Here is a 288,358-nt window from a genome sequence, read left to right as displayed (position 1 = left end):
TGTAAGTACTTCATATCCTAGACTACGCAAGACCTTACAGGGTTTGTTTCCCTCATCTTCTGTCCCTTGACAGAAGTCAAATATCTAGATCTCATATCCACTGACTCACAGTTGTGACAAGCTAACTGTTAAGCAACACTTTTGTCTTTATTTCTTTATTCTTCAGATGCTTTGTAGACTGCAACTCACCTGTCCCAGGGAATGTGATAATTTCAGAAGAGACAGAAGAGACCCTCGCTGTGACAAATGCACCACGAGCACAGGACAAGGATGTGGTCCCTACCTCAGCCAGTTTACAATCTAAGCCTCTGAAGTAACATACCAAGGTTTTTTTTCCTAAGGTGGAAAAAACACTTTTTTATAGGGTCATTCTGCTTTTATGTTTTACTCGCAGTCTTATGCTTGTCCCATTCTTAATTAAATGCAAAGAAAACTAAAAATATCACACAGTGCGAAACACAAAAAAGGCCCTTTTTGTGAGCTAAGGACAAAAGCTTACTTCATGAAAACTGTGCCTTTGCTCATATGAAACAATCCTGCTTCAGTCTGCCCTTCCAACAATAGCATTATATGTCCAGACAAACAATACTTCCCCACCACTGTGTGGATGGTCATATTTCTCTGCAAGCTCACATCCAAGAGTTCTCCTTTGGCCACTCACCAAATACTAATCTTTACAACCCATCATTTTCTATGACTGAGGTGTGGTGGTGAGGGCCATGGGGAAATCCTCTCCTGGTATAAACTGCTGGGCTAGAGACAGGGTTAGAAGAAAGAACATAAAGAAGGCGGTGTACTATATCTAGCAAGGGGTCTCAGCATTGCGTTTGATACTGGAACTGTGGTGGTCCAGAATAATGTATTTTTTTAGCAAGACTAAAGGATCTTTCCTCCTGATGCCCTTAAGACTAAGTGTCAAAACACTGGTCCTGGGAGTTTGAGGACTGGTAATACTGTGGAGCAGAACATCTTACTCTTTTTAAGGGACTGATTGCATTAGAAGTTTGAGTTGGATGAGATCTGTGAACTGGGTTAGAAGCTGATCCTGCAGGAGATGATGTGTGGCCTGAACTGGCCTCTGAAGGGCTGTCGCTGGCAGGTGTGGGGGCTGTAGTACATCAGGCCAACATTGTGGACGTCATTTCAGAACGTGTGATCATTTTTCTATTATTAAATTTGTGGTTATTATAGGATTCATGTTAAGTTTAGGGCCTTCAGGAAAGCCACTACGGGTGGCCTAGCTGGATTTTGGTCTTGTGCTACCAGAGGTCAGACGAGAATGTGTATTTTCCAGGCCACATTGATATTAAGGATCAGAAACTACGTGAGAGTTGGGTTAGAGTAAGGGTTTGGTCTTGCAGGAGACATCTGTGACCGGGGCTGTGCTCTCCAAGTAGACCTTGCCAAGTTATGTTATCCTGGACCAACACAGTGCAGGTGTTTTGGAGAACCATAGCATTAATCTCATTGCAATTTTTGGAGTAGGGTGAGGGTTCATTTATGTATGGTTAGGACTGGATGTTGAGGATGGTAGGATGGGGTGGGAGATTCAGGCCCAACCTTGGCTCTGGTTCTGCAGGGTAGTGGGGGAAGAGGGATCGGGCAAAGCCCAGAAGAGAGGGTTTTCTTCTGTTGCTGTCAGGAATGGGAGAAATAACCTTTGCACTACAGGTATCCCAGGCAGGAGGATTTGCTTCCTGTACTCGACAACCCGTCTTTGTGGGGGCAAAGACTGGGAACTGTGTCTTTGGCCTAAAGCTGATCTCGGCCATCCACGGACCTGGCGTGAGCAGCCAGTCTGCAGCCCCGCACCCCTCCCTGCCGACATGAGCCAGCTTGTCTCCTGTGCCTTGAGGTCAACGAGGGGCTCTCGTTTCCTTCGGTGGTTCAAATCGCAAAGATTTTATTTTTAAAGAGATAAAACTATAATAAAACGTTAGATCTTTCTTGAACACTTAACAGCAATCTCTCACTTAATAGTAACCCAGTGCAACTGCTTGCCCGAGCCTAACAAAACATATCTGAAGGAGGAAACGGTCAGTTGATTTTTAAACGTGCTGGTGTGACGCTGTACGGGCTTCACCGGTGTACAGGAGCACGTTTGACAGGGTGGCGTTTGTGTAAATGTTCTCTCACCTGGAGGCAGCCAGGAGACAGCGCCAGGAAGAGCTTCCCAACAGGGGGCACCACGTTACTACAGATGGAGGCGTGGGGATCTCCACCTCGGGGACACCTCTCCTGCAAAGGCAATGAACGTGGAGGAAGGTGCATTTCAGCTTTGTTTGTCCTCCTCTGCAAAAACTAAGCTGATGAAAAATTACTGTGTTTATCTCGTTAAAAGTTACGCTACAATGCGTAATTATAACCAGCAAACCAGCTGAAACAAAACTCCCAAACCCTACATCCAAGTTGCAGGGAGAATTACGAATTCCTGAACTTTTAAGTGTTTGATTTCATAGCCATTCAAGAGTCTCTTAATACAAGACAGGGACTTTTGTGTTCAATTTGTTAATTAACAGGGAATCATCCTTATTGGTGCATGGGACAGATTAATTTGTTTGTGGGTTGGATTTTGTGCCTAGCCAAAAAGAGGAAGAAAAGTGAAGGGCTGGTCTGAGTCATTACTACTGACCTATACCACAAGCAACACCACTTAGGTGGACATTATCGTATGAGGATCTCGGCCAGGAAGAAGTAGCTTCCTAGCAGAGTGGTTTCCGAGGGAGCAGGGATGGGCAGGATGGGGTTGGGGCAGAGGCAGCGCTGCTGCTTCGAGCACAGGAGAAGGCTTCTGAATGTCATCCTCCCACTGCTGCTGTACACGCCAAGGTGCTGCAGCTGCCTCCACGGGTAAAAACCTGCACGTGTGCATGTGCACTGCTTTCTGTATCCACCTCCTACGCAGCACACCTTGAGGTCAAACCAGGGGACTATTTGGCAAGCCCCTCGAAGGCAGAATGCTTCTCCTTTAATTTTTGCTCTCCATGCTCAATTTTGCTGAGGTCCTAAGTATAGTTCACTGTTTGAGCAGCTCTAGACTAGAATAAATTGCCTGCAGTGGTGTGACTTTGCCCATATTCCACCTTTATTCCGCCTTTCCCTTACAGTAATTTTTTTCTAGAGCTCACAGTTGAGCAGAAAGCCTGAAGAAATGACCACAGGATAACTGGCCTACATGAATGCGCAGAGAGAGCAGAAAGGAGGAATGAAGTTTCCTAGTTCTGGTAGTAAATTGATTTATCTGTTGTCAGCATCCTTTCTACAGAGGGCTCTGAGTGTCATACACAGCCCCCTAACTTAAGTTACTGCCATGAATGCCTATATATACAAGAAAAGTAAAGAGGAAGACTCTGCTTAAGTTCTTGCCTTGGCAAATGGAGTGGACGCATTTTAAGAGTCGCCGTAGCCTTCTCCTGGGCTTCTCAAAGGATGCTGGTGGAAGAGAAAAGGAGAAAACAGCCATTGCCACTGTTCCTCTCCGTTTAGGCCTTTTCTCACTGCTGAGGAAGGAGGGGAAACATCGTTGTGTGAGGTCCAGGTAAAGGGCAAAGCTGTTAGAGACTGCAATCCAGCAATTATCTGCATGTGTATGTGAAAGGGAGACGCGTGTATGGAGGGGGCTGGGAAACAATTTACTGCACCAAGACACAGCATTAGGACTCCGAATCAGGTTTGCAACAAGGATTTAGCTGTGTCTAATTCAAGCAGTTATCTTCTGTGCAGCTGCCCTCCCTGCCCCTCTGCTGCCCCCCTGCAGGAAGCATGGCTGGACACAACAGTGGCCAAGTCCCATTTGCCTGTTTGCTGATGCTGATCTCCACTGACTTCCTCCATCCCAAAGAGACCAAGTTCACAGAGTACCTGCAAAGTACTGCAGGAATAAAGAGAGGAAAGGATACCTTTAAAGTATTGAGGTTATGAATTACAGCCACGTAGCCTGAGCTCTGGATGGAGCCCCAGAAGAAAAAGAGCACGCAAGAACAAAACTGTTAGCAAATTAGTCTCCTATTCAGGGGAGGTGATACTCAAGACGGGACTCCTAAGAACTGGGTCCCGGTCAGACATCTGCAGAGGCATCACAGCAGCATCGCTGCCTGGACCAGGATTTGCAATATCTTCAGGAGGCTGCTGCTCCCCTGTGCTGCAGCCCGCAACGTTCTCAGCTGTTCTCGCAGATGTTTGAAAGCCACGTGTATCTGAGATCACCAAAGGATTTGGGGGGAAAAAAATAGCTTTTTGCATTTCTCTTGCAAACGTTCAGGATCACAAACACAGAAACTGAGAGTGCTGCAGGAAACGGAGAGCTGCCTCCTAAAGCCTCCCTGGGAGCTGCAGTGGAGGATTTGTGTGAGAGGCACCTGCCAGGAACAAGCAATAACTGCAGTATCCTTTGCATGTAGCATCTCACTGGGGAGAAAACACAAGCCCAAAGATTTCCTTAAAATTGTAACTGAGCTAGAAATTGCCTATGTCAATTGGTGTAAAAGAACAGCTGTTTGGAAAGGTTTTCATAACCAGCTTTCAATAAGGTTTTTCAAAATTCGTTTGCGGTATTTCTGGATAGTGAGACCAATGTTGTATATTCTGGATTACCAGGAATTCACACTTTTGATGATGGAGTAGAGGCAAAGCCCATTAGAAGCTTTTGTATCTTTCTCCTTTTCTGACTGCTTGTTTGCCAGTACAAATGTTTTTTATCCATAACGCGCTTTTGTCCTTTTGGAGGCATCTTAATAATATGTAGCACCATTTTTTAACCTGTTTTTGGTTTTAGGATCCTTGTTTACAGATATTGCCTTGTATTTCTTAGTTACCTTTTGTGGATCCTCTTCAGGGAGCCCACGGACCTTCTGATGTGTGTGGACAACAGGCCAGAAATTACTGCAACGGTCTTACTCAGAGAAAGGCGCCTATACTGACATTCAGTATAAAGTACCAAGGAACGCTCTCATTGCTGTTCTTGGTCATAAACCATCTTCTCCCTGCACTAGTTCAACCTTTACATTTTGGAAAAAAAAGTGTATCTGAAGCTCATGCTTTTTAGCTGCAGGGACACTTCCATCTAGATCTCCGTATATTAATCTGGTGGGAACAGGGCTTGAAAAGCTGTATATTCAACAGGAAGGAGTGTGATGTCATATTGCATTAGGTATATAAAATGTAATTTTTGCAATTTTGGCTGAGGAAAATCTTCCTAAAAATGTAAAAGCTTACTACTATTTCACTGAAAATGCACTCACCGAGTTGCCAAATACTATTGGCGAGCTGAAAACAGGTTGCTTTGACACAGTATGTATTGTTAAAGATTGGGTAACTGCTTCAGAGAATATATCTCATTTAGTTATAGCCCCTTTTTCCCCCCAATATTTATTCAAAGGAGCTTCTTGCTTGTGCAAGTAGTCCATATTTTATTAATCTTGAATAAAAGGATGTTCAATTGAATTAGACTAAGCTTTAAGCTATTCCCTTCTGTCTTTTAAAACAGCATAGAGGGAAACAGATGTGAAGTTTTGGGTTGTGTTTTGCTGTAGCTAATCATATGAAATCCTGTGTAGGAGATATGCTGTGGGGATTTTTTTCCTTTTCTTTCTTTGGTTTGTACTTAATGCTATGAGTCGTTCACAGAAGTTTGTCTTGCCTTCAGCTCAGTTGACAATATTTGCACCCTCAGCAAAAAAAAAATACCACCTGAGGCTATTTTGTCTGATTTTGCTATTGGACACTGTTGATTCTTAGTTCCATTTCAAACAAAATCAGGAAAGATCAAGGAAACCAGCATTCACACACCTGACGCCCACACCTTTCTGAAGCCCTGGCATGATCAGTCATCTTCCTTAACACCCGTCCGGATTGCAGTGAAAGAACTGCAGGTGTGACTGTAACTGGGAAAGCCCATCAGCCTCCGCCAGGTCCACCTCCGTAAAGAAAGAACCACCTTCTTGCCCTTTAAAGCAGGCAGTAGCTTATAATCAAGTGAACGTCAGGCTAAATGGATGCATGCAAATAAAAATACGCTTTTGCCACCTTATGCCGCTGACAGGCAGGGACTCTCCAGACAAGCCCTTACCCTCGTGCCTCTAACAGCAGCCTTTGTCTCTGCCAGTCTGAAGTCTTGTCCACTTGTTTAAATTTTCTTGGCAGCACCTGTAAGAAAGTGGGGTTTAGCAAGAACCCACTTAGGAGAATAGCCCCATCTGCACATCAGGCAAGACCACTGCTATTATTTTGGAAGAAATTTATACAACGCACTAAATGGGCCATTCATTCTTAATCCAATAGTAACTGGTACATAGTTCCTCATGACATAAAACCATCAATCCATGGCAGATATATAGGTATACACTTGGACAAAGAGTCCTTACTGCTTTTTGGATGAAAAAAAAATGGATGAGGTTGAATAAGGATTATAAACATATTTAAATAAAGTGGATTATTTTGCTCCTGGTTTTATTCTGTAAGAGCAAACACAGTGTTGTGTCTAGGTCACTTGTTGACTGCAGGCTGGTTGGGATTCCCAGGAAAGAAAGCACCTGAGAACAAAATGGGGGAAGCCCATTTCAGCCCATGGCTGCTCTTCTCAGGACGGACGTGCTCTTTGACAATACGGGTTATTGTCTCAGGGCTTTTGTTATTAACTCAGATCATGTCAGCAATGCGGTTTTATAACTATTTTTACATAGGAAAGCATCTCTAGCCATATCACTTGAAGGACTTTCCCAGTTCTGCATTTTCCTAATCCTTTCTGGCACGGACACCTATTCCTGGACATATGCTGGAGCAAATTTCGGGAAAGATCCCAGAAATCAGTACATGTCTATGTGAAGACCATAGTCTCTTGAACTCCTGGGATAAGTGACGGCTCTGCCAGAGAACAGCAGGAGTTCACCATTATAACTGCATCCACGACTGTCACTGAAGCAGATTCTGAGAGGAAGACAGGGCCAAACCCCTGTCAATAATAAGGCTGTATTCTAGATAAAAACAAACAATGTGAGTGAATTGTGCAAATCTGTCATTTTTTCCTCTTTTACTCCAGCATCTGCTGTAGCTCAACAAGGTTCTAGCACCTACAAATCCAACAAGAGCATGGCACCTGTGGTACCAAAGCTGAGCTGAGGTCTTGAAGAGTCTGCACTTCTCTCGGTGTGCTGGAGAGGGGCCTGTGGAAATGCAGTGCTGGATCACAGAAACATAGAATGGTTTGGGTTGGAAGGAACTTTAAAGGTCATCTAGTCCAACCCTCTCCTGCAATGATCAGGGACATCTTCAACTAGATCAGGTTGTTCAGAGCCCCATCCAACCTGACCTTGAGTGGGGTTTCTGGGGATGGGCTATCTACCTCCTCTCTATGCAACCTGTTCCAGCGTTACCAACCACCTTCACCATAAAAAATTTCTTCTTTTTATCTAGTCTGAATCTACCCTCTTTTAGTTTAAAGCCATTACCCCTTGTCCAATCCCTGCTAAAAAATCTGTCCCCATCTTTCTTACAGTCTCCCTTTAAGTACTGGAAGGCTACTATAAGGTCTCCCCAGAGCCTTCTCTTCTCCAGGCTGAACAACCCCAACTCTCTCAGCCTGTCCTCATAGGAGAGGTGTTCCATCCCTCTAATCATTTTTGTGGCCCTCCTCCAGACCTGCTCCAACAGGTCCGTGTATTTTCTGTACTGAGGGCCCCAGAGCTGGAAGCAGTACTCCAGGTGGGGGTCTCACCAGAGCTGAGTAGAAGGGGACAATCACCTCCCTCGACCTGCTGGCCACGCTTCTTTTGATGCAGCCCAGGATATGGTTGGCTTCCTGGGCTGCGAGCGCACACTGCTGGCTCATGTCCAGCTTTTCATCCACAATGATGCTGGGACTCTGCTAACTGCTGATAGCAAGCTACAAATAACGGTCAGGAAAAGAGACGACTGAATTTCAGAAGGACTGTTACTGCTGGATGTTCCCACCAAGCCTTGGAGGAAATGAAGGAAACAGCCAGGACCTGACTCACTGGGGATGGGTGTTTCACTTGCTGCTTGTATAAACTTATTTTGGTTCAGTTTCCAAGCACAGTGTTCTGTTTCTTTGCATTCTTACAATGGTTTTTCTTGTCATATACACAGGTTTGCATCTGCTTGGAGGAAGGTATAGCTGCTAAACACAGCCAGGGAAACTATTTGGTTTTTGAAGGAATGAGGGCTCAGCAGATGATTTAGCTAAACTTAAGACGATACTTAGACACACACACCCCACACCCCCCATGGTACTTCTGACATGTCAGCAGCGTACCTAAGAGTTACTAGAACTGCCAGGTTCTGTCCTGCTGTCTACCTGGCTTTTTATGTTTACAACCATGTGCTATGCATATACTAGAAGTTAAACTCAGAATAACGTCTGCTATGGAGTGGTGAGGACAAGAGAGGACTCCAGCTGGATGGGAGGTTCTCGAGGAGGATGCCTACACAGGAAAATAAAGTGTAAGTGGCAAGCTAGTGTTCAAACTGCCTCTCTGCCCACCGAGGTCACAGTGTGCTCAGATAGTACAGGGTGCCGCAGGAAGCAGGAGCACATCAGGATACAGGAGGACCTGGCTCTTGGCACTGCAGCCCAGTCCACCTGGGACACCTCTGCACTGCTCTCTGCCTGCTTTCCACTAATGCTGGCTCTCAACTTTCAACCTGCTGGGAGAGGACTCGCATGCTGTGGGATCTACTGGTGAAAGAACATTGACCCACTGTAGCCCACCTTCCTAAAGGAGAAGTGGAAGTACTCCCAGCATGGGACAGGATCTCTTCTGCTCACACTGTGTAGTTCTCCATAAGTGCATGTGTTCTAAACACAAGAAAACCCTTACTTTTACCATAAGGGTGGTTAAACTGGACCAGGTAGCCCAGATTGTGGAGTCTCTATCCATAGAGATATTAAAAACCCAACTGGAGACAGTCCTGAGCAGCCTGCTCCAGCTGACCCTGCTCTGAACTAGGGGGTGATGATGTCCAGAAGTGCCGGCCAGCCTCAGCGATTCTATAGCACACCTATTCTTCATCGGCCTTTCTTCCATGCCACTGGCAGAAGTACCTTAACGGCACCGCAGTAATTTTGCATGGCTCCACAGAGAAGCTAGCAGTCCAGTTCCCACCAAGTTAGGGAAGGAGAACTTGGCCCACAGAAGGATATAGATATTGTGATACTGAGAGCTGCACGTTATGACTTCAGGCACTTCTTCACCCTATGTAATGCATGAAGAAAAGTTAAGCATTCAAACTCTCTGTGCAATGGGCAGGGAAAGCAAGGTACCTCAGGATATGATTCACAAAAGCAAATAGAAAACTGCCTCCGCAGTTGCTGGAGGTGCCAAGGAGAGGGGTAAAGGTTAAGTCCTTCTTAGACAATAAGTTATCCTTTTCTGGACAACAGAGCTGCCGTTTTCCAGTCAGGACGTCCAACTCCAGCATGCTGCCAGCTGCTAGGAACTTATAAAATGCAGTAGGAAGTGGCATCGCCTATTTATGTAACGTCCCGGAGGTTTGAGCACCAACCCAAGAGAGACACGATCCAGAGTTGATTTCCCCAGTCTCTTGGCTCGTGGGAATTTGAAGCATCCCTTTTCTCTCCATTGACTCAGGAATCTCAACTGCAGAAGCTGATCCACTGTGATGAAATAATTCATCCACACAAACGAATGAAAGCATTAATTGAGTCAGAAAGCACCAGCAAGCATGAACACAATTTTGTCACTGGCTGGGTAAAGCTTTCAGCGTACCGCTTCCGGTGGGAGTTTTCCTGCCTGGGAGACCCCACATGTGTCATGCAGGGAAGCGATGGTTCCGAGGAACAGGATTTCTCTGGTGGATGGTACAAGTTCCCCCTTCTCTTTTGCTGAACTCTTCAGAGCATGTCCTGGAGAAGACACACCTGCAAGCCTCATGAAATGATTAGGAAAAAAAGACTGCAAAGAGACGGCACTGGATATCAATTTGAAGAGACAGAAAATATAACATAGGTAACTCCTTCCTCACTCACCTTGCTAGCATAATTCTTTGCTCACCTCCTATTCTTTGCAAGCAAAGAATGTGGTAAAATGTGGTAAAATGCATTCTCACATAAATCCTGTACTTCTTTAAGCAAATACAAGCACCCGTGCTCCAAGTAATATTGGGGCAACGGAGAACCAATCAAGCTAGTCGGTTTATTTTGCCATTGAATGAACCCCCCAAAATTTCTGAATTTTCCCCTTCTTTTATGATCACAATAATCAGCTGTGTCAGGGTTTCCCTTTGCTCTGCTACTCCCAAACACACGTTGCCTTGTATTTACATGTCCTCCCCTTTTCTTTTCCCTTTACTCATGCCTTTTCTCTACCAAACTCTGTTCCGCTCTCCTGTGTGGGGGAACTCTCCCTACAGACTGTGTGCCCCTATCACTACAGTCAAGCTGGCAGTCAGGGACAGAATTTCCTTTATTGGCAATGGATATGCTGTCCCCTTTCAGTCCACAGCTGAACGCAGCAACCAGAGAAAGCTCTGATGCAAGTAGGGCTCCTGGGGATATTTACCTGCATACCTAGGAGAGACAGGATGCCTGAGAACGGCAGCTGTGGATTCAGACTTTTAATGCACCCTACAGCGTTTTCCTACCTGCATCCCGCTCCGTTTCTTCTGAACCCAGGTGTTCAATTCATTTACGTTTATTTGACGACGTAGGACATAATCCTGGGATCTCTGAGGTCGGCTGCGGCTGAGGCAAAGCCCTGCCACGTGTTGCGAGGACGCCTGTCCCGACACCCGCCGCTTTTCCTTAACACCCCGGTGCCTGTTGGCGGGTGGGGGGGGAGGGAAAGAAATACAGAGCAGGAGCGTTCACGCGTGCAGAGTGAAGGAGTGACCTTAGGCAGCGGGAAAACAAGAGGCGCGGGTAACGAAGAAAAGTTAAAATAAATAAATAAAAAAATAAATGAATAAATGACTACATAAAAAGCCTCTCCTGTTTCTTGAGCCAGCCCGGGGACCTGGGAGCAGCGGGTCAGGTGTACCCGCTCTGCTTTTGCCCTGGTGGTAAAGCAGCTAAGCACCTTCCCACCCCACCCCCCCCGGCCCCGCCATTACCCCAAACCCAAGGCAGACGCAGTTATTTCCCCCGTTGCAATTATTATTTAAAAAAAAAAGAAAAAGCAAAATACCTTACGCTCGGAAGGGCAGACGGGGCGCGGAGGGCTGCGCCCGGCCGGGGACCGGAGCCCTGGGCGGAGGACCGGGGCCGGGGTCCGGTGCCGCCGCTGTGGCGGCTGCGCCCTTGCCCTGCGCCGCGCCGTCGGAGCGCGGCCGCCGCCGCCGGCCGGGCTGCGCCCCGCACGCCAATCAGGGCGTCCCGCCTGCCTTCCTGTAGGTGTGCCCGGCTCACCTGGGAGCCCCGGCACTCATGACATACCTGCAGCCCCGCGGGCGGCGGGGAGACGGCGGCCGGCTGCCCAGGGCGGGGGGCCGCGGCGGCGCCGGGGGGAGCAGCGCTGGCCCCGGCCCGGCGATGTGAGCAGGTAAGGGGCGGCCGGCGGGGGCGGCCCGGCGGGAGCGGCGGTACCGTGCTCCCGGGTGAGGCGCGGGCCTGGCGCCGGATCCCCGCGGAGCCTGGGCCGGGCCGGAGGGGCGGCTGCTTCCCCCCTCCTCCCCGGGGGGCTGGGGCGGCGGGCAGGCTGGGGGAGCGAAGCGGCGGTGGGGAGAGGAAGGAGAAGGAGGGGAGGGAGGGCTCCACCATTTTAGGACCCGAGGGGGACTGGGAGGAGGGAGCGCTCGCCCCTCCCGAGGCGGGACGGCGGGGCCTGCCGGGCCCGCGGCGCGCAGGTGTGGGTGAGCGGGGAGGGCCGCCGTCGGGGCCCGCAGCCCCGCCGAGCCGCTGCTGCCCGGGGGGCGGCGCGGCGTGGTGTGAGCCCCGTTGCCTCCAGAGGGGGCGGCGAAGGAGCGGGGGGCGCCTCCTCGGGGCAAGGCCCCGGGGTGCCTCAGCTTTCGCGGCGGCCTGTGCGGGACGGTGAGGCTCCGCGCCTCGCCGGCAGCGCCCGTTCCCCCCCTCCTCCGCCGCGCTCCTCCTCCTGCCGCCGGCAGCAGGTAGGGCCCGCAGCACAGGCCCGGTCCCAGGCTCAGCTGCCAGCAGCCGGAGCCTCTTCCCGCAGAAATGGTGCCTCCCACGCAGGAGCGAGATCCCACGGCGTTCGCTGGGGTTTCAGTTCCAGCCGGGCCGTCCGTGGGCCGGGGCCCGGGAGTCTCGGGGCTGCGCTTGAACTCTGGACACCGTGTTGTTTTCTTCCTTGCTCTGCTGGCTTGCGCCTCGTGACTTTTATGGCCTGTCACAGAGGGAAGGCAGAGGAACGAAAGGCGAGATACCTGCCTGTCTGCTGCTCCCTTCCCGTCTCCTTCTTCTGGCTGCTTCTGAGCCCCGGCCACTGCTCCAGCAGCTCTGGTGGCAACCTCGGTGCCCCAGACAACCTGCTGGAGGGGTTTTGAGCTGCCACGGCTCTGGCCTGACCCATCTTCCCCCCAGCACCCATATTATCCTTGGGCTTGGTGCTTCGTTTATTCCTAGAGGTTGGATAAGACCTGGATCAAAGCTAGTAGGGAATAGAGGGGGCAAGGAAGAACGTCTGAGCTCAATTCTCTGTTGACTTGTAGCAGACTTTGCCAAGGAGCTGCTGGATGTGGATGGTGTTGGCTTCTCTTTGAGCTGTGTGCCTGTTCCTCTCTGACAAAGCCACGTCTCTAACGTGCTATTGGAGATTTTGTGACCTGATTCTCTACTGTTTTGGAGTTTCTCGTAACCCAAATGGCTTGTTGGAGATGGCTTGGATAAGGGCAGAGTCCTTTTGAAGGGTTGCACAGGAGGGAGGTGGCTTGGTTTGGAGGAATAATGTATTGGTGACCCAGATTTCAGAACTGAATTGGGTGAGGAGGAGGCATCCGTAAATCAGACTTGAAGCTGTACCGGGTCTGAATTCTTCTTAATTCTCAGTTATTGTTGATATTTGGAATACCTCAGCTGTCTTCCGTGTAGAACCTCATTTTGCCAGCTCGTGACTGAGGGTAGCATTTGTACTGTGCTGCCTGTGCAGTAGCCTGGCGATCTCGATAACCTGTGAGTGGGGTTATACGATATAATTCCTAGTGACAACAGGTGACTAGGCTCGAGGCTGGTGCTCGTGCTGAAGCCCCCTGTTCCGTCTGTCTGAAATCGTAGGACATCAGCACTTCCTCTGGGAACCTCTTGTGCATCCTGATAGATATGGCCAGTAAGAGTCTGTTCCCTGGGACTTTAGATAGATGTTCTTGCTCTTGTTCTATTGAGTCTTGTCCTTTCATACAGTTCACTTGTTTCAAGTGCTTTCTAGAGGTAAAGAGATAAATTTTGCTATAGTTGTTTTTTTTTTTTTTTTAAAACGTACTCTACTTTGGAGTCTGTTTTAAAGTGGGCTGTTTTATTTAATTAGTCTGTATTCATGTAAATTATGTTCAGTCTCCCTGGTTATTCCCAGCAAAATTTAAGAAACAGCCTGCAAGGGATTTCAAATACATAGTTGGAATCACATTTTTTTTGCCAAGAATATTCTAAGAATATTCTAATAATCTAAGAAGATTCTAAGAATTACTGTGTTTTCTGTCATCTGGTATCTTTCCAGTTTGATGTTGGCTGATTAGTTACTGTTTAGCTAAATTATACATAGCTAGCTTATTTCAGTAGTCATGCCTGGTAAGTTTTGTAGTTCCTGTCAGCTTTGCAGCTCCTCACCGAACTCCTGTTGTATCTTTTAATGAAGTACTTAGAAGTGTCTTCAGTGCAAGTGTAGTTGTGCTCTATCGTTTTGGCACTTGTGCCGTACAAAGTGAAATTGTTTCCCTCTTCTGTGAGGTGATCACACAGTTGATGTTCATCGTATCAGCCATTTGGGGACAGATGTCTTATTCTGACCCCCAGCAGGTATTTATGTTCCCAGCTGGTTATCACTGCATCAAATCCAAAATTCTATTAGAAAAGTACCCAGTCTTGATTTCAAGATATCAAGTGATAGACTGCACTGGTTCCCCAGGTGAATTATTCCGACAGCTGATTACCCTCGCTAATTTCTTATCTGAGTCTGTCCAGCCTGGTTCCTAACCACAAAGTCTTGCTGCAAATTTTCATGCCAGATTACAGAGCTTGTTGCTGCCAGGATGGCACATTCCAGCAAAAAGATGGCCTGTTGTACCGCAAGCTTACAGCCATTGCCCGTGCTAACCTCTTGCTTCTGGGAAGAGGTTTATCGTGAAGCTGTTGTCAGAGGGTGACTGGTATGATTTAGAGCTGTGGCGAAGTGCACCTGGCTGCGGTGTCTGTGCCCAGGCAGGACTTTCAGAGAAATGTCATTGAATAACTTGTGTTGCTTGGAGTATGGCTTCACGTGGTGGTTAATCCAGTGTAACTACAGGCTGCTGCTGAAGGAATGGTCCAGTTCTCATCCGGTCCTAACTGCAAGCTCCTGTTGCTTTCCCTTGGATCAGAACGAGTGACCATGTGGCCTCAAGTCAGTTTAATCACTGCTCCAACTGAAAATTAACCCCCTTCCCTAAACAAAAAAAAAAACCAACCCAAAAAAAAAGACTTTTGGATCTGGAAGTTGGATCAGCCTGCTCTGTGGCCGGATGGTGCTAGGTCTGATGCAGAAGGGTAGAATGCCACTGGGCATGAGAAACGTGGAGAAGGACTACCTCTTTCAATAGCCGCCCCATGCCTGTGCCAGATTAGGTGCGAGAGGGAATCGTACATTTAGTTCCTACATTTGCGTACTCGGATAAACAGGCTATGGTTGCACAAATCCTCTCAGCTGGCACTGGTGTTGAAAGAAGCCGTCGTGCCTACCTGTTGTCATCCATGTTGGTTCCCTGCTCTGGTTCGTTGTGAGACCACACACATGCCTGTACTGCCATAAGAGAAAGGGCAGTGTGGGAGTTGGGAATAAGGAGGGCAGAGGATGGGGATTCCTTTTGGCAAGCTGAAGAGCTTATGAAACTGAGGCTTGAGATACAGGAATTGTCACAAGCACACCTTACCTTAAATCTTAATGGAAGCTGATGTATTCTTTCACCTTTCCTTTGCAGCAGATGCGTGCGAATAGCTGCCCTGATTTGCTCAGTAACCCAGGTTAACTCTGCTACGTGACTTGGGAGAACTGGGTTTAGCCAAGGCTGGGTTTAGGTCAGCTGCATTTATGTCTTTGGTGAAGAAATGTGTGTTGGAGTTAGACTTTGCATGAGAAAGAGCGTTTATTGCACAAAGAAGAAGGTCTGTGCCTTGGCTGTGACCTACTGATACCTGTGAAAGGTTCATCAGTGCAGAAAAGTTGCAGGCTAACGTATTTGTGGGTTCTTGATGTGAGGCTCTTGGTGGTTTTCAGCACCTGAGCCAACTGGGGTACCCTTTTGGGAGAGCTTTGTTAATCTTGTCTCCTCCGTTAACAAGGGATGCCAGCTTTCTTGCTCTTCTAGTGGAATTAGTTTGCTGGCACAAAACCCATTCATTCCCCATCTATTGTTTTAAATGCCATTCCTTCAAGTGCAATGCTGAACACTGCAGGAGATGTCGAACTGAGCCTGTGGTGGAGACTAGTTTTGAGTTGACGGTCTGGGAGCTGGGTTACAGCTGGATGAAGTCAAAGAAGAAATTCCCATGACTTTAGTACAAGTTCAGTGCTAGGTCAGGGGGAGGGCTGTTGGTTTTGATAGTGGGAAAAATTCAGAAGGGGGGAAGGTGATTACCATAACATGTGTACAAATGTATGTATGTAAATAGACACACATATGTAAACGTATACAAAATAGAGGGTGTTCTGATGCTAGAAGAGGTTGAGGAGGAGTGGCTATAGAAACTGTAATTGGTTAGTACATGAGAAGTGAATCGAAGTGGGAGGAAGCGCGTGAACCTGCTGCTCAGAGAATACTGCATTAAAGCAGAGCTAGCCATAAATTAGCTTCCTGTGAATGTATCCTATTTGCAGTAAGTCACGTAGAAACGTGTGACATTCAGGTGTCAAACTACCTCTTTGTAGTCTCAACTTGCAGTCTGTCTGCATGCAGGTGCTCAGTGTGTGAGGTCCACTGCCCCTGGCCTTGCTGGTGCTCTGAGTACATTTGGCACTGGAGTTCCTGCCGCTCATCATACACAAAACTTACCAAATCCTTACCTGGGTCAGGTTGAGGTGGTGACCAGTGGGATCGACAAGCTTGGTGGTCCGCTGCATTTGCCACCCATGGTGAGCAGACCCAGCCTTGCACAGGGTGTGACTGGAGGAAGAGAGGTGAGGAACAGCTGCCACTTCGTTGACAAATCCAACAGTAGAGTTTGAGGATCCAAAATACATTCCTCTAGAGGGGACAGGATTAGGATCCTGGTCACGTCAGGGCACGATTTGTTCAGATCGCAGAAGCCCCGAGATAATCAGGGGACATGTGATGCAAGGCCCGAGTCTGTATTATAAGACCTGTAACCTGTTGGACGTGGTCGTTGTTCATGGCTGCCACAAGGTGGCTGCAATGGCTGCACTTGCATATTCATATAATAAGAGAAATAAGTGCCCAAATCAGTGTTAAACTGGCATATACATCACTAGTGAGAGGAGGAGTGGCAAGAAGATGCTTTGCCCACAGTGTTGCTGGGCAGCTACAGAAAGTAAGCATACATAAGCTTTATGGTATGTACGCTTTATACTTGCAAAAATTTGCAGGTGTAACAATCAAAAGTGCCTGCAAGTATTCTTTGAATACGATAAATCTTAATGGGGGCCTTAGACTTTTATTAGATTCCCGTCCTGTGAGGGGGTTCTAGTGGAAACTTTGTAAGAGTACACCAGTAAGAGTATAGCATTGCTGGTATACTTCATTTCATAGGAGAAGGAAGGATGTCATAGCCATACTGGTGCCTAGAAAAGTCCTGATGCTGTAGGTGTGTCTTCCGTGGGTCTGGTCTCTAAGCAATACTTTTTTGCTATGGATTAAGCCTGAGCTTCTGTTGAGACACAGAAATTTTGCTGTAGGTATTCCATAATGCAGGCATCCAAGGGTAACTCTAGACCTATGAAATGTAATCTAGCTGCAACGTTTGAGTCAATCTCCTTTCTGAAGTACTTGAGAACACTATCTGTTTTTACAGGTGAGGGCTGTCAGGTTGCATAGCAGTGAAGTTGAGAAGGTGCGGCGTGTATCTATTTCCCCTCTGTCGCTGGATTTATATAAGAGATATTCTCACTATGCCACCAGCTCTGCAGCGCAGGGATGGTGTCTCACTGTGCAATATTTAAAATGGCGAGGATTCGGTCCTGATTGTTGGTATTGCAAATGGCTCAAATAACTCTTTCCATTGTTTGTTGCTTCTCTGCATCTCTCTTTTTCTGTAACTCACTTTGTGCATGGAGATATTTGAGGCTCGAGTCTAAGTGCAATATAGCTGATGGATCTTATGGGTGTTTTTAAAATGATACACTTCTCTCTTCTGTCTCTGCCCCTCCCCAGGGAAGGTGTTTTCTCCTGGAAAGGCATGTTTCAGGTATAGGCAAGAAGAGGATGGACGGTGGGGGTAGCACTGAGAAGGGTCCAATACAGCACACAACCTTGTCAAGATTCTACACTGTGACAAACCTTGGGGCAGAGAGAGGATGCTGTGCGTAGAGAGGCAAAGAGAAGCAGGAGTACCCCTATTTTTATAGCAAATTACGGGTCATGGCATGTTTTCCTAAACATGCGAGTGAGTGAGAGAGATGGGTTTACCCCTCAAGTCACCCAATAACTTCTTAACACCAGCTGGTGCTGTGTTGAAGGATGGGAAATGCTTTACTGTGGTCTCTTCCACTGTTGGTCTCTTCCTCATCCCTGGGCACCACTGGAAAGAGGGGATGTTCTCTTAGTGCACATGGCGGGGACTGAAAGGGAAGCTATAAGGTGTTGCTGCAGGCACAGGGTCAATGCTGTTCATTTCGGTCTCGGTCCTGTGCCATCTGGGAAGGCAGTCTTCCTCTGATGTTGCTTGTTCAGTCCACCTTATCTTTCTGCCCCTGCACAATGAGCAAAATGAGCTGTTTCATTTCAGAGCGATGCAGAGAAAGGAAGATGAGCAATTTGGACATACTCTGGAGCAATGAAATGCGCCTTATCCTGGAAGAGCAAGGCCAGGCATGCCAGTTATGTCATTGTACTGTGTGCTCTGGCCAGTCACAAGGGAGGGTCAGGGCCATAAAAAGCAGTATAAAATTGTGTCTGCGTGTGTAGAAGAATCATGACAGCTGAGTTGCCCAGTGGGTGTTATCAGACGTATCAAAGCCATTTTTCCATCGTTCTGTACGCAGCATCATTTTTACCTATTCAGCTGCTGAGTATGTCATAATAGTGATATCAAAGGAATGAAAATAGGAATCTGAGTGTAAAAAGGGAAAAATGGATTAACTCTTGACTCTCATAGTCGTAGCAAAATGACTTTAAAAAAGAACAGAACAAGAAAAGGGGGGATCTGCTGGATTGCATGTGCAATGGAAACTGGCACGACTAGAAATCTCAAGTTCAGCAAGGCAATATGAAAGTAAATCTCCCTGAACCTTATTATGTTTTACTAGCAGGTTTCTTTTGATAAGTTAATTTAAAAGATGGTGTTGTACAAAATTTGGTTTTGACAATGGAAAAGAATGAACAAAGTGCATTTAAAGAAAAAAAAAAAAACAAACATGCGCTAACAGATGCAGGAGCCAAACACAGATGTTTTGAGGTAAGCATGTGCAAAAACACTAACTTGGTTTTAAAGAAGGCTTTGGTAGAGAGGTAGTTTTGTGCTTAGAGGAAGCAAGAAATATCCGATGCTGTTATGTCCTAAGCTCATAAAATTGATGGAATTGCAGAAGGGATCTCACCTGAATGTGGACACAGTTAGAAACAGGCGACTGTTAATATCTGACATATGTGAGGTTATGGGACGGGGGCTTTCATTAACTGGGCAGTGAGATCCCTACAGTACAACAAGTATGATACCAAACTAATACTGATCCAAAATAAGCTGAAACAACTAATTATGGACACTACTTTATGTAAAAAAATGTGCCTATTGTTTGTACTAAGCATCTCTGCAGCACAACAGGAAAAATCTTAGTAACGTGTTTTGTATCTTGAAGAGCTTGGAGGGAAAAGACACAGAAGGAAGGAACAAAATGGGCAATCAATATATTTTTGCTGGTGAAGGGATTGCTTAAATAAGACTTTGCTTACGGTTGCAATCAGATACAGAGTTTATAACAGGGCTTTGCATATTCATTCCACTGAGCAGCCACTCCCTGGCTAATCCTCAGAGTAGGCCTGTGAGGTAGGAGGGGTCAGTATTACTTCAGTTGCACAGGTGACCCTCAGAAAGTGCTGGAAAATGACAGAATTAGGAACGGACAGTTCTGATGGATGAGGTTTGGGGATGAAGGCACAGTTCTTGGTTGCCTTGGGGAAAAAAAAACCTACTTATAATCTAAGCTTTTTGTAGATCCTTCCTTTAATGAGTGACCGTAGTGGGGAACTGAAGGAGGGAAAGCTACTACCCTAATGTGCATGTTTCCGTTTCAGCCTGTGTTATATTACTGATGATCATAGTTGTCCTTTATGGACCCACTGGCCTGAAATTTCTAGGTGACCACAACTGCATGTGACTCTTCATAAGCTGTAGCTATTAGTAGAGACGAGACTTGAAACAGCAGTCCTAGGGGTGCATCTTTATCGCTTTCTGTTAGGGTAAATGCTGGTAGAGCAGGAATAGCCGAAGGTTTGGAGTACAGGGTGTTACCCATGTGTGCGACAAAAGCAGCAATGCTGATATCTCCTGCTGTGGGAATAGCTGCAATTGCATCTTCTCTAATGTGATTGCTACTTGGGAGCCAGTCTGCCGTGATCTGTGTCATACCTCCTGTGTAAAAGCACTGCCAAGGGTGACAGAGTAGATTTGTCACAACAAGACGTGTGTTGCTATTCTTCACTTCCTCGTGGCAGTGAGTTGAAGCCAGATACAGCTGTCAGCGCTGCAGGAACTGCCACTGAGGAGGCAGAGCCATTGCTCATGAAACAGTAGCTGATTTGCGTTGTTAAACCCTCCTGCTTTGGGAGGGCCTTTGGGAAGAGGACTCTAAGAAGGAGAGCTCTGACTCTTCTCTCCTCCTTGGGCATGGTCCACCGATGCCCCCACCCCCTTTCCTGGTACCCTCCGAATCCTTTCGCCTTCAAGCACCTCTGTTGCTCTTAGCTTTCTCAAGCTACAGCGATCACACTGAATTGTACTCTTTCCTGTTGCCTGTACTGATTTTTTTTTTTTTCTTTTAAGCACAGCGAAACATTTTGCCCTGTGCCAAGTCCAATAAACTTGTTTAGGTGAGTTTGATGGGCAGTGTCATAAGTTATGACTGAGAGCCGCCTGTGAGGCTGAACTGGAGGAACTCTGCTGTATCTCATTGAACTTGGGAGAGATGGGATGTTTATGTGTTTATTTATGCCCCACTGATCAAAGCGTGTTGCAGGTAATGGGAAAGACAGCGAGCTGAGTCTTAGATTTCATTTAACTGGTGCCTATAGCTTCCCAGGGGACGCTTCTCATTCATGCTAAAGTATGCACAACTTAAATTAGAATATAGCATGCAGGCGTGCATAGGCTGGTGGATGCGAGTGTACCAAGGACATTGCATTCCTGAGCTGGAGCTGGCATTATTTTGTAATTGTGTCATAAAAGAGGTAAATGAAATTGTATTGGGTCCGTATTACACTATTAGTCATGGTGAGTGTTAGGAGTTAAATTGCCTCATGTTTTAATTTCTCACAAGCACACTGAAGTCATGAGCTTGGGGTGAATATAAGGCGCGCAGACCTCTTTTTACTCCTCTGCATTGCCATCTGATAGGGTGGGACCTGGGAGGGGAGAGAGGGAGGTAGTTTTACATACCATAGAGTTGAGAAAAAAGAAGCCATAGGCCAGTCAAGAGTCAGAGTCTATGTCTTCAATGACTGCCAAAGGGCAATCTCAGCATTTTAATTGCTCAGCTAATGTCTGAAGAGCCATGGAGCCATCGAAGAGTACTATTTTAGGAAATTGTGAAGGGCGGTGATGGGAAGCAGACTCTGCCCCCTCATTCGTATGCAGAAAAATTAAAATGGAGGGAGGAAGGATTCAAATATCTGTAATTGTTCCTTATTCATTGAAACTCATTTAATTATCAAAATGGGAAAAACATTGTAATTAGTACATTACGGAAATGCTAGTGATACTTCTGAGCTGGTATAAAATCTATGCTTTAAAGTAATAAAAGGGCTGTACTGCATGTGAAAGTATGTGGGCATAATTCTTGCCCATTGACAACTAAGGGGAAATACTGCTGAAATAGGGAATATCGGTATTGTTGATCTGTCCGTGCTGTTTCTTACTGTTTGTTTTTTTTTTTAAGGTTGTACCTGTGGGGCTCTACTTTTTTTTTTTTTTAATTTTTATAATATGCTCTGTTAATTACAGTATTAGGAACTAATGCTAAATCTTAACTACAACATCTATGAGTTGTAATTACTACTATAAACTTTGAAATAAGGTAAGGGTAATTGGTGAAGCTAGTTATAAAAAGCATTTAATAAAATTGATGTGTATCAGTTACACCATTTAAAACTCTGAATTATGCAACTTTTAACCTCTTGTTCTGAAAGACAAGGTCGCGAAAATGCCTCCCCCTCCGTTTCCATTTGGAGTATTTCCATGCTAAACTTTGCAGAGGGTTTGAGGAGGTTTCCAGGGCTTTCCCTAGCATCTCCTTCTTGTTGTTACTTGTTTTGAGAGTTGCTGACACAGGGGGCTGGCTCCTTTGAGTTGATCTGGCTGCCATGCAATGTCCTTTTATACCCAGTCCTTTGCTGAGGAGAGGAAGCCGCATTTGGGTTCACAGGACCAGTATAATCAGTGGCAATAAAGCGACAAGGAAGTGTTAAACTCTGAATTAATGCCTCCTTTGGAAATGGTAGTAAATCTGATTAGAATATCCTGCTTCCCATAGCACCTACCTTCTACCCTGAAATGGTAGGAAATAGGTTACTAGCAGAGGGCCAGTACTGAAAACGTAAAATTTCCCTGCTCTGCTGCTGCTTCTGTCCTGCGTGGACTGGTGAGGGTGCACCTGTTTCTGCGTTGGAAGCGTTTGGCAGTGACACATGGGCAAGACACCTACGCTGGAGCGTCAGGGACTTGCTTCGGGATCCTGGGTGTGGTTTTGCTGTAACTTAGACCTAAGTCCAGGTTTCTGCTTTCCCGCTTGCCGGCCTGTCACCCAGCCCCTTGTTCCTGTCCGCTCCTTGCAGTTGCTGCTACGGCTTGTACATCTGCACGTACAACTACTGCAGGGAGCTGTAATTTTTACTTTTATTTATTTATTTTCTTCTCCTGTGTCACGCCTCTACGGCTGCTGCCATCGTTCTGCTTCTGCATTGTTTTTTTGGCTAGACAACTCCCTGAGCTGGCTCACGTACTGTCACGTGCGCACTGGCACGTGGGAGAAGATGTCAGCAATCTGGATGTGTATTACCTTAATCTGTTCTGGATTTCAGGGCGCCACGTCAAGTCCTAATCAAAATTTATTAGGACCTGATTGCAGGTGGTGTTGGGTGGTCTATGCAGTCAGCAGCGGCAGAAGGAATTGAAGGAGCTCTGCATCTTTTTAGGCTGGACCATAAACAGATGAATTTTGCAGAATATTTGCAAGTACCTAGATTGGGCCTAATTTGATTATTCATCTTTGTTAACCCAGTTATACTGCAGCATATTTGTCTGTCAGTCTTTTAGTTTGTGGCAGCTTGTGTGGCTCACTGGATTAGGTCTGAACACTCTGCAAGTAAATTCAGTGTCATCAGTCCCAGCTGCTAAAAAACAGTGATCACGTGGAGGGGAGTTGCCCTTGCTCTCGTTAGTCACAAGTTAAGGCTTAACGTTTTGGCTTAAAAAAATCAAGATAAACCCAGACAGCAAGATCTAATTTTTGAGCTATACTTTGTTTTTCAGGCCTTTTCTACATGCCTTAAAGGCCAGACATGCATTTTTCTTAATTGTAAGCCAAAATTCTCATGTAACCACATGATTCTAGGAAGTGGGACTATATGAAAAACAGAAAATATTGTGATGCGCACAATAAACCTATGCCAGTTGGCCATACAGGCGTTACACCGTGAGTAACAACAAGTTTTCCATGTGTTTGCATTAGTACCTTCCTATTCAGCACCCACACAATTCCTGTGGCTTTGGGTGTGTGAAGCTATTTTTCCACGGGGAGAGGGAAGGGGTCCTTGCTGGTGCTTTCCCACATTTACATTTCTTATAACATTTTATTTATATCTAATACTTTTTGCTCCCAATAGCAAGCGTCTCATTGGGCTTGTTAGCTTCTTCAATCTAAGTACACCAATTAAATTTCCAAGAAAGAACGGTTCATTCCCTGAAAAGCTGGGTTAGGGGAGGGTTGTACCAAAACCTGTTTTCCCCGCACACATCCCTACATCCCTTTTGGATGGACTTTTTTTTTTTTTTTTCCCTTTAGCTGCAGCTTTCAGTCTAAAGCTGCACCTCGGTTACCGTATTGCCAAGTATTTCTGATACACTTCTCAATCTTTATTTCACATTTTTTATAAATCTCGTTACTGGACTCACAAGGTAATTAAAATGCTATGGGGAGCTAAGGCTGAAAACATGCATTCTAAAAGTACAAAATGAGGACAAATGAGCTCAAGATTTTTATGTTTTTGTTATTGTTGCTATCTCATGTTATTTTGATACCAACACATTTTTTTTTCTTCTCATCTCCAGTTGATGGTACAAACTGTTGAAGCCAGATACAAGGTACAGGTTTCAGCTGTAGGTGTATCTGTTATGGCTGGTGAAATTGTGCTGGTAGAAGTTGGGAGCGTGGTATGACATAAAAATGCAGTTTTGTTGGTATTTTAGGAAGTGCTTTAGTTGCATAAGATATGCTTTACCTATAGATACAAAAGTGGTGTTTTGGCAGTATATTCATGGCTGTGTTTATTTTGCTGTATAGCTTATCAGTTGTCCCATAGTGCTAAAATGTTCCAACTCTGTATCTTCTGTTCTGTAGGGCTCTGACAGCTATCGGTAATGGCAAGAAGTCTTACAGTTTTCAAAGTGGAACTTGATCCAGCTGTGAAAGAGGTTATATTACGTGTTTGCCAAGAACATCAGAAAGGATGACTTTGGAGGGCCTTTCTGCAGGGGAGGACAGTTTGTCCCGGTTCAGTTTGCTGAATATTGTTCGTCCTTATCTGTCCATAGCTTAACTGTACTTAAGACTGGTACAGGTAATGTGACAACAACTGTGCTCAGCAAGGGTTCCACTGTGCTGTCTGGGCAAGGCCAAGCTTTCAAGTGTGTTTCCAAGCCCTTTGATGTTTTAATGGCATTTGCATCTGTCAGAATGGTTTGGTGCAAACATTAGCATTCTTTAATCTGAGACTCAAAAACAGCAGCGTGGGATTCTGGCTCATGCTTCTGTAGCATAGCAAGAGACTACAAAATTTCTGCTGCTAACTGGAGAATGTCTCCCATCTGGGTCCTGAATCACCCTGTTCAAAAGAGGAACTGAGAACTCCTCTGGTTTATAGCAAACCTGCTGTCTAGGAATGTATATAGCATGCTGCTAGCAGCCAAGACTGCACATCGTAGCTTACATCTTGGAAATCTTTACCTCCTTTTGTGCCCCAGATGTTTCTGTTAGTCATCTCTCCATCCCCAGAGTTTGTAGAGAGACCTGCATAGAGCAACTTGCAGTGACTCTGTACATTGCTTTTACTGCGGGAATTCTTCCTCTGTCCACCCAGTAGCATCGACAGTATTTCTACTAAGCTACAGCAATAAGAACTACACACCATTCTGTTTTATTTCCTGTACTAGAAGACTGCAGAACGTCAAGGCTTATCCAGTGCTTTTATGAACATAAAACTTAAGCTCTGCTTTAAGTGAGCCATTTTTTTTTTATATACAGGTGGCCGCATTTTATCTTAAGACTGAATGATTTTTATAGCATCTCTGGGAAGTGCCAAGTGCAATCCAAGCCATGGTCGACATCTGCTGTTTGGCAAATGTTCAGTAGCATCTCCAAGATGAAATTTTGTTCTACACAGAATATGTATTTATTTATTTTTTTAAGTTAGCATTAAGTATTATAATCCACTTAAATGGAAACAAACGTAGGAAAGGTATCTGTATTTTTTTCTGTCAATTAATGAATTGTTAGATAATTAATAGGTTTGGTATTGAGTGTGCCTACCATGACTGAAACCTAGTGAGATGCTACTTGGAGTGTTAAAATTCAGGCAAACTGTCTGCACCAGCATGACCGGGCCGTTTCATTCATTTTTCCCAAGCTTCAGCAGCAGCTCAGATGCAATTTCCAGGAGATCAGGTGCTATTGACAGGTTTGGGATTTTTTTTCCCTTGCCCAAAATACTTGAGGCAATTTCTAGTTCCCAGAATACTAACGGCACGTAGACCGTTCAGCACAGTGGTAGACTACATTACTTTGGCACATACCTTTTTAAATTGCTTTTCTTATTCTATACGTTCTTTTATTCAGCAAGCTCCATACCCTCAAAGCTGTCTCCATGTAATGTTATTTCCCTCCTTCATTCTTATCTCTAGTGCCCTGTGTAATCTCTTCCTAAGCTCAAGAGTTTTGACCTCCCTCCTTCACCGCTCTCAATGGGCTGTACAGTGATAGAGCAGCCCAGGGTGGTGCATGAAGATCGGTAACCATTTCTTTGCAGAGGAATACATGCAGTGGGCATCTCTCTCGTGGAGGGGGCATCCAGCTGAGAAAGCAGGCCTAAGCATGTCATGAGTAGCTGTATCACAACAAAAATTGAGACTTGCGGTAGGGCAGGCTTTGTGTTAGAGCAGTTGCACTGGCCCCTTTCCTGAGTGTCTCACTGAACTGAAAGAAAGCATGGCCTCCCAGGAGAGATGGTGACTCTGCATAGTGAGCTGTGGATTTTGTATGGAGAAGGGCAGGCTCTCAGCTAGCCCCCACTGAACCAACTCCTTTTAAAGTGTATCTGAACTGCGTGATGGAGATGATTAAGCTGAGCTGAAATAGCAGGAAGGGGTTTGGGGCAGCTTTCTTGCCCCTCAGGTGGGTGTTACAGCCTACACAGAGCTCATTCCTGCCTGAGCTGCAGCACTTAGTGCTGGCTCCGGCATTTCTACACCAAGGATATGCCTGAGCGATGGATTGCTTGGGAAAGTGTTTTAATAAGAAAGTTGGTCTCCTTGTCCATGCTGCTCAAAGGTTGTTGAGAATGGCTTTCTCTTCTCACGGCTGGAAGCTCTGGCTGCTCCGTCGGAGAAAAGGAGGAGAGCCGGGGAGAGGAGCCCCATGTGCGGTGGGCTGTGGAGCATTGATGGCTGCTGGTGCAGCTCTAGGGCGGCTGGGCCCAGCGTGTGGTTGCAGGGCAGGGCTTTCTCTGCCGGGAGCGTGTTTGCAGCAGCCTGGGCACGTGGCCACCCCGACACCCGTGGCAAGGCGAGCGGGACGGGGAGCACACCCTGACCCACCATGGGGGCTGAGGCTGGCACCGCCTGGGGAGGGTGAAGGGGATGCACCAAAAAGCTAGGTTTCTCCCTGGTTTTGGAGGAGGAGGATCTCAGGACTCCACTTAATTCTGTGTTGCCTTGTTTCCTGGCTAGCTGAAGGGCTTGTCTGTGCTTGATAGTACTTGTTTTTTCTCTTTTCTTGTTTGTTGGAGGAGGGGGGGAAGGGAAGGTGAGGTACTTTCTATTTAAAACCAGAAGTATGTGTCATCTCCATCCAGGTGAATTAACCCACACTGGAAGGAAGTATGACATTCGCGTTGCCTTTTGTGATCTGGAAAAGCTGTGGATGGATGCGTGCATCATCGCAGGAATCGCTTTGTCCACTAGTGCGTTCACTGCCGTCCCGTTTTGCTTAGCTGGCCACCTTCCTCACCCTTCCTCTCTCAGATTTTGTGCTCCCTACTGTGGTACGACCAAGCATTGCCCCTTCGTTTTCATGCTGGCATGCGGCCAGCTGCACCCTCTCACGGTTCCATTTTGCAGGGAGTTTGTGCACCCAGAATTACCTTTGAGTTAGGCAATAGCTGCTTCGCATTGCTCTGTGTGTGTGAGCTAAAGTCCTGGATTTCCGGGCCCTTTTGGGAAAAGAGTATGGCTAGCTTTATCTAAACAGGGGCCATCAGCCTGCCTCACTTGAGAAGTACTATTAGAGCAGAGGGAGAGATGGCACGCTCTACATCTGACCCAGAGAGACGTGAAAGACCAGCAAGCCCCAACAGCAGTAACAGTGAGGTTTCTGGGAGAGTTTGTGTAGCCTGCTAGAAACTGGCAGTTGCCAGATAGGCTCCTGTATGCTTGTCTATCATGTTACTGTCCTGACTTGCAAATGTTAATTGAGAGCTTGCTTTGGCTTGCCCAGCTCCTGGGGGTCTCCTGGGTCCTCCTCTGGTGGAGAGCCAAGCTGACCTGCAGCGTGAGCATAACACAGCAGTGCCCCACGGGCAATCTCTTCCAGTAACTACTGGGTTTTGTATGTAGCTCCCCCGTATGTGAAGGCTACAGGTGTAGTCAGTCTTGTTCTATTATTTTCTCTCCTATCTCCATTAAATCCTTATTGCAGAGACATCTGCATCTTTCACTACAGTGAACCAGACTTCAAGCAGGAGCTTAACTTTTTCCCTGACCAGATGCGTACATCCTCCCCCACTGTCTCTCCAGAAAGTTTGTCTGTCCCTTCCCCTGCGTCACTTCTCAAAGCTTCTCGCTTGCTCTCCCTGAGGTGTGCAAAACACCTGGCAGTAATATGATGAGACAGATCTCACTTGGCAGCTTCCCGTGTTGATCTGTTGTGCACCTCCCTATACCCTGTCTCACGGTATCACCGTGGAACTGCTCCAAATGCAGCTTTAAACTTGTCCTTTCACCTGTACAAATCCCTTGCAACAGAGCCAGGGAAGTGGAAACTGGGTCTTTGAGCTTAATAAGAGGAAATTCAGTGTTGTGTATGTCTGCAACAGCACAGTGAGCAAGAGTTCTTCCCCACACAGAGTGTGGGGCTTGAGCTTGAGGATCTTGCTATTCAGACCTTTATAGGCCACCCTGTCTTTATTAGTAGTAAGCCTTCCTTTGCCTAGTAAAAATTACTTGTCAAGTAAGCTTGTGTCCAAGACCACCCATCTCCCTAAACAGTCTCTTGCTCCTAGGGAGCCCGTTTTTGAAACCTAACTGTATTAGGTGTGATAAGCAGTACTTTTCCCGTCATGTAGCAGGGGAGACTCAAGTTAGGTAGCAGGAAGAGCTAAGAGCAGTGTAGCACAAGGGCGATCTGATGTGATTGTGGAACCTTTGTTAAAAGAGGGGTAGACGTACCTATCGGGGACAACGCAGGTAAAGTTGATGCTGTTTTGGGCAGAGTTGCTGCTTTCAGGTTTATGACCCTGCTACTTTCTGTGTTCTGCCAAGCCCTGTTGTTTCTGTGCTGCATCTTTTTCGTGACAGTCCTGTACATGTGCAACATGTGCAACAGCTTCAAAAGATGGTTTAATAGCACCAAAGTAGTTGCCTATTAACTGACAAGAGCAAGATGTGGCAGAGGCCCTGTGGGAACTTTCTGAACGGACATACCTCTTTGAAACATACTGTTTGTTCAAATTGTATCTATTTACAACTACTTGCTACTTTGGGGAAAAATGTCCAAATTGCTGAGTCATCCTGGTTTTGTAAGAAAGATTATCTCTTCAATACAAAAAAGAATTAAAGATTCCATGAGGGGAAAAAAAAAACTTTCAGAACAAAGTTAACTGATGAGTTATCTCAATTAGTTAATTCAATCTTTCCCCATTTTTTTTTTTTAAAGCTATAAGATGATGAAAATGCCCGTGATTAAGGTGTATATAACACTTCAGCTCTAACTCCAGAGCATGGGCTCATTGCTTTCAGAGCAGGTGCTCTGTTTCACTTGATGTACGGGAAAAATACAAGCTAAACCAGCCGTCAGGTCAGGCATGCCCTGGCCATGGAGTTAACTGAGACAATTAGTCCAGATGTAGTCACGTCCTTATTGTTTTTACTGTCTGTGGGCTCCGAAAAAATGACTTGTGACTATAGAGCCACTCCAGCACAAGGAAATCGCCGTTGATTTTAAAGATTTCTCCTTCCATGGAGAGGCTTTCCTTTCTCTGTAAGTGAGCCTCCTTAATTGAAATTGTCACACATGCACACCCCTCCCAAAAATGCTGGAAAAAATGCTATCCTTAAAATTGTAGGGAAGTTAGGAATGCCAGAGAAAGAAAAACTGTATAGATCTGGTTGTCTGTTTAGAGCAAGAAAAATAATTTCTTTTTGCACAAGCGCTGTGAACTCTCCAGAGTTGTAAAGCCTTGAGGCTTTTGTGCCACTGGATGGCTAGTGGGCTTTTTACCCGAAGAAATGTGGAATGGTTTCCCTGACCAAAAGATGCGGGACTACGCCTTCATGTCTGGAGACTTTGACAGCTGTAAGATAGGATGGAGGAGTAGAACACTGAAGTTTTGTTCAGCGGGAAGTCTCACTGTGGCTCCACGTTTCAGCAGATCCTTCAGGGCTAAATTACAAGCTCTGGTATGACTGTAAGGTACCCAGTGTATGTGAAGCAGCCTGAAGCAGCAATTTATAAGCCATTTCTGATAAGCAAGGGATAAGGAATAGAGCAGATAGGCTGGAACACTAGAGAAAGTGTCCCAAAAGCAGAAGAAAAGGGAGGGGAGCCGCTAAGGTTTGTCTCTCTCTCATGTATTTTAAGGTAGGCATTGTGTGTCATGGGATAGGTAGAAACCAGAAATACAAAAGCAGTGAATCAGATTCTACCATCGTTTTCACAGACATTTCCCAAATGTACATTCCCTAGTGCTTTGTCATGTCTGAACTTCAGCTGCAATAAAGGATGGGAAATTCCACTATATCCTTTGGGAAACTGTCCAACAATCCTGAGATGATTTTTAGATGATTTTTTTTTCTCTTTTTTTAACTAAAGGGTAGTCTAAATGATCATACAGTTTTTCTTTAGTCTGTAGATACGTCCACACATACCAGAGGTGCTCCTCTCAACCCATGTGGCTTACAGGCTTCAAATACCTTGTGTCTGGTGTCATGTCCTAGTTTTCTGTTAATCAAATTCTTACATTCCTACTTCTTGTTAATCAGTACCTGTGATCATTTTCAATAAGGCCCTGTGTTGCATATACTTACACAGAGATCTGTAAAGAGAGCCATAAGCTCAGAAGTACAGTACAGGCCTTTTCCTGTTGAAATCAAAGAGATCTCCAAGACTCAGCCAGCCACTAGAAGAGGTCGTGAGTATTCGTCCACCATGCCCCACAAAAATTAGCGGAGATTTTGATGATTTTCTTGTTCTCTGACTGCCTTCTGGTATCCCTTTTTGAGACGGCTAGCCATGCCCAACACTTTTCATAAGTTGCACTGCAGCTGTTACAGAGAGATCAGCATCTCTGCTCTTTGACCCAAGTCACTTTCTGGATTTACATGTAAAACTAAAAATATACTAGTAGTTTTATTTTAGCATTACTCCGGTACTGCAGGCTTACATCAGATGTTTGCCTATCCTCAGTCTTGGTTTCCCAACTCTTATTACTAAGTTTGTATTTTTTTTTTTTCTTAGCTGCATTAGTACCTGCTTTTAAAAGCCTCTTAAGCCAATTAGATCCACTGTATCATTCCATGTAATAAGGGACTCAGCTTCTCCCAGTGGGAAATGCCTGTGTGAAAGGTCTAGAGCACAAGTCTTACAAGGAGCGGCTGAGGGAACTGGGGTTGTTTAGCCTGGAGAAAAGGAGGCTGAGGGGAGACCTTATTGCTCTCTACAACTACCTGAAAGGAGGATGTAGCGAGGTGGGGGTCGGTCTCTTCTCCCAAGTAACAGGCAATAGGACAAGAGGAAATGGCCTCAAGTTGTGCCAGGGGAGGTTTAGATTGGATATTAGGAACAGTTTTTTAACTGAAAAAGGGTTATCAAGCATTGGAACAGGCTGCTTAGGGAAGTGGTTGGGTCACCATCCCAGAAGGTATTTAAAAGACAGGTAGACGTGGTGCTGAGGGACATGGTTTAGTGGTGGTTTTGGCAGTGTTACGTTAATGTTTGAACTCTGTGATCTGAAAGGTCCCTTCCAACCTAGAAGATTCTATGATTCTGTAGTAGTAACAGAAAAATGTATTTTTCTTTAACAGAATGTGTCACTGATGGAGTCTGAAGAAACCAGCGAGGGAGGTACCACTCCCCCAGAAGCCAGCAGTGCCACTGGGGAAGCCTGGGATTCTGCAGCAATTGAAAGAGAGCATCATGCCCTTCACACATCAGCTAAAATGAGCACCAGCCTATCTGACTCTGCAAAGGAAGCAGAGCTCAGCACTCCCAAGGACTGCCTATCTGCTCCAGGGGAAACAGCAGAGATGCTGGGCAGACCCTCTAACCCCGTGCGAAGAGTGCCAGCAGGACTGGAACGAGAGCAAGGTGATGCAGAGCCTCAAAAGGGACTCTCAGAATTGGAAGGAGAAATGTTTTTAGAGGAGGGTGGACTGAATTGTTCTCTGAAACTTAAGCAAGTAGAGCTGGTTGACCTGGAAAGCAACCAGGACTCTTCCTCTCTCAGCACGGTCCAGGATGTGCCAGCCCCTGGCAACGCCATCCTGCAGGCTGTGGACCTCAGCACTGAGTTTCCTCAGTGCCAGGCCGAACGGGCTTTTCATGGCTCAGACCCTCAGGCCCAGCATCCAAAATCTCCTTTGGCTGATGCCATTTCCTCTCAGAGAGAGACACCTAAGTGCTTCTTGGTGTGTAAAACTGTTTCAGAGGGACATTATAAAGCTGAACCATTTCTGGGTAAGAGCTCCATGGATTCTTTGCAGGAGGTTGATGCTGGTGCAGAGCAGCAGCAGAGCAGCGACAAAGTGGCACCAGCAACTGGTGAGCAGCCTACCTCAGAGAAAGCAGTAGAGGACATGGCTAAACCTTACGCTTCTGAAGATGCTAAGGAAAGCATAAGAGCATTCCAGGATTTGGAAGAGAATAGAGAGTCTTCCTCTTCCCATCAGCTGTCTTCCACTTTAACAGATGACAGCCAAGTAAGTTCACTACAAGCAGAAGGAAACATCTCAGCGGGTGAAACAAGGAATAGCAGCATGGTCAAAGACCAGGGAGCAGTAATGGTTCCTAAAGAAAACTCATCCACTTCCAAATGCCTTTATCTTGAAGATGATCACAGAAAAACAGAGGGCAGACCTGCCTCTCCAGCAGAGCGTGCCTTCCAAGTAAAGGATACTGCTAAAATAATTGAGGAAATTAATACTTCACGGCATAAGGAACGAGCACAGGAGGAGGCAGTGTCTGAACTTCAGCAGGAAGAGAAGAAGAAAGAGTGCAAAGAGCAGAATCTGACAGGAGAAGGAAAATATTTGGAGCCCAAAGATCAGAAAAACAAGGAACGAAATGAGCAGGAACAACAACTGCAGAAGGAAGAGCTGAAACTGGAGGAAGAGCTCGAACTGGAGACTCCGTCACCAGCTTTCAGGTCAGAGATATCTTCTGTTCCTAGGCATAATGTGGATTTGCGTGGTTTGGAGAATGTGTTTTTGGCTGAGCAAACAGGTTCAGCATTTCCTCCTGGGGAACTTGTCTCTGTGCATCAGCATCCTGGTGAGGATGTACTGCTGAAAGGTCATGTCACAGAAACAGGTTCTGGATGTCAGCCACCCACTGCCTGCCCTCTGTCCTCAAATAACCTGAACCCAGTGGGAGAAACTCCAGTGGCACCTCCACAGACTTGCCTTATCTCTGACCATGCAGAAGACCTAGAAGACTCTGGCCGCTTTTCCATCAGTGGTCAGGATGTGGGAGAAGCTGACTGGGATGACAGGACAAGACTGGGCAGAGAGGATGAGAACGTTGATGGGCATGGAAAGGCTGTCCAGAGGTTTGATAAAAGAGGTGCTCCACTCCATGGAGAAGTGGCAGCACCTTCTAGTGCAGAGAACCCAGAAGCTTCTGTTCCTTCCTCTGGTACCGAGAACTTGGAGCCACCTGATCATATAGATCCTCATCTCATTACAGAAAATTTGGGGAAAGCTGATCTTCAGGACTTCGTTCCAACTTTACCCTCAGAGCTCACCTCTGTGCCTTCAACGTTTGGCCTGCAGCAAGAGGGTGCTAGCGTAACAGCCTCTGTGACCTCTAAGGACTGTCCTGGCGCCAACCTGAACAAACTGCTAGACTCTGTAGAGAAGCCAGCCAACAAAGCCTCTTCTATGCAAGTGCGGGACCCAACATCAGGGGAAACTGCTGTTGCAAGGACTGATCCAGGGGAGGCCAATGTTTCCCATGAACTTCTTACTTCTGAGGAAGGCTTTCATGAAGAACTTAGTGGCCCATCTTCTTTCTCCGTAATATACACGAGCTGTCTTCCTCACGAGAGGAGCCTTCCTGAGGATAGGAGGACTGTGGCTATCATTGCACAGCCTCTGGAACCACCCCAAACACCAGGCAGGACTTCCACTCCCCTGAACCACCCAGAGACAATTAATCAAAACCCCTCAGAAAAAAGCGCCATTATTCAAGGAAAAGAAACGGGAGCAAATGTGGATCATGAAGCACAACAAATGCCTTTACTTGATCAGACTGACTGCAGTTTAAACCAAAAAGAGCCTGGATCCAGAATCTCCAGTGTCCTGAGCACCCTGATTTGGCCCTCTGAAGAAGATATGGTCCTTGCTGTGAATGAGCAAGAACAACATCTGTCCCCTGTGTCCCACTCAAGCCTACCTCTGGTGTCTGAGCCTGATGCCAAACAGCTTCCTCATCCTCCTTCCCATGTCCAAAGCCCCAGTCAAGCTCAGGCCCCTGCACTTAACGCAAATCACCTTGCCCAACCTCCAGCCCTTGAAAGTTATAGGCCACTGGCTCCTGTATCCCACTCCAGGCCACATCTCAACTGTGGTATGGACAATGATAACTTACTAGCCACTCACCCTCCTATAAGCCATCCTCTCCGGACTGCCGCCTCTGTGTCTGATTCTAACAATGTGGCCTCTGCTTCTGATGGAGAAGATGTAGCAGAGAAAGATGACCTTGTTCCCATAACTAGAGAGTGGGATCTCGGTGACTCAGGTACCCATGATACAGAGACTTCTGATGATTCAGGGGTCAGTCTGTTGGCCAAAAGCTTTTCTGCTGTTGGAAATGAGGCATTGGCCAGCTGCTCTGACACCAGCCCTGAAACAACAGATCAGCACGTGGATATACAGTGGGGAAAGTCCTCACCTGACCACCCTTCTTGGCCCTCGCTGGAAGGCCTGATAGCATCCACAGACTCCAAGAGCAGAGAATCTGCACAGCCACTTCCGATGCTAGCATTCACCAATCCAATCCACTTTCTCCAGCTCAGCCCTCCATCACCACCAACCACCAGAACAACCTGCCAAGACGAGGAGGTCTCAGGGGAGCTGCAATGGGAGCAACGCGCAGGCATCTTTGGTGTGGACACAAAGAACATCCAAGCTCCGTTGGCAACCACGGAGAAAATAGAAGATGAAAGGAGGGTCAAGCAAAGGCTAGTTCAGCCAAAGGAGGAAATACCCAGACATCCACCCTTGGAAAAATCATCAAGTTGGCCAGACAAAAAAACGGTCAGGGTAGTTGCACAGGAGCCGACAGCCAATCAAGAAAGCCCAATCAAGCGCCGAGTAAAAAGCAAGGACTGGCATCGGCAGGGCCTGAAGAGGACATCAGTACCACCAGATATCCTGCACGGTGAGTTCTCTCTTTCACTCTCCCCAGCAAACTTACTGCAGATACCAAAACCGTAGGATTAAATTAAATAGACAGTGTGATAGAGAGGCATGATTGCTCTTGTGAGAGTTCGGTGTTGCTCTCGTGCTTTTCTGGTATACTCCTCCCTCCAGCCCTGTAGTCCCATTGCTATCCTGCCCCAAGCTTCCCCCTCCCAGCTCTCCCCTAGCTTCTCTCTGCTGCCTTGTAACCAGTGCATCCTGCTTGTTCTCTGAGTAGGGCTGCACTCTGGGGCTTGGTCCCCTCATTTCACACTAACATCTGCAGCAGAGAGCTTACCTCACCTCACGGATCCCTCACTCCTCGGCTTCGCATCCAGTTTCTCTTCTTGTCCTTTTCTCTGTGGTTAATGATCTGTTGCCCTTGGTCAGTAACATGGGTTATTTTGGCCTACCTGCAGGAAGGAGTTTCTTGGTGGGGCTCAGTTCAGAGCTTCTGCTCATCATCTCTGCTGCCATCACATGGCCGTTGCATTTCGCAGCACTTGTGGCAGCCCATTTCCAAGCAGTAAGGAAAGCGCATGCACACACCCTTAGTAGCCCATATCTGTTACAGCATGTTTTAGTTCCTTGTTTATTTGCTACCTCCCTTTATTTTGCAACTGACACCTTTAGGTTCCAATTTGACCTTCTGAAAGAGATGATCTTCCTGAGAACATAGGATTTGAGATTACAGATAAGAATGCAAATTCGTAGAGTCCAAGGTCCCAACTTGCATAGAAGCCAAATCACTGATGTCACAAATGGAAAACATGCATCTTCTGTAATGCAGTTCATTCAGACAGTACTTATTGTCGAGATGCGTGTCTGTTCTTTATTATATCTTGCATGAACTTTAAACATACTTGCTTCTTCTCAGCTCTTATTTAGTTTATTTTCCAAGCTCCACAACATGCTGGGTTTTTGGCACAGAGGAAAAGGAGGGGTGTGTGGAAGGGTGTAAATGGTTTGGCAGCACTTGAAGCAAGATTTTTTTCATGTATTTGACCTGTAAATTCTTGGTTCCAGATTTTAAAACATTCAGGGCAACAGGACTGTCTTTCCCCTGACCCATACTTGCAGCTCAGTCTTTGGGCTTTCTTCCTTCTCCTGTTCCCAGAGAATTTTATATATGCATCATGTATGTGTATATATATATATATACATGTATCTATATACACACCCACCCACTCACACCCTATTTAATTAAACCCCTCACAAAACAAAAGAAAAATCTGCACTTCCTCCATGTTATGTAACAGAAGCTGACTCAAACAGCAGTTTGTGAATGCTCGCATAGTTCGTAAATGTGAGAATTGGATCGCAGCATTTAGTATCAGGCCACATCGCTTCTAAGAGTCTTCACAGGAATGACTTTGTTAGATGTCCAGCATTTCTGCCCCAGAAGTCACTGAGAGTTTTCGAGGCTCAGGGTCCACAAAAGACTTTCAGAAGTGACTAGTGACTTTGGGTCCGTTGATCCTCTGATGCCTGGCCCAAGTTGCAGAAAGGGGAAAGGCAGCACCAAATAGAGCCCCCAGGCAGTGTCTTTGCTTGGGCAACTGAAGATGAAAGCTTTAGAGTTACTGTCATCTCTGAAAGTATCGGCCTTAATCTTGCTATGAAAAGCCAAGGTGACTAAGTTACACATGTAAAATGTAAGTAATGTCAAGGATTATTAAAACCAGAAAGTTTCTGACCCAGTAATAAAGGTCAGGAGGGCACCTGTACTCCAACCCAAGACCACCACACCACTTAAGTGGAGTATAGGTAAGTGGTATTTGTGTATCATTAGGATTGTAGCTCGGCTCTGAAGTCTGACTTACGTGTTTACTTTTTAATTCTTACATGCAGAAATCCCTTCTGTTCCTTCAGAGGAAGAAGCTCACAAGGCACACAGGGAACCACCAGTCAGTTCAGAAACAGTTATATTGCGGTAAGTCTCTCAGAGGCCTCTTAGAATTTGCCCCCATCCTGTTGAACAGAACATGATGCTCTCCACTGTTCATAGAGGGACCAAAGATGATGATAAGGAGTAGAAAACTATAATAAAATGACTCATGCCTGTGTTTCCGTCTGTGCCCTCTGTGAGAGGGCACCATTCAACAGAAGTATTTCTGTCCCTTTAGGACAGTGTTTCCATCAAGTCAAACTTTGTTCTTCGTTAAGTAAAGCATGTGGAGCTTGACCTTGTTGGAAAGAGAGGTCCTTGCTGTGCCTGATCTGTTACTACCATTTGGATAAGCCATGTCTGGCACTGTGCTCTTCATTCGCTCTTTGTTTCTAAATCCTTATTGCCTGACAGAGAGAAGAAACCCGCAGATGCAATGGAGAACTTCAAACGCCGGCACTCCAAACTGATGAACTCCTGTAAGTACTTTTTACCTTAAGTGCTGTGGCAGACCCCTCTCCTCCATCATCTCTCACCCTTGCAGTGAGCACAAAGGAGAGGGTCTCCTGCCACATGGTAGCGAGGAAGGGGCATTAGAGAGCAGTGTTCGATGGAGGCAGTGAATCCAGAGTCCTGCAGTGCACTCAAGGCAGCTGGTGAGCTTTGCTTATAGCGAGTGCATGTGGTCTAATGTATTCAGTTATTCTAATCTGAGACACTAAGAGTTTTCTCCAGATTGAAGTAGAGGGCGAGTAGCTGCTGTAGAAAGTATAAATGTATGTGCTTCTTTTCACAGCAAGATTGCTGTATCAGGAGTACAGTGATGTGGTTCTGAACAAAGCCATTCAGAGCCAGAAGAGAGTGGATTCTTTCGCAGAGGATATAGAGTCGAGTTTCCCAAGCTCCCCAAGGCTACGGAGGAAAGTGCTGTCTCCTCAGGACTCATATTTGCAACGTCTGTCAGTCTCATCTAATGCATCCCTCTGGCAGGACATCCCCATGATACGGGGCAGCAGAATACTACTCAATATGTCCCGTGATGAGCAGAAGCTGCAAGAGGTAATAATGATGCAATAAGGTAGATGGGTGGTCTGTAGTCAAGAAAAGAGCCCCCAAAAGGGTGGTTAAAGTGCAGAGCAAAAATGTCTGATGTGGGAATGCAAGTGCTTGAATACAGCGGTCACCCCTACCTACGTAAGCAGCATGGGGATGTGGTACCAGTGCTTCTGCAGTAGTACAGTGCTGAAGTTCAGAACTATAGAGAAAAGGAGCACTGAAAGACAGACTCTAGACTGTATCAGTAACTTTGTGAAAACAGACATGGGGAAACTGGGACGAGATAAAACAAGGAATTTTGAGCAGGTTCAATGCAAAAGAGAATATTAAAGTGGAAGACTTTCTAGTATTCTCCCACACATAAGCTTATGAGAGATCCTAATAAAACCACAGTGAGTTGTCGTTCCTGTGGTAGAGCGTGAGTTTACCAAACTCACCTGTGTGAGCTGCAGGGCTGAGAGGACACAGGAAGAAGTATGGGTTCAGCAAAATGGTACATAGAGAAACTGGGTAAGGAAAATGAGAGGAACTGAGAAATGGATGGGAGGACCCAGAGAAAGAGCTGAAAACAGCAGCATGAGAAACATGATGAAGGAGAAAAAGATGGGTGATGCAGATGGTGGAAAATTTATGAAAGCATGTAAAACAGGGAACCTGGTGAAAGTGGAGTTGAGGGGGAATAAAATAAAATGACAGCAGGTGGTTATTTTTAAGTCCTACCACAAGTATGTCTAAAGAAACACAGGCTGTATATAACGGCATGCTTGCCCTTGATTCCTAAGGGCCCCTCTTTTGTAATTACATGCTACTTACATCATGTACTGGGAGGTTTTCGTGCTTTGCCCCTGTCTCTTCTCCTGTAAGACTCTTCACAGACTTGCCTAGTGTACTGATGCTGTGCTCCCTTCTTTCATCTCTCAAGGCCAAGTTTGAGTTGATAATATCTGAGGCTTCATACCTGCGCAGTTTAAATGTGGCAGTGGATCACTTCCAGCGATCCGCAGAGCTCCAGGCAATGCTCACCAATCAAGAGCGTCAGTGGCTTTTCTCCCGCCTTCATGATGTACGCGATGTCAGTGCCAGGTGAGATACGGCCCTTTATTTCCAGGACTAACACCCTCCATGAAGCATAGACACAGCCCATCGTTTCCATCAATAACATCTCTCACTCCTGTTCTGCGTGTGCACTGACCTTCAAGGTAGATACACACACATAGGACTTTGTGATTGCGTACCAACACTGCCCTGAAAGGAACATTCATCTTTTTAGGTGACGGGGGAATGTAAATCTTGGTTGTGAGTCCCAGATATTATGGCGCAATTGTGCACAGAGCTCATCATTGCAGGAGATCAAAATATTCAAAATGCTACTGTAGCTATGCCTTATTGGCTTCAGCTACAACTAAACTTGACTAACTAGACCTCGGCCCAAACCAACTGCAGCTCCTGCCAAATAGAAGACAAGAAGCAGCTGCACAAGCCCTGACCAGGAAAAAAAGAAGAAAAAAAAAAAAGGGGGGGGGGGGGCGGGCGGGAAAAGTAAGTTACAGCCATTACTTGACAGACCCTAATGTGAATCAATTGAGTATAAGTCATAAAATGTAGACATGACCCCACATGCAAGGAATCCTGTATCTTGTAGGATTCTGTTCTGCTTTTCTCCTGCAAGGCTTGGCTAAATATATCACTAAGCTAGAAAGGTTTTCTGCTACCTTTTCCATTTCTACTAGTGAGATTATTTTGATCTTAGTTTTCAGTTGTTTCCTTTACCGTGCCTTTAGAAGTATGCCCTCTCAAGAACAGAAGTCTTTTGCCTCTGCTTCTTCCTTGCTGATATCTAGCCCTAAATTGACATTGTGCGGGCATTATGCCCTCTTTAGAAGTAAAGGGCTGTCTTGTGTTTATACGTGGGCTATGTGTATCCTATATATGTCAGGATTTTAGAGGACTGAGGATGTTTCTGCTTTACTAAATGACACTGGTATTTACCTCTCCTTTTATGTGCTGCAGTTTCCTCTTTGACTTGGAGGAGAAATTTGAGGAAGACATATTCACCTTCCACGTGTGTGATGTGGCTCTGAAACATGCCCCTGAGTTCCGCAGGGTGTATCTACCATATGTAACAAACCAGACATATCAGGAGCAAACCTTCCAGCGGTTACTGTAAGTTTGTTTTTGGTTTTTTTTTTTTTTCCCATCTGTTGCACCCTTCTCCCCCCTTACTTCCTTGCTGCACCTCAAATGTTGCCTCTTTCAAATGATGGGGCATGCAGCAGGTACAGGCTTTTGGCCAACTCTCACACTACACCCCCAGAAGAACAGGCAGGAACCTTCTTCAATTCAGTGGCATTTGGGACAGTAGGACAGAGCTACTGCAGGCTCCTCTCCCATAGCATTGGAAAAGGAAAGAATAATTAATATCTGATTCTGTTGCAGCCTGTTCTTTCTGTCTGCTCTCTACTGAAGAGAGCAAAAAGGACTGTCGTAGATAGTGGTTTTCAGTCTGTGGTTTTCAGACTACTAAGAACTGGAAAGCAATAATTTCAAGTGAAACCTGTCCTCAATCATTCTGTGATTCTGCAATTAAGAAAAATATGGCTGCTGTCAGTAAGCTTAAACTGGCTATCCAGGAGTCTTTAAAATGGATTGAAAATCCTGGGGCCAAAGACCACTTGGTCTCGTTTTTCTCTGGGAGGTAGAGTGGAACATCTCTTGCCTTCCTTTTCTGTACCCCGTGGTACAACCAGGCATTGCTTAGGCACGGGCCCAGTCCTAAGCAAGGTTTCCTTGCCATTTCTACACTGCTTCCTTTGTAACAACCCAGTTCCAGTGAAGCTACAGTGATACGACTCTTTCCAACAGGCTATTCAGGCCTGGGTGCTGCTCACTGGGATAGATCTAGTCTTGCAATTGATTCCCTTAGGGAAGGCTTAGTTTCACACAGAAAGGACCTCCAAAATATTGTCTAGGGCAACATCTACTGGGCCTACAACCTTCTTCCCCATCTCTTCAAGGATGTGGGATTGGCTATTCTGGCAGCTGGTACTACTCTCATACCATTAACTTTATCTGCTACTGGCCAACATGGAAAACTGGATGGCAGTTGGATGTGTGTAAGAGGGTGAGAGAGACATTAGCAGGGGAACACAGCTGCTCTCAGGAGTAGCAAGAGAGGGGAGGCAGCTGTTTCCAGATCCTGGACACAGCCCTTGGAACTGGACCATGCAGCGTAAGGAAAGAATACAAACCACCACTCTCTCTCTGTGAAAGGTGCCTTATTGATAGGGGGGAATTGAAACAGAGATCTTACTTCGGGCTTTTATTCCAGAGAGCTGTGGCAGAAAGAGGAAATATAAATGTATATATGTGTATGTGTGTGTATATATAAAAAATATACATACATATATATATAAGTATGTCCTTCTATATCTGTTAGAAACCTATACTTGCTCTTCCTCAGCCGTGGCGCAGTTTCTTGACATCTCTTGCCCGAGGGACAAAACCTGACTGTTGGGAGTACTCCAACACTCACTGAAATCTGATATTAGGAAGACTATTTGCTCTGATGTCTGGATGTCTTCTTTCTTTACCACTCCCACAGAAATGGAAATGCAGGGTTCCAGCAAGTCCTGGAGAGACTGGAAAGTGATCCAGTATGCCAGCGCCTCTCACTTAAATCCTTCCTCATCCTCCCTTTCCAGCGTATCACTCGACTCAAACTCCTCCTACAGGTAACTGTTGATTCTCTGCTTTTCTACAGTTTCTCTCAAGCTGACCCTTCTTTAAGTCTGAAAGTCATGTAAGTATGAGCTAGCTCCAAGCAGTGGGTGGAAAGACTGCACACAGCCCTTTGTGTGTTGCATCTGTGACAAGTTTGGCAACATGCTCTAAAGCCACTCCGTTGTGTATATTGTGAATATCCCTTTGCAAAAACAAACCCATTTGTGATTGTGCAAACGCCTGCTGTGCATTAGAGCAGCACCATGAATTGGTTATGATAGCTTCTGTGAGGCAGTGCAGTTTGTATACTGGTTAGGACAGTTGCAAGACTGCTTCAGTTGTACTCCAATAAAAAAAAAATGGAGTCTTATCAGAACATGTTGATTTACATCTTTTTGAACTGTTTTGGCTTCTTTCTGGGAAAACAAAGTCAGGGTCCCTTGGCTGCCCTCTGCAAGGCAACCTGTTTCCACTCTTTGCTTGCAACATTGACCGATAGGAGCCTTCCAGACAGGGAACCAGCAAGCCCCTAATGGATTAATTTTGAGTTCTTTCTATGAAATTATTCTTTTTGATTATTTGAGCTTTTTTGGTAAAGGAGAAAGAGCATCAGGCAAAGAACAATTCTGTACATAAGGCTGTTTGTGCTTGGATTATTGGTTGCTTCCTGTGCCATGTAACTTGTATATGATAGTTAATACGATGAGATTTTCAGATATGCCCTTTTCAATGCACCTTATCAGTGACATTCTGCATCTCAAACTTCTGGCCTTGTTACCTCCACATTTCATCACCTACTACTGCTCTAGCATGGAGGCTGGCATCTTAGTGTCTCCTTGTTTCTGCTACCCCTCCCAGAGCAGCTTACCCTATCTGCATTATGAAAAACATCTTCTCTCATGCAGAATATCCTGAAAAGAACTCGGCCGGGGTCTGAGGAGGAAGTGCAAGCAACACAGGCCTATGATGCACTTGAAAAGGTAAGGCCATCAACACATTCTGCAACCATTGTGCCCTGGCAGCCAAAGGAGATGACTATATCCTGGGGTGCGTTAAGCGCAGCATAGCTAACTGGTTGAAAGAAGCGATTGTCCCACTATACTCAGCGTTGGTGTGGCCTCACTTTGAGTACTGTGTGCAGTTACGGGCTCTGCAGTATGAGGAGGATGTAAAAATATGAGAATATGTCCAAAGGGTGGCAACAAAAAGGACTAGAGGGCGTGATTTATGAGGGGCAGCTAACTATTGTAGGTTTGTTCATCTCAGAGGGGCGACCTCATTGCTGTCTACAACTCCCTCATGAGGGGAAGCGGAGAGGGTGGTGCTCTTCTCTCTGGTGTCCAGTGGTAGGATGCAAGGGAATGGTTTAACTCTGCATCAGAGGAAGTTCAGGTTGGATATTAGGAAAAAGTTCTTCACTGAGAAGGGTGGTCAAGCACTGGAATGAGCTCCCCAGGAAAGTGGTCATGGCCTGATGGCGTTCAACAAGTGTTTAGACAACACTCTTAGATATATGGTTTAATTTTTAGGTTGCCCTTTGTGGACTCAGGAGTTGGGACTCAATGATCCTCGTGGGTCTTTTCCAACTCAGGATATTCTGTGATTCTCCACAGCCAAGCTGCATCACGCAGCTGCCAGTGCACCTAAGTGTCCCTGTCCTTTTTATTGATCCTCACCAGTAACAAATCTGTGTGTTGATGTGACTCTCCTGCATGTTTAGTTGTAGCTGTGAGCAGAAAACACTTAAGCAGGAGCCAGCTGGGATGTGACTGAACCTGCACCAATGATACTGAACTACTTTTTGAAGACTTGCTCTTTCCAGTCTCCTAACCATCATTCCCCCTTTGTGTTCCTTACCTTTGTCTCTGATTACTGATCGACTACTACCCTAATCCCCACAAGAAAATATTGCTGAAAATATTGGCAAGACGTTACTCTATTGCATCCCTTCCTCTATCCTATTTATTACAGAGGCAAGATTTAAAGTCTTCTGAGACAAATTGTTATCTGGAATTCGTACAGCAGCATAAGCTATACTTGTTCCTAGCTAGCTCGTATGTTGATCATTTGACTTTCTTGGAGCATCACACTCACTCTTAGAATCTCTCCCCTCTTGTCTACCTAAAGACCAGTTCAACATGATGTATACCTCCTTAAAACTCTTAGGATTGCACCTGCCTGCTGCACAGCTCCCAAAACACTGCGGTCTGAGACGGGTGGGCAAGATGTCACACGCTGAAATCCTCAGATGCCAGCTGTATTCAAGCCGGCATTATCTCTGTGACACTGTTACCCAGCTGCCCTGCATCACCTCAGGCAGCTATGTAGGCCGCTTACAGGCTGAAGTAATTCTGTTTCATTGTGTCCTGTCCTCACGGTTACTAGCAACAAACTTGGGGTTGTGGAAGAATTTGGGCTGATGTCTGTCTAATCAGCCTCCTGGGTTTACAGTGGAGCGTCTAATAAGAGCTACTTCCAAATGACCAGCAATTCAACCTCTGTCACCTGAAAGGAGAGAGATGTCTCTAGTATCCCTCCCCACTCCCAGTATCCCAAAGGTAAAACGATACTTGCCACAGAGACTTCACCTAAAGAATACCTTCCTTAAGAAAGAAGGATGATCACTGTAGATATGAAGAAGTTTAGTGTGCTCACCTGGAAAAATACTTTTTTGCAGGAGGATGCCTAAGGAATCGTCACTTTGACTCTTGAAGGGCTCCTGGGACTAGTACTGATCCCATCAGGCAGTTTTGCTCCCACTGCATTGATCATCTGTTTTCCTCTGCAGCTCATCAAGGATTGCAATGAAAATGTCCAGCGCATGAAGAGCACTGAAGAGCTGATCTACCTCAGCCAGAAGATTGAATTTGAGTGCAAGGTGAGCTCGTCCATTCCGTGGGCCTTGCTCTAGCCTGATCTATTTTCTCTCTTTCCTCACAAAGTTGCTTGCGCTTACTTTTTGATTTCCTCTCCAATATACACAGAACTGTTGAACCAGAATATCATACAAAGGTCAGCTCTTCATCAGTGCTTCCCTTGCCCAATCGTTCATGTCAGCTTTCAGCTGAAGGTACCTACTATGACTTATTCCTGTCCACCTGGAGAGATGAAAGCACACTTCTTCCAGAGAAAGGCAAAAATGCAAATCCAAAACTCAGGGATAACGATTTCCTTGTACACACTTGACATAAATGTTCATTTCTGTCTTGCAGATATTCCCACTCATCTCACAGTCAAGGCGACTTGTGAAGTGTGGTGAGTTGACAGCACTGGACTTCAACACCCCCAGTCCAAAATGGAAAGTCACCACCCGTCCCATCTACCTACATCTTTTCAATGACTGTCTGCTCCTGTCTCGGCCGAAGGAGTGAGTGCTTCAACACAATTCTTGCTGCCCCTTCTAAAATACCTGTCTCTTTTCTGGGTCTGTGCTTTGGTGAAAGAGTCCTTTCCCTCTGCCTGCCAGCAAGTGGCAGCATTTGTCAAGTCACTCTCCTAACCCTACATTATGTGAGTATCATGCAAGTACGTGGAATTTGATAGTCCTAACTCTTAATTACAACATATGATAAAATAACAAACTATCTGCTGGTCCCTAGTGCAATGCTTCTATTCTGCCTTTCCATCTTCATAATGTGAAATACTTTAATAACAATTTCTTTGTTCACTTTAATAACAATTATTCTAGTTTTACTCGGTAAACAATTTGTTCCTAAAGGACAGCATGAAGATTAGTGAACGTGCAAATCACTGGTTTGTCAAGAAAGTAAGAGAGTTGTGGGTGTGTTGGGGTTTTGAAAAAGAGGTGTGTGTTTTTGTTTTTAAGCTGTAAGCTATCAAATAAAATTCGAACAGGACAGAGCTTAGTATTTCTACCCTTTTCATTAAGTCCCCTCTCTCTTCTCTGGCCTTTTGGGACTTCTAGCAAGAACAAAGCTCAAGGTGCTTGAAGCAGATGAAGACTCGTTAAAAGCTCTTTGCTTTCCTGACACCAGAAAATGACATGGACTCACTTTGTAACCCTCATCACCTTAAAAATCACAACTCGTTTTGTTCCTCCTCTTTACCCGCAGGGGTGGACGTTTTGTTGTGTTTGATCATGCCGCTTTCTCAGATGTGCGTGGGGAGAAGTGCGAGATGAAACTGCATGGAACAAACAAAAATGTTTTCCGTCTCTTTCTACTTCAGAATAACCAAGGAAAGAGAGTGGAGTTTTTGTTTCGTACAGAGACACAGTAAGAGCTCAAGGTTACCCTCAGTATATCCCATAACCATAGCCAGACACCTCCTAGGAGCCTGATGGTTGTCCCTCAGCTACCCAGATGTGGAAATATCAAATGCAGCTGCTGAGCAAAGGACTTGAAAAACATCCTCTTGTCATAACAAGCCCCTAATTAACTACCTTGCTCCTTTCTCATCATAGCTGCTCATACAGTAATACCATGTAATGTCACACCATCAGCTCCAAAAATGGGAGGTTTTGCCTTTTCCCATCCCCTTTCTCCACTTCCACTTTCTCTGCTTTCCCCAAGTACCCCCTCCCTGACCCCTTCTGTGAGCAAACCTGTACATGCGCGCGCACACACACACACACACCATTCCTGTCATCAGACTGTTGTCCCTCACGTTGAATCCTGACACCTATCTGGTGATGTTTTACAGCAGTGAGAAGCTCAGGTGGATCTCTGCTTTGGCTCCTCCACGAGGAGAACTGGACCTCCTGGAATGCCCTGGTGAGACTGCTTTGCTACTACAGCAATGGGGGTGGTCTGGCTCAAAGGAGTTGGCGTCACTGTAAGGGGGAACATCCCAGAAATGACTCCAAGGCAGAATACTTTGTAAATGAAGAAGATGTTCTCGGCCTTTCCCTCAGTGCCAGGTTCTGCCAGTTATTTTACCTATTTTTATTCCTCATATCAGGTAAAAGAGCTGTAGTCTCCCTTCTGTTTCTCTGCTCTTTAGTGTTTGGGCCAGTCCCTTATCCCCAACCTCCTCTGGGGCTGTTGCACACAGGTTTACTGTTGCTTGCTGGTATACCATTATGATCTTTCCTCCCCTTTAGATGCACCACAGGTTCAATGCATAAAGACTTACAAGGCTCGGGAAAACGATGAGCTGGCTTTGGAGAAAGCAGATATCATCATGGTTATGCAGAACAGCAATGATGGTGAGCAGAATGAACTATCTTAAATTACGGGTAGGAAGTTACTCTAGTAATGTAAAGTAGCGTAAAGCTTTAACAATGCAATCAAGCTTCAGAAGGCACCTCTTGATGAATAGGCTCTTCATCTCCATTGAGACGCTTTATTTGGAAGCTGAAAGGGGATCTTTTTCTTTGATCTTATGGCCTTGTTGGAAGGGGCTTTTTGGGAAAAATGAAAAAAATGTTTAAGTGTTTTGCCTCATGTTGTGCTTTTCCCTACACCACAGGATGGATGGAAGGAGTAAAACTTTCAGACCGGGAGAGAGGCTGGTTCCCTGCCGAACACGTGGAATTCATCTCCAGCAAACATGCACGTCAGAAAAACCTGAAGGAGGAACAACGTGTGAAGAATGCCAAGCAGCAGGTCTTCTGCAAGAAATAAGACTCTCTTTTGTTTGGACCTGTACAGTCTCCCTGCCATGGGGAAACCATCTTTTTTTCTATTGTGCCTCAGAAGAAACACCTCTGCAAAGAGCATAATACAGCACTTTGACAGAACCAGGTGCTTTTTGCCAAAGAAAGCGGGAATTCAATCAGGAAAAATCATTCACTTCCTCTGTGTCACCAGGACTACGGCAGCAGTAGGAGGAACAAAAGTTGCATGTATTGCTTGCTTTGTGGTAGTAGAGAGGGACTTTAATCAGACAGAGGTCTGGGATCTGGACTTCTGAAAATATATTCCTGGTTTTGCCACTGACAGGTTGCAGGACGTGGGGCAAGTCACTTAGGAATTCTGCCTCAGTTTTCCCATCTGTGAAATGGGGGTAAACTCACCTACCTCACCAGATGTTGTGAGGCTAAATTCATTAGTATTAGCATACTAAGAGCTTTGAGTTCCTGAGAAGGAAGGTGCTAAGTGCAAAGCACAATATAGTTGAGGAGAGTGTTCCATTTGAATGTCCTCCTGGTATTTTGATGGTATTGATCTCCATAGAGTAATTTCCATTTAGAACAATTTATCTATTTGATCGTGCAAGTCTACTGTTTTTTAGATAGGCAAATATTTCATTGTATCTAAATTTTACTCAGTCTCAGCATATTGCTACGAGTCCTTGACAGCATTAGAAAATCCACTTGAGTTAAGCGAAGTTTTCAGAAGCCACTGTGATGATTTCCCCCACCTTAAAAGGTATCAAGCTGAAGAATCTATTTTGCAACGGTCACCTCCCTTCTGAACAAGTGTCCCAGTAAGCCACCTTAAATTACCCTTTTTTACTCTGCCTCCCACTCAAAGAAGAACAGTGACTTTCAACATAGATTTTTATTAGGTGTTGGTACACGCCCTGTACAAAATAACCATGACTAGGCATATGCAATGAAGTGGCACTTTCCTGCTGCTCTTAATCTGATAGCTGACGTGGTATTGCATGCACCATTTTGCACACTTATAGAAAACACTGAGATATTTAGCCACTGTAGATAAAGTCAAAATACGTACCGGGGACTTTGTTCTTTTTTAGAACACTCTGGTTTCAAGTCCAGTTTACATGCAGTCCTGCTTTTGTGCAGAACCTGTCTATTTGAGGACATGCCTTTAACTGTAAAATAATGTTTCTGTGTTAAAGTGTTTGCGTTCAGTCAATGCAAGATCAAGTATAAGAATCAATACACCAAAGAAAGCAACGTGTAGCCTTCTTGCATTTGATATATTTGAAGAATTAGTTATCTTCATATCTCCAGCTTTCTATCTCTGTAACATTCTGCCTTTCATTCCCATTTATGTTGTATCTAGTATAGCGTATTACAGCCTATTTATATCAATAATTTTAGCTGGATTAAAAAAAAAAAGTTGCTTTTAGTCCTAATAAACTCATGCACTTCTCCAGTTAAAATAAACAACCTTCTGCTTTCCTTGTTACCTAGCTTTTCATCTTAAATATAAGTAATTCAGTATTTACTGAACACATATTCAGTATTTTCATTGTTTTCTCCACTATAACTCTCTTAAGTGAATATTAAGTACAAATAGCAATACTTAGCAGAGGCAGTGAAGAAAGCTTGCTTTACCAGACATACCTTAAGATTCTTCAGAGTGTTATCACCAGCCCTGAAGTGACAGCTGCTGCAGGTTCTGTAATGGTGTTAGTCATCAGTATATCAAGGTAAGCTAAAGGGATGACCTACAGAAGATGGGAGTCCAGGTCACTGTACCAGTATTGTTCGGTTATCTTTTAATCTATGGTCCCGACTACAATCTGGATGCTTTTTTTTCTCTAGAAGAACTGAAGCTGATCCCTAGCTAAGAACAAAAGCAAGGCCCTACCTCAAACTGAAATAAGTGACATAAGGGTTATAACCCTTAACAAGACCCACGAATGTTCAGAGATCCAGAATACTTGCTTGTTGCAGGCTGTCATGAATTTATGCAATACATAAGTCATCAGGATCACCTGAGCACCTCAACTGAGATACACAACACTGCCATGGGATCAATGCAGTACGTGCCCGTGTAAGGTCATCTTCCACTGGCAGTCTGAGGCATCCCCATGTCCATGCCAGCTTCACCTTTCCTACTTGTATCATGAGGAGGCAGGCCCCAGACATTCACATTCTAAATCAGAAGTAATCTTGTTAAACATTTTAAAAGTCAAGAATTCTTTACTCTTTCAACTTCCACTCTCAAAATCAAGCAGGGATATTGTTCATTAGAGTCTCCCAAGGTGGTTTCTATGTTAAATTATGTATGTTCTCGTTAAAATTCTTGTTGAGATAGGAAACTTTAAGGCTGCTGCTGTTGTGACTGACAGGACTTCTATACTGTTTAACTAGTTGGATCAAAGGTTAACTTCTCCCTTTCACAGGTACAGGCTTTATTTCCTGTTGTCATTTATGTTTTTTTAATGTTTAGGAACATTTAAAGGTCAGTTTATGCTTTTAAGAATAAGTGTTCATACTCTGGTTGACTTGGATTTCTTCTATTTCAGATAAACCTCAACTTCTCACTATTTAGTTACATTTTTAGCCCCAGCACCATCCTGCCACCAAAATCCATAAACAAATCTGCACTGATTTGCTTCATGCTTTTTGAAACTGATTAACATCTCCTTGGTTTATACAAACTTAATCAAACTCATACAATATCACTTAAAACTGCACATTCACAAGACAGGAATAAAGTTGGCAGATTATCTGGTGTGTCCTATTACAGTCTTAATTATAAGTCAGGATCTCTCCCTACATTATCTAATGTGGATAACCTAATTTCCCAGAAAATCAGTATTAAACAGAAATGGAAGTGTAGTTTGTCAGCCAAATCCCTATACTTTTCTAGAAGATCCCCAAAGAAGGTCCACAGAATAGGAACACCGTATGAAATGCCAGTGTATCTTAAACAGCTGGCTGTAAATTGAAGCACAAAGAAACCGTAATCTTCCACAGGAACCTGTGGAGACCGATACGTAGTGTATCTGGTGAAAAGAAATCTATATTTCTATACTGAAAAAGACAGACAACATTTACAGGGCAGCTACACTCATGTGTGTGGTAAGAACAGCAATGAAATACAAACATGAACTACATTTAAAAAGTTTTTTTGAGAATCTGAGAAGTTTGTGGTTTACAAAAATCAAATGTTATGACTGCTGTTATTTTTTTCATACTAAAAGTTATATATAAAGATATATATGTGGCTCTAAAAAAAAAAAAAAGCTCACAGCCCTGGAGACCTATGTTGGTTCCTCCGAAAGGAAAATAAATTAAAGCATTCTCCACAGTTCTTATTCCCTTTCGTAATACTAGAAAAAGCTGACATTAGGACCAGAGTTCAGTAAATAAACACAACCTTGCTCAGAAACAGGAACCTCTAAAGCAGTTAGTGATTTTTATTTTTGCGCTTTTATCTAATATTGAAGAGGTCCCATCCCCTCTAAGATCAGAGCTGTGTTTTGTCAGCTGAATGCTGATAACAAATTAAATGCCATTTTAGCCACAATAACATTCCAGCCAGCATGTCTTGCATTTGGTGGCTGAACCAGGTGCACTGTTAGACTAATTATACTGTCTCCAAAATGCTGGCACACATGTTTCAGGTTACACTCATTTAACATAATGAAACTACTCTCAGGTGAAAGCATCTGCAGAAGCAGGACCTTCGATGCTAGAGCAAACCTCGAAACAGAGACAGGGTGTGTGGGGAAATGCACAGTAGGAGAATGGTGCTACGCCAGCACTGAGCTACTGAGCCAATAACCAAGATGAGGATGAAGGATGTTCTGTCTTAGTGCAGCAGAACGCCATTAAGCAAATCTCATTCTTTAAGCAAACACTGTCTTTGCTGTTTATAGACACGCGAGTTGTGTTTACAGCCGGCTGCGCTTCACTTGGTGGTTAGCAAAGCTGTACATAGAGGAGGCAAGAGGATTCTGGAACCATCGTGGCCTAAGGTGCAGCACAGGTCTCTCGAACAACTGCACGTGAGAAGATGGAAGTCAGAAAAGCCAGGCTTGGTTGGCCTCTGCCCTCCATCTTGCATAGACACCTGCAAGGGCACAAAGCTGTGTTAAATGTTACCTGAGCAGATGACAACACTTGTAGTAGTGCGAGATCACTAACTGCCTGGTACTGCTCTGTTAGGAGCCTGGTTTTTTGTAAGAATTGTTTTAAGTATTGAAAGGACACAAAACTACAGTGCCTACAAGCCAAGAAGTGCCATTTATTTCTTGCAACCACTAGTTTATGGAGAACCAGAAGCACCGCTAAATAACTGTGGCGAGAGCACATTAAAAAAAAAAAAGAAAAAGAATCTGCCCTCCTGCCAGCTCACAAGGAAAGATAATGAGTTGCATCTCATTCATATTGTGCCATCCAATTTTGTAACATCGGGGTTTCCAAGGCATGCTATTAGCGATATTTAAGCCCTTTCCTCACGGGAGCTGAACGGTCTCTCAGGGACCCTCAGACGTGCCAGAAACGCTTCTGCGCCCCTGGTGCGGGGGCCAGGTTTCTTCCGCGCTCGGAGCCCGGCTGTCTGTCCCCCCCAGACCGTGAGGGAGGAGAGGCCGCCTCGCCGCACGGCGGCCCGCGGAAGATGGCTCCCCCCGGCCAGGGACGCCTGAGGCGAGCAGAAGGCAGGCCGGCAACGCGAGCCCCCCGCAACCGCCACAACGGCCGCCGGTCCCCCTCCGCCGCGGCGGCGGGGCTGCGGCCCCGTTACCTGCGGCTGCTGGGGGAGCCCGCTCCCGGCGGCTGAGGTGAGTTGGTCGGGTAGCCTCGGCCCCGCTCTGCCCCATAGGGTTGCTGGCCGCCCAGGTGGTCTTGATGAGCCGGCCGGCGGCCGCCGTTCGAGCGAGGCTCGCCGTCGGGCGGGGCATTAACCGGGCCGGGCCGGAGGCTCCGCCACCGAGCCGGCATGGACGGGGGGGGCGCGGAGGAGGAGCGGGCGGCCGAAGGGCTGGGTAAGCGCCGGACAGCGGGGCTGGGGCGCCACTTGTCATTAATGACCGAAGGAGGGGGGAGGCACCCGGCAATGAGCCTAATGAGCAGCCCCGGTGGAGGATAACGATCCCGTTGCCTCCTCCAGGCTGTTATCTGTGCGGTGGGCCCGCCGTGTGGGCTGTGATGGTGAGGGCCGGCAGCCCCTAGCCCCTGTCTCCCCGTCGTGGCCTTGGGCAGGCGGCCCCGCGTTATCCTGTCCCTGAGGGAAAGCCGTCATTTTGCCCGGAATCCCGGGGGGGGGGGGGGGGGGGGTGTATTTTGGGCGATGGGCTGCTGCTTGCCCCGGTGCCTGTGTGGCCTTCGTGTCACCTGGCTTGTAAACGCCCCTGGCAAGCTGGTGCGAGGGTTGTGAGCTGGTGGTCTTCCCTTCGTGTCACACTAAGGGGTTCCCGCTGCCTCTGGGTGTCGAGGCTGCTGGCACTTAACACCTTCACCCACCGTTCAGTTTTCCTCCTCCTAGTCTGAGCTTGCATGGGTGAAGCTGATGTTTCTCCCTGTGCATGTGTTCAGGTTGCTTTGTACCGAATGCTACAAACAGCCTTAAAAATCTTGCTGTCACTGTGCAAGTGGTTTCGTGGTTCAAATATATGTTTAAGGAAGCGGTTGTGAGAAGGAAAAGAGGACTCTGCTTCCTGCTCGTGCACCTTCAGCAGCTCAGGCGTTCTATGCTACATATGTATGATGCTGGCAGTCAGTTAAATTCCCTTCTACTTAGGGTTACGATAATCTAAAAGTGGGACAAGGTGATGTTCAGTCTGGCCTCTTGTCATATGAATATTGGGAGAAAAGAATGGTTTGATATGTCCCAATTTGTTACCGTGAAGGCCTATCTTTCTCTCCGAACTTGATTTTCATTTCAGGTCTTTTCTTTGGCAGTCTCCACTTGTATGTCCGGCCTTTGCTATATGTTTTAGAAATAGAGACAGGAATTTACTTTCTCTTGAAGGAATATTCCCGTAGATGATAGAAAACTCCCAGGTGTCAGTCTCTTTTTCTGCTGCAGATACCAGGTACATACACAACTTTGAAATGCATTTTGTGATGTAAGTACATACTGGTGTTGCATAAAAATATGTAAAAAGCCTTCTCAAATCAAAGCACTAAGCTGAAAATGCTATTCCTGATTTGAGGCAGAGGGTGAGTGACAGAATGGATGACATGTGAAAATACCCGCTTTTTCACATAATGAGCAACATAAGCTCAGAGGCAGTGAGGAGGATGGTGGAAAAAGGAGTTATATAAAACATAGCCAGCTTCTGCCTTGCTCAGTTCTTGACCCTCCTCATCAGGATATTTTGTCTCATTTAACAGCAGTGGAAACTGTTGCTGCTTAACAAGATCAGATTATTATAGTTGCATAGTTTCCTGCTTCTGTCTCTTTCCCCTGCAACTAATTTTGGTTCTCTTAATCCTTAAATTAGAAGGTCTTGGAAGCAGCCTGGCGTTCCCTCCTACTTTATGAAGATTCTCCCTCTGACTGGTGTTATGGGGCTCCTTCTTGATTAGCGATTGTTTAAGCAGGAAACAGTGAGGCAGAAAAGTCCTTTATTTTGGCATTGCACTAATATATATCAAAAGTAAGACAGAGCGAAATTAAATTATTTTAGATCCTTTCCCCCCAAAATTAAACAACCATGTTTCTCTGTAGGCACATACAACTAAAATGCTGCCAACGGTCTGCTCAAACTTTCCTTTTCCTCTTTCCAGACAGAGGCAGATATGTGGGTTTGGTTTTATTATTCTAATTTCTGTTCTTGAGAAACAGTAACTTTTTTTTTTTTTTTTTTTTAAGTAGCAGCAATCACACAGACTCACGTTCTGAGACAATCAGCAGATTTTCTTTTTTCTTCTTTTGGAAAGGTATATGCCAGCTGGGAAAGTATAATGCTTCTGTTGCCTATTTTAATTATTTCTCTTGCTGTGTTCTTTCTCACCTGTCTTCTACTATTAAATTTCTCTTATTGTAATGCAGTTTGTGCTTTTTGTTAAACTTGGTCAGACTTCTCCTATTTTTGTCCTCAGCCAGCTATTTCATTACTTATCTTGTAAAGTCTGTCATTCATAAGTGTTGTGGCTGAAGCTGCAGAAAACTAATTTAAGGCAGTTATTAGAAGTTTGTACAATTAATTGGGTTTTTGCTTCATCAGCTTGAGTGTGATAGAAGCAGAAACCTCTGTAAATCAAATAGTGATGTCATTTGCCAGATAATCACTGCTGACACAGGAGATGAGAATTTTGCTTGTATTTTTCGTTTGCTCATTTTAATAAGCTGACACTTAGTGTCTTGATAAGTCGTTGATTTTTGTTCTGTTCCTTATTCTAAAGACCTTTGTTATCCCCAGTGCTGTTTCCCCACTACTGTATTTGTAAAACACAACCTTCCCTTTATTCTCTGTGTCTAGAATTAATTCTTCCTGTAGTTTACAGTTGGTTGTTTTTGCAGGCATCTTCATTCTCAAAATGAGGCTTTTCTCAGCTCAGATGTTTGAATATCTCCGTGTTGACCATATCTCATTCTTTGCTGCTGCTTTCCTAGCAGCACTCTCCTGGTGACAGTCTTTATTTTGAACTCTCTAGTTCTTTTCACTGTTGGGTTTTGTTGTATAGTGTTTTCCTTCTCCCATAACTGAAACTTCCATTCCAGGCATACCCTTTTCCTCATGCCATCCAGGCACATCTGGCTTAAACAATGTGCCTGTGCTGTGGGGGGTTGTTGTTTTTCATTTTTTCCTTGTAGAGCCCAAGGACGATAAGGAGAAGACATTGCTGAATACTGAGCACTTTGTGGTAGGTGCCGATGCTGTCAGTGGGCATGGTACGGGGAGCAGTGTACTATCTGCATTCCAAAGCACAGCTATAAATGAAGAAGTTGAGGATACCTTGGGAACAGAAGATAGGATCAGCCCTGTAAATAAGGTGGAGGAAGATGGAAGATATTGCACCCTGCAGGCAACTGGGTCAGCTTCCCAAGACTCAGTGGCTCCTGACAGCCAGCTCGACCTTGCCTCAGTGTGTGGGCGGCTGTCAAGTTTCCTCAGTGACGTGAAGGCTGTGACCCCACTTTCTGTGGTTGAATTTGCACAGGAGCCCACAGGTCAGTCAGAGTCACATGAACAGTGTGAGAGCTATTACCCTGATGGGATTGAAAAGGAGGCAAAGAAGAAAAAAAGTAACATCAGAAGTGGAACGTGCCCTGAGAAAGCCTCTAGTGGAATCCCTGGAGACCTCTGCAGGCAGGATGTGTATGGCCCTGCTACTCACCGATCATCCAAATGTGCTTCAGCCAATGCTGCGGCTCAGCAATCCTACAAAGCGCCTTCAGTTCCGGAATCCAGAAGGAGCCATGATGGAACCAAGGGAAAAAAAGAGATACTTGAGAATCCAGAAATTCTACCACCAGTCAGGAAGAAGTCACGCACCTTCTATAGTGCAGGTAGATACTGGGGAACCCACTGGCAGACAGTGACACTTGTAGTGCCAATGGCGTTGATGTTTCTTTCACCATGCTGAAGGCACAGCATGGAGGTGCTGAACTGCCCTCACTGGTATTGCAGGGCATTCTATGCTATTAGATGTGTGAAGTCTTCTTCAAATAAAAGTTGCCGAGTGCCTTTTGTTTGAAGCATCACTAGCAATGCTCTTTGTTTTACTGTAGAAGAAGATTTTTATTTATTTTTGTGGTTTACTTAAAAAAAAAAACAACCCAAAACTTTTATGCTGTTCATGTATTTCTAAATATAGTAAAAAGTATTCTGTTTTGGTTTTCCCCTGTCCTGTTTCTTTTGGGTTTTTTTTGTTTTGTTTTCTTATCACATACTCCCCATCTCTCTCTCTTTGAACAATGCATCATTTCTAGAGCAGCTAGAAGAGTTGGAGAAGATGTTCCAGGAAGACCACTACCCCGACAATGAGAAGAGGAGGGAGATCGCAGCTGTGGTTGGTGTAACGCCACAGCGTATCATGGTAACGCTTGTGCAGTTAACAGTGCTGACTGGGTTCTCTGCAGAAAATTAACGGAGAGGGACTAAGGGAAGGAGGAGGAGCTTGAGTAGGAAGGAAAGAGTAGCTCATGAGTAAGGGGATAGAGGCTGCACCTGCCACTGATGACAAGAGATGGAAGAGAGCTCACAGGGGTGGACACTGCACAATCAACTACCTCACCCAAAATGGCAGTGGAGTCTGTGGTTGCGTATTCCATCTCTTCCCATTTCCTAAGATGAGATACACAATGGGTAGGTAAAAGAGGCTAAGGAGATTGCAGTTAATCTCTTTTATCTTGAAGGTCACGGGCAACTAAGGAAACTGGTGTTTGGGGGTATCTCTCTGCTATTATTCTTCTGTCTGTTTGCAATGAATCTTGCAGATTCTCTGGAAGAAAGGTTTCTGACCTCACCTGGTGATTTGTGGAGGCAGTCATTACTGAGTCGTTGCCTGTGTCTCCATGTGTAGATGGTTTCCTCTCCGAATGCATCCTTTCTTTCCATTTATCAGGTCTGGTTTCAGAATCGCAGGGCAAAGTGGCGGAAATCCGAGAAGTTGAGTGTGAAAAGCAACAAAAAACATCCAACATCATCAGCGCTGTCAGCCCCCTTTGAGTCAGATGGTTATGGGTGAGGAACTTAATCTGTTTTCTCATTTCTCCATAATAGATACCTAATAAATTCAATATATTCCTTTGCTATTTCCCCTTTACATTTAAGCTATGGAGAGCTGCCTGTTGAGTTGGACCTCAGCAGCCTGTTGGATTTCTGTCAAGTTGTAGTGGATCCTCTTAAAAGTGCTTTTGATTAACCTGTAGCACTGTTTTGAAATAAAACTGTTGAAGTTGCTCTGGCTGAAGTCATGTAGAGAGCAAGGGATGAGATAGAAAGGTCTGTGGAATCACCTATTCATTTTTAGTTTCTGTGAATGCATTGTCCAGGCACTTTGTGTGCAGTTGGGAATTCTTTTGTCCCAGTCCTTCTCCCACCATTGCTTTCCATTTCCCTGGATTTTCACTTGACAATGGAAATACTACTTGCTTAGATCAGTCTTACAAAGTCATGGGCTTCTTTGAAGAAATACAAGCTAGCAACTTTCATAGGTAAGCAGGGGACATATATTGGGGGGCGGGGGAAGGGAGTTTGTGAGGGGATAGATGGTCTTTCAAGGGGAAGGGAGTAAGTGAAGGAAGAAATTAGTCTCCACAGGGAGGCATTTATGGCAATCTGGAGCGAGAGTCTTCCTGTGAAGAAAACAGAATGAAAAGAGAAAAATTAAGTGAAAGATTGGAGACCACCTTACTGATTTCATTGCACTGTCCCCTGCTGCCTGTCCTTTCCACACTAGTGACCTGGGGCTGCTTCCCCCAATACTGTTGATACCGCATCCCTTGCACTGTTTCTCCTTGCACTCATAAGTCATCCAGTGCTTTCCCTTTCCACCTGCTAGTGATCTAGGATTTACCCATTGTAGGATAGTTAGAAAAGTGTATACTTTGTCGTAATGTCTTGTCTTGTCCTCTGGTCCATGCTCATACCCTTTATGCATACCTCCAGGACACCTCTTCTGCCCATGCCTCCATTGCCTGACATTTCTCATGACCAGCCTGCCATGCTGGATGTAGACACTACAGCTGGGAACTACTCCAGCCTGCTCAGTGGACATCCTGCACCACCTGCTGCCTCCTCAGGTGAGAGCTCTATCAGCACAAGTATTTTGCATAGCTGCAGCATTAGCTGGTGGTGCTGGTAGGTTCCCAAACACTTTGGGGAAGGTCATGTGAGAGCCCTACGCCAGCAGTGCAGAAAGTGACACCAGGTTTAACAGCTCTCTGCTAATCAAGTATCTACCAGTTATGTACCAGCACAATGCTACCTCCGTGCTAACGCTAGAGCCAAGTTTGCAGTCCTTATTCATGCCCTAGCACAAGCCAGCAAGGAAATCTGAATGACTTCATAAGGATATGTGCTTGGGGCATTCTTTCATAATAGCTGTTTGACACTGGTACTGCTTCTCTGAATGAGGATGAAAGTGTTATTCTGGTTATTATGCTCTTCATGGCAGATACGCACATCCCGTATTCTGGTTTAGGCTGTAACGTTCTGGCTACAACCTGTAGTCAAGTGAGCTGTGTGAGGAAGGTGCATTGTATAAACTGTTGGGTTGTAGAGCCTCCCTCAGGTACTCCCATATCTTTAAATCTCCAAAGGAAGTTCCTTGACTTCTCCAGCCAGTGCAATTTTCCATTTTGTGCAAGACCTTGAGGGAGTGAGACTGGTTGAGTTATTAAGTGTACAGCTGAATTTATTTGCTGGTGCAGTGTTGTTGAAAGTCAGTGGGGTGTGCTGTTTGACCAGTTTTCTACCTGAACTGCATTTAGACTTTAAAGATTGATGGCAACCAAAAAGAGAGGATTTGTTCAATTGTGTATTCATGTGTGGAGTATCAGACCATTCCCTAGAGTCAAGAATGTTCCCTAAAGCATTTCCTACATCTGTTTACATTTCCAAGTTGGCATAACTTGAAAATATTTCCAAAGTGATGAGGACTCCCAAGTAACAGGTGATAGGACAAGAGGAAATGGCCTCAAGTTGTGCCAGGGGAGGTTTAGATTGGATATTAGGAACAGTTTTTTCACCGAAAAAGGGTTATCAAGCATTGGAACAGGCTGCTTAGGGAAGTGGTTGGGTCACCATCCCAGAAGGTATTTAAAAGACAGGTAGACGTGGTGCTGAGGGACATGGTTTAGTGGTGGTTTTGGCAGTGTTACGTTAATGTTTGAACTCTGTGATCTGAAAGGTCCCTTCCAACATATCCTATCCTATCCTATCCTATCCTATCCCATCCCATCCTATCCCATCCCATCCTATCCCATCCCATCCTATCCCATCCCATCCTATCCTATCCCATCCTATCCTATCCTATCCTACTTCACCACTTCCTTAGGGACGGATATCCCAAGCAGTAGGTGTGCTCACATGTGTTACTGTTTGTATTTTCCTGCTTCCCAGTGTCATTCATTCTTTTGAATTTCATGCCATCGTTTCTGCCCCCTCATTGTATTCTAAATATGCAGGGTTATCAGTATCAACAGCAGTTCTGTGCAAGTCATTTTCTAATAATGACTCAGACTTTAATGTATTTTTAATAGTACTGATACCTTAAAAGTATTTTGGCGCTGTAGAAAGCAACTATAAGATTGTGTCAATAGGCTTAGAATACTAATAAATAGATATGTATGCTAAAAGTATTTAATTGAGGTACTTTCTTGATGCCGTAATTTAGCACTTCTGTCATTTAAATTTGCCTCTCATAGTCTCAAGGCAAGGACTACTTCAGTCAAGCCTATAAGCTGCTTAACCAATATGTCTGTAATTCAGTTAGTTCCAGTTTTTCCACTTCTTGCAGCACAGTAAATATGGTCCAAGTGTTTGAGTAATTCACCACTTTCCAGAATGATGAAGTTCTGCAGTCTGTTGAGCCTTGTGTTTAATTAGATGAAGACCAAGATTTTGCAAAATAATTAATTTAAAGGAAATAAACCAAATAGCCTCATATTTCTACACTTGTATTCAGAACTTTCCTGGTTCCTAAAGTACATCCGCAGACATGCTATTTAGTCAAGAGAGACTGTGTCTGTTAGAGATAAAAAGTTTCATTCAGGGATGTGATCTTGTCATCTTTCTGTATTGAGCAATTTCTTTCTGGGGAATTTGCACACTGCGATGCAGTTCTCCATGTGGAAAACACAAGCAATCTTTCTGATAGGAAAGAAATGTCCCATCTGAATTCTTTGTACAGCGTGTAAGGAAGAAAAAGGGCAAGTGAATGGCCCTGAGAGTGGACTAGGTATGTGAGAAAATGAACAATAAATATAGCTGGGTTTTTACTCCTTGAATCCTTTGAACTTGCTGCTGACTGCCACCTATTGCCTTTACCATGTATGCATCTAGCTTTTATGAAACACATGCTTCTTTACTTGTCTGAAACACCTGTATCCTCAGTGTTACGGATGGTGAAGATGAGAATGTACTTTATTTTGCTACATCTATGTGTGGGAACAAGCTTCCCCGTGTTCTCTTTAAATCACGCTGGGCAAGAAGGAACGAAATCTATTCGTGTCATTGAAAGCTGGTAAATACTTTCCAGATACAGATCTGTTTGGAAAAAAAAGTACCTTTTCTAAATCACTTTTCAGAAAAGAGGCATGCTGTGCTAATGCACGCAAACAGTGAGCTTTGGTGATTGCTTTAACCTGGTTTCCTGAGGGAAGGGAGGAACATGGTGTGTGTAATGAGCCACACACTCACTTTGTTTATGAAACCTACCCTGCCCTCCAAATTTGTTTAATCAAATTTGACGGAAGGTGGAAGTCTTAAAAATTACATTCCTACAAAAAAGGTCATCAATTTACAAGGCAAAAACAATTGCTTAGTAGAAGTGGCCCTTGTGAAAACCGCTCATGACAAGTTTCAGCAAAATAATTTGTGACCTGTGCGTAGTGGTGCAGTTGTACCCAGAGATTGTGGCCTACTGGAGTAGCTATTCAGGTGCTTTCCTTCGTAGGAGTGTGTTTAACCACTTTCAGCAGGACAAGCAAATGACTTAAGTGCGTGAGAATGGCAGGATCCTGTTACCTGACACCTTTGGAGAGTGTTCAGTGCTGCCTTTTCCATTGTTTTTCCTTGCTCTAGCCAGTAGTTCTGACTGAGTGTTGGCTTGTGGGTTCTTTTTTTTTATGTCACACTGTTTTGTACAGTTCTCCGAACAAGCTGATTAAAAATGCCAGCAAGTCGTATTTGAGATATATTCTACCTTGCTGGCAGTTATGGCTTCTGATTTTGATATTAGCCACACTACTTGCTATAAGAGCCTTTTGTGCTTTAAAAATTCAATCTTGAGCTTGCTTTGATATTAGAATTGTTTTTTTAATACCTTTGCTAGACAGCTTGCTTTAAAATAATGGAGGGCTTTTTTTGACATTTGTAGTTATTTGAAGTTTTTCTTGTTTTTCTGAGATTTCTTACAGATATATATCTGTGATTCATTGACTTAAAACACTGGCTTAAGTTTTCTTTAGAGTTGACCCTTTAGAAAGAAAAGTTGCTTTCTATGCCTCTGGTTTGTGGGAGAAGATTTTTCTGCCCCATGGGTGGTCTTGCAGGTAATGATTTTGTTTTATGTGGCTGTCTTGCTAAGGACACATGTCAGGAGCCCAGGCTACACTGGTAGCTCTTATGCAAATAGCAAGATGATTATTCAGTGGCAGAGATGGGATTGAAATGGAAGTCTTGGGAGCAATTGGATGAAGTTGGATGTGATCTGTCAAAGAATGGTAAATAAATGACAAGCTCTAATGATTTCACTTATAGGACTGGCTTTTGAACAATTTATTTTGAAGCTGGTGATGTGTAGCTGACACAGCAAGCAAGAGTCATGCCTTTTAAACAAGTGGTAGGTTCTGGCCACCTGAAAAAACAGAGGAAGATCTGACTGACAGACTTCTCAAAGCAATCAGTTAGAGACTGACAGTGGTTTACTGATTTTCAGTCCATTAAATAAAGAATGCCATTGCTCCTAAGTTTAATTAATATTTTCTCTACTTTCAAGATGTCATTTACAAGAGAAATGTGTTTTCTCATAATTTCAAGAAGAGGACGTATCTATGAAAAACTTTGTGATGGCCTTTAATGTTCCAGTAAATGCTGCAATTACACAGGCATGTTTCATTTAAAGAAACTTGATTGGATAGTCTATGACGTAGAGACTCGTAGTAATAGAGCCTTTCGCTGAACTCTTGATTTGATGCTTGAGAAAGCAGCCCTAGCAAGTAGACCATCTGAGATTAGACTGGTTGCTCAGCCTGTAAACGACATCAGCTGCATTGTGCCCAACACTGGGCTTGTTAAACGGTTAGAATCATGGTCTATGGCGTCCTAAACAGTCTGCAAGCAGCCACGTAGTTAACTGCGTGAATCATTGCAGGCATCTCATGCCAAGGCCTTTTAGCGTCAACGTAATAAGTGCTTAACTAAGGAAGTCTTGTATGGCTGGTGTCAAGAGGAAGGGCTTCTATGCACATAGATGTCACTCAGGCAATGAATCTTGAACACATGATCTGGTCTGTTGACAACGGTGAAAGCAGCTTCCTAGAACATTTGAAAACCACGTTTCCACAGCTGAAACCACAGTTGAAACCATGCCCTACTGTAAGTTCATAGATACCTCTCTAGAATAGGCGTCAGTCTCCTTCAAGACTGGTGAAAGATTGAAATCACAGTCATCGCAACAGAAATATACAGATCCATTTTTGTTATTTTAAGACTCTGTCCCATTCATTGGAAGCTATTTGCATTAAAGAATGGGTCTCTCAACTCTATTAGGGGGTTGAAGAAGCAGCTATAGTAGGGGGAAGACAGCTGTGTAGCTGAAGAATTACAATAGCCATTTTTGAGTCAAGACAAGTGTAGCGCCAGGACTGGTTCAGAGATCTGAAGCTGCAAATTATTAAATTATTCTCCAGAAATTCCCAAGGTTGTCTCATGGACTGAAAAAACAGGAATGGTGGAAGTGATAAACAAAAAATCCTACTGCTACATTCCCATGTTTACTGGCAAGCCTTCTGAGGATATCTCTCTACGTCAGTGTCAGGAAAAGCAACAGAATTGCAAAATATAAGTATCATCTCAAGCCAGTGATCTGAATTCATCATTGAAGAAGATGCTGGAATCTTCTGTAATAGCAGATAATAGCAGTAATATCTGTTAGCAGATATTACTTCTTTGGGAATTGTTTATTCTTACTGCATTTGTGGTTTTATTCAGAAGATACAAATCCAGTGGCTTTCTTAGAAAAGACTGAGAGGAAACTTTAGAAAAGGCTGAACCAGCTCTTTGGAGGCTGAGTGTGCTGTCTGCACTGTCTCATTGCCTGAGGGTCCTATTGCCGTGATCCACAAAGATTATCTGCACTAAGTGTTGCATATATTTCAAAGAACAGAACTTAATTCTTAGTAGGTGGGTTTAGAAGTGATTTCCTGGACCATGTTGTTAAAACTGCGTGTATTCATCCTGACCAAGACTAAAGACATCTGCAGAATATCTAGTACTACTGTCATTATTGAACTAAAGCTTTATCAGGGTGTAGACTGTTTTTCAGGTAAGTTGTGCTACCTTATGATAACTGTGTGAACTGCTACATTCTGGGACAGAATGGTTAGGAGAACCAGTCCAAATTAAGGCTTTAAAAAAATCAGAAGAGATCTTCAGCTTCATTTCTGGCTAAGCCATTTTGACTTGCAATGAAACTAAATGTTGTCTTGACTAGCGCGTTGTTGTGTGGGACTAGATCTGTGCTGTGTCAAAAAACAGGAATGTGACAGATACATCATAGATGCTGCCTGACATGTAGAAGTAGTATGTTCAAATAGAAAAATTAAACTGCTGAAAATTGCCTGGGCATGTGAATGCTTTAGAGATGCCATCCTAGATTTTGCTCTAGTTTTGTAAATGAGCTCCAATTCGGGGCTATTCAAGTTTTCATTGAAACGTCAGGAATCCCTCTTTCCTAAGTTGCAGAGGTGGAAAAAAAACTGAATGTGGGCAGATGCAATAAGATAGGCACATTTGCACAGCACACTGGGAAATCTGAGACATGGTGCTGCAAGGTGTTGAAATGGAATCTCCTTATCAACTCTCTGGGCATGCATACCAGAAGTCTCTAAAGGTAGCTCATGCTTGCTGGCTGCTTTATTTTGAGATTTTATGTTTAAGGCCCTTGAGTCACACCTGCTGGAGTACATTTGATGTTACTCTGTATGCCTGCAAGAGCGAAGCACAGCTATAAAATATCCATGCTACGAGCTTTCCCTGAATGCTTTGCAATGTGTGGGAGTATACCAACTTTACCTGAGCAGTCAGTGATAGGGTCTCATATTTGCCTCATCCTTGTGCTGGTTCAGCCTAACTAGACTTGAAAAATCATTTCAAATTGTGTCATGCACACCTGATGGTTACACTTCTCAAGAGAGAAAACATTTGCTATTTGGCATAAGAAAAGACAATCTTGTTCTGTTGCACTATGTGCAAGGTTCTTGAATGTGTATACTTGCTACTCTGGATCACCAGGATACATGATTCTGACCTTTTCATTCCTATATTGTCCTCTTTCCACAGAGGCTGTTCTTTAGGAAACTGTTCCTCTCTCCTTTTCCAGCAGTGACTGAGGAGACAGGTCACCAAACAAGATTCTAGCAACCAAATGGTGTTGGTTTCCTTTTCCATCTCCCAGCTTCTTTTTCACAAGACCCTTCAGCTGACATCTCTGCATTTTGTTTTTTGGCATGGCTCATCAGAGGCCAAACCAGGAGTGAAAATTTGGTTGAAAAATGGCCTAGACAGCAGATCTCTAAAGGCACATTTTTGTTTCTTTCAAACCACAGTTATATTTTTCAAAAGGGTAATCTGTGCAGCACACTCTTCCCAGAGGACAGTAGAGATGGAAGATGGCTGGGGGATTGTTCCTGGCTTTTTTCCAGGAAGTGCTTTTGCTTCATTTGGCTGCCTTCTTGAGAGCTGAATAAATCCAGTATGCAGAGACTGAAATCATGAAGGTAATTTTATTTAACCAATAAACATCATCCTCTGTTCCAGAGAGCTTGCTACTACTCCCTTTTGCTTCCCAGCAGCAATGCTGGTACTTGTTTACTTTTATTCCCATCAGTTAACCTCCACTCTTTCACTGACATCTTGCTTTTTTGTTCTGCCACTCCTGTCACTTCCTTTGCTTGCTTCTTTTAATTTTCAATCTGAGAGCATGCTATGACAGTCTCTTCTTTTTATTCACAGTCCCTTCAGCAGCAGGAATGGTGGCCTCTTGTGAAGCAGTTCAGACAAAGGCGTTCCCACAGCTCAACCTTATTTCCAGCGGAACGGAGCGCTTCCCTAGTCTTCCCAGCCCTCCACCCATCCGCAGGGCCAGCCTACCTCTCAGTCTGTCCTTCAACCCCCAGAATCATATTGTTCCCTTGATGCTGGACTCTCCCAACAGTGAATGCAGCTTGTCCACTCAGGAAAATGGCTCCAGGGCGGCCTTCACTTACAGCATCCAGAATCAAGGGTAGGAATAGATGTGATTGTCCTTGAGGGAGATGAAAAATGTGAACCCTGGGAGGCTGAAGGTGGGACATGGGACAAGGAAATAGGTGGGAGCATAAATGAGAAGTTAGATGTGGGAGTGAGAATGTCCTTTAAATGGAGTATGAAAAAGGGTGTAATGTGAATAGTAGGACAGGGCATCCGCTATCAGAAAAGCGATACCTTTAATCCGAGTGCCTTCAGAGTTGCATGCCTGTCATGTGAAAGTGGGGTTCAGAAGCACAGTGAAAAGGAATCCTTGAGAGAGGGTGGGGTGTGCTTTGGGGTGTGATTTGGAGAGTGGGAAGAAATGAAGGAAAGGTAATCCCCACTAGTGCGCATTGTTAAAGAAATCTGCTGTGAAAGCACTTGGCTCAAGTGGTTTCTGTTGGCCTTGTCCTGTGCCTGGCATTTGGGAGGAAGGGCTGGAGTCAGATCAGGGTTGGAGAAGCTGTCAAGGGGAAGATGTAACAGTTGTTTATTGTACAGGTTGCTGTAGCTGTTGACTATACTTTAATCTCTGAATTGCTTCTCTCCTTGCTCTCTGCAGTTTGAGTTCACCAGTCTCCTGCAATTACCCTGAGCAGCTGGAGTTGGCAGGCAACCTAGAGACCGCATACTGTCAGTACAGCAACCAGGGTGGAATTTACCAGCTGTCCCAATATCCCCAGCAGCACCAGCTCTCCCAGTTCCACCATCTGCCAGGTGACCTGGTCAGCAATGTGCTCTCCAGTGTCAGCCTCGCTCCTACAGCACCCACTGAGTCCCATACGGCTTTCCTCGCCTTACCTGGTAACAGTGGAGTTGCAACCTTTGGGACAGCAGGAGCCACGCAAGACTACGTACAAAACCACATGGGGGGACAGCTCTCGTTACAGCAGCCAAGTGGAAACTTGGGTAAATTTCTGAAATCTTTTGGCATCCCGCCTCTCTGGAGTAACTGAACAATACCCTGAAACATTCAGTAAAACTACTGCTCATCCTGATAACTGTGACAGAAAAAAGGAATGTGCATATGTATGCACAAATATGTGAGCCGTTAATTTAAATCAAAAGTTACTACGTAGGGTGCATGTCAGAGAGAGTACCACCATGTGATTATGTCAGGTAGTGCAATGGTTTTGTCTGTAATGGACAGATAACTTTTCTCTTTGGGGAGTGTACTGTTGTGCAAATTAACACGCCTTTGGTATATGTGGGTGGGGGTCAAGGGTGCAAAGTGAGAAAGGCACCACTGCAAATGGAATAGTTGAAAACAGCAAGAAAAACAAGCTTCTAACTCGGCTGGGCTTTTGCAGACACCGCTTTGAAAGAATATTATGTATCTTAGGGTAGTGCAGAAGAATAGAGTCAGAGGCCAACAGAGCATGGATGTAGCTTCTTCTTCTTCTTCTTCTTCTGACATGAATTTGCAATACCACTTAGATTAAAGCACTTGAGCATAATTTTCTAAAAAGTAACTAAGTAAAAATGGCATTGTCAGTCTCCTTGTCTTGTGTCAGGGATTTATATTTTGAAGTTGTTCAAGCCCAAGTACAACCAAAAGATAAACTATTGCAGTTTATTTCTTTGGACTGTCAGGTTCGTTAAATTAAGCTCATAGCCTAAAAAAAATACATCTCTGCTGTTATCACATAAGAGAATAGAGTTCTCAGACCACAGATGCTGCTCCTGTTTTTGTACCATTTTTGTGGACCTTGTCAGGGAGAGAAGCCTGACTCACAGGTTGATGCGTGCAAGCTGGTTCATGTTCGTACTGTTCATGGTTAATATTCTCCAGAATAGGTTGGCAGCACCCATGCTATCAGCACACTTGGCCTGGTTCTCCTCTCTGGTTGTAAGGCATAATTGTTATTTTCTGTGGTTTTTCAGTTTGAAGTGCCAGAGGTAATGAGAGGGCTGTGTCCCAGCGCACCAAATTAATGTTTTTATAGTATGATATAGCCAGAAGTGTGTGTTGCATGCCTTGGGGCATGGAGTGCAAGCATAAAAGGGATGTGTGAATGTGCAAGCCTTGTTAGGACTAATAAAGTTGGAGGACTGTTAAGAAACAGAGGCAGAGTTGATGTCTTTTATTCCATATTTGTGTTCAAGGAAGGGATCCTATGGCTGTTATGCAGTGTGGACAACCAAGGCCTGGGCTTCCAGAAAGTGCAGTGGGGAGAGAACCAATCTGTCAGTGTAGACACACCTGTAATTCTTACTTCAGCAAGTGAGCAGTTTAGTTGAATTACAGATACTAATTAAAAAACATTCCTGCTTCCTGGATTGCATCCTTTAATAAAGGAAAGTGAAGATTAAGCATCCAGTTTATGCTTTGCGGAGTTAACTTGGAAAATAGGAGTGGAGTAAAAAAAATTGGGAGGTGTGTATCTTTAATATCATTACATCCACTCAGCATCTGTGCTGAACTACCTTCACGTTTTTTAAGATTATAAGAATGCTATGAACTTCTGAAGTTTTTCCTCCTAATAATGATGCTCTGGATTAATACACTGCAATGTAAACAACAAAGTTAACCTTCATATCTGTGTGATGTCTGCTCTATTGCAGTAACCATTAAGGCATAACTGCAATACTGTATTTGCACTGAGCGTGCTGTCTTAAGCACAACATACACATTTTTACATATACATGGTTTTAATCCTCCTTTCTTATTTTCATAATTTTGTCTTTTCTTTCTTGCTTTTTCCTCAGCAGGCGCTACTGCCTATCAAGCTGTCTCTTGGCATGATTTCTACACGCAGGGAGCTCCATTCTCGAATCAGTTGCACTCACGAATGCCATTTTCCAGCACAGCAGGAGGACAGTACTTCACGGAGCAGATTTCCTACACTCAGCCACCTTGCCTGCCCTCTTCTCCATATTTCCTTCAAGTGCCCAATGGAACAACTCTGGGATCCATGCCACATACTGGAAAGCAAAAGGGAGGGACACCACCAGACCAGAGTTTACACCACCACCACCAAACAGAGCCAGAGTTGTCATCGCTTGCTGAGAGAGAGGAAGTAGAAAGTGGCAGCAAGAAAGGAGAGACTATTGTTGGTAACTGAAAGGACAGTTGATTTTTTTTGGAGAAGCGGGGGATAAGGCAAGAGTTCCAAGACAGCAGTAGCTCCTCTGAATGCAGAATCAAAACTGTGGCATGAATGGGAATGGAACTTTTTTTTTTTTTCCTGGGTTGCTGTCCAAGATAGGTCCAGTTATCCTATATCTAGTTCTTAGATTCATCTGTTTTTAGAAATGGGGACTTATAGGTCAGTAAAAGAGATGGCAAAGTTCTGTCCTCTGTCAGACATCATCTGTTGTGAGCTGAATGGCTACACAGGGCTGATCATTTCTAAGATTTACTGAGGCATATACCCCTCTCTTCAAGGAAGCAAGTTCTTGAGCAAGAAGAGAGGAAGGGGAAGGGAGAGCTTTGTGTTTGGATTTCCATTTTCAGTTTTACGTTCTGGAAACAAATTACCTTATTCTAGATTCATTGAGGGTGTCATATGCCTTAAATATTGTTTGTGTGTATGTGTGTCTGATTTTGAAATATAAAACATTTGAAAAAATTCAAGTTGTTCTGTGTCTTGTGAGATCACATTTTCTCATGAATCTGTTTGGTTTTTCTTTAGATATTAAAGAAGAAACTAATGACTGATGCTGCACTCTGAGGAAAAAAAAACCACAAAGGAAGAGGAAACATTACCATTTTAAAAACTGCAAAATAAGAAGAGAAAAAGAGAGATGAGAAAAGTAATATTTGCAACAGAAGCATTTTTTAGTTCTTTGGTTTGTATTTTTTTTTTGTTGTTGTTGCCATGATTATTTTCCTGCTGAGGAAAGAAGCAGGGAAATTACAATCAATAAAACCTTCTTGTCTCTTGTTTTTTGCAAATCTCCTGACTTTATTCTTCTTAATGAATTCCAGTCTTGAGGAGCTCACAGTCAGGAAAGAGCTGATACAGGCACCGGAGCCCCATAGGTAGGTAGAAATTCCAGATCATGAAAGAGTCAGAAGGTATGGCTGGTATCCTGGAATATGTGGGAAGGGAGCCCAGGAAGAATAAGACGTATGCAAAACAGGAGGAGGAACCCCAGCAGCTACACCAAATTTTAGGGACTCCAGATAGTGCAAGAAGTGTCATGGGAAGTCCAGCATTGGTTCGGTGTTTGCTAGCCTTGAATTACTTTTTTTTAAAAAAAAAAAAATCAATATAAAACTATAACAATGAATGGCAGCAAAACTGTAACTATAAATGCCAGCAGTGTGAACAGATCTCTGTCACATATCAATTGGTTTAGCGTCCTGTTTGAACTGTAGATGGGTTTGAATACCTGAGGATTGTATTGTTCAAAATTTTTTACAAAGTAGTTGATAAATATTTGGTGGGTACCGCTTTCTTGTGACACTTGGTCATCATCTCTGGGACAGACTCAACAGTTTATTGCTGAGGTGGCTCAGTTATTTCAAAAGAGGTTAACTGTCTTTTTCAGTTAACAGTAACTGTGGACGGTTTATGTGTGTATGCCTTGCATTTACGTCTGCATCCTGTCGGGATGTATTGCAGTTTAATCTGACAGGATGTTTCATAACTGGGTCTTTTCTCTTGCATTCCTCAAACCTTAGCGTGTGAATATCACGCTTCAGCGTTAGCAGGAGTAGTTGTGTAGAGCAAATGATCTTGGCTTGATAGTCTCAGCTTCTGCTTTACCTGGGACTGTCAGCCTGAGAAATAGATAAAATACATCTCTGAAATCAGTCGTCAGCTGTGGTAGCAGAGGACTCAAGTGAAGACTGTTTATTCTGGTACAATAAATGGCTGCAGGCCCTAGGAACCGTGGTTCCCAAATGAGCTTTAACCACCTGAATATGTGGGATATGTGATATGAGTGGTTAAAACGCGTGTCAGGCTCTCGCCCTGTCCTTGTGAGGAAAGACCGGTGGTTTAGGAAGCTGGAGGTGCATTTTCTTTGGCACTTTCTGTGTTTAGCACTGAGCCTTTGCACTGTCTTTTGGGCAAGGCCTGAATAATTTTGATATTTACAGTGGTCTGGGTGCCCTCTTGTACCTGGTGAAGCTAAGCATTGTCACTGTCGTTTGTTTCAAAGAGTGTCTGGCAGGAGTTGAACGCTGCTGCTCCTCTCCTTTTTCTTTCTCCAGTGTCTTATAAAACACTATTTTATGTCTGGCAGTGGCTGCAGACTGCTGAAGACTAAGCAGTATAGTCCGGCACAGATTTATATCGCGAATCTGCAGATTTGCATAGAGATTCGGGAATTTTCCTTTCCTAGTGCAACAGTTTATTGCCATCTGCAGCAGGCTGAGAACTGGCGGGGAATGTGCATTAGTTCACACTTGTTTCACTCAGCCACAGCTGAACAGCCTAAACCAATATTTCCAAGAGGTGTGAATAGGAGTTTTCATTGCAATTACAAGTGCGCTCTGAAAACTGTTAGTGGTGGTGACGGCAGAATTCTTCATAGCTAGGGCTGGCTATGAATCTTCCCTGGATCCAAAAACAACCCTTCCAGGAGATAAAAAGGACAAAACCAACAGCAGCGTGCCAGCTTGTCCATGTCTACCTTCCCCTTTTCTTACAGAAAAGAAAAAAAAAAGAATTTAGGGTGTTCTGTGAGAAGCTTCTATTTTCGGAAATACGTCTTTTGGATGTTGTTTGGTGGCACAAATATGCAGCCAGCTTGCATATTCTGCTCATGACATTTCCCATAAAAATGTCATTTGGACATTCAGTATCACAAAGTCCTATGCAACACAATCCCAAAAATTTGGGAGATTAAATGAATGCAGTGAAATTTTTGAAATGGAAAATCTTTTGCATTCAAGCTTTTGGATAAAATGTAGGCTTCTTTGGGTATGATTTGATTCATTTCCACGATTGTAATTTTAAAATATGCCAGGTTCAATTGGGCTTGAAGTTTTGAATTGAGATTTCCTTCATATCACTGTTAACAGCTGGAGGAAAGGGTGGGTACTTGGGAGTACACGGAGGGCCAGATTCATCCCTTCTGTGATTCCAGTGACTTTGCTGGAGCTAAACCAAGGTTAATCTACTCCACAGGTACACAGACGTGGTTTTTTTTTCCCGGCTGCTGCCACTGGCAGAAGCAGCAACAGCCCTTGACCATGTGCCAGGCCACACACCAAGGTGAAGAGTCTATTATGCCTGCAGTACACACTGCACCAATATCTTGGAATCCCATTGTGCTGTTTTCCTTGCTGCAACCTACTTTTAGTAAAATTAGAATCATAGAATCGTTATGGTTGGAAGAGACTTTTAAGATCATCAGGTCCAACCATTAACACTGCCAAATCCACCACTAAACCATGTCCCTCAGCACTACATTTACACGGCTTTTAAATACCTCCAGGGATTGCAACTCATCTGCTTCCCCGGGCAGCCTGTTGCAAGGCTTGATAACCCTTTTGGTGAAGATTTTTTTCCTAATATCCAATCTAAACCTCCCCTGTCGCAACTGGAGGCCATTTCCTCTTCTCCTATCACTTGGCCACTTGGGAAAAGAGACTGACCCCCACCTCGCTACATCCTCCTTTCAGGTAGTTGTAGAGAGCGATAGGGTCTCCCCTCAGGCTCCTTTTCTGCAGGCTAAATAACCTCAGCTCCCTCAGCCGCTCCTCATAAGACTTGTGCTCCAGACCCCTCACCAGCTCCGTTGCCCTTCTTTGGTTGCTCCAGAACCTCAATGCCTGTCTTGTAGTGAGGGGCCCAAAACCGAACACCGAACAGTATTTGAGGCATGGCCTCACCAGGGCTGAGTACAGGGGGCTGATCACTGCCCTGGTCCTGCTGGCCACACTATTCCTGATACAGGCCAGGATGCTGTAGGCCTTCTTGGCCACCTGGGCACACTGCCAGCTCATATTCATCTGGCTGTTGACCAACACTCCCAGATCTTTTTCTGCCGGGCAGCTTTCCGGCCACTCTTCCCCAGGCCTGTAGCACTGCATGGGGTTGTTGTGACCCAAGTGCAGGACCTGGTGCTTCGTCTCGTTGGTTGTCATACTATTGGCCTCGGCCCATCGATCCAGCCTGTCCAGATCACGCACACGTTGCACAGACACTTTGGGTTTAGGCCCCTGTGTGCTCTTATTAGGTATTTCTTTTGCATGTTAAGTCTCGAGAAGCTCATTTGTTTAGGGTGGCAGGATCAAAATTCAAAACGCCATGGCTTTTTGGCTGCGGCATCTTCTTTTTCAAAGTGAGGAATTGTTTTGCCTCTTTATTGTAATTTTAACTGGAAGTGCCAAGCTGAGTAGTCAGAATTGTGAAGCAAGTCAGACTTGGTGCAAATGGATACAGCCGTGTGTGATATCAAGTACTGACTTTGTTTTTTTCCTAATTAATTGAGAGGTTTTATGAGGTGGAAAGCCAAATTGTGGATATGCATGTTTGTATTGGTCTAATTCAGTACCATCGTGGTTAAGACTGGAAATGAGAGCGAGGATATTGTCACAAGCACGTTGCTGCAGAAGGAAGGTTTTGTCCAGTTACCCAAAGTGTGGCCCTTCAGCTGAACAGTACACACACACACACACACACACACACAGAGTCTCACATAGGCGTATCTATCTACTATATTGCATGTTTTAATGTAATTAGACTGTTAATCTTCTGCTACATCTAAATAGCTGGTGGATAAACAGATGAATTTGGCATATTAACCTTTTCCTATGTGCCTTAGCCAGCAAGTAAGACATTATGTTCTACAAACAACTCCTGTTTTATGTGGTGAGAGCACATAAAACCTCATAAACTCATTCTTCTGTTTTAGTAAAAAAAAAAAAAAAAAAAAAGAGAGAAATCTTTTCTCACAGACCTCTCAGTTTCTGTAAAGCGGCATACATCAGAAAGTATCAACATTTATTCAGTTTAGCAGTTGAAATTCCCAAGGTATTTTTTTGCATTGCTCATTATAAAGATTGCTACAAATAGCATGAGAAAATAATCTATTGCTGAACAGTAAATATTGATTTTTCTTTGTGTTGCTGTGCTAAGCACAAGAATGATACATTACAAAACAAAACCAAGCCCCAAATCCATTATCTGACAGTGCCGTGCATCTTCATAGCTAAATGCTGACAAGTGTGGAAGCACCTGTGATACCTCAATTAGCTTAATGATAATCATACCTTCAGAACTGACGATAGAACTGCCAGATGAGACTGCACAGCGTAAGACACACCAGAGCCAGCCCCGGGAGGGACCCGGGGACGCATTGCTCAACTCTTCTTCTGTGTCCCACGTGCCCACACCTGTGTGAGCCCATCAGGCAAGGGCTGGTAAATCTTGAACATTAAGCTTCACAGAGACCAGGGTTGTGATAGCAGCCCACTAAGGGCTGTCGCTGGAGAAATGGATGGAGAAATGCTGCTGGAGAAATTAAAAGTGTTTGGTTTTCCGTCAAGGGAGCTTAAAGGTTCCAGTTACATACAGGCATAAATGCCACCCTCTTGGGACACTTCTTGTGCCCTCTCTGCTTACTATACGTATTTTTACAGCATCTAGAACAAGGGGGTGAAGTTCCTCCTTTGGTTTATTTTCAGGAATGTTGAGCAAAATGTGAAGAGAGAAAGCAGCAGCCCATTTTGCCTGTGAAGTGCCCCTCTGGGGTCTGCCTTGCCTTCTGGTCCTGGGAGAGAGGGACCCCCGCTCCTCCGTGTCATTTTTTGGGGAGGGCAACCGGTATCCGTTTCTTCTATGGGAAGGTGGTTTCCTCCTGTCCTGGTTTGATGTAAAACACAACCAATTTTCTTCTCAGTGACCCTTTGAAATTAAGGGTGTGTTTTTCAGACAGTGTCTGCTTCAAGCAGTGGTAGCAGCTGGTGTTTATAGTTAATATCAAGGCATGGTACGCAGAGAGGCTCCTGCTTATACTTATTGCTATAACAGTGAAGGTCAGCTAACTTTGTTATATGGCCCATTGGAGGGTCAGAAATGGAAAAGCGCAGAGGGGTCCCACCTGCAGGGAGGAGCGGACAGGACAGGTGACCCAAAACTGACCAACGGGGTATTCCATCCCATCTGCATCACGCTCAGTGTAAAGCTGAGGGATCAAAGGTTCAGTTCTCTTCCCTCAATGGCCGGCGTCCGAGGAGGACCCTGTCTATTTGTCTGCCTGTGATCCCGACCCATGCGTTCCTGAATCCAGATCCGGAATCCAGTTCCCATCCATCGCTGAGTCCAGTATCCAGTCCAAGAAAGTCTGGGACTTTCCCAGTGCCGGCCACTGATGTGATCATCATCCTGGGAGCTTGATACAGTTTTGTATATGTATTGTATATATATTGTATATATATTTCATTATTTTCTTATTAATATTATCTTTTATTTTAATTATTCTATTATTAATACTTCATTAAAATCATTTAGTTTCTTTTCAACTCACAAGTCTCTCTCTCATCTTCCTTCCTCTCCTCTGAAGGGGAGAGATGTTAAAGACAGCATCTGTCATTCCTTTTAGTGGCCAGCCCAGCCCAAACCACAGCAGATCTATTTACCTGAACAGGGAAATCACATGTCTGCTTCTCCTCAGCCCAGCCTCTTGGGGAAGCTGTGGTTTAATTTTTTATTTTCTTTCTTTCTTTTTTTTTTAAATTTTTATTTTACTTTATTTTTATTTTTTTCTTTTCCCCCACCTTCCTCAGGGCATGCCACAGCAAGAAGCGGGTCAGAGAAGTGGTGGCAGGTTGTGCCCTGACCCACCACCACGGGCTGGGCAGCCCTGCGTCTTCACGCCTGGGGTCACGCCTGCCTGCCGGGGGGCTCGGCACCCTCCATTGCTGCCCAGGCACCTCCTTGCACCTCGTGTGGCTCCAGAAGATGTCATAACATCAAAACGCTGTGATGTGTGGTGATCGGGGGGTGGTGAGAGCCTCTTGTTTGGAGTTCATAAATGTGTTTGCGTCCATTCCATATCGCTGCTGCCAGCGCCGCTGCTGCCTGCCATCTCATCCAGCTGTGCCTCTGCAGCTTTCATCCCATGAATGACCTGTGGGCTTCAGGCTACCTGGCAGCCCCATGGCAGCCTGCACTGGCAGGAGGGTGAGTGAGGGCAAGAGGTTGCCAGCCACCTCTTTTAATCTCTCTTTTGGTTTTTCACGCTGGGATTGGCATGCTGAGGTGTTACACACCCGTCCTCTGAGCTTACCTTCGCATTTTGCTGAGAATTTCAGGCTGCGGTCTGCCTGAAATCCTACTGAGGCCATGGGAGCCCTTCTTGTAAGCCAACAGCTTCTGGGCACCTGCGTAATTTGAGCCTCTGTTGGGGAGGAACTGAAATATAGGAAAGACACGGACCTGTTGGAGCAGTTCCAAAGGAGTGCCACAAAAATGGCAGGGGGCTGGAGCACCTCTGCTGTGAGGACAGGCTGAGAGAGTTGGGGTTGTTCAGCCTGGGGAAGAGAAGGCTCCGGGGAGACCTTATAGCAGCCTTCCAGTACCTAAAGGGGGCCTACAGGAAAGCTGGGGACAAACTTTTTAGCAGGGCCTGTTGGGATAGGACAAAGGGTAATGGCTTTAAACTAAAAGAGGGGTAGATTGAGACTAGATATAAGGAAGAAATTTTTTTACAATGAGGGTGGTGAAACACTGGCACAGGTTGCCCAGAGAGGTGGTAGATGTGCCATCCCCAAAAACGTTCAAGGTCAGGCTGAACGGGGCTCTGAGCGACCTGATCTAGTTGAAGATATCCCTGCTCATTGCAGGGGGGGGGGTTGGACTAGATGGTATTTAAAGGTCCCTTCCAACCCAAACTATTCGATGATTCCACGATTCTATGAAAATAAAAGTTTCCTCAGAGACCCTTATTGAGGGGGGTCCCCACCCCGAGTCCCAGCTCTGTGCTCCGGCGTGGGGGTGGTGGGGTGGCTGGAGAGCATCTCTGGGGAGCTGCCAGGCTGGCACAGGGGGCTGTGCCCCAGCTCCACCGGCCAGGGCCGACGAGAGGAGTTCAGAACAGCAAAAATACCCTGTGAAGGCCACCCTGTGAAGGCCGGCAGCTGGGGCGCCTGCGGGGCGGCAGGGCTGTGGGCTGGCCTGTGGGACGCTGCAGGCGGCTGCTGCCCGCCATCCCACACCGGGTGGCAGCCTGCCTGGCCGGCTGGCTTGTTTACACTCCCTCCGTTTGCAACAACAAAGGCTGGCCCATAATAATGTTTCCCATAATTTCTGTTTGCTGTTCCCTGAGGAAGGGTCACGGTTTATTTTTACAGCAACCTTCCAATTTTGTAAAGCACCTTCCTGTTTGTGCAACGTTCCTCGCAGTGGCAGAGGAATACGTGCCCTCCCCGCGAGATGTGACTCCGGAGAAAGGCTGCCCGATGCGTCTGGAGGCATGCTCTTTGCTGATTCATTTCGTTAACGGCTCATAAAGAAAAGCCCTTTGTGTACAGATGAGTGACTAGCAGCCGATGTATCATAAAGCAGAAGTCATTGCCTCTTTTTTATTCTTCTTTTTGGTTTTTTTTTTCGTTTTTTTCCCCCAAACTAGGCGCCCCACCCTGCCAGAGGTGCCTGACTCAGTCATTCCACCGGTGTAAAACATCGTTTTGAACTTTGCCTACACAAAGGGAGGAAACGGGAAGGGAATCCCCGTCTCCCTGCCTCCCTATAGGGAAGGCTTGTCCTGTGGTGCCGGGCTGCTCCCACGGGAGAGCCTCTGCGTGGGGGGGAGAGTGAGTAATACTTGCAGGAACACGCAGCTCTCCTCTCTCCTGTGGCTACAAAGCCACCGAATGAAGGTGGAAAAGAGGGGGTGAAGTGGGAAGAGGCGGGGGTGGGCAGCGGGAAAGGGGATGCAGCGCTGCCTGGTCCAACGGGCAGCAGGAAGCTGCCTGGGCAGGGGGGAAGGCTGGTGGGAAGCCCCAGGGCTGTGTTAGGCTGCTGGGCATATCGCAGGAGTTGTCTGGTCAAGGTGGCTAGAAATTTGAAGCCCCCTGAGAAAGGGGCTTCATTCCTCTCTGACTTAATTCCTTGTGAAATGAAATAGTTTCTGCCCCGAGCCAGAGCCAGCCCGGTTGGGAGGACGGGGCACGCAGGCTGGAGGCGTGGGTGCAGACGCCGCGGGAGATACAGCAACATCGTTCCTCTGCTAGAGGATGCTCGGCTATTTCACAGGAGAGAGCGTCTCCAGCAGCATCGCTGGCATCTCGAGAAGGCGGCGATCGCATCCGCCAAAACAAGGAGAAGTGCTTCCCTCCAGCCCAAAGGAAGGTCGCCAAGTCCTACAGGGATTTAAAGCATCCTTTTGCTGATCTTGGCGATGGCCCAGCCAGCGGGCATGGCTTTGGTGAAAGCTGTTTTTCGGGGCATTTGCTCTGGAGCCTGAGCAGGTTCCAGTCTGGTGGGCAAGACTCCTCCCGCCGGCAAAGCTCCTGGTAAATAAGTGTGCTGGACACGGTGGAGACCTGCCCGGGCTGGGGGACTGTGAGCACAGGAAAAAAATAAAATTAAAAAAAAAAATAAAAGGAGGAGGAGGAGGAGGAGAGGGAACTCCCTGTTCTGCTCTGAGAAGTGACCGCATAAATGTGATGCTGCCAGAAAAAATGCTAAAATAAGAGTTGTTTCTGTTAAATTTACCGGATCTGCCAGGGGAAAATGAGCGAGGCGCTCTGAGCCCACACATCAGCAGCTGAAGTAAGTTCCTGGTTCAGGAGCACCTTTTGCCCTCAAAGGTATTTGCAGAAAATTAGCCACAACATAGTTTCACTAACATAAAAAGGATCTGCTATCTGGAGAGGGTTGCAGAGGCACGTGCGGAATTCTCTGGGACTTTTTTACTGGCAATGGTACAAAATGTACAAAAGGGAAAATATCCCGCTTGAAACAGAGCTTCCAGGCAGAAAACAAAACCCAACTTAAGAGGCTTTCTGCAGAGCGTAGCCGATGTGCAGGCAGTGACAGGTGGCAGTAACAGGGCCTTGCACAGTCACTGTCAGGGGGTACAGCAGCACTTGAAAAAGTGTAAAAGTTTCGCTTCAAAAAAAAAAAATTGCAGAAAATTATTTTAGTTAATAGAGCTGAGCATTCAAAAATTAGGAAATGCTGCTATGAGGGTGCAACTTTTATTCAGCCTCTTTTGTGCCAATGCATACGCGATCTTGTAATTAAAGGCTATTTTTAGCTCAGAACCTCTGTCTCGGCCAATGAGTAGGTAGGTAGTAATTTGGATTTTTTCAGTCTTCTCCGGCAGTGTGTGACCGAGGCCATGTAATCTGAATTCCTCACTGAGTGGTTAATAATTTCCATGTGGCATCTTGGTGATGCTCATCGGTGCTGTTTGTCGGTGTCCCACAAACGTGAAAGCACTCGCATAACACCCTGCGGGAACAGGGGGGGCGTTATTAACAGCTCTCTCCTCCAGCCTCGCTTCACAGCTTTGGAGCTCAGGCACAAAAAAAGTTAAAAGTTCAAAACCAGGTGCTGACAATGGCCTGAGAGAACTGAGGCATAATTCTTCAGGAGGTGCCGTGTTTTGTAGCCCATGGCTCTTAACAGACTTCAGCTGCTGCCATGTGGGCCCAGCACCCCACATAAAGTACTTTTTATTTAGTAAACTCAGAAAATGAGGGATACAGAAAGAGCCCAACTGTGTGACTTACCCCACGTCACTTTGGGCCTGAAGGAGGACAGCGTCAGTGTATGTTCATCGCAAGACCACCCTGCCTCTTCCCTTGAGCTCCTTGATTTTGTTCATTAGAGCCTCCGCGCTCCTGGCAAAAGGGAAGCGAGGATCTTGCAGATCCGTGTCACAATTCACGCGCACATTAGAGGTTTCCTCCATGCTCTTCATACTAGCATCACCTGAGATTGCAGTCTTAATTTCATTTATTCTCTATTCTTGGTTGTTCTTTTCTTTTTTTTTAAAAAAAAAACCAAACGTCCAAAGCTACAGTTCATGGTGCGGGGTCATAACTGCCACGTAACGATCATCAGAAGGTTGGAGGCTTTGATGTCATCATTTGATGATGATACTCCATAGACAAATTTTTCTACAGAGCCAGCCGACAGACCTTTCTGTAGTACCAGTGGTTCAAGCTAGAAGAGCCCTTTATATCTTTTAGTCTGACATTCTCTATTTCCGGGCCATTACATTTTCTCCCAGACATTACCTGCTCCTGTCATTCCCCACAACTTGTTCTCGCTCATCTTTATCCTTATACCTCTGCATAAGGCTCTGCATTTGCCTTCCCCACTGCGTTTCTAGCCCTGACCCTTTCCTCCATCCCCAGTTTTATTCCCTTCCCTTTCTTGCCCAGTCCCTCTCTTCAGCTTCGTTTCCCCCGATGCCGCTCTCACCTTGTTCTCTCTTCTGCCGTCATCCTACTCCAGGTCACAGCACAGGACACCTGGGAGAAGGTTTCCACGCTGCTTCCAGCAAACACGGGGAATGGCTTATTGCATTATTTTAAAAGGATGCCAGAAAGGGGAGTGGGGGTGGAAGGAGAATGTGGTGCCCTCAGCCCCTGCTCATCCACTCAGGGTTACAGTGGCCAGGGCCCTCCCCCAGGATTTTGGAGAAGTGCCTCCAGCTCCGTTGCTGCCTGGCAGCTTTGAGGACTGGCACGAAGAAAGAGGTCACTGGCTATGCTGGGTTTTTTTCATTTTTCTGTTGAAAGAAAACAAGGAAAATCAAAAAAGGTCCTAAAGGGAGGAGGGTGAGCCTCCCTGTACCATCCTGGGGATGCCGAGGCCCAGCCGCGCTAAGTATTTCCTTATAAAAGAGGTCATTGTGTAAAATGCACGAATACTCTTGGAACTGCTCTTGCTCTTCTCCCAGCTCCGAGAAGTGCCACAACTGAGCTGCACAAAGTCGCGCGTCTCGCCGAGCTTCAAGCTGTCCTGCATATTGCAGCACCAGGATGGCAACGGAGCCGTGGGCGTGAGAAAACCTGCTCTCGTCGCTGCAGCGCAGCAAGAGGTTTCTGCATCATCTGGCACCTTGTGCTGTTGTGTCATGTGCTGTTTCTACAGGAACTTGGCAGCGCACCCAAGACAGCGAGTGTTACAGCGTGGTCCTGTGAAGTCTGCCGGGGAGTATGTAGTATCAAGCTGGGAGAATGAACATGAACCAGTTAACCAGGAGGGCTGACTAGAGATAAAACTTCAAGGCTGCCTACCAGGACACCCAAAACCAGACCAATAGGTTTTATGCAGCGGATACACCTCCTGTGATGAATAGCTGGGCACTTGGGATACCAGTAAGGATCCAAAAAGTCTGCCTCCCTTGATGGCCCCAGCTCTGAAAACCCCCTGAGCAAGGCACCCTGGGTTAGGGCAACGCCTGGCCACCAGGTGACTCCCAGCCAGGAGGGGCTGGGAGCCCTGGGGGAGGTTAAGGCAGGTAAACCACCGACCAGGATTGCCTTTTATGTCTTCTTCAGTAGCAACCTGGTGTTCCCACACTCCCGCTAAGGACCAGCCTTGCTTGAAGTCTTGCTAGAGAGATTCTGTTTGTGTTTCATTGGGAAGCCTGGGGGTGGCAGGGGAAAAGGCTAGGTGAATCTGAATGAAACCAGCAAATTTGCAGGGTGTTGTCCCGCCAGAGGCAAAAAACTAGAGCAGAGGGATATTTGCAGGCGTGCCTGAAAGACTGGTACCTCAGGACACGTTTCAGTAGCCTGGATGCTTCGTGGCAGTCTAGAATTGGGCTGTGCCGGGTCTGATGCTTTCAGGTTTTAACTCACCCTGGTTTCCCTCCAGAATAGCATGCACTACCCCTGCACAAAGCTGATGGCAGAAGTGTGCCATGGGCCGGGGTGAACCAGGGCCTCAAGAGGGCTGAGAAAGCCTGGTCTCCTTCATCCAGCCTGCAAACGATAACACATGGAGAAGTACGGAGCACCTCTGCTATGAGGACAGGCTGAGAGAGTTGGGGTTGATCAGCCTGGAGAAGAGAAGGCTCTGGGGAGACCTTATAGCAGCCTTCCAGTACCTAAACGGGGCCTACAGGAAAGATGGGGAGGGACTCTTTATCAGGGAGTGTAGTGATAGGATGAGGGGTAAGGTTTCAAACTGAAAGAGGGGAGATTTAGATTGGATATTATGAAGAAATTCTTTACTCTGAGGGTGGTGAGACACTGGAACAGGTCTCCCAGGGAAGCTGTGGATGCCCCATCCCTGGAAGTGTTCAAGGCCAGGCTGGATGGGGCTTTGAGCAGCCTGGTCTAGTGGGAGGTGTCCCTGCCCATGGCAGGGGGGTTGGAACTAAGTGATCTTTAAGGTCTCTTCTACCCCAAACCATTCTGTGATTCTGTGTGGTTCTGTGAAGTAATTTGGGCACTCGTCTACAGAGATGGGTGTGGAGGATGGTGGGTTGCATTCCCTGGGCTGAGAAGGGGCTCCTGGGGGAGTCTAGTGTACAAAAGGGCCCTTCCTCCTTCTATGTCCTGGAGGAAAATTTGTCTATGGAGTATCAACACCATGTCCCCTCCTCCAGGTGCACCATAGAGGTCCGTAAGCATCTAGGAAAGACCTTCTCACACAGGAGAGACTTTCCCGGGGAGATAGGTGAGACCATCTCCTCCTGGGGACAGCCCAAGGCAAGAGCCACCCAACTCAGCTCTGACCAGGCTGAGAAAATCTCATTTGCATTACGGCACAGCTCTTGTTCCGAGGAAAAACCTGATGTCTATCCACAGATTTTAGGTGCGTGTGGGGCTAAGTGTAGGCAAAACTTTTAAGCTTTGCAATGTTAGTCCCAGGGACCCGCTTAGGTGCCCAAGTATTTTGGTGGCTTCACCTCCAGGTCTAGCAGGACTGTGGAGACGAAAGCCTCCCCCAGAAGCTTACACTTTGGTGCTCCTTTTCCTTCTGAAAAGCCATAGGCACATCTCTAACAAAAAACAAAAGCCGTCCACAACTCTCAGGCACTGCCTGCCAAACGGAGGCTGTACTTCAGTTAAATGGTTGCTAGATATTTGTTTTTTAAAAAACATGGGCAAAACAACATTTTTTTCCTCTAAACTCATCGTTGGCAATAACTGAACTCCGTTTGCTGATACTTCAGTACATACAAAAACCCCGTTCAACTCGAGGCAGGTGGCACAGAAAGTTTAAGCCCAGACACTTGAACTCTGGCAACGATAAGGTGCTGATAACAGGGTCTGATCACAAAAAGCATGGAGGAATAGCTAGTACCAGCTGCAGGGCTAATTTTACAGATAAGTGTGGCACGCATTGTGAAACAAGGTGCTTACAGAAAGGAAAACTAAACTTTTTAATAGAAATCCTCGCCGGACCTTTGCCAGCAAGCCAGAGGGAGCAGAGCTCCTCTCATGGTGTGACAAGATGACATCAGCAGTAAGCATGGGGCTCGCTGTTCTGGGAAGGGATGTGGTTGCTTCCATCCACATGGCTGGAAAAGCGGAGGAAGCAGCTCGCAAGATATGCTGACAGGCTCAGGAAGGGGAACTGATGGCAGCAAAACCCATCTTTTACTAATTGCGGTGACAAGTCAAGGGTGGAGCCAAGCTGGCCCTCACAAAGAGGAGAAGCTTACTCTTTCTAGTGGACCTTGGCATGTGGGATCAGCAGTCCTTGACGGGAACGACTTGCCAAGTGGCATGTTTACTGGTTGCTCAGCTTTCTGCCCCGTTTCCACCTTCAGTTTTTTTTTTTCTTTTTCCACAATAAAGTCCTTGAGCATGGACACGCTATCCTTCACAAACCCATAAAGCAGCAAAGAAACTGCTTATTGTTTTTCATCAGTATAGTTCTAACCTTGGCTACTAACAGGATGGAGTGTCCCGAGGGAGAGCCAAAGGGCACAGAGTGTTCCCAGAAAGCAGCAGAACAAAAGCCATGCCTGTGATGACTTTTTTCAGGTAACAACTGCCCTACGTGGAAGATAATCTTGAAGATTTTCCCAGAACGGTGGTGAGGTATTTTCCCTACATTTAGTGTATTTGCTTCTGTCAGAAATGGACCTTTGGGTAGCCCACAACCGGGACAAGTTTCCAGGTGTGCAAAAAGAGACATTCATTTTACGGGAGGCCGATAGTAAGTGGGGCACTGCAGGGGACTGCAGGGACTTGTCTTGTTTAATGTCTTTATCAATAATCTCATGGAGGTGACGGAGTGCAGTCTCCTCACATTTGCTCTGCTGTCGGCGTTCCCCAGCACCAGGGGGAAAGTTGGGTGAGGGCTGTGTAGGCAGCAAGCTGAATATGAGCTGGGAGCGTACTGCGGCAACGATCAAGGTCAACAGCATTCTGGGCTGCATTAACGGGAGCATAATCAGTGGATCAAGGGAAGTGAGTACCTCCAGCTTCTCAGCACCCATTAGAAGGCATCCAAAACATCATGTCCAGTTTTGTTGTCCCCCCCCAATATCAGAAAGGCATTGACAAACTGGAGCAAGCTCCGTGGAGGACAACCAAGATGGTCAGCATGCTGGATGGAGCATATGCCCTGTGAGAAAGATGCTGGGGTTAGAGTGCTTGTTCAACCTGGAGAAGGCTTTAGCAGGGAGCTAATGGCAGCCTTCCAGTATCTGTGAGACGACCAAAAAGACAACACCGTGGTGAGACAACAGGCATAGGTTGAAACAAGATAAATTCAAACTCATAAGAAAAAGCCTTTTTGCCAGGACACCAGCCAAGCAGTGGACCAGGTTGCCCTAAGAGACAGCACAATTTCCACCCTTAGAAGTTTTTGAGATCAGGTTAGATGAAGCCCTGAGTAACTTAGTCTGACCTCATGGCTGACCCCGCTTTGAACAGGAGGTTGGACCTCCAGAGGTGCCTTCCAAACTGAACAATTCTGTGATCCTATGATCCTAGTTCTCTTTAAGCTTTACTGTCCTCATATCCTGGAGATTTTTACAGCCTCTGGTGTAAAAAATTAAAGCCTGCAGCGTGGCATCCTTTCTGCTTCTACAGGGAAAGGCCTCACTCGTTCACCTCACACGCGTGCCATGGAAGCATGATTTGCATGGTCAGGAGCGCGGGACTTGACTCAGTCTTCCCTCTTCCAACTACTTACGCCACACAAGGTAGGTCCCTGCTCACCCTTGTGATGACAGAAAAATTTTTGCAAGTTCACTATACTAATAGAGCCAGCCAAAGGCAGGCACACAGTCGTGGCCGACATGGACTTTGCCCCTTCTCTCCTCGTACACCTGGCAAAGGCAGCCCCAGCGCTGCGGCGCGACCACCCTGCCCCACAGCACAGCAGGGCTGTGCGGCTTTATGGGACCACCAGACTCCACCTGAAAAGAGACAGACCCCACTGGCATCCTTGACCAATATTTTTCTGTCCTCACTCTCACGCAAAACAGAGCCGCGGAGAAATACCAAGGAGTGGCTAGAAGCGACAAGAGAAGGCAAAACAGTAACTTCATTGAACGCCCGCTGCCACTTTTAACATCTGTTCGCATTTACACTGTGCCCTGAACAGCCTACAGGTAGACCAAGTCATGAATTATGACTTGCTGACAACCGACCCCATCTCGCCCCTGTCCCTGTTGCATTGCTGACGGTGGGATGTAACCTGAAATACTCAGACGTCCGCCTCCTTCCTGGGAACTCGCTCTGCCCCACACCTCCGCTGTGAGGATAACCATGCACTCAGGTACCGAGGCAAGGAGGAGAACCGAGAAATCCCAGCGACGGAGGGGCGTCAAGGACATCTAAAGCTAATCCTTTTAATTACAAACCTCAAGCTGAGGTGGGACAGTGGGTTTGGAAAGGGCTGCGGAGTACTCCCCCGTCTTTCCAGAAGCGAAGGCGGTGCCCGCGTAAATGGAAGGTGCAGTTTGCATCAGGCTGCGCCGCTGCAAAGCTGAAAAACCTGTCCTGTGGTGCAGGTTTTCTGGCTCTCGCTCTCTCACACACTATTCCTTCCCCGTACAGAGCCACAGAGCAGCATCTTGAGACGCAAACTCCTTTTATCCAGCAGGACCTGCCATGTTAACATTTCAAAGAAGGGAGCGATTTCACTGGTGGGACAGAGCGGGAGAAGTACCGTGGCAAGTCGGGTGCGTGGCAAGTTAGGGACTAAATGCCAGCATTAAGAGCAAGGCATAAAAGGTCACTTCTCAGCCGCAGCCTGAATATCTATTGAACACAAAACAGGCAGCTAGCAGAGAAGAGGAGCATTCAACATGCCATGAATGGCTGCCTTGTGGATTCATTCTGTAGGAGCCACGCATGTGGAAGCCTGTGTCCAGCAGTGGAAAAATCTCACTAACCTATTTTTATCATTGCCAGCAAAGTCTGGCAACTGTCTAGATGTTCTAGGTTCATTTAAAAATGACTTTCGATAGGGTTCAAGGTCCTCAGTGCTAGCAGTTCAAATTAGGTCGTTTCCTCAGAGCCAACAGGCAGAAACTGAAGAGGTGGCTATCATCATAATTACACAGTGGCCATAGGCATAAACCGCCCTCTAAACATAGAAACCCAACAAAACCCAGCCCGCTCTGCGCTAAGTTAGTGCTTGTGTGTGTGTTCCTCAGCTGGAGCAGCAACTCTTCCCCCCCGCCACCCCGGGAAGAGCATCCCTGGGCCCCGCAGGGGGTCCCTTATGGGCAGGCACTTGTTTACTCTGCTGCTGCGGAGCACCTGGTCCCTCCACAGCTCCCAGGGCTACGCAGCACACCCCTGTCCTCCCCGGGGGCCTCCGTGTTATCAGCCTCCTGGCAGTGAAAAAATTAAAGAAAACAGGATGAAAAAAAGGTGCAGCAGGACTTCGGAAGCGCCCCTGCGTTGCTTGTGTTGGTGCCTACAGCAGGAGGCTTTTCAGGCAGCTGTCTCTGCAAAAGCTTGCAAGCACCTGCGTTTGGAGCTTGTAAGAAAACAGGGCAGGGCTCAGCTTGATCTTCACAGCACATCCCTCACGGAAGCATCACACTCGCATCACTGGGATTTTAGTCCCCACTACTTTTTTTTTTTTCTTTTTCCTCAAAGCAGTTTCCCTGAGCCCGTCTCCTACAAAGTTTGCTGGGACTCAGAGATTCATCTGAAAAAACAAGATTAGTGGAGATGTACAGGTGGTTCCTAAAAAGCGCCTGCAAACACTTCATATTCTTTTCTCCCGAGGGGTGTACGAGGAGCGGGGGAAGTATAGCCCTGACTGGGAGCAGCCTGTCAAAATAAACCCAGGCTGTTCTGTCTAGTGGAGCAATTCCTGTAGGAGCTCTTTTCACAGTCACCCTGCAGGTAACTACATGCTCCCCTTCTGCACGCAGATCTTCTCTAACGCCCTTTACAAGTAGCCCTATTAATTGCTGAAACGTAGTCAGAATGTGGTACGATGGATTTAAATTTTTAAAGTGTCCGATAGGATTTATTCCCGCCCCAACTGTAGTAGGCTCACACCTTACTGCCAGCTTCTTCCCGCATCCCACACCATTTCCACATTTCATGGACCTGCTGTCATTTTTTCCCCCTTGTACTCAATTATGGTGGTTGATGTGCTAGGATGCCTGTAAAATAACACCATGCTATATCTCAGAAGACCTTCCCAGCTCCACTGTAAAGGAATAAGCCATTTTCCAGCAACAAACCCTGTCCCTGTGGAAAACCAGGCTCTCCCTGCCTTGGTACACCTCCTTCCGACGCTGCTGACTGACCACGCAGCTCCCTTGAGCCTCTCTCTGTTTCCAAGGCAGGCTGGCTCTGATTTTCCAAAGTAAGTCTGAAAAATAATCTCTCTTCTGGCATAATTACCTTGTAGATCACCAAATCCAGCCTTCCCCAGGACTTTGTAGAGTCCTCGCCCCTTAGTCAAACATTTATTTTCTTAATCTTGCAATGGCAGATATACCATTTCCTGGTGCAAATTCCCATATTCTGAATGCACTCTATCCCCCCCACTGTCCTTGGCTAGCTTACAATATATAAATAGCCATATCCTTTAGCAGTTTGGCTTTATCTTCCCTTGTTTTCCTCACAGCAGCAGACGAGGGGCAGAGCTGACAGCAGTCTGGGAGCAATACGGCGCAGAGCCCACCACTGCTTCCCCATCTACACAAGCCAAAACCCAGCCGCATCCCACGCCGTGACACTTTGCCGCGTGCGTTTCAACGGCTCGTGCAAACTTTGAATAATGTCATCCATTTTACAGCATTACAGGCAGGGTGTTAACGTTAGTTAGTTAGACACAGGACTTACTCCCATTACCAGTTATCATCTCTTCTACTGTCCCAGTCCAAGCAAGCACCTAGACCAGGGCTGCTCTGATCCCACCAGCTCTTTGCTATCCACGAGCAATTCCCATAGACATAAAATATATAGCGTCACATTTGGCCACAAAACATTTATGTTAAGCAAGTTTAGTGCAAAGGATTAGCAGTAGCAAAGAAATCTCCTTGTGTCTGGAAGTAAAGCTGCTTAAGCTCTTTTCCTTTCTGGAGTCGTTTCTCACATTCCAGTCAGGCTTTAAGGTCTTAACATAGTTACACCTTTCTGTTTACCAATGGGGAAGCTAGGATGGCGTAGAAAAGACGGTTCCGGGCTCCCGGGTTCAAGAGGGACAGGGAACTGCTGGAGAGGGTGCAGTAAAGGGCTACCAAGATGATTAGGGGACTGGAACACCTCTCTGATGAAGAAAGGCTGAGGGATTTGGGTCTCTTCAGTCTGGAAAAAAAGATGGCTGAGGGGGGACCTTATCAATGTTTATAAATACTTAAAGGGTGGGTGTCAGGAGGATGGGGCCAGGCTCTTCTCAGTGGTGCCCGGGGACAGGACAAGAGGTAACGGGCACAAACTTGAGCATAGGAAATTCCACCTAAACATGAGGAGGAACTTCTTTACTTTGAGGGTGGCAGAGCACTGGCACAGGCTGCCCAGAGAGGTGGTGGAGTCTCCGTCTCTGGAGACATTCAAAACCCGCCTGGACGCGTTCCTGTGTAACCTGCTCTGGGTGACCCTGCTCTGGCAGGGGGGCTGTACTAGGTGATCTCCAGAGGTCCCTTCCAACCCTATGATTCTATTTTACTCTTGTATGTTTTCCTTTGCCCTATCTACTCCTTCCAAGAGGCATTACAACCCACCTCTAGGATGATTTTTTTTTTTTTTCCTACTCCCTAATTTTTTCCAAGCATCAGTCTTCTCCTGACCCCGCCTCTTCCTGAGGTGGGTCAGACCTCTTCCTAACAGGGATCCTTGTCTTATCCTGACTCACTTCGCCCTCCCTCCCTTCACAAGCATTACACCAGTGTTAGTCACTTCTGCCACAGCATACTCATGGAAGAAAAAAATAAAAGAAATAATCTTACTCCAACATTGTCCCAAGCAGTGTTTCTCCTGCAGGATTGTAATTCCCCCTTTCCTGCTTTGCAGAAAATCTACTATCCCTTTTGTTCACCTGAGACTCTACATATTACTTCAAATCACTTTCTGCTCCAGCTTCCTCAAGACAATCCTGACCTTACTTGGAGATGGGAACTCGCTCCCTGCTTGGGCAGTCAGTGCTACAAACGCAGATTTTTTTTTAAGGCTGTCATTGCTCAGGACCAAGTTCTTCAGGGAATTTGGTCACAACTGCTACTTGGAAAGTAAAACTTCTCATCGTTCATCTCATCAGTATTCATTACTAAGAAGTATTCATTCCAGACTAGCTTGCAGATCTCAGGACGACTGCAACCAGGTTTTGCATCTGTAATTCATGTTCCTGCTGAAAGGAAGGTAATATTTAAGTAATAAACAGTAGCTCGCTCTTCTTTGAGAAAAGAAGACTTACCCATCTGTTGGTTACTCAGAAAACACCAACCTACACACACAGGATGTTCAAAAAGAAGGGCTAAAGATCAGGCTGTAGGACTTAAAAAAAAAAATACAGGGGGGGAAGGGGGCAGGCATCAGAGGCATGAAGCATTGCAGTAAACGCTGTGGTTAAGGCAGCAGTGTTGCAAGGTAAAGACTAACTGACAGGAAGCTCTCACCCAGCTTCTGTAGAAGGCAGCAACAGCAGAAGGTATAAACTTAAGTCTTCTGGCTGTGCAATTGACCTGGACGCCAGTTTGAGAGGAGCTTCCTCCATAGCTGTCCCCCAAACCCATCTCACATGCTGAGCCTACAGCTCAGTTCTCATCACCCTGGTTACAGCCCAACGCATTTTCTTGGACATTGGCAAACGCTGCCAGCGTTGGGCTACAGCCGTGTTGGATGTCGGTGACCCGAACACATGCCTCAACACAGAGCAATAAAACCAAGGGCAGCTGAAGTCAGCAGTAAACTTCTATTACAGCTGACAGCAGTTCACCCCAGCTCTTTCAGGTGCCGGTTTCAGTCTCATGCCAAGAATTGCACAGCTGACAAAAATGCTGCTTCTCAGTTCTGCAAGAGCTCAGGGACATGGTAGGTCTCAAATTCCCATACGAGATGAGATTAGAGTTTTCCCTCCAGGCTCTCTCCTATATCCAAGGTGGAAAATTAGATCAACTCCTTTCTGGAGTCATTCCAGTCTCTCAAGTCACACAAAAGCATGATTACCATTTGACTTTTTTTTGAAATCAGACTTTTTTTTTTTAAGAAGGCCCCATTAACACAGAATAGCGCAACACATTACAGAGGAGAGCCATATGGTTTGCATAACCCCTTTGACAAATGACTGTAAGACAAAGGTGGGCAATACATTTGTGCGTTAGTCCAGAGCTACGGCCAGAGCCTGACCTTCAACAATTCTCATAATAAATACCAGCCTCCTTACAAGAGAAGGGTGGGAACAAGCAAGGACTACTAAGGCATTTGTAATACCTACAGGAGAAACACCAGAAGCTCCTGGGAACACAGCTGAGATACTACAGTAAGGGAACCCCAGGTACAGTTACAGCGCATCAACTTGTGGTGAGGATCCAAGTCCACAGGCAGCCCTCACCAGCAGATGTTTTAGAGAAAAAAAAATCACAAACTTATAAAACTATTTAGAGCAGAAGTACAGGACAAGTTGTCTATTCCTTAGGCTATGGGTCCCACACCAATACCTCTGCTCCCTCCCATATCCTTTTTTTAAGCTGAAACAGGATAGCCACCGCTCTAGCTGCTGCTGCAAGCAGTGACTGCAGAGCTGTACAGTAACTTCTAACGCAACTTTTTTCCCTCCCCCCACTTGAAAACCTGAGATTTGCCACACGTGCCTTAAGCCCTTGAGTGTACTTCCCTGGCTTTGGAGACACAAAGCCAGCCACTGAGAAAAATCCTGAGCACACACTATGCGAATCCGCCTTGTCAAGGGACAAAGGCCATGTCAGATGCCAGGGGACAGAGTTACATCAGCAGACAGGCAGATACAAGAAAGCCCAGCTGGCTCCAGGGTAGAGCCCAGCCTGTTTGCATCAAAGTACCCCCGCCTGCACATCACCAGTGTGACAGTCATCCTTTGCCATCCTGTACGAAGATGACAGTAAAAGTGTTACAGCAGTAATATTTTAAGGATATAATTAAGAGCTGCATTTGTTCACACACCCCAAGGAAACAAGGAACGATGATGTCTTCCCTAACATGCTCTAACAGTCTTTTCCATTCCTTGGAATTCCCTTCAAATATGGCATTGGCATAGAAGTTATTTCCTGCTTTATACTAAAGCCCTAGTAATTTAACACTTAGATGTTACGCAAGTTCAACTCACTGCTATACATCAAACAATGATTAATAAGCATAGTAAAGTCTCTTCTCCTCCACAAACATACAATATGTCTTATTCTTTATTAAGTATCAAATTGTCTCCAACATAAATTACATCCAAATTACATAAGTTTCAAGAAAGTCAGATATTTTATGTACAATATTTGTCTTGAGTCAGATATACCTTTCTCATTTTAACCCATAACATAAAAAGCAAACCTATATCAGTACCAAATAAAGCATTAAAAAGGTAACAAATATATAACTTTTTAGAAATGCTTTCAGAACGCTAAAGTTAATGACAAAGATTTTTTTTATAGTGCAGCAGTCTTGGGTTTTTAGCTCTTAGACCATTTCTCTGTTTTTGCGGATAGCACAGCAGAGGACCATACTGAATATCATGCCGAAAATCTGTAAAGAAAGCAAACATTAGAAATCAGGGGAGCAAAGCACATTCTTCTGTCAACATAGGGACAAGTGTAGCTGCTCTTCCTGACCCAGAGGCCATATTAACTCTATCCTGCAGAGACAGCCCCCCCCCCCAAATTCCAGTCCATTCTCAAATCCCTTCACCCTCAATAACTTCCAAATATATCAGCTATAAACCACTGCTATGTATCTCCTAAGAAATCTTTGATCATTACGGTATATTTGCATCCGTGGATGCAAATCAAACTGTTTGCCTTTCCTCCAGAAGTCAAGCAAATAAGTGCAAATTTTCTTACTAGCAGCACTGTTATTTCAGTTCTCTGGCAGTCTTTAATTGTTATAAAGGAAACAAAAAACAAGGATGCCTGAGAGATACTGGGATCAAGAAGTGGGCTGGCAACACGACAAATACATATTTGCCCTATATAGACATACACTACCAGTACAACTTCACCACAGCTAAAACTACAAGGAGGCAGATCCTAATCCAAAGCAGAAGCAGGGAGGTCCAAGACACCCCACCCTCTGCGCTGCCTGGGGGCCCTCGCAGCGCACACCCTCATCCTGCCGGTACTTGTCAGCAGTGGAATGGGAATGCCAGGCAGCATTCAGCAGACTTCTGCCAGAAATAGCCTTTGGCCATACAGTTACCCTCCAAATAATCTAGAAACTCACCATTATTACAGCAATGCCAAGGCCAACTGCTCCAATCACGTTCAATTTCGAATTGAAGACATTATCAATGGCAGCAGGGCACGACTGAAAAGAAAAACTGTTCATTAGCAGTTCATACATATGAAAGGTTTGTTTCTGCTTGGACCACTTCTGCTTCCACTAGAGATGATGGCTCATCTTTTGAAAGCTGCTTTGAACTGGTCTTTATTTTCACAGCTTTAAAGCGGGCCAGAGATGTTCCAACACAAAAGTTGGTGGAGGAGTTTAAATCTACTCTTCAAGTATTTAAACCTCTTAACCATGGCTTGGCTACAGCAGGATTCCCTTCTCAACACCTGCAGCTGATCAGGTAGATCAGGACCAACAGCAGTTGTACCAGACTTGGCTTGTTAGTAAGAGCTGTCAGCATTTAGGTTGCTGTACTACTCAGCCCTTCTCCAAATAAATTTGAAGCCACTCTTGATATCTCCTGTTGTAATTTTGCAGACACCTCAGGATTTCTTGAGCTGCATGCATACATGCTAGGCTACGAGTAGATTCATGGAGGTCCCAGTCTGAAGCTCCCAGGATAATGAATTACCATTGCAACTAAAGAAAAATCTAAGTACAGTCCTTTCCCCAAAGACACATCGTATCCAAGAAAAAGGAACTTTTACACAGGTAAAAGTCTTTAAAAGCCTGGTGGCTGGTCTCATCCCAACTCCTGCCCTACTTATTCCAGCAGGATACCACAGTGAGCTGCTGAAAACGACTTTTCTTTAATTGTTCTTTGACCAATCCAAAGGAAAGACCAAATTGAGAATTACAGGGACATAGTGGCAAGAATTAATCAGTTAAATCAGAGTATCGATACAGTACTGCTTCTTACACAGAGGCACGCAGATCAGCCACACCATTACGTCCCTTTAATTTTGCAATCTACCTACTGGCATTTTTTCCCCCCTACAGTTGGGACTAGGCCATAAACACATCACAGGATTAAGTCAACAGCTGAAGCACTTAAAACAAAAGCAAACAATAAAACCTGCATGCTGCCTCAAGTACTCCCATATAGTCTAACTCATTGCATACTGTATGGGCAGACTAAAGGCAGTCTAAATACAGACTGAAATGTCTCATGTGGTCAGATATTTGAAAGAAAAAGCCATCTGTAGTGAAAGGGTGAGGACAAGTAATGTGAATAAAATCAAGTCACTAATTCAATTCCTGCATTGTAAGAACCTTATTTTCTACGGAAGACTTACACAGGCTCTCTTGGAGCATAAAGCAAGAGCACAGGACTGTTGTAAGAGTAACAGGAAAAGGCATGATTAAGAACCACACAAGATGCCTCTCCTGTATCTGTGGCGTACAGGCACCTTTGCAGCAATATTTCAACATGGGAACCTGATTCAGAGAATTGGCTTCGCAGCAACACAGTCACCTAAACAATGCATTACACTCCCCTCTACCCCCGTGCTTTGGTGTTAGGAGCAGCCAGGAGAACGGAGCTCTTTTTTTTTTGTTTTTAGGTGAAGTTTTGGCCTTATGCTGTCCATCACGCCAGCGAGTTTACTGACATGCAGACTACACATTTCCTGCACAAGTTCACATTTCCTGCTGACCCTGCTTGTTCTTTCCACAGTGACAGTATGTTGATTTTCCACAACTGGGCTGATTATAGTCATAGAGATAGGTTGCTAAGTGTGATGTGGGAATTTCCCATGGACTGAAAGGGTTTATTCAGAAACATGTTTCTCATTCTACTCATGGGGCAGAGCTGATGGTGAATTAAGTCATGCTTTACCGGTACAGAAAATGATTCCACCATGGTCTTCTTCGGACAGGTGTCCATGAACTGCTGCTCAAGAGCTCCTTTAAGACCACAGCAGTCTAGCTACAAAAGAAAACAAGAAAGGAGAACCAGGTTAAAGAATCCTTATTTTTGCACTGTATTTGGTAAAAAAGAAATAGATTACATTATGTTTTATTACAGTCCTTATGCAAATTTGCTTAGAAGTCCTCCCAATGTGATTGCTATAAACCTAATTTTAAAAAGCCTTTATTACATTAAAGGCCAAGATTCTGAAAGGAAGAGCTAGATCTCATTAGGTATACACGCATTAATTTTGGTGACAGCCTGTACTCCTTACAGACACAAAGGTAAGCTCCTCATAGACATGCAGGTATGCATACTATGGTGCCTCTAGATCAATTCCACAGATCTAGAATTTCCCAGCTTGCTTCTGAGTTTTAGGAAAACAAGAACTAGTTCTACACGTTTCAGAGGTTCAAAGGGACAAAAAACAAAGCATACTCAATTCACTAATACTATACAAAAGTATCTTCTCTGCAATTTGTTACTAATACTCCCTTGGTTTCTTCTAGTTAGTAAGGTACTAGAGCTGTACAGGGGATTGGATGACATGGAGAACAGTGTGAACAAGCCCCATTACTGTCTAGTTTAAGTATAACCATGTACTTACAGCTAACTGAAATGCTTTCAGGGTTTCTCTGGCAGCTGCTTGAGATCTCTTTTCATAGGTTTCCACGTAGAAGTCCTTTAACTCTTCAATAACCTACAAGATTGCAAAGAGTTGTGGTGTATTACTGTCTTACCTTAATATTAATTATGGAAAACTTTTTTTGATTCAAGTCAGTCATTAAAAGTTCTGCAGCCTGCAATACCCATCTTTTTGACAAGTAGAAACAGAGGGTGGACAGCATTTCTTATCCAGAACAGGTGAGCCTAAATGGTACACTCACCTTAAAAGCCACACCTGAACAGATAAGATTTGGAGTTTCCCTTCCGAACACTTCATATTCTAGGTGGAGTGAGAGAACTGAGTCTTTGCCCATTGGTTACACAAAAGTATTCCCTATTCGTTTCTGTACCCCAAAAGTTGCTATATTCCCCCGTTGTGTAACATAAGCAGAGAAGCAACCCTGACCACCAAGCACCTTATTTTGAAACAAGACAGAATCTTGACTACTTGGGAAGAGACAGCCCAGATCAGTCACATTTTAGAGGAGAAACATTCAGCCCATAGCTGACCTATCTCATATCTAGAAATGGTAAAGCTCCACTGATGGCCCACTTTGCCACACAGGTCAGACAGGTACTGCCTGGAGGGCATTTCTAGCATGCCACAGCATCTCGAATTCTGACTTCTCTGCTACGGTCTTGTTGCTAAATATTAGAGTTTCATTTCTTGTATTTTTTTTTTCCCCCCTAGAATGCATGTTCTTCCTCTGCCCCAAATTCCCTGGGTAATCAAGGTTTGATGAGTACTAGTGTAGTTTTCAGCAGACTGATAACCTTCTGAGGGCACACTCATAGAATGGTCTGGGTTGGAAGGGACCTTTAAAAAAAAAATCACCTAGTCCAACCCCCCTGCCATGGGCAGGGACATCTTTCACAGCATCAGATTGCTCAAAGCCCTGTCCAACCTGGATTTGAACACTTCCAATGATGGGGCATCCACAGCTTCTCCGGGCAACCTGTTCCAGCATCCCACCACCCTGCCAACTTTTAAGAGCAGCATACCTTTTCTTTATTTGCAAATCCCCAGATCGCAGCAGCAATTTCAAGGGCAAAAATCACGAAAAGGAAGAGGAAGAACTAGAAAAAGACAGACCACATCATTAATTAAGACCACAGCACCACAAAACAGCATCACGCTATACATCGCAAGTTTGTCCGGTCCCCAGCATTCAGCCTTGTGAGAACTGTCACTTCACTAGTTTCCAGTTGGAGGTCTGAAACACTGGTAAGACTAGGAAAGAGGACACACCGCACTAGGTCAGCACTTCCTCCCAGGAGCGTCAGAAAGCCTGGCAGTGTCTTCCAAGCAGAAGTCCTCCTTTTTGATCAGTGTTAATTAAAACCAATCATCTGTTCACTCAGACTTTGAAGTTGCCCAGGTCACCCAGATCACAACAGTTGACACTAGTTCTTTTCTCTGTTTTGTCACCCCTATTGCTTTAGGAGTCATTACTTAATACCTAGCTTGCCACCAACTCCCAGAGACCTAATGGCCATTTCTTTGTTATGTATCCCATAAAATAAAAATAAGCGTCATCTGTGTTTAATCGACTACCAGGTCCAGAACACTACTACCATTTAAAGGCACTTTAATGAGATATGTTCAGAAGTACAACAAAGGGCCTGAGGCACCATTTTGCAAGAAACATATGAAATTAACTTCTTTCATGACACAGAAGGGGACTTGTTCTTTCACCCGCTCTAGTCTTTTATTAACTAAGTCTTCTGGTTATTTGGATGAGTAGTTCCACAAGTGTACAGATGTGCATGAAACCAGTAAGCTCCACTGGCCCCTCCAGTCTGAAAACAATGAGGTTGCTCTCCAATAATTGGCTTGTCGAGCAGTTGTCAACTAGAAGAGCTCATCCTGCTATTATGAACAGTAGAGGCTTGTTGTTTCAAGGATCAAATACCACAGTTCTGGTCTCAAAGATTAAAGATTGCACAGCCTTCAGAGTTCAGGACAAACTGTTTAGTAGATAGCATTACTTCTATCAACATTTTAGTTCTGTGTACACACATACTCCCAGCCTTGATATGTCAATGTCTGACTGTGTCACTAACTCCTGAAGTCATCCTGTATTTAAATACAACACAGACATTTGAATTTAGGGCCAGAAATAGAAACTGTATTTAACATTTTAGCACTATGTAGGTGACCCTGAGTTTAAACATTGTGGAGCCAAAACGATCAGCATCTGCTGCCCTTTAACTTCACAGTAATGTTTCCCTTCCTTTCTCATCTTGCTGCTAAAAATTTAAACACTACTCTGAACACTTACCAGGCCAAGCATACATTGAGATTCCTGCAACGCACCACAGCATCCCAAGAAACCAACCAGCATCATAAGTGCACCAGCTCCAATAAGGATGTAAACTCCTAGGGAGGAGAACAGACACATGTAATACAGGCTAGTTGAGACCTCAGCAGCAAGGTATGAAATTAGTGGCTCCACAAATAGCACTTGTAGCTTTTGCCAAAATTTAAGTTTCTTTAGTGAGGTGTTCCAAGCAAAAAAAAAAAAAAGAGAGGGAGGGTTGTGCTTAATTTTCAAATTAAACACATCTCAAAACTTGTGGGGAAGTGCATTGATAAATAAAAACTTCAACTTACAACAATTAATGTGTACCACTACTGCAGTTCCACAAGTTTTAGAAAACGGGTAAGATAAAGCCATCTAAGTCAAACTGTAAGACACACTTTAAAACTGGCTCAGAGCCAGAGTTATCAACTTAACTTCAGATGAAGAGTGTGCTGCAGTTAGAGACAAGTGGAACTAGTGATTTATCACAACCTGAGAGTCCTTGAAGCATGCTAGCTCTAACAGAATGGGTATTTAAAAGACATCATAACAATCTGTCATAAGGCTTTAAATGTTTTTCCATCAGGAAACACCAAATTATTCCATCAGTCATGGTGGTACAAGTCTACGCTTCAGCTGCCTAAATTGAGAGCCTCTCTAACTACAAGAAACTCAGCCTTTTCTGCTTTTGCAAACCTTCAAACCATACCAAGTGGCTGAGCCTGTAGACCGTTCTGCCCAGAATTCAGGTAGTGTGTTGGAGCATAGAGGGCAGCACGTTTCTGGGCTAAAAGGCACCATTATGCCCAAACCTCCTCTTTTAAACTTGCAAACTGCCAGCTTAAGCATTACAGCTGCTAGCTGGGGAGAGCAGCAAGAGGTAGTGAGGAAAACTACTCCCAAAGGATGGCAGGAAAGTGTTATTGAGGTGGTGAAACATGAGACGAAACAGCATAAAGCATGTAGCATTAGTATGACATTTTTATCAAGAGAGACAAAAATAGAGTTCTGGCCTTCAGAGACTCAATCAATACTACTTAAAGAAAGCCATACATAAGCATTCACAAATGCTATTTCCTAGATGCAAACCTTAGGATTTTAATTAATTTAATTAATGAATTGGATTAGCTGCCCAAATAAACATCTACTTGATTAAGCATATGTAAGTGATTAAGTCTGACATTTCTTATCAGCAGGAAATTCCTGCACCACTTTTTTCACCCTAGCTTAAACTTTTTGCATTTTGAAAGAGAGTCCATCAGAACCTCTTAGTTCAGTAGTTTATTTTCAGTAGCATAGAAAGCTTTTGAGGTAACCTGCTTTGTTACTAGGTGCCAATTAACACATTCTTTCAACTTCCTATTGGAAACTGCAGTCAGTAACTACTCCCAGAAAAGCATGTCAACCCAGTAATTCCTATTAAACTTTTTAAAACTAACCTACAGAGATTTCAAGTAGGTTTGCTTCTCTGTTTTGCTGCGTTCAGCCAGTAACTTAAGTATCAAAACATAAAACTTTTATGTTTTAGGAGGTGAAAGAGTTGTTTTAGACTACCCAAAATAAGACTTGTTAAATATTCAGCTCAATGGCTAAGTTTAGACTTCTGTTCCCTTTCCAAGGCCCAGTTAAAAGCATCTAGAAATCTTTGTGGCAGCAGCAAGATACACCCAGTTTGCTACCACACCAGCATATCAAGGGTGGCATACAAGATTTCTCACAGATAAGCTGTCCCCATGCCTGTGGCCTCTTTCATGAAGTTGCACAACTATTTCAATATGCTCGGCTACAGTCTCTAACGAGCCTAATTCATCATTCCTAGTAGTACTCCCTGTAGGCATAGGCTACCCTGGTACTACAAGGTGTCCACTTCAGCTGCACCTACCAGCATATGCCTTACATGGTCTGTACTGACCCTTGAAACACCAGTTCAGATGCTGTGAGAGATTAAGTAGCTCAGCAGAAGAGCCACTTTCCTCGGCAAGAGAAAGACCAACCTAACCACACTGTGGATGGCTAACGACCGATGCCACACAGGACATGGCAGATCTAGGTGCTGCAGGGATGTGAAACATGTATGTATAAGGATTATCCAAATCCAAGATGACAGACACGTATGTTAAGAAAGGTACGTATTTGAATTTGCTTTGTTCCCAATTGTTTGAGGTCTTCAAACTCAGCTACTTGGTTTCAAAAAGGGTTTGAGCCCCTACAGATGACAACCAAAGAAGCATGTGTTCCCTCTGTCCAAGCCTAAAAGTGACTGCAGAGATCAAAATCTTACAGTTTGGATAAAATCTGATTTCATTAGGAACTCTAAGACATCATAATAGCAAACCAAAACCATGTGTGTTTATCCCCTAATTAGAAATCAAGCTGTCCCAGGCTTTGCCTGTGGGAAGCCCAGACTAGAATCCTGTAAGACCAGAGAATATTTATGAATAACTTCCACCTGGCCTAGCTAAGGCTACATTGATCTAGGTTGCCTGTAATAGTTGCTAATATAGACCAAGATATTTGTGCATCCTTGCCATAATGTCCAGTATAAACGAGCATACATAGGGCTGTAAGAGTTAGACAACAGTACATACGCTCTTTATGAGAGATGAGGCAATAGAGTTGTGGTTTTGGGTAGCTTAGGTTTGTCACGTTGGGGGAAAAAAAAATGAAACAGTTATTGATGTCATCTGCGACTACTCATTTAGTTTAGAGTGAAACTTCACTGAATCACTGTGAGAAACATCAGGAAGAGGTGTGCTCCCCGTCTACCAGGAGTCCCTGGGACTACAAGACACTTACCAACAGTGCCCAAAGAGGAACCGCAGGGTCTAAGCTGGGAAAAAAGATTAAGCGCAATGCATAAAGAGCCAAGAAACTGATGGTGTGACACTGCTGCTGCCTGCTCACAGCAGGGGCTGGGCCGCTGAACCTGCCAGGGGAAGCTGCTCTCTGCCCCATCGAGGCTGTCTCGGGCTGTTTTTGTCTTTAACCTTTGAGGAAGATGGTTTCTAGCAGCCAGGAAATCAGGGCGCAGAAGCCTGATCTATCACCCCAAGCCATCTCCTCGCTTACCTGTGTAAAATGTCGTGTTGTTGGATTCCAGTTCAAAGATGCTTTTGGTCTGTGAATCAAACCGAAGCCATAGTCCAATTGCAAGAACTGCTGTCCCTGCAAGCTGTAAGAACAAGCAAGCCTGGTTAAATAATACCATTTAATACATTCACCCCTACATCAGTAACAACACCAGAAGTAAACACAGGATACAGCTCTGTTCTTTAAAGAGGTGGTGACAAAGAATCAGCATAAAAGGACGGGGATACCAAAATAAGAACAAACTGAGTTCCTGACATGAGGCATCTTGTCGACAGATACGTTTACATATTAAACTACAATGCCACATGAGAACAATGACATTCTTGTTCCTTACTGAAAATACGCAAGGTTTACCAAAGTGCCAAGTGTCAGTATTTCCACTGACCCCTTCCACTCAATTTTTTATTCTGGGTGACTGCAGTGACATTGTATGGCTTAGTGATCTTAGATCTTCACACTGAAGGACAAGCATATTGCAAGACAAAACACCTTGTAAGGCCAGACAAAAGTTCTAGCGTATTAAACAGACTGGTAAGAGTTCAGCGTACTGCAATATAGAGTTTAGAAAGAGTGTTGTTTCTTGCAAAAGACGATAAAACCAATCCAATAAATTACCACACGAATAGGAAAATACAGGCTGCTGAAATAGCAACGTTGCTGTGTGCTGACCTGGAACAGTACAATCAAATTTAGTTTTATTTTATTATCATCTCTGCCTGTGTGCCTCCAGGTTCCTCTTAACATTGGTGCCTGTGTTTCCAGCCAGTTGTTGTGTGTATAAATTAGCTTCTGGATGAAACATCTGGCAGAAGGCATCAAGATGTGTTGCAAGAAGGAGGGAACTGCACTCTGGTAAGGCAAGTGCTAACAGTTTGCTTTGAACACACTGAATCCTCCCTTCTTTAGAAAGAAAACTGGTGTCATCTTGCACACAAAAAAAGAAAAAGAAACCAAAAAGTGTGCTTCTCAGCTCTTCCTTCTCTCCTTTGAAGGTAATTTAACTATCAAAAAGACCTCTACAAAAGTGAGATGAGGACAGAAATACCACACATTGCAGCAGACATGAAAAATTTAAACTAAAGAGTGAGCAATAACCTTAGAACATCTGGAGCTTTGGTTAGGCTAAGCATGCATGAAGAGGAAAAACAAAGCCTTCTCTCTGATAAGAAGTTCCTTCTAAAAGGGAACAACATTCTTGACCGGCCTCCAAGAAACTGGAAAGTGTTTACTTTAAAACGTTAATTTTCAGGAGGAATATGGAAGGCATTTCCACAGACAACACCCGTGGGTGGGCTCCTTCTGCACCAGGCCCGACTGCCCACTGCTCTCCCCACAGGGAGCCCGAGAGCCCCTTCTCCCTGCTACAGGAGCACTTGTGCTCACTGCGGGCTGCCACAGCTCTGCCGGCCATGGCTGTCTCTCCTAACCTCCTAGGCGTGCTCTTCTATTAAAAAAAAAAAATACGGAAAGCTTTGAAGATTTACACAGGACAAAGAGGATGGAGCTAGGGGAGGGTTTAAGGGAAGGTACACCCCTTGTAGCTTCTCAGCAGAAAGCACCCCAACTGCAGAGCTAAAGGACTCGGGTAGGAGTGAAGAAAAGCCAGAGGGTCATTTCACACAGGAAGCCAGCCGTGCCAGAAAAAAAACCAGCATTTCTCGTATAGCAGGCACCCGACTCAAAGAAGAGCTGCAGGGTTTCAGCTGGGAAAAAGATGAAGTGATACATAATGCATAAAGAGCCAAACCCAAACGGAGGTTTCCAGACCTATGCAAAAGGCACTTTGCTGGTGCGTAGGCACAGCCTTACTCACAAAGCACACAGCAAGAACAAAGCCTGCGCCATCCCTACTGCTTTCCTTGTTAGGGCTACGCTGACAAACTAATTTTAAGTTATGCCAAAGAACCTTGGTAGTACGCAGTATGTCACAGCAGCGTTCTTATTTCAATTTATTGTGCCACAGCAGCAGCCCAGGGGGAGGGAGAGGTGCAAGCGGGGGACCGACAGAGGGAAGGGCTGCTGCTCTACCTGCGCTCACTGCCACAGCGTCACTTCAACAAGCCTCTGCAGTCTCACCTCACTTCAGTTCCTCGGTTCAAAAAACGAGAAGGGCTTAGCGATGGAAAACAGCTTCATGCGCTGCTTCTAGCCTACAGTTAAGTCACCCAGTATTTAATACCACTCTGTTTGTTGACCCAGGAAAGTAAGTCTCAAACAGTCTTCAGCTTTGATAGGCATCCAGATCTGGAGCATTAGGAGAAGAAACCAACAGCCTCTTCTTGTTTTGCGAGAACTCGGGAATTACAAAGCCCTGAGACTAAGCACACCCGGCTGTCTGCACCCACCTACGCTTGTGGCTTGACAAGCGCCAGCGTTCGAGCAGAGAGCTCAGGGCAGCGCTGCAAACAGAGCAGGGCACAGCAGAGGGCTGTAAAACTAAAACTCAGAGCTGATCCCCCCAGCAGAGCTTAAAGGCCAGAGTATTCAAATTGTGAACAAACTCTGACCCATCCTACAGCCTTCTAGATAACCCTACAAGTTCAAGCAAAGCAGAAGGCTCAGTTAATGATCTCTGAGAAAAACCAGTTGGTTAACATTGGCTCCTTTTAAAAAAAAAAAAACGAAAAACAGACTTAGCTCTGGCTGGGTGGAGGGATAAGCATCATGTTTTCACCTTGGGAAAGCAGTCATCCTTGTGAAAAACGTTATTATCACAGAGACACAAGAGACTTCTGTGATCACACAATAGTGATACTGCCTGGTGTCAGTGAACTACTCCATAGCACTAAAAAAATTTTTAAAATTGAAGTGTTAATTCTTTCCATGGTGCACCAGGAAAAAAAAAAGCAGCTCCTCCTTGCAAGAAAAGTGACTTTTTGTCTCAGTTTAACAAAAGCAAACTTGTGTTCTCAGTTTGCACGCTCCCTACCCACAGTGACCACTGAACTAAAAAAAGGCAGTTTGAAAGCAGGAGGCAAGAAACTAATTTGAAACTTCAAGTTTTCATCGAGACAGTGAGAGACCAGGGCACCATCACCAGCCCTGGGGGAAGAGCAAAGCGCAGCCCCACGGGCACCCACCGACCTGGCAGCATCTCAGACCAATCTGGCTGGTACGCAGCCGCCTCCCCGCCCACCGATTCAATGCCAGAAGGTTTTGGCAGCCGTGTTGGGATGGTTTTGGTAGCTGTGTTTTTCCCTCCCGGGGGCAGGGGTGCAAGCCCCCCCAGCCTCCCAGGCTGCGTGGAAGCAGATGCCCTGAAGAGCTGGTTGCTGGGTTTTTAATCTACATGTTCTCCCAATGTAGCAGAGACCAACAGACTCGTTTTGTCACAGGAGTTGAGTAATACAGGGTATTTCTAAGTAAATCTAACCAGCGCCAAAAAAGAAATTTAACAGAAAAAAAGAACAAAACTGTTTTCCTGAAACTAGTCACTTCGTATGTGCAAAAAACCTACAGAACTATGAGAAGAGCAGGTTTGTGTGCTTATGAAACATGTAAGAAATACGTTTCTGTAGTAACAAGTATAAGAAAGGGAAGTCAGAAGACAGGTGTTTTTTTTTTTTTTACCAATCTGACCAAAATGCAAAGTTAAAGAGGCACTACTCACTCACTGCATTGGAAAAGTTTGTGGCAGCAATTTTCCAGTACCAGCATGTCCTGGCACACGTGTGCTACCAACATCTCAGCCCAAGCTAGCTAGGCTTCCTTCTCTTTCCCCTGTACTACTAAGCATCTTACAGCTCCTACTTTACTTCTGCTTGACTTACGTCTATCCTATAGCTGCAGTGGACAGACACCAAGCAAGGATAAAAAAAATCTCTGGTTACTCTTCCTCTAATCCTTTGAAGGCTTCTTGTCATTATTTTTTTTTTTTTTTGCATCACATGCAAACACACACCCATTGCCTCAAAGGCTCTGCTTCTGCATGCATCTTTCTGTTGCAACAAACAGCTGTTGCAACGGGGGAGGGGGGGAAAGCCTTTCTGGTCTGTCTTCCTTTGTCACCCAGCCCTGCGTCTTCTCTAGCAAGCCTCCTGTGCAGGACTTCTCCCCTCCCACCCATCCAGCCCCACACTCTGACAAGCACCTTCTCCAAAGTCAGCCCTTTCCACTGCTCCAGTCTCCTCCTTGCAAACCACGCAGTTTTGCTAAGGGTGTGTCCCGGTATTTATCTTTCACAGCCTGCTTTCTTTTAGCCTTCCTTGTGACAAGAGATAACTGACAAAGGATCTGTACCACTGCAGAGGGCAGTTGCTACGTACTTGAGATGAGAAAGCACCCCGTCTATCCTGGAGGCAGATCCATACAGAACACTCTGCCTTCCTCCCCTCACCAAACCTGGCTAACTTCAGCATGAACTTGGAACATTCAGTGCTGAGGCATGCTATCAAGCAACCTCCAATGAATTCTTTTTCTTTTTTTTTTTTTTTTTTCCTTTTAACACCCGAGGTTTCACAGATACTGCCTCCTAGCAGAAGGTTAGCACAGGGAATCATTAAATCTAATGATACTGGTGTAAACACACATTAGAAGCTCGAGCTTTTCCAACTAGGAATTGCAATTTCTGTTAGCACATGCCATGATACAACAATGCATGGCAGTACTTCAGGAAGCTGGAAAAGTTTATTTTAGGTTTAACCACTGTTTCACATGGACCATTTTGTTCAGTCCCCTCTGACCTTGTCAGCTTGAACCATCTCAAAAAAGGACAATCCCCAGTCAAGCACCCCACCTACTGCAGAGTTATTTTTCCAGGGACAGAACCACCTCTCAAGGGGTTAGAGGTCCAAGCAGTTATCAAGTCCTTAAAGCTGGCAGGTAAAGCTTTGGTAGGGGGACATCCCTACCATCCACCAGGTTACTGCCAGCCCTTCCTCCACTTCTACAGCACGGAGGCAGGGATAGGGAAGAAGCGAGCCACTGCAAGAACTCCTGATACATGGATCAAAGCCTGTACAAAAAGCTTTTGTACAGGAAACTAAGGGTTCTGCTATTTTAGTACATTCAGGCCAAGCTTATAGTCAACTATCAAGTTTGTGGCATTACCTGTAGCAGAGGGTAAGTAAAGTGGAAATATGATAGAGTCAGTCAAAAATAAATACTGCTGAGTTGTCAGCTCAGCATTGCATCTAACAATAACTTTTTCTTTCTTTGAAGTAAGAAGGTATGTCAGGCTCTACATGACCATTCCTTATGTAGGTTTTACCCAGACATGACAAGAGTACACTGAAAAAGCCACTATATTCCCTTCACCTCAAACAGATAAGAACTTTTAGTTAAAAATATGACTCACACTTTCCTCTGCGTAAGACAGACAACTAAGTTTTTCCTTGCCATGCAAGACAGTGGATTAACAAAGCCAGAACCAGATCTATGATGTTGCAAAGCACATAGGCAAAGAAATAGAGAACATTACAAGCAGTAATGAACTCTCTGTTTCTGTCCTGTTACTTGCTGGTACTCTATAAATAAAACCCCATAAACAGTAAGTACAGATGGGGCGCAACATCACTCTAAACCCTTAATTACAGGATTAGTGTTATCCACAACAGCACAGGTTTTCAAACTTCTGGAAAAAATGCTTTCCTAACAGATGTGCAATGAGTGCTAGCAGTTATGTAAGAAACTGCAGCTATTTCCAAACTCCTTTGGAAAAAAAAAAGTAGATGGGAAAGGAAGTGTTTTCTTTCTGCTTAAGCTAGTTTCAAGAATGTTGCGGGCAAAGTTAATGTCACAGCATTTATTGCAATAAAATGGTGCTCCAGTACAGTAGGAGCAGCATTACAGAATTCCTGAACCACCGCCAAGACTAGTGCCCATTTCATACAAGTTCCTATTCAGAAGCCAGTCTACTATATTTGCAATTTAAATCGCAAATGGGAGCTAGGACTGCTAGAACTGTAAGTACAAGTGGCTTCACATCAGGTTTCTCAAGGCAACACCCTCCAACTCCACTCCCGATTTCACAGCACTTCCTACAGTTAAAATACATTGAGCTGAAGCCAAGCAGCATTTTGATTCATACGCTGCAGTCAGCAACTGTATCAGTTGATTACAGAAAGGAAAATCAACTCATTTATGTTCCTTTTGTATGTGTGCGAATATATACATACAAACACACACACGCGCACGTATTCCCCTGCCCATCCTTCGAGTCCTCTTCTCCGCTTGGGCAGGGAAGAGCCTCTGCAGAAGCCAGAGCACCCAATTGCTACTGGCTGTTCCTGGCAGCAGGAGCAGATGAGATTACGGCTCAGAACAAAGTCACAGGCATCTTTAAGTTACAGAGAAAGAGCCCCGCAGGCCTAATCTTACTTTAGCAGGCACTCCCAAATCCATTTGTTTATAGAACACAAAACATTCTGAAGAGTGGAGAGCATGGGCAAGAGGGTTGCCTGGTAGTGTGAAGGAGCAAGGAAATAATTGTTCAAAGACTCAACATGAACTCTGACTGTGTGCTACAGCACTTCTTTGCCGATAATAGATTAAATTATAAATATTAGCAGCAGACGTCTTTGTATTCCACAAAATTCAGGAGGGAAAAAACTCAACATTTACATTCAACAATGCAAGCCCTTGCTTCAGTTCAGCATCAGGAAGGCAGTGGGAGAACATGCAGGAACACACTCCGTATGCAGGGCTTTGCCAGGTGCTTCCCGACCTGCACCAGGCTCTTCAGAGCAGCCAACAGTTTTACTAGGAAAAGACTTTGTCAGCGGGGCCAACAAGCCTGAGCACACCCTGCAAGTTACAAGAGCTCAGCTAGAGGTAGTCACTCATTACACAACTCAAGGTAATCAAGCACATGCTCACACCAAGGTTATTCAAAAACAGCCTCAGTGAGACCACTTAGGTGTTAAGGCGCATAATGTGATGTTTCCATTGACCTCTTGCTAAGTTTGAGCCAACCTGGAAGAAAAAGCTTTATACGAGTTCTGTGTCAGCCTCAACACCTCCCTCACCAACCCCAAATCAAACCCCAAACTTGCAAAGACCTGAACCGGTACAGCTTTCATTACAGACCTGGCCAAAGGTGCCAGGGCCAGCATCAGTAACCCTGAGACAGAAGACCTGTAGGCAAAACTAGGCAGGAGTAGAATCATAGAATGGTTCGGGTTAGAAGAGACCTTAAAGATCACCTAGTTCCAACCCCCCTGCCATGGGCAGGGACACCTCCCACTAGACCAGGCTGCTCAAAGCCCCATCCAGCCTGGCCTTGAACACTTCCAGGGATGGGGCAACCACAACCTCCCCGGGCAACCTGTTACAGTGCCTCACCACCCTCACAGTAAAGAATTTCTTCCTCATATCCAATCTAAATCTCCCCTCTTTCAGTTTGAAACCATTACACCTTGCCCTATCACTACACTCCCTGATAAAGAGTCCCTCCCCATCTTTCCTGTAGGCCCCCTTTAGGTACTGGACCAGCCCTACCTAAAGAAGCACAACAGCAGCAAGGAATCTGGCGTTTGCAGTAATAATTGAACTGAAGGCAAGATGCAGCCACTCCTCTGAGAGGGGACTGGATCACCTAACTACTCATTTACTTAAACACAACAGTAAAAAACATTCCCTACAAGTTAGACAGATGTGTGCAATGCTTAAACCAGACTTCTGAGGCATGACTAGCATTACTAGCAACCATCCACAAATCCTCATGCCTGCCATTCAGGCCACAAGCATGTTTTAACCAAAGCTCTAGAGTCCCTAAAGTTTTGGAGGGCATCATGCTAGTGAGATAGATGCCTGAAAAGCCATCGGACCTGTTACTCTCATAATCTAGCACAGCATCCTGCAAGAGGTCTCCTCAAGAGGGTATCAGAACAGGGCACACAGTGGCATTTTCCAGGACTGACCTCCCACTTAACATGTTGAGCACTTACAGGTTATGCAAAGACACAGATGGTACCTTTGCAAAAGCAAAGTTAACCGAGGGCTGCCAACCACGGCATTCATTAGGTACCCCTTGAACTGCATACTCTACAACACCTTCTGGGGAGAAAGCACCACCACTGTACATATGGCCACAACCTTTTCTGAAACTTCCTCTTCTCAGACTTAATGCCCCTCAGTTCTTGCTCACTGACTCTTTCAATATAGTCAAGCCCTACCTACTACCTGGCCAGTTGTGATCCTACAGACCTTTAGCATGTTTCACCCCCTCATCTGCTTCCAGGCTGAAGAATCCCAATTCACTCAACAGTTCCTGCTAGCAGAAACCATCCTCCTCTTTTCCCAAAGATTTTCAAGCTCCGCTATGTTCCTCTCAAGGTAAATGGGAGACCAGAGCAGCCCACAGCATTGCAAGACACCATAGATTTATGCAGTAGCACCATCTTTCCACTTCTCCAGGTCCTTCACTTCTGAAGATTGTTTTCTTCATCTGCTGCTGCTGAGCACCCACCTCATGCTTTCATAAAGCTACTATAGACCCTTTTCTCCCAAGATTTCATCTCTCTGGCAGCAGATGCCCCTGAGCCAACTAGTTCATAACTCCAGGCTGCTTCCTGCTCCTGTCTCTCAGATGTTATTCGATGCCTGCCTTTCATGAGTGTCTTGCTCTGCTTTGTCACATAGCCTGCTATGTCAGCATGCACTCATCTTCATCACTTTGAATATGAGCAATGGATGCTACTCAAGCAACAAAGTGTTACCTCACATGCTTTTCCAGATTAGGTTGGAATGTATTGACCACCACGCAGTTTGCTCCAGCATGCCAGCTCTGCTGGTTCTCTCCACCACAAGAGAGCTCCACCTCATCTCAGCCCTGCCTCCGCTCCATCAGCGATTTCATCCCTGCCAGGATCTTACTCAGGACTGCTTAGTTTCCCGAAGAGCCTTGAGATTTCCAGGAGACATTGAAGTGAACTAATGCTAACCAGCACACTCTCTCTCTCCAAGATTCAGGCTTCTGAAGGCTTCGAAGTTAACAGCTCCATGAAGTCTGTCTTCCCTTATAGTAGCCATTCTCTCTTCCCCAATGTCACATCTCCATGTCTACACCAACTTATTAATTTTAAAGAATATTCTCCTCTGCCTATTCCAGAGGCACCACACGTGCCACTCTCTACATAACCTAGAATGACATAAAAATAAAAAACCCACCTCAAATTCACTGCATTCCAGCCCTCTGGCACTGAGGTAGGGAGTGAGCAGGAGGTTTTACCTAATCACAACACATTTGTAGTTACGAAGTTAACTGTTGTATGACCCTGGCAAGTTGTTAATCAGCATTTGGTGGTTGTGTTTCACCACCTTTTCACTCAGAAGTTGATTCAAGCCTGTGAGGGATTCAGAGTCAAAGACAGGTTAGAGCAGAGAACGTCCCCTGGTTCTTTCCCATGCACATCCAGTAAGGGAAAGTCCCACAGAACATCACTCCAAACACTTTGGCACCTGGACTCATTACTGACTGCAAGGACTCCCTGGGAAGCTCCCTGGTCCCAATGTATCTGAAGAGGGATACATTAAGTGGGTTTGCTTTTTGCATGTTGTATCTAAAAAACTCCCTTTTGGCTAGCCTTACTATATATACTTCTGGGTTTTTTTTGTATTTGACCTGCCAGCATTTATGAACCTTTATCTTCTCCCTTTGAACACAGCTTCAACTTCTTAAAAGTTTCCCAATTTTTTGTTTTAATAGCCTCCTATACCCAGCTGTTTCGCTCTTCCTGCTTCCTCTTGCCCTCACTCAAGTCTCTGATGGAGGCAAATACATGCCACCTAACACGCCATCTACAAATACTGCAGGTTTGCCACAGACCATTTCAATTCCTCACCTGTCCTTCTGACACAACTTATTTCAGAAAAGGCAGCACTGTGTGAACTTGATCACAGCTTTACAGGACCTTTTAGCTTCTCTTGCTCCAGCAGATGCACTAAATCAAACTACATCATTGTCACCGTTCCCAAGTAGCACTTGGGCAACAGGACCCCACACCCACTCAGAAGCCAGAAAAGGTTTGCTCCTGCTCTTGGGGGCCAAGAGCCAGTCACTGATTGCACCTTCAAATTTAGGCTCAGAACTGCACTCAGGCACAATGTTTTTGCTCAATTTACTTCCATTACTTAATGCATTTTTCACATCTCCAATGCCATAAGAAACATTAAATCCTTCTTTCTTGTTAGGGTTGTTCCCATCCTCTAGTGCTCCCTGCCCCAAGACACCTTCTCTTTACACTGTTCATTGAGGCCTAACAGCCTAAAATAGCCTGAGATTGCTACTTTATTCCTCCATAGAGGACATGAGATTCACTAACATCATACTTGAAGCTCCCCTTTGACAGTTTTGGTAGGGCACGGACACCCACAGTGAGCCCCGAGAGTGAAGGACCACTCCAGCTGGCCTACAAACACACTCACCCCTGGCTAACCCCAGCTGCTCGCATCTGCTGCCTCCTGGGGCTTCCAGCCACTTGTCAGGACACCCCAGGAGGAAGAAGCATTCATCTCCCTTTAACTCTTCTCTCTCACTCTTGCTCTTCTCCTCCCTACATCCAAGCCAGGTATGAGTGAGCACAGCCAGGGGATGGCAAGGCCACTGGAAGTGCTGCACCCTCATGGCCCCTCAGGGCAGCAGCAGCCCTACCGGTGGTACAGCCCCCTTCCCCAACACCACTCCTCCCCTCCACCCTGTCAGCAGGTCAAGCCTGCATCCATGCTTCCAGGGCACCTAAAGGTGCACATAAAGCTTCTGAGCTTTATTACCACAGAACCTCCAAGCAACAGATGCCTCCTGAGCTAAATGAGCTGACACTCCCTATTCTCAGCCCTGGGCCCTAGACAGCAAAATGGCGGTGCTCGCATTAAGAATGTCTTTGAGGCAATGCCTCTGCTAGAACAAGCATTCTTGTGCTATAGCTTTAAAAAAGAAAATACCACAGAGCACACCATGAATATTTTCCTCCTGTTTCAACAAGGGGTTCAGCACCTCGCTGACCCAGAGGTTTCAGCCAGTGAGTAGTTCAATGTTTTCTTCTTACCCTCCAAATATGACTCAACGCCCCCCACCCCTCCCTCCTCACAAGTCTCAGGTGTCAATACATGCTTTCCTGCACCCTTGTAAAGTTCCTCCGTGCCTCCAGAAGCAGTTTCTTTCTGCAGCTCTGGCTTAATTTCTCCACATCAGAGGGAGAAAAGGGAGTCACACACGCATTTCTCCACTGTAGCAGACAGCCAAGAGAGAATTCATTTTTTTTTTCTAGCCTCACACTTTACATCTCTACATTGGGCACACAGGCAGTTGTACTGCCTGTACTTTTCCGTAAGGCAGACAATGCTAAATTCCGATGTCCATGCCCTGAGTGCTTGAGGAGCAGCTGTAACCTCGCAGTCAAGCCACGCTTTCTGGCCCTGCCTGGCAAACAAGAGACAGAGGTGCCAGAAGCTGGGCTGGAGAGGCGATTTCCACTTGCGCTGGCCTGCTCCTACACATCACCCTGTTTCAGGATTTTGCTCTCCCAGGCACCGCCCAGCAGACCCGAGGGCAGGAGCCACAGCTCCATCCGAGGCTCCCACCAAGACGAGTTCCCGAACACGGCGGCGGCGACCACAAGCACTAACTTGGGAGGAATTAGCTCACCCGGTGACAGCCCTCTACCCAGAGGTGCAAGCCGCGAAGAGAGTTTCTGGGCAAGTGTTGCGTGTGCTGCTGAAGGAGGGCGGGGGGGGGGGGGGGGGTGGGGTGGTGGTGGAGGAAAGCCGCCTTCACACCTAGCATCCCTCCCCCCCCCACGTTACCAGACAGGGCACACGGCCTGCCTTACGCTAACCTACCCCAAAAATCAATAAAAATGAAGTGGCGAGCCGGGTATAGATCGTATTTAGACACCTCCCGCCCAGCCTATGGCGCGCAGCACATTTAGCGCCGCAACAGGTAACCGGGGGCGCCGCTGGGGCCAGGGCCGCACCGGGCCCGGCGGGGAGGAGCGGGAAGAGGTGCCCGCCCGGGGCCGCCCCGCCCAGGAACGGCGGGGGAAAAATCCCGCAGAGGCGCCCGGCACCCCCCCCTCTCCTCCCGGGCCGGGGGAGGAGGGGGGAAAAAAGTAAGAAAAAAAAACCCAAAACACAAACACCGCTCCAGGCACTTTGTCCTTGGGCCCTCCCTTTTCCCGTGGGGTCCCTCCCGGGCAGGCAGCGAGCGAAGGGGCAAAGCCCCGCCGCAGGGGGGTTGGGGTGTGTCCGCCGGGTCCCTCACCCAGAAGATGAAGTTGAAGCCGAAGAGCAGGTACTTGATGCACTTGGTGCCTCCTTTGACGGGCATGGCGGCGGCGGGCGGCGGCAGGGACGGTCGCGGCCAGGAGAACCTCTGCCCGGCGCCACTCCTTAAATCCGGCTCTCCACGGGGCTCTCCCGGGGCTCCCTGCCCCGCCGTCCCGCCCCCGGGCCGCCCCCCGGGCCGCCAGCCCAATGGCCGCCTCCCGCTGCCGCCGCGCACCTGCCGCCGCCCCGCCCCGGGAGCCGCCCTCCCCGCCCTCCCCCACCCCACCCTGTCGCTGATGGGGGGGCCAGCACCGGGAGGTTCTTCTAGCCACGGCCTGCGGGGGGGAACCAGCTCCGTGCGGGGGGGCGGTTCTTCTAGCCACGGGCCTCCCCACGCATCCCCGCATGGGGCAACGCGGTGTGGGGCTGCTGCGTCCCGCTGCCCTCCTCCGGGGGAAATAATGTAGAACCGTGTGATGCGCCCCCCCCCCCCCCAAAATAATAATAAAAAAATGGATATAGATTGGGGCGAAGTGCGGGCCAATGCTTTGCCTGCTCTTGCATGGGTTTAGTTTCACTTAAATCCATCGGCGCGGATTCAATGGGTGTTTTCCCATGCAAGGTAAACTCACGGCATAGTTTAACCGCTTTAATCTTTCAAATATGTCTGTGTGAAGCTACAAGCTATGCGATTTAGAAAAATCAGGTGGGATAAGTCCCAGCCTGCCAACAAATCCATGGTAACTGGTTGAGCGCGTGCCTTCGGGTCACCCCAGTTGTGAGACAAAACATGTTCAATTTCAGTGAAGAATTTCCCTTTGATTTTTATGGGAAGTTCAACACTCAATTTCTGAGCCTGTTAGCTCAGGAATGAAACTGAGACCTTGTACCTTAATTTATCTTTAATACAGTGTGACTAGAAATTCAGCAGTTATCGAGAGTCAAAAAACCCCCAAGCAGAACAGAAGAACAGAAAAGACCTACTGAAATGCAAATACAACCACGTTGGGGTTATTGTTGCCAAAATAAATGATAACATAGAGCACATTCCAGAGCTAATACGGTGGAGGAGATGTTGTATTGGGCAGCTGTTCCCAGAGCAGGTTGCAAAACATTAATAGATTTCCATTAGAAAGCAAGGCAGGAAAATAAAGAGCTAGGAAAAATTCAAAGACGATTGCGAGCGCACAAGCATAGCCGAACCGAGAGGCCTCTGCTGCCACTGCACCACGGGTAGAAATGGAAAAGGAGGATTTGTGAGGGGTGACTGGCTGCTGCGTTGGTGATTGTGAATTGTGCCTGGCTGTAGCCAAGCATCCAAGTGGCCTGAGGGTCTGGGTCTCTGAAAGCAGAAGAGTGGGAAGCCGTGGCGTGTTAAACGATGCCATCCAAAGTTTTCTGCTACTCTTGGTTTGGGGTCTCTCAAGGGGCTTGATTCCAGAGAGGAGGGCGAACGGCACTTAACTGGAAGGAAACTCTACCTCAAGCATTTTAGTTTGTTCTAGAAGTCAGTAAAGGGAACTGGAGGGATGGAGGCTGGCCTGGCCACAACAATATAGATCCAGCAAGGTTGAAATTAGTAAATGCACGTGACTAAACTCTTGTGGTAACTGTAAACTGTGGAGTGAAAGTCCTGTGTCTCGCTCTTGAGCTGGGACTGATTTCCTGTGTGGCTTGTGGGGTGTTTTTAATAACTGTGCCATTAAGAATTTATGCTTGTTAGTTAATATCAGTAATATGGCTTTCCTTAACTTTCTAAAGATAAGGATAAAAGAAGAACTTTGGATATCCCCACTCCCACCCTTGTATTATTAAGCTTTCTGTGCTTATACTGTGTTAAAGCAACTGCCATTAAAATTCATGGGTGGCAGCCTTTTGATCAGAGGCAACAAATGGACCTGTTGCATCAAAACCTCCTGTGAGTTTTTTTTACTTAAAACTAAACCCTCCCCATTCAGCTGGCAAATTAATTTGTGAGTGATTTGTGAAGTGAAACCCCTTTGTGCATTTTTAGTATTCTCAAGAATATGGAATGAAAATACTTAGAATATGTGCTTATGTGGCTTTTCTTCATTCCATATGAAGGCTCCAGAGAGGACATTCACGTATCAGTCTTCAGTAGCCTGATGATCTGGTAGAGGCATCTCTCTGAACATAACTGAACTACTCTGACTGTTGGAATGAGATAGTAATCAGCTGAGTTTCTGCATAATAGAAATCACTAATGGAAATTCATGACCCTTGTAGAAGTAGCTCAGAATAATTTATTATTTTAAAACCTTGTATTTACGTGGGATAATACGCCAAAATACCAAAATGTTTTGCATGAAGTATTTATTATCTGCACATAAAATTGTACTGGGTAGTTAAAGTGTTATTTTGTCCTACTGCAACAGAGAAGAGCAAACTCGGGATATTCCTGATAAGAAGAAATCTGAGTTTACCAGAAGCCTGTTAAAATTACCTTTCTAATTGTCTAGACATGACACTGACTTAGTTTTCATATGCAGATAAGCTGAATTATTTTCTCCTAGTTTAATGTGTAACTAAATGTCTTGTTTGGGCCAACAGTGAAGAGTAAGAAGTGTTTGTTTCTCACTGGGAAGGGTTTTCCCCTCAGACTGTACTATCCGAAGGACCTTGATCCTTTGATTAATACAGCGAGGCAAATGAGAGAGGGGGGTTTCGCTTTGAACTGTATTAAAGAGCGGTGGGAACCACTGGTAAGTACTGCAGAAGTACTGAGGTTCACAGCCTCCTTGACCCGTTTTCCCCATATCTCTACCTTTACGAATACGCGGAAAGACTAGTGTCAGCCAGCTTGATGCCTTTAGCCTTCTTTGCATAAACAATTTCAGGTCTTTTAAAATGTTTCTTTCAGCTCCCTTAAACAGCCAGGCATAAACAATTCGAACCGCAGAGAGATAAAGTACAAAGCTTTCCCCAGTGAAGGATGGGGATTAACAGAGTTTCTTGAGAAGTGCGGATTAGAGGAGAAAAATAATAACAATTTTCTTCTCTGTAGAGAAATAACATCTCTGACTGTACAAGCCAGCCACAAAAGAGAAAACAAAAATGGTTGTTTTGCTTGCTTTTTAGCTTCAGCGAGATTTTTTTTTGCTTGGTAAGTGGTGACTCTGGTACACTATGTGGTGGCTGGATGCGGCCGTCAGGTGAAGGAGGGGGTTCTACAACCACACCGCTGAGATGACATCGGTGTAGGGCCTGTGGCTTCCTATTTCCTCTTACCTCTCAAAAATCCATCCCGAGTTCATCCGTGAAACTTCAGGTTAAGTGCCTTACTTCTTCTGGCCTAACCTTTTCAAGCAAACTTTACAGGTGCTTACTTTGGTTCTCTTAAATGCAGCAATAAGTTGGAATGTTGTGATATATAGGAGAGAGTCGTGATATATGTAAGTGGCTCCTGTCGCATCTGGGGCTGCGAGGGAGAGAGGCTGGTCTCGGAGCTGGGGAGTCAAGATTTTCATTCCATTGCAAAAATGACTCATGGCATCAGTCATCCTGATAACACTATGTCAAAGGCACTGGCCTTTTTCCAGTGCTGGAGGAAAAGTGTTTGGTGTTTGGTATCCATAACAGATAAATTCTGGAAGACTGCGTGCTGTGAGTAAATCTGTGCATCCTGGAAATTTGTCTGCTTTCTGCCACAAGAGAAAGGCTTTGAAGAATCTACAAAGCCCCATAGGATTTCACTAGAAATTAGGTCTTCCTCTATAACTGGAAGCGTGGCTGGAAGTGAAGACCTGAAGCTAGACCTCTTCGTTTTCTGTGTTTTTAATTCATCTCTTTTAACTGAGATTTGAAGAAGATTGGAAGAGATTTAGGCACATCCTTGCAAGTGTTTGGCATAAGACCTTTGAGTACCATGTGATAATGTCAGGAGAGCAACTGGAAAATCTCAATGTGAACTTAGGAACTCTTATAAAATTGTTTCATAATCAGTTATCATTTTCAAACTCTGAGATAAAATGCGTGGGATAAAAAGCAAAAATATTTTGTTCTTGGTTGTTTAAGTTTAAACTTTTAGTCAAAGTATAAGCATCAGTTCCAAATAATTCAGACTCTCTCTTACCTACTGCCAATGATGAAAGTAGGTCATTTCAGGAAGGAAGGATGTGGAAAATGGCATAGTGTAATGAGGGAAAAAACCCCACACCTGCTTTTTTAATTGTCACGGAATAAAAAAAATAGTCTTGATGATGTCCCTTAATTTTTCATAGAAGCAGTTTGACACCGTTGAATGTGTAGCCTACAGTTTAACTCCTTTTCAGGTGAAGTTACTGTTTAAGACCCTCATGCTGCAGATAGCAGTACTTGTATCTGGCTTTCAGTGTGTGAGCAGTCTCGTGTCTGTAGGATGGGAGCCCAAAACTTTAATAAACAATAGGCTGTTGGCAGTGACAAATGCTGTGACTATGAAGGGTTGCAAAATGCCTTTTTGGAAGTCATGACTGTAACACGTATACAGCTCTAAGTATGATTCATCTAACTGCGATTTTGATGTCTCTGTGTGTCAGATCTCTCGGTATAGGTGAGGTTATTTTAAGACCAGAGGACAGAAGTGGGGCCACAGGCTGCGGCTGCTGTCGAGGTGCATGCAGTTGGGTGGGTTCTTGAGCACAGGGACCCATGGTGTGTCACATCACCCTTGCTGTAATATAGCACTGTAGCGCCTGTGGTGACCTAGGGCAAACCTTTCTATACGTCAGATTAAAAATCAGGCCACCAAGGGTCATCTAAGACTTTTGTGGAACGGACTGGAAAAAAAATCTGGCTTTTCAAGTGCATGAGAGAGAAATACAGGCAGCATCAGAAAAGAGTGAAATGGCTCGAGGTCTGTGTCTCAGCCAAGACAACAAAGGCCACAGTGTGTTTTTTCATTATTCTGGTGGGCAGGTGCCAATGTCCACCAAAGGCAACTGACTCTAAACCATACCGCTTGACTGGAAGTCTGACAAGGTCCCATTTAGAAAAAAATAAGTTGCTGCTCTGAACAGAAAAGCTTCCCCTTGTGTGAGTGGCTGGTGTAAACTGGTGATGTCCACTCTTTTGCATTTTTACTCTGTACTTCACGCTAAGCTGTGCCTGGTTTTCATCTGTATGTCCAGTGGAAGAAATAAGTCATATACATGCAGCTTTTTAAACATCCGTGATTTCTTCCGAGGGCTACTCTCTAGCACTTTTACACTGCAGGGGTGATGAGGAACTACCCACTCACATTTAATAGTATTTCAGTTAAAATGGAAACACTCTTCTATGTATCAACTACTAGTGTGTATCTCAAACTGACTATTAGCAGAATGGATCAGAAAGTGGTTTACTCAGTGCTATGCAGCGGCCCCAGTGACATGGCTACTCAAACTAGTGCTTTACCAAGAGCTAACAGTTGCCTGTATTTAATATATGTAATCGTCTTTCCAGAGGCTTTTTTTTTTCCTCCCCTTCAAGATGAAGTGATTAGAACAGAGTAGAAAGAATAAACCAGAACAGAATAGTTCAGTTGGAGGGGACCTACAATGATCATCTATTCCAACTGCCTGACCACTTCAGGGCTGAGCAAAAGTTAAAGCATGGCATTAAGGGCATTGTCCAAATGTCTCTTAAACATGATTACTAGCTACAATCCCAATTCTGAAAATATTTCTGGTCTTTATGCCGTTCCCATGAGGAACTCCATAATCTTTCATGGGTCTCTTCATGGGAGTCAACATGTTTACTGCATCTGCTTGGCTTGAGCTGCACATGTTGGCTACATCTATTTGTTTAACCGAGTCAAGACGGAAAGCACAGGGGGATTTGGATTGAGAGTCAGCGGTGGCACTGCTGAGAAGGTGTTTGGTTCACCTTTTGTCATGTAGGGCTCCCAACGTTGTTGTCAGGTCCGTTGGTCCCCGTGCTCCCTCTGCTTCTTCCTTTCTCTCCATTCTTCCTTCCTGCACTTTCCTAGGTGTTGGCACCCTGTGGTGCAAATTCGCTCGCGTTTCCCCCACACCCACTCCATGGGAGGGATGCCGAGATGCTCTGCTGGGGCAGCCAGAGGTGGATTTCCAGGTGTTTTCCCCAAATTTCCCTGGCAGTTCCAGTGTCCCTCTCACACGTGATCCAACTCATGGATCACAGCATGGGTTAGGGAGATGCCTGGTGCTGCTAGGTGGCTGACTGGGAAATTGTTAAGGCATTATTTTTAATCTGAGATTCATGGTTACATTAAGAATATTACAATTTAAATTTCTAATGCAAAGCAGTCTGAGCACTCTGGCAGAATCTCAGTTAACCATGTTTATAAATGCTTTTGTATGTATAAATATTTGTCACACCTGACCAGGAATACTGGAGTTATGTGACTGAGCTTTAAAATACTGGGGTTTTAAACTTTCATTCAATTTAAGAAAACAGGAAAAGTAATGTTTAACAGCAGAGAAAGTGGGGATATTTTTCCCCTGATTTTTCACTTATGCAGAAGTGTTCCAGATTTTTCCCACTACCTTCTCAAAGGAAAGTAGCTTCCAGGAGATTCTTCCCACTGCCTTCTTGAAGGAAAGTAGCTTCCTTTACGTAAGTGCCAAGAACAAAAAAATTCTACCCAGAACAGCAAAAAACCCCATACATGAAAATAATAAAAAATACCAGAAGATGACTTTCATTTATAGCAGTAGAGGTTTAGTATGAGGAACTGTTACGGTACACAAAAAAGCTCCATAAACTCTCACTGAAAATTAGCATGATTTCCTAGTGGCTATTCTAGATTAGCTATTGCAAAGTAACCTCCTACCTAAGCACTCTTGTCTGAAAGAGAGAGGGTTTTATTTCTGGGTAACTGCACAGCACTTGCAGGTGAAGTTAAATCTTTTTTAATTCTGAAATAGCACTCAGCTGAGGGAGCCGATCTAAATAGATATTCCAGCACAGGTTTAATTAATGATGGACTAGATAAGGCTGACTCTGTTTTCCAGAACTGATCTCAACTTTTTTATTTTGTAAACACATGGATTTGATTTTAAGCTTGCAAACCACTCTTTGGTAATTAAAGCAACTATGCGTAGCTCTGAGTGTGTGGATCAAAAAAAGCTGTTTCTAGGATTGAGTTTCATTCAACTCATTCTATCAATTTCTTTTCTCTCTCTTATTTCTTATCTGACCCTCCTCACTCCAATTCAGTTCTCCAATTCTTCTCCTATTTTCTTGGTTCTTTTCCTTTTCTCCCTTGAGCTTGTTCTAATTCTATTTTGACAACTCAGGAGGAAAGAGTGTTGAATAGGAGAAGTTGCAGGAGTGGTGAATACTGCTCCTTTGAACCAGTCAGCTCTGAAGAAGTCATTTGAGGACTCCGAGAAAAAGAGTTATGGAACTGTATTTCAAAATAAACTGTTTATTTTTTCCATTTGAGTGAAGTCATTGACTGTAAGAGTTTCTGCAAGATGATCAAATGAGCAAGAATAGGGTTTCTCAAATATTTCTGTTTACAGACTCTTAGTGTCGTCATGAGGCCTGTGGTCATTTCCTACTGATCACACTGCAGATTGCTTCATAGCTTGGAAAGCCTGTGAAAAATCACTTCCCCTTTCCATCAGCATCTCTTTTTTTTGACTTCACAAGATCTTCCCTATAGACCTAGAACAATGTTCCAGGTCCTCAGGGGGGAACTGCTGCTCTATACCACACTGTATAGGTCATCCTGGCTGGTATCACAGGAGGCCTATTATTATTATTCATATGAAAACTCTTAATAGGACTTTAATGGCCAATGTGGTGTTGCGTTGCAGCTTATCTTTTTACGTAAGGAAGGCATCTAACCATGTCACCTAGTTTACATTATGTTGCACTTGAAAATCAACTGACAAGAACCTGAAATGTGCAGATGTGCTTCTAAGTGGACCCAAAGGGCAGATGAGCGTTTGTTTCTGAAATTACCAGGAGGTACACGAGCATCTTCTCAGGCTTTGGAAAATAATGCCAATGTCATGCAGTGTTGCCTTTTTCTTTTTTTTTTTAAATTAAATTTTGTGAGAGCAGAAGGCAACATATTGTGGGCAGGCATCCAGCTGGCATATGCAAGATGTTACGTAGTTTATTTTGCTACAGCTGCTATGGAAAAGCATGACACGATGGATATCCTCGCCATCCTCAGCAGTTCAGAGTGTTTGACTGCTCTCAATTGCTGTTGTCAAATGTGAACCAGTTGGGAAGCTGTTGCTTTGTACAGGTGATAGATGTGTTCTTGGGAGTTGAAATTTATCTGCTTGGATTATTTTGGTGCCTGTGCTTACTTGGACATTTATTTATTTATTTCAGCAATGGAAACAGAGAAACGTAGATGATCAAGACCTGCTTGAGACAAACCAATCTGTATCTTCAAGAGGAGTAAGAAATATGGCTGCTACAATTGGCCCACGCGTCGCAAGCATTGTAAAGTGGAAACAACTTCCGTCTTTCTTGAAATGGATATTAGCGTTTAAGAAATAGCGTGGGAAAGGTATACTTTGTATACTGGGTCCTGCTCTTTAGAACAGGTAAAAGAGAGGCAAAAGCCACGATGGGGAAACTCTGGATGTTGTGATTCAATTTAGAAGATGGAGGTCACACCGAATTTGAGCTGATTGCCTGGTCTTTCAGTGAGTGCCCGAACGGGGCTAATATTTACATTAAATACAAAAGCAAAGCAAGATTTTCAGTATGAACAGCTTGCTGAACACGCTTTCCCTTTTCCATATGATACTGTTATGGGCTGGGGAGTGTCCTCTCGTCAAAGACAATACATGGTGGGTAAAGCAGCGCTATTTTTTATATCTTACAACTATTCTCCCACATTTCTTCCTATGAATCACGCTGCCTTGAAATGATGGGCACACATTTCTCCAGCTGCTCCTCAAATCATCATTAATTAAATCATGATTAATTAATCCCTCCTGAAGAAATCTGGGCCAGCACAAGCCCTGTGTTGTCACTCTGGAAGGCCTGTTTCCATAGGCAGGCTAGGTTTTCAGAGAGTAAGGTATGTTTTTAATGCCACAGCGTTGTATTTCTTCCCATCTTGACTTCAGCTTGTGTTATGTCAAACTGAAAAACTTTCTTTAAAGGTATAGTTATTACCCTGCTTATGTAGATGTAACTTGTGAAACTTTCTTATAGTGGAGCAAAACCACAGGTCTTATGATTACCTGATCAGCTCATAGGTGAACTTAACTTTGCTGACTGCTACCGACTGTAGCTTCTCTTAGCCAGTGCCACAACCTCCTTTGATGAAACCTCGGATGAAACTGGTGGACGAAAACAAGGATCAAGATTGAGCATAACTGAAAAGCATCTCTTCCGTACCTATCAAGTCATGAAATAAGAACTGAAAGCCTCCTTAGAAACGGGGCTTGATATGTGCATTTTTTGATATTCTGCATACTTCTCAAGGGGGCAGGGTTAGAATCTCTAAATTTTAAGTCTTGTTTATGTAATACTTTCTGAAATGAATCTCCACCTGAGAAGGTAAAGAGGTGTTAAGTAAGCATCATCGTATTATTTTGATTATTTTTGCACTGACATAATTAAGATCCTTTGATTTTCATTTAAGATGTTATCTTATTCAGCTCATTACTAAATTTGAAATTATATTTGTACTGTGCATAGCCATAATATCAGATGTTACTGCTCAAAACCTGTGTTGGATCTATAGCTTTGGTTGACTCTTTTGAGATAATAAATAATACCAATTTTTCTCCTGCATGAGCAACTCGTGGCCTTATGTCAGGATAACGGGTGACTTCAGTTTTGCAGTTGATCAAGCAGTCTTGTGGCTTTCAGGCTTTAAAGCACTGTTGGTGTTCTTTAGAATGAATCTTGTGGTATGGAGGTGTGAAAGATCAAGTAAGTTTATTCTCCAAATCACTGAAAGAGAGCCTAGTTCTTAGCGTAACCAATGAATATTTCCAAAAAAAGTTGTAATCTTTTTAAGGAGTCTCAAGATGAGTGCTCTACAGCCAAAGCATGTAAGGAAGACCTGAGTCTGGGGAAGTCTCTTTCAAAGGCAATTTATTTTGACTCCAAACTGAAGAGGAAAACTGTTTAATAATCAGCATAATTAAACTAGGGGGAAAGTATGCGCTCTTCAGAAATCTTTTGAGATACCTGAAGGCATGCTTTCTCAGGACTAGACTAAGTATTCTTATTTTCCCAAAAGATTATAGTTACTTAATAAAGCCTGTGAAGGCTTCTGTAGGAAGGAGGGGTGGTCTCTCCAGACTACATGGAGGATAGGGGACTGAAGTAAAGCAGGCTCAAACCTGGATAATATATATCTAGAAAAAAAACCAAGCCCACAACAAAATACAAATAGTGGACCTCCTAGAGCATCTCAGGGAACAGAGTAGAGCGTTTAACAACCAGTCTTCAAATGCCAGTAGGCAGAGGTAGACTGTGAGGTGTGTCTCTAAATAGACATGTGACTCTAGTCTACTGATGGCCCCAGAACTTCAAGAAATGCCAAGCAATATATCGCTTTCATAGAATCATAGGGATGGAAGGGACCTCTGGAGATCATCCAGTCCAACCCCCCTGCCAGAGCAGGGTCACCTAGAGCAGGTTGCACAGGAACGCGTCCAGGCGGGTTTTGAATGTCTCCAGAGACGGAGACTCTACCACCTCTCTGGGCAGCCTGTGCCAGTGCTCTGCCACCCTCAAAGTAAAGAAGTTCCTCCTCTTGTTGAGGTGGAACTTCCTATGCTCAAGTTTGTGCCCGTTACCTCTTGTCCTGTCCCCGGGCACCACTGAAAAGAGCCTGGCCCCATCCTCCTGACGCCCACTCTTTAAGTATTTATAAGTGTTGATGAGGTCCCCCATTCAGCCATCTTTTTTCCAGACTGAAGAGACCCAAATCCCTCAGCCTTTCTTCATAAGAGATGTGTTCCAGTCCCCTAATAGAAATTCCTAATAGAATACTACAGTCTTGCTTGTATGTTTGCTTGCTTTGGTTCTTTGTTAGCTGCATTGATATTAGGGTTTGATTTCTAGTAAGTGAACTTATTCCTAAAAATTGCTAATAACCTATCGTGTATCTGAACCTGAACACAACTATACATGAAATAAACCTCAGTTCTGCTTGTTTAGGTATGCTCTCTAATGTGGTATAAAATCTGCCATGTCTAGTTAATATTAAGCGCAGATACAGATCTTACATAAATCTGCAGATTTGCATTTTTAAAATTATTTTATTTTTACCTTCCATTACTTGCATACAAACTTGTTGCCATGAAGCTAACCAATGTTTGGTATGACTCATCATGGAAACCTGAGAAAACGTTTGGCTGGAATTGCTAACCAGTCAGCTATATATAAAGCAAGAGAGGGTTGGTTTTGTTCAGCCTCGGAGTCTACTATTGTCTTAAGCTGTAATTCTCAGTGTCTTCAACTCCCAGGGCTTTGTTTTCATTAAAATTAAAGCTCTTTTATAAATGCTCAGCAGTGAGGTAGGTGTGTGGTTATCTGTATTTAAGTCTCTAAACTTGGAATTAAGTGCTTAACTTAAATTGCTAAGCTTGAAGATTTTGCCAAATATCTTTATTCCAAAGCAAGTCACAGAAGATAAGCAGAAAGGGGTGTTTGATTTTTCTTTAAGATTACCTTTGTGCCTTCACAATAATCATAAAAGATGCTGGACAGACAGGAATGGAAACTGGTTTCTCCGGTAATCAGGTGCGGCGTGAGCAGTAACAGCAGAATTACCATGGCTCAACCTTGAACTGAAGAGACCACCTGTATATTTACCCTGCAGAATGGCACCCTTTTGTCCTGCGTGAATGGCCTGATGCTGTGCAAGACACGGCTCTGTCACATGCTGGCCGCAGGCACCTGAGGCTGGCTCTGTGCGGTGCCTCTCTTCCTTGCACCATCTGGCCTGCAAGGGCTGGGGGTGGGGGTGGGTGGGCTTGTGGAGGGCTGCCCCCCTCTTCCTTTCAGTGTAATAATTTCCTTAGGAAAACCTTTTCTTGCTCACGGTCTTGACTTAACCACCCACCGCATCCTTCAAATTATCTCTTGTGCAGAGATGCCAGATAAGAATGGGCCAGCCCAGCTAGCTGGTGGCTACCAGGTATATTTTGTGATTAAAAAAAAAAAAAAAAAAAAAAAAATCCGCTGTGTTCATCCCAAGCCATTAATGGCTTGAGATTGCAATTTAGGGCATAGCAAGTACCACTCAGCCTGTAAGAGGCAGCACTGCATCAAATGTCCATCTGGGTTGTTTTGTTTTTCTTAATCTATTTTTTTAACCTAGTTGTCGCATACTTCCTTACCTCGAGTTCTTTTGCTTCCTCCAGAGTCATGCTTCTCTTGCTCATCTCTGACCTGAGCGCTGTTGTTTCCTGTGCATTTTGTTCTCAATTCTTTACACGGGAAGGATGAGAGGCACAGGTTTTTTCCATGTGGCCTCAGCACTCTCCCTGCTCTAACTTCTCATTAGGGCTGCTGGCTCGTTCCTTCTTTCTCTGAAAACCTCTGTTCTCCCTGCTTTGCACTCCTCTTAGCTAAAACGCAAACTTGGTATTTCCACAGCGGGGCTTGAATCGCTTCTTTAACTTTCTGGGTGGAGGAGGGAAGTCTTTTGAAAAGAATACGGGAACACTTTGTGCAGAGGTCTGGGTTCATAATTCGGCATTATCCTGGAGCACACTAGGATAGTCAGCAAGTATGCGATATTGAAAATTTGCCAGATACCAGAGCTCTGGAGGACTGGAATATATTCTTCAGAAGGCTGTTGAGTGCTGAGTACACAGCTATTCTTTTCTGACCACAGAGGTAGCGAATGTGTGAAAGCTGGGTTTTCCACTGCTCAGCTGCCACTTGGTAGCAAAGCTTTTAGGGAAGTCCCACATCCCATTTGAGCAGACCTGGATTAGAAACGCATATTTCAAAACGTCCCCGCTTCTAATTTGAGGTTGTTCGTTTTAGTGTCTAAATAGGAACGGACACTTGCAAATATGTGTTGTTCAAGTGCCCGATTCTTCCTAGGCTTCGCAGAACATGGGCTCAAGCCTGGGATTAGATGATAAAAAACCAAAGCTTAAAAAACCCCAATTATGTGATATTTGTGCTGTATACTATTACTAGGGTTTTGCCACTTAATATGTTCTGGTCCTTTAAAATCTGAGAGGGGGCAACTCTTTGCCTTGGCTGCTGCAACCTGGGTCAGCCAGGGGGATAGCGTGGGGGGACTGTGCTTCCCGAGGAGCCGCTGAGCCCAGGGTGGGAGACTTAAGGGGTAATGAGACTTAATATTTTCTAGGTGTCCAGCTTGAGATACCAGGTCGGAAAACAGAGAATATTTCAGTTCTTAGACCTTTATATATATATTTAAATACCTTCCATGTGGACCCCCTCCCCAGTTTCACCAAGGAACCTGTGGAAATTTACAGCTGAACTGAGGTTCCTGGTGTTGTTGAGATTACATATTTTGTTGTTTAACTTCAGGAAGCCTTGAAATTTTGTACATAATTTTATCACGTATTTAATAAATATGCATAATCTCTAAACCATATACAGCTATTTTGTTTTGTTGTTGATTGGTTGGGTTTTTTTTTCCCCTTTTCTATCTTTTTTTTTTAAGTTGGATTGTCAAAAGGTGGGAAAGTTTCTGTAAACTCACTTCCATAGATCTGATATCTGGTTTGAGATGAAGGGGAAGAGAGGAATGTCATTCTCTCTGCAGATGATTTACTTTTTGTGTCTGGGAATAAAGCCAATATTTCTTTTCCCCTATTATATTTCATTTCTATGGTTGAATCCAGAAGTGACAGCCTTCCCATTAGTGTGATTTGCGGTTGGTTTGTTTTCGTTTCAAGGGCTCCTCAGCACATATAGCAGCAGCCTAGTCGGTACTTTCCCGATGGATGCAAATCCAGGTGTGTTCCTGTCATTTTGACTCTCCATACTTAAAAGTGCACAGAAAACATTTCCCAAACAGTTTGAACTGTATTTGCACAGTTAGAATAATGTAACCTGCCTTCTCTTACTGCAGCGATACTAGTATCGGTGTTGAATCAATACCAAAAATAAATCTGGGGAAGAAGCTAATTTAAAAGTTCAAAGTCATTTTTATTTTAGTACACCGGCATCTGATCTGGAATTATAGCGAATATAGTTGTGCTTCAGAGCAACCTCACCCTGACACATCCTGAGCTGGAAAAGTTAGTTTTGTATAGTGGGTAGAGGCTTTGCCCAAAATCGGTATTAGAAAACCTCAGATTTGATCTGGCCCTTGCTGTGCTTGATCTCATGATGTTGCAGGGGCTTGTGCCTGCCAGAAAGGATGTTTTCCTTGCATGTGAAGTTCTGCCAAGATACTTACCACAGCAAGACTGGTTCTGTGGCAGCAGAAGTTGCAGAAGGGTAATAGACATGCTGAGGAGTAGGAAAGCTGTGAGGCAGGGAGAAAAAAATCACAGCACCTGACACATGATAGCCAGCCCTCAGAGCATAACTTCCCGCTAAAACATATCCTGTTTGCTTTTTGGAAGATACACCCCACCTTGTTCCCCCTCGCCATCCTCTTCTTGTTATTCCCTCTGCTGGTGGATACAGCTGGACCCAGCTTGCCAGGCAGCTGGGGAGCTTGGGGCTGGACTCACCGTGCTGCCTCCTGCTCCGTCCTCCTCTTATTGTGGCAGAAATGGTCTATTCCGCAGGCCAGAAATAATTGCTAGGCAGCCTGTGTAACAACAGCAATAGAAGTTTAGATTTATTCCTGCTTCGCATCGAGCAGGAGGGATTTAAGGCATCCATCTCTTCACAAAGCAGTCTTTAACTCTGCATTTCTCGCTTCTCGGCGGTTTGCATTTATACTGCCTTACCTCGTTAGTCCCCAGTTTCTGAAGATTTCTTTAACCATGGTTAGCACTGAGAGCAAGTTATTGCTGCACATCCTTGCCTTTCAGTGAACGATGACTTTTAAAAAAATTACTATTTTGTATAGATGTGTGTGTTTTTTAAAGTAATTTTTCAGGATGCTCGTTTAACCCTGGCTGAAGATTTCGGAGTCCCTGGCTTCCTGGCAGTGACTGTGTGGGGCACGCAGTGCCTTGGCTGTATGCTCATTCTTTCCCTGTCTCTTAATCTCTTACTCTCCCTCTTCTCATGTAGTCTAACACTGCTTCTGTTATTTTCCATGTGAGGCATCACAGGATGTGCAGATTGGTTAAAATGGTCAGAGGGAGCAACAATCAAAGGACTGACGTGGTGCGTGAGGTCGTGAAGGACTTCTAGAAAACGGGGTTGAGGACCATCATGTTCTCACTGTTGTGCAGTAGCTAACAGCTCTGAGGGGCTTTGAACTTAGACTGTGTGCTTAAAAGGCACAGTAAAATGTTAAGACGGCATGAATCTCTAGCGCTTAAAATCTTCTCTAGCCTTAGCTGAAATGATCTCAGCCTTCATTAGAGAAGGCTATGAAGCTGTCGTCCATGCCATTGCACTGTATTTTTACCCCTTTCAGTGTACAAAGCTTTGTCTAGACTAGGATTTATGTCAGTTGTGTGATTAGCTCCTTGATGGCTGTAAACTCTAGCCTAAATATGAATGCGTCTTTCATCACTTGAAAGGCTTTACCTTACCTCCATTCCATGGGATTAAACTTGATGAATTCGGTGCATGTGGTAGAGCTCAGTTTTGACTTTTGTGTTTTCGTTTTTTTTTTTTTTTTTTCTCTGGTGTGGTGCTGATGCTATTTGTAACACAAAGTGGTGGGCCCGGTCCCTGTTTTAAGTATGGTACAAGTTGAGAACAGTAACAAGATGCCAACTCCAAATAGTTCACGCTGTACGTAAGAGATGAGACAAAAGTTGCCTGTAGACAGGAGTAACACAAAAAATAGTGACCCAATATTGACCAGCATCCTTGGCCGTGGCCTTGGCGGTTTCTGCAGCCAAGTCACCATCAAGGTCCTGATGGGTGGTGGTTTTCTCCCGATAAGGTGTTGGTCTGTGGCAGATCAGCCTGCCATCACACTTTTTAGTCTTTGTCAGGATAAACGATGTGAGTAGTGTATACACTCTTTTATGCCACTGAACTGCTCAGCTCCTGTTCCGTTCAGCAACGACCAGATAAAACCAGACTGCAAACTGTTTTGAGCATTATTCTGACCAGAACATCCTTGTCACATTTATCTTCCGGCGTGGCCGTGTGACATTTCTGGGTAAGTTCACAAGCCTTCCTTTGTCCACACCAAGAGCCCTTCAAACAGCCTCCTTGTTCTCCTGGTGCGTTGCCTGTTAAGGAAATTAATTGATGAGGAGGGGCACTGTGGAACTGTTTGACAGGAACTGTGGTTCCTGAGTTTTCAGTACAGCTGGTCAGAGGCTTTCTAGCATTGTCGTTGGAAAACACTGGTTCATTGGAAGATGCGTTGTGCCTGTGGCACCTTTGGTTTAGGTATCAATCTGTCCCCTGCCCGATTCCCTTGCTTATCAGCACACTGCTTGATTAGGCTGTCATGGAGCGAGGGGATCTAAGGCATCTAGGAAGCTTCCCAAACTGGGACAAAAACTTTTCAGAAATGAAGAATTTTCTAAATGGCAAAAGTGTTGCTTCCCGATTAGCTCACTTATCACTGGATTCTGGAGTTTTACAGGTCTAACAGGAATTTCCAGGCTTCGAGCTTCTATGCTGTCCTTTCGATCAGGAGGCAAGGCAGGAACTTTGCAAATCCCGTGTCAGATTTTCCAGATGGAACCTTAAAAAAAAGTATGTCTATACCTATATGAATAGTGGGAGCAGTGTGTTAAATGTCCCACAGATCTGTACCCTCTGCCCCCACGTCTCGTTCCCACTGTAATAACCACAGCTTCTCTTCCTCCCTCTCCCCTCTCTGACCTCCACATTTTGTCCCTCCTGCTGTCACCTAAGCCACCCCACAGAGCGGGGACTTCCTGCCCCCACCTGTGTTTATAAACTGCCATCAGGGAAAAAGCATTGACTGGTTTGTAGTTGAGGCAATGCTGAGGTAACTGCTGAGTGGGTGCTTCAGTTTTTCCTTTCCTGGGGACAATATACCCCCTTTCCCCCCACCTCCCCTGCAGCGTGAGGTTTCTGATACTCATTAAACACATAAGAACGCGATTTGGTTAAAACTGGCCAAAGAATTGATTTATATACGTATTTTAATATACATTTAAGTTCAAACCAGGCTGAAAACCAGGCTTAAAGTACATCCCTGTAGGAAATTTTGAATTTTAGTTTCCAGTGGTGTTAATTCCCAGCCATCAACCAGGAGCCAAGGGATGTTGAAGAGCCTGGTCCCATGGGCAGGCGCTCAGCATGAATTTCAGTTTGGTGCTGGAGAACCACGGCTTCAGGACAGAGCCCTTCCGTAGTCTAATGGTAATATAGAGATTTGCACACGTAGACATAGCATACAAATTGCTTTCTGTTGCTTAACAAATATGTCAGGCAGGTATTTTTCGTTTTACATCTCTGGAGGGGCTAAATCTGAGTTGTAGCCCATGTTTTTAATTTTCTAGTTGCTGATGCTAGTCTGATTCGCACTAGTTCCAGTTATTGGAAATTCAGGCTTCAGTGCTTTTCATCTTTTCTATGAGGAATGCTGTCTTTGGTTTGTCTTTTCTAAACAGGCCTTTTTGCTGTAGCCCGAGTTACAAATTTTAGACTGTGAAGCTACAAATAGGTAAAAGTAGTGTTAAAATATTTAAAGCTTAATTTACTTGTAAAGCTAGTAAATTCCCAAACCATGCTAAGGCTTGCTCCATGATCTGTGAAATTTTTTCAGCATAACTACCTCGCTCAAGCGGTCTTTCTGGGGTCTTCCTACTGATGCTTTGGGTTTGGACAGAGTTTTTTTTTGTCCTATGTTTCTACAGTGATTAACATAAAGGGACGGTGTTCTGTGATTGGTCTCGCAGGTACTCCTTTGGGGTCTATAATGGGGGTCCCTTTCTTTCCTCTTTATAAATAAAATACTTGCTGTGGGATGTGTTTCCACTTCTAGTTATATGTAATCAACTCAACGCTTTTGAGTCTGGAAGAAAATCAGTATGTGCTTATATGAACTAAGTTTCATGTTATCTTTTAAAAAATTAAATGTAGTTGTTCTCCTGATTTAAAATGCAGTGTTTTAAATAATCTAAAGGTACTTCCCCCCCCACCCCCCCCGAAAGAAATGCCTATACTATAGTATGTTTTATAATAGACAAAAAATGTTTTCTTTTTTTTTTTTACTTACAGATAAGTTATTCCATTTTGCCACTCTGTTGTATAGAGTAGTTGATGGTTCTACATATTAAAGAAGCAATTAATTTATTTGGCTTATGGTGTTAATTAAAATAGTGGATGTTTACTACTTATAAATGAGGAAAAAAGCTCCCTGGAATCAGTTTTGGCACTCCTGCCATCACTGTAATTGCTATAAAATTATATGTATGCAATTAGTAGTGGCACCTGTTACACCAATACCTACTGCACGTCTCTGACTCCTGTCCTGCCAAGAGTCTGAGGGTGACGACGTGACCTGGGGTGTATTTCTCAAACTGGGGAAAGAAGGAGTGGAAAAATAGAGCAAAACGTGGAACGATGACTGTGTGTAAACCAATGTATGTCACAGCATGTTAATTAACTAGTCTGTATTAAAGTAAAATGGCCCGAGGTGAGTTAACTTTTGGAAACCTATGGCATTCATTTTCCAATTGAAATTTCAGGGAAGATGATTTCATGCCTGTGTTGAAAGGTGAAGTGGGAAAGAGTGACAAAGACATTGCAAGCATTATGGTAATTAACCTGAACACCAAGACTGAAAGGCGGGTGTACTCGGCTCACTAGGTTCAAATTAAACTTGACTTTTGCCAATTTCATATATGCTATAAAATCTGCCCTAACCTTCCTGAGATCTCTGTATATTCATGCTTGAACCTCAGCTTCCAGAAAGCATGTCAGACTGCTGGGATCAATAGCTCAGTTTTGTAGGTGCACAAAGCCAGCAACGAAGGTGCTGAGCCTGTGCTGTGAATAGGAAAAAAAGAAACAGAAAAAGGATGTGAACAGAAGTTTAAAAAAAAAAAAACAAAAACAAACAAACAAAAAAAACCCCCCAAAATACAGATATATCCATGCTTGCATAGATACTCAGGTGTTGTTCCTTCTAAATACCATGCATTTTTCTGCTAAGCAAGGGAAGGAAAAAAATAATATATTCTGATTACTTTTGTTTGATACAGAAAGTAAGCATAATTTTTAACTCTTTCGTCTTTTCAGAACAATTTGATCAGGATTATGTCAAGCAATCAAACATAGATAAGCAAGATACAGTCTTGTTGCTGTTCTAAAGATAAAATATTTGGAAATGGGCTCGCAAAATAGTAAGCCCAAGGTAACTCTCAGCTTTGAGGTTGTTCAAAACCAAAACTTTTATTAGAATGCAGTTTTTGCAGTCTTTGTCCCACTCCAAATGGAAAAAAAAAGTGGAAAAAAAAATTAGGTACCTTGACCCATGTCTTTTTGTTAAAACAGAGTGCTCAAGTTAAACTTAGAGGGTATTTTTAATTTTTAATGCAATTTATATAAAATTCCATAATTTTTGGAACAGTTCAGTGGGAAACACCCCCCCACCCCCAATCCACACATCTACCTTGTCAACTTGTCTGATGATGTTTCAGAATCTTCTAGTATTTGGAGGGTTTTATCTTTCGTTTGAATGCCAGATACGGGGCTTGGGAGTTCTTGTGAATATCTCAGCTTTGTTTTTCTTCTTGAAGTACATCTCTACCCTTCATGTTTCTGAAGAAAATCTTGTAAATGCTAATCTTGGATGTTAGAAACAAATCAAAAGGCATATGAGAAAGAACTAAGTATTATTCTAGAATTTCATAGTTCTTATATTAGTCTTGTGATTTTAGGATATGTACTTTATCCTAATATTTGAGGAAAAAACAGGAGGTAGTGGCAAACTTCACAATCTAAGCTTCCGCCCCACCCCCATTCCCCATGGTTATATTAGATGACTGGAGGAAAAAAAGGCTGGTGGTGGGGAATGCGCATAAGACATAGATTTGTTGATCACATAATAGTGCCAATTGTTCCCAGGGAGCAGTGAATGTTTCTGCGACTTAATTGTCCTCCACAATGAGTAACATGCTCTGTCTTGTACTAGGGTAAATCAGCGTTTCAGAAAGAGAAACACGTGACTTTGTCTTAACGATCTGCTTATTATTAGAATTGTTTCTTGCTCGGTACTAGAAAAATGACCTAAATAGAAGTCACATCCATACACAACATTTCTTTTTCAAGAGTGATTAAGAAAATGGAATAAGCATTTAAGGTAAAATCCTGGCTCCCCTTGGCGCAGTGTAATGAAGATCCATGGGCCAAGACTTCAATCTTGGGGACTATTCTTCCTAGTGGAGACCTTCAGAAACTCCCTCTTCAATGGGAACTGGCATCTCTGTGCAATTTGATTTAATTCATAGCACTCTTCCCGATCTTTTACAACTGTGTTTTTTTGTGCGTGCAGAAGTTTCCTGACACTAGAAAGGGTACAGTACCATTTAGTCAAAGAAGTTTCCTTTTTGTAGCCCATATTCAAAAGAGAATTAAGTCAATAGGCTTGAAAGCATGTATAAATATTTTATCAAGTGAAGGCCAATATGAATATAGTGATTGAATCTCTGATAGAGATATGACCATTCGAGTCCCAGCAAAGTTGAAATCAATGGAAAAAAATGTTTTAATGGATAAGATCGCCCTTACTATTTGTATTTCTGGCCATCTGTACTTTGACAGCACTAACATAAGCTGGTTTTATGTCAAAATAACTTGTTCTAAATATGGGGAGTTTTCATTACGAAATAATAATGTGTTTTGGTTTTTTTTGTCATTACTTACAAGGGAAGCCGACATCTAGCATTCTCTTGCTAAATGTCATAGTAAATTCAAGTTAGGTATTTTAAATCAACAAGGCCAAATAATCTATATGTAAAAGTGTGGAAGGATCTGGATAGGTTAGTAGTTCCATTATGCTGCTTGAGCTTTTTATGAATTTTGGTGGTTTTATGGAAAACAGATCATGTCTAACAAGCCTTATAAATCTTTAGTGAGATCACAACTTTGGCAAATAGTATGAATGCCGCGTATTTAGGCACCTTTAAGATTCACCATAACACCAGTTGGGTGACTAGAAAACCTGGAATGATGAAAAAAAAAAAATAATAATACCCAAACAAATGAGCGCTCATCACACTGATTATATGTGGCCGAATGATAATCATCCTTCTGAGAAGGTTTGTTTCTGGTAGAGTCTTGACAGCATCTATCTCTGTTTTATGCTATTTAACATGGTGAGCTGGTAGAAGATGATGGTGAGGGGAGGGAGGGATATGGACCAGAAAGGCAGTGTTGTATTCGTAGGGATAGCAGCAGTGTTAGACATTTAAACTTGGCTCTAGTTCTGGTATCTGAAGAGAGTTATGAGTGAGCCCTGAGAACCATTTAAGATGGGCAGAAATATGCTTTAAGGAGACAATCTGGGAGCTCAGTTGATTAAACTTAATAAGTGGATGGGGGAGAACTGGCTTGAACTCGCTGTTTGGGCAGGTATGTGGAGAAAACGTGGTAATAGGTGTTTCTTAAGTTTTCATATAATCCAGTGTCTGAAGACTGCATCTGGGCTAGCTGAAACCTGAGTTACAGTGTGTATTTTTAACAAGGTGTGGCATTAATTGTTGGAACAGCTTACTAACAGTTGCATCGGGTTAAAATGTTAAATGAACCCTGGTGGTATTCTGGTTTGAAAAATAATTAATTTAGGACAATCCTACAGGGGTCAGCCTTGAACAGAGAAGCTCCAGCTGTCTCTGGATGCTGTCTCAATTGGGCAGTGGAAAGATGTTTGACAGTTGAAACCCTGGATGGAAACTTGTGCTTTTGCATGAACATTTCAGGAAGTCTGTCATTAGTAAATAAACTCCGTCATTAGTAAACCTCCTAGGACCTTAGACCAGCCCTGTGCGTGGAGCAGAAGACATTAATTAATTTATTCCTGCTTACACGCTTGTGATGGAAATACAGAAAGTATTGTTTCTGTCTTATTACAGAAGGGGAGAGGGATGAAATTGCTTCTCAAACTGTAAAGGAGCAGCAGCACCAGTGTCTGTGTTTGCTCACTTCTATAAAGGCAAGGCCTCGCTCTTCAAAAATAACCGCTTACGCTATTTAAATCTCACCTGGCACACTATGGCTCTTGTTTCTATTGTCATAACTGCTGAAACAAGTGGATTTATACTGACAGGCAGTTGGTTTTTATGAACAAAAGTATGGACACTTACAAGATGGGTGATTCAAAATCAAGATATTAGCTGTAAGAACTAACAAATCAAGACATTAGCTGTGTGATTCTCCCTCATCCTGCCTTAATGGAGAGCACAGTGGTGGGGCTATTTTGGTTGATGTCCATTCAAAGCTATGTTTCTGTTCTGTTGGCCTTTGCTCCAGGATCATCAAGGGTGATTTTATTTATTTCATTTAATTTTTATTTTTAAACTGTAAGTCTTACAAGCTTACCAAACTCCAGATATTCCAGTTAAAAAAGACCAACTGAGGACATTTTCCATATAAATGAGAATTGGAGATTTTGATGTGTATTTGAGGGTGACTCTGGCAAATTTAGTAACAAATTACTCTATAAATGGTGCTACAAGGTGAATTGTTACTGCAGCTGTTTTACAGGCCCGCAGCCCAGAAGTGTTAGCTAGTCGTGTTTTTCATGGTTTCATTAAAGGCATTTTAGCAGCCAGGCATTTGGACAAACTTAATCCCAGAGGGAGGGATTAACTGCTTTTAAAGCATGGGTTTTGAAAACTGGCATGATGTCATGCAGAATTCAGACTCTCATTTTCTCTTATTATCTTAATGGAAAAATGCCCTCACATTGTATGTTTGTTTTTGTTTTTGTTTTTTTTCCATCAGCAGCCTAATGATGATATTTGGGTGGCTGACTGGTTAGTGTCTGATGTCAGTGCTGATGTTAAGGTATGACAAGGATGCTGAAATATTTGCTAAATCTGGAAGAGGGCAGAAGAATAGAAAGCATCCCACAGGGTAATTGTGGACTTGGTGAAGTGAATAACATGTATGCATTGAGTGCCCTGCATAGAAAATCTTATGCCTGTAAATACACTGTGTAAAACAATAAGGCTAGAGTTTTGACTAGTTGGAAAAAAAAAATAGGAATATGAAACCACAGTTCCAGGTGGGGGAAATTATTGGATTTGCCTTAGCTGACTCCATGTATGCAGGGAATTTCAACAAAGGCATGGAGGCTTAAGACATTAACAAGCAAAAGAGAAAGAGCAGTGAGCAACTGCTTCCAAACTCTTGCAGGAGGAGACTGAAAATGAACAATTTCCTCCCAGGCTGTGCTGTTTCACTTGTAGGAGCATCACCTTCTGGGGAATCATAAAATCACAGAATGGTTCAGGTTGGAAGGGACCTTAAAGACCATCTGGTTCCAACCCCCCTGCCATGGGCAGGGACACCTCCCACTAGTTCAGGCTGCTCAAAGCCCCATCCAGTCTGGCCTTGAACACTTCCAGGGATGGGGCATCCACAACTCCTCTGGGCAACCTGTTCCAGTGTCTCACCACCCTCACAGTAAAGAATTTCTTCCTCATATCTAATCTAATGCTGAGACTTGTGTTAGTGTCTAGAAGGTACAGTCAGGCATACACCCTCAAGGCGATACGTAACTTACACAAGGGATAAATTGTCCATAAACCAGTAGAAAAATAGTCTCTGCCCTGCCCTTTCATTCAGTTTCGGGTAACTCTTTGTAATGTAATGCAAATTTATGAGGCTTTTGGCTCTTCAGCTAGCACAGACTAGAGTAGCGCCACTGACTTCAGGAGAGCAGTACCAGCTGGCACCAGCTGAAGCTATTGTCCTTCAGCTGTAGTATTCTTACTTCCTAGAGACATTATAGGGTCATTGTACAGGAGGGGGGGTATTTTGCTTTGGTGCTGTGCTGCATATCACTGGGCTTACGGGATGCACCTTGGCTTGTAAGTCCCTGTGCTAGGCTGCTCTGTGGCAGGTTTGTAGTCTGGTGGTCTTGGGGCTACGCTGAAGAGCAGCTTTATACAGGGTAGCACCAAAGAACCTTGCTTCACTCGCTACAGCCCAAGGTCCTTTTGGCTCGGATGACTCAAAAGATAACCCCAGGGAAGGCTGTGAAATTGGAAATCCCATGAACTTGCCACCAGAGAAGGCGTTCAACTGGTAGTAAGGAGGATTATCTTTAATTATGCCCTTCTCTGATGTGTTGCATAGTCAGGAGGGAGGGCGCCCGAGTGTTTGTTTTGCCCTGTGAACTTCCCAGCATGTGGAAGGATGTCCGGAGGCTGAGCGGTTACAAATACAAAATGTGGGTGGTTGGTGCCTCCCGTCCTCTCTGAGGAGTGTCTGTTTTTAAACCATCTATCATTAACTGTGCCAGGGGAAGGAACTGAGCACTGATGACCCCAAAAATGCACTGAAGCCCCTGCAGTTCATACAGGCCTAGAGCTAATGGCACAATTGCACTGTTTAGTTTTCCAAATAGGCTTTTTGAGCGTTTCAAATAAGTGTATTCTGCTACTTCTTGCTTAAATTTATTTATTTACTAAATTTATTAAGGAGTCCCTCAGCATGGCAGAGAAGGGACGGAGAGGTGATGTGCAGCTCCATGGGCAAGTGGGCACTGCTACTGCCCTGCTCAGGGACACGGGGCAGCCTTCAGGGCAGCCCCCATGACTACCCCTTACTTCTGGTATTGTCCTGCACTGCTAGTGCACGTCTAATTTACTGTTTTGGCCACTACAGCTGTCCACGTGTCCTCCTTTCTTTTGAATATCTGTAACTGGCTTACTTTCCATACCCTTACTTATGCCCTTAAAATGTGTCAATGAATAGTTATGCAGTATAAATCTCATTCAAGGCTTTTCTTCATGTGGAAGGTCGATATTCCATTTCAGTACTAGCGTACTTAATTCGTCTACCTTTCTTTTTTCCTCAAAGGAGTACAGTAGCCTAAATATTCCAAAGGGAAGGGTTCAAATATAGGGTTACGTGGGCTATGCCAGCTGATGTTCTCATGTGGGGGGAGGTTTTGGGGAGGGTGAGGGGGTTGTGGACTTTTTTTTTTATTTCTTTTTTTTTCTCTTGGGCATGGGGAAGATAGGAAGGGATGCAGAAGTAACTTTGCTAAGCCTGTGCCCTTTGTTATTTCTAGCCTGCTGCTCTGAGCTTTCAGGAACTGTCACGGGATGCGCTTACTTTCAGAAGTATTTGCAAAGATACTTATTTTAGCTTATTCGTTGTTGCTTATGCTGAGTTTCACTGTTCAGTCACTAATGGAAACGTTAATATGACTCTCAGTTGTGAAAAACCACTGAGACATACCTTCCCGCAGACTGGGGTAAAGAAAGTTGTCATGGCGCTGTTTGTTTTTGGTTTGGTTTTTTTTTTTTTTTTTTGACCAGTAAGTAGGATTCTGGTGGCTAACAGCTGTTGCCTAGGAAAAGAGTTGTAAGAAATGAGGTGTAATAGTGAATGACAGGATTTCTGCTTCCAACACTCAGCAAGGTAAAGACTTTCTAAGCCACAAGCTCAATCTGATTCATCCTTTGATCCCTGTGATTTGATCCAGCCCTTCATTAATTTGTCTGACTCCTTTTTCACACAGTGACCTGTGCTGAGGCCTTCCAGTTATGTGCTTTATAGGCAACTCCCTGAGAATTTCATTGACTGCTCCCAGCCTTTACATTGGGAAAATGATGAATACTTATTTCTTATTTACCTTCTCTGCACCATTTGTGATGTGGTAGATGCTCCTTATACTTTCCTTCTCTGATCTTCGAAGACTGGAAGTTTCCTCCCCTTGCAGAGAAGTTGCTTCCTACCTCTAATCTTCATTTTATCTTTTCTTTTTCTGTCCTTAAGAATGCCACTGTTTTTGGGACAGACTGACTGACAGCATAGACAATATTCAAGATTAAAGTGTACGTTGTATTTATGATTTCAAAATGATGTTTGTGGGTTTTGTTCCCTCCCCCCCCCCCCCCGCCGCCCCACTCATTTCCTTTAATTCTTTCACTTTTTTGACAACTACTGAGCGACGAAGCAGCATGGCTTCCTTCCTCATGAGTCTCTGCTTTCAGAACTTTCTGCTGATTCACGAGGCATGTCTTCTGTTCCAACATTTCCTACATCTCAAAGTACACTGTCCTTCCTTCATTTTTGTGTGGCATCTGAGGATGTGGCATTTGGGATTGCAGTTTAGTCCAGATACTAAGAACGCTTTTTAAACCTCAGAAAATCAATCCATGCCTTTGCCTGCAGAAATTAAGTGATGTTTACGGAAACAAACTTTGTCCAGAATAGAGTACTTAAGCTCAACATCCTTACAGCAGGGCCAGAATCAGGTTGGAGTCTTCAGATTAGTTGGCTCTATTAAGATCTATGTGTTGACATCCTCAATTGGCTTGTTTCCCTCTTAAAAAACAATTTTAAAGAAAATTTTGTTACTGACTTTCATTGGTATATTTTCCTTAAGTAAGATGAATTTCTCTTACCGCAGATGTTTGCATCTTTCAAACAGTCTTAAAGTGACATCCTGTGTTGCTTCCATAGCCTAATCTAATTTTTCAGCTCCTAAGTGCAGAAACAAAATTCAGTATTGCTAGGCTTTAGTTTTGCAGTTTACTTACATCGAGATACTTTGGTTGTTTCGTTGTTCAGGTCCTGTGTGTTCCATCACTGTTCCTGCACCCGGTATGGCAGGTTTCATAACACGGGCATTTTGCATACCTATTTGTCTGTGCAACAAACTTGATGACAAACATGGCATGCTGTCTGACGCCTCAGAAAATATTATCATATAACTGTTAGGAAACATTGGACTTGTTGCACGGGACCTAGCACTTGCACAATGAAAAGCATTATCATTGATAATTTTTCTCAGAAGTCCTTCCTATTCTGTTCCAGGAACTGGCTATAAGGGGCTTTCGAGCAACAGTGCACAGTCCTTTATATATTTCTGCCTGTGCCTCGGGTGTATTATTTGTAAAATTACATGCCAGAATGCCAGATCTACCCAAGCATCACTAAGCTTTGTATTGGAACAATACAGTATGAGCCAATAAATGCACTCTTTAATGACCATTTCCTTTTTTTTTTTTTTTTGGGGGGGTGGGGGGGGAGGGAGCAGGGGGAGAGGAATGGAGCCAGAAGGGAAAAAGGAAGTTTGTTCTTTGGGTGTCTAGCTTGGTTAATTTTTCTTTGTTATGTCCCCCAAGGTCCCTAAGACACTTAAGAGGTGTTGTGATGTCTGGCTTATCTGAACCATCTATTGAACGTTGGCAGTGTGAGTCACAAAATGTCCCCCGGTGCAGACCAAGGCTCTGACCACACAGACGAGCGCGTGTGGACTTCAGAGGCTCAGGCCAAGTTCGATAACCTGCCCACCTGCAGCCTGATCCTCTCCAAAGCGCCTTTTGCTGGGCTCAAACTTGCATGCAGTTTCCACTCTCCCTCCCTGGTGCCCCAGATAAAGCTTGTCAGGGTGTGCAGGCAGCGGCACAAAAGCTAATAAAGGAAGAGCTCAGCCATCCATCACAGTTACAGACTAAACAATCCTGTATTGTTGAAGAACTGGCCCCTTTTTGTAATAACGATAAAGAAATCGCTACGGAACAAAACCAGCAATGTCTCTATTTTTAAGGCATGTTTTAAGGGGCTCTGACTCTGTCATCTGTATGTGCTCAACAAAAAAGCATGAATCAAAGCTACCTTTTAGAATTAGATTTGCAAGAAGTTATCAAGTGAAGGGACTGATTTGGGGCTTAAGCACTGAAGGGAATAAAACTGAGAAGACAAAGGACTGTGGCAATAGATCTTATTCCCCTTATCATGACTAATACTTGGATTGCCGTAATGAGAGGTTCTGAGAACATCTCTCTGTGATCACTAATGCCCAGGCTCTCGGAGTTATGCAGGACCTGCTGAGAGTTGGCAGCTAGACCCAAGAGGAGAGAATGATTCCCCAGTCAATGCTATTCCTCTGTCTTCATGCAAAACCAGAAGCAGACGGGGGACTAAGAGAAAAACAAGAGGCATCTTGCCTGTTGCTTCTGCTGTTGCCCCCCATTTCTGCTTGTTGTTCAGCTGTAACTTCAGCCTTGAAGGCAGTTCCACGTGAAAGGTCTTTAGCTCTTCTCTATGGAGTTGTGTCAGTTCTAGACTGGGTAAAACTCTGACCTGCAGGTTTCCGCAGGGTCTGAGCCTCCGTGCTTCCTGGTTCCTCCGTCTAGAGATTCACAGCTTTTGCTGTTACACCCTCTAATGAAAAAATGCCAAAGAAACAGTTTTTAAAGCTTTGACTTGCGTCTTTTTCCCATAGATGTTACTCCTTTGCAAATGCAGAGGAACACTTTGTGCAGAAGCCGGGAGCATTGTTATTGTCCTTTACCAGTACTTCATTGCAGCAGCAGGGATTGCTAGGATTGCCCCATGCTGGAGGGATGTCTGTGGCACACAGAGAAGGCCATGGCTGTAGTGGATGCCAAATTTCTGCACACGTGGGGCATTTTCTTGCATGTTCCCCAGGATCTCCCCAGCATTGCCGTGAATGTGAGAGGGGCAAACCTTTCTGCTGCTGGAGAAAAGGCGGCAACATCTGGCTGAGAAGATCCCCGTGGGAAAAAATCTCATTCTCTGGCTTTTCACGTGGAAAGAAACAATTTGGTTTGTGCTTGTTTCTTTCTGTCACTTGGTGTCTGTAGCGCAGCTCTGTAGCATTTGAACACACAGCTGTCATGAAGAGTTCATACAAGACAAAGTCAGTACGGCTAACAGTTTATTATTGGTATTGTTTGTAACTTGTCGACCTAAGCAGACTCATCACCTAAATTGTCTCAAAAATAATCCATCGCCATTCTGCGAGTATCAACCTAGGCATCTGTAGAAATCATAAAGGAAATTGCCTGCAGGAAGAAATTATGACATTACAATGTGGGGTTTTTTAATGTTTAGGTTTTTTTTCTTTTTTGTTTTCTAAGAACTGTGTGCAGGGATTACGCTCACTTCATTCTCAGAATTGCTTGTGCACAAGACAGACACGCCGGCTGGGGACTCTCAGGAGGCATGTTTTTAATGTTTTGCATTGTTTTTCTTGGTTTAAATTAAGGACCTGATTCTGTGAACTAGTGGCAAAATACGATTTACAGGGAAACATTTTGCCTCCTAACCCCTTTTTTATTATGAGTAGCTGTTGAAAATATGAAGCATGGGACATTGAAAGTAAAGTAAGATGTCATCTGCTCTGCATTTTTTTGCGTAGTGCTGTATATATGCCCATAGAGCTTGTGCCCACCTCAAGTATGTGCGTGATTAACTTGTACCATGGGTTGTTCCAGAGGGTACCTCTATAAACTTTTCCAAATTCAAGGACTGAATGTGTTGAGCTAATAGAATGTGACAAAAGTCAAATGTGTTTGTATGTGGAGAACAAAACCAGGTCATGAATAGCTCTGAATTTTTTTCTTCTTTCTACTTTAAAGCAGTTGTTCACAGGGAAAAAAAAAAATCTACATGGTTCTGTGGTCTTTGAGGTATGGAGCATCCTACTATTCCTCTCTAACAATAGTCTTTCAAATAAATGTGCTGCCTATTGGCTCAGCCAGTGAGATTTGTCACACATACACATGCAAAATATATTTCAAAGACTTATCTGTCATGTAAGTTTTTAAAACTATTTCCCCTCATTGTAATTTTCTGGCAATTAAGGCAACTGATTTACACGATAGCAATTTAATCTATTGTCTTGAGAATCAGACGGATGTGACGTTCGGTCTTTATCTTTCCTTTTAAATGAACAAGAGTTCCTGGCTTGTACAAAAACAAGAAATTTCAGACCAAAGCCATTCGAGCCCTGCCTTCTAAAGGAACACGGGAGCAATGGTGTTGTAGGCCATAGGTGGCAACTGGAGGAGCTTCTTGTTCACATGCAAGAGGAATCTCGCACAGAAGAAGGTACCTTCATTTCCAATTAAGCCAGTGGAAAAATTATAGAGGGTTATATACCGGCAGATCTTACTTGATTGTATTCTCATTTGTTAGTGTCACCTGCTCTATTAGAATTGGGGGAAACTTCAAGTCTGCAGCTCAAAACAGTCTGGGAGGTGTAAGGGGGCTGAAGAGAAGGGTTTTATACCCCGTCATTTTTTCTTTGCCTGCTTTGTAAAACTGAGGGGTTAACAAAGAAAAGCGGTATCTGATTTGGCCACAATAACACAGTGTGTGCACTAAAATACACTAGCAAGTGGGTAACCTGAGAATAATGCCTATTGTTTTCTTTACCAGTACTTTGTTGCTGCATTCCCATGCGGTTGCCACTTCTTAGCTATCTTGCAGCAGTAACAGCCTTGTGTCAGATTGGCATTTGAAGCAAAATATTAGATTGAGTTTTATAATAGATCTTTCTTTTCCCATCGTTTGTAAATAAGGCAAACTCAGCGTTTATTTATGTGATTGTGAATTGGACCTATGTAATTGACATTGATAATAAGTGTGTGTCTATAAACCGAAATCAGAATTTGTCTTTGCAAAATGCATTCTGGTCTTTAATTGGAGGGTTCTTTTAGGGAAAGGTGTGTCTGGTCTCCTGGCATTAATATATAAACTATGGTATATTTAAGCCTCTCTAGTTGCTTATATGATTACTGAAATTAACTTACTAATTGGAGCTCCCTACAGATTTCATCCATTAACTGCTAATGTCTTGCCAGAGAACGCATCCGTAGTTCACCATCTGCATGACACTCATATCCCATTATTATTTTTAAAGGCCTGGCAGTGCAGGACGTAGTTTATAGACATGTGGAGAACAAAGGCTGATGTTTTGGTTGTAGAAAGCAGGAGGCAATGCTAAAACTGATTTTGGCGAATGGAAGTTTTCACCGTGGGTCTCTAATCTCTTCACAATTTCCTCCCTTGACTTCTTGCCCCTTATCTCAAGCATATTATTAGCCTAAAATCCGTAGATTACAAGCATGTGGTTGTAGTGGTTTGCCAGCCAGACCTGTTGGCTGGTGCGAACTGTTTGGGCAGGTGCAAATCTTGTGCAGCAGAGGTGACTTCTACTGGAGCTAAATTGGCTGATCCAGCCTGGTGTGCTTCTTCATGCCAGATTGCCTGATAAATGATGTTGCATATTGAAGGGCTCTGTGCATGCAATGTGTTAACTCGGGTAAATCATAATGTGTGTGTATGTTGGGTTGCATTTCCTGTGGAGGTAGCCCACGTTTCCCTGCAATGAGAAATGAAAGCGGGAAGAAAGAGTAGTTATTCTCCTATATTACCTACTTAAAGACGCATGGGTGGGTAACTGAATTATTGCAAAAGTCTGCATGGATTATGGCTTTCTGAAAATGTTGTAGAACTTCAAAAATAACTTTATAAAGAAAGGACAGAAAATGGGGAGTTGTGAAACAGACTAAACACCCCAAACTAAGAATATTCTAATCTCCCTCTTTTTGATTTTTGACAGATGCTTCTCTTGGCAGTGCTGCTAACAAACCTACTGCTAGCCACTGTAATATCAGGTAGGAAAATATGTTTATTTTCTGATGTTTAGAAACTATAATACATTTCCACTATTTCTTCTGTGAGATTTCCTCCCCCGCCACTCTTTTTGCCCATCTAATCCTGCAATCCTGGCTCAGGCAATATTCTTGTCATGCTGGAGACAGCGATAAAGTTACCCCTTTGGGCTCTTTACCTTGCAACAAGGACTGTGTCAGGTCACAAAGACTCCCTGAAGTCAGTGATGTTTGGCTGAACGAACAGTGGGGCTTTGCTACTGCCCTATTGATTTTAATGGGATATCGGGCAGGCACAAATGACTGAACACATGGCATTCCTCAAAGGATCAGGACTGAAATTACCCATGCAAGGTTTGGGCCAGTAGAAATAAAGCAAAAAAGCCGTTTCACTAATGCATATAATAAAAAAAAAAAAAAAAAAAAATCTGTGCTTGATTCTATGGGCTGTCACGCTAGGCATACAGTCTGCCTAGAAGCTAGAGCTAAAGGACACGCAATGATCAGTGGTGATAAATACCAGCAGATAAATTCCTGAACTAAAAAATTACTGTTTTACGTTGCAAGTTATGTTGTGTTTTGATATCCAGGATCATCAGGTTCTTTGCTTCAGGAGTCATCGGTTTCCCGTTGCAGCCTTTTTGGGAATGACCATATCAAAACTTTTGATGGTTCTTTCTACAATTTTGCTGGGGACTGCAGTTACCTCCTTGCTGGGGACTGTCACAAGCGTTCCTTCACACTCTTAGGTGAGTCTGAGCCAGATACCAAGAAGTAACAAGTGCAAAACGTTGTAGGGATGCGGCATTGCCCTTGTGCCAGGTTCTGTCACTGAGAAGAAAAGACAAATAGTTGTCCTTTGTCAGATAGGATGGATGACTGCATAAAAAGATTTTGGGTGGTGTTTTTTTGTTGTGTTTTTTTTTTTTTCATTTTATTTTGTTTTGTTTGGTTTGTTTTTTGGCTTCTGTTATCCATTGGTAATACAGCTCTCACAAAATTAAGCTGCCAAGGAATGAAGATTTTCTTGCTGGCTTTTCTAAAAAGGGAAAGTAAGACCTTGTTTAATTTTGAATTTGCTAGGGGAATGTGGCTGTTAAAGCTGAGTACAGGAATAGGAACAACGTGACCCTGGAGAACTAATTTTACCTGTACGCTAAATGCCCCCAGCAAGAAAATCCCATCCTGCAGGACAAAAGACCTTTGAATTAGCATGAGCCTCTGCAGCATTATTCTTGGGGACGGGCAAGAGATTATATGAGAACTAAAACTGTATATTACTTTCATACCAAACTCTTTTGGTAGATATTCTTATATTCACTAATACTGTTCTGTGTTAGTCTTAGTTTAAGGTGACTTCTTACTGACTAAAAGTAAACTGAAGTAAACCGATCCCATCACTCTGAAAAGGAACCATATACCAGTTTAAGTAATTTTCTTCTTCAACTTGCACAACTTGGTAGAGATTTTTTGTATACAGAAGAACCCACCAACATATGTGATATTATGAATTGATTGCAGTATTTTATGTGAACAATTAAATCTTAAAAAAACAACCATGATCAAACACTTTATTTTTATATTTGGCATATAAGCATGGCTTAATCTATTTTTGATTCCTATCTTAGTATATGTATGTGGGTTTGTTTTGGTTTTGGATACCTGGCTGTGAAGTGCAATCTGCATTTCTGAGTAAAGTGTCTAGGTCTGTGCAGATCTGGCTACCTCAGAGAAGGAGGTCCAGAGCGGGTGGCGCATTGTGCAAGGAGCTGCTGTAAAGTCAGAGGTAGACAATGGGCAAAAGCAGAGAAAGGACTATGTCTGAACCCCCCCACTCTCTTCTCTCTCAGAGCCAAAGAGACTTGTGTCCATCTCTATGTGCTGCTGCTTTTGAAAAATTCAGAGTGAGTTGTCCCCCAAGTTGGATAGCCAATATTGGCATCCACCTCTTAAAGAACAGTTGAGATGGTTAGAGGGCTCATCAAGAACAAAGACATCCAGGCTCAGCTCTTCTCTTAGTTCAATGGATTCAACCCCCTTCTCTTACCGCTGTGCTATGGCTTGTTCTTGGGATGAAACAAGGAAGGGAAAGAGCAAGACAGATCGTTGAGCGCATCTCCTGTGTAAACTCCTCCAATGTGCATGGTAGGATGGAGGATTCACTGGCTAGAGACGGTAATGGGGGGAGTGTGAGTCCACATCCAGTGCCAGGTCACGTGCCTGCCAGTGGTTCATGCCACCCCTCATCCTGGGACTATCTGTCCATTTCATATTAAGCAACTATGGGATGAAAAAGATGGATGGCTCTCGAAAATGTTAGATGATATGCTCCCAACCCTGTAACGTGTACTTACAGGTTGTCCTGCTGAGTCCCAGAACTAACAATATTTGCTTATGTCTCATCTCTTCAGGTGACTACCAGGATGGGGAGAAAATTGGTTTCTCTGTGTATCTTGGAGAATATTTCAATCTTCGCTTCTCTTTAGATGGAGGTGTGATGCAGGAAGACAAAAGGTACCCATGGGAACAAGTATTCCAGAAGAAAAAAACTGATGGTTTTTGTGTGCCATATTCTGAGAAACTCCTGTTTTCCTTCACAGGGTTCCCATACCTTTTGCCTCCAATGGCGTATTTATAGAGAAGGAGGCAGGTTATTATAAAATATCCAGTGATGAGCATGGCTTTGTGGTGAAGATTGATATCAGTGGGAATATTCAGATACTCCTTCAAGAGAAGCACTATAATAAGACCTGTGGGTTGTGTGGCAACTTTAATAAGTTTGCTGAAGATGACTTCAGAACTCAGGAAGGTAAGATTATGACTAACTGACTGTATTTTAATGTATGCTCTGCACACTTTCCCTGCTGGGTGATTCAACAAAGATTTTGCTGGTCCATCAAAATGTTTTGACAAAACCTGCCAGGTACCTCATCTTGGTGTGCCAAAAAGCTGTCTGACTGAGTTCTTTCATCTTCCTTTCTCCTGAGAGGAAATTGCTGTCACATCTCATTCCTGACCAAAGCCCAGAAGTCTGAATTTAACACTTTTAGAAGCCTTGAATCTTGAAACATGAAGATAAAGCTACGGGATAAACATTGTACAATACACTGTGTGTAGAGACTGACTAGGAGAAGACCCAGCAAAAAAGATGTGAAGAATGCTTGTTGATTCAACTACTAATTTTTGATGAGTTAGGCAAGTGGGAGTAAGAATAGATAGTGTTGCAATAGCAGAATATTAAATCCCAGGGATTGCTGCTGGCAGGTTTGTACTTGGATTTGGCATGGGATGCTGTTCTATAAAGCGGTTACCTTTTAGTGACATTTCCCTGTCTATATGGGCTGTTGGATTGGAGCTGCACCTTATATCACACCACTTCCTAATAAGAGGGATAGACAAGAGTGCTTTTGCTGCTCTATACACCTTTATGCAAAGTCTGCCAGTGTGCGTGAAGACTAAGAGTTTTGGAAAAGCCCTGAATGTGACTTTGAAGGACCAATCTTGATTTGTGGTATTTCAGAGTGTATTTTAATTTTTAGGGCTTATCTGAAGAGGAAAGGTTTAGAGTAAAGTTAGTTAATACATTAATATGTTAAATTGGTAATGTAAAGTATGTATTAAAAATAAATGATACAGAAAATAGAAAGGGAGACAAAGCAACTTGAAGAGGAGCCTGGCAGCACTCCAGCAAAATGTCTTACTGACGCTTGGGATACATAAGCGTAGCTTCAATGTACAGAAAAAACCTGATTTCATAGTGTGTTAAAATGATTGATCGGTCCTTCAGCAATGTAAATAATAAGAAACAAACTCATCTCACAGAATTGCTTGGCAAGGCTTGGATACCTTGATGCCTGAATGTGTGGAGATCTGAAGTTTACATCTCTTTCTTGAGACAATAAATAGGAATGAGGGTCTTATAAAAAGCAGGAGCAGAAAAGGAGACTGTATTGCCTCGGACTCTTCCAATGTAGAAGGTTCCCTTCTGCTGCTTATGTTTAAGCATGTTTCAATGCTGTGTTTGTTTAACACGCCAGAGACCGTATCCTCCCTCTTAAAAAAAGCAGTGCTTTTCACAGTCACAGATTTTTGAACGTAATGAAGTACGTGGCAGGGTTACTGCTTGGAAGAGCTGAAAAATAATAGAGAAGGTGACAGAGAACATGCGTAGGTCTTACTGTATGAGGAAGGCCCTGACTTCTGTAACCTGAGTGGACATACAGATGTGATATTTTTAGCCTGAAGAATAGAATTGTATCTCAGCAATTCTGCCAATTTTTTTGCTCTGATATGATAGACCTTTCATTTAAACTAATTTAGAAGGAATTAGAATGAATTATGTTTGAATTTGTTGTATCAGTGAGGCACATCACTACGCCCACATGTTGTTTGTGTCCTTGGCAACTCTGCTGGCAAGGTGGTTCATAGGAGTGTTTCTTAACTCGTTCCAAGTAAAACCAGCTTTTGATTAATTCGTAGCTTTTTTCTTTTTTTTTTTTTTTAACTGTTGAAGCTAACTTCCAGGTGATGGGCAACACAAGCATCTGGGAGATGTAATATTCTTTAAATGAAAGACGTAGGCAGCCTATTGGTAACCTATGAAGCGGTTTACCCTTTTCTTTCCACTGCAGTTTTTATTTGCTCTCCTTTTAGCCTGATTATATCTCATAAAGGTCAACCCAACCCAAGATGTGAGCCTGGTTTAATGATTTAGCAATCTGAGTGCACTGAAGGGTGACCTAAGGTTGCCAGCAGACTGAACTCTCTTGTCGGTGTGTTAAAATCTGGGCATATTTTGATTTATCAGACTGGGCCCTCAGTTCTAATCCATTAGATATGTTTCTGGGCTGGGTTTGTATTGGTAATAAATACAATGAGATCTTTGAGCTTCGGAATAATATGCAGTAGAAGCACAGTGTGCAAAGGAAAAAGACAAGGATCTAATGTTGCCAAGATTACAGGCTCTCATCTGGAAACCCCTGGGGAGGACTATGCAGATCTGAATGTCAGAGGCAAAGGAAGAGAGATGATGCTACAGGTTATGCATCAGGTATTGTGCTATAGACAATGAGCTTGTCAGATAGCTGAGATGTGTTAAACCTTCCTCCAGTTATTTTTTTAAAGGCTGGGAAGGCACCTCAATATATAATAGCCTTTAAACTGCTTTGATTTACAGTGAAATGGTAACCTGTCTGGTTGCTACTCATCCTTGCCTTGTAGGAGGGGAACATATAAGAACCACTGTGATGGAAAGAGGTCTGCAGTTGAAATATTTTCTTCTGTCTCACAGTTTAAAAGCTAATGCAGCACTTCTGTAACATCTTTGCATCTGCTTGCATAGGAGGAAACTCATGTCATTTGATGGCCCATTTCTAGGGTTTCTTTGTGGGACCAGAGGACTAGATCTCAAATTTGTATAGAAGTCAGACTTGTCATAGATAGAATCTAGCCCATAAACACTGTCTTTTGTGTAGCATCAAACGTTTTATCACGGTTTCAACAAAATGTCAATGTTTATGTTGAAAAAGGATTTCTCCGTATTTTAGAAAAAATAAATAAATTGTGGTTTAATAACACAGATGGTTAGTTTGGTTTGCTCCTAAGAAAGTGGATTACAATATAGAACTTCATTAATTATATTTGGATTGTTTTGGGGTGGTGGTGAAATAAGAAGTGAAGCACGTGCTGTATTGGGGTTGGTGGTTGGACTTGATGATCCCAAGGGTCTTTTCCAACCTGAATGATTCTATGATTCTGTGATAACCACTTACAGTAAGTGAATAAAGGAGGAATGAAGGAAAGAGTGTTTAAACTTAGTGAACAGTGTGTAATGTTTTTCTTTTCTCTTCATATATTTATATGCATATTCTATAATCTGTCCAATCATGTGCTATTGTCGTGGCACTCTTATGGCTCCTCACTGTGTTTTGCTGTGGAAACTGAGAACTGATAGTCTGATGAGAGGATAACACACGTTGCTGCTGTATACACTTTTGATGCTCAGTTATTGAGGCCCTGGAGGTCTCAGTGATGTGTCTCAATCTGTGATACTCTAGCAAATTAACATCAGTAGGACCCAGCTTTGAAGGTAGTAGCCTTAGGCAGTAGCTCTTGAACCTCAAAAAAAAAAAAAGTGTCCCCAGTAGGTTTCAGAGTGGCAGAGACACACAGACAGACGATGGGGTGCTGAGTCACTCTCATTGACATAGTTGGTTACTAAACTAGTTCATCCTGTAGAGAAGTACTCATGTCCTGTCGAGACTTACAAACAAGATTGATTATATTGTACGTGGTTTCTTGTTTACTGGGTATGGCAGGAAAAACAAGCCAGCTGCCCCTTGGGAGTTTGTTCTCACACTTTAAGCATAACTAAAATATAAAAAGAAAGTTCTTGTAAGCTTTCCAGAGGTTTTTTTTGTTTGTTTTTTTTTCCCCTCAGATCCTAATGAAGGAGTCAATTTCTCCTCTGCTTTTTCTTGCCAGTTAGGCTCTGATCCTTTATAGCCAATCCTGTGAGTGCTTCCAAGACTTGGTAGTTGAACGGGCTCTGCTTTCTGACATCATCACACCATTCTAACTGGTTGCCAGTCTTTGCTCATACCAGAAACTTGAAGTTGAGTCCTTTCTAGATGCTCAGATTTGATCTACTTGGCAGCCTTCAGCCCGTGGCATTTGAGAATCTCATGATCATTACCATGGGCATTTTACCATTGGGGATCCAAAGCACAGGCCAGAAGAGATGACTTAGAGAAGAAATCTGACAGAACACAGGTAACTTGGTTCTGAAATCTCCTTGGGGCATGCACACGTGAGCGGTCGAAGGACACGCCCTTACCTTGCAGAAGGTGTAAGGTAATGTCTCCTCAATGAGAGCGGCAGCAGCCCAAGCTCATGGAGCTTATTTGTGTGCCCATAGCCTCAGTCTTTGCCTAATACTCTTATCATTGAGCTGTCTCACAGTGGTATTGCTGTGATAGGGGCTTGGATGTCTGGGTCATCATTGAAGTTTATTTGGGCAAAAGAGCTCATTCAAGTCCAACACAGGGATATTAACCCATCGTTTTGCTATTTATGCATGTTACACACCTCTAGAATTATGCAAGAAAAAAACTCCAATGCGAGTTAATCCAGCGTCCCATTATTCTTTTCTTGGTGCTGGCGGGAAGCATATTTCTGGGAATCTGTCTTCAAATTACAAAGACTTTAATGATAAAAAAATACCCATTTCTAATTTTGGAAAAAGGTTTGATATTCTGAGCCTGCTACAGCTGTTAGCAACATATTTCAGCCTTTTAAGCTGCTGAAATACAAAATATATGATGCCACTGTAGAGTGGATATGGGTTAAATAGGTAGAAGCAGAGAGTATGTACAAGGAAAAATCTGATGTTTCAGGTAATGTTTTCATTCTAGAAGTAGTATCAATGCATATGACTGAATATGCAACTTCCCTGTGCGTAGTACCTGTTATCAGAAGCTTTTAAAGCGTGTTCCAGAATCATAGTGATGGTAGCGCAGATATATATATTCCCCCCCCCCCAAAAAAAAATAAACAAAAGTTTTGGTCATTCTGAAATCCAAATTTCTTGGCATTTTAAAGGATGTCAGTAATTTGATTTTAGGCAAGCTTAAAGTTTTTGTTTGGCCTAAGTAAATACTATCATTTTCTTTCTTCCATTTTAATTTGAAAGCAAAGGGGATAGGTTCACAAGGGAATTTAGCTGTCATTATCAAACAGAACAGATGAAGAAGACTTGCCTTGTATTTGTCTTCATTTGTGTGAGATGCCAGAAACCTGCATTCATAACCCACTCGGCTTTATGCAGAGTTTGGAATCAAAGTTAGACATTTTATTGTGAGGAGCATGTCTTCAACACTGGGCTGTAGAGTTTTGGAGGTGGGTCTTTCCCTCTCTTGTGTTTAATATTATTAATTTTATGTTCATTGAACCAGAGAGAGTTGGAAAGACTTTATAGCCCATGACTTCAATATTCCATATCATTAATTTTGTCCAAACTATGGATCAATTTTTGGTCAACCTTGCTGATAATTTTGCTTGCCTGGAACCATGTACTAAACCATGTAAAACTGTAAAAACAAAAAACAAAAAAACCCCTAACAAACAAAAAAACCCCATTGCTTGGTAAATAGCCAACATGTGAAAGTTTACACAGCTCTACTCACAGTATTGTAGCGTCTTGAATGAATTCTTGCATATATTTTACAGATGAGTTAACAGACCCTGGGAGAGTTAACCTGATGGGCCTGTGGCCATATGGAAAATCTGCAGGAGGTCCAGGGAGGGAGGTCAGGGTTCCTGCCTCCCGCACACCTGCCTTGAGTGCGAGGTGGTTATTGCTAACGCTTCGCCTTGCCTGACCATCAGTCTCAGAGTAAACAAGCAGCATACCAATTTCAGATCTCAAAAGGAACTGGTGATTTTGAGACCCAGATATCATAGTGAACACTGATTTTTCTGTCAAGAGTGAACATCTGTCTGAAGATCAGATAAGTAAAAGCAACTGTTCTAACCAAAAAACATAAAAGGAGCAGGGGGAAGTCTTGCCCAAAACATGTCAGTGTGCTGTATCAGTTTGGTTTGTTTGGTTTTGGTGTCTTGTTTTGGGTTGTTTTTTTTTTTTTTTTCTTTTCTTTCTCTTTTTCTCTTCAAGGAGACAGAGACATGAGGGCAGCAGTTAGATCACTAAGGTAGTCCAACAGAATGCCCATGGAGGCCCTACCCGCTGCTGAAGTGGCTGGCGCATGGCCCTCTCCTGGAGGACCTTGACAGGGTCATCAAAGTGGTGAGATGTTTCTGGGACTTAGGGAGAAGGTGAGGTGTGGGTTGTGCTTTAACAGCTACCTCCTGAGCCTATCTTGTATCCTAAAAGGAGACCGCACGCTAACTAGCTGCCTGGGGGTCTCGGCTGCCGAGCAGCCAGTTCACATGCTGGTACCAGACTGTACTGTGGTCTGTGTCAGGCACTGGTTCTTCAAGCACTTGTCTTGGATCCAACTTGGTTTTCATTATGTTTTGTGACAGCATCTATTTTCAGCGTGCTCCCTGCAAGACTCAGGCAAAACACGTGCTTTAGGAAAAATCTCACCCCGGCTGTTTGGAGGGTTCCTGGGTGATGACGAGCCCTAACTAGGAATTGTTTCTCCAGAAACTTGGCTGCTTAGACAAAGAAGAAAAACAAAACACGGAAGGAACAAAAGTAAAACAAAAGTCTGCTGTGAGTCTGCCTGAGCAAGGAGACCACGCGTCGTCAATGCCCAGGGGAGGGATGGGGAAAGGTGGAGGGAGTGACGTACCTGAGATGCCATGGCAGGAATCAATCAAGATTCAGGACAGGCTGAAATCAAATTAAGAGCCTCTCATTAGCTAGAGGGAAGACTGCTCAGCTAAGCCAAAAGGCCTTTTAAGAAAGAATCAGGTTGTCAAAAGGGATGGTAGGAGACACGCTGCCTGGTGGGTGTGCAGTGTCAAGAGTAGGCAGCTGAGCTGCCCAGCTGCTCTGTTAACAGTATCACCTGCATGCTTATGAAATCTCATCCATTTTTAGGCTGTTTTTGTTGTATTGTCCCTTCCACCATCCTTTCCTACTCCCTTGTGTCCTTCGGCTGAAGGAAATGGAGGTGTGAGGTAAAAGGGCAGCAGTGGTGGCGCTACTCTTCCCTCTTCCCTCCGCCTGGAGCAGTCAGACGTGCCAGTTCTCCCTTCCCGCTTTTCTTCCTGCAGCTCACCAAGCAGATGAAGTATTTGAGAATCACCACACTGATCGACAGGCCATGTAATGCAGAGTATGAGTTGAAGAGTCCTCTCCCAAGTAACCCTCTGCAGAAATAACTTATCCCCATGACCCCAATTTGTTAAGCAGAACAGTGGCCCCAGAGTCACTTCATACTTCCATGTTAGAGCTCTTCTGATGGTCAGTGAAACCTCTAAGTCCAACTGCTTCTCACCTTTCCAGGAGTGTGGAGTGCATCTTACCATGTGTTTGTAAAGGAAACTCACTCAAGGAAAATACAGGTTGCACTGGATCTGCATTATGGGAAATAATAACTGATGATATTAAGAGAGGTGCTGTGTGCCTTTTGGGACAGTGTTGTTTGGTGCTAAGGATGGTGTTTCTGCAGAAAAGCAGGCTAGCAAGCGTGCGTGCAAAGTTTTGCAGCACGCTCATTTTAAAGTCATAGCGCCTCTCCAGCCCTTTATCTGTTGCCATAGGTCACTTAAGGCTACACTGAACAAACCACAGGAACAATACACTGTCAACTGATCTCAATTCATTATTTTCCTAGATTTTTACTGTTGTATGTTGAGGAGGCTCACCTGGGGCAAGATCTCGAGCTATTGAGCAAACCCAAATCGATCAAGTACTGCCGGTTGCATACAGCTTGTAGCTTAGTTTAAGGGCCCCAGGACTTTGCAAGGAGGAAGAACTGCCCTGGCAAGTTGTTGGCAAATCGATCATGCCGGTGGAATGGTCTCCTAATACACAGACAGGTGCTGGCAACAAGAGGGTTTGAAGAGCAGGTTCCAAAAAAAAAAAACGAACCCCAAACAACCCCATGGAAATTTTGAAATTATTTATTTTGAAAAAAATTTACTTGAAAGTATTAATCATAGAATACAGCAGAAGAGTTAAAATAGTATTATACAAATGTTGCATAAAAGAACTACATAGAGAGGTATAAATTTACATGCACTACAGAAGAAAAAAAAAATCTAATGGACAGGGAGAAATGAAAAGACAGCAATTCAAGGCCAAGAGTTGTCCCAACCTTCAAATCTTAACTTGTGGGTAAATGAGGATCTGGTGGTACACGCCAATGGGAAGCTCAACATGGACATGTATTCAGAGCCAGAGGAACATTAGTTCAGAGTGGAGCCCATGTTTTATTTTATAACTCTTAGTGTAAGACTGCATTTGTGCAAATATAAGGGGATGTATTTAATTTGGCATCTTGCGTCTCATCAGACTAGATTTCATTGTTACTCTAATCTTTACAATTTGTGGTAAACTAAAGGGTTGTGTTCTTTTTGTTGCTGTGTTGTTCTTTTCCTGTGCTCAGTCCTGTCTCCATAGGTGAAAATTTCACGTTGTTTATGACATTTCACCTGTCATCTTTCCTTGGAGTCTTCCTCCCTTGACATCTGCCGTGGGTCTAATATACGCTACACTTATAAACGCCTAATTTCTGGTTTGCAAACCAAAGTCTACTAAAGTCTACTGGCTTTGTTACATCCCCCTTAGCATTCTTGGCATAGTTTTCATGACTAACCTTTAGTTTAGGAACAGTTTTAGTGTTCAGTATATTCTGTGTGTTTGTACTTAATGTACAGCAGGTAGGCAATGACATTTTTATTATCTATACATATACATTATGATCTATTATAAAAAAAATACAATAACTACTTTGTAGCAGGAGCCCTCAGAAGAAAGCAGAGGTAGTCCTCTAATCAGCCAGGCAATAGGAGGCAAAAGAGGGAGGAAGGAACATTCCCTTTCTGGGAGGATCCCCCGTCTCAGAAGGATGGAGCAAGAGAAGCAGAAGCATGGCTTGCATCTCCCAGGAAGCAGCAGACATACAGATTAACTCCTTCAGTTTTGCTTTTATGCAAACTGAGTGCAAATCTTGTCAAATCTGGGCCGCGAGCTGCTCGTAATAGGACAGAAGAGCATGTTTCAGGACACCTTAGGCAGTAAAATCATGGGCCTGAGCAATTATGGTGTATGTTAAGTTTCTTTGCAAACAAGATTTAGTTTCAGACAGAAGGAGAAAATCAAGGCCAGCTGGTATCAGGAATGATAATGCTTTCATTGGTTAGGGAGAACAGGTTCATTTTGTTTGCCTCTCTAATAACGTCTCATGTTTTATTGACATTTTTTAAGTAGTAGAAAATGCGTAGGCATGCTTAGGCATCTGCAGATTATAGCCGACCAGCAAATAACTCCTACCATGTTCATACAGGTGTGAGAAGTGCTGGGAGCTGCCTTCTGCAGGCTTTAGTCTGTCCTTGAGCTCAGAGAGGTCCTCTGCAGGAGTCAGTCCAGATCACTGAAAGTGCTTTCCTACAGTCATAAAATTATAGAATGGTTTAGGTTGGAAGGGACCTTAAAGATCACCTAGTTCCAACCCCCCTGCCATGGGCAGGGACACCTCCCACTAGACCAAGCTGCTCAAAGCCCCATCCAGCCTGGCCTTGAACACTTCCAGGGATGGGGCATCCACAGTTTCTCTAGGCAAGCTGGTCCAGTGTCTTGCAACCCTCAGAGTAAAGAATTTCTTCCTAATATCCAATATAAATCTCCCCTCTTTCAGCTTAAAATCACTACCCCTCACCCTATTGCTACACTCCCTGATAAAGAGTCCCTCCCCATCTCTCCTGTGGGCCCCTTTAGGTACTGGAAGGCCACTATAAGGTCTCCCTGGAGCCTTCTGTTCTCCAGGCTGAACAACCCCAACCCCCTCAGCCTATCCTCACAGCATAGGTGCTCCGGCCTTCTGATCATCTTCATGGCCCTCCGCTGGACCCACTCCAACAGGTCCATGTCCTTCTTATGTTGGGGATTCCAGAATTGGACGCAGTACTCCAGGTGGGGTCTCACAAGAGTGGAGTGGAGGGGCAGAATCACCTCCCTCGACCTACTGGCCATACTTTTTTTGATGCAGCCCAGGATGCGGTTGGCCTTCTGGGCTGCTAGTGCACATTGCTGGCTCATGTTGAGCTTCCCACCAACCAACACTCCCAAGTCCTTCTCCTCAGGTCTGCTCTCAATCCATTCTCCACCCAGTCTGTGTTTGTGCTTGGGATTTCCCCAACCCACATGCAGGACCTTGCACTTGGCCTTGTTGAATTTATTTGGATTAGAAATTCATTTGCTACGACAGTCTTTATTTTTAAAAACAGCTTTCACCATATTGTCACTCTCACAGTAGCCAATAATGACCACATGTTGCTCAGACCCCTAAACAGCCGCGTGCTTCTCTTCTTCTTCATTCACAGGGACCCTTGTGGGAAACAGTTACGATTTTGCAAACTCCTGGGCTTTGCACAGTGAAAACAAGCGGTGCAAGAGAGTGCAGACTCCAAGCAACACCTGCAATGTATCATCTGATATTGCAGAGAAGGTTGGTGCCACAAGATACCATTCTGGTTTCGGTCCTCCCCTACCTGAAGGCAGCTTGCCTGTCCATTAGCAGAAGGAATGCTTCCTTGAATCCACGTCTGTATCTAATGTGGTCCTCCCTTGACAAGTGATCAGGGTGTGAGGCATGTTTTGGATTTATGAGGTGCAGTGTGGTCTGAGATAGCTATACTGGGCACTGCTCTTGCCACTGCACTGGAGCAAGGTGCGTGGCTCCTTGCCCAGCCTGGCAGGAGTTAACCACAGGGCTGGTGGTGGCCTGGCCGTATGTAGGTCCCGGCTGTGGTGCAGCAGGGTCAGGTGCAGGCAGAAGGTGGAAGTGACACATCTGCAGCACACGCCTGTGGTGTCTGTGGGCACTCCTTGCCTCTCCATGAGCCAGCACGGGGCTGGGGCTGGACGCAGGATGCAGCTGTGTCCTTGTGGTTCCTGAGCTGATAACTGTGTGCTCTCCCTGCAGACTCTGGCTGGTGCTCGCAGGATTTCTGTGTTGGTCTGCCCAGTGCGGTAGAGCAGTGACCTTGGAGGTTGTGTGTTATGACTGATGTCTTATTTGCTGCAGTCTTAAGAAAGGAACAGTTTACTCACTAGTTAGTGAATGCAATTTGTCTCCCCTACTGCGCCCTAGCTGTCGCTGTTCTTTCTAAAACAGTAGTACATGTATATCCCTCTTCCTCTCGCCCCAAAAACCTCCAAACCCAACACAAAAGTGTCAAACAGGTAAACAAAGAAACCAACAGCTCATTTGAGCCCGCAGTGTGAGTTGCTGCCAAAGAAACTTTGGTGTGAGTTGGGAAAGGTGTGTTTAAGTCATTCCCATAGAATAACGTAGTTAATTCCCTCTCTGGTTCTGCCAGCAGGGAAGCCTCTGTGGGCACCACCACCACAAACAGTATTTGTGAATGTGTTGCAGTTCATATACCTGGGAGTCACCAGAGCAGGAAGATGCTTCGGCCAGGCTATTTTTGACAGAGGAGATGTTCTCTGCAGGTGTTGCACAGGCTCTGTGCCACCAGGCTATTTCACGTGCCAGGAGGAGATTCCTTCAGCTGTGTATGTAGATAGCATCTCTGATTCGTTCAAGAAACACAGAACTACTTGTCTGAGCCAACTCTGTGACACCTTTTGCTGCATCAACCTTTTTCTTCTCTTCTTTTATAAGTATAAACATGTTCCTTGTTTCCATTGGACACAGGACAAACATACGCAGATGGCCACCGGTTGAGGGGGGAGTAAATACTGACTGCATGTGGTATTACAGGTTATGATTGTCATGGTAAATTAAGCCTTCGTCCATTGAGGCTCTGATCTCCTGTACTGATCTCATGTACTCGGTTACAAATCAGAATGGTCCGACGGGGGCCAGGTTTAGATTTAGACAGAATAACTGATGCCAAAATTTAGCTCTTAGTTTCTTGCTATTCAAGTCCTGTAGATCGATACCTGTTAAATTAGGCGTAAATAATTTCTCAAGAGCAGTAGCACTTCCTGGAACATACCTGCTCTATGGCTACTTTGAATGTTGGTTTCCTAGTTATCTGAACAAAGCTAAGACTTGGACAAGCTTGCAAACTTCTAAATATTTACAGTTCCACTAAGCTTTTGAACAGGGAGGCTTGTATTGGATATGTCCTGAAATTCAGCAAAGCGTGCTCATGCCCCTTAACACTACAGCTTCAGCCTGCGAACTTGGCCGAGGAAACCCAGATGTGATTTCAGGTTGGAGATCTCCAGCCTGTGCTTCTTGCTCAAGAGACAGTGTGCATGGAGCATTTCTGTTGGGGTCTGGACTGATTGAGCTTGAGTAATGGTGTGTGGTGCCGAGGATGTGACCAAAGTGTGAGGGTGCCAACCTAGCTGGCATGTCTTCTGAGGGACAGGACTGCGTTTTAAACCTGCTTACAGCTCTAGAGCGGGGCTGGATCTTGCAACTGGTTGTGGCCACTGGAATTTTATCTATTTAGGCAAGTTTAATGTTTAGAAAATGTCAACATTGCAACTGAGGCCAGGGAGTGGCAAGTAGGATGAAATCCCGTCTGATGGGTAGACCACAACTAATGCGAGTTTTATACAGATCACATTAAATATTGATGCTCGGATAAAGTTTGCTCTCCCGCAAACTGGATGAAATTATCTTTTCTCTCATGTGAGTTCCACTCATGAGCTCACAGCATTTAACGTTGGCTTAATTTATTCACTGTGCAAGAGTAAACACAGCGCTATTAATAGAAGTCCAGCCAAAGAAGTGCCTGTTGAAGAATGCAGGGGTTTTTAATAGCGCGCTTTGTTTGCTTGCTTCAGCTTCAGGAATGTAAATCTCCCCCGTCTCCCAGGCTCCCTCCCTGCCAGGCAGTCAGCTGCTAGGTGAGGGAAACAACAGCTTTGGTTCAGTGCTGTCCTCCTGCCCCCGTCCCCGCACTCAGAGTAGATCTGCGGTTTTCTTTGCCCTCTCGTCCCCCCTCCACCCCCAAGAGCATCCTTGGAGAGATGGCTTCTGACTTTGTTGCAAGATGCAGTGAAGCCAGAAAGCCCTGTTGCTTTTTTATCTTTAAATCATAGGAAACACAGGCAATTTTGTGTTCTTTTATAAGGGAGAGCTCTTGTCTTGATTAATGGCACTGTGTATCAGCTGAAGGTCTTGACTCCGATCACACACTGACCCTATTGTTGCTCTCGGCCCCTCCCTGCCCTCCACCTCCAAAGCACACGCAAGCTTACATGTGTTTGACTACTGCTCTGCCTGCAGATAGCGTTTCTTTTCAGGTATATGTGCTCCCTTCCTAAGGCTGGATGCAGCTTGGCATCTGCACGGTGGAGCTGCCTGTTGGCTGCCTTGTCTTGTGATCTGGAGAGCATGCCAAATTGGGTAGTGTTGGAGGGAGGGAGCTTCAGCCTCCCTGCCCTCTCCGGCTGCTGTTTAAATAGATACCAAAAAAGAATGAGCACCTCTGCGTTGTCTGATCCATTTTTTCACCACCCAGATGTGATGATTTAGGCTGCCTGTTTGTTGAAATACCGCAATCTAGTAGCCTCTCAGATGACCACCAGTATGGGTGGTCATGGATCTTGAAGTACCAAGTGGAGTGAAGAGAATAACTGTGGTAATGAGGCAGCCTTGAAAACAAAACCAGACATGTTTTGAAGCATTACAATTAATTTATGTGTTCTTAGATGTTACCTTTATTTTCTAGATTTCACCTTTAATAGGTGCATGGAGGCCACAGTTCACTGTATTCTTTCTTTTTTTTTCTTTCTTATTAGGAAATTTTACTTATAGCATGTTACATGTGAAAGTGACTGAAATTCTAAGCTGAAATTAGAATTCAAATAATTTTTGCTCTTGCTGAACTTCAACTCTTGCTATAGTCGGTAAGAAATAGTCCCGCTCATATCCCATAGAGTACTCCCCAATGCAATAAAGAAATAGTGTTTATTCCCATATCTGAAAGCAACTGGGAGAAGTTTTCAACTTTTGGACTGTAATTTGTAATGGTAGAGGCCACAAGCAAGTCCAGCAAAGACATGGACATACGATACTATAATACATTTTAAGGGTGAACGTGAGTCCCACTATATCTAAAATCTCATTTTTTCTGCTCCTGAAATACACAGGTTAGCTGAATCAACAGTCAAGTGAAGTGACTTCTGTCAGTTGTTATTAAGTTTGCTCAGACATATATCCAGCAGAGTACTAAACATATTAACTTTGGATGCTTTCTACTTGGAAAGATGGCAGGCTAAATCATTATCCCTTTGATTGAACCAAAAGAAGATGTATTCTGAAAAACGATACCCAATTATGGATCAATATACCATACCCCCAAAATAAACCCTTCCTGAAGGATCTGGAAAAATACTTCTGTGTATACCATAGGGTTTAAATTCAAGGGAACAAGAAGGTGTCTCTGCTTTCTTCTGTTACTTTTTAGGTTCTATCTCTTTAATGGCAATTGTTAAGCAATTTACAAACGCAGTTCATGCAGCAGCAGAGGGCAATGCCACAGAAATTGAAAGAATGTACAAAATTCCACCTACAGCTCTATGTGGTGGGACTGGGGCAGAAAGAAGGTCAGCAAGTTTGCAGTTGCTAGGGGTTGTCAGTGCCAGGACACCGCCAACCCATTTAAAGAAACACTTAAAATAGAACTCATGCAGAAGTCAAGGGAGAAGTTTCAAGACCTTCAGCTGTATTTCGGGTACTTCAGTCAGTTCTGCTACCTTTAATCTTACAGCCTCCTGTACTTCTAAGTACTGTTTCAGCCTAAGGCTTTATTCCCTTGTCTGTTGGTTTTATATGTTTCTCTGTCTGTGTGGAGCTGTTTCCAGGACTGTTGATCCATGAGGAGAAACGCTACAGCAGTGGATGATACCGCCAATATGTGATGCTCACCGCATATGTGCATTGTCCCCTAAACTAAAGAACAAGGACCTCTCTTAGTTCAGCCTGGTCATTGAGTTTTAAAGATAGGAAGGAGAGAAAATAAAAATAACTTGCAGAACGGTTTAAGTTAGAAGAGACCATTGGAGACCTTCTAGTCCAGCCCTCTGCTTGCAACAGGGCCATCCTAGGTCGGGTTGCTCAAGGCCTTGTCCACTCAGTTTTTCAAATATCTCCAAGGGTGGTGGTTCCACAGCCTCTCTGGACACTTGTTCCAGTCTTTGATCACCCTTATGGTGAAAATTTTTTTTTGGTTTTCTATCTGATTGGATTTACCCATATTTCAGCTTATGTCCATTAATTCATCACAATAGTGGAGATATATGTCTAAAAGTTGGGAAAATTCCAGCTATAACTTCTTATATGAAGTCACTGGAAAATATGAAGCCGTTCAAATGGCAAGAAAACTTTACATAGAGAAAATTAACTGTTTGTTGATTTCTAACACATATTCCTTAGCTTCTTGATAATCAGCTAGAGGTCGGTCATTAGGTATGTTGTTACTGAACAAGACCAAGACCAGAGAACACTACCGGGGAAAAAAAAGGCTTTTAATGGGTTTTTTTGTTGTTTTTTTTTTTTGTGGAATCTCCTTTTTCTTTTTATTTCCTGACCCATCTGGCATTTACTGGTATGTAATAAACATGGTCATAAAAGATTGTTTCCTACTAGTTTTACTGTTACCTTGTGTTTAGTGGAATATACAGGGTCTGAGTTCTATTGCAACATAACTGTTGAGGTGTATTACCTTTTTAACAAGACTTTTACCTTATTAAGAATGCTTATTAACCCAGGCCCTAAATAGTCTTATTGCATACACTGGTTTTCTGTTACATTTGATAGTATCTGGATCAAGTCTTTGATCCAGGAGTTGCTGCACTGCTCATCCTCTGAATGGCTCTGAGCTCCCTTTCAGTTTTATCAATTTCATCTTGAAGTGCTGCTTTAATAGCTTTTTTGGCTGTTCTGTTGTTGTTACTTCCACTCTTAAGGCACTTTTTCGGCTTTCGGTACTTCTGTGTAGTCTTTGAGCAGCACCAACCACCATTTATGCAGTTCCTCCTCCCTTCCTTCTAGTCTTTTTTTCCAGATGGTTCAGCACAGTGGCTACTATCTGGGCATCAGAATTATTCCAGGCTGGAGCTGATTTTCTGGAGGACAATCATGTTCAGCTCTCTAATGGCACTCAGTTAGCATTGCTTTAAGTTCCCTGAGGTCTTTCTCAGAAAGCTCAAAACCTCTTTGTGTATGTGGTTTTTCACTGAGCACTTTGCTAAACTCTGAATATATTCCTAATGGGCCGGACATTTCTGATTTGTTTGTTTACATAAGCAAGAAGTTCTTAGTTCAGACATGTACTAGCTTTAGCTGATCACCTGGACAAAACCCCCTTTAGGAAAAAAAGGCTTTTCTACTCAGCAGTTTTCGTATACAGGTATACCATCTGCCATTCAGAGAAGACATCTAGACATCTGCTGAACTCTCAGGTTTTTTGCTCCCCATTTTTCAACTCCCTAAAAATGAAAACAAGACGTTCTCTCTCTCTCTTTTTTTTTTTTTAAATTTTTTTTTTTAGTACAGCAACTTGCATGTGCTGTCACCTCAGGTGGTTGTTAAGATATTCAGAAGTAATGCATCATTACTGTGAACTACTCTGAAGAACATCTTTCCCCCCCACCCCCCCATCCTATGTGTAACACCTGGAATATGCAGCGTGGTTACATCTGCTTATATAAAACACTGACAGATAAGTAGAATAAAGTTATGCTTCAACTGTTTGTGCTCGGGTTGTATCAGAAAATAATTTTTCCGCTTATTTAGACTCAGTGTCATCCTTTCAGAAAGCTGCATTGCATCGAGGACCTCAGAGTTATTGAACTGTGACATAATGCATACATAAGAGAACGTCTCTTTGGGAACCTCCCTTGGTGAACTTCTTCATAAACTAAGTTTTCCTTAAGTTTTGTTTCATCTACAGCTAAGTTTCAATTTAATTTGCCGCTGTCTGAAAGGAGAGGTCTTGGTACCGTTCCCCTCATCTCACTGTGCAGTCCTCTCCTTACACTAGCTGTCACAATGCTGCTTTAACTCCCAAGAAGAGCAGAACAAATTGCTTTTCTTCCCTGGGTTATTTTTCTGCCACTTATCTGAGTTAAATTGACCTGTCACACATTGGACAAGCCAGCAGGAGTGACAGGAACATGCGGTCAGAACTGGGTAACAAATTTGATTCCGTGGATTTCAGTCAGACTCGATCTTTCACTCCGAAACTTACTCTGTTCCCTCATTATTCAAAAGACGGTCTGATCATCTTTCTTACTAAGTACTCCAAACAAAAGTTGCTCTCCCTTGCTGTGCCTGTGTTCCTGGTACTCCAGACACCATCTGGTTCTTCACTGGGTAGGCTTCCCTCCATTTGTTGACTGATTGACTGACATGTTGCTGCATAAAACATCCCTTATATGACACTGTTTTACAATAATCAGTATATTAACATACCTCTGTGTATATATGGATGTGGTGAATAAATGGACGTAGGTCATGACTATGAGCTCTAGCTCTAGCATGACTATGAGTTTTAGCTCTGTCTCTTGACTATGATGTTATTTAACTACATGGTGGTGTTAAATAATAACCATGATTTTATTTAACAACGGTGGTGACAGTGTGTTTGGAAAAGTTGGGTTTTCTCCCTTCTTCCTGCGACTATAGTAACTAATTTTGTCCCTTTTTCTCTCTCTCTTTCTGTCTTTGCTCCTCACTTGTCATGCAGGGCATCATGGAAACCTGCCAGCTGCTAAGAACATCTTTGACCTTCTCCCGGTGCCACCATAGAGTTGATCCAGAGCCATACATCGATCTCTGTGAAAGAGACATCTGTGCCTGTACCCAAGGCATGGACTGTCACTGCTCGGTGTTCCTTGATTATGCAAGAAGCTGCGCTCACGAAGGAGTGATTTTGGACGGCTGGCCTGAAGAGAGCTTATGCAGTAAGCTGATAGGATTATTCCTAGGTTGCTTTTCCCAAATGAGATCATGCCTGTCTTGCAGATTTATGTGTTAGAGCTAAAAGCAACTGGTGCTTTTTTAGAATGTTGGTTCAGGTTGATTCAGGCATGGCAGGTTAAAATCTTAAGTGCCTGTCACTTCCGTTTATCTGAAGTGCCTTTGCTTGCTCCCCCATTCAGCTCTCTATCACCCACCTTTTTCTAGAAGTTGTTGTCCCTAAGGGGGTGATTGTTTGAGTCATATATGAAGAAGATCCTGAGCTGCTACAGGTCCCACCATGGTATAAAAAGTCAGTGAAGTCTTATTTGGTACACAAAGGTATAGACTAGGATGTTTAGGAGCTATTTCACATATGATTCAGATGTGTGGCGTTACCCAGCCTGTACTTGTAAGTCAGGATGCTTGTGAAAGGCTCTCCTTAAAAATTTTTGGTAAAGACAATTGTTTCATCCTTTATTTACTTGAAACAATTACATCGAAATAGAGACATTGCCTTTTTTAAGCCAAATTTTGTCTAGGTTAGAGATCCTGATGGCATCTTGAAATGCTGCCTTTATTAGCCCAATTTTGCTGAGGTCAGGGGAGGATTACATCTCTGCTAAGATTTTGCAACAAGGAAGTGCTTAGATTGACTGGGATGGATTGCCTTTATGGAGGAAAGGTCATGTTTGTACCCAGCGTTGATATACACGTATACTTCCACTGGAGAACCCTGGTTAAATACATAAGCACGCTAATGAATAATATATAAAAAAATCAATCCTCTAATATCATGTTCCCGATGATCTCTGTCATGCTTCCTACATGACACAGGAAGGACAATTTTCTCAGGAGGTTTATGTAAATTGATTTCCTGGGGTAATGTGATTTGTACTGACAATGCTTTCTTCTATGGTAAAGATATTCTGCTGTTGGCCACCACTCAAGAAAACTGTGCCTTCAGATTATGGTTAGGGCTGGAATATATTGCCAACCTCTTGTTCAAGGGATTGCACACTGGAGGAGTGTCTTATTTCTAGCAGTCATTTATTACCTTTCCATTGGGACATAAAAGGGATCTGATGAAAACTTGTCTCCTCGCTCAGAGTGCAAGTCAGAGAACCCATTTTTGCTAGGGCTGTCGGTAAATCTGGCTAAAGCCATGAGTGATACCAACCCCTCTCTGTTCCCAGGAGTTTTAGAGCTCATTTCTGAACCTTGACTTCACAAACCATGTTTTTCTGAGTCAGGAAAAAGAGAGGTGGCCTGCTGCCACAGCAGGAGCTTAATTTTCCTTCACCCATCATCTGTGCTGTGATGCCGTCTCAGGAGATGATGATGATGGTAGTTGTATAGGAGGCATGAAAAGCTCTGCTGCACTGGAAGGGCTCTAGTGCTGGGCATGCTGTACTAGTGCGAGCTGGTGCACACGCCTTGGAGCCACAGAGGGCAAGACCACTCCTTTGTTACCCTCCCGCCTCCTTCAGTAGAGAATTTCCTGGGAAAAGGCAGGCTCTAATCTTTTCTTCCCACTCCACGCCCATGCAGTCTTGTGAGGTATGTCTGTGCATCAAAATGAAGGGATGGCCATAGTGTGTGCTTGTATAATGGCCTAACCTACGTAATGACAGCAGTGAAGATGCCACGGCATGGGTGTTACCCTGTGCTGGCAGTTCTTTGGAAGAAGGAGGATAGGATTTCAGAGTCTTAACTGTCTCCTAGTTCTCTCTGGAAACACAAAACAGTGTAATTTCATAAATGAGTGGAGTAACTGCATAGCTTAACATACAGAACATGCTTGTCTATCCAAATTATTTAGATATTATTACAAAACTTTCCCTCATGTCTGATTGTTCTTAATGTGTTTGGTTTTAGTTAAAACTCGATTTATTAGAAAATAAATTGGATTTAACCTGCAAGTGTTTACTACACAACCTGACAGATGATGATATTGCAGCAAACTGAAAATCAAGTGTTTCTTAAATGTTCTGCTTCTGAAAAAGAAATCATTGATTGGAAAGTATATGACCTTTTTAGTGTCTCTGTCGTTCAGCCTTTGATAATTAAGGGATTTATTTATTTAAGAGTTATTGAGGAATTTGCATTTCTAATTTCTTTTAATTGTTTCAGGGCCAAGATGTCCAGTTGGCATGGAGTACAAGGAATGTGTATCCCCTTGTGCCAAAACCTGCCAGAGCCTGAATATCAATGAAGTATGTCATGGACAATGTGTTGATGGCTGCAGCTGCCCTGGTAATTTATTTACTGGGTTATTTACAGAGGAACATTTGGCAGTGATGCTACCTATTTTATTAGAAGAAAGCAAGCTGTGTCTTCCCTTAAATTTTCCTGAAATCAGAAACAACTTCTCTTTTCTGGGACCATGCCTTAGAATAAACCAGTTTCTATACTGCCTGTATGCTCACTCCATGAAAGGCCTATTTTTTAGACACAACTGAAAAGTAAATGTTTCTGTGAAAATCAGCACCATCTATTACTCTAGGATTGCCTTTCTTTCTTGGTGAGGGACCACTGACCATTGGCGTATCTAGATTCCTTCTGAATTGCTTTCGGTCAGAAGCATCCAGTTTGAGAAAGAAAGAACAGAGAATATTCTGAAGGAATTTCTTACAGAAAAACAGTACGTGTAGATCTTGCACTATAGTTCCAAAGATCTTCATGATTTCAGATTAACGATTTCACTTATTATTGAACCATTCATAAAGGATATTTGATTGCCTTAAAGGGGACAGCCCAACCACCACTTTTGGGTTTTTGTCAGTCTTTCTCCTCTGTCTACTGTACTTTAGACAACGGCAGGAGGAGAGTTTTATTCCTGGCTGCAAAGCTCCATATGCTCCGATTTCTAGCTGTTTTTTGTTGGGTTTTTTGAGGGGGTTGTTTGTTTTTAATAGGACTATCTCTGCATTTCACCCTTCAAATCTGGACTCAGTGCAAATGCACAGAGGTATTTACTGTCCCCCTGTACAAGACACCAAGCATGATGGAGGTTTACTGAGAACATAATTTGGTTTCCAAAACAAGGGAGATATGACCATGTCAGCCTTGTCTGAGGGGTCATTAAATGTGTTCTAAAACATTCCTAGTCATTCAGAGCTTAGTAGTTTCCCATTTAGCTGGCAGTCTCTTACTGTAGGTTCAAGGCTGTCACTCCGTGTCAGGACCTGTGAATGTTCACATGGAGAGTGACAGGGTAACCATGCACAGGACCTTATTTTGTTGTGAAGGGCCTAGCTATTATATTTGTGCAGTCATGGAAGTGCTGGGAAAAGCTGAAGGAGATGAATCCACTGGCTGGAAAAGGACTCTGGCTGTATTCTTCCTTTGGTAGCGTAGCTGCAGTGGTCAGTTCAGCACAGGAAAGGTCTATCGGGGCAGGAACTGAAAAGCAGAGAAACAAGAGCTCAACAGAAAGGGTACTGCATGAGGAACAAGTAGATGGGTAGAAGGAAGTGCATGAAACTCAGCACAAGAAGGACATGGACCTGTTGGAGTGGGTCCAGAGAAGGGTCACAAAAATGATCAGAGGGATGGAACACCTCTCCTATGAGGACAGGCTGAGAGAGCTGGGGTTGTTCAGCCTGGAGAAGAGAAGGCTCCGGGGAGACCTTATTGCAGCCTTTCAGTACTTAAAGGGGGCTTATAAGAAAGATGGGGACAGATATTTCACTAGGGCCTGTTGTGATAGGACAAGGGGTAATGATTTTAGACTAAAAGAGGGGTAGATTGAGACTAGATATAAGGAAGAAATTTTTTTACAATGAGGGTGGTGAAACATTGGCACAGGTTGCCCAGAGAAGTCGTTGATGCCCCATCCTTGGAAATACTCAAGGTCAGGTTGGACAGGGCTCTGAGCAACCTTATCTAGTTGAAGATATTTCTGCACATTGCAGGGGAGGTTGGACTAGATGACCTTCAAAGGTCACTTCCAACCCAAACCATTCTATGAAAAAAAACAAGAAACAGCAATTAAAAACTTTTACTGTTACTTGGTGCACAGTCAACAGGGAAGAACTTTGATTTGAGTTTCAGAGAGAGCCAGGAGGATCTCACAGATGAATAGAGGAATTTAGGATTAGGATTGTACCTCCTCTTACCTTCTCTCCAGTTCTCCAAGAGTAAAAATGATCTGTTCAATTAATGTGTCTTTTGGGTTTGGTTTTTTTTTTTTTTTTGTTGGTTTGTTTTTTCCTTAGTTGTACCACACAGTTACTTTAATTGCTGTAAATGGAGTTACTATTGCCAGGAAAAAAAGGTGGACGTTCTATTTTCTATTGCTCTCTGGAGAGCCACACCACTTTTAAGTGCTCAGATCTTGGTTTTAGTATCTCTCACTGGAAGGATTTTCTCAACAGCAAAGATCCATCCAGGCAGCTCTATGGCAAGAATGGGGGGAAATGGCACTTACCTGTGTCTCACTGTCAGTGGTGACTGCTGCTGCCAGGGAACAGGGCTAAAGTCTCTGCAATCGATTGGAAGAAGTCCTTGAAAGAGGAGGGAGACGTGTTTTCAGCAGTCAGACTTTTTTTCTACGTTATCTCTTTTAAAAACAGAGAAATATCAACTATCTATCAACATGGGGATCTAAGAGAAAGAAACTTGTCATTTCCTCTACTAGCTTATAGTGCAATCTCAGGCAAGTCTTGTAATTCATCTGTACCTCTGTTTATCTTTTTAAGATAAAATACTCTATATATAGAAGAGACAATTACAGTTGCATAATATAGAAACCTCAGCAGTTGGATCCAAGTGGGGAAGTTAGCCCTTTCACTGCTTGCTTCTCCAGAAGTAGAAAAGAGAAACTAAAACTCCACATGATAATGTTTCTTTCTCTAAGATGCTGTCTGCTAGACTTTTACGTTGCCCAACCTCATTCCTTCATTCCCTACTTTGTCTTCTCTCATGTCGTCCTGTGATGAATACAGAACCTGTCTGGACACCCTTTATTGCAGTCAGTAAAGTGCACATATTTTTCAAAGAGTCAGATTTCTAGAGCAGATCTAATCAAGCTTGATTGTGCTCCCTGTGTTTGACCCATGTATGTTCCAATTTGTGTGTTTTGGACTCGGGGTCTGGCTAAGCCAAGAGGTCTTCTGGGAGCACCAGAAATGGTCCATTCAAGCACATTTGAGGGAGAGGCAGCACTTGAAGGAAAGTAGACACCAGCCGCCGTGAGGCGTTTTGGCAAGCCTTATTCTATTTTATTGCTGACTGTGACTAACTATGGATAATAATGCATATGAAGTCTTGCCAAAGTATATGAAGAACTAGAAAATCTAATCATATTTATATTTGTGTCCTTGTGTCTGTGTGGCATGTGTATCTGCTGCTACTTAATCTATCCAGAGGGGAAGCTCCTTGATGGTGACCATTGCATTGAAAGTGCTGACTGCTCCTGCATCCACTCTGGAAAACATTATCCTCCTGGCTTCACCATCTCCCAGGACTGCAATTCATGGTAAATTCAGTGTTGCTCTGGTGACGTTGCTGTTGCTCTAGATAAGTACTGAACACCATTTAGTGGCTGTTTTAGATTATCTTTCAGGAAATCTCTCTCTCTACTTTTTAAAAATTTCCTTTCATTGGCAAAAGACCTGCTCTCTTATTGGAAATGCCAGCCCTTTCCAAGAAGAGAGTTGTTCACAAAGACAAAATCAGCTCTGCTTTTAAAGGGATATTTGATTTGATAGAACAATGTGAAGGTCATACTCCTTCAAATAGTAGAGAACTACCTGTTTCCTGTGGATAAGACAGACCGGCAGGTTCCCATGTCTGGTTAATGTCAGCGGTGGTGTCTTTGTTTTGACTTCCTACATTTATTTAACCTCTAAACCCCGTTTCTTTCCAAGAGGAGTTAGCTCAAGCACGTCCTTGGAACTTCTCTCGAAGCTAATGAATCTTCCCAGCTGCGTAGCTCACAATTTTTCTTTCACTCATGAATGCCAGCCTGAAGAGGAAGGCTGGGTGTCTAAAGAAAGCAAGGGGAATGAGTAATGTATTCCTGATCTGGTTATGTATAAGTGTGAGCATATTTGTGGAAGGAGTTCAGACAACCCTGTGCCCAGATGTTTCCAATTAGAGCACAGAAGGAGGACTCAGTTAAGGCCACCATATGCATAAGAAAGATGGTCTATGCATCATCCCTAATGAGGGATGATGAGTTAACCAGAGGTTTTTCATTACCTGCAGCATGTGTCACAGAGTATGAACCAACCATGGCATTAGCATTTTGTCGTTGTCCCCGGAGCCATCTGCAGCTTTGAGCTTGGCCGCATTCTTTGCCCTTATTGCTCTTGGGAGGTCAGTGCCACCTGACAGACGGTATTGTTAGAAAATACTTCCTGTTATTCAGATTTGATAATGCTGTGGAGAACGTCATTCCATTGGCTCTGCATTTACCATCCTCAATAAACTGACTCCCCGCAAATGGTTTTCAAGGGCTGGGATAATGAAAGGAATAAGAAGAATCCAGCATCTCTTGAAACTTACTTGATTTTGGATATTCTAGGATTGACTGACATAGTATTCCACAGACCCCAGGATGACAGCCATCTCAATTGCCATCAGTGCATTTTACTGGTTAATAGTAGTGCCTATGAGTGGTGGCACTAGGTCCACCACCCAAAGACAATAAAGCAGAGACGATCTACTTCCTTGCAGCTTGCACAGAAACAGAAACTAAGCACGAGGGGCTTAAGTCACCAATGTGCCATCAGACTGATGAAGGTCTGCTTAAGCAAAACATCTAGCTGGCCAGTGAAGGAAAGGGATTATTGCCCTCCTGTAACAAACTCATGAGGCTGTGACTGGAGCAGTGTGACCAGTGCTGGCCTCCCACTGCAAGAGAGATAATTAAGGACTGGAGAGAGTCTTGGAAATGACACTAGAGATAATCACAGAAGGGGAGCTTATGATGTGAGGAGAAGCAAAGGGAAATAGATTGGTTTAAAGGCTAAGGAGAGCACTTTCACTGCCTAAAGGGAGGTTGTAAATATGACAGGGCCAAACTTCTTGGAGACAAACAGTGAAAGAGGAAGAAGCAATGGACACTAGTTGCAGCAGGGGAAACTCCATTTAGACACAAAGAAAAATTCTTCCCCCTGAGATGGTGCAGCACTGGGACAGTTACCCTGGGATGCCATGGGACCTCATCTTGGAGATTTCTAAACTCAAATGGACAAGGTCCTGAGCCACCTGATCTAGCTTTGAAGTTCCCTTCTTTGAGTTGGGAATTGTAGTATATGATTTTTCTGGAGGTCCCTTCAAACTTTTTTTTTTTTTCTATGATTCTGTCGTATTAATAGACATACTTTGCGACCTGCATCTAAAACTCATTCTACGACAGTGGAATGTAGTTGAAAACTCTATTAAACGCAGAGCTTGGGTGGAGAAATAAAGAAGTTCTTGAGTTTTGCAACCATTCCAGCCCTTATTACCAGCAGTTGCTGTCGAATGATGGTAAGAAGGGATGGATATATTAAGAAATGAGGTCACGGGAGATGTAAAGGATGCCGGGGACTGGTCTAATTTCCCTAAAACATGGGCCCATGTTTCAATTATTTGGGAAAAAGTTGCAATAGAAGATTTGAATTCACATACTGTTGCCTAACTTGTTATATGTTATGTGTTTCCTAGCATTTGTCGACGTGGCACCTGGATCTGCAGCAATGGGGAATGCCCAGGTATGTTGGCTGGCTTTACTCTTTTCAGGTTTTGACAAGTAAGCCATGCCTATGTCCCTCCCACTTACATCCCACTTAGATTTTTTTTTTTCCCATACAAAAAGTGAATCTGTCTTTGTTCTTTCTTACTTATTCCAGTGCGAGCCAGATGAGCTTGTACTTCTAAATTATTCTTGTGAGACACACCGGATGTTGTCCTGTATGGTTCATGTGTAGCAATGAACAATCCTGCTTGGTAAGAAGAATGGTTCCTCTTTAGATTACTTAGTTTACCAAGACATAAGGGTCTGTATGTTCAGAGGAACGTCTTTTCAGGCAGAGTAACACTGCTGGGTTTCTTTGACCTGGCACCATTTCCTATCTGATTGTCTGAATTAGCATACTTTTGTTGATGGGACAATTTGAAGTACTGGGAGTAGATTGGGTCGCTCTTGATACCCCATGGCTTTGGGCCCTATAGGTATTGTTACAGGGGAAAGAGCTACAACCCTGGGGAAAAAGTGGCCACCCTGCCTTCTGTGGTTGGTGGCAGACTGGGGAGGCAGCTCTGCTGGTGTTCTTGCTCCCCTTTTTCCCTACACTTTATACCTCCCAAACTCACCAATACTGGTGGCTGCTGTCCCAGTTTTTTGCCTGCATAGGGAATGTAACTTTTCATGACGTGCGTTGGCCAGCAAAGTACCGCCTTCCTTATTTCCTCCTGCTAGTTCTGTGGCCTGTTCCCTGTCTCAGCTCCTGCATGATGTTCAGCCATATATTTACCTGAGACAGCATTGGACTCTGCTTGTGTTGTGCGTAGGAGTCTGCAGGGAGACAGCACGGCTCTTTGTCTTGTTTGGGAACGGAGAATGGAAGGGACGAAGAGGAGACTGGGGTTATGGCAGGACAGGAAAAGAGAGAGCAGGTTTTTTGGGTTGGGTTTTTTGGTGCCTTTTTTTTTTTTTTTTTCCAGGTGAGTCTGTGCAATCCTCACAAATTAGGAGAATTACAACCATCTTAAAATGGCTATCAAGGTCTGTCTTTCTATTAACAGCAAGCTTGCCTGACCCATCAGTGCTCCAATTACTCCTGCTTTAGACTGAGAGAGCACTTGCCCCAAAATATCAGCAGAAAAAAAAAGTGTGTGCATGCAAATGTGCAAAATAGAAATGACATTTTTAGTGAGCTATGCCAAGCACAACTGTGAGAAGCCCCATGCTTGAGGTGTTCAGTAAGGTCTCTCCAAGTGCAGAGAATCTCACTGTCTAAAACGCAGAATCAGGGACGCAGACCCAGCTGATTTTTTATGTCTTTTAGCTAATGGGCAGCAACATGTTTACAAATGAGAAATAGGTCTTTTTCTAACTTCAGTTTTGACCTAGGTTATAGCTCTTAATGTCCTTGCTTTCTGGGCTACTATGAATACTATGTGGGCCAAATTTTTATCCTCAACTGCAGCCGTATTTTTTTCACAGTGATTATAGAATTGAAGATAAGCCTGGCATTGAGGCTTACAAACAGACACTGATATACAGCTTTGTGCAAGAGGGAATAAAGCATTACTATCTTTTTCTGAATTGGGAAGCTCTGTAGAATGAGCAGAAGTCAAAAAGAAAACCGGCTTATTTCTATGCCTTCAGTCAACACATACAAGTCACTTTTCAGCTAGGTTTGTACAAGACTGAAGGTCATATAAGTGCAGCTGTTGTACATGTACCTGCTAACGTCTACAAACAGTTCGGAGACAGTACGGGCGGGCAGCACAGCTTCCCAAAGCAGCAGTACTTGATAGGAACAGTAGCCAAGTTTATACCGTTACCTATCCTGTTTGTCTCTATTTGAAGCAATACTACAACATATTTTTATCGTTGGTTGGTTATTTTTGCAACAAATAGTTCTGAAATCATGTGTCACAGAAAGTTTATGTACTTAGACTCACATAAGCTCAAGGTAGCTACTTTTTTACCAATCTGTTTGTCAGGAAAGTTTTCTTTTGTATTGTGGGAACGAATTGCCTAGCTATAAATTTGGTGATAAAGCTGGGTACGCAGCTGGAGGCAGTACTTCGGAAGGCAGTGCCGTGTCAGCCAACTAGCAACGACTGGCTAACACTAGCGAGAAGCTCTCAAGCTGATATCACAATTAAATTAATTATGAAGGCAGTAGGTTTCAGGAAATCTCATGGGATGCATTACACCAAATGGAGCAGATAGAGGGACCCATAAGAAGCGACTTTGCCGCAGGAAAGAAATTTCCCTTCCAGGAGCAGTGCCAAAGGGCTGGGACTTGTTTGGGGTAGCAGCCCCTAGCTCTTCATGCTGCAAACCTGTCCCGTTGGTTCCTAGCTGCAGAGAACGCCCTGGAAATCAAACTGCATGTAATATAGTGACTTATTCCTGCTTTTCTTTAAATCTGTTCTCCACATCTGATAGCCAGTAAATTGACTCTGAAGTTGAGTAGGATAACACTTGTTTTACCTTTGTCTGAGCTTAATTGAACAGAAAGTAGAATTCCCACAGTTGCAAACCATCTTACTCTCCAGGGAATAACAAATATCCAGCGAGTGCTGGACTTTGCTCAGGGCTATGCAAGGCTGGGAATCCTCAGGATCTGTGATGTTGTTCCTTAGCACAGGCTGGTTTAAGATGGTTAACACTGATAATATGTTGAAGAAGGAAATTTCCACTTGATGTTCATTTCACAGAGCTTCTGCGGGACTCAAAGGCAGTGGAGAGAGAATAACTCATGGGGTTTACTTGCCAGCTTGTAATGTTTAATCTTTCTCCATCCTTTGTCAGTGGATTGCCAATGTAGGCCCAGCACCTGAATTTTGTTCTGGACAAGGAGGTCTCTGCCCACCTTGTTTTCTGTAGGACCATCTCTAACTGTAATACTCGTATGAAAGGGTTCCTTTGCAAACTCTGTGGAGTTGGAGCCTTCCTATGTGTTTGCAGAGGCCCTAGCATAACAAGGTACTACATCCCAGTTGTGGCATCTGAATACTGCCTTTCTGGACATCAAAAGCCACGATGTTGGTACACATGTTAAGATGCTGAAGTCACTTTTCATAGTAGAAGGATGGACAAGCCAGACTTTTGCATTATTCTGCAAGAACTTTAGATGTAGCTCTTGTAACTATGGATTTATTTTTAATTTTATACTAGTTAATTAAGGTAATGGTTCAGAGTAAAGTCCATAATTTTTGCCCTTGGGATAACTCCAGCTGTGACTGTCTTCCAGCTCTTCATTCTGATAAGGTGGTTTTACTTTAATATTAGAATAACTTATTGGTATTCAAGGCAGTCCAACAAAGGAATAAACACTTTTTTTTGGCTGTGTTCAAGGAAGCCATTGTGAAGAAGGCTTTCAGACACTGTTGCCTTCATAAAACCATACTGCAATGCTCTAAAAACACCAGTAGAGAGACAAAGAGGGGGCTCGCAGTCTGCCAAGACACAACTGTGAAACACAGACTGAGAATGAGGCACCTCTGCAGAAGAAGAGCAGACCAGCAGTGAGTCCAACAAGTCTTGTTGCAAGTATTGATTTCCAAATTGGTAAAAACGCCTGCGTTCTGCATCCAGCTCCATGGGTGCAGATGTGCCCCACTGAGCTAAGTAAAAGTGGATTTAAAGTGTGCTATGTCAAGATGTTGGAAGGTCCTGCATAGGGATAAAGAGGCAACATTGTCCATTGTACAGAGGATGTGACTAATGCTGGGTAATCCTGAGCCCCTTTCCTAGCACTGCCAGTCTTAGGCATTAGAACTTCCCCTCTCTGTGCCTCAGTTTCCCCATTGTATAAAGACATGTTCCTACATAAAAGAGAGTGTGGGTTGCTGTTTGCAATTGGTTCATGCCACCAGCACCCATCACTTTGCAGGCTAGGCCATACCTTGTACCTGAGAGCTTGAGTGACTGTGCTGAGTTTCCAGGGCCGCTGAGGTATATACTAGAGAAGAATCAAATCTGCTCCAGTGAAGAAAGCTGAGCCATTTGCTGACGTCCTCGTGACCCTACGTTTGAAACATAATATAGGCTTTTCCGTAGGCATGAATTTCAGCTCTTGAGTGTGATTTATACCATAATACTCCCCAGCTTTTGTCAGTGCTGCTGTTACTACTGGTAATGACTTACAGGAATAAACAGGGAGATAAGCATCTCATCCCTTTTTTCCCCGGTCTGCTGGGGACCTGGGCCTTGTGTAACCTGCTCCTCTGGGCTGCTTTTCCCCCTCAGTGGCTGGGGGGGGGCACGGGCAGGATTTTGCTCGCAGCTGGCACTGAGGTGATTAATGGCGCTCTGTGTTTTTCAGGAGAATGCTCTGTCACCGGCCAGTCGCATTTCAAAAGCTTCGACAACAAGTATTTCACCTTCAGTGGGATTTGTCAGTACTTATTTGCCAAAGACTGCGTGGAAAATTCCTTTTCTGTGATCATCGAGACCGTGCAGGTAACAGCAGCCTTGGCTGGCGCCTGTGCACCTCCACGCATGCTCCTGAGAGAGTGGGAAGGGCTGTGGGAGTCTGATATGAATTGCAGATGCACAGGCCAACAAAAGTAATTTTCCTATGAAATAATGGAGTTTAAATAACAGATCCAGTCTTTCTCCTTAGCTAATAAGCGTTTTGCTTCTCCTCACCACCATCCCCAGGAGCCTACCTGGAGACTGAAGTTCGTAATGAGGTTTGGAGAAGGAGCCGTCTCTTTGCCAGCTGAACAGATAAATGCAGAGGAGGGTGCGCCCCTTGCACAGTCCCTGAGGGACGGTGCCTCGATGGTGCCCGGGGCGAAAAGACATTTCCTTAGACACCGAGGAGGGTGCGCTGGCAGAGTAGTACCTTGGGTTGCTTTCCATCAAGTCATATTGAATAGTGATTTCTGCTGCTCATTAGCCAGTCAGCGGCTCCTGACTTTCTTTGCCACCTCCCCTGATGGGTGGGAGAGATGCAGCTGGAAGTCAGTGAGGGGAGACGACTGGAGAGAGGCAGGAAAGGGAGCCAGGCCAGTGCAGGGAGGGAAGGAGACCCTGGAGGGGGTGTCACAGGGAGGTTAACCCGGTTGTGAAATTAATTGACCAGTTGTGTGTGGGAATAGGTGAACTAACGTGGAGATTAAAAAGGGTACTGAATCAAGCAGAGAGGAATAAAAAGGATGGGGATGGAGGAACTGAAGGCAGGCAGAGGTACGATGGATTCAGGAGACGAATGGGAGTGAAAGGGCAGTATCAGCCTGCCTTGCAGGTCACAGGCTTTGGAGAAACGGGGTGTGACCGTCCTACGCACGCACCACCATCTACATCTGCATCCTGCCTTAGAAAGCTCTGATAGTGCAGCTCTGAGGTCATCTGTGCTTGGGAACTTGCAGAACGGGTTTCCACTGAAACTTCCCTTTCGAAACCAGGAGTCCCCAGGGGCCTGCAATCCCTGTTCCTCATCTGCCTAACCCTCAGCCGGGAAAACAAACAGCCCGGGGAGTCTTGGGCGGTGCGAACCCCACAGCTATCTCCCGGGCTGTGGGGGACAGGAGAGCATGTCCCCCCCTGCCCCTGCCACAGCCTGGGGGGGCTGGACGCTGGCCTCTGGCGTGGGCTGCTCCTGGGGGCTGGTGTAACGCCTGCAGGTTGCCTTCCAGGCTCTGGGATGAGTAGCTGCGGATGGCTCCCTGGTGCGCGATTAGCAGGATAATGGAAGAAAGGCTGCCAGCCTAGTGTTTGTGGGATGGAGAAACTAGATCCGTAAAACCATCGAGACACTTAACACCTCCTGAATTAGATGCCGAAATGCCTTCTGGGGGCCTGGGGCTAAGTCAGTAAAGTCCCAATAAAGTGAAAGCTTGAGGTTCAAGGCAAATCTCCCCTTCTCTGTAGTGTGCAGATGATCCTGATGCCGTGTGCACTCGCTCAGCTTCGGTCCGAATCCGGGATATGGACAACAGCCTCATTAAAATGAAACACGGAGGAGGAATTTCACTGAATGGACAAGACATACAGATCCCTTTGCTACAAGGTGTGTTCTTGATGTCTAACTTTGGCCAAACGCGGAAGGGGTCCTACTTACCAGTGTTTTCTGGCACGTCTTAGCCCAGTTCAATCAAAAAATGTTTTCAAAACCAAATTCTCACTTGCAGCCTCTTCGAGAAGCTCTGTCATTTCAGTTTCTCTCCATGCAGCCGACGCATCTTGGCTCAGCTCCCCTAAAATCAAGAGAATTAACCTGGTCCGGATTTGCGAGATGTGATCTTGTAAACCACTCTTGGCCTATGCTTTCTAAAATTACTACTATTTTTTATCCAGAAATTTGAAGTCCCTGCAGTTACCTTGCAAACTGTCATGGTTAATGCCTGAGGTTTTGCGGAATGCACGTGTTATCCTCTTCTAGGGCTCCTGAGTGCCTTAAAGCAGAGCCTATGGACGAGTTCATGCATATGTAAACAGGTGAGCAGGCACAAAGCTTGGGAAGTGTGCGGTGGGCATTGCCGGCACCCCTTGCTGTGGTGGACCTGCTTGCCCCCCAGATCTGTGGCAGCCTCTCTGTTGGCCTGTTCGGCGCCGCACAACAGCCCCAGGCGATGAAACACCACATCCTGGCTTGACTGACTGACACTTTGTGGTTGTCCTAAGGTGCCCTCCGCATCCAGCGCACGGTGAGGACTTCGGTTCGCCTTACCTATGGGGAAGATTTGCAGATTGACTGGGATGGTCATGGTGAACTCCTTGTGAAGGTACTCTTTCTTTCCTTCTGTCTATTTCTGCCTTTTTGCCCCCTCTCTCATCCCACCCAAACATGCACAAAGATTTTATTGTGTGAAGTGAGAAATTGCTTTGTGTTGCATGTTAGGAATTCCATTCTCTTTTGCTACCCCCAGAGTGATATACAGGTCCTTTTGTACTCCAGAAACAAACATTTTCATCCTACAGCAGCTTGGTAGATTTTTTTTTTCCCCTCTCTCTTTTTTCGTGGAATGACAGCCATTATTAATCATGAATAGTTTTGTGTTTTGTTCAACAGATACCCTCCAAATTGGATTTTTGCTTTCATTTGCTTTGACTGTCCTGTCTAAAGCAATGTATTTGTATGACTTAAAATAAGGGAAGAATATAGCTCCAGGGACTCAGTTACTCATAATTTCCAGGAAAAATCAATTAACTCATAGAAGATGCATTGCATGCTCCTGCTACTGTGAGGGATGCTTAAAGTCACCCTTGATTAGCAATTAGGGTTTTTCTGTGCTGAGACTGCTGCAGAGTGTAGAAATATCCAAACCAGGTTTAAAAGAAATGAGCTGCAAGGGAAGGAGTCTAGCTGCAACAACAGAATGCGTTACATAAACCACTTTTTTGGTGTGTGTGTGTGCAACGATTTGCAGAAAAGCCTGTGAGGGAAGGTGGGGGGATTATTTCCTGTGTAATAGTCTCCTGATAGCTGATAAACCTTCACAGCTTCTCCAGCTAAGCCATCTATTGCCCTTTTTGCTTGTAGAAGAGGCTGTTTTCTGTCGATCAGTAGGTCCCAGGGACCGCGACTGTTGTCCCTGAGGTTGCATGTGCTCCCTGAGGAGCACGAGTCCGCCTGGAGCGTTCCTTCCTGGTGTGATGACCTGCAGGCTATGGGCGTCCGGTCAGGGCAATGCGCTCCTTTGTGATGCTGCAGACCCGTGTGCTCCTGCCGCGTTCGCGTGGAGGGGTGCTTAACCACAGCCCTGCTGCCTTTGAGCCCCATTTGTAGTAGGGGATCTGCAGCTGGGCCCTGCGTGGGGTGGCTTTGCTCATTGAGAAGAGTTTTGCCAAGAAAGTCAGTTTTTCTGGAGTTTTCTACCGAGCAGTGAGCATTGCCCTCTCTGAACCGTGGCATTGCTTTTGCACTCTCCTCGCCTGCCCCAAAATTTGGTTTAAATGTCACATTTGTCACAGTGTAAAGGTACGTGAAAGGTAGTTCAAAAATGAGTACAAGAGCTGAAAAGGCAACAGAGAAGAAAGGTCAAGACGAACTTTAGAAAGCATCCATGATTTTAGTATCATTGTTTCGATCTAGTCTGTATCTCTGTGCTCCAAGGGTACTACAAGTTGTTTTTGGGCTGAGAATAATTCGGTTCGGTCCCTTGGCACACCTCAGAAGTTTTTGCTTTCCTCAGTATTCAAAGTATTTTTCTGCCTGGTCAGAGAACCGTGTAGCCTGGAAAATTCTTTCTTACAGTTAAAACAAATCTAATTTTCTGCTCCAGATCCTCTACCCATAAAAGCGGTAGAAGTTTCTCCAATCATCTGCATTTATTCAGCTCTGCTCTGAGCTCTTTCCCTCGCTGGATATCTAAAGCATCTTTTTAATTGCTTTGTTAATTTATGCTGGATTTGTAGACTGACCTGTTGCCAAGTATTTCTGACAATTGGGGGAAGTGATACACTTCCATTACCTTGGCCAGACTTCTGGTAAAAATTCTTTTAATGTTCCTCAAGAAGGTTCCCCTTTCTGTGACCACTTGATATTTGTGGTTCGAGCTTCTACTCAAAAATATGCCAGAATTTGGATTTGTATGAGTCATTGTCTGTACGCCGAGTACGTGAAAAAGTAACTTCCTTGGCCATCGGAATAATAAGGATGTGTGTTCTCTAATAATTAATGGTTGTTCCTTTTGATACTTCATATTTACTCTCTGACCACTGTATTCGAAGGGAGGGTAGTATTAGGTTATGTTTTGGAGGATGATTTAATTTGAATTAAGCATAAAGCCAGTTTTCTTCAAAAATGTGTTTTTTCTAGCTTTTTTGGTTCTGTTTACTGGTCACTCCTGCCTATCTAACTCTAGCACTCTACTAAATGCATACAGAGAGCTGCTGTAGCATTAAAGCACTGAGTCAGCTCCTGAGGACAGCTGGTAGCGCTTGTGATGTGCCAGATCTTTACTTCTAATAGAAACTGGCAGTTTCTACTAGAATAAAAGATATTGGTGCCTTTGTGTTGCAGATGTTGCTTAGAGCGATTTCCCCCTCTTTACCTCTAAGTTTAGGGTCCCATTTCAGCTGTCCCTTGATTTGCAGCAAGAATGAGGCAGGGTGAAAAGTACGTTTGCTCTGTGGGTTGTTTGCAATGTTGCTTTTGCTGTGTCATAAGTTCCTCTAGGCGGGAGGAAGCTCTGATGTGAGGTAATGTAGCTCCGGGGGTAGTAGTCTCTTCCTTATTTTATTAATGGTGCTTAATGTTGAGGGAGATAAATCCTCTAACGTTGTCCCTGTTTTGTGATAAATCCATCTGTTTAAATTTTCCTTTAAAATGTGAAATGGTTTCAGGTGCCATATCGTTTCCCAAATTCCCACTGGACCTTTAGAAATAGAATGATCTCGCTATATTAAAAAATGCAGCCCCCACTGTTGTCTTGTTTATTTATATGAATGAAGGGGAAAAACGGGGAAAGACTAAACTGGCGTGCTGATCAAGGCACAAAAGTAAGCTGTTTTTCTCCCACTCACCTGTAGTTACCCTTTGAAATTAGCACTGTACTGTGCAAAAATTGTCCTGCTGCTACTAATAGTAGCATTTTTGTTAGAAGTTTAAAGACGTAGTACAATGAAATTGTCTGTAGTTTTTTTACTATGTATTTGAGAATTTTCTTGATTATTAAATTGTGTATGGTTCATTCTTTGGAAAAAATCTTGCTATACAGTGTTGACCTATTCTGGAGGATGACCCGGCTAATGTTGTGTTCCATAGCTATCTCCAGTCTATTCTGAAAGGATGTGCGGGCTATGTGGAAATTACAATGGTAACCAAGGGGATGATTTTCTTACACCTTCTGGCATGGTGGAAGCTCTTCTGGAAGATTTTGGAAACTCCTGGAAGCTCAATGCAGACTGCCAAGACTTGTTAAAACAAGACAGTGACCCCTGCAATCTCAATCCTCGTTTAGGTACTGAACTCCATCCAAAATTAACATGTTCAACAAACTGTGATCTTCCATTTTACATAACAAGTAAAAAAAAAAAAAAAAAAGAGAGAGTGAGTGAGGAAGCCAGTGTTGCTTGCATTACCGGTAGAGTGACTGCAATTGCTGTTTAAAAAAAAAAATAAATCAGTAATGTGGGATCATGCTAGTCTTCAGTTTGGACCACAGTCAGAGTTAGACCATCACAGCCACAGCACAAACTTGAGTGTCACCGAAACTACACTTACAGGTGACAGCAATACTATGTTTATCCTCTGGGTGGACAAAACACCTGTCGTCTTCACTCCCCTGTCCTTACACCTATACACTTTTCCTGATCCCTTGTTTCCCTTCTTTTACTGCATCCCAACAGGCAGCCTTCCTCTTTCCCTCCATACTGCTTGTCTGTCCTGGTTAGACATTGGAAGATGTTCTCAGCGCAATTTTCTTGTCCCAGGTGTTACAGCAGCCTCTGGTTTCTGGAAGGAGCAGGAACGCATAAAGCTTTATGACCGTAGGTCAGAGCAGGCACTGTAGATTCGTGAGTGTAGTGCAGGCTAGAAGTCTTAACTTTGCAAATATAAAAAGCAGCAGAAAGCAGAGGCTCTGTGAAAGGAAGTACAGCACCAGAAATAGTGGTAACAGAAGATGAAAGCATTGCTTTTCCATGATTTGTTTTACTAGTGAAACATTATTCTTTTAGTGGAGCTCATGACCTATGAGCTATGATGCTATCTATGCTTATTGATCCTATTTTATTCTTCTGTGGTTTTTTTTTTGTTTTGCTTTTTCTTTTTCTTTTTTTTTTTTTTTTTTTTTACAAAAGAAAAAGAAAATGCTTAATGTGGCTCTTCTAGCTTTTCTTCAAAGCCACTGATAGATTCAGTGCAAGCATGTAATTTTTCTCTTTTTAGCCAAATATGCTGAGGACTCCTGCTCAGTTCTGATGTCTTCTGCATTTGAACCCTGTCACCATGAAGTCAGTCCCACTCCCTATGTGAAGAACTGCCGCTTTGATGTTTGCTCCTGCTCCAATGGCAAGGATTGTCTATGCTCTGCTATTGCTAATTACGCAGCAGCCTGTGCTAGGAAGAACGTCCTGATCCAGTGGAGACAACCTGACTTCTGCCGTAAGTGAAATGCTCCTAAAACCCTTGTCTCAAAGGAATTTCTTAGCAATGTCAGATGAGAAATCTAGAATGAGATGATTTCTGCAGGGTGCCAAATATTTCTTACAGCAAATGATGAGAAGAGTGTATCTTTCCTCCACTCAAGCAAGGATGCAAAAACTAACTGTTCACAGAGACTGCTCAGCACTGGGGGAGAGAAGCAGTCATTTGACATACCTTAGCAGAGCTTTTGACTGGATTTCCATTTTCAGCTGTATTTAACTTTCAGCTACTCACCTGGAAACTTTCTGAATATCCCAGGCTGGGAATCTCCAAATGATTTGTAGTAATGTATAAATTGCTGGTTTGGTACCTTCTTCTTTTGAGGCCCAAGCTCCCTAGCTCCTAACCTTGTCAGTGACTCCTGATTTTAGATGAAGTTGAGGGTATGGAGGAAGCACAAAGACAGGTACTTGGTCAAGTGGTAGTCGTAGAACAGAATCATAGAAGTATAGACAAACTTATATCAGAATCGACCTCTGGCAGTCTTCTGGTACAGCCTCTGAACATATCAGGGCTAACTTACAGCAGATTGCCTGGGCTCTTGTCTGGACAAGTTTTGAATATCTCCAAGGATGGAGATCCCACAACTTCTCTGGCATCTGCAGGTTTGGGTTACAGAGGTGGGGTAACAGATAGGATAGGATATCTGCATAGAGCAGTCCAGTGCAAGATTAATAGCCAAACTGCTAAGAAGCTGGAGAGAAGAAGCCAATGTCTCTTATTGCTTTTCTTGCTCTGTTAGGTCAAAGTGTTACAAAGAAATGCATTGCAATGGAATTTTGATGGAAAGTGGACACGCTTTTCCCCATAAATATTTGTGAAATAGATGTTTTTGCATTTTCTTGAGTAACTTTGCTATTAAGGAAAGAAGACAATTGAAAATTTTGGGGAAAAGTATGTAGGCTCGTCAGCCCTCCGGATCTGTTCTGCTACTTCTTCCCAAACACGGCGTGCGAAAAACACTTATAAACTGAGTGAGTAGAAACAGGCAGAGAGAAAGAGAGGTCGCTGTCCTTCCACCTGTTAGGGTCTGTACCCGTAAGGTCAGACTGCAGCTTCTGCAGGCTGGAGAGTATTTACTGCGAATGAGAACAAAATCAGTTTATGTTAAACTGCTGCATGGTTTCATAATATTTTGCCTAATTTATGTAAATGTTCAGATAGTGGAACAGTAATGTAATAAAAATCCTTTTAAAAATGTGCAGGTCTGGAGGCTGAAAGAAAGAGCAGCGATAATGCACCATCGTTCTTTCTGTAATTGAACAAGTCAATTTTCACAATTAATCTTTAATAGTGCAGAGCTGCTTCCTCCTCTCTGTGCATTACAGAGCGCTTTATGTTCTCATAAAGTGACGATTTCCCTGATTGTAGATCCATCAGCCCCCATTAAATAATCCTGATGCCCCAGACATCTCCTGTCATATGAAGGAGAACAATCCCTCTTTTAATGGGCTTGAGTATTGAATGTGCAGGTTGCATAATTTGTGCTGATGGCCCAGTGTGCTGAACACGTGCTCTGCTCCTGCCTCGGTCAACGGAGATTCAGCTTCTTGGGAAATGACTTGACAGAACCGGTTTGCTTGATTTGAAGTGGATAAGTGGGAGGGAGGTAAGTCGTTAGTGTAGCACAGCATTTCTGCTGCATGCCAAGCTAACAACCGCATTCGTCTCCCACGTCTTTGAAATTATTTTAGATGAAGTTTGATTGTTTAAGAGCTGAATCCCACCTTGCCCACCATGAATAAGCAACACAGCCAATCCCTGTATGCTGCATGGAAGGAGAAGATAAGCCATGCTGTGAAGGGCTGTCTATATCATGCATGTGCAGAGTTGTGGTGAATGGAGTTAAATCCAGTTGGCAGCCAGTCAACAGTGATTTTCCATCAAAAGAAGTGTGGCCAGCAGATCAAGAGAGGTGATTCTCCCCGTCTACTCTGCTCTCGTGAGACCCCACCTGGAGTACTGTGGCTAGCTCTGGAGCCCTCAGCACAAGAAGGACATGGATCGGTTGGAGTGGGTCCAGAGGAGGGCCACAGAGATGATCTGAGGGCTGGAGCACGTCTCCTACGAAGACAAGCTGAGAGAGTTGGGGTTGTTCAGCCTAAAGAAGAGAAGGCGCCGGGGAGACTTTATAGCGGCCTTCCAGTACCTGAGGGGGGCCTACAAGAAAGCTGGGTAGGGGCTGTTTGCAAGGGCACGTAGCGATAAGACGAGGGACAATGATTTTAAACTAGAGCAGGGTAGGTTTAGATTAGACATTAGGAAGGAGTTCTTTACAATGAGGGTGGTGAGACACTGGAACAAGTTGCCCAGAGAGGTGGTGGAGGCCCCATCCCTGGAGACATTCAAGGCCAGGCTTGATGAGGAATCTGGTCTAGTTGAAGATGTCCGTGCTTACTGCAGGGGGGTTGGACTAGGTTCCCTTCCAACACAACACATTCTATGTTTCTATGATTCTCTGATTCCCTAGGGCTCAGTATTGGGGTCAGTTCTGTTTACTATCTTCATCAATGATCTGGATGGAGCGATTGAGTGCACGCTCAGTAAGTTTGCAGACAACACCAAGTTGGGCAGGAGTGTTGATCAGCTCAAGGGTAGAAGGGGTCTACAGAAGAATCTGTACGGGCTGGATCAATGGTCTGAAGACTACGGTATGAGGTTCAACAGGGCCAAGTGCTGGGTCCTGCACTTGGGTCACAACAACCCCACGTAGTGCTACAGGCTTGGGGAAGAGTGTCTGGAAAGCTGCCTGGTGGAAAAAGACATGGGGGTGTTGTTCAACAGCCGCTGAATATGAGCCATCAGTGTGCCTAGGTGGCCAAGAGGGCCAATAGCATCCTGGTGCATATCAGAAATATTGTGGCCAGCAGGACTGGGGCCGTGATCATCCCCCTGTATTCAGCACTGGTGAGGCCACACCTTGAGTACGGTGTTCAGTTTTGGGCCCCTCACTACAAGAAAGACACCAAGATTCTGGAGAGAGTCCAGAGAAAGGCAACGAAGCTGGTGAGGGGTCTAGGGAACAGGCGTTGTGAGGAGCGGCTGAGGGAGCTGGGTTTGTTTAGCCTGAAGAAAAAGAGGCTGAGGGGAGACCTTATCGCTCTCTACAACTGCCTGAAAAGAGGTTGTAGCCAGGTGGGGGGTTTGGTCTCTTCTCCCAAGTAACAGGTGATAGGACAAGAGGAAACGTCCTCAAGTTGCACCAGGGGAGGTTTAGATAGGATAAAATTTCTTTACCAAGAATCCTATCTTTTAGATAGAAAAATTCCTATCTTTTAGATAGGAAAAAATTCTTTACCAAAAGGGTTATTGAGCATTGGAACAGGCTGCCCAGGGAAGTGGCTGGGTTACCATCCCTGGAGGTATTTAAAAGACATGTAGTCATGGTGCTTAGGGACATGGTTTAGTGGTGGACTTGGCAGTGTTAGGTTAACGGTTGGACTCTATGATCTTAAAGGTCTTTTCCAACCTAAATGATTCTATGATTCTTTGTCTTGTGTATGTATGCATTGTTTTGTGGTGAAGGGGAATCAGTCAACAGGTCTCTAGATTCAGGTTTTAGGTCCTATTGAAAATCCCCCTATTTTCCTTAATGTGGTGGTGAGTAGCTTATTGTCTTTGCATGTCTTCTGCAAGAGTATTTGTATGGGATAGATGCAGGAGTGCTGGAGTGGGCAGTAGGGCAGGCTCTGAGCAGCATTTGAGGATGGCTACATCACATGGTGGGGCTCACCCTGCCAGCCGGTGCTGGAGAAGCAGCTGTGTTAAATCTAGCCCTGACAGGATGCGTCATCGTTCAAAGCTGCTGATCTATGTGTGATTACATTTTCACCTTGCACTACATGAGAAACTGGTCAGGATTTATGTCTCTCTCGCTCTGTGTTGAAAACCCACCCACAAGAAGCTGGATGAACTGTCCAATGGATACGCACTTTTCCAATGCTTTCCCATTATTTTCCATCTTATACCTGGAACAGGCTGAGCTTCAGAGCACAGCATTGAGCTGTTTTGGTTTTATAACAGGCGTCCATAGAGACTAGATGCACCTCGCCTTTTCCTCTCGTTTTCCTGGCAATAACGGAATGTTGTTTTTATTTTTCGTAATGACAGTGTCTTACAAAGTATGCAGACAAAAGTCCCCTCCCAGGTCAGTTGTCTTGCCTTTTTGCTGTTAAAAAACAGATGTTGCTGAGATGTGATGGAACAGTTGATTAGGACTTGGAGTATGAACTTGGCATCGGGTAGCATAACTGGAAAAGCAAGGGATGTTTCTAAAAACTTAGGAAGTGCATCGGCAGGTAAGATGAGTTACAGAGCTTTATCTAAAGAAAGGATCCACTGCAAACTTGTCCCTGTGGTCCAGGAGTGTTTTACCACTGACTAGAAAGTAGGGCAGGATGTTGGCCTCAGTGATCCTATCCTTGTTGAATCTTGAAACTCTAGTAAACTGGCGTACCTGCCTGAAATCTGCCAGACCAGTTCCCTGTTTCCAGAGGTTCCCGAGTAGCAGATCATAGTTTTGGCTAAGGCTTCATGGTTGTGTGGGGTTTTTTTGGTTTGGTTTGGGTTTTTTTTTTTTTTGTTTTTTTTTTTTTTTTTTTTAAAAAGCAACTGGTTCTCAGCCCTGGATGGTGCTGGTTCAATATTTGATTTTCTGCAAGGATCATGTTTATGTAAATTAGAAGTACTGTTCTGTGAATAGCTGCCAAATGCTCCTAGAACTGTGAGTGAATCTGTCATCTATTTATTTCTGAGTTAGGAGGTATTTACTCTGTGTTGATGAGCACGCACAAGTTTCTTGGGCTGGGTTGTGAAAGGTAGGTTAAATAGTTTGGGCAGAAGTCCCAAACTTGGGAGATCTTTGCTCTGAAGAAGGCTTTAAGTCACCTTGGATGCCGCCAGTCTGGATCCTCATGTTTTAGAGGCTTACGCTCCCATATATGGGACTTCGGGTGCCTCAAAAGAAGTCGGGGAGATGTTGGTGCAACCATGCCTCTCTTCAGTAAGTAGAAGCAATTCTTGATTTCAGACAAATTTTGTGTAGGTAAGCATGAGATGTTGGTTAACATGTGGGACTTGCTTTGTTAGCCTCAGTGTTAGTTCAGCCCTGCTAGCAGCTGGAGGGGCCCGCAGGGCTGTAGCCTTGAGATAGTTTTTTCTTTTACTGTCATTACTGCTACAGTTCCCAGGGGTGTGTGCTCACAGAAGAGATGGTCAGGATTATTGGATCACTCTGCAGGGATGAGAAGAGGAAGAGCTTTCTCTGTAACCCCTTGATCTTGGTTTTAGCACAGTACAAATGCGCCAACTTGTATTTGCAGCTGCTTCCCTCACTCCGCTGAACATCCTACCTCATCACCTTACAACCCTGGCCATTTGCTATGGAAAGTTGCTACAAACGACAGGTCTTGTAAACTCCGGTTAACAGGAGGCCTGTTAAAAGCCCTTGATAATACTAACTTGTTTTCTCGTCTTCTGAAATGTGTTGTCCCAGCTGCCACCTAGTGCCGATGCTGATGTATGCCGGGGAGGTTGCCTCAAAATCAGCGCTGTAGAACGAAGTGGAAGTTTTATAAACAAAGAAGCCAAAATGGCTCCAAATGCCATAATTAGGTCTCCATAAAAATGAATTAATCATCAGAAATCGTTAGTACCCAAGATTTGGCTCCACAATCATTAAATGACTTCGCTATTTGCACCTGTTCCCACCAGTGGAATCACTGAGGGCTTCTGGGATGTGAGGCTTTAAACTGTGGTAGCACCTGCTTATCAAGGCAGAAACCTACATTTCTACTTATTTTGACCAAATTGTCCCCAGCCATCTTGGAAAGGAAGAGAACTGTAAATGTGTACGTGATACTTGTAATGCTCCTAACTTGTAGATCCAAGTAATAGCAGAGGGTGGACACGGCCTGTGTTTTTCATTCTGGATGAAATTTTGTGGATGGATTTCCATTGCAGGGGTTGCAATCCAATCCCGACACTTATTGGAAACTGCACGTAGTAAGGGTTTTGCTTGTGTGTGTACGTATAAGCAGTGCCCTAGGCTTCCCTGGTGCTGCAGAGTTAAGGAAAGACAGTGTAATACGGGCCTCTGTCAGTGAGTAAATTGAGTAAATACATTTTAATTCCCAGCTTTCCAGTCTGATTTAGGCAGCTTTTCTTTTAGTTGGCTTTGGATCTAATGCCAGTCTCCCTGATGTGCACAACATTCAACAGCAATGACCTGTCCTGAAGGCCAAGTGTACCAGCAGTGTGGGATGCCGTGCAACCAGACCTGCAGATCTCTGTCCTACCCGGATGAGGACTGTGATGAACTCTGTGTGGAAGGATGCTACTGTCCCCCCGGGCACTACCTGGATGAGCGTGAGGAGTGCGTGCCAAAGTCCCACTGCTCTTGTTACTATGACGGTGAGATCTTCCAGCCAGAGGACGTCTTTTCAGATCATTACACCATGTGGTAAGTGCAGTCAGTTTTCATAACTCATCCCTACATGCCATGACTCAGAAATTTTTGGATAGCCGGAGTGGTTAACCGGTTCAGTTCCTCAGTTCCTTTACCTCCTCTGAAACTAGTTTAGAAGAGGGCAAGATTTTGCCTCCAATAAACCAAATGGTGAGTTTTGCTGTTGCATCTCTATCTGTATAATTTCAAACGCCCTCTCAGTCAGGAAAAAAAGGACAAAGCCCTGTTCCTGCCAGTTTGAAATGGAGTTTAATTACTGACAATAGCTACTTCGAAGGCTTTTAAAATGTTACTTTAATGTACTGCGTTACATTTCTTAGTCGTTAAAACCTAATTATCTCGGTGAAAGATACAAATATTAAAAAGCATTTCTAATTGTTAAATTGAGTAGCGGTACACTGAGAGTATGAATGTAATTGCTGGGCAGCTCCCGGCAAGCCCAGTTTTGGGAGCAACGTCTGCTCCTTTTCTCCTCTGCCACAGAAGTCAGAAGTTGCAGGGACTAAGTGGTCCCTTACCTGTCCCCACAGCAGACTTGACTATTGTCTTGCCCAGCTTTATGCCTGTGCAGATGCATTGGATTCAGCTGGACAAGGCTAGCATACGGCTGGTTTACCGTGCTAGTGTGTCACTGTGACTATCTTAAGGAAGATTTGCCTTTGATGTTGAATGAACAGAGTGAATGGAGAGCAACAGATCAGCAGCAATTGAGAGGGGTAATTTTGGTACTCTGACAAGTTCCCCGTAGGCCTGTCTGAAAACAACAGCATGAGTGAAAGCTAAATGTCACCTTGTTAAATATAAGCTCTATTTGTTTTTCTTAGCTATTGTGAAAACGGTTTCATGCACTGCAGTACAAACAGAGCTCCTGGTGCCTTCCTGCCAGATGTTTTCGCTGATGAGAGGCCATCTGCCAGAAGTTAGTATGCTTTAAGAAATTAATGTGTGGGTTTTTTGGGTGTTTTTTTTTTTTTCCCCCTCTTCTGTCTCTTGGCAATCTAGAGTAGGGAAGAAGTACCAGAGGTTGCAGTGGCTGGTGATGTTGGAAGTCTCTTTCTAAACCTTTTTTTGTTATACGCTAGAAACAAAATGTTTGCATGGGAGGATGCAGGGCTCACTGTGTCCCGCCTCTCAAAACTATAGTTAGCCACTGCACCCTGTCTTTAGTTGAAGAGGTTAAGGGGTTCCCTTGGCAGTGATCCGAGGCCCTCAGTTTCTATTTGAGGATCACACGACTTCAGTAACTAGCCAGCTTTACACCTCCTGCAGGCTGCAAGTTCTGGTGCATATGAAGCTTTTGGTGGCTTGAAGGTTAGAGTGCTGCCAGGCACCGCGTGTGCCCTCCAGCCACCAGGCATCTCACCGTAAAGCCTCCCAGAGACTGGCAACTGCCTTGCAGAGCTAAGCACTGCGTTGGAGAGCAAGATATTAGTGTTCTGGGATTTTCTGAGGTTCTCCACTGATAGAGAAGTAAACTGATGGAGTTTACGGGATTGTGTTGGGAGAGGGGGTCTTGATAAAACATCAGTAGTAGTGTCACTGGGTGGCCCCCACTGTCCTTCAGGTGAAGCCTTTTAGGTGTGTATCTCACCAAATCCTTGCTGTAATGTTACTAAGACATAATTTTCCTGATATTAGTGTGTTAAGACTTACAAAACCTCAGAGAGGCATATATCTAGAATTGCTTGAAATAATAACCTGGAGTTTCTTGGGAAATTCTGATCTTCTTTCAGAACCTGAGTTCTCAAAAAGTTTGAAAACTCTGTATTTAAGCTAAGGGCATTGTTATTAACAGTCACCCACGTAGTTACATTCCGTCTTGGAAGTGACTCTAAGTACAAAAATGTATGGTGCTGTTGCTTCTCAGAACATGGATTTTGCGCTGACATTGCCAGTGTGCACTGCCTCAGGTTGAAATAGGTTTCACACTAAAGTGTGCTCATAGCCCTAGTGCAATCTGGAACTGAACGCTTGTGCAGCTCTTTTTGCTTCCCTATTAGAACACAGGCTTTTATGATAGCCTAACTGAGGTCGCTTCACTGGGAGGTGGGGCCTGTTACCTTTGCAATGTCATTCATAGTGGTGTGGTGGCGTTGCTCCATTCTATATCCTAAATTAGTTTTCTAATAAAAATGTTGACCGATCTTTTAGCAAAATACTGTGCTAACACTACTTGAGTTCTAATTGCAATTTTCGTAAATTTATTTTTGAAAGTAAAAAGGAGCTTGACATGCAGATACCCCATGGAAAAATTTGTCTGTCCTGCAAACAACCCAAGAGCTGAAGGGTTGGAGTGTGCCAAGACTTGCCAGAATTATGACTTGGAATGCATCAGCCATGGCTGTGTATCTGGATGCCTTTGTCCAAAAGGGATGGTAAGCAGGCTCCTCTCTGTTTTCTTGCCTTCATTTTTTCCTACCAGCAGTCTTCTTGCGGCCTGGAAATACGTGGTTGTGAAGTATTGACTCTGCCAAATTGTGGCTGGTTTAAAATATGTATATTGGTATATGTGCATCGAAGACCAAGTCAAACTTGTAATAATAATTGATAAACAAAAAGCCAAACCCCACTTTTTTTTTTTTTTTAAGACCAATTTATGTCTTCCTTCAACTCTCCTCCCAAACTCTTCCTCAGCCTTGCTGAACTTCCCTAGTCAGGCAGACAAAAGTACACAGGCACCCGTACCCCACGTACCCACCCCACATGCAGCCAAACCCTCCTGCTGACACTAATTGCCTCCTCGTCACGTCTCCATCTCTGCTGCTGCCTTCCTGTGTGTTGTACCAAGCTGAGAGTTCCCCATGAGACAGAACGTGGGATGCGAAACTTGCCAAAATGTCGTCAGAGGGTGTCCTGGAGTTGCAGACGGTGTGCTGAGCATGCTTTTTTCACTGGTAAATGCTTTTTGGAGTCCAGGGTTATGTTCCCCCGCAACCCTCAAATTTAATCACTAGTTTAGTCATTTTTAAATAGAGCAAGTAGGTATTTGCTAAGCCAGTGACTGTGAAACCAGTATCAATTTAGAGCCCTCATAAAAAGGAGGCGGAGTAGATTAGACAGCAGATTGCTGCTGCTGTTCTCTGAGCAATAGAAAAAAGCATCAGTGTTCACTGCTGTGCAATACGCTCTGGGCAGGTGCACAGGATCTCACTGGGGATATAGTCCCGGGCATCACATGAAAAAGATAGAGGTGGAGCACATGGTATGCTCTTTATAAGTAAGTGGCACTTTTGAGTCCTCTGTCCCGGGAAACTGCTGGGATTAAGAAGTTTATTAAGTTCAACGTATGAAATGCAGATGAAAATACCTGACAGGTGCTGGAAAAAGAGTTGAGGCCGCGTCTTTATTTTGTTTGAGGGCTAAAATACTTTACAATTATGAGACTTTATTTGATACCTATGGTACTTGGAGATGTGCTGGTGCAGTTTTCTGACTCGGAGAGGCATATGGTAAAGCAAGATGTTCTCAAATGCTGCAATCCAGGAAATCTAGAAATGCAAAAGATAACTTTTATTTTTTTTACTCTTTTATACCTATTCAAGGTTCAGGCTCAGGTTAATATGCACTGGACATTGTTAGCAAATGAAGGTGTGAGTTATTACTTCTAGGGTTGAGATGCGTGTTTATGTTTAGGCGTCAGTTCTAATGAATTGACTTCATCCACTAGTTTAACTTCCATTTAAAAAAGCAATTAACATTCCCTGGAAACATGTTTTTTTTAGAAAGACTTTTTTTTTCTGCTTCTATATGAATACAAATGTTTTCTCCCTCAAAATTCCTGCCACTTTCTCAGTAGAAACAAACAAACAAAAAAAGAATTCTCATAACAGAGTCATTTCTAGCATTAATATTCATATATTTTGACTTTGCTACCATATTTTGCTGATGAACACACATTTATGTAAATAGATGATACTGCAGAATAAAATGACAGCTGTAGACAAAATCTCAGGCTTGTGAAGTATCTTGTTGGTCCGAAGTGAAAAATACTGAACATAACTTGAAGGCATTCATATCAATATTGAGCAAATTTTCACTGTTATTTTATAAGTGTTGTTTCCTTTCACATTTTTTTTAATGTCTTTCCTTTTAGAGAAGACTATTCCTAAATAATAGTGTGATAAGTAAACTTACAGAAGTTTGTGTACTGGTAAAGTTCCAATACATCTTTCTCAGTATATAAAAATCCGACTTCTTTGATTTGGTGAAGGGGCTTGAGACTTGGTTTCAGTTCCAGGATATGGTAATAGTACACTTCAGAGATAATCATGGAAAACAAATTATGGTAACTACAGGAAAAAAAAAAAAAAAAAAAGAAAAAAAAAAAAGTAGCAGCTCCCCATCCCAAATCTACTTCCCTAGTAATTAACCTTTGTGTTTAGTATAGAATTTCCTCTTCCTTTTCAGTAGGTTGGAATTATCATTCAAACAGCTGTTTCATAAAATTCTTGCCAGGAGAAACAGTCCTTGGCATTCTGGAATTGTAAACCTCAGTTTACTCCGCAGCAATGTAAAACACGCCACTGAACTCAACAACATGGGTCAGGGTTTGGATAGAAGAATCGGGCCCAGTATTTAAAAAAAAAACCCAACAAACTAGTAAAATAAGCTCTTTGTTCGCTAGATGTCAGTATGGTTCAATCTTCCAGTAAACTCCGTCTATAATTGCTCGCTTTCCTTGGCTTCCCGTCTGGCAGGGAATAAAAATTGCAAGATTCACGTTTCTCAAAGCCACGATGGGAGAAGCCAGTATGTAGATGACTTTGTTGTAACCACGGCCATGCAAAGCCAGGATCAAGCTCGGTGCTTTCATGATGTTGGGCGCCCATGGCCGTGCGTTAGACTCCTGGCGCGTGGCTCCCTGGGACCTGCCAGCTTGTTGCCAAAGAGCAGTTTCCTCCTCGTCTCCAATAGGTACCTAACCAGGGTGGTCTGGGGGAGGCTTTTTCCTTATTTCTGCATTCCCCAATGAGCCTCTGTGCTCCCAGTGTTATTTGCCAAAGACTGAAGGATTTGGGTCGGTGACCAGGTTCTCCTTTCCATGCAGCCTCTCTCTCTCCCTTAAAGACTCTGGGCATGCTGAGGGAAAGCGCTGCAAAGTCACGAAGTCTGTGTTTTCCAGACTTGTACCAACGGGGCTGAACAATAAAGGGACCGGAAAAAGGTATTACTGTTCCTTTTACTGGTTGTTCTCCCTTGTTGGTATTCTGTAATCCTGTTTAATTTACAAGCACTCATGGAGGTGAGCTACTGTTGGTAGGAATGTCTGTGAGAAGGAACAGATTACTGAACATTTATAGGAATAAATATTTCCACGTATCATCACTGTGGAAGAACTGGTGCCATTTTACGGAAGGTTTCTTTTTTTTTTTTTTTTTGCAGTACGGTAGCATATAGGAATTATGAATGGTCATGGATAACTTATTAGCAAAAAAAATTAGTCTTCCTGCTTCTCTAAAATGGTTCATACCATCAGGAAAAAACAAGCAAGATACTTAGTTTACATAAACAACTCTCCGGTACAATTTGCAATTATATACACTTAATATGGAATTGAGTGCAAAGTTATTTCTACGTATATAAAGAGATGTTTACACATAAGTGAGCTGAGTTACCAATCTTAAACAGAGCAGTGCATAGCATGAAATCTGTATGCACAAATTGCCTGCCAATTTTGAATTTCATATCTGAAAAATAATTTCAAAAAAATCACAGATTGTTAAAGAATATGATGCTGCAGTCAGATAGACGTGAATTAGAAAATTTGCAGGGGTGAGAAATTGCTAGTCAGTCAATTGATTATTTCCCCAATCAGAAAATACAGATGAAAGCTAATTTATTCCAACTGAAAAATAATTTTTCCAGTTCATCTTGATTTAATATTTTACATCGTTTTGATTTCTTGAAAATAAAAATGTTCACTATGTCATGAAAAGTAATTCTTTTTCTGTCTTTGATCATCTGGAGGGTGGGAAATTCTCCATACTTGTCACCCTTTTGCAGAGCAGAAAAGATAAATCATAACATATGTGCAGAAGTGTGGGGAAAAATATGCTTTCTCAGTTTAGTTTACTGCACTCCAGGTTTTTCCCATTGGAAAATATTAATAAATATACAAATGGAGTGTTAACCACCTTTCTGGGGAAAAAGAGGAGCAGAACAATCAGAAAGCACAAAATCCAGACACTCCAAAACGAGAAAATTAATTTCTTTCAATTTCCAGCAACTGAAGCAAAATTAAGGTTTAAAATTGAAATTAAATGTTTTACTGTATTATGGTTGCTGAAATAAAAATATTTATAAAACTATGATACGTTAGTACAAAAAGGAAAAAAACCCAACCCTAAACGTATTAATCGGAAAAGTTTGAAAGGGTTTTTTCTTCCAGACTGTTTTCAACAGAAACTTTATAGAGTGCTATTTTGATTTTCCTGCTAGCTTTGCTGTATGTCCTTCAGTGTAGGCTTATCCTATGACAGAGTCTTCACAAGGAGGTGGGTACAAGCTTTTTGGTATGTGCATCTGCCTGAGGATGGTGCTTCATAAAATAAACATAAGGAGCATACAGCTAACATAGGAAAGAAAAGTCAAATGTAAACCCGCACATATTGAGTGGTCTGTCCTAACATGTTTTTGACTTGTCTTTGCACAGAAATGGTGACAGGCTGTTTTAGTTAAAACGTTATCAGCTGTTGGGTTCTAATCTGACCCACTTCCTTTACTTAATCCCTTACTCCTTTATAACTTTGGCTGATTTTCTGCTGAAGCCCTCAGGTGTGTCAGGAGGAACAGAGTGAAAAACTGAGCTTCCCTTGACAGTGAGATACTCATCAAAATTGTGTTGACCGAGATTAAAATTCAGCCTCATCATGGCAGAGTTTAGGGGAGAGGAATTTTAAAGGTTCTGAAATCTGTAATATTGTCCTTCCTCTTGCAAGATTTGCCAAGTCTTAAGAATTAATAAGACAGAGCAAGGAAATGACGGACGTTTCTGTCAGATCCCCAAGTAGGGATGGGGTGGGGGGGATCATCAGCTAGTCAACCACTTACAATCCAACGGATGTGCTCTCAGGAGCATCATCATGAGGGTGTGAGATGGTGCAAACAGCCGCTGTTCTCATTACAAACCCGTGTCTTGCCTTGTGGTGGCCTCCCATCACCTCAGGCACTCAAGACTGTTAGATCCCCTGTATTAAATGCTATCTATTGATGGATTGAGAGGCTTCCACACAAAGTCCAGCTGTTTGTGAATAATGCCACTGGCCTAGTAGTACCACATGGTATTGTGCACAATGACTTGTAACACAGCATGGCATCGGGCTGCCAGATATACCTGCGTTTGGATGTGGAGCCAATATGACCAGTAGATTGTGTGTTACTATTAACGAAATCACAATCTGAGTTTTGCAGCAATTACTCTTAATTAGTTTTCTGGGCAAAGTCCATACTTCGGGTATTTATGTCCAGCTTTCTAAATCCCACCCACCCACCCACTCTGCAGTGTTCAGACAAGGTAGTCTTCCCTCTTTGTCCGTGGATTAACAGTTGCTGCGCTGTAGCTTCATGGTGGCCAGACGTTTGTGATGGAAATACTAATACCAGTCTATTAAGTTTTTAGAGTTGGGGATAGGCTGTGACTATCTTCATCTCAATGTGTTGAGGGAGCAAGTAGAAGAGGTCCTAAACCTCCTTTTACTAACCACATGCCTAATCCTAAATTTTGTACCCAGAGGCTAGCCCTCAAGTCTATTGTGACCTGTGTTGCTGAACACTGTGGAAAAGTTCAGAAATGTAGCCATGAAAGTGAAGTCATATATTGCTTTTTTTCCTGCGTGCCACCAGGAAGAAAGGAAGGAAGGAAGGAATTAAACACCCTTGGAAACATATGGTCTTTTCTGGCCTCTTTTCTCCCTGTTCTTTGTGGAGATTAAGTCCGAGGCAGAGCCCCAGCTCTATCATCTAGAAAAGCATTTCTTTGTTTCCATCTTGCTTCTATCTGTGTGAGTTTATTTGGCATAATATAGCTCTCTATAAGCCACGGAGCATGTGGAGCTGCATATGAATGAAGGGTCTCTGGGCTGTGAAATCCTTTTTATTAGTAGTTCCCTGTGGCAGTTCTAGGTCCCTATAGGAAAAGGTAGAGCTGTTCTACTTTATTAACCTGGCGTTCAGACTACATTGATCTCATTGGCCTGTATTTAATGGTAAAAAAGAAACTATTTTAATGATTTTACAGAAAGAGTTTAAAGTGGGAAGGTGATATTTTGTGACTTTTGAACGAGAGGGAGGGGAAGTGCTCTCCATTTCGGTATTCCCTGAAGCAAGAGCCAAACCTACCCCTGGCTTTGCAAAGTCACGTCCAAGTGAAAAACACCATAGCCAGCCTTCATTTTGTTTGATTCTCCAAAACTGGCTGCCTTCAAAATGGAAAGGGAGTAATCACAGAAAAAACAGAGAAAAGGAAGGAAAAAACCTGAATAGTCTAAAGGCATTATGTGGGGTTTCTTTTTTGCTGTCGTGGTTTTGGTGTTGGTGGTTTTTTTTTCCCTTTTCTTTTTTTTTTTTTTTTTTTAAGTGGGACAAATGGTTTGTTGTTACACAAAAAGAAACTAAGATCAGCAGGGTAAAACTGAAAAAGAAAAAATTGTCGACAGAACATAATGGTCTATTCCCCAGCGACAGAGCCTGAGAGACTGGAAAAATGTTTCAAGTAGACTGGTATTTATCCTGCCTTATGGGGAATAAGTAGCCATTTGAAAGAAAATTAGCGTCTACTGCAGTTTTCAGAGGCGAGCTGACAGAGGTGTTGTCTGTGACAAACGAATCTTCATTCTCACTTGAGTTCTTCTGGTACTGCGGCTCCTCGTCTCGTCCTTAGTGGTTGTCTTTCAGTTTTCAGCCCAGCTGAGCTCTACATCGGGCTGCTTTTCTGGTAGGCCATCCTTCATTTTGTTGTGTGTGAGAAGCATGTGCTGTTCAACTGCTCTCCGTACTCAGGTTGGCCTATTTTATCTTCGCCTCATCCTGGTTTTGGTCAAATTGAACTTTCTCATCATGAGATTCTTCTATAATCTAATTTATTCTCCCAACAGCTTAAGTTCATGTTCAGCCACTGATACAAGACTGTGATTTGTGTGCCCATAGGTCTATTTATGTTAATGGGAAAAAATATTAGCAATGCTGTACCTTTCTTTAGATTGTCTTGAACCATTTTCTCCGTCCTTTCCTTTATTCTTTATCCACATGTCCTTGTGCTTACTCCTCTGTGCGTTAGCACATACAAACAGGCCTGCGTGCTGACAAACTGTGTGTTTTGTGTAGGTGCGACATGAAAATAAATGTGTTGCTCCTGAGAGATGCCCGTGTTTTCACAACGGAAGAGAATATGCCAAGGGAGAGACGGTGACTAATGACTGCAACACCTGGTGAGCCACTGGAAGTGCATTCTTCTGTTTTTCTCTAGGGCACCTAACGTGTTTCTAATAAAACCAAATATTGTTTTCGTAACAGATCTATTTTATATAAAGTCAAGTTTTGCAGTGTAGTAACGCACGTATTCCACAGACCAGCATATTCCCTTTGCATGTTGCATGAAGACCACTGCAATATCAGGCAAAAACTGTACCTGGTACCTTACAAATAGGTAGTCTATGTGTCTGCGCATGTCCGCTGTAGCCACCAGCTAGTGGATTTGCTCCTTGATCTTGCAATGCAAGATAGCAATGTAGGCACTCCTCTGGGGTGGGAGGGATGGAGCCTGCATTTTGTCACTCAGCGCTGTCATACTTACCTTTTCTGCCATCTCGGGCTCTTCAAATCAGTCCTTTTCAGCCAGAAGCATGCATCAGCAGAAGGGGTGTGATATGCTAGCTATAATGTGACAGGAGCTCTTCAGGAAAATGTTAAAGAATAGGGCAGAAAAAGAGTTGACCTCTTGTAACTCAAACGAGTGCTCAGTCCATTGATATCTTTGAGGGGGGAAAAAAAAAAGGGGCAGGGGGAAGAAGAGGGAGTTGGTGGTATCTTCTTAGAGGAAAAGAATAAGCGCTCCATGTCTTTCACCTGCATCCCTATCTATCCTGTTTAGTTCTTGAAAAAGAATTTGTAGGTTCAAAAGAAAGTGCTGGCCTGTGAGATTTGCATGGAGGGAAACTCTTGGCACCACCTTGGGTAAAGTATAGGGTATTTGCCCATTGGACGGTTCTTGGCTTCTCCTGCACAGCACGCTTGTGGCATTGGAGAGGTGCTTTGCTCTCCATGTGTGCTTGTGGAGGGAACGGTGCCCATTCCTGCAGAGCTCCGAGTCCAAGGTGTAGGGCATCCAGCCACCAGCAGCGTGGAAACTGTTCTCTTTGAACTTAGACTTCAGAATCTCTCGTACATTTTACCCAAAATGTCCCTGCCCAGCTCTTTGGCACCCCCGGGAGCAGTGTTTCTGTTATCCTCTGTATGACTGGGCAGAGCTAGATCGGAGAATCAGCGCCATTAAAGAGTCGTATGGTTTGGTTTTTGTGCGTTGATCTTTGAGCAACAGTGATTTCAAGTTTTGTATTTTTTCAACTGGTGGGACTGCTCCTAACTGGTTTAAGTTACACTTGGGTATAAGGTTTAATGGTTTTATATGGAAACATTGACCTTCCAATATTTTGTTTCATTTTTTTCCTTTGCAGCTACATATTACATTGTGAATCATGTATTATAAGTAGGCCCGGGGAAAAGCAGGTTTGAAGGGAGGCAGACAGAGGGGAAGTTGATATCTTTATATAAAGATATATATATATAATATATATATATTTATACACACTATAACCTGCTTATATTGCATTTAGGTTAAAGTGACTCAGCTGAAAAACAGACACAACAAAAAGTTTGTTGAAGTAAGATCTGTAAGGTGTACAACTCCTAGGCATTGTTGTAAAACTTGCAGGATTCTTCACAAAAACCATGCACAGACTTTTTATTTTCAGTCATTCTTATGATCTTCAACCTTGAAATAGTCATAACCGCGTCGCTTCATTCTTGTAACTGCCCTTTTGTTTCTGGCGATGCCATTGTAAGTGACAATGTAGAATTTTCTTTGATATCAGCATCAAGAAAATGTTAGAAATCGTGCTTTTTCTCATTGATTAAAAAGTTCTTCTTGTTTTGGGTATTTTTCTTGAATGTGAAAGTAAAATTGGAAATAAGGTCCATTCAAATATGTCACTAGAGCTTTTTTGAACTATGTGACTTTGAAAAGCTTCATGATAGTTCTCAGCAAATATCAAGTCAAATGTCATTTAGAAAGTGATATAGGGAATTATTATTGCTTTGAGAATTAATAAGAATTGAGAGTCTGCATTTTGGAGGTCAGATCTTCCTTTTCTTTTGTTTTTGCTTTTTGTACTGCTGTTGCAGGAGTTCTCATTCTCACTTGTTCTTAGCCAGATGTGAACACCTGCAAACGCAATATATGAGCCAGAGGTGTCAGATTTGGCTTTTATATTCGTCTTGACATATGGGAGACCCTAATTCATGAACAACGGAATGTCTCCAAGTCTAAGCTAGTGGCAAAACTTTTGTTATGCTATGTATTGGGAATTCATTGTAGAGCTCAGTGAAAATTTTTGAATAACATTTATGAAGCAGTACGCCACAGAAATTTGCTAATCTGAATTTCGTTACAACACATACTTTATAATCTGTCCATGCACTTATATACAAAACCGCAGTCTTGCTCTACCTATTAGTAGAGATTTAATAGCACAGGGTGCAATAGTTTTCATGTTACGGATATTTTATTCTTTGAAGGAAATGTATTGCACAATATTTATTATTCTGTGAAGTGTTATCAAGATTAACCAATGCTTATGCTTGGGTTAAGGCATTACTAGAGAACTCAGTTCCGTACCCATTTTTTCTTTGGTTAGCAATTTGATCTTGGGAAAGTACTTCAGGTTTTTTATCCCTGAGTTTTTACATCTGTAAAGCAGGGATAGAATTCCTCTTTCCCTGCCCTTATAGAGCTTGATTAGAAAATCCCTGGGGCAGTGATGGTGTCCATCTGCATTCAAATAACATTTAGTAGATGAATGTTTCTCCAACCTCAAGCAAGCTATTGCTTATTAGATTATTAAATTATTATTATTAGATTAGATAATTAGATAAAGTGTCAGATGCTGTTCTAACTCCCCAAAATTAATAACAAACAAAAGAATGAGCAGATTTTATGCTTCATTAACCTTGTTTTTTATTTTGTTTACTCAGTCTCTTGCTAGTTAGCAAATCAATTTATTTCACTGATCAAAAGGCTGTGGATGCCAATGGAAAGATCTCCCTTCATACCTGCAGCTTCTGTAGCAAGGCATGTGGTTCTCCAGGGTACCTCTGAAAAAGGGCAAGAGGACTGGGTGGATCCTCTGAAGTCACTTCTTATCCTTATTTCTGTTTCCCTCTTTCCCTCATTTTAACATAAGGATAATGGTATTTACCTCCTTGAGCCTTATTTATCACGGTACCATGTGAGATTTAGATTATTATGTATCACAGCGATCAAAGGATACAAATGTTCTTGGAAACTCTCATAAATTTAATAATGATTGGTGTTGAATATGTCTGGTTTGATGTTATCATGAAGACTAGGAGCCCTACTAAGTTTCTTCCTGTCTGTTACACTGAAACCAATTGACTGACACGAAGATAAGAGAATTGGCTTTCTTTGCATTTTGATTATCCACTCACAAGGTGTTCAACCCTGTGGTTTGGTTTTCTTTAGTTCTGTTTTGTTTTTTAAAACAAACCAAAACACAAAGCAACAAAAAAACACAAAGGGCAAAAAGAGTGCGAAAGAAGGGATGAAACCAAAAAGAACTCTGTCCCTTTCATTATGGCATCACTGATTTTGTATGATAATGACAGCCATGTGGATGTAATGGTATTAAGACCTGAACTCTTTGTCTGACCACTCTTCAGAACTCCCCTCTCCCTAAAAAAACAAGGCAGGATCTTGTTTTCCTTTGCATGTCAATATGTCCTCTTTTTTTTTCTTGCATATCCTGTGCTTGTGAGGAAGTCTAGGAGATGTCCTTGGCAACATCACTTGCAAGCTATACAGGCAGGGAACCACTGGTGTATCTCCTTTCATGATCAGGGGTCTTGTCACATCTTGTCACATCTCTTGTCGCATGCACGGAGGTTTAACTTGGAGTCCTATTTGCATGTTGCCAAAGTTGAATTCTCCTGTAGGGCAGACATTCTGGTTTGACCACCACAGGAGACCTCAGGGGATAGTATCACACCACAGGAGACTTTCCTCAGAGGCTGTATGTATATATGCACCTATGTAAAGAAAAAGAATTATTTCTATCCATGTGTGCGTTCTTCTCAGACCGTGAGGTAACGTCTGCAATTGCTAGGTCAGATAAACTATAATGAAAAATGAATTTAATTTAAGAACAGAGACACCTCTTTGGAGAAGGGTAGTATTATACTCAAGTATATAATCTGAACAAAAGCCACTGGGCAGACTGAATTATAGCTCTGGTTACTTGGTCCCAGAAGTTGATCACTAGAGTAAATGCATGTCCTTTGGCATCAGTTAGATATTAAATTTACCACTATTTTGGCTTTCAATGGGAGAAAAATGGACAGTACTGCACATAAAAACAGAGTTGCTGATATACTTTGTATTTAATCTGTAATGGTCCTTAGAGGGTAATCAATCTGTTTTTCTAAAATGTTACTCAGAGCAGAGCAGGATATCCAAAATAAAATACTAATAGTATTATGAAATAGTCTATCAGGCTCTATCCAGGCCTTTTTTTTTTTTTTGTAATAGGGAAGTTCAAAAACCATGTACTCCTACATGCAGCTTGTAAGAAAAAAGAAAACACATTCCTTATTCATTTATCATGTTAATGCACTATTTGGATTTATGCATCCAATACTAATGTATGCTAATTTCTGTTAATGAGAGAGATTGTCATCTGGTGCACGGTAGTGTAACATCGTTATGGACGTCTATCTAGAGAAGGATTCCAGCAGCCCAGGCATGGAGCCCTCTAAGAGTACCTTCTCAAGGCCAAACAGAGAGAGGATCTGCTGGGGACATACCTAGGGACAAACAGCAGCACAGAAAACTGCAGAGGGTCCTCACAGAGGTGCAGCTGATGTCTGGGTTAAGACACAGAGGGGAACAATGCTCCTCTTTGGTCTGCAGTAGGTTACTCCTTGACCCAAGCCCAGGAAAAGGAGCAGAACAAGGCAAAATAGTAGTTTATCACCACTTGTGTGTCTTTTGGAGAGTCTTCAGATCATGAGCTCCCTGGAGGCAGAAACTTGTGCTCTTTCACTTTGCCTATAGGACCTTGCTTTCTCTTGCTTATTATATACATTGGAAATAATGATAACCGTCACTGACTCATTTTCTCTGTTACAGTGTGTGCCATGGTCGAAAGTGGGAATGCACCAAAAATACCTGTGATGGCACCTGCACTGTCATTGGTACAGCCCATTATTTGACATTTGATGGATTGAAATACAAGTTTCCAGGAAACTGTCAGTATGTATTAGTTCAGGTAAGAACATGTCAAACGCTGAAGCTGTCTGATAATACGCTTGTTTTACACCGGGAGAGAAGTCCAACATTTGGATAAATCACAGTGAAATATTCTTAATTACTAAGCCAGATGTATGGTAGAGGAGAGTAGAGCTTATTAATGACTTCAGAAATGCCTTGAAAACTTTGAAGATTGCATTGTGCTCTATAAAAATTAGTTAGGTTGTCATGTGTCTAGCTGGCAGTCGTAAAGCATATGATAGCAGCATCGTACAGAGAGGAGCTATCTGAACCTCATCTCTAACAAGGAATTTTAGTTACCCATAAACCAATCTTTCCTCATTCCCCACTAGCCTCTTTATCCCGTAGCAGTGGCTTACTGTCCGAGTGAGACAAGAAGTGCTCGATGAACCTTCTCTAAATGCGTTCAGAGCACAGACTCTGCTTTTTCACTTTGGCAAAGTCATTGGTCTGGTCTATGCACTAACCTATTTGGAGTACATCGACAATATCCATTTTCTTCGTAGCAAAGAGGAGAGGTGGATAAAAATACAGGACACTAACATCAGCCTAAAATTTGTGGGAGAGGCCAGAAATTGAGAGAGCTAAATAAGATTAAGGCTCATCTACAGATGCAAATCATTGTGTATTTGAAAATGTGTGTGCAAGAGAGGAAGGATTTCTCTGAAAATTTGTTCTAAAACTAGATGGATCCACTTCTAATTGACAACAACAGTCTTCCACAGTTACAAAGTGTCACGTTTCTTGGGTGGGCTACTTTTTTTTTCCCCACAGGCTTCTTTCATGAGGCACATTCCTCCTTGCAGCTCTCCTTGGCAGGAAAGTGTGATCAGCTTATCTCTGGCTAGGTCTTTGAAATATGCTCTCACCTTATGCCAGCTGGATTACCTTAGAAGGATGATTGCTCTGACATTAGTGAGAGCTCTGCGTGAAGGTCTTATGGGAAGTAATAGCATACAGTACTACAAAACTACTTAAAATGAAAATGAGATCTGTTTTCCTCATATGACAAACACAGACAACTATAGACAGGGTCTTTTTCTTAAAAGGTATATACTGAAGCCCAAAAACCGAAAAGTCCTGAGAGTCATGAGTCATCATATAAATGTAGTACAAACTCTCCATGTATCTCAGAGATATTTGACTTAAAAGAAAATCAATACATTAAACTTCATAATTGCTCCCCAAGAAATAAGTTGACATTATTATAATTATTATTCATGTACAGGTAGGAAAACATGGGCATCAAACTTTTTGCTCAAGACTTTGCAGCAAGTTTCTTTCTAACCCTTCTTTCTAACCTAACCTTCTAGGTTTATATTTTTATTTTATCATTGAAGCTGCAGAGTCTTGTTTTCACTGTTAAGCCAATTAATTTCTCTGTGTTAAGATGTACACTGTGCCCATTGTACATTTTTAAAATACCACAGATACTGCAATGGCATGGATCCTCCCTGCAAAATAGGCATGTGTGTGTGTCACTGGCAGAGTGGACCTTGCTTTTGAGGGGTGGCCCACACGAATATCAACATTAAGTACAAAGTAAATTAATTTGGGAGCAGTTGACATGCCAACATATATCTTACTGGCCACAGAGTACACAGGGTACTATCTGAGCCTTCCTTTTTCTCTATAGATCTGTATGTGTTTTTCAAATGTTCTACATTAATGACTCATTCATTTTTTTTTGTCTGATAGGATTTCTGCAAGGATGACTCTGGGACATTCCGGATACTAATTTCAAATGAAGGCTGTGGATTCACTGGAGAAAAGTGCACAAAAAGGGTTATCATTCTGTATGAAAGCGGGGAAATAGAGTTGCTTAACGGAAACGTATGTACACTTCTGTTCTCTTTTCCTGTTTTGGGGAAAAGAATTTCAGGTTGTTTAGTAAGATGGGGCATGAATGACCTTATGCTTGGTGGTCCTTGAAAATTAGATCATAAAATGAACACATTAGCGGGATTAGAATTATCTATTTTGCTCCCAGAGGTATAATGCCATTTTGGTATTTCTGTTTGATGCCAATAAATTTGTCTCAGACAAGAATGCAATTCAGTGCAAGCTCACATGAGGAGTGCCGTTTCTAAACATGGGACATCTTAGTCTTTCTCAAGCAAGGTTAAGTGCAAGGAAGAGAAGAAGTGATTGACCCATGACTAGTGAAACTTCACATCTAATTTAGGTTTGAAGGACTGAGAACAGTTAAAAAAAGAAGTCATGAATCAAAGAAGTTGATACAGCAGAAGCAAATGTCACTATCCTTTCCCTTGCTAAATTGTCAGGTGGAAAATCCAGATGACTGGATTCTTTTTTTCCCCACTTTCCTACCAACAGACACTGAAGAATTAACCAAGAATCACTCCCACCTCCCTCCACAGCAGGAAACAAGCTTTCCGAAGGGCAGAGTTCAGCTCATTGCCTTGGGCACTGTAACAATTAAGACTGTCTGTGTGCGCAAACCTTACAGAGCTACAGTGGATTATAGTGTTTCAATCGCTCAGTTTTCAGAAGTACTGTGCTCTGAACTGGCATCTGGACCAGAGATTTGGAAAAATGTTCCCAGTGAAACGTGAAACTGCTCTGGGTTTGCCTTGTTTTGGGTTAACAGACAAAGCTGAACCGGGTTTTGCATAGCCTGCAAATTGCCTGCAAATTGCTGCATGCCACTGATGCCTGACAGGAATGCGTGCATTGGCGTTATTAACATTATTAACAGTGGCTGTTATTAACAGTGTCTGTGCTGTGCATTTTGACAGCATATGATCTCTGTAGGCCTTTGGGTTCAGGAGGAATGAACATAAGACCTATTGGTTGCCCAACCAATTATTTATTTCTAATAGTAAAGAATCCCCTGCACAGGGATCATCAGTCCATAGATCCAGGCCTTGTCTGAAAAGCTCTTCAGGGGACACATTTTTCACAAGAGCTGTGATTCTCTTTGAACACCTAAGTAAGGGTCAGAAAAGATAGGGGGTGATTAGGCATGCAGCAGCTCCAGCAGCAGAGGGTGGTTAGTTCCTGAGAGAGTATGTCCTTGCAAGAGCTAGGTCTGTATCACAAGACTGTCCGCATGACTTTGACTGAATTTTTGGCTGGCCGTCTAGAGAGCTTAAGGCTCAGTGTAATATCTAGAGAAGGTATTCTTAGAAACAACAGCGACCAAAAAAGAGATAGAAGAAAAATATATAAGGAAATAATACGGAAGAATAATAAGGGAAAAAAACCTGATATGAAGACTCTTAGGCAAAGTCTTACGCAGTGATGACTTCCTACACTCATTCCACAAGAATCCTTAGAAGCAAGCAGGGTAATCAAGTTGGTTTTTTTTGCCATTGAAATGTTTCCAAGAAGCATTGTTTTAAGATTATATTGTTTTGAGAGCAGCCCCTAGTTTTAAGTAAATGCGGGCTTAATTGAAGTATTTGCATGTTATGGTTCTGGCTCACATTAAAAAAAAAATTATCATGAAATGGACTTTGCTCTTCTGAAAAAAATAAATCTGCCAGTTTGCAAGGTCAAAAGTTTATGACTTCATGGTTGGGCAAAAAGCCTCCGTAAACATAGAAATTTTGTAATTTAGGTCAACCTCCCAGCTCAGCGTTGTCCTCCTCTGTTTTTTGCCTGAGTTCGGAAGGACAGAGGCTACTATATTTGGAAGATAAGCGACCAGGTGTGACTAGACTGTATAGTAACATATTGGGCGTAGGCAAAGATGAAAAAGCTTCCAGTTCCTGAAATATATTTTAACATATTCTTCCCTAAAGACATTGAAGACCCTCTTCAGGAGATCCTTGAAGGATGTGAACTGTCTTCTCTGGGGATAAAGGTTGCTGATAATAACGCAGAGATGAAGAGAACTGAATTATTGTGCTGAGCTTTTACTGAATTGAGCAAGAAAGAATAGTGCGATAAGGAAATGTTTTGCCCTCAAACTAGAGAGTGGGTGAATGGTTTGTGAACTCCTCTTTCTCCCTTGCTTTAATCACTATTTGTACTGATTGAAAGCTTTCATCTGCCTCTTCCAGAATTAAGCAGTTTTCGGTTAATGCATTAGTGGTGCTTAAAGTAACAGCCATGCCAGACCTTTCTCTCCAACTGTGGTTAATAATCCTATTACCGTTCCCACTGAAAGGGGATTATGGTGTGAAAGAAAGGATTTTAAATTAATCTCTTAAATTCTTAGTAGCTGGAGGCGGTGAATTTGCAGCCAGATGGAAAGAGAAAGAGGCACGCAGGGGAAGTAAAAGTGATGAAAAAATGAAGACACTGAAAGGAATCTCTCAGGATTTTGCCTGTTGGTGTAGCTGGTTGGGAAGAAAGTCCTTCCTGACTTCAGAATCAGACTCTGGTCCTTCAGAGGCCACCAATGCGCGTGGTTCTCCCAGTTCACATTACTTTTAAACCTAGCCAGCCCATTTGTCGCTGCCTGCCTCAGGAGCATAGAACTGTTGGTTTCCTAAAAAGATGCAATTAAAATAAAATGTAACTATTCAGTGAAGCATTGACCGAAGACTAAACTGATCAGTAATTGGGTATACCCTGTCCTCTTTATCAGCCCTCCTTCTGTTTGTCAGTCATTGCTTTGTGCGCTAGCATTTGTGGTGAGTGTATGTTATACCCTGGGAGCACAAGGGATGTTGCCTCATTCAAAATTATAGATACCTGATGAGATTGGATCCCAATTTGCTGTTCAGAAGTGTTGTTTCTAAGTCCCTTACCTGTACCTTGCTTACAGTTTTGCAAGTACTCCGGAGCATCTACACAGTGTATGGGAAGTATCTGTTCCCAGGAGAACAGTGTATCTGAGAATGGCTTTAATCTATGAGGACGTGTCCCACTGGGAAAGTAACCTACATCAAATGGGAATTAGAGACACAGTCACAGAATCACAGAATGGTAGGGGTTGGAAGGGACCTCTGGAGATGATCTAGTCCAACCCCCCTGCCAGAGCAGGGTCACCTAGAGCAGGATGGATAGGAATGCATCCATTCAGGTTTTGAATATCTCCACAGAAGGAGACGCCACCACCTCTCTGGGCAGCCTGTTCCAGTGCTCTGACACCCTCAAAGTAAAGAAGTTTTTCCTCATGTTGAGATGGAGTTTCCTGTATTCCATTTTGTGTCTGTTGCCCCTTGTCCTGTTGCTGGGCATCACTGAAAAGAGTCTGGCCCCATCCTCTTGACAACTCTCCAGGCTAAACAGACGCAATTCTCTCAGCCTTTCCTCATAAGAGCGGTGCTCCATTCCCTTGATCATTGTCATAGTCCTATGTCAATAGCAAAATGTGCTTTTCTTGATCAGGTAAACATCAAGGTACCTCCTAAAGATGACAGTGATTTGGAAGTCATGAAGTCTGGCCGTTATTACATCATTTTACTGGGCAAAAGCATCAGTGTGACCTGGGATCTGGCCATGGGAGTCTCAGTTATCTTAAAAGGCAACTTCAAAGTGAGTGGTTTTTGCTTTACTACTTATTCTCACTAAAGAATGCACTTACCCTGTCTCTGGGGAGTAGCATTTTTTTAATGCAGACATATACTGATAGAGTTCCGTGGAGTATTAGGCACTTGCTTGAAAATGAAGGGATTTTTTTTGTAATACTGTAAGGGTTGCTTACTTTACCGGTAGTTCAAGTGTAAGGGATAAATTCTGGGTCGTTGGAGATGAGCTATGACAGAAAGGATGAATGCTGTCATGCCTCAGAATAACTATGCCTTGAGTGATTTCTTCTGTATTCAAAAAAAGCAGTATAAGGAGCCAGATTTACTAGTGATGGTGATAGGACAATCACCTCCATAAATAATGATGTGGGATCGTAGGGACATACTCCAAACAGATCCAACAGGCACCACTGAGTTGTCATCTTGCTTTCTGGAGCCCTTGGAGACAGTACGGTCCTACTTTCAGGAAAGCAGAATGCGAATAGGAGCTAAACTTTCTCTGTGAGAGACTATATCTATTTTAGTGAACTTGGCAAGGCCAGGGATAATTCGGTTTTTAAGCCATTAAAGCACTAAGCTAAAAAGACTTCTTAACAAAACCCCGAGCCAGTCTACAGATGTAAGTTTTATGTATTTTGTGTTTCTTTCCCTGCAAGGATCAAGTGTGTGGTCTGTGTGGAAATTTTGATGGAATCCAAAACAATGATTTGACCAGCAGCAATGAACACGTTGAAGTTGATCCAGTTGACTTTGGGAATTCTTGGAAAGTTAATCCACACTGTGCTGATGTTGAAAAGGTGATTGCAAATGAACTGTGAAAACGAATTAATACAGGTTACAGTATCAGTCAAGAGTGGGCAAAGAGGTTTGAAAGGATAAAAATAAATAGAAATTAACTCCTTCCCTCGTATTTTTTGCCAAATAATTTTATTTCTTGAAATCTGATAAAAGATCAATTAACTTATTTAAGGCCTCTGTGCTGCCTGGCTTCAGGTGAACATTAAAATAGCCAATCTGTATGGTAGAGGCTGTTCATAAAGTTTGCCAGCCCAGATGCTTGAAATCCAGGTATAACTGGAAATCTCATTTTAGAGCTTAATCTAAAAAACCCAGCTGTAATCTTCAGACAGGCGGAGTTCAGATAAAAATTTCATATTTCCCTGTGCAAACTTCTATATCCCAAATTTTAGTCTGTCCGTTTATGCACAGATTAATTTCTTTGTGTATGCTTCTTTTAGATCATTCAGTTATTATTTTCAGATTGGAGAGGCTTGAATGGAAAAAGCAAGATACAGGACAGGATGTAAGACCTTATTGACATGCTATCACTGCTTCTGAATATTGAGGAGGTTACCTGCTATCTGAAAGTGTTATCTATGTCCTGGTGCCAGAGACTAAGTGATTTCACGGGGTGCTAGTTATGCTACACGTGAGAGCGTACTTCCTTTTTACGAAATATGGAGTTTTTGAAGAATGCAATTGAATAATAAATTTGTCTTGTCTTGACAATAGTTATGACCAAAAGTATTTCCAAATCAGAAAGTGAGAGGAAATAACTTGAAGATTACTTGTTTTGACATTTGTAAAATGAAACATTTCATTCAGATGATGCTTTTAAGGCTGAAACTTTCTCCTGAAAATTCATCTAATTTTTTCAAAGAGAGAAGGGGGGGAAAAAAGTCCTTTTTTTAGGTATTACCTTAAAAGATTTAAATTATCAGAAAATAAAATGAAGCATTTATTTTTGATCACATGAAATCTTTTGGGTTAATTTTGATAAATTATGTGCAAGTGTAACACAGCCACAGTATTACCTTGCTGAATGTCACTTTTTAGATATGACTTGATCGTAGCACCAGAAGAAGTTGCAATAGTGAGGACTGAGACCACAGGGTGAGACTGAGAAGGAGAAGCTCCTCTTTTCAGTGTAATAGGCACAGGACAGGACCTCCAAACTATTTCCATGATAAATGCCGTGTCAATACTAGTGCTCCTTGTTAGATAAATTAAATGAGAGAGGGGGAGACTACTGAGCAGTGGCCATGGACTACTGAGCAGTCTTATTGTCTGCTTAAGACTGATCGTATTTGCAAGTCTCCTGGGCCTTCTGTAGAGCTGTGAATGATCGTTTTTCAGGGTGGATGTTTGGTACAGTGGGACTTTTCATCATCAAAATATCTATGTTAGAAATGCAGCGTACAAGTAAGAGCTGGAGAAAATGCAGGAGGTGACCTGCTCTACTCTGTGTTCTGCCGTGGCAGGATTTGTCCTGACAATTTCCTCTATCATGAAAAATGTCTAGTGCTAGTGAATCTCTTGCTTCACTGTGAAGAGTCCAGAGGTCGTGAAGGCGAGGCTAATGCAATGTGTGCTTGTATCTCACATTATTAAGCCCAACCAGGAACAGACCTTGATGTCTCCACTGTGTAATGGAAACGTAGTGAAGCAGGTGATGGTAGAAACGTCATGCAGCATTTTGTCTGGGGATCTCTTTGAAGAATGCAAAAAACTTGTGAGTATTGTGTCATGTGTTTCACATTCTTCAATTCTGCGTGATCTGTGCTGACACTGGTTACAGCTGCGGGGAAAAGTATGGTTGTGCTGACAGCACACGGGGCTTGGAGGAGGCTGACTAATTGACGTTCTCCTCTCTGACCCTGTCCTGTAGCTGATGCTTCATGGGTAAATGCAAGATAGCCCTAGTAGAAAGCTATAGAATAACTTCTGCTTGAAGATCTGCACTGATTTGTGCGGCAGACACCTGAACCCTTAGTGAAAGGAGCAGGCAAACCATCTGAAGGTTAAATGTGTCTAGAAGAAGGAGATGAGGGGAATCAGTGACTGTACCCCGTATTTCTCTTTTGTAGGTGAATCCTGAGCCCTACATAGATATTTGCATGTATGACACTTGTGCTTGCGAATCTATTGGGGACTGTGCTTGCTTCTGTGATGCTATAGCAGCCTATGCACATGTCTGTGCACAAAAAGGTGTTGCTGTCCACTGGAGATCACCAGCTCTGTGCCGTAAGTATGGGGTAGATGAAGAATTGGGTGAAAAGGTTCATGCTTTTTATCAGTAAGCTGTTGGCTCAGATAAACTGTTCTTATCCAGCTCTGCTCCTACTGGTGTCTGGAGAAGTTCACTTTAATGGGACTGGGCTAGCAGCTCACAGTGACATTTCCTCTCCCTTTTCTATTTATGTTCAGAGCCATACCTGGAAAAAACATTCCCTCAATAAAGGGATATAATAGCCTGGGGTACAAACAAATGTAGACAAAGAAAAGGTTTCTGTACATTTTCTTTTTTTTTTTTTAAATTAAAATTTGAAGATCCTCTTTTTGCAGTTGTTTTTATCAAAAAACCCCACCCAAAACCTCTGATCTAGAGCAAGTACTTCATTATGTGAAAAAACTTTTAAGTGTGGAGAAGTGGTCTGGCCTGAATGTAGTAAAATATTTTTATTTAAAGATGGAAATCTTTCTTTTTCTATGCATATGTTGTCCGCTTCGTACCAAGTTTGGTGTCATAGTTTTGAGAGACATGGTGAATACACTCTGGTTTGATTTTTCTTGCCTCCAATTCTTTCACTCCATAGCACAAAGCTGCGAGGACCTGAATAAACAAGAATTAGATTATCAGTGTGAATGGCGATATAATACCTGTGGACCTGCTTGTCCTGTAACGTGCCAGCACCCACAGCCTTTGGAGTGCCCTCTGCAGTGTGTGGAAGGATGCCATGTACACTGCCCTGCAGGTAAGTCCACCTTTTCCTTCAAGCCGTGACTTACCTTTTTCTGCAATTCTCCTGGTACTCATAGGTATTGCTGTAGAGTCTTCCCCTTGCCCCAAGGTGTTCCTATTGCATGAAAAAAAGATCTTACAGTCCAGAAACATTCACATATTTGTAAGGTTGGAGATTTCAAAAGACTTAGATGTAGCAGTTAATTCCTTAACAGGCTTACCGATGTGTTGTCACAACAATTTCTTACTGCATAAGGAGGAAGCTTGTTTGGCATCCTGGTTTGAGTTTGTGAAATGCGCACAGTGTGTGGAGAGCATGAGGTGGTGCCTAGAAGAGGAGAATGAAATACTGTCAGGAAGAAGGAGAGAGGGTGGGAACAGGTTGATAAGGAAGGAAGACAGGAGTATTAGGGGCTGTGTAGCAACAGAGATTGTTGACTAAGTAGGGTATGAATTTGTGCTGGACACTCATAAAATGCTCTCCTTCAGCGCAACTACTGCAGTGGGGGAGACCCATCACCTTGACCTGCTTACTACCTCCAAGGCTCTGATGCTCCTGAGAGTGCCCAGCAGGCATCCTCCTGCGAGCCTGAGCCTTTCAGCTTAACTGTTCCCAACAACTATCTTGAAGAAGGAAGAAAGGAAAAAAAATGGGAAATACAGGGTGGGGAGAGAAAAGACAGACAGAAAGGGAAAGAGTGAAAGACAAGCAAGAACCAAAAGGAGATTGAAAACTCAGATGAATAAATAGCTTCTCAAGGCAAAGTGAGAAGACATGAAGGCAAAGAAAGAAGGTATTTTAAGACCTAAAATGGCTATTCTGGGCCCTGCTATCTCTGACCAGAGTGAGGTAGGGGATACCAGGGGAAATAAATAATATACATGTAGAAAGAAAAATGCCGTTTTCTTCTGTTGTCTTCAATGCTTTGTTCTAAAGAAATATTCACCTTCTCTATGGTACTGGCTGTTTCAGGTTATACATTGGTTTAAGTACTTCCAATATCTAAATAAAAGTGGTTATGAAGGAAGGAAGTAGTTTTCTGTGTCAAGCTGGCAGTGGCCCTAACACAAGCACAGTATTCAGAACATTTGAGCCCAACTCAGAAGCCTTGTTATGTTTTTTTGTAGCAGGCTAAATGCAATGATTAGTTTTGCAATTCATGAAAACTGGCATCTTTATACTAATGTACTATTTTGAAACAGGGAAAATACTTGATGAGCTGTCCCTGGATTGTATCAGTCCAGAAGACTGTCCCGTGTGTGCCATTGGAGATGTCAAGATCCCACATGGAAGGAGAATATATTTGAACAGAGATGATCCACAACACTGTCAGTCTTGGTATGATGGGTTTATACAGTGAAATAGCAAGCCTGTTGAGTAGGATGAAGAGATGAAGCACATCTACATGAATAAGTTTTGGACATAACCTTTAATATAACACTGAAGGTGAAGGTTGGAAACCATCTTTTATGTCAGTATCCCTTCACATACAATCTGAAGCTGAAGTTTTTCAATGACAGTAGGGATTATAAGATGTCAGCTGAATTTAAGCAAGTGAAATTCATAAATTCCTTTCAAAAAAGGTCTCTTCCAATGTGTAGGTGGTCCTACTGGCTTCAGATAATCCACTTCTTTTTGTGTAAGGTGTGATTCAACATCAATAAAGCCATCGGACTCTTTCCTTCTGCCAGTGCTAAAAAAAATCCTACGTATTATGCAAGATCTAAATGTGCACTCAGTGCACATTCCATAATGGAAATGGAAATAATGGTGAAATTAATGGCATGGTGCGCAATGCTGTGCACCATGCAGGATGTGGGCTGTCAGCTGCAATGCAGCAGAGACTGATTTTCCTTCTGTATACTGCCCAGTGGCATATCACGCCATGGCCTGTAGTATCTGAAAGTTTGGCATTCTCCGGATGTCTAGACCTTTGAATACTTTCGCTAGTCACTTACAGTGCTGTGAATACAAGAGAGTTTTCCATTTTGTAATTTGACCATATTTAATAGAAACTGAGTTGTAAAAATGCAGCAGCTATTAGCCCAGACTAACACCTTAGCTCCAAATGCTCTGAACCTCACAGAAGCTCTGAATTGGTATGAATTTTGAATTCCTGGCCTCTCGCCAGGGTTAGTGTATGTCTGTGCTATAAACCCAGGGCATGAGACTGTTAGACTAATCAATTAAATATATACATATTTTTAACAGTATACACAAAAAGCCTTGAATTCCATCAAAAGGTCAAAAAAAAGTCTTCGTAAATGAGTCTCTCTTCCCTAATTTTTGTAATCCTTAATAATAATTTATCTTAAATGTTGATACGCTGGCTGCTGCTCACAAAAGATTTCAGAACATTAGGAAAACTTACCTCACTAGGGAAACATCCTTTTGCATAGCTGTCACCTAATTTAGATGCCTACACCATCTGTACAAACAATAGAAAATATTGCACAAAAATGAATTTTATAGCAAATATCCAAAGGAAATTGGAAACTAGAAAAGGATTAAAATAATAAATCTTCTGTTGCTATATGTTAATGCCAAAAGTAGCTGTGCGTTCTTCAATTAGGATGACACTAAAAGCAGCTTGAAAAGAACATAGCGCTTTAACTAAGAGAACTTGAACTAAGATGCCACGTGTAAAGTGAAGTCTTTTCCTGGAAAATGGCACCTTCTACCAGTATTAAGTCTTTTAGTTTGTACATCCTGGATTTTCTCTGGCAGTGCAAACAAGCATTTTTTGGTCCTTGCTCTTTCATAAACTTTTCCTATTCTGTTTCTTGGGCTGTCCAGAAAGACAAGGAAAATATATTGACTGTCGGTACTATCTGTACCACCCTATGCATGAGTACAGTCGTGTTCTTTGCTCTCCTAAGTGAAGAGTATCATACAACCATGAATTAGAAGGGCAGAAGTACAAAGCCCTTCTAAAGATACAAAGAGTTGAATTATAAACAAGTTCCTAAAAGGTGGAGGGTGACAGACGTGAAAAAATCTCACGGTGGTACAGAAGGATGGTTAGCGGAAAAGGCAGAGATGGGGGAGAAGAAAAATGGGAGTTGAGATGAAAAGGGCAATAGGAAAACGTAGTAATGGAGGCGAGTAGAAATGATGGTGGAAGACATAGGACTAAAAAGAGATAAGAGCTACAGATGAAATACATCATTTAATATGAGAAAATGGACTGAAAAAGAGAATACGTTAAATAAGAGGAAGATAAGAGACATAAAAAAACCCAGAGGACAAACACGTGCCAAAGCTGTATTCAAACCCAAATGAAGTCAGGAAAAAGAACATAGTGCACTTTAGAGGTAGAAGAAAGGCTATTAGTTATTTTCACTAAGGTTAAAATCTAGGTAAACCTATCTTCCTCACAGAGTCCGCTAAGTCATGTTAGAGCTAAAAACATCTTTCCTACGCTAGGATTTTATTTTGTGTCAGCTGCCTCCTGTTTGCCTCATGTTTTGCTTCCTTGTGAAGCAAACCAGATTTGCCACTTCAGTCCACCAGGGGCTTGTAGGTAGCCATATTGATGAAGCTCAGTGGGTTTCTAGACAGTTTCCAGACACAGATTTTTACACATTCTGCCAAAGGCTGTTATAAGGAGAGTTCACTCTGACAAATACATCATATAGTTCATCATATGTTTCCTGGATCTAAACAAAGATGCGTGAACATATAGGCTTTAGCTGTAGAATACCTTGTGGAGAGTTGTGGGGAAATGGGGTGGGGAAAAAAAATAATTCACATTGGGTTTTGTTTTTGTTGTGGTTTTCAGATATTTCACTGTTTCTGTATGAACGTTCCTTTATTATATGTGAGTGACGTGTTATTATAAGCATTGATTTTTTTACAGTTAAATTTGGTGATTTTTGTAGTCTGTGTGAAGGGAAGAACTTAACCTGCGTAGCCTGTGAACCGGTGGAGGACACCCTAACACTGACAACACCTGTTCCAGAGGAGGACATTGAACTACCACCCAGTGAATACGCATGCAGCAAGATGATGGACTTGGCCTTCCTAATGGATGGGTCCAATAAACTGTCAGAGGAGGACTTTGAACAGCTGAAAACTTTCATAACTGGCATGATGAAGAAACTCCACATCTCCCAGAAGAAAATCCGAGTGTCAATTCTAGTGTTTAGGGCTGGCCCCACAATCTATCTTGGCCTTAAAGATATCAAAACACAGTCCCAGATGAGAAAAATTGTCCAAAGCATAAAATACACAGGTGATGAAGTAGCGTCTGCTGCTGAAGTCCTTAAATATTCTGTGTTTCATGTGTTTGGAAAAGCAGAAAGGACCAATGCCGCCAGAATTGCAGTGCTATTTATAGCAAGCAAGTCTCCAGGAAAACTACGCAGCATCCTCACAGCTTTGAAGAATAGAAAAATTGCAGTAATACCTGTGGGGATTGGACCATATGTTAATGTGGAGCAAATCAGGTTCATTGAAAAGCAGTCACCAGATAATAAAGCCTTCCTAATGAACAATGTGTTAGAGCTAATGGATAATAGGGATCTCCTCATTGATCATCTATGTGATCTTGGACCTGAAGAAAGTCCTCTATCACAAGCCACGTCCCCTCCAACAGCATCCAGTGTCTTATTTCCTCCTGGGGGACTCACAGTACCACCAGCCTTTTCAGAAAGGCCCACTCGCAAAAAGCTGGACATTGCTTTTATTGTGGAAGGGTCTGAAAATGTAGGAGAGGAAAATTTCAATGTCGTCAAGAAGTTCCTTGAGAAGGTGATCACAGGAATGAATGTGGGACAGGAAGATATTCATGTTACAGTCATGCAGTATTCAGAGAGTGTCACTCTGGAGTATTCCTTTAGGGAAATACAGTCAAAGGAAAGTATTATTGAGAAGGTGAGGAGCATACCGTACCAAGGAGGGAAGGCTACCAACACTGGGAATGCCCTCGACTATATTTCCAAACACACATTTACACCAGTGAATGGGGGCAGGCAAGATGTTCCTCACTTGGTATATATGGTGTCATCCAGTCCTTCCACTGATGTTATCACGCGACCTCCCAGGAGCATAAATGTTATTCCCATAGGCATAACCCCCAATGCAAATATCCAAGAGCTCAGAAAGATAAGTCAGCCTAATAACCCAATCATCTTGCATAGTTATAGCACGCTTGTTGAAGAAGCACCTGAATTAGTGCTGCAGTCGTGCTGCTCTCGTAAACTTTGGACAGAAATTCCAGGTAAAGTTGGACGTATTTTGTGTGTAATTTCCTCTTTCCTCTGTCCTGTCTCCTCTTTTTCCCCACTCACATCACTGAAATTTTAAGGATTCCCATACCTCATTTGGTATCTTGTTCTCTAAATGCCAAGGAAGGACCATTTATCTTCCCTGGAGGCTGAGGATGCTGCCCCAGTTCAGCAGTACTGAGCACAGACCTGCAGCCAGCCTTCTGTTGGCTCAGAAGTCCTTGGCTCCATTTGTCAATAAAGTACAGTAGCTTTCAGATGGTTGAAGGGTGACAGAAGAAAAAAATTATTCTCATCTGTCTGTTAAAATTATACTTCCTCTTTCCTGAAGAGACTTCATTGGTTTGGGGTAGGGGGGAGGAGCGGTGTTAGCGGTATTTTGTGCTTTTTGTTTGTTTTTGGGATTTTGGTGGTGGTGGTGGTTTCACTTTTTTTTTGTTTTGGTTGGTTTTGTTTTGGTTTTTTGTTTGTTTGTTCTTGGTTTGGTTTGGTGGTTTGTTTTTTTTTTTTTGCGGTTGTTTTTTTTTTTTTTAATCCCCTGAGAGCAAAATAGCATTAGTAGAAAAGCAGGAATTGAAATACTCATGTATCCCACTGAACATAAATATCAACGCTTTCATTAAAGGGGCATCAGTTATTGTTTAAAATGGCCATTGTCCTGCTTTGTTTTCCCAAAATGCAGGTATCTCTACCCTAGATGCTTCCACCAATAGATTAGCAGATGCCACTTCTGCTTATCACATATAAATAACTTTTTTTTTCTTCTTCTTCCCCCCCCCCCCGGCCTTTCTCAGAGTTGTGCAACAAACCAATGGATGTCATGTTTCTTCTGGATGGAAGCTCCAATATTGGAGCGTCAGAGTTTGAGGAAATGAAAAACTTCGTACGGGCATTTATTGAAAGTGCTGAGATCAGTATGTAATGTCTTTTAACTCAAACACATAAAAACATTTTCTATTCTTTTTCTTACACAGGACAAAACAGCTTCTCAGTATAAAGGTTTTTAACTTTTATTTTTAAATGACTCATTCCAATACCTCAAAAAAATTTATATTGGGGCAGTCAGGCTAGTAAAACTAGCTAGTAAAACTGGTTCAGGTGCAGTTCCGTTTCCTCCCAAACCAAGCTGTTCTGGTTCAGGTGAATAAAGGTTTGACAACCAATTCAGGGAACTGTGTGATGAGGAATAGCTCAGACAGCAGCTCTGATGAGCACTTCCCTTTATTCTGTACTGGGCATAAGAAGCGTGTGTGCCAAACAGCCAAAGAGGTCCCTGTCGCAGGATGGAGATTCAGCTGAACTGTTACTCTGCGGCAGAAAAGCAAAAATACATGTTTCGTTTTGGTTCAATTCTGGATTAGGTTCAACAGACCTGAAAATAATGGTTCAAATTCAGTTCTAGTTCAAGTAAGAATGGATAATTCTGAGGGTTTTTAGTTCAGGTTTGGTCTGACTGCAAGTTTTTGGTCTTTGGAACAGGCATTTCAGGTTCTGACCAGCCCTTTTTTGGCTAACCCAGGGTGTTAGAACTGACCTTTTAAGATTTATTTCCTGACCAATGTTGGATGACAGATGTTTTTTGGGAGTGCTAGACTCACTGAGCTTGCAGAGTATGTACTGATGGGAGGCACACCTCTAGCTAGGTCATTCAGCACAGATATTATTAATGTAACCACCCTGGCAGAATGCCGTACATCCTGCGCATACACGAAGGGACCATGACATCGTGTGCCCTTGCACCAAGTCCATCCGCATGGCAGGGGCTGCACGGGATCCTGTGTTCTCCCAGTAGCATTTGCTTTAATAAACCTGGATTTTTTTGATCAGAATTGAACTGTTTCAATTCAGCATTAAACCATTTCCATGGGGCAACTCCTGTTGCTGCTGGTGTTTCCCACTGGGTTTTGACATGTTTGTATTACACCTGTGCTTCCAAAAGAGGTGATTACCAGCATTTTTACTAATTAGAGAGCTCATAGAGGAAAAGTATAGCATTTCTGTATGTCTAGAGTAACTTAGCTTTTTTTTTTTTTTTGGAGATAGTACATAGAAGACGCTGTTTCTGAAAATTGTGTACGTGCATGATATAGAGAAGCAAGACAAGTGAAATAAACACAAACTAACACAAACCAAACAAATAAACCAACAGACAATTTATTTTAGCCTAGCTGTTTTCCTTGTCTTTGAAACCTGTAATAGCAAATGTTACATCATTAAGAACAAGACAATAATAACGAAGCTACGAAATGACTCCTCACTGCGGCCTTGGTTTTAAAATCTTTAAGATGACTGTGGAAAAATTATAAAGTGTAGTGAGTAGACAATCTTCAGAACAATATAGGGTGCAACGTCTGGGTACATGAAATCACAATTATTATTGACTTCATTCATAAATGTTTTACAAAGCATTGATATAGAATAGTATGCTATATACAGAAGTATCTTAAGTATACAATAGAAGTCCCTCTAAGATAATGAAGAGAGGTTCATCAGAAACCATGTATTGCCCAGTTCAATTCTGCAAGTCTGATATTAATTTACCATCTGTATCAACCCTCTGCTCATAGTTTTATTCATAGTTCTTACATAATATATAAGCAGAACCAGGTTGTCAGAGAACAACAGAACTTGGAATTTCTCTTCATTCCCCTTTGCAGGTCATGCTCCCTGGGTGCAATATGTCCCATGCTGCAGCCTGATGCATGTCACTCAAGTGATCTATGACAGAGGGAAATTTGCATGAAATGTAGTCATCTGGGGAGCTTGGCCCATCAGAAAAAGGGGGCATCAAACTACTGCTCTTGCAAAACCATGTGCAAATCAAAAAAAAAGACAATTTTAAAATGGAAAAGGAATAATATTTGGAGATCAATAAAGTGACATTCTCCAATCATGGTCAAACTGATCTGAGGTAAAATACTGCATGCTGATTCCTGACAGAAAAGCAACTGTTTCCAACAGCACTTGCATATTTTTTCACCTGGGAATAGTTCAGTTTTGATCTTTTGATTGAAAATGCAGCTTTCACACTCTGATGGAAAATCGCTGTCTAGTTGTGCTTAATGTAAAACACAACCATAATGTATCCTTTAGATTTATTTTAAGACATTCCTATGCACTGCTTAAAATGTTTATTTTCTGCTTTCTGCTTCAGGCAATACTTCAATTCATGTGTCAGTTCTGCAGTATGCCAGGGAAAACAATCTAGAAATTTCATGGAACATGCCTCAAGAGACTGAAAAGCTTGTAGACATGGTGCGCTCAATTCAACAAAGGGAGCAAGGTCCTACCAGACTAGGTGAGTGATTATGTGGGTGTTGATGTTTAAACAAGAGGGGGAAAAAATAATCCAGAAATGCTAAATATAGCCTGGCCCCAATCACTGATTCATGTCAATGCTGTTGCAGTAGGACTCTTGGGTGGTTTTTTTTTTAGTTCACTCATATCTTTACTATATGTACGTTTCTTGGTAAAGGTTCAATTCTCTCTAATAAAATGTATCTGTAGGTTACTCGAGTTAGGGTTTATCTTAACGTATTTTGGAAAGAAGAGGACCTGTTTCTTTTTAGCCTTGAAGTAATTCTCGAGATTTGCATTCATCATCTTACAAGCAAGCAAAACGTAATTAAGAAGTAAAGACTTTGATCATTAACCTTTCAGCGTCAATTAGTTGATTAGACATTTAGCAGCAGAACTGCTTATGCTAACTTCAATAGCTGCCCTCGCCAGATGTTCATTACTCTGTGCTGAGCCAGTGTAACTGATCGAGTTGAAAAATAGCTTAGCAAAACAGTAGTTATATTCTGGGTGGCTCAATTCCCTGATCCAAGTTGCTGCGCTGGTTCCACAAGGACTTGGGCTGGCACAAGGCTGGAGATGGTGCCAGGGAGCAAGGATCACCTGAGGCGGCACCTAAGCTGAAGAGTTACTTGTGAAATATCATCTCCTGTTCCAGACAACTGCATCCTGAAAAACACGTCCACTTCAATTTTCGTGTGCTAAAACATAACGCAGATTTCCCACTGGGTCTGTGGAAATTCAGTACACACACATGTATCAGTTGTAGGGTTCAGCAAAAAAAAAAATGATTCTCCTACAGCATAACTGATTTTTCACCAGATACCCTGAGAATTTTGTTCTGGACTGGAACCACATTTGCTCTGGCAGCCACCTAGCATTAGGGTCCTATAAGAGTTGAGGAATACACAGATTTTTAGGGTCTTTGGCCTACTTAAGACTGTAAAGAGTTATTGGTACAGAAAAGTGAGAAATAAAACCTGACTTCCATAGTTCGCAGGAGGATTAGCCATGATTGCTTTCTCAGCCTGGAGAAATAAAAATACCAGATGGCTGATGAGACTTCTATAGGCTCGTTGTGGGATAGATTGTTACGTACAAATAGATAAGTTTCACGAAGCCTTCCATGTAATGTGTATAGTAAGCCACACTGAATTACAGGATAAACACAGAAAACATGGCCTTTGGGAAATGAAATGGGAGCGGCAGCCACATGACATACTCGTTAGTGATTTGTTTATGTCTCATTGGAAAATGCTCAGAGACCACAATGAGGGATGTGGTATAATGAACCAAAATGGAATAGGGTAGAAGTAGTTCCTCCCAAATGAAGTAATGAAAATAAGTCACTGTGGTCCTGTCCTGCACCTTGTAATGTGTGTGAATTCGGCTGACTCCGAGTGTAGGAGACTCGGCATCCATGGGAAACGCATGGTCATTCATGTCATTCTGTCTGTGCTCGGGCCTCTGGAAACACAGAGGCTGCTTAAAAAGTCTAGATGGCTCAGTCTGGATGTTGCAGTTCCCTTGGTACCTTTGAAAACCCTTTCTAGCCTATGGAGGGCTTGATCAGGATTTACCTATAAAAATATTGTTACCACCAGACCAGCACTGTTTCTTCCCATTTGTGCTGGCGCTTCCCTATGGTAGAAACACGATGCTGTGTAATCCTTATTCAATATTTGCTGATCCAAATCATCCTATTTTGGTCAAAAAAAGCTATATGTGCAGAGAGCACCTGTGGGCTCTGTTGCCATTGCTACAGAAGTCTTACTGCAGAAAGTGTTCCCTTTTCTGATTCACTTAACCATAAGGAAACTCCAGGAGAGAGATACAGTTTATTCGTAAGACATCATGAAAAACTAGAGTATTTGAGGGCATAGGCAGAAGAAAAAAGAGCAGCCTATACCACAATGCTTTCCCATGCTAATGCAATATGATAACATCAGGCAAATTTTGGCTCAAGTAACCTATTGAGAAGAAGCTCTGGGGATATTCAGACATCATGAAATCGTGTACAGCTTTACACAAGAAATCACTGAAAACAAAAAAAAGAAAACTAACTACAGTCAAGAGCTCACTATATAAGCCTTCATTCATCTAAAAGAGTGATCTCTGCAAGAGAACTGAGAATCACATAAAGATGCCTCAGTTCAGCATTCATGGATATTTAGGAGAGTCATAGGGAGCACATTGAGCAATCCCTCCAGTAAATACTGCTTAACACTTTATAAAGACATGATTTTGCTTGCTCTTATACCTTTACTAAAAGTAGCTCATTTAGGCTGATGTTTTCCATGCCCGCTGCCTGCCTCACACTTGAAATTTGGAGGAAGTACGATATGTGTGGCTCAACTATATTAAAAGCATTATTAGGGAAAGAAATGTGTGGTGTCTCCCCTCCCCCCCCCCCCCCCCCAATTTAGGAAAAAAATCTTAAATATTTTTTGCTGAAACTTTCTATAATTATTAGCGTAATTGAATAGCAGCATTCAGCTTTGCCTGTCATGATTAAGAAGGCATAAATGTTTCCTTTCTAACCATCCACTGTGGTTTGGGAGGCAAAGGCCCACCAGAGCACTCTTGATTTAGATCTCTGTCCTGAGTGATGCGGTCTATGCAGAATTTTCAAAATCTCTCCCCCCATCACCCACACGTGGCCATGGTCTTGTCAGCAGCTGTCTGATCTAAGGGCTCCCAGCCACTGAAAGACAGAAGTCTTCTTCACTTGTTCCCCCGCTACTGTTTCTGAATTGGTGGTGAAAGCTCCTTTCTGAAGCCAGCTTTGGGTGCCTACTAGTCTTTTCCATGAGCTATTTGAATTCACTGTCCTGGCGGGTTTTTTGTTTGCTTGCTTGGTTTTTTTAGTTAATGTCTTATAAGGTTTGTGAGTTGAATGTGGTCCTGGTGGAGCCCAGGGTCATCAGAACCCCTTGGTGGTAAGAGAAATGCCGGATTTGTGACCTGCAGAGCCAGGAAAGCAGAGGAGAGGGTCTGGGGCCTTGTGGCCTGCTCCTTTCAGTGGTGGTGGGCTGTTGGACTGACAGATCCGTGCTGTTCATGAAAAGTTCAGCCATTCTGTTAATTGGCACATTTTAGTGCCAGAATATCGATGTGCTAAGTATTGACAGAGATCGATTAAAACATCCGTCTGTAGGATCAGTTTGCAATAGCTAATTTGTTTCAAAATTAAAATAATCTGCTATTTTCAGTTTAAAAAACCCCACAATTCAATGTTAAGACCCTAAATTTAGATAAAAAGACCAGCTTCAGGATTATCATCATAGAGGGCTGTTCCTGATTAGACAAATCCTTGGTTAAATAGATGCAATCTAGACTATCCGCAGTCCAGATAGCATTGTTTTTTTTTCTGTACCACTTCAAGTGCTGAGGAGCCATTTCTTTTTTGCTTCTTTCCCAGGCAGCTTTCAGTACTTGTGAGTGATTAAGACCTCTTGTAGTACTTTTTCTTTTTTGGTCGAGATGTTGCAGAAGTGTTAGCGAAACCACTGAGGCCACTTAAGGCACTGATTCACAAGTTCCCGGCAGGAACCTCTGCCTAACCGGAATCCCCTGTCTGTCACAACTCCACAGACCCTCATGGGGGCTTTACATTTTATTCCTCATTTCAGGCAAAATTAAAGAAAATAATTGCAAAGGTTGCTTTTAAGCAGTTTCTGCTTTCCCTGAGGCACCCACCAAACCATTAAATGTCTGTGCGTTGGTTTATTTTCCTGTAGATTGGCTTATTCTGGGATGAATCTTTTTTATTTCTTGGATGTATTTCAGATGTTTCTAGGGCACCTTGTGCTCTTTCAGTTCATTCCATGATGTTCATAATTGCTCCCAATCTGATATCTGTGATTCAGATTAGCATGCCTTTTGACACATTTTTCCTCCTTTATCCAAATCATTAATGAAATTATTCAATAAGGCAGAATCTAGTGTAATTCCCTGTAGATCCCCGTAAACACCTCCAGCCCTGCTCAACAGATTCTCTTTTGTCCTTAAAGCTTGCTTATGTCCATTTAGTCAGCTTTCAGTCCTTGCAGGAACCTCTATGTGAACTATTCTGAATTATTACTTCAGAATGCAAGTCTGGCTTGGATGTGCATCAAATGATTTAAAAAAAAAATAAAATGAAATTATTCAGCTAATTAGCCCTTATTGAATAGTTTTGTCCAAGGCAACCAGAAAAAGGTTCTTACAAAGCCTTTTCTGACTGTCAGAAATTCAGCATCAAATGTTCATAGTCTTAGCTGAGAGAAGGCTGTGCAGTGATGCCATCCCTTCTCCATCTGCCCCCGCCTCCCCCCTCTCTGTAGGATATCTTCTGTTGGCTTTGCTCTAATGATTATTCAAAACAACTTTTGTTTTGTACTCTATAGTGTAGTTGGGAGTGTATCAGCACTGAAAGGTGGGGAGAAGGTGCTGTGCTGTGGTGGCAGCCTTTGGAATGACTGACCTGCCCTTTTTAAAGCAGTCCCATTAGATCAATGTGGGGTTTTGGGGTTGTTTTTTTGTTTGTTTGTTTGTTTTCTTTTTATTTATTTGCATTTTTTCCCTGGACGTTTTTCCTGATGACTAACAATCACGCCCTGCTGACTGAGATGAAAAGCTGCTGGGGGCTCAGTGCTCCCGCAAGCTAGGCCTTTTTGTTCAGTTATCCAGATAAATGTTTAGATGCTCAAATTTGGGAAGGGTGTGTGTGTGTGCATGTGTAAAATTAATTGTGTCTGTTATGCCTATCAGGACCAGCATAAGTGTAACGTGTCAGGAGGCAGTAGGAGAAGAGGGGGCAGGAGGTCAGGGACGGACGACCAGACACGCATTCCTCATCACGTCCACTGCCTTTGGGAGCAGATATTTTTATTGTGTGTCATGTTGCTCTCAGCAATGTTATTCTGCTGTATGCAGTGAAGGCTTTTGGCTTTGAGACTTCCATCTTGATTTCTCATGGGTTGTGTGTCCAATGCCTAAAATACATGTGAGTATAGAAGTCATTCTGCTTCCAAAGCCCATTTGTTGCCTTTTTCCTTTTTTTTTTTTTTTTTTTTGATGGTGCATTTTGTATGTGAGATACAGAAACCTTTTGTAACAATAATACATGAGACTAACATAGTTTACTCCTATGTTCAGTATGCGGGAACATGTTGCCTGCTAGTCCGGACTTGGGGTCACATGCACACACAGTGAAAATCCTTAAAAACATGTAACCCTTAAAGCCCATAGCAAACCTCCCATTCACTTCACTGGGGCTTATATGATAACCCTCGTCAACACTAGCAAATGATGTTTTGGCCACTGTCAGGTTTGCTTTAAAGACAAAAAAATTGTTTTGTTGTTTTACGGAGCAGGATTTAGGGTATTTTCTATTAGCATTTGTTTTCCTCTAGGGTCCATCACTGAAAAAAAATAAAAATCTGATGGTGTGTTCCCACACAGCTTGAGAGATTTAAGAGCTAGGTACAACAGAAGGGCCCAGCTCCCTGAGACCTCAGTGCTGCACGCTTGCACTGCCTTCCCTTCTGCGGGGAGGGGTGTGCATTGGGCCTTCTGCAAGCTGAGAGAAAGGCCAAAATGGCTGAAAACAATGCACTTTTTTTTTTTTTTTTTTTTTTTTTTTTTTTTTTTTTTTGGAACGGCTATTTTTCAGACATGGTGAGTTGCCCGAGGCATCTGGCTGGGTGGGCAGCAGTGCTGGCTGCAGGGGACTGGGAGGGCATGCCCAGCTGGTGGCACACCTGGAGGAGAGGACCATTCCTTCTGCCAGCAGCTCGCAACGGCGCTAACGCAGCCAGAAATGTGTTTGCAATGTAGGTAGATATGTCAGAGCTGAAGGGGTGTACAAGGCACAAGGTGGTCTCATAAAGGCTGAAGCCCATGTGGCTCAGACCTGGTCATTTTAAGGCTAGTTTAATTATGACCAAGATGCTGTGCCCTCTTTCCAGTTTTAATAGAGCTTGGTGATATTTATTTCAGCATAAACATTTAAAATTTCTTTTACTGGTATGAAAATGGCAGATTACTGTTACGTTGCAGTCTGGTGGTAAGAAAATGTTCAGGTTGATTGGTTTATTCGTAGTCAATATTTTTTATTGTGGCCTCTGAGGAGTTTTGTATTACCCTCCCTGGTGAGATGTAGAAACAAACAGCTGAGAAGTGACAGCTTCCAGCTTGGAATGGTGACTTTCTGAATCCCTCCAGCAGGGCAAAAGTGTTCGTTTGATCATGTCTTCAGACACCTGGCTCTTTTCTCTAGAGCTGGCTTCAAAATAAGGGGAGAAATCCAGATTTTTCAGTACACTAAAACAAATTTTCCATGCGTTAAATTGAGTAATTGTTTTTTGGGGATTTTGAAATAGTCCCTGGTTCTATTACAATGGAAGTTGATTTCTTTATTAGAAATTATGAAAATAATGGATTTTCCAGTTTACAGATATGTATGGAGGTTGCTAAAAATTTTCAGAATTAATGGGGAAAGAAAAATGGAGCTGGAGCAGCTGGTGACCACACCAACCACACAAAAGTCGATGGGTCATTAAAAAAAGACAAACATAGAAATTCCAAGTACTTTTCAAAAATGAATGAAAAATCGTTTGTGATTCTGACTGTGCAAAAGTTTAAGCTAAAATATTTGGAGGTTAAAATGTGAAATACTTTTTTAGTAATTATTTATAGGACAAACGGGAAATGAGTTAGTTTTCTGGCACAGTGACCATCCTGAAGCAATCTCAGGGATTGGAATATAGTCATATTAATTTTCTGTATTTTGTTTTATCCCTTAGTTATTTATAGGTAACATGCTATTCTGCATCTAACATCTACCTCCACAGATATACAGAGTAACTACTGGAAAGCAAAACCATTTGTAGCAATGATTGTGAGACAGCTGTACAAGGACATGAGTTAATACCTGGGGTTAGTTAATTTTTCTGGTCAGGAATAGCAGTTTGTGAAATGGAATTGCCATCACCCAACTAACAATGATTTGATAAATATTTTGTTGCAAGTAGAAAAACATTCAAAACTTTGAGGTTTTCACTGAACAAAAACACTAAGGCGTTTTCGTTTCGTATATAAAATATGACTTGGAATTAAAATGGGAATGAAAATCAAATGACTAGAACAGAACAAATATACGCAGTTGGAAGAATTAAATAAAAGATAATAATTATATAGCGAGATCATAATCATTATATACTTTCTGATCTCGGCTGACATTTCCAAAAAGCATTTTGATTTGAACAAGCACACAGCTTTCCATTTGAAAACTATTCCTTGGAAAAATACGTAACCCTTTCTAGACAGGAGATTGCTAGTGAAGGTAAATGGTGCATGATGGATGGAAGCTTATCGGAGGAGAAGCTGATGTGGATCCTATTCCTGCGATAGGTCTGACAGGGCCTGCTAGCAGTTCCTGGTGGGTCTCAGCTCTTTAGGTGTGGACATCTGTGTGGAGAGATGATGCATGAAGATGAGGCAAAGGCTCTGGGGAGGAAACAGTGATAATGTGCTAATGGGGAAGAAGAGGACTCTGGATAAGGTGGGAAGGGGGTACAAGACTGTCATTCAGGGTCTATAAGGTATATAAGACAGCAGGAAAGGATGGGGAAGCCATGGTAATTGAGAAGGGAATGTCACTTCCAAACCAGTACTGTGGCAAAGGAGACGTTTAGGCTTTTTTTCAGATACCTATTCTGGGCTAGATTCTTCCAAGGCATAAATTCTTCCTGAAAGCTTAATTAAAGCCTTGTAGAATATCCAATTGCTGTAGCCACGTTATCAATAGTCGATGTGCTGTCAATAGTGCTTCCTAGAGGTGGTCCATGCTTGCAGAAGCTTGGGAAAAGGTTCTTTGTTTTTTGCCATTGAAAAGGGGTGAGTGACATGATGAAAGAAGACATGAAGTGCAAAATGTTCAGATGTGCTAAGGTATTTTGTCAATGTGCTGGTGAATTATCTACGATCTGACTTCCAGTGTTTTACAAATGTGTTTAGTATTTAAAATTATTTAGTGAATTCCTCGGGCAAACAGATTTCTGCTCCACAGTCCTTGCAGGTTACTCAGAGGAACTAGTTTTTCAGGTATTTGTTATTCACTGTTCACTGTTTGCCCTGAATGTCACATCAGTCACACGGTATCATTGCTACTTCCTGACCTGATAACTTCCAAGTCCAAAGGAGGTTTTAAGAAAGCTCCCTATCATGATTCCCGGTGTAAATATTTGTGCAAATACATACCCAAATACAAGTAATAGCAAAGTGCTCTCTTGATGAGGTCATAATTTTGAACAAAAATTTGCCCGAGTGTTCATAAATGTTAAATGTAAGGGCAGCAGCTACCCACTTAGGCAAATTTGTGATTTGAGCTATGGTAGAATTTCTTCATGTGTTTTGTGGGGTTTGATGGGTTTTGTTTGTTGTTGGGTTTTTTTGTTTGTTTGTTTTAATATGGATCACCCAGTTATAGTACGGTTAGTCTGAGTCTAGATTTCAGAGACATTGCTGGTAGTAGGGAGGCAAGATACCTTTTTGCACCCATAGAAAAAGTTGACCAAATTAGGGAAGGACTAGATCCTTTCTGGGAGCTGAGCAACTTGTGTGTACAATTCAGTGGTGTGAAGTTGCAGATCAGATAGCCACTGGATGTCACTGTTGTTCTGCAATTGAGAAATAAATACATTTTCTTCTACAATATCTTCTCTCCTTTTGTGTAACCAGTAGTAATACGTTGGAAAAGGTAACTACTAAAGTGAGGAGCATAACTTTATCCCAATGTCTAAGGAAAAGTGGTAAAATTCCCATTACTTCGGAGACTGGGGAGCTGAGGCTGGTCTTCCTGTGTTGAGGGGCATTAATAGTATTGGTAGGTTCTTAGTAGCTGAGACCTTTCGTGTGGCAGCAATAAAGCAGACATTAAAAGTTCTTTAAGAAGAAGTATTTTCCATAACTGTATAACCTACTAACATAAAGCAAGATTTAGTTTTAAAGCCTTCCATGAGTTTTCTATCATAGCTTTCATTTATCTGTTTATTTCTTCTTAGGAAAAGCCATTGATTTCATAGTTCAGAACGCAATGTCAGAATCCCATGGAGGGAGGCCCAGCGCATCCAAGATTGCGATAGTCATCGTGTCGGGGAGATCAGAAGACAGTGTGGAGGCGGCTGCACTTTCTGCAAGAATGAACAGTAAATCTTGTTTTGCTGTCATTATTTTTAAGCAGATTTGTTGCTTTTTAAGTAATGCACTAGAACAAAGGATGAAAAATTAAGGCACTGGTATGTTCACAGAAGTTCATTGGTATGGACTTACTGTGCGTAATGTTCTGGTAAGAAACAGGCCTGAACAAAACCTGCCTGATGAAGATGCTTCTGAATTACTGGTAAATTCAGGACCAACCTACACTTTAAGCTGAACAGCTTCCATAGGCTTCACAAATTAGTGGCATTTAGTTTTCCCAGTTCCTGTGAATAGACAAGGATGACAGAAATGTGACCTAGTGCTATACATTCAATACTGTTGCAGTACAGTGAATCTTGAAAGGTTCACTGCAATAATAATAAACAGGCAGAACATTTGATCAGATTCTGCACTGACCTATGCAGGAATATACTTTGGTATCAATGTGTGCTGCATTATATTTTTTCTTTTCTGGCTGTAGTCTCTATACCTCAGCTTCCTCAGGTGTTCAACTGAGGAACAGTGACTTCCTTTGTAGGTTGCTTTGGGAGCTATTGAATAAGGCATGAACTAAATAACAACTATTATCTTTTAATTAAATGACTTGAAAATAGTCCAGTTGCCCTGTAACTGAAGAAAAAACCCAACATATTGAGTTTTTTTTACATTTGAAAAAAAGTGAAGATGTTGTCATTAAGTCTGCAGCTGCGTTTGTTGACCATGCATGATCTTATTATACTTGGGACTAATAGAGCTCATCTAAGCTAACACTGTGATTAGAGCATTGCCATTTCTGCCCGTAATTGCCTTTAGCAATTAAATGTGGAAGGAGTGATGCAAGTAAAACATGAAAATTAACTGTTGGGAAAAAAACTTTTCCCAATTCTTTTTTTTTAAGAAGCAAATGAAAAAATATGACAACAAAGACCTCCTTCTCCTGTTCATTGCCCATTTAAAACCCTTTCTTCTCTTTTCCTAGGGGTATCCCTGTTTCCAATTGGAGTTGGGAACAGATATGATGAAGAGCAACTAAAGACTTTGACTGGGCCATCAGCTGCTAGCAGAATCATGAAGCTTCAGAATTTTGAAGACTTATCCACTATGATCACACTGAATAGTGAATTTATCAAAAAGGTGTGCATGGGTAAGTACAATATAGTTGTAGCCTCATAAGTGGAGCAAGCCCCCCAAATTGAAATAGAATAGAATCATAGAATGCATTGGGTTGGAAGGGACCTTTAAAGGTCATCTAGTCCAACCCCCCTGCAGTGAGCAGGGACATCTTTAACTAGATCAGATTGCTCAGAGCCTCATCAAGTCTGGCCTTGAATGTCTCCAGGGATGGGGCCTCCACCACCTCTCTGGGCAACCTGTTCCAGTGTCTCACCACCCTCATTGTAAAGAACTTCCTCATGTCTAATCTAAACCTGCCCTGCTCTAGTTTTTTTTTCCATTTGGCAATGGTTTTACTTTTCCCAACGCCAAAACCAGAATGATTTTTCTTGATTTGAAAAGTCAGCCCAATGCTCGTTTGTTAGTTTTTCACCAAGAGTCATCACAAATGCTAACCTAGACCACCACCATCACAAAATCTGAGCCCTTTCAGCATGTAGCCAACTGTTATTCTAATTAACCGACTTTCAGCAAAATTTCTAAACCTACTTAGGCCTGAACTTTCAAGATATCATCTTAATAATAGGGGCTCATCATTAACTGAAGGACACCAGGAAAGCTCAAACTGTCATGAATGGGGGCATGCTTCAGAAATGGTACAAGTTAATTGAGAGTAAAGATTTCAAGTTACATATTTTTCTGCACAGACCTAAGCACGGTTATGTGAATATGTACACAGAATTCAGCCAAAGTGTAAGGGGAAAAAAAAAATATTAAGCAAGAATTAACTTTTCCAGGAAAACAAATACTGGGGAAAAAAGTGTAAAATATATTAATGAAACATTCATTTATTTGTCGATAGCAATGCCCCCAGTCTAAGAAAACTCACTGCAACTCCGGACAGTATTTTACTTCTTTTGCCTCCTTGATCTGTTTGATATAAATACTTATTACTCACACTGTTGTTGTTATTTCTATTACAATAGTATCTACATGTTCTCTCCACAAACCCCTGTCTCATCATGTTAGTCATTGCACGGGTTTTTACCAGCTTTACGAGGGCTTAGTTATGTCTCCATTAAAATAAGTGGACTTTTTTGCAGAGCCAAGTACCACTAAGAATGAGGAAGTTGCAGAATGTGCACAGTCCAGCTTAGAGATATCCGATCAGTCTCCACTGGGATCACTTCTGGCATTTTAAAATCTCTCCAGAGCATCAAACAGCTGCCATTTTCTAGATTTAAACAGCTGCCATTTTCTTTCTTTTCTTTTAAAATAAGCTTTTAAAGATGCATTTCCTTTCCTCACACTGTAAAATATGTGATTTTCTTGCCCTAAATTACATTGATCCAAGATATAGGATGGGGAGCAGGAATTTGAAACCAGCAACTATTTTCTTATTGCAATCTGTGCTATAACCTCTTGGTACTGGAGGTGAAACCTTTGCATTTTTATGAAAGGTTTTCCAACAGAAAAAAGTGTATGCTCAAAAACTCAAGTGATAGGTATCTTATATTAGACACCTAAATCTGAAAAATTTAGCTCTCCCTTTTGCTAATGGTAAAGCCTTTGCTATAGGGTGGGAAACTATCTTCTTATTTTGTGTATTTTGTTTTGTTTTGTTTTATTTAAGTTTCTTACAATCTGTAAAGTATAATTTTCCCCTCCAGACTCATACAGTTGGATTTCTTGTACGGAGGGAGTCTTACTTTATGTATGGAAAAGGACCAAAAACAATACTATTAAAAAGGTTTAAAAGATTTCCTAAATGCTTTCAAAATACACTACTTGTCCTGGAAAAGACAGACCATATAGCCTATATATGCTAGCAGTATTGTATTATATAAAGAGTTTGCTAGTCAGTGTTTTAATTTCCTAGACACGTGCTTATCACACTGTCATACCATAGTACTTACATGAAATTACTTTCCATATATCTTTAGGTGTGTTATGAGAGCACATTGATGTAGAAAATGCAATTCAGTGGATGCCTTGTTTTTGCAGCTATTTTCATACTTATGCTAGTTGCTGACAAATCTTACCTTAAGGTTATTTGCTGTATTTGTCTTTCTGCGTTTAATAAATGTGTGTATGCATGGGTGCGTAAATTCTCATTAACTGCTAATTACCAGAAATATTCTCAATTCATCGCAAGATTCAGAAGTAGGGCTGGAACCTGCCTCACAGCTAAAGCCATGATCCTTTAAGTACCATCTGGGCAGAGCTGTATGTCAGTACAAGGAGTGCTGTAGAATTACAGCTTACTGGTTGCCCACAGGGTATTTTGGGACCAACATCATTGCAGAAGTCAGGTAATGCTGACTCTTGTACACTTTGGACAAATGCCTGCAGTCTTCAGGTAGGGATTCTCACATTCTAGCACCAAAAAAAAAAAAACCTTCTTACCTCCTAAATCACATTTTTAAGTAAGCAATCTGTATTTTGGTGACCACCACTTAAAATGCTGGATAAGGGAGGGAGATGGCTAAAAGATGTCTGTTTCTCTTTCAGACCCTGTCAGAGAATGTATAGATGAGGATGGAAACAAAAAGAAAGTAAGTGTATTGCCTGAGTCATCCATTTGGATTTCAACCTACAAAAATTCATGCAGGACCATGGATACCCTCTTAGATAATCTGAAACAAAAAGTGTTGGACAATATTAAGAATTATTTTGGAGGAGAAAAATGTTGGCTTTTGAACTGGTGGGATAACTTTGCACACATAGGAGACTCCCTCTAATGACACCTGATCTTGCAGTGTGTTGAATGCTATTGAAGGCAATGTAGTGCCAAAACTTGTGACTGTGTGTGTCTTCCCTGACAAAGAAAAGTGTCTCCATGTCCTGATGAAAGAACTTCTGGCAAAGCTGGACATGGCCAGAGTAAAGGTAAAAAGCATAGTCGTTGTCCAGACCCTCTCCTTCTGCTAAAAATACAAGTACCTTGTCCCTATGAAAATTTTATAGGAAGGTAATTATTGTGTGATAGTCATCTCTCTAGGGAAAACCATCTCAAGTAAAGAAATCAAAGTTCTTAGTTTTTGCAGAAAAGCTTTTATTAATCCTGAGAAAATGCTCAGATATATTAGTAAACCTGTCTGATCTCTCAAAAGTGATCCGGTCTAAGAAATGAATGATGTAGATGTTATAAATGGTTCAGTTCCTTCATCTCAGGTGAAATGCTGAGGTTTTTGAGTGTATATGATACTTCACACATTTAAAAATATTAGCATAAGCTTGTTGCGTGTTTTCTAGTAGGGGTCAGTTATGAGTTCTACCCTAGGATTTAGCTTGAATTTCCACTACATTAAAAATATTCCTTTGCTTTTTCCCTTGTGAAGACATGACTGTAGGGAAGGATGTGGCTGATAAAGAAACTCTTATGAATTCTCTAGACATAGGAAATATATGTGGATCAAAGCTGCTTTACATGGTTGGCCTTGGCCAGCTGGTCAGGGCACAGAAAGACTTTAGCTAGGTCAGACACTACGTATAACCTGGTGGCTTTGAGGTTGGCCTCTGGGGTAATAGAAGCAGACACAGCTACATGTAGATAAGTGCTGGGAAGCCTCAACTTGAATTTCAGACAAGTCAAGTTTCATTTTTTTGGTGGTAAACTTAAAGCACAATTTCTGTTCTGGCTAAAATGCTTTTGGAAGAAAAGAGGCCAGGCTCCAGTCTGTATTAAAAATGAACCACATTTTCAAATTTAGGTGGATTTTGTGTTATCTCTTCTCTCAGCCAGAAAAAATGGGTTTAGAAGGCGCTGCCAACATGGTAGCCATTACCTTTTGCAGCAGGCTGTTGAGCATCCTGTCGTGCCTAGAGGACACCATGGAAATGTTCTGCCTCTGGTGTTGAGCACCCACCCTCTGAATTCCTCTGCTGACTCACGGTCAGTAATGTGCCATCGTCGGCCTGTTACCCTTTTCCAGCATAGTCCACAAATCCACAGGGATGAAGAATCAAGGCTCTTTCCTAATTCATAAAACACAGGCTCTTATATCGGTTCCATAATATTTTAGGCGTTATTCAGAGTTACAGCAGGAGGCTCAGTTCCCCAAGCGGGATGTCTGTCATGCACCTGGAGATTGTGGGAACTGATCTCTTGCAGTTTGCAAGGAAATCAGAGTTCTCAGGATCAAAAAACTCAGACTAAATCCTGTCTAATATCAGGAGTGATGTGACTCGTTACTTTTTTTTGTTTGTTTGTTTCTTTTGTTATTACTTCTACCCTGGAAATGACTGTTGAAGGAAGATTCATGGCTAAGGTTAGTAGCACAAGGACAGAAGATCAAATCTGCTAGGTCAGGCCAAAAATCCATCCAACACCCTGCATTATGTGTCCAAAAATAGACGTCAGGGAAGAGTGTAAGTAAGCATATATGATCCTTCCCTGAACTTTCCTGGCCTTTAATAATTTGTGACTCAGGGACACCCTGAGCTGCGAGTGGCATCTGTTTTGTTTCATAGTGCTCAATAGTTTTCTCTTCCGTGAATTTGTTCAGTCACTCTTTGAATCCAAGTAAGTTTTTTAGTTACTGAACATATCCAGTGGCTAAAGTATCATATCCAGTAACTAAATTAAAAGGTGCCAGCTGGTGAACCTGGTTGAGGTGCATGGCTCTCTCTCCTGCAGATGCACAGTAAGAGGAAGAGTGTGCAAGTCCAGGTCCATAGGTTCAGAGCTCCCTTAGAGAGGAAGTCTGAGGCTTCCTCCGGTGTGCTGGCAGGCTCATCGGTTTCAGCAGACTTATCCTTCATGATTTAGAAACCTCTGCTTTTGCTTTCCTTTCTGTCTTATTCTTACTCCTACGATTTCATATCAATTGGGATTTAGGCTTTCTTTGTCTTCAGAGTCCCTGCGTTTTCCTTTGCATGAGGATTCTTGGCTTTGTTTGGATCATTCAATTGATTTTTTTGTTTTAATGTGCTGTGCTTTTCTTGTCAAGCTCTTAGATGTTTTCCAATAGATGTCCTGTTAAGGAGTGAAATAAAAAAGTTAAATATGCATGGAAGCTAAAGGGTCCTTTGCCAGACTTGCACAGCTGTATATGTACCCTTCCAGGTGCTCTACTTTCAGTAGGAGAGACAACTGTAACTAAAAAACATTCAATTTCTTCCTAAATATTTTTTCCATACTCAAAGCTCCTCATATTACTGTTTCACAGCTTCCTCTAGGCTCACAAACCTGAAAAGATTTAAGTCACTTTCAGGACAAGTTCCCTTCTCCTGTCCCAAAACATACAAAGCAGTATCTAACTTGTAAATTAAAGCAGTAAATTAACTCTTATTTAATATGTAAATTTTTATGGCTGCAAATCTGGCAGTTCTCATTTAGACTTGACAGTATCACGTAGCTCAGAGATACAGAGCAGTACTTTTACATCACTATTCTTAGTTTGCACGCTAGTGCCAAAAAATAGTCTGTGAATGATGCTGTGGTTACCTAGACATTTTGCCACTTTGTTCTTCTCTTTCATGGGAATGATGGGTAAGCTGGAAAGGAGAGGATGGGAGATAACCTTGCCCAATAGCAATTATCTTCTTCCCCGCATGTTTCTGCTTGTGAATATCAAGACACGTTGCCCAGTTCATAGAACCACTGTCGCACTTGTTACTAGTGCTTCTGGACTCACCTCTGTAGAGATGGGTCTGGAAAGGGCTGTTTCCCATATTTGGGGATATTCTTGGGAACGCAGACCTCAGGGGTGAACACTCTGTTTTGAAATTCATTGAGCGTATTTATTGACTTCAGAGCTCTGCAGGATCGGGGCCAGAGAGCTCAGCTTTTTGCAGATAGGAATCTTTGAGATATTCCAGATTATGACCACATCTATTTCTTGGTCATTTAGTAGTATGTAATCCCGGCGCCTTAAAATTTAGACTGTCCTTTAGAAAATGAGAATATAGTTTATATTTTATTTTTAGTTTTACAAAACCACTGTGTACGTCTAATAACATTAATCTGGTAAAGGAACAATTTCCTTTCAGGAAGGGAGGAACTGTTTTAAAGTTTTGGAGTAATGGATAAAATAACCAGAGTATTCCACGCCTTTTCAGCTTGGAACAAATATTGTTAATTCCTGCTGTGCCATGACCATCTGTGCACAGAGCTTTTTCTAAAATAATTTTATGGCTTATGAAAACTTAATGCTTTGACATTTAAAGAAAAGCTAAGGGGAATTCTTTATTGACTATGCTATTCATGCATGCTGTAGGATGGCTGAGCTAACAATAGATGGAGTACCAGATAACTTCATTCTGCTGTAACAAAACATCTCCTATTCGAGACCATTATCTTTTGCTTGGAACTTCACAGTCTGTTTCTTACAGTGTTGCTAATTTAAACTTTCTCATCCTCATGAAGTCCTTAATATACTGCATTCTATTATTTAATTATCCAAGGCTAATTTGAGCGGCCCTGCTGTCAGTGTCACTTCACTTGCTAGCTGTAGGAGCGTGGCAGCAGCCAAGTTTTGCATTTTTCTCCTCTCCGCCCATGTTCTTCTCAATTGTTACATATCCATGTCTCCCTATCTAGCCTGGTGACAAATGGACATTACCGGACCAGTGCCACACTGTGACATGCTTTCCTGGAGATTACACAGTTCTGGAGAGTCACCAAATTAACTGTGAGAGGATGCCAAAACCAGTATGTCACAGCAATCTTCCTGCTGTTAAGATTGAAGAAACTTGTGGCTGCCGATGGATGTGTCCCTGTGAGTATTTATCTTTGCATGTGTGGCCTTCCTCCCCATCACTTGAAATGTTTGTCAGAAACGTAGTGCTGAATGGAGCTGCTCAGTCATTGCACACATCAAAGATGACCGAGGTGGGAGGAATTAACGTTGTATGCGGCTTAAATAAACAGTGAAGTGTGTGTATCTCACTGATGCCTGGAATGTGTGATGCAAGTTCAGGGCCACTGCAAGCTTATTTTTTACATTAGTGTAGCTACATTGCTGTGTCAGAGAATCTCACACTCCATTTCCAGAGCTGTGTGAAGTGGGAAGGAGAGTGTGTGGAAGAAAACAGAAATTTAGCACAGCATGATATACGCAATGTAGTGTTGGTCCATCTCTAGGCTTGAGGGTTTGGCCTGACCTCAATCCAGCGCATGTATTAAAGAAACAACAACAACAAATGCTCCCTGCCTCCAGAAAACCTCACCCTGAGTATTTGAGCAGAAACGGTGAACGCTGTGTGATTAATGCCTGGGCTGAGATGACAGGAACAGAAATTAAGTGCACCTATGCATGTTTACAGGGCGCAGGGATTCAGCCCTGAGGCTGGTGATCTTAGGAAAATCCCACATATGTGAAAGGAAGACTTGAGGGAGGAAGATAAGAGTGATGATGTCAAGCAAAAAAATGAGCTGGAGCCTCTGGATCACCTCAGTGCACAGACAGATGCTCTGACAACCGTGAAATGGTGTCAGATAAAGGAGGCGGTGATGCCTGGCTGCATGCAGCATGGCACAGAGCATCGCTCCACGGCTGTCACAGGGAAGAGCACTTCATGGTGGAACAAGGGGGTAGGCTCAGCCACTGAGTCTTTTGGTAAACCCCATCCTGGGTTTGGGGACCGAGCAGAGCCTCCTCTCCATGCCAAATGCACTGTAGTCATATGCTCGGTTTCCATAAAGATTAGTCAAGATGCTTATTTTGAATTAAATGTCCAAAAGATCAGATAGAGCCCAATCATGCGTGCTATTACAGCTAAAAATTGCAGAAATCTCCAAAATAGGAACCTGTAGGTGTTATTTTGGATAGTGTTTGAATCCTGTTCAGAGCCTGAATCTCTTTGGCTTTAATGAAGCTGAGAGGACTCCCCAGTGTAATTCTGAAAATTGGGCTTACGCTTAAAATCATATTTACTTTTTAAAGTAAATCACGAGCCTATATGTATCTTCGCTTTATAATGTATAATCTCAATTTGAAACGTCGCCTGCTGAACTGTCTGTTTTAAGAACACTTTCTTCAAGGCACTGCTTGAAATACCTAAGCTGGGGAGCTAGATATTGATCCCTGAACTGTTAGACATCCAAAATTTTAACACCCCAACTTTTAGCATTTCCTAAAAGCGCATTCGATTACTCAAACTCTTTAAAGCTAGCATTTCTTTTTTTCATATATTTCAAAAAGGTAGAAAGATTTTAGTTGAATAATTATAAATATTTTATAAAGTTTAAAGGATACTCTTAGTGATATCTACTTATAAAAAGTGCCTCTGTAATAATTTTCTTAATCCTAAATACATTGATAGCAACATGAAGGCATTACTTTTGGCAAAAATTTCAGCATACATTGGGCAAAAAATGTCTTCATAAACATTTTCTGACAGGATGAAATGAAAATTATCATTTGTACCATTAGCTGGTTATCATGAAAAGACCTATAGTTGACTTCAGATTGCTGCTGTTTAACGTGAACTAAGATTTTTTTAGGTCTTTATGAATTTAGTGAGCCATGATATGCAAAATTTAACTTTTTTTTTTTCCCGAGGTGGTACAGCTTGTGATGAGAAGGGGTAAATTTTCATATGTTATAAGCGGAGGAAAAAATCCCAACCCCGTCCAGTTGATCAAAAGTCCATGGGTAAAGTAGCCTCGTTTCAATGACTACTTAGCAAAATTAGGGTGATGCTGTGTCAACCAAAGCAACATCTGTAGCTGGCGGGAAGGCTCATTCTGATGCTGCGTATGCTGAAGTCAGAGCCGAAACTCACAGCCATCAGTAAACTTTAGAGATGGGCATAGCAAAGTAGGTGCTTAGTAGGAGGGCAGTGTGTTTCAGCATCTCTTTGTTGTTATGGAGGGAGGCTGGTTAGGTGATCCATGCTGCAGGAGCATGGCAGTGCATGCTTAATTTACTCATGATTCAGTGAAGTAGTGTTCAATTATTTAGAGAACCGGAGGCCTTTCAAATGATTGCTTGACAGTGCAGATGGTATGACAAATGCTTTTGCAAAGAGGAAGTACTTGAAAAACTGTTCTTCCCATGTCATATTAATTGAGTTCAGAGAATAGATCATGAGTTACACCACAAAGATGTTTGCTTGCTGTACTAGTTACAAATTTTATAGCAATACGAAACTGGTCTAGTGGGAGGTGTCCCTGCCCATGGCAGGGGGTTTGGAACTAGATGATCTTTAAGGTCCCTTCCAACCCAAACCATCCTATGATTCTATGATTTGCAACATGTGATTCATGGCTCTTGAGACTTTGTGACCTATTCAATTGATTTAAATGGATTGCTTTAATACATTCTGTGCTACAGAATACCTATGAGAAATTTAAAAGGATTTCCATTATCCTTAGAATTTTTTTTATTGTCCACGAATAAAAAAAGGTTGAGCAATATTGTTTTATTCCCAACTTGTTTCGTTGTTGTTCATATATGAACTTTAAAAGAAGGTGTAGTAGAATGTCTGAAGATGTTCCAGTGCTCCAAAGGGATGTACCTTTTGACAGTTCAGTGCCTGACAGTATACAAGATAGGCTTGTTTTATTATTATTTTTTTTTAAGCAGAAGTTGCTATATCTCAATTAGAAACCAAGTAGCTGAATTATTAACAATGAGAATTTTCTTCCTACACGTTTAACTGACATTGCTTTTATTGTCCTTATTATCTTTAAGCAAAAGATTTGAAAACGCGTAAATCAGAAGCATCTTTTTGCTCAGGGTTGGTTTTTTTTTGGTACTTGTGAGATTATAATCCTCCTAGTCTTCCAGTTTGTGAAGACAAGGAAATGTTTATAATCTAACGACTAGGACACCAGCTATCACTTGGCCATTGGTTTGCGCTCTGCACGTTATATCTCTGCCCTTTTCCTGTTTCCTACCTCAAAAAAAAAAATGTTCCCTGGTATCGCCCTGTGACGTGTTTGATAAGAATGAAGTAATGTTATTTTATTTAAAATGTAATACTGTACAGAGTAAAATGCAATACCATAATAAAAACGCAATGCAAAAGTTAAAAAATAAGTATGTTACAGTCTTTCTACATATAGGGAAGGAATACATTTTCCCTGCTTTCATTTTTCATATAGAAATTATTAATAAGTCACATTCAATGTGAATAAACTTCATGGTAAGGGATTTTCTATGAGTTTTTCCAAATCTTTTTTAATACTAATTGCTATAGACAAAGATAGTTCAAAAAAACCCACATGATGAAGTATTTACCAAAGTTTCTTGTCGATGATTTTCTGCAGCATTTGCAATTCATTACCTTCCTAGCTTTCTCAACTAATTGATTCCATATGCCCATAATAATCGTGAAGAAATAGTATAATTTAAACAAAAGTGAATGCCTATATGACTTTTTTTTTTTTTATTGATGTGCAGGTGTTTGTATAGGAAGTTCATCTCGACACATTGTCACTTTTGATGGGCTGAATTTTAAGCTGACCGGCAATTGCTCCTACACCTTATTTCGAGACATGCAACATGACATTGAAATTCTCCTCCATGAAGGACCATGCAGAGCAACACCAAAGATGAACTGTATGGACTCCATTGAAGCGAAACATCGTGGTGTATCTGTTCAGCTCTTCAGCGACATGGCAGTAAGCTAAATGCAATGAAGTGATCTGTGCGTTGTCTGCTCATGCGATAGAATTTCAGGTTGTGGGGACCTATTTGTTCTCTTTATGCTGTTCCTGTTCCCCTTGCAGCCTATTCTTACGCTTCTGAGCAAATGCTCATTTTAATTTCATGATACAATCTGCATTCACATAATGAGCCAGACACGTTTCTTTTCTTGTTCTCCCTGTTGTGCTGGTATGACAACATCAAGAACATGGGATTTGGCAATGTCTCCCTGACACTTCTGCCAGAAAAGCGGGGCTTATAGACAGGACATACTGCACTCTGATTCTCCTCTGTTGGCAGAGGTCCTTTACACAGTGTTATTATTTGGTGCGTGGGAGAGCAGCCTCTATTCTTCACAAACCAATGCACAACTGGCTAGTTGAAGAGCTAGTGAGTTGGTTCTTACCTTGTGTACAGGTGGACCTCAGCATTAGATGGAAGGCCATCTTAGTATTTATTATGTCTGTTTTATAGGCACAGAAGTATTCAAATTCAATACGAAAGATTTTCAATCTCTGGGTTCCTCAGACACACAGGAGTCAGCTAGCCTGCAAAAGTGATCTCGTCTGGCTCATGTGTAGCAAAATAGGATGGACCAAAACACCTGCACCCAGTTCTACATGGTGATGGACAGCCTTGACTTTCACTGAGGTTTATTGATAATCAGGGTTTGTAGGTGTCACTTTAACTACATGGCATTAGATTGCTAGTCTGCATATACACGAAGGAATGCATTCATGTGGGAAAATGTTGAAAGAGATGTTCATATAATACACAGAATGAAGGTCAATTAGTTCTGTACATTTTTAGACTCAATAGAAATTTTCAGCTTGCCAAATTGATTCTTATGTCCAGATTCAGTTGGATCTTCAAGTACTTATGAAATCAAAATGTGTTTCAACTGTAAGACTGGGTTGATTTTAACTGCTTGCTAGAACTGATGCGATGATCTTGCCTTTTTGAAAACAGGTGGCTGTTAACGGTGAAAGGGTTCATATCCCCTATTCTAGCAGTTTGTTTGAAGTCACTGTTTATGGAGCAATAATGCATGAAATCAAGTTCTCCCATCTTGGACATAATCTGACATTTACTCCAAGAAACAATGAATTTATTCTTAAACTTAATTCAAAGAGCTTTTCTTCAGGAACACAAGGACTTTGTGGTAAGTTTGAAAACTTAGTAATTTTAACAGCTTCCTACTTGGACTTGAACTGTTATATATGTTATTGTAGTTTGTGTGGCCCTGTACCTTTAAAGTCCCTGGCTGAACTGATTCCCTTGTTGTTGGCACATTGCTAATCTATGTAGGTTTCTCTACTACGGCCATCAACATAACAGCTCGTTGACATAATACCGTGGAAAGAACAGGCTACATATCTCTCATGTTTAATTGTTTCACACTGTCCTTTCAAGGAGATTTTTTTTTTTTTTTTTTTGTTAAGAGGGTTTGACTTTAGGTTCTTACATATACATTTATGTGAGAGACACGACCTATGCTTGTAGGGAAGGCGGAAGGTTTGTGAGGGGTACTACTACCTGGCAGAATTAATTCTACGGTATCCTCAATGGTATAATCTATTGTATAGTTTATACTTCTGTGGCATAACTTATACCTCCCGTAATAAGGAAACGTGAAACATGACCCAGGGTTTTTATGCCTCTATTGATAATAGCTATAAGGCATTCAATGAGTGGTCCCAAACAGCCCTGTATGTACTGTGCCTATTTTCTCTAGGTTTATTTTATTGCTGACTGTATTCAGACTCTTTCTTTTCCTTTTACTCACCCTCCTAGGGGTGTGTGACCAGAACCACGTCAATGACTTCACGTTACATGACGGCTCTGTCACTTCTGACAGCAGTGTATTTATTCAAGACTGGGTGGTGGAAGAGCCAGGGAAGATCTGTGAAATCCGGAGAGAAGACAGATGCTCTGAGCACGCAACGAGCCACTGCCGCCTTCTGCTCTCCGATCGGTTTGCAGAGTGCCACAGGCTAATCTCCCCCAACATGTTCTACGAGGCCTGCGCAGAGAGCAGCTGCTATGAGGACGAAGCCTGCGAGATGATAACTTCCTACGCTCACATCTGCAGGGAAAACGGGGTCTGCATAGACTGGAGAACACCCGAGTTTTGTCGTGAGTGGTTTACGATATGTTAAAACTGATATAGAAACTGTCTAACTTGATGATGGTGGTGACAATGACGGTCAGTGTAATGTTAGTTTTTGAATACCGTGTAATGGGGCAGAAGTTCCAAATCAAGTTTCCCATATAAGTGGTATTGCAGATCTGGTAACTGGTTTGTCGTCCACTAAGTTGCATATTATGGAAAAAGCCTTTCTTAGCAAAGTGCTAACTAGTAAAATGCAAAGTACTCTTGCAAGGCTGGAGGAATAACCTATGAAATAAAAATACTGCAAAAGCTATGCACAGGCAAACATGGCTATGTGACAGTACCTGACTCTGCAGCCACCAAACCATTGTGGGGCCAGGTTTGAACTGAGAGCCTGCTCTGATTCTGCCGGGCGGTTTTAGCTGCAGCTAAAATGGGGAAATAGCCACTCTCTGTGGTGCGTTTTCTTGCCAGCACGTGCCAGCTACACTGATCAAACCAGCTGTAATTTACTTTGCAAATCTGGTTCTCCTTCTGGCTGTGTTTTGCTTGTGTTGTGGAGGTGAAGAGTTTGTGCTGAGAAAGCAGTATAGCAGGACGTGAGTCTTGCAAATTGCCCAGAGCCCAAATTAAGCAGGACAAGCATGCTGGTGCTAAGTCCAGATGGTTGTCGTTTTGTATACCTACTCCCCTAAATTCTTATAGTCATAAGAAGTTCTTCCCTAACTTCCTGGGGTTTTTGTTTGTTTTTTCTTTTTCTTTCTTTTTTCTCCCGACAGCCCTATTATGAGGCATACATAAAGATCTGCCCAAAATGTAACATATAGTTAAGTACAAACGAGTAACTCTTGAGGTGGCTTATTCTACACCTTCTGCTGTTAGTCTGTGTGCAGTGATGGTTACAGACATTTAGATATTTTCTCACGGTGTTTCTGGCTTAGTCAGGTATCTGAGATGTGTGTGTATGTATGTTGGCATTTTCTTTCCCAGCCAGCCCCTCATGTAGTGTATTGTATCGCAGTCGTTTTTCACATCTCCTGCCTCTCCAGTTTAGTCAGTTCTTGTTGCCTTGCTTTCTTTTCCTCTTGCCGCCCAGATACTTTTCATTTCAGAATTGGAGAACCAGCATCCTAAAGGCATGATACAGCAAGAACTCACTACATATTTTGGTTTGTTCATGTTTTAAGCTCAGACTGAGGGAATGATGGGATAGGAAGTCAAGAATGTGAATTTGAATTTGTCCTGAGCCTCCAGTTAGTGTCTTAAATATCTTTCCAGGATAAGCTATTGAAGAACACATTGCTGTTGCGGACTGAATCTTTTAAGAAACAACTTAGTCTGTTTGGAATATAGTCCTAGAAAACAGAGGGAGAATACTGCCAACCATTTTCTAAATTTAGTGCTTCAGTCAGGCTTTGCAAATTGAAATGTCCGAGCCTGAATGTCAGTGGAGAACCGTAATAACTCTGCGCGGTTTTCAAATTCCCATCTTGTTACTCAGCATGTACAAGGATAGCCGAAGTTGCCCATTTTAACACTAGTTGCATAAAACAATCATTTGCGTCCTAACAATAGCATCATCTTCTTCCTTCAAAAAGGTGCTTCAATTAGAGGAACATTATGTGAGTTACATTAATGACTAAATAGACACTGTGGCTTAATCACTCTACCACTACGTGTTTAATAACAATGGCACAGTTCTGGAGTACCTTGCTTCCCTACCCCTGTGCCAGTGAATTCTTGTCATTTTTTTAGGTTTTTGTCATGCCATATTGGGACATTTCAAGCAGTACAAGTCCTTCCTGACTGGTCTGCCTGGGTGGGTATATGTACTTGATGGAATATACGATCAAGACGGAGCTTGTTCTCCATCCTGTTCTCATTCAGTTCCACTGCCTGAGCTTTCCTTGCTCCTTTTTGGGAGGGTGCATGTGTCAAGTGCTATCTGGTAGACTTCCAGCTTTGTGTCAGTGGATGGAAGGAAAATTTACTCCAAGGTGGCAATATGCAGTGAGGGAGATTTTTTGATTTTTTTTAAATTTTTTTCCTAGACCCTTGCTTAGTAGACGTGTGCTGCAGCAGCCTGTAGCTTCCATTGATAGCCACGTAACCCTGAGGCATAGAACATGCACCCCTTGAGCAAGCTCACCCTTACAAGTGAATGCCTGCTGAATAGGGTTTCTACTTCACTGCCAGTATGGGCTCTATCTTAATGTAAAGATCATAGAGATTTCTAACAAATGATAGAATGGTTTGGTTTGGAAGGAGACTTAAAGATCATCTAGGTCCAACCCCCCTGCCATGGGCAGGGACACCTCCCACTAGACCAGGCTGCTCAAAGTCCCATCCAGCCTGGCCTTGAACACTTCCAGGGATGGGGCATCCACAGCTTCCCTGGGCAACCTGTTCCAGTGCCTCACCACCCTCACAGTAAAGAATTTCTTCCTAATATCTAATCTAAATCTACCCTCTTTCAGCTTAAAACCTTACCCCTCATCCTATCACTACACTCCCTGATAAAGAGCCCCTCCCCATCCTTCCTGTAGGCCCCCTTTAGGCACTGGAAGGCTGCTATAAGGTCTCCTCGGAGCCTTCTTTTCTCCAGGCTGAACAGACCCAGCTCCCTCAGCCTGTCTTCACAGGAGAGTTGCTCCAGCCCTCTGATCATCCTCGTGGCCCTCCGCTGGACCCATTCCAACAGGTCCATGTCTTTCTTGTGCTGAGGACTCCAGAGCTGGACACAGTACTCCAGGTGGGGTCTTATGAGAGCAGACCACTGCATTGCTAATATTGACATGTGTTGGGATTCAGATTTGTGTGGAGAGGAAGCTTTATTCACCTGGATATAAGCTTGTTTATATAGTGATTAATGAATGGACGGAGATATATTCATTCTGCAGTTACCAAAGAAATGGTAGGTCATGTGAAGGTGACCAAGTCAGCTTTGAACTGTGTAGCTCAAGTAACAGTACCAGTTAGCAAATTTTGCTCAGAAAGCAGAAATACTCAGAAGATAAATGACAGCGGCAGCAGCAGCAGTTGTTAATCTTCGTGTACTAATGTTTCCATGAGTGCTTCTCAGCAGCTCTTTACGCTCATTTATGTGCAATATGGACATACCCTCTAGGTACTTGCCAATACTAGCTTGCAGATAAATTAAATTTAGATAGGTAGTTGATGCTTGCATGGTGTATGAAGCAAACTGCTAGTTGGTACTGCTCAGTAAAGCTGTGGTTCTTTGAGGAGGATGCTGGTGGCACTCAGCAGCTGCAGGGATTCCTGGAAAAATATTTTGCTTTGAAACACCGTTTTTCATGAGCCATTCTGGTTGTTGGAGGGTTTTGTGTTTTGTCTTTCACTGGGTTGTTTAACTGGGTTGCACAGGTTAGAAAGCAAATGCATAACAGGCTGTGGCTGCTCAACTGAGGGGCAGTGATATCTGGCAAAGAAGCAAGAACGAGGGTCAGGAGGAGGAGAGAGAAGCAATAGGATACAAGAAACCTTTAAACCATCTCTGCTAATGAAGGATTTGGGTAGTGGAGCTACACTGAGATTATCTGCTGCTCTTCGTTTGCTGTGTAAGCAAGGCATGCCGGTGAGGACCATAACAGCTGAAGGATTTAAATCATGAAAAAAACCTCAGTAGTACGGGGGTGGCTTTACAACTGCCTTCAGCTGATGTGGGACAGTTTTCTCTTCTTCTTCCATCTCCAGCCGTGCATTCCCACTCCTTGTGCTATGCTGGCAGTAGTCCTCACATGCTGTAAAAGGGAAAAAGGTGCCAGCAGGAAACAGCAGCTGAGGTGAGGAGATTAAGGGGGGACTACCCTTTTTGATGGCAGCACTGATCTATGTTGGTTTAACACGGCCTTGAAACCACTCCCAGGAACACTGGAAAAACCCTTCTAAACATATTCCTTTGGATAAAGAAGACCTGTTAAGGGAGGTTTCAGAAAACTGTGCCTGAGCAGTGCAGGGAGGTTGACTGGCAGCTGATGAGGTGTTGGCCCTGGTGCGTTATTCACTCCAGCTTCATTGTCACTGGTGTTTTAGCTGTCCTTTTGGCTGCACATGACAGTACGGTGAGGCAAAAGGCAAGCCAGCAGTATGTGACCTCTGGAGATAGCTAGCTAGCTGCTATATTATACTACTGATAAGAAAGGAGTGGCATTGTCACCTGAAAGGACGTGGGCCTTTCTCTGTGTGTCACAGGCTTGAAAAGCACCCCTTGCCTAAATATCCATTTAGTACTTTAACCAAGGATGCTCGGTCTTGTCTTATCCATTAGAGCCACAAAGTCAGAGTGAATCTCTGTGCAAACTGTCACTAGATCTTTCACTCTGAATCTTCACTCTACCTTCTGTAGATCCTCATAGAGGTTATTTTCTCCCAACCAGTATCTACTAGGAATAGCTACTGTAATTTAAACGAAAAATAAGCAGCCGAAGAAATGTCAATACTTAAATGTGCGAGATGACCCTTTGAAATAATCATAGGTTTACAGGAAACTGTTCCCCCCCACCACCACCCCTCCGCCCCCCACTTTTCTTTTATTATTCTCTTCCTTGTTTGAAAGAAAAGGTCATGTTTTAACGGAGCCAACAAACAGAATATAATATCAATACGTTATCATAGTAGCATCATACAGGCTAGTACTTGAGGTGTATTTCTTTTGAAACTAATTTGGCAGAAGAATTATTCTTCTATTAGTTGGCTTTTGGCCTTATTTTCCCTTTTGCTAGTACCTGCAGTCTTTTCCTTTTCATTCAGAAACAACAAGCATTTGAGGTGAGCACTGAAATAGCCATCTGGGAGTGTGCCTTGTTGAAATACTTGTTTCTGAGGCTGACTGTGGGGAGTCCTTCGTGCCTTCTCGCATTCCATACCTCTGGCAGAAGTTTCTATACAAAAAACAGAGTTACCTGAAAGTCATGTAGGAGATATCCAAATCTCTGGAGCATGAGGGCAGTGACATGTCTGAGGTGGCTTTCTACGATCGCCTGGCTGTCATTGTGTCAATGGGATGAAAGGATGGTTAGGATGATTTTCCAGGCGTTGCCGGAGCTTACCCCATCTCTTGATGCTGCTTATGCACATCTCATTCCCATGCCCCAAGGACAGAGGTGACTTCAAAACAAGGCCATTCATGTGAGCTCGTTTATATTTCTTTTGCAAAACATAACTACCTAATTTCTTCCTTGAAAAAACATTGCCGTTTAACACAGGCACACAGGCTATTTGATAGCCTCTCTGGAGGCCAGGGCATGGTTCTTCATTCCATTTTTCACACACCTGGCTCCTTAATGCTAGCCAAAGAGGAGGAAGGAGAAGGGGCTGTGTTACATGAAGTACTTTAGAGGCATTAGCATCGGTACCTCCTCTGCTTGAGAGCTGTCCGTGTTCTATGCTGATGGGCATAAAACGCTGCATTAAACTCTAAAATAAATTAATCTAATTTTGTGCAGAGCAGGTTTACTAGATTTGCTGTGGGGCTAGTGGTAGGTAAGCAGGATGAAAGCCAGTGTGCCACTGTGCTTGCCAACACTGGAATAAAAAAGCAAATGACACACTACCTTACTATGTGCTGTTGGATGTATTTTCACACGTTCATTATAGCTGACGTGAGTCCATGACAGGCAATTAGCGCTGGTGCTTACTCTAGGCACCATGTTTACAGAACTGCTTCTGGAAATGAGTTTTTACTGGAAAACGTAGTATAGTCTAGGTGGCTACCAGTACAGGGTTATAAGCAGGTGATTTATCCTGTTTTACTTGGATAGACGTTTTTGTGTTTTCAGAATCCAGCCAAAGCATTTCACAGTGGGATTGGAGTCCCCATCAAGTTCCTGTGGCTTTTCAAGTTCCTCTGCATCTACTGAACTATGATGCTTATCCCCACATACAACCATGGACTCCAACACACCAGAATTAATTGGATTTAGCATGGCTTGAAACAGTAAAGGGTTAATGCTAAAGACATTTCTGTTTCCTTTGGCTGCTAAGAAGGGTGCGTGTAGACAGTTCAGCTGATGAATGCTTGTTTGGTTGGGAGCTTGGGTCTTCATTCAGTAATTTTCTTTCAGTGTTTTTTGTCAGGGGACTGAAAAAAAAGTTTTATAAACCTCACAGCAGTCACAAAATGGGAAATAAGAAAGACTTTTCCAAGTTGAAGCTGTAGTGAAAAATAAGTCGACTTAAGGGACTACACAGTATGGAAGCTGTGTCCATAGGTTTCTTGAATAGCTGTAGCCTTAATTTTGTGTTTGCTTTTAGAGACAATGCCCTCAGTGTTGTGAGCTCATCAGTAAAAATGTTATGTGTTGGCTTAGGGGGAGGAATGCAACCTTCATTGATGCAGTTAATTCCGTTAATAAGGCAACTCAGATAATAAGGAGCAGAAATCCAGCAGGTTCGGTTTTGAAGTATCAAAATGTTCTGTTTGTTAGCTTCCTTTAGTTGATTGTGAACACTGACGCCTATCAAGTTGTCAAAAAAAATATCTTTGTTCAACACTTTAGTCTGTCCTGGATCTCTCCTAACCATGCGCCGTTACCAGTGCTTTGCTAATACACGCTAAGGTGGTTCTAATCTCTTATGTCTCTTGCCCAGCGTTGAAAACAAAGTTAGGCAAGATGTAAAGCTCATGTAAGCCATTGTATCATTATAAGGGTAAGTCATACTTTGTTGGTGCTTGTGGTCTGAAAATGCGGCTTGATGATTTCTGCATGGACTATAATTTAAGCAAAAGCCTTCAATCGTTTTCCACTGTGGATTTCCTTAGTTTTAAAATGTATTTTCAAAGCTGTTAGTGGCTGCAGAAGGCAAACTATGTCCATCAGATGATGGCTTTCAAAAACCTGAACAGAATTCTAAAGGACGTGTGAGTGGAAACATTTATCTGCCTTTCAGGTCTCTTTATCTAAATAGGTTTTTTTTCTGTCTTCCTCAGCAATGAAATGTCCCCCATATTTGACATATGATCACTGCCACAAAGCCTGCATAAAGCACTGTGATAATAGTACCAAACTCAGTGTCTGCAAGGATTATCCCACAGAAGGCTGCTTCTGTGCAGACAGACAGGCGATTTTTAATGACAGCTGCGTTGATGAAGAAGTCTGCACACAATGTGTCAGTGAAGATGGCACGCACCATCAGGTAACCATGTACTTAGCAGCTTACCTTTGTAAGTGGTTGGGGTTCGTACTTTTGCAAGTAAATCTGTCATAAGTCTGTTTTCCCCTTTGGAAAACAGTTTATTTTCTAGCTCAGTTCCTCATAACCGGCCGGCTGTCAGCCCCATGTAGCTCCCCTAGTGTGAAATTGGCTGGGATGGATATAAAATTCACAGCTGGGACTGTCCAGACCCGGAAATGCATGACAAATCTGTGTGGAGGGGAGGTCTAGAAGGAAGAGAGGAGGGATGGCATAAGTCAACATTTACCAAGATAAACACCCTCATTCAGCAGACTTTTACCAGTAATGACAATTTAATCATAAATCTGGAACCCTTGCTTAAAATGTATCGTATTGTCTTTGCAAAGCTTGCTGTAATCTTTTCAGTGATTGGTGTGCAGCAGTGGGACCAAGAGGACCTTAAGTGAAGTCATATTAGCCTCCCTGCTTTTTTTTTTTTTTTAAATGAGAATCATTCATTAGATAAAATTCGTCATTTTAGTTTTACTGAAAATCCACTTTCCTCAGCTGAGTCAGACCTCTCTGTGGCGGAACGGGATTGGGAAGAGCTGTGGGTGCCAGGCTGCGGTGAAAGAGATTGCTGATTTCCCTTTCAGCATCACACAGCGGCTGCGCAAGCTCCTCCCTGTGTCCCCTGTTCCAAGTAGCAGCGGCTGTTCCTCTTCGCCCCCAGATACTCAACCTTTGGAGTTTTCACCTAAATCAGACAGTCCTCTTAAATCTGCAATTTTGTTACGGGACTTTAAGAAGAAGGGGCTTTAATTTCAATACTTTATGGGCTTTAGATTCTTAGCAAGATTTTTCAATGGTCTTATACTCAGCAAACCTGCTGTCAAAGACATAATTGTTTCTGTAACATCGATCTTCTGTAAATAACAGAAGTCTATGTGTGTGTGTGTGTGTGTGGATAGTCTATTCTTTATGTAAAAAGGTAGATTTAAAAAAGTAAACGAATGTATGTACTCTGAATAACTTCGTTTCACGCACACAAATTTATACTTGCATTTAGTTCAGCAAGAAATGCGTTATAAATGTTTGCAGTTAAACTGAAAGGGAGCATATACTATTTGCAGCTGGAACGTCTCTTTAAAATAATGTTTGCGTTGATTAACACGGTGACAAAAGCATCAAGCACAGCAGAGAGAACACCTTTCTTTAGGCGGCAGAGCACCAGCGAGCAACGCACTTGACTCAGGGAGGGAAGTGTTCCAGGCACTGCTTTGCCAATGCGAGAGTCGCACATAGGGCAGGTCTGGCCCGCATGTCCGTGCATCCCACCCCCACCCAGGAAAGGTCCACTCCTGCCCGAGGGTCCCGCCTTGCCACGGCTTGTGCCTCAGTGCTGCCTGCTGGCACTGTCACAGCCCAGCGCCATGGAAAAGAGTTCACTAAACACGATCCTGAGGGTTTCCTGCTGCTGGGCAAGGGGCTGGTACAGGAGCCTCACAGCGCTAACTGCCCTCCTCCGGCATACGTACCCCATGGATGTGGGCAGCGAGAGGGCAGACCCAGGGGAAAGGTGTTCTGTTACACAACTGCATCATCCGAATCAAGTTTTTCAAATCAAAAGGTTAGAGTTTTCGGAAGGATTGAGCACACGTAGCTTGTCTTAGCTTTTATTTTAAGGTTACAGCATCTCCACACATGTGGCCACGATTACTTCTTTGTGTTCTCTTTCGGGTCTTTGTTTTAAATACAGTATCATTGGTATGTCATAGTGTAATAAAAGGAATAGAAAAAAGATCTTTTTATTTCTCTTGAAGGAAAAAAAAATAGCTTGCAATGTATACAATCACTGCCCTAAATACAGATCAGTTGTGCGCAATTCTTGGTGACCCTGACAACTCTGGTTATTGTATCGTGATTCTATATGAAATGGCTATTGCAAATGCAGATTAAAGTCCAGGATCTGTGTGTCTTAAATCCCTGAATCCTCAGGCAATGCAGTGCACTTCCCATTTAAATAATTGTTTCAAGCCCTCATGGAGAAAAGCTCAGCGCACATCTTGGGAATAATGTCTGCAGCGATATCTACTTGTTTCTGCAGAAGTTCTGAAATTCATGAGTTGTTGCATGCCCCTTAATGGGGTTTTAACTCTGACAACCTCTCGTCTGTACCCCGATGGCAAGGCTTAGATGCAGCTGCTGTGTGGATGGGGAGGTGGAGGGCAGGGGAGGATCAGCTCACACAGCTGATTTGCGTCTCCACCATTGCAGGATTAGCTGTGTGAGCAATACAACAGGCAGTGCAACTGGTGGTGGGTTATGATTTCCTTAACCCCCTTCTTTCCCTCTGATGTTCGTTCCTCTCTTCCTTTCTACCTCAGATTGTGCTTGGGCTTACAGAATTCTCAGTACCAAAACCCATATAGGGCTCTGCTAACACCATGCTCTCTCTTGCTGTGTCTTCTGGTATTAGAAAGTCCTACTTATGCTGAAGAAAACCTGTGCAAAAATCAAGGCTGCTGAAAATGTTAGAGCAGCAAATATTGTGTTTCTCTTTCTCTGTGTCTTGAAATGTCTGCATGCTTTTCACATCACCACCTGCAAGTGTAGGCATTCTCTATCAGCTGTATTCTCAGGACTTTTTAACCCTGAGGCCATTGAATGCTCTGGCAGAGGGTTCTGAGTTATTTTTCCAAGCTCTGAGATAATGTTCTTTACTAGCATCAATGCAAGCTTTCTTTGACTAAAATAGATTTCCTATGGATTAACCAATCCTATGTGATTCATTTCCTAAGCTTTGTTAAACCTCTGGTTGGCTTGTTCTAGCACGCCTGGCGTCTTTATCCTTGCCATGCCGTTAACCTTTGAAAGGTTAAACTGTCCTTTCAAGACTCCTGTGATGGCTTAAAATACATAGATATCTCTGGGCACAGGTTGCAGTATGCTTAGATATTTCCTTCTTTCTTTTTACTGAAGGTCTCGGCAGACGGTTATTTTTAAACTGCACTCCAGGGTTTTCTGGATGACACCTTTTCCCTTTGTGGCACCCTAGCCTACTCTACATTTTCTCACCCAGAACCTGGATCAATTGAGCAAAGTAACGTTATTGTCCCATAGTGCATCTTTTCATTCTTACCTCCCTATTCACATGTGTGTTAAATGCGGATAGTTCTTTACAGGTAATTTCATCTTTAACCTCAATGATTTCCCCCACTTTCACCAGAAGGAGCAGTGGCTGAATAATGATACATTTTACTGGCAGTATCTGAATGTGCTTGTTACCTCCAGTAATGTCGCCATAGTGATTGTTTCAGATTTGGGGTTACTAATAGTGCTTTTCCAGTCTTCAATCCAATGGGAAATCAAGTGATGACACCCCCCATATTCTTAATAAAAAATATGCACCGTTTATGTCTCTCTGTTTAAGTACTACTAATTTGGGAAAGCAGCCACTTCCATGTATTTCCCAAAATATTGTTGTTTCCCTTATTACCACTGAACAGCCAATCATGGTATGTAGTTGCACAAGTCCACTGTTACTCACAATAGCCTGAGATTGCATTTATAACGTCGGAGCATTTTTCATGCTTAAAACAATAGTAATTCCTCACCCCATTCATGCATTCTTTACATCTTTTGCTAAATTGGTACACGACAGTCATTTCAGAATTATGTGTCTCCTTAGGCTCTTACAGTTAACAGAGCAAACAACCAATCCTGCATAGAATCTTCTGGTTTTCCCATCACTAACATACCAGTGACCAGAATATTTGATTTCTTTCTAACAATCAGTTGGGTTTTTTTGTTGTGTTTGTTTTTTTTTGTTTTTTTTTTCTCATGCAGCACATGGAAACGTGGATTCCTGACAGTGAGCCTTGCAAGATGTGCACGTGCCTTGATAACAAGAAAGTGAACTGCACGGTCCGACCTTGCCCTACTGCCAAACGTAAATTGCTTTAACTCCACGTATGATTGGACTTCAGTTGATATTTTTGTTACCTAGTTTTCTAGGTCATATCCAAACTTGTTTTATGGATGTTTTCTTCTTACTACAGCTGTTCAGTGTGGTCCCTGTGAAGTCCCTCGTCTGCGCAGGGACGCTGGCCAGTGCTGCCCCGAGTACGAGTGTGGTAGGTTCTCATAAACTGTTGAAATCTTCTTGGTCCATATTTTTATCAGATGCTTCAAAAGTATACAATCCCTTCTTTTATTTAATGCAATGCTCCATTTTTGAAACCACTGAATGACTGTACGATCATCCGTTAGGAAAAATAAACAGCTCCTGAGGATGTGAGTGTCTATTCAGTTCTGACTTGACTTTCTCCCTCTTTCTGTAAGAGGTGAGGAAGGGAATGGACCAATTTGTTTTTGTCTACATGACATTAGAATGGTCTCTTTTCAAATATCTGTTTTTGCATGGTCTATATTTGCAAATTAAATATAACATTAGAACCTTAATCCTCATAACCCAAGCTTGAACTGTTCCCTAAGCTATTTTGAAAACAAACTCTGACTTGCTGAACTCTTACTTACTTCATGTTTTAGGATAGCAATTGAATGTAGGGGAAAAAATTTTAATGGGGACATGCATGTGTGTGTGTGTGTCTTTTCTTGAGGACTAACTAGTCAGGTGTGGTCTTACACACTCTCTCAATTTTTCTTCTTAGTCTGTGATCTGGTTTCCTGTGATTTGCCTCCTGCCCCTGTCTGTGAGTTTGGCCTGCAGCTTGCTCTGACCAACCCTGGAGAATGCCGACCCAATTACACATGTGGTAAGATATTTTTTTTTTTTTTTTAGCAGGGAGTGACACTGGAACACTGCATTTGAGCAACACTGACAACTTCCTTTAGACATTATTTTTTCCCTCTGAAAGGTTTAATTTTGGAGCCAACGGACATGTAATGATTTCACAGACTTGGAAGAAGGGTATTGTTGGCCCTTTCTAAGCACACTTTTGAATTAAGGAAAAGAGAAATACTTGACTCTTGGACGTGTGTGCTCTGACCTTTATGCTTATTTTATGAATCTTTTTGATTGTGTATGAGACAAGAATATTTTGGCAGGGTAGGAGCTTTTCCTGAACCTGCAGCACAATCTTTGACCCGGGCCTTTTATATCTGCATTACTTGTTAGTCTTTAAGTAGATTTATAACTGTTTTCAGTAGCGATTAGTGCCTTGCTGCCAGAGAACTGTCTTGTTCACTTGCAGCAGCACTCTGAAATGCTGTGTGCTTGACATGGGACCTGCCTTTTTCTGCTAGCGTGTAACAGAGAAGCATGCAGCTTAGTTCAAAGACCTTCCTGCCCACCGCATCGAGAGCTGACTGTTAAGAAGACCGAGTGCTGTGATGAATACGAGTGTACCTGCAGCTGTACAAACTCGACAGTGAGCTGCCCTCTGGGATATCTATCCAGATCTCTCACCAATGACTGCGGCTGCGTATCTACCACCTGTGCTCCAGGCAGGGTAAGGGGAATGAAGTGTCACCTCCACAGACGAGGTTATCTTTTATACATGGAGTGACAGCACCAAAGCAAGCGGCCAGCTAGGTATTAACAGACCCCCAACAAGACTACCGGATAATGATGCCAGGGCATTTTTAATTTACATGTGTCTGAGAGAAATACACTGTTGCCTCACACTGTTGCTTGTTTTATTACGGTCATTTATTCTGACATAACCAGTCCATTTTTTGTGACTTTGACATAATCAGATTTTACATGTATATATGTATAGAAACCAAAACCACGTGAAACTTCAAGGTCATTCAAGCATTAGGATTTTCATAGGTAACTTTTAAATTTCTAATTTGCTTCTGGATAACAGATGTACATGCTTTTGGATCAGTATAGATACTATATATTCTTTCAATCCTATACTAACTTTATTGAAATGTTTGGGACACCTAAACTCCTTGTGCCCATTGATTACCTTTGCCTCTGCCTGAGGAGGCATTGCATCTTATATGAACTATATTGCCACTTTTAAATTTTTGTTGAATTAATACCTGATTCTATTAAAGCTTCACCAGGATATTTTTTTTTCTTATTTTGCCAACCTTTTATTAAGTTGTTATATTATGTTAACCCCTAAGATAAGGTTACTTAGAGGAGAGGTTGAAGGACAATGTAACCTTTTCATTGAAGCAACCTTACCTAAGAGCATAACATAGGGTTACACTGTCTTGCAGCTTAGGAGAGCTATCCTTTCTTTTCTGTTGCTAAGTAGTTCATGACCTTGCATAAGTCATTTTATGTCTTCATGACTTTCTTGCTATATCTATAAAAATAAATGATGTTCATCTCTTCAATAACATACTGTAAAATTTACTAATAGAAAGTGCAATACAAGAGATGTCACTATTTTTGTAGTAGCTTTGATAGCCTAAGGATACAAGACAATGAATGCTTGTAGCTCAAAGTAGGATCTTTTTGGATCAGCTGATTTACTGGGAGAAGTTTTGCATGCACAGCTCCTTCTACAGGACTCACTGTTTATTATCTCTAAATATTGGGTCAAATTATACTTCCAGGGAAACTGAGTCAGACCCTGGACAATTCCACCGACTGCAGATAAAATTCTCCAATTTATTTTTTATAAAACACTAGCTTTGGTTGCACTTGTTTGCTTTTCCTCATCAGCGTGGCCACAATTTTAAGACCTGTAGCATTTCTACTGGGTTCAAAATATTCCATAAAATCTATAGAATCATAGAATCATTGACTGGTTAAAGTTGGAAGGGACCTTAAAGATCATCTAGTTCCAACCTCCCTGCCATGGGCAGGGACACCTCCCACTAGACCAGGCTGCTCAAAGCCCCATCCAGCCTGGCCTTGAACACCTCCAGGGATGGGGCATCCACAGCTTCTCTAGGCAACCTGTTCCAGTGCCTCACCACCCTCACAGTAAAGAATTTCTTCCTAATATCTAATCTGAATCTACCCTCTCTATGGTAGGTTTCACATCTTAAAAAGTAGCCTTTTGGAGCCAGCAGTGTGCCCTTACAGCAGCAGTGTACGTGTAAGTGCTCTTTCATGTATTCATTGTTACATTCAATAGGTCTGTGTGCACAACAACATAGTCTACCCTGTTGGGACAACCTGGGAAGATGGTTGCAGGGAATGTTCTTGCACGAGTATGAGGGATGATGTTACAGGACTTCAGATGATGGAGTGTCATGACAAAGCATGTAACACGTTCTGCTCTCGGGTGAGTAACATTTAAATCAGTACATTAGCCAGCAGGGCCCTGATAGGGATCTGAAATGGTTACTTTTAAACCTGCATGTTTAGAGAAACCAGAGAAAAACAGAAAATAAGTGTTGTAGCAACGAATTATCTTGGGAACAGGGTTTAAGAGGGCCTGAACATTACTGACTTTATTTTAGGGTTATTGTTTTAAGATCATATCCTGCTGCCAAGGAAATCAGTGACAAGTTTATTTTATATTTCAATAAAAAGAGAACTGCATCCTGAAGTGTCTGTCGTTTGCACCACTTGCATAATAAGTACTCATGATGTCTGAAGTTCAATTTCAAATGACTGTTCTAGGTGAAGTTCACTTTTTGGAGAGCCCAATTCAGATCTGTCTATTGCTCAGCTCTGCCCGTTACAGCATTAATAACACCGCATGCTGTGGCCTTTATTATGGTCGGACATCTGCTACACGCTATAAAATTACGTGGTCTACTTTTGGAAGCCTGCAAAGGAAGTATGAGCTGCTTTGTTATATTGACGTAGCTGGTCAAGCAGAAGGAGACAGATACTTTGTACAAAAAGTTGGTAGAAGAATTCTAGAAAGGTCAAAGGACTTGGTTACAAGTCAGCAGCGCTTGCCTGTGTCATAGATTGGAATGTTTTGACCATAAAATGATTTGTGCAAACAAAAGTTCAAAATGGTTTTTAGACTTCCTTTAAACTACCCAATTTGGATCCCTTCCCTAACATTTCTCACGTGAAAATAATGTGGAGAATAAGGAAGTAAAAAAAATCACTGTAAAATTAAATGTGATGCCCTAGAGTTGCATTTTGCTGTGGTATCTAGTACCTTGTACCCATAATCCTTAAGCATTCCCACATCATAGCTTCATGAAGTTAGGGCGGATGGGCCATTGAGTGAGGACAGTGGAAATACACAGCTTGGCTCTGCAGTAAGAGCAGATGACCGAAGAGGTTTCCCAGCCCAGGCAAGTGCTGACAAATCACACCCCTTACCAACTGCCATGTGGCCAGAGAAGTTGTGCCGCAACCATCAGAGTCTACCATAAATACATTTTGCCTCTTTTTAAAGTTTTCAGTATATGCATGGATTAATGAAGATTGTTCTTGATGGTGTTGGCCAATTCCAGTGGGGAAAATGCACAACTGACTTGAAGGAGCTCCTCCTTAGTCCATGGTCTGGTGTCTTCACAGTCTGCAAGTTCAGTAGGCTGTGTGGGGCCCAGGTGGGGCAACTAGATGTGGCTATCTGGGATTCAGAATGTTCTCTGCAGGTCTTTTGCTGACCCAGGGGTTTCCCCATGGGTTTGTTCTTCCCTGAACCATGAAGTGAAGCCCAGAAGAAGCTAATTTGTTTTTTTTCCTCAGTGCAGAAGCAAAGATGAGCTAGTTAATGCTATTCAGATCTCCAAGTTGCTTTTAAAATATTTATATTAGGCTATATATTGCATTAGCCCACACAAAATTCAAACAGTTGCCCAAGCAGCAAGTGTTTCCAGATGTGTGTTGTAACATCAATGCTTCAAGTGGTCCAGTAACTGATAAAAGTCTGCATGTTGGCCTGTGACTCAACGGACTGCCCCGGTGTTATTACAGGTGAGCAGCTGGAATATGTCAGTGGGAAAAGCAAAGGAAGTCATACTACAGGAACAACTGCAAACCCCTTTAACTAAGAGGGACAGGTGCTGCTTCTGTGTTTGACTCACTGTGCTCACTGGGATGCTACATTCTGGGTTTTCCAGTGCCACATATGACACAAGATTCACTTGGTTTTGTCTTCTCCAGGAGTAGGCTTTTTTCTTCTTGTTGGAAATACAGTAAATCTCCAAATACATCATGCACATTCCCCTCCTCTGCCAAGTCTCCAAATCTTTGCGGCCTGTTTCCCACTGTTCCGTATTTCCCCGGTTTTTTTGTTATTCTTTTGAATGAGTCCCATTTATGTGGTTCCATTCAGAACAGAGGCTAAGAAAAATCAACACGTGATCTCTCTGCTTTGGTTCAGTTATATTTGGAAGAATGCTCTTCATTAGCAAACCTTGTATATACAGCTATGAGAAGTTAGAGGTGTTCTTTTTTGCTTTTGGAAAGACATCATTAATAATGTGTCTGGGAGACAAAGGCTGACCTCGGGCATAGAGCATAAATGTGCAGCACCTCACAGCTGAGTTAAAGCTCTTGTAGAAACCCTACTTTGTCTGACTTGTTTTAAATTCTCGTTTGGATTTATGCTAATATATATTTTAAAACAGTTAGTCACGCATTGAAATTTGACTATGAATATTTCAGTTAAGCAAACCAATATCTGAAAGGCAATTCTCTCTTCTGAACTCTATTAAGCTAATTGTGCCTCAGTTTCCAAAGAATATCAAACACCTGAATAGTACTGTATTTCAATATGACTTAACTTACAGCCTCTGTATCAGAACCAGGCTGGACAGCATATAGGTATGTGCACCTGAGAAGGTGTAAAAAGATATAAACTTTTAAAATTCATATTTTTCTCTACTGTGTCTTAAACACTGCATTGTTCCAGAACAAAAAGCCAATCCATTAAAAAAAAACAAAACCCAACAAACCAAACTAATGCTCTTTCTGCAAGCATACAGCTTGGTAAGAAAGCTTGAGGGTGCCTAGTGCAGCGAAAATCACGAGGGTGGATTTCAGCTTTTGCAAGAGAATCCCTTCAATTTCTAATAGTAGAAGAAACTTGTTTCTAATATGGCAATTATGAAATATTAGATCTAAAGTATGAGGCTGTCTTTTGGCTCATAGCCATAACTTTATCAATAATCTGTTATTCCACTAAAGTATCGCTAATGCAGACCTACAGTTTCTGACAAATCAGCCTTAAGCATTGCACTGTCAAAAAGTTTTCTAAAAACAAACAAAAAGTCTTGGTGGAAACCATGCCAGTTCTTTTTGGGAGTTTGCCATTTCCTCTGCTCTTTTAATGGTTACCAAAGTTGTACAACCAAAACTGTAGCTGTTGGAGAGTGTGGATAGCTCAGATTTTCCTTTTTACCTTTGCTTATTCCTGATTCAGTTGATACACATATCAAGGACCACAGAAGTTCTGTAGTCCAGTTTGAATTGGCTTTGAAGCTTATTTTTCAGTTCAGATTAGATGACATTGAAAGTTGTAATGATATTAAAGACATATCTTAATCATGGATCATTACTCAGATGATGTCCAAACTCTCTGCTGCTCATGGTTGTGCAGTATCATTGTTGACTGTGTCATCCGACTTCTGTGAAAACAGCCTATGGCTTTTTATCTAGCTACACAAAAAGAGAAAAAAAACATGATACATGTACCAGCTCCTTCACCCTGATGAGTGGACAGTGCTACTGTCCTGAGCATGACAAAATCAAACTCAAACCCTAACTGTTGTTTTAGAAGGTAAAGAAATGCTACGGGAAAAGAGTGGATGTTTCAATAAAATTAACCAATCCCATAGTTCTCTGAGGATATTAACAGCAAATACAGACTTCTCACTTGTGAACCAGATGTGGGTTTGCTTCATTCTATGTTATAGTCCCCTCACTTTTTCTGTCTTCTTTCTTTCTCTTATCAAAGTTTTGAGAAAGCAAGCAGATTGCTGTAATTATTGCATGTGCCACAAGGAGGAGTGTTGTCTCCCTCCTGGAGCTTCTTCAGAAATTATTTCTCTGAAAGTACAGCAGACTACATCCCTTTAGAGAATCGTGGCGATAAAATGGATAACAGCTTTCAAAACACCTTAAGAATCGCTAGTATACTAATGCAAAGGGAGCACTTGCTTTGCTCAATTTCTGTCAATGTTCTTGGAGTTAGGTACTTTGTAAGTGATATAAAAGAGTGTGGTTTAAAGCATTGGGTAATTTAAAGTGCTCAATGATTATGAGAAGAATGAAGCATAATTTTCTGGGATAAGTGTTTAAGACAAAGCCATTTGGCTAAGTGTGTGTAAATTAATTAGGTTAGATTTTTCAAGCCTCCTGATGACTGTGTTAAATTTAAATAAAGAACATTCACACCGTACGTGCAAAGGCATAGTGAATGATGGTTGCGATAGATGCTGACTAGAAAATTTATGGCTTTAATCTCCAATATTTCAAACGTATATTTTCCTATGAAGTAGCATGTAAAGCATGGTAAATGGCTTAATAGTGCGTATTAAGGAGGTCAAAGAAATTAATGTAAAAGGAAGACTGTTGTTTGAATATTAGATGTGCAGGATCCCATTTAAAAACTGTGAAAGTCTTGGTGGGAGGTAATTCCAAACATCCTGCTTGCATTTTAAAGCATAATTTATTATGGAAATTAGGAAATGATACCTTAATGTTCTAGAGATTTGCAAATGGAGAATTAAGTCCTCACCTGGGGTAAATGAGTGCAGCTCCAGGGAAATCTCTACGATTGTGCTGATTCATCACCACTGAAGATTTTTCTTTCAGCATTTCAAGTTGATTTATATCCACCCTACTGGGTTTTTCTTGATCTACTGTTGTCATTTTCATTCTCTTTCATTCCTCCAACCCTTTCTAGGTACTATAATCTCAATATGTAAGAGGAAAATACTGGAGCCTTCTTAAAAATACGACATTGAGGAACAATCTCCGTTCATTCTTTCGAATTTGTTGGCCAAAAGGCAGCTGATAAGAGTTTTATGGACAAAACCTTAGTACCCACGAGAAGATGAACTCTATATCCTGAGCAATCCTAGTGTGAAAGAGGGAGGGCAGAAATGTGCCAAGCCATAGCTTGTGTGGATCCCTCCGGGAGCTTTGAGTAGGCGACGAAACCAAAATGAGCGTTCTCTGAATGCTACAGAATTAATTTGCATTCCTCTTTCAGTTGTCGCAGGACAGGCACCAGTTCAAAAGTGGGCGTAATTCCCTCCCGCCATGTAGAATGTCTTAATCTGTATGCTTTCACCCTCTGCGTGGGAGATCAGCTTTATCTCAGCATTTGTGTTTGATAAAACAGCCTGATCTGGCGGCATATCTGAGCACTTGTCGGGTTCTCCATCGCAGCTGCTGATTATCACTCCCACATCAGCCACCTGAACCGGTTCAAATGCGAGGGGTGCCTTGTGTTGCCTTATCCCTTACCTCCCCGGGGCACGATCCTCGAGTCCTGAAGACTGTCATCTGCCTTTCAGCGTGAGAAACGGTCAGACACTTACCAAGGACTACTGAGTTCTAATTCCCTATTTGAGGTTTGAACTCTGTGGTGTTTTTTTTTTCTAAAAGGCAAGATGCGGAGGAGGAAGAAAGCATCAGATCCAGTCCAGAAAAAGCAGAAGACAAGCGGAATATTAACTATAAGTGCATCCCTGAACAACCTGTTGCAAACTGGCACATCTATATGCTAGTGTCTATATGCTAGTAAATGAAAAATAATGAAGGAAGGGGCAGACACTACTTACTATGCCTAGTTCAATCTAACATTAACCTTCAACAGCATAGTATCTGAAACTAGTTCATGTTCATAGGTTGTGCAGCTCAGGAATAATCCTGGTAGCATACACTCTTTGTACATAAATCATCTTACTGGAAAAAAAAAAATAATAAAAAAACACCTCAAAATGCACAAAATGCACAATACATTTTCCTTTTCTTAGGTGTAACCTTAAACATTACCACCTTTAGAATTAAGCATAAAATAAAGCTTTCTTTATTCCTGTGGGCCCAAATTTCCGTGGTCTGAGGTAGGAAAGATGGTGTTTTCTGATGGTGAAATATGGGAATCACTGTCCACCTTAGTCCTCAAGTACAGGTGGATACTTTGCTTCTTCAGGAGCTCTTAGACTGCTGCAGTTTGCAGATTTGTCTTCTGAAACAGGTTTGTAGTCTATGGTGGTTCTGGGGCTGTGTTAGGAGAAGCTCAGCACGTGCTGAGGTCAGGAGCTGCGACCTCCTGCATTTCTTCCCCTTAGGAGTCAGAGCCCCCACATTTTGAACGCACCGAGCACCAAAAGGGCCAATCAGGCAGGTTGAACTATCCAAAACCAACATCTTTGTCAGTGCCTTAGGGGTGCAAATCATCCCTTAAGTCTGAGGCATAGCAAGCACTTTTTTGTTTGCTCTTTAGAGGGCTCTGTTCAAACCCACTTTAGTGAAATTTAGGTCCCGCAGCTGGATTTTGCTTTTTTCTGGGCACAAACAGCTCATGGATTTTTACTTCTCTGAGTTTGCCACACAAATAAAATGTTGTATCCGATACTTGAGCTGCTTCAAGCATGTATTTAGCAGATAAAAGTCATATAAAACAAAATGCTCAACAGCACAACTTTTTCCACAAAGCTAGATCAAACTCTGGTATTCCGTTTTTACGACATTATACAAAATGCACTTTCATATGAAAGTTTGTTAATTATTGAGGTTTGCTAATGTGCTTCATATTACAAATGAAGGACAGTTCATGAAGGGAGGGAGCAGTTGTGAATACTTCAGCAATTCAGTCCAAAGAGGTTGACAAAAATGAAATTATGCTTATTTTCATTGACATTTTTCACATGAACAATATTTTCTTTGACAGAACATCTTTCCTTAAACTCTGTATTGAAATCAGAGTAATGTTTTGCCTTTGGAGCTGCCTAGCTATTAAATGCAGAATATATTATTTCTAATTGACTAAGGTTCCTTGCTTTATTTCACTTAGATACTCCAATGTTTGAATATTTGTCTAGTTGCTTCAGGAAACAGAAAGATGAAATGATCAGTCAAAACTGGTCCCTGTTTTTTAGATATGACTCGTATCTAAAAACAGAGCTGATTTAATGTAGTGATTTTTAAACTGGATTCTTAACATTCACATATAGTTTTCTCTCAAAATTTACCAAATAGCATGGCAATTCTGACAGTCACCCTTAAAAGTGGACTTACTTCTTTTTCCTTTTGCACTCCTCTGTAGGGCCATTTTATTGGAAAGACTTGCTCTTTACAATTTGCTAATGCATAAACGAAATGGCTTATACACGATAAACTAATATTTGGAAATGACTGCTGCTTAATGCTGTTGAAATAGCTCGGTGTCGTCTGAAAGAATTTTTCTTTTACCTCTTCCCTTTCCATTCCATTTCTGCCTGTTTATGTCATTGTTCTTTTGTCTTGTGTCAAATCTTTGCACTATTACATATTTGAGCAGATCCTAGAAAAAGGAAGATGTTTCAGGGTGATTTCAGATTTTTTTATTCTTTTTTCTTTTTTGTTTTATTTTTAATGTCAGGCACCATCAATATTTTCTGTACTCCAAGAAGGCATGCTCTGTACCACACTAGAGAAGGTGTTATCCTTACAAGGCCCATTAGTTGATTGGCATGACCTGAGCAAAGATAGTACCTAGAATTAGTCCATGTAGCTGAAGTGACTGTGTCTTCAAAAGTTATATTAAGCAGGAACTAATGAGATAAGAATTTCTGCTCCTAATGTTGTGCGCATTTTAATTTTTTCTGGCAGATAATGTTAACCATTTCACAGGATGCTGAGCTGGGCGGACCATCTGTTTGTTTTGTAATGGCCGTGTGTGGCCTTACAGTTCTGTTTTCAAACTCCCCTTTCCATAAAGAGTTGCTAACATTAAACGTTTTTCCCAGCATTTTCTTTTAGGACTAATCTTCCCATTTGTCTCCTATTCCTGGATCAGTCAGTCCTTTTCTTTTCTCCTACAGGGTTACAAGTATATTGTCGAAGAAGGGGAGTGTTGTGGGAGATGCCAGAAGACTGCCTGTGAGGAGCAGCTACTCTGGTCTCGGGGTGATGCAGATCCTCGTTTGCATGAGGTGAGGTGGCGATGGTACGGATGCTTCCTGTTCTAGCAGAAGTGCCCTGGAATTATTTTGTGGTCCATGGAAAGAGGTGAAGAAGATATGACCTATTTCTTCTAGACATCAAGCAGTACTGAAAAACAATGGTTTTTGGGGTGTGTGACTGACTTGGTTCTAACAAGCAAACCCTCCCCACCTTTTTTGGGCTCTAAGGGAGCAATATTTTTGTGTAAAATTAGTAATTTCACAAATGGTAGATCAATAGAACGTTAATGGGACATGTTGTTTCTCTGGCTGTAGGCTATTTGTTTAAATCATCCCGATTAATTTGTATTACTCTATGGATAGCAGGCAGATGGGGTAGTGGATTGCTTGAATTTCAGTGTCCTATTCCAATAGGATATCCTATGTGGTACACAATGAAATATCAGGAAGTAAATGAGGATATAAACATGAAGTATTCTCTGGTTGCTAAAGATGATTGCTGCATGTCAGATCAGACCGCAATGGTCCAGGCCATACTTGTTTTCTGCTCAAACTAACAATGTATTTTCAGCAGTGTGCCTCTTCCCTTAGGATTCAAAGAGCCTAGCGGGAAGTGAGTGCATGAAGCAGCCATTTAAAACGTTCTGCAGATGCCCTACACTCTCAATAGCTACATGGACATTTGTTTCTTTTCTGGCCTACATTTTTAATTCCTTCAGGCTATTCAGTTTGTTCTGTCCCTAACCCAACCGCCATTGGCAAGCCTTTGCCTGCCCCAATAGCATTAAATTGCATAATCTTATGCACAGTTTTGGATTAAACAAAGGCAAGAACAGTAAATTAAATCTATTTAAAATAATAGACCTTCTCCCCATCTTTTCTTCCCTAAGCGTTGTTCTTTTTTATAATACATCTGCGTTCTCATCTACATCTCCTATGTCTCACGTTCACATATTTAATATTAACTTCTTAATTGCTTCTTTTACAAAGGCAGTCTGCTGCTGTCTTTTAAAAAATGTTAATGTATCATTTTTCAGCCTGCATCTTCCCTGATTTTACCAAGGCCATTTCTTAATGTGGATCAATATTCTTCTCTGCTTCATAAAACAAGCCTCTACAGGGACAATTTTAATGTCCCACTGTGTCTTACTGATTTCTGTTGTCCTTATACTTTGCTGTCTCTTTCTTCGTGTGTCCTCTTTCAACTCTTTTGTCATTAACAAAGAACTAAGTATTTAACACATAAAAGTATTCCCTAGCTTTCTAAGAAAAGATGTTTGGATTTACTAGAGTTGGAGATCAGATTTCACTGTCACTGTTCTTGAAGTGTATTCAGAGTGTTATGGGTGGCGGCATACAGCTTCAAAGCAGTGATAGCTTCAAAGCAGTGATAGCTCCCCTCTGCATTGAACTGTGAAGCATCTTCTTTCTGGCCTGTGGTGATGCCTCTTCCCATAATAGCACTTGAAGTTCCCACCTCGTCTGACCCATGGGTCATTGTAATCAGCAGCGCTGTCAATAAGATCCAGTCTTTTCTACGTTTGCAAGTTTTTTCAGGTCTAGAGCCTATCGCCAAAGCCTCTTTTGGGCTTAGTAGAGCTGATTTGCAGCAGGTTCCAGCAGAAAGAGGGCCAGCTTGGGTACAGCACACTGCAGTGCAGCCAGCTACCGGGTAACAAATGTAGGTTTAAATTTAGCTGAGTGCTTTTTCTCCTTCACATGTTATTTCACTTGGCCCTTTATTTTTCACCTTAAGGATACTCCTGTAACTCCTATAGTCTACAAACAAAGCAGAAGACTGTTTTACAAACTGATTGTAGTGATAAGGATTTGTGGAGAACTGTTGAGTGACAGACTTCTCCTGGCACAGTAAACGTGCTTTTGCAAACCAGCATGTTGGCTGTGGTGGTCTTCTCTCTATCCAGTGGCACAAATACCGCTGCCTATATTTAATCCTTTTACAATTTCCCATCAGGTCGGCACAGAGTGGCGATCGCCTTTCAACCCTTGCATTATCAATGAGTGTGTCCGGGTGAACAACGAAGTTTTTGTGCAGCAGAAGAATCTTTCTTGCTCTCAAATGGATGTGCCTGACTGTCCAGAGGGAACTGAACTGCGTTGTGACCAAATAATAGACTGCTGTCCTTCTTGCAGATGTGGTAAAGTTTTGTGTATGACAAATGGAATCAAGAATGAATCGTCTCATGTGTTTATCTCCTGTTTCTCAACAGCAATTTCAAAAGTTTGTGTTATGCGAGTATGATACTACTTTGAAGCTCTCCAGTATAAGCTAGATGTTGAGTACAATAGCACCTGCTGCTATTACTTCCTCTTTCCAACTGATGTTCACTGTCTCCTTTTGAACTACTTACCACTGAAGCTATTTTGCGTTGCTTCAGAGGCATACCAGGCTATGTCTCTACAGCTCTAGCCTGCATTGTTAAGCATATAAAAGAGGTCCTGAGGTGCTTTTGTCCTAGGAAGGTTCAATGCTCTCCCAGGTGCCTCCTATGAACAGGGAGTTTGCACGCAGCCATGCTGTCTTCTGTGTGTCTCTGAGAGTTGTGGTTGTGGCCATTTCCTAGCACAGACTTGGATCAAAAGTGCAAATCAGAAGATTTGGCTAATTGCCCTCAGTTTGAGAAGACTCACAGTCAGGTTTAATTGACCACAACGTGAGAAGCTAGCAGTGGGAGGAGGAGGAAGAGAAATACGCAATGTAACTTGCAGAAAACCTGAGTGCACCTTCTGAGAGTGCAAGACTTGAACTGGAGGGAAAAAATTATATGGTGCCATGTACTTGTTAAAAAAAAAAAAAAAAAAAAAGCAACCAACAACTCAGCAAGAGATATTTGGAGGTGTTTGAGGTGGAATTCAGGATAACTATGACAAATTGTTATCTTTCAAGATCTAACGTAATAGGGCTCAATCATGCCTCTTTACAGTGAAACTGGATCTAAATGTCTTCAATTGAAAATATAATAAGTCAAAAAAACACACCTGTGGTTTATTAAATCTTGGTAATGTCATGATAAAGGTAATGCTAAGTGGAATATTATCTTCTTTTTCAGTACCCCTGAATGGTTGTCCTTTGAATGGAACTGTTATTGGGGTAAGACACTATTCCTTTTATTTGCTGTGATGGTAAGACATTTAGATATACGAATAAGCCTTTGAAGAACACAAACTTGCCAAAATATACATAAGCTTTGTTCAGACAGAATCTCTGCAAGAGAGGTTTGGGGTAAAAGCAGTGGCAAGGGGCTCAGCACCTGTATGTCCAGTTGGTGACCCTGCCACAGACTTCCTGTATGACAATGAGTATCTCTTCAAAACGGGGACAGTAAAGTTTCCTTATCTTGAAAGGATGCTTGAGAGAAGTGCTTAGAAACTGTGGTACTCTACATTGTGTAATGACTTGCAGGCTACCAAACACACAGGAAACTATCTGCAAGGGATAATCTCAGAAATGATCCTTGCCCACTTTGGGGAAGCAAAAACTTCCCGTATTCTACCTAGAGGATAAAGCAGATTAAAAAAGGATGGAGGCTCTTGCTCCACCTGTGTAGAAGGAGGGGTATCCCTCCTTGGCTCTTAGCAAGGATGGGAAAGCTGAGCTTCCTCACTGTTTGACCTCTGTCCCCTTTCAAGATCCCTGCTGATATGCCCTCAGAGGAAATTTTTTCTCAACTGCATATTTAATGGATAGATTAAGACATGTTTAACCCAGCCCATGACAGTGGGAATGATGGGAGTTGAGCATCTGATCTCATTTATGCCGAATTTTTCTTTGGAGAGCTCTGTCAATTGTCCATTGTTTCCCTAAATCCATATTCTGGCAGCACCTCTGGTGTCAAAGAGCTCTAAATATTCTCATCATCCCCCAGGGAAACAGGTCCTCTTTAGTCATTTAACCTAACTTTTAACCTATGTATTCCTGCATTGTCAATGTATGTCTGTCTTTCTTCATATATTTAAAAGGTAAGCTTACCCAAAACTCTTTGGACTTTTCAGGTATGGCAGAGAGAACCTTTCTCCATCTATTTCTTTGGCTTTTGATTTTTTTCATAGTTGATAGGCGTAAGTTTATCAGGTAGAGCTAAAGCCCTGTCATCAAGCATCCATCGTGTGTGGGGATTATTTCCCTGTAGAATTAAATCCAAGGAATAACTCTGCCTTTCTTGTCAGAACACTGGGAGAAGGGTTTTAAAGTGGTGAAATCTGAAATAATCTGCTTTCTCTTTGATTCCTCTATCTGTCTCCTCTATAGTATGTTGTCAAAACTAGTTATTGCGTTTTATAAAGGCCATACTTGTAAAGAATGTCATGCAGTATAGTAATTGCTAGCTCTTGCCACCTTCTGTTATATAGTTATGCATATATGTATATATTCTGTGTTGCAAAAAGAATGTGTCTTTCCAGTTGCATGCTGTTCTTTTATGAACAACTAATTTTTTTCTCTTCCAACAAAATCTTTACCTGATCTGTCAAGTAAAGTCTTTGTTCTATTTTCAAGAATTTTAAGATAGTTTCAAATACTTTAAAATAAAGCATAAGCAAATTTTGAAACAAAATGTCATGTTGAAGGCAAAATGAGAAGTATTTGTGTTTTGAATACTTAAAATATTTCAGCTTCTACAGTATTGAAAAAGATTCCTATCTTGACAAAATTTTCCCAATTTGGGATGAATTCATAAAGAGTTTCAGCTGATGCAAAAATACATTTTGACTCATTCTTATTTGCTATCTGGCTATATAATAAAAGCTGTCTTTTAAATTTTTTTTTTTATTATTTTTTATTTTAATACAGCTTTTAAAAGGTGTTATTGTTCTCCCTGAAAATTATCCGTTTTATCAAATATTGCCTGTGCAAGATTTTGAGGGTGTAGGTAGGCCCCAGCTGTTACATTACTTCTGTGCTCTTGCTGTCGCAAATGTCAAGCATTACCGAAGTTAGCATTCAACAAAGCAGTTACCAAAAATATGTTCTCAGGATGGAGAGAGTGTGAAATTCGAGTTGCGATACAATCTTGGAAGATTTCTAACCAAAGTGGCCATTTTTATTTAAAAAAAATTAAAATAATTTAAATTAGAGCTTATATTAGAACTTGCCTTAAATTAATGAACTATTCTTTTCAATTAAACTAGCTTCACTTAATGAATTATTGTAAGCTAATTAGCTACATGTCTGAAAGCTTTTGAGCAGCTGGCATTACTACAGCTTCGTCTTACACTATTCTTTACTTCAGTGACTGTTCCAGAGTTTTAGCCAGGAAGGAAGATGTGGTGTCTACAGAAGTTTATACTTCCTGGATTTCAAAAACTTTATTCTGGGTCCTTTAAGAATAGGTTTCAAATTTCATTTTATATCAGGGGAAAACTTTGCTCCATTAACTCATTCACCGAATAGTTCCAAGTTTTGAGTCTTTTACTGCAGTTCTGTTAACTGACTGTGTCCTTAATCCCTTTACATTTTTGTCTTGTATCTGGTTACCAATATTATATTCCAGTAATTTGGTGTATTGCATTCACTCCACTGTTCTTAACAATGCTGTGGGCTTTAACTGCAGACTTCCAAGCAGGTGGCTGTATTTACCAAAAGGATTATCTGTATCACTCATCTGTTTTCCCAGGCTTTTACTGAGTGACATTTTTGAAGGAGATCTGAGTAGATTTGGGCTTTATGCAGGTTATTTTGGTTGCACTGACTAACGTTGGGTTAGCAGATGTTGACATATAATTCAAAGTTAGCCAAGAAAATACATGATAGGTGTATTATATAAAGGGAAAAAGATGTATCAATCCATTATTTCACTCATTCCGGTCATGCTAAGCTATGTTTGTTCACAGAAAGCCATTGTTAAAGCCATTAGCACGCTGATCCCTAAATACATTAAATAAATATCACAGAACTAAGCTGTAATGCAAACTTTGGATCAAGGTAAGACCTTTCCCAAAAAGTTCAAGATGCTTGTGTGTGAGGATTTTGTTTCAACGTGTTTCTAGTAAGCCCTAGGTTCCTGCCTATAACAGTGATTTTAGTATAAACTCAACTTTATCTATTCTTTGTTGCATTTAATTGGAGTGTTAGGATTATTAGAAGATCCAATGAGGATATCAACTATAATATCAGTTGTGGCTTTATAGATGCTTTCTTCCTGGTGTGAAAGCCTAGAGCTACTGAGACATTCTGTGATAAGTATTTACTTCTAAAGGGCCTGGTTATGATAGTAAACAAAGCAAAACCAAATATATTTTGAAATGTGTCACCATGATGATGACGTCTCGCATATTTGCAAGGCTTTTGTATGTACACGCACATGCGTGTGTGTTTGTTCACATGCACATTGCTCTAACCAGTAGAGCAATACTAGCGTCAGTGGTTGAATGCTCTTGTGAGGCCATGTATTCTGTACTAGAACTATCACTCTGGCATCTGAATGCTTTCCAATGTTGGTGGTAAATAAGAAGTCTGGAGTTTCATATGGCATTTTCTATCCATCCCTTTCCCATATGAAAATGTTATGAATGTGTCCTCATGCTTGCAACCATTGAGGTCTTCTAACCCTCCAGATTAATGACCTGATATTCACTGTAAACGGCTAAACCAAGAAAGCTGAAGGGTTCTGTGCCAAGGTCTCAAGTTGGGCTGTTAAAAAGACAGGGGCATATCCCTATAGGTATTACCACCCCATCATGTTGTTTGTGGAGGATCTTTTTTATAGATCTCTACAAAACAAGAAAAAAGTCATTGCTATTGCTGGTGCTTTATAGAAGACAGATGAGCCCTGAGGACTTCTGTTGTGCCGGGGTGCAGAGTAAGAATGTAATTAAAATTCTGTAATCATAACATTTGTCCTTCAGTGTATGTCAGTGTTGGCTCTGAGCTACCCACAAACCTATTACCTTTACAGTGTTACTCTGGACAGCTTCTTGGTTTTGCTCCGTTTGTTCCATGAGCGTTTACTACTGTGGAACAAGCAAAAAATGGAATTTGAAGATATGCATAGTATGTAGCAAGGGAAATTCCGTCCAAAAGAAGTCAGTAGTGAAATTGCATCGGCACTTGAAGCACTACTCAAAGCTTTTATAATCTAGTGATATTGTCTATTTACTTAATTTATTAGGTTTTAGAAGTTCTTTGTGAAAGTCTTTAATAGGCTCCTCCCATTTTGTCCATTCAGCCATAGGAGTTTAGTATTTTGAGGTTGACATGAAAGCCTGTGCACTTGGAAAGCAGGAAGACTTTGTATTTAGAATTCCTTTCAGCACTAGGAATCCACTTACTAACTCCACATCCTCTTGTTTCCCGTTAATAGTTTGGCATTTTTCTCTGTACATTTTAAATGCCATTTTTGCTTGCTTTGAAAAGGTGATGGGATCCAGCAAACAAGGTGCTGGTGAAGAGCTCGGGGAATTTTAATTGTGTACCAGCTCAGACACTGATTTTGTTGTAACTATGGATAAGTCCAGTTCTTCACTCAGTAATTCTGTTTCTGGTTTATTTGTTTGTTTTTTTGGTTTTTTTTTTTTTCTTTCCTCTATCTCAATTTTACACTTTTAGGCCTCTAGAGATTCTAAACAGTGTCATTACAAGAGCAATAACAAGAAATTTCTGCCCATGATCTGTGGGTTGCAATGGCTCAAAAATAAAAACTTGTTGGCAAACCAATTCACTACACTCACAAAAAATGAACTGGTGGCAACTACCTAACACATAGTCAGGATGGGTCATGACAAAATCTTCCTCATCGCTTTCAAGGATTCCTTTCTTTCTTGCTAGTTTTGTAAGCAAGAAAATAAGAAATGCCAATGCCATTTCGCAGATTAAGGAATTCTGAAGTGCTTACTTGAAAAGCGTCCTCGTGCTATGCTGCTTGTTGTAGAATCACAGATGCAAAAATTTGGATCTCTGGAAAGTGGGGGCATCAGTTTTCTAGTTTCTCTTGTAACGAATTGCATTGCAAGATTTAATGGAGGAGACTTAACCTGGCTAGAATTGCTCATTTATGTGTGCTGTTGAAGAGATGGTCACTGACTTAAAAACTGTTTCTAACGTTTCAGCCATGGAGACGCCTGATGGTGGATCAATGCACAACGTGTGTCTGCTCCATCCAGTCAACATCTTCTCGGCGATATACTCTGACATGTACAAAATTAAGCTGTCAACCATGCCCAACAGTAAGTGCAAGTGATCTGGATGTTTTCATTAAGAATGTGTCTGATTAGAAGGTCACGTTCTTCGCTGTATATACCAGTTTATTTTCTGTACAACTATGGGACCTGTTGCCTTTTTTGAATTTTTTCTGAGAAGTTGTATCCCCATGTTTTTCTTTACTTGATTTAGATTAAATATACCAAATGTGATCTTAATCCACGGTGTACGAAAGGTAACTTTTCGTTATACTCAGGTCCACAGGCACATCTTTACTGTGTATTTTAGACTTACCTTTAAGGTAAAATAAGGTTTGGCAAACCATTGGCAACAGGAATTGCTGTGTCTTCTTTCCAACAGTATTATCTGACCCTCCAGGCGCCGGCAGTTCAGCCAGGTCTCCATGTTTCAGGGCTTTCCTATGACTATTCTGTACTGTCTAATAGCTGAGCCCAATAATATTTTTTTCTGGTTCCCAGTCATGCCTTAGGTGATTTGAGGCGATTGTCCCCATCAGTTCCACTGTCCTTTTTGAAGTCTTTGCTGCTGCTTTGCTGTCATCATCAGCAAGGAATGAGCTTGGCTGGGAAAGCCAGGGGAAAATAGCTCACATTTTTATTCCACTGACCAACAGTGGGACTGGAGTGCCTGACTACTTCTGCTCAGTCACGTAGTTTTCTCTTAGCACCAATACCTCAAGCAGAAGGAAGCCTCAGCTAGTTGCAGAGGCTGGCTTAATCTCCCCCTGTCTGAAGAGCGCAGACCAGCAGCTAAGTTTCACAGGAAAAGGCTTAAACGCCCCATCCTCTTCTGCCTTTCCCTGGATAATGCATGGAGCCCAATGGACCCAACCAAACCTGGGGTCTGTGCAAGCAGTGGCTGTTGCACCAAAAAGACACATCTCTGATGTGGTCATATAGAATTCCTGGCTGATATTCTGGAGAGGCATACATTGATAGGGTCCCTGCAAGAGAAAGGAATAGAGTTTTGGATGAGTCCAGTTTTCAATCCCTAAGTAGAACTGGAAAGGACAATGTTTCATCTGTACTAGTTTCTTTGGTTTCATCTGTACTAGTAAACTAAACAGAGCAAGACTGCAGGCTCAAATTATGCCCTGCAACCACTTATCTTGAAGAATTGTCAGCAGTGTCCCAGTTGCCCCTTTCTAGCTAGCAAAATTCCAAATAATGCTTGTGTATAGGTCAGTGGTTAGGACAACCCAAGGCCAGCCCGTTTTGTGGTGAGAATGCAGTTTAGACATACATACGTGTTCCACTTGTCTGCAGGGCCAGAAAACTGTCCTTGACACCCTTTATTTGATGGTACGGATGTAGCCTGTGACAAAAGGGAGAACCTGGAATACTTTGTGTTGTTCTGGACCCTAATATCACCCCTTCTGTAAGTTCCGATTATATACGCAGGTTTCTGAAAGGAAAATAAATGGCCAAGCTCAGTGCTGAGCATCTTTCTCACTTCCACAAAATGTAACCTGGCAGATCAATGAAAAAAACCCAGATACACTAGAATGAATCTGCGGCTAGAAACATGTGTGCATATGGATGTTCCCACACAAAAATACGCAAACATCAGTTCTTGCTTTTCAATGCAAGAAGCCAGCTGTAGAAATTAAAGGTAGAGGAATCAATAAAAATACATGGTAAAAAAATGGGGAAACATTCCTCTTCTGTTTCTTTCACCACCCACACAATTCCCAAACAGCTCTTTTGCCCCACCTGACTCAAAAGTATAGACTAAACAAAAAAGCCTGAAAAAAGGGCAATTTCCAGTTGGGCTTATTAAGCTATGGATTTCTGTTTAGGAGATGTGCAGCTACCCAAGGGAAGTTGCAGGTCTAGGTGGATGTATCCCTTTGTGGCCATTGTAATGAATCTTTGAAGCTTGAGAAGAAAAAATATCAAATAAGATACAGAATATCTTCATCCCTCTAAGGCCAATGGGATTCACACACATACTTGGGATCTTTCCTGTCGCAGGGTCATTGATTTCATGGTATACCCAGAGCAAAAGCAATTCCTTCATAATGGATAAAATCACGGGTTAAGAGTATATATAGTCTCTCAGGAGCACCTGCTTTCTACTGGATGCTGAAGCTGTGAAAGTAAATGCACTGGTAGTTGAAGTGCAGCCAACTGCAGCATATTCTGCTCATCAGAGGCATTTTATTGACCTAATTTAGGTGCTTACATTTTTGCTAGTAGAGCAAGTTCACCTAAATAACAATGAACTATGTTTTCTTCCAATGATTTAATAGTAACCTCCCACCCTCCCCAAATTCTTTTTCTATAAAAAACATATGGATAACATGCATGCCTTCACTCAACCAGAAAGTGTTTGTTGTCTTAAAAATGTTCAGCTCATCATAAGCAGCTGTTGGTTATGTGCAGCAGCTGGAGACATTACTGTGGGACACTTCATGTGTTAACTCAGTTCCTTTCTGTTTTTTTTTTTCTTTTTTTTTTTTTCCCCTTTATCCACTCTATACCTTTCTTCCTCTCCATCTAGTGCTGCTCAGTCTCTTGCGCTCCTTTCCTTGCCACTATTTTTCCTTCCTGTGTAATTTATGGGGCTCCATTATTCCTCTGTTCTTTTTTTCTCTCCTTTTTCATCTTATGTCATACCTTCTCTGATGCTCTTCTTACTTTCTGGCTTAATCAGGTCATTTTCTTTTTCTTTCCATAGTCCAAATTTTCCACTTAGCTTTATTCTCCCCTTTCCCTGCCCACTGCTGACTGGTTACCTTGCCCCTTTCTCCTGGTTTAAGCACTTCAAACTCCTTTTCCAAGTTGCGCTGCGTAGTATTCATTAGCTTCACAGAGAAGCTCCTGCATGCCACAAATGCAAACTGTATGTCACTCAAAACATTTTAATAAGTTTCCTACCCTCTCCTACTGTCATGTGTTGTTTAGTGGACCTGGCTCAGCAACTGTCATAGTCAAAGAATATTGAATTTAGTGGTCACAGGAGGCTTTGTACTTGGAAATAAACTTATGTCCCTATTATATAATAAATCAGTACAAAGATTAATGCCAGCCTTTATAAAATAACAACAAAAAACCCCCACAAAAGTATGCAACTAATTAGATTAAGCTAGTCTAGTCCTACTGTTTAAAAAAGCATTTTGGTGGCTATCGCTTTGTCTGTTGAATTTTTTTTAAAAAAAAAAACAACTCTACAAATAAGTGGAGGAACCATGCTCAAAGCAAAATAAACCCAGAAAAATGTCCTTTACCTTCTAGAATTACAGAAGGCAGGAACTCCCTGGCTCTTGCTGTGGAAAATGTGTGCCAACTTCATGTGGCATCAGGCTGAGAGATGGAAGGCTTAAATACCTTCAGGTAAGTTTTTAGCACTCTTACTTATGAGTAAATGTAAATGTAGGACAGACTCCTGGTGAACCCACGAAAAGTGCTTTTTTTTCCTCCTTTTTGATTAGGCAGCATGGTATTGCTTGTGCCTTTTCTCTTATATCTCAGAATGGTGTTTTGGTTTTTTGTTGTTGTTGTTTGTAAATGAAAAAAATGAGACTTCACACCACAGTGCAAAATTATAGAGTGACAGTCTAGATGTACCTGAAAGCATGAATATTGTCAAGGAACTTTAACTGGAACATGAGCTCAAACAACTACTTAGAGGAAATTAAAAACCTCATTTTTAAATGAGAAATGGATAATTTAAATTGAAAATGTGAATTTTGAAAAATTTATCCAGCATGATAGGTTCTTAAACAGGAGTGGATATTTTTTCTGGTTAAAATCCATCAGCTTGTCACAAGAAGCAGAATATATAACATTTTATTTTCTTCCATTCCTGAACTAAGATTTAGATGGGGAGAGTATGGGAAGAACAATGAAGCTGGTGAGGGGTCTAGGGCACAAGTTTTGTGAGGAGCGGCTGAGGGAACTGTGTTTGTTTAGCCTGGAGAAAAGGAGGCTGAGGGGAGACCTTATCGCTCTCTACAACTACCTGAAAGGAGGCTGTAGCGAGGTGGGGGTCAGTCTCTTCTCCCAAGTAACAGATGATGGGACAAGAGGAAACAGCCTCAAGTTACACTAGGGAGGTTTAGATTGGATATTAGGAAAAATTTCTTCACTGAGAAGGTTGTCAAGCATTGGAACAGGCTGCCCAGGGAAGTGGTTGGGTCGCCATCCCTGGAGGTATTTAAAAGGTTGGTAGACCTGGCCCTCAGGGACATAATGGCAGACTTGGCAATGTTATGTTTACAGTTGGACTCGAGGACCTTAAAGGTCTTTTCCAACATAAATGATTTTATGATTCTATGTGGAGGTGTGGGGGTGGTTTTATGTATTTTTTTAAAGAAGCTCCCAAGTCAGACAGAAGTTATTTACTCATATACATATATACACACACACGTCTCTTTAAAATAAAATTCATAGCCAAACTCCCAAGTTTCTCACTTAGAATAGTTTCTCTTTTCAGTTAATGGAAATTTCTTCTCTGTTAAGAGCTGAAAAAGGTCAGGTTTTGGAAGTCTTGACTGAGCTGCAATCAATATGGCTATGGAAGTAAACAGAAGATGGTGACTTTGTTGACAAATAATTCTGTTTACTAAAGATTTCCATGTTTTATAAACCTCACCACCCTGGTATGTTAATTGAAATATCAATACAGGAATAGTCAGGTTGTATAGTATCCTGAAAACTTACTGTCCCATGTTGTTTCTGTGTAAAGCTAACAACCTTTAATTCTTTACAGCCGAATGAATCACTTCAGGATGGCTGTGATAGTCACTCCTGTAAAGTAAATGAGAAAGGGGAATTTATCTGGGAAAGGAGAATCACTGGCTGTCCTCCATTTGATTCCAGAAGATGTCTGGCTGAAGGAGTAAGTAGTGAAATGGGTCCTGCTTCCAGGTTAAACATAGCCTCTGTCATGTTTATGGTTCTGTATATAAGTACCTTATGTGTATTGGGGTGGAAAAACCCAACCCTCTCCCAGCATCTTGGCTAAACTGAATTTGAACTGTAAGTTTTCTTTATTATAAAATACCTGCTGGTTTTATGTGGGACTATACTGCAGGGGAGATGCTGAGATTGCAGTAGTTCTGTTCCATATGAAGCAGCAAACATAAGAAAATGGTTGTTCTAATGATATTTTCAGTTTGGTATCCAGAGCAAAACTGTGTGGATAATTACACAAACTGAGAAAACAGTCAGATCAGACACTTTTTTTTAATTATATGAATATGCATATGAAATGCTAAGACTTTTTTTTTCTCTACGCTCATAGGAAGTTAGGGAAAGGAATGTTCACAATGCTGTAGGAAGAGCTCAGACTTCCACATTTGCAGTTGCTTGGTATAATGGTATAATAAACCCCCCCCTCGACATGTCCACCCATCTTTCCTGTGATTTGAGGTTAGCCATGCACTGAGGAACAGAGTGCAGGTTGGGATGTAGCATATGGGGTCCTGCTCTTGCTCGTCTAGCATCACACAGGTGTTTACATCCACCTGTCCCCATTTTCTTGGGCACAAGAGGAAGCAGGAAACCTTTAACAAAGTTTGTGCCCAAACCTCTCTCTACGTACCTATCAAGCAAATGGAGGATTTGATATGTATAATGCAGGAGGAATAAAGCTTCTACAGTGCATGTCTCACTTTGTGAAATCAGTACAGCGCACACAGTTTTGTTATACAGAGATTTAGAAAAATGCTGGATTATGTTACAGGTCTGGGGTTATACATATATATTCATATTCTAAAGGTCTTCATTGAAAATCAGTGAAGAGTAGTTTACTTTTTAACTAGAACTTCCCAAACTGCATTTATTCTCCTCCCATCAAAAAAACCAAACCAAACCAAACCAAAAAAAACCAACCCACCACAACTTTTTCAGCTATAAAATTCCATCTGGTTACAGATGGAAAGTTTAGGTTTTAGGTTTTTTAATTAAAGCAGCCTCCAAACTTTTGCCTGTATGTTCATGTGTTTAAAGCAACAATGGCATCATCCTGCAGTATAAATATTTATCCATTTTTCCTTTCACTATGGGTTTTCAGTAATTTTCCACCATACATGTATTTCTCAGAATTATTTTCTACATTATAGTAATGAAACAATAAAAATTTTGGCTGTTGAAACTTATTTGACAGATGTGATATTTTATGATGATTTGCCTGAACATTTTCAGCTGTTGTGGAATAGGCATGCTTTCATCTATATTGCTAAAAAAATCAAGAGGGAATGTTTAACTTCCTTTCTTAAACAGACATAAGACTTGAATGCTATTGGTTTTATCCTTCTGGTTCCCATACATTTATTTGTATTCAATGTCTTTACTTTCGAAAGCTCCTAATATAAGGTGAAAGCTATGTTTTCAGGTTGTGGAACTTGCTAATATAGTCATTTTCCATCATCTACCAACAATCACAAGTTCAAAACCTTAAAATGGATAAAGAGATGATTACTAATGTAGATTTATAATTTTGTACAATATAGAAATACAATTTTCTTGCCTAATGCCCCGTTTTAAACATCCTTTTGTATTCTTCCAGCAGAACGAATGGGTATTACTTGTGCCAAAATAGAAGTTTCCTTTGTTTATTTTTTTAGGGCAGAATTACAAAACTTGGCAATACCTGCTGTGACACATGTAAGTAAATAAGCCAAAATTTTTTGTATGGAAATTGCAGAGAGTGTAAGCTACTGGGTAAGGAGCTACGTTTTGCATAAGATGCAGTTTAATGAAATGGAGCTAAGCAATGTGGTTAAAATAAACCATCAAACAAGTCCATCCTCTGGTCGGGATACTGCTGCATGTTTTGTCCACTGGAACACGTGTTTTGACAGTATTCACAAGCGCTTAGAAAGAAACAGATACTCTCCACATTTTATGCAGATGTTAATTATGAATGTTTTATTTTATTGTTCATCTAAAGATGATAACAGTAACAGTATTACACACACAGGTTGACAAGTCACATAACCTGATACTGAATATGTGAGGCAACCACTTCATGAATAATCAATCAACTTAAAATGAATTCAGCAAACACCCCCCCCCCCCCCCCCGGTATCAGTAATGTAATTTTGCTTGGTTTTTTGATGATGTAATAACCAAAAAATGGTAGGGGAAATGCCTGTTAAAAGTGCATTCCTATTGAATGGCCTGACTGCATCTTCAATTCGTCAGTTTAGGAGTCAGTCCTGCAACTCTTAATTTCATGCATCGTTGTGTAGATAATCCAAATGTCAATCAGGCTGTGAGCGCAGGAAGGGTTTGCTTACATGAGGAAGGATTGCAGGGTTGGGTTCTCATTTCTAAAATGAATCTCTGATGCTTTTGTGAACAGACAACCTCTCAGTTTTCTCCTTTGTAAGTAAAAAAAATTAATAAAACTGTAGTTCATTTAAATTAAAAAAAAAAAAAGCAACAAAAGGTCGATACTCTCTTCTAAGGTCAGAATATCAACATCTTGCCTGTGTTCCGTTATCTCTTTTATTTTTTTCCTCTGTGCATGCGCTAATAAATAAAAGATGGCCAGCATAGCAGCCTATCACCACACTGGCACAGTAACTGCTGTAATAATACCCCTGATGAAGGACGTTAACTCCTAGAGAGTTTGCAGCCATTGCCCGTCTGTATAAGCCCTGAGTTCCGGCTTGAGAAATAGAAGTCAGAAAGCTATTGAGATAGACTGTCATCAAATGGCTCAAACAGGTAATTTAGTTAAGAGAGCGTTCATCTACCGGGCTTCAAGGAAGGAATACTGAAAATTATTTATGAACAAAAACAGATTTTAAGGTCTAAAAGACAGGGTGGTGGGCAGGCTCTACTAATTGAGAATGCCTATCACTGCAGTTGAGGAGAGGAGAAATCCAGTTCCAAATGAGAACAGTTCAATACATATATTTATTTAACAGTTATAGTGATTTAAAAATGATACCTCCTTGCAGCAGCAAAAGCAAACTGATCCAAGTGAAATATCACCTGTCTAAAACGGCCCATATTGTATGGGCCTTCAAATCCTTATTCCCATTGACGTTTGCTTGGATATAGCTAAAAACTGAAAAGTCCTGTATTACTACACAGTCCTATTCCTGGTCGCTTCTCTATTCAGGGACCTCCATAAGGAACAAGCCAACATACTGCATCCAGCCAACTAACCGTGGGTTATCAATTGAAGGACAGTGATTAACACGTAGCTTTGAATCAAACAGATACTTTTAGATCCCAAACTCTCTTTCTCTCTCCTCTGTATTTATATCTTTCCACCAGGGCACTCAGTAGCAACATGCAATCTGTTACATACTCTACAGGGAACACCAAGGCTTGGCAAAGCTACTGTAAAACCAGAGTAGTTTAATTATTCTTAAAAGTCAGATATGAGAATAATCAGTTTCTCATGGACATAGAGACTTAGATATGGGTTACGTTGCCATCCCAGGTCTTGAGAAAGTTTGTCTTTCAGACACCTCAGTACCATAAAGATCTGGGCAAAGAACTTGTTCTCTCAAGTTCAAAGCACAGGTCAGGGTGATGCCTTTGGTTCAGTAGATTCTCTCATGGCTTTGAACAAAGGTTTTTAAGTAGCCAGTTTTCCCTTTCCGTGTTATGCTTTCGCAATTGTAGTTTGTTGGTGCGTCTGAGGGCATTGTTCCAGGTTTTAAGTACATAGGAGTGCATAAGGCTTATTTTCTCATTAGATTTTTGTGGTACTAGCAAAGGACTTGATTATTTGCAAAGGATAATCCTTATTTTCCCACTTAAGAAAGAAGTTGCATCTCTGCTTCTTACCTTTTCCCTGTTGATCTCAATTGCATATGTCTCCTTTGCAAAGGAGGCACAGTCTACAAAAAAAAAAAAAAAAGAGAGTAGTGAAGTAACTCGAGAATGAGTTGATAAGTCAGGATCAAAAAGGTGATGAAGCTGTGTTGAGTCTGATTACAATTATTTTGTTTGGACTTTTCAGTTGTGTGGACACAATTGCGTATTCCTTCCAGGTGGACAAGTTTTATCAAATGAAGTGATGAAATAAAAACACTTTTCAAGCTCTTTTTTTTTTTCTTTTTTTTTGTTTTTATGAACCGTAAAGTCTTAGCAAGGCACAGAGCCAATTTGGTACTAACATTCCCATGGAAAAGGTATTGAAAGCTCTATTTGCTGCTAGGAAGATGGATACATTTCTCTTCAACTTATGTTATCTACTTAGTTGTGCAGTTGGCCAGATGAATTCCTTCAGCTCTCTGAAATGCTCTTGCGTAGTACGTAAAAACTAGTCCAGTATTCTGGTAAATACAGAAATTCTATTGGTTGGCTAGAAATAAGTAAAAGTAGGAGCCTGTTTTTACAGACAGGTATAGCACTATGTTAACAGCACAAAGAACTGCTGTTTGCAGTGCATAAAATATCCACTTAAAAATGCATTAGCTCCTTCACAAATCTTTAGATGTGGACCAAAACAGACAAGAGTGTTCAGAATAAAATATTCTGGATTAGCCTGTATTTGAGTGTGCCAATGGTGAGGTTCCCTTCAGAAGTGGAGGAGCAGAGTCACTGTTGACTACTGCAGTTAACAGGTCATAGCAAACCAACCTCACTTCACAAAGAGGGATCAGCAGATTCCCTGAGCTTGCACCCTCAGCACATAATAAATCCAGACCTACTGCCTCCTTTGTGGATTTCTTGATAGACAGAAAAAAATCAGGGAGAGCTTACCTAACACTAAACGCAAAAAGTATTGGAAAACAAGTATTGGAGTATTTTATGATTTACTGAACACAGTGGAAACGTTCCTATTGACCCAAAGTTAGATTTTCACAGAATTAGTTCTCTAATTTTATTGTTTTCCTAGTTTTTCTTTTTGTCACATTAGGTTTTTTGCAAACTGCACCACACGTTCAAGGACTGTTAGGAGTTGTCAAATCTAGGAGCTTGATAGAGACAAGGCTGCCACAGCTCCTTGTCCCCAGGTCCGGGCAACAGTGAGGCTGGGCATGTATCCCAATAGGAATACACACAAACACGTGTACAACTTGCAAGCACGCGTTCTTTACCTACATGCACAGAAACACTCAGTACTCTGGCAAACAGCACCCACATTCTCACCAAACCACCTTAATCCCTCTCTTCCCCCAGCTTTGGTTCCTCCCCTAAAAATCCCGTGATAGGTAAGTTTTGTAGGATCCCAAAACATTCTTCTCTAGCACCACATAAGGAGTCCCTGAAGGCAGTGACCCACCTCAGTCTGTAAGGTGATCTGGAGAGCTGCTCCCACTGACTCATCTTGAAGGGCATCATCCCAAGGCAACGGGACCTCTCTCCTGTGACAGCCCCAGGAATAGCCAGGGCAGGGTGCTCTGTTTCTCTGATTAGGTTACTGGGGTTCTGCTCGCCCAATTTACCAGTGAACTATCTTTAAAAGGAGAGTTACCCAACACAGAAGCCAACAGGTAAAAAGCAGACAGTAGATGGCAGGTTGACTTTCAAACAAAGTAGTCAATTGAAAAGAAACATGAGGGAAACCCTGCTCTCTGGTGGAATTTTAGGGCTGAAGTGTGTTATAATCACACAGCTCTGCATTAATTACTCTAAGGAGACACACCTAATTCTCTTGCTAGGAATCTTACCAGTAGTGATGTCTCACTAACAGCAATTTCAGTAATAAGGGAAAGGGAATTTAAAAAAGGCAATTGTCAGCACTGTTAAACACTTCGTTTCTTATTTTTTTATTTTTTTTTTAACTTGGTAGGTGTGGAAGTGGAATGTCGACCAGTAAGTAGCAGACTGCAGTATAGGAATACCAATGGATGTGTAGCTGAAAAGGAAGTGCCTATTTCTCACTGTGAGGTAAATAAAAAAAAAGAGACAAAAAGCAAACCCCCCCCTTCCCAAGCCCTGCCCTTGCCCCCTTTCTCCCTTCCACAAGGGAAACCTTTGCCTCCACTATGGCTTCACTACAGTAAGTGCAGCATCGGTTTCTGTCCTTCTCATTGATTCACTCAGTGTAAACCTCATTGGCATTTATTTCCTAAAGTAATTTCGTGATGCTGAATTTTCTCTATTCAAGCCAGCATGAAAAAAGGCACATACGTTAGACACAAAGGCTTTGTTCATACCGCTCTCCTTTGCTTCCATCAGAAATTAACGACTCTGAAGTAGCTTTATTAGGACTTTCTTCATAAAGAATTTTCATCTTAGTATTAGTGAGGCTGATTTTCAGATCTGAGTCTACAGTTAAGCCCACGTATCCCTCTTCAGGCTCTGAAGTTGATTTCTGAGAGTGTGAATAGGTATTTAGATGCATGATACTTTAAAAGATGTTTAAACTTGGGTGCTACGATTTGACTTCTGTGCTCTGTAAGTGCTCTGAGCACTAATCTGTTTGTCTTGTGCATTTCTTCCATAATCAGATTAGAAGTTTAATTTCCTGCCCATTACTGATTACACCTTATAGGGCAACTTCCATTTGGAACAGCAGCGTGGTTTCCCTTCTGGACGTTCCCATCTCTCTGAGACTGGGAACGAAAAATGACATTCTCTTCCAAGACTGGGTTGTAGCAGAATAGATGCTCAATCCAAGATAACCAAGCTTCATACAAGGATTCTATAAAATCCCAACTATGCCATACAAGGGTGGCAGCCAAGAAGATGGCTTGCACCCAGCCCCTTGAGTATTCTCTTTAATTAAGGCAGTAGGCAAAATGAGTCCCTCTCTTTCCCATGACTACTGGGAAAAGAATGGGAACAGAGAGAAGTATTAAGGGCACACATGCCTGAGCTTTTCTGGCAAAGGACCTTCATTTGCTACAAAAGTCTTAATAAGAGTGGAAGCTTTAAGAAAAGCAACGAAAACACTTACCTTTTAATTAAAAAATAAATTCTTGACCTCTTGTCCTGTCCACAAACTCAATGATAATCAGGTCCTTAGCCATAAAGTCATATGTATTGAAGATTCACCTGCAAAAGTACAGATTTTATATTGCTAATCTGTCCATATATTGAGTAAACTAAGTACTCCTGCTATAGCTGGTGTAGAGAACAGTTTTTCTAAAGTCCTCCCTGATAATGCTATATAATTTTTTGGTATTCATCTCAGAAATAAGAATGCAAAGCCTCAAAAAGAAAGGGACTCTGACAGAGTTTGATGTGGGGCTATTTGTTTTTACATTATGAAAGCTTATAGCTACAGCCATTGATGGCTTGGTCTAAATTAGTAAAGTGTCCAGAGAAGTAGAACAAGGAAAAATAGCAGCCAGCAGGACAGCCATTGACGTGTAACTTGCCATGTTTTGGCTAAAGCACTTTCCGAATGCACAATCTCATATAGCTGAGATGATTACCATAGGTGCTTAGAAGCCAATAATACAGCCCTGGACATCACCTATGTTATCTTAAATTATAGGCTTTTTTTGTGTGATCAGTTTCTTCATCTCTCCTTCGCTATGCTTATGCTCATAAGACATTACACTTTGACCAGCACCCCACACTCTGGTATCAGATACTTGTCTCTGAGTTTGTGTTTTACAGCAGAGCACTGAACTCCAGGAGAAGCTGTCCACGGATGTTTTCTAGGGAAGAACGTGGATTCTGATCTCACTGAAATCTGGCATGTTCAAACTCGGTATCTCTTTTTTCCATTCAGGGCAAGTGCAGAAGCAATACCAGATACTCTGTTCAGACAGGGAAATGGGAAGACCTGTGCAGCTGCTGTACTGCCACTCAAACAACCATAGTCACGATCCCCCTCCGGTGTGCCAATGGGACGGTGGTGCAGCATTATATCCCTTCTGCCTCTCAGTGTGAATGCTATTCTCGGAAGTGTACAGACTGAATATTTCTAAGAAGCCCAGTTGTGTAATCTCAAGTTTTATGATGAAGGAACTTTGCAGTGCAAGCCTCATTTTCTCTTTGTAGACCGTTTTATCCAGTAGAATCCCAACTAACTAATTGTATCAACGTAGCAAACAATAAAACTTACTAGCACAATGGAGCATTTTTTGATTATTGTATTGTTCTCTTTCATCTTCACCGGGTAAAGTAATTCACATTATTTAAAATATTAAAAAAAAAAAAAAAGCAAACCCACAACACAGTAACAGAAATAATTAAATAATTGCTTCTACTTAAAAAAACATATCCCTGTCGGGGTTTAGCCTCAGACGGCAACAAAGAACCACGTGCCGCTCGCTTGGGCTTTCCCAATATGGGAAGAATCGGAAGAAAAAGGCAAAACTCGTGGGTTGAGACAAAGGCAGTTTAACAGAACAGGAGAGGGAACA

The 288,358-nt window shown here is 42.8% G+C and overlaps 4 protein-coding genes across 6 annotated transcripts; 3 read left to right on the top strand and 1 right to left on the bottom strand.

The window, feature by feature from the left end:
- Positions 1-10,860: 10,860 nt before the first annotated feature.
- Positions 10,861-48,609, top strand: ARHGEF5 (Rho guanine nucleotide exchange factor 5). The gene is made up of 15 exons (XM_074589590.1): positions 10,861-11,513; positions 31,292-34,865; positions 36,737-36,818; positions 37,188-37,252; positions 37,570-37,832; positions 38,752-38,912; positions 39,840-39,992; positions 41,431-41,560; positions 42,455-42,529; positions 44,338-44,427; positions 44,762-44,916; positions 45,623-45,784; positions 46,212-46,282; positions 46,612-46,716; positions 46,980-48,609. Exons 2-15 carry the CDS (start codon positions 31,304-31,306, stop codon positions 47,132-47,134), a joined length of 5,229 nt encoding a protein of 1,742 aa, XP_074445691.1. The 5' UTR covers positions 10,861-11,513; positions 31,292-31,303; the 3' UTR covers positions 47,135-48,609.
- A 3,312-nt stretch (positions 48,610-51,921) lies between these two features.
- NOBOX (NOBOX oogenesis homeobox) lies at positions 51,922-69,536 on the top strand. Of its 2 annotated transcripts, none has more exons than XM_074572781.1 (9): positions 51,922-52,145; positions 54,923-55,618; positions 56,042-56,148; positions 56,677-56,795; positions 57,723-57,856; positions 65,013-65,283; positions 65,851-66,197; positions 68,001-68,345; positions 68,924-69,536. In XM_074572781.1, exons 1-9 carry the CDS (start codon positions 52,100-52,102, stop codon positions 68,947-68,949), a joined length of 2,091 nt encoding a protein of 696 aa, XP_074428882.1. In that variant the 5' UTR covers positions 51,922-52,099; the 3' UTR covers positions 68,950-69,536. The 2 variants fall into 2 exon arrangements, with proteins under 2 accessions (XP_074428882.1, XP_074428881.1); XM_074572780.1 differs by having other exon boundaries at positions 51,923-52,145; positions 67,998-68,345.
- A 21,420-nt stretch (positions 69,537-90,956) lies between these two features.
- Positions 90,957-112,306, bottom strand: CD9 (CD9 molecule). The gene is made up of 8 exons (XM_074589564.1): positions 112,115-112,306; positions 99,895-99,997; positions 96,805-96,902; positions 95,525-95,599; positions 94,464-94,556; positions 93,785-93,874; positions 91,999-92,082; positions 90,957-91,305 (listed from the first exon to the last, which is right to left on the bottom strand). The coding sequence occupies exons 1-8, from the start codon at positions 112,178-112,180 to the stop codon at positions 91,240-91,242; spliced, it is 675 nt and encodes a 224-aa protein (XP_074445665.1). The 5' UTR covers positions 112,181-112,306; the 3' UTR covers positions 90,957-91,239.
- A 29,740-nt stretch (positions 112,307-142,046) lies between these two features.
- On the top strand, positions 142,047-288,069 carry VWF (von Willebrand factor). 2 transcript variants are annotated; one of them, XM_074589548.1, is made up of 52 exons: positions 142,047-142,182; positions 143,699-143,753; positions 144,341-144,499; positions 146,162-146,264; positions 146,351-146,559; positions 156,765-156,889; positions 164,118-164,334; positions 166,463-166,585; positions 169,700-169,811; positions 171,989-172,035; positions 176,329-176,465; positions 177,882-178,020; positions 178,635-178,735; positions 181,720-181,915; positions 182,845-183,060; positions 189,322-189,562; positions 190,393-190,487; positions 191,783-191,943; positions 198,890-198,993; positions 203,985-204,123; positions 205,824-205,958; positions 209,430-209,576; positions 210,226-210,366; positions 211,962-212,081; positions 212,437-212,593; positions 213,166-213,324; positions 214,515-214,650; positions 217,194-218,533; positions 219,335-219,454; positions 221,695-221,838; positions 230,885-231,028; positions 232,000-232,164; positions 234,645-234,688; positions 238,678-238,855; positions 242,486-242,706; positions 243,701-243,893; positions 244,526-244,867; positions 251,794-251,999; positions 255,828-255,930; positions 256,040-256,114; positions 256,652-256,756; positions 257,247-257,452; positions 259,046-259,195; positions 266,862-266,972; positions 268,918-269,101; positions 270,014-270,054; positions 275,007-275,123; positions 278,355-278,453; positions 279,832-279,960; positions 281,690-281,729; positions 285,829-285,926; positions 287,722-288,069. In XM_074589548.1, exons 2-52 carry the CDS (start codon positions 143,699-143,701, stop codon positions 287,908-287,910), a joined length of 8,418 nt encoding a protein of 2,805 aa, XP_074445649.1. In that variant the 5' UTR covers positions 142,047-142,182; the 3' UTR covers positions 287,911-288,069. The 2 variants fall into 2 exon arrangements, with proteins under 2 accessions (XP_074445649.1, XP_074445638.1); XM_074589537.1 differs by having other exon boundaries at positions 268,918-269,113.
- The last annotated feature ends 289 nt before the right edge of the window (positions 288,070-288,358 follow it).

Source organism: Larus michahellis, chromosome 1 (genome assembly GCF_964199755.1).
Source record: "Larus michahellis chromosome 1, bLarMic1.1, whole genome shotgun sequence".
In the NCBI taxonomy this organism is placed as follows: domain Eukaryota; kingdom Metazoa; phylum Chordata; class Aves; order Charadriiformes; family Laridae; genus Larus; species Larus michahellis.
This window is presented reverse-complemented; position numbering and strand designations above follow the sequence as displayed.

Excerpts from the sequence above, each read along its gene's own strand:
- ARHGEF5 (XM_074589590.1), top strand. The coding sequence starts at position 31,304 with ATGGAGTCTGAAGAAACCAGCGAGGGAGGTACCACTCCCCCAGAAGCC. Across the intron at positions 34,866-36,736 it reads ACCACCAGATATCCTGCACG|AAATCCCTTCTGTTCCTTCA; the intron begins GTGAGTTCTCTC and ends TCTTACATGCAG. Across the intron at positions 42,530-44,337 it reads CCTATGATGCACTTGAAAAG|CTCATCAAGGATTGCAATGA; the intron begins GTAAGGCCATCA and ends TTTCCTCTGCAG.
- NOBOX (XM_074572780.1), top strand. The coding sequence starts at position 52,100 with ATGGACGGGGGGGGCGCGGAGGAGGAGCGGGCGGCCGAAGGGCTGG. Across the intron at positions 57,857-65,012 it reads ACCACCTGCTGCCTCCTCAG|TCCCTTCAGCAGCAGGAATG; the intron begins GTGAGAGCTCTA and ends TTTTATTCACAG. Across the intron at positions 68,346-68,923 it reads GAAAGGAGAGACTATTGTTG|ATATTAAAGAAGAAACTAAT; the intron begins GTAACTGAAAGG and ends GTTTTTCTTTAG.
- CD9 (XM_074589564.1), bottom strand. The coding sequence starts at position 112,180 with ATGCCCGTCAAAGGAGGCACCAAGTGCATCAAGTACCTGCTCTTCGGC. Across the intron at positions 92,083-93,784 it reads TGGAATCATTTTCTGTACCG|TCGTGCCCTGCTGCCATTGA; the intron begins GTAAAGCATGAC and ends TTTTCTTTTCAG. Across the intron at positions 91,306-91,998 it reads TTGGCATTGCTGTAATAATG|ATTTTCGGCATGATATTCAG; the intron begins GTGAGTTTCTAG and ends CTTTCTTTACAG.
- VWF (XM_074589537.1), top strand. The coding sequence starts at position 143,699 with ATGCTTCTCTTGGCAGTGCTGCTAACAAACCTACTGCTAGCCACTGTA. Across the intron at positions 189,563-190,392 it reads TCAGATCATTACACCATGTG|CTATTGTGAAAACGGTTTCA; the intron begins GTAAGTGCAGTC and ends TGTTTTTCTTAG. Across the intron at positions 252,000-255,827 it reads AAGATGGCACGCACCATCAG|CACATGGAAACGTGGATTCC; the intron begins GTAACCATGTAC and ends TTTCTCATGCAG.